The following is a 239180-nucleotide window of genomic DNA, read 5'->3' on the forward strand; positions in this document are numbered from 1 at the left end:
GCATTTCCTTTAAAATTTGGATGCCTGTGACAGGATTCAATGCTTGCATTAATACTACTTTTCAACGTTGAACTCTGCTACTTAGTAACATAATTAAAAGGAGGAAATAAAATAGTTATTATATGCAAAGGATAATGATTGTCTACCTAGAAAACCCAAAAGACTGCAATTTGGTAGCAATAGTAGTTTACCCAAGATGCTGGTTATAAGATGAAGGTAAGATAAGTTAGTGACATGTCTATGCTCTATCATCAAACAATTAGAATACATACTATTTTTAAAATACAACTTTTACAATAGCAACTAAGCTAAGTTATCTAGACATCTAACAAAAGATGTGTAATACCTACAATAGGTAACATTAAAAATTTCTAAAACTCAAGGAAAAGAAAATTGAGAAGTTCGAAAGATAATGAACATAGATTTCACATGGACAACAAACATGCCAAATCTCTACAGTAATCAGAAACTACAAATCAAGACCATACTGAAATTTTGCACACATTCTAATGGCAAAATTTTTAAATTCTGACTATTTGAAGTGATGGAATGGAACAGTGAGATCTTGTATAGATCATTGTGGGTAGTGTAAAGAAATACAACCACTTTGTGAAAACAACTTGGTATCGGTAAGGCCGAACATTTGCATACTTCGGCCCCCAGCAATTCCACTTGCGTGTAATGTATCCCAAAGAAACTTTATGTATGTGCACCTAGAGTCATGAACAAGAATGTTCATAGCACTGTAATAGCAAAACCTGGAAACGACCCAAATGCTCATCAGTGGAAGAAGAAGACTTAATAAAATATAGTATAGTTACACTGAAATATAAAGAACATTAATTGCAGCTAAGGGAACAATACAAAAGAAGAAAGTGATAGAAGCTAATCAAAGACTATGTACAGTTGGATGCCATTTTTAAAAATTTAAAACTAAGCCAAACCAAACAAATGTGATGATATATTGATTCTTTTCTAAGCAAGGGATTATAGAACAAAAATTAAGAGTGATTTTCTGATAGGGAGGCAGACAAATGTGGTTGTGGTATACATTGGTAGATAGAAATTATTGGTAGTATTTTAGGTCTTCAGTTTGGGTGGTGATTTCATCAGTATTCATTGTATTAATAATAAATAATGTACCCCTCACCCTCTTGAGTCCTCACTTTTCTCCTTTTCCAATTTATATTCCCATATCCATCAAGCCACTTATTCATTTGCTCAGCTCCCTGCCCCTCTTGCTTCTTTGTACAACCCTGTTCAAAACCCCCACCTCAACCACTGTTATATCTGTCTCTGCATCCAAACGACCATGCTAACTCCTCTCACTATCGTGAAATGAGCCAACTACATTTTCTTAGTCTTGTGGCTCTCAGACTTTAGCATGTGTCAGAATCACTTGAAGGACATCTGCTTCATCCCGTTTCTGATTCAGTAGGTCTGGAGTGAGGCCTGAGAATTTACATTTCTAGTACGTTTCCAGGTAATGTTGATGCCTCTCGTTTGGCCATAAAACAAGTCTCAATAAATTTTAAAAGATTACAAAATTTTAAAAATCACTATCAATATCTGAAATTTAACGTTTCACAATTATAACAGGTTTATGTGGGGATTGTCTTGCAGCAGCTGACTTTGTTGCTAAAGTAATAAAAATAAGAATATGGATTTCAGCATACTAATTATTAAATCATTATAAGGAAGCCAAGTGATTCATATAATAAGGAAAAGTCCAGGAAATAGACAACACTTTCCCTAATACCTATCCATACATGTGGCCTGCTTGAAAATATAAGTCACATATTATGCTTGCTAAAGTCAGCAAGAGAGTTAAAGTCATAAAAGGAATAATCAGACTAATATACTAATGTTTTTATGTAATTGTAAACTCTAAAAACACTTTTCTTCTTTTATGAAGCAATCAGTGCCGAAAGAAATACTTAGTAATGCTTTCATAATTCAGCAGCATTTGGAGTAGTTCACAATGTGTGAATCTGCATATACCTAAAGTTTAGTTTAATCTTTTGCAATAAGCTCATTTAAAAATTAAAGCAAAACTTGCATGTAATCATAATTTTCCCTGAAAAATTTTTAACTCAAAAGTATGGCCAACTTTGGCTTCTTACCAGAATTTAGAAAGACTGAAAAGTTCATTTTCTCAGAATGTGTCACCAACTACATCAACGCACATTTGCTGTTTGTGTCTTCCAACAATTTAATATAAGTTTAATATATTTTTGTCTTCTCTAAAGTCTTGTAATAAACTTAGCTCATCACATTATGGGACTCTGGATCATTTGGTGCCATGGCTTGACATTTTTTCTTTTTCAAAATTTATTTTTATTGAGACATAATTGACATATAATCTGTAAGTTTAAAGTGTACATGTTTATCTGATACATTTTTTATTGCAATATGATTACCAATAGCATTAGCAAACACCTCTGTCATATCACTTTTTTTTTTAGTGTGGTGGGAACAATTAAGGTCCAATCACAGCATCAACTTTTAGTTTGTTGTCTATAATCACTATGCTGTGCATTAGATCTACAGGACTGTTTACCCACTGGTTGCAAATTTGTGCCCTTAAACAACATCTTCCCAATTTTCCCAGCCCCCAGGCCCTGGTAACCACCATTCTACTCTCTATGAGATCAGCTTTTTTATGTGGATATAAGTAACGTCATACAGTGTTTGTCTTTCTTTGTTTATCTCAGCGTAATGCCTTCAAGGTCCATCTATGTTTTCAAAAATGGATTTTCTTCTTTCTCATGGCTGAGTAATATTCGTGTGTGTATGTGTGTGCATGCACGTGCATTCATACCTTTATTCATCCATTGACGAGCACTTAGGTTGTTTCCATGTCTTGGCTGTTGTGAATCATGCTGCAATGAATAAGGACATGCATATATCTCTTCAATATCGTGTTTTCATTTCCATTGGATAAATACCCAGGACTGGGATTGCTGGATCATATGATAGTTCTGTTTTTAATTTCTTATGAGGAACTTCCATACTATTTTCCATAATGGCTGAAACAATTTACATTTACACCAAGAGTGCACAAAGGTTCCCTTTTTTTTTGTCACATCCTCACTAACACCTCTTGTCTAGATGGTAGCCATTCTAACAGGTGTGAGGTGATATTGTGGTTTTGATTTGCAATTCCCTGATGATTACTGATGTTGAGCATCTTTTCATGTGCCTGTTGGCCATGTGTGTATGTCTTTGGGAAAATATCATAGTTCCTCTGACCATTTTTTATCAGTTGCTTGATGTTTTTTGTTACTGAGTTGTACGAGTTTTTTTCTATACTTTGGAAGTTAACCTCATATCTGAGATATGCTTTGTAAATATTTTCTCCCATTCTGTAGGTTACTTTTTCATTTTGTTGACTTTGGCTGTGCAGAAGATTTTTAGTTTGATATAGTACCACTTGTTGATTTTTGCTTTTGTTGCTTGTGCTTTTGGTGTCATATCTAAAAATCATTGCCTGGACCAATGTCAAGAGGCTTCTTGCTGTGTTTTCTTCCAGCAGTTTAATGGCATCAGGTCTTATGTTTAAGCCTTTAATCCATTTCAAGTTAACTTTTGTGAGCGATGTATGACAAGGGTGCAGTTTCATTTTTCTGCATGTTATTGTTCAGTTTTCCTAACACTATTTATTAAAGAGACTATCCTTTTCCCATTGAGTATTCTAATATTTGACCATAAATGCAAGAGTTTCTTTCTGGGCTCTCTATTCTGTTTCATTGATCTGTGTGTTTATTTTTATGCTAGTATGATACTCTTAATTACTGTAGTTTTAGTATACTTTGAAATCAAAGTGTGATGCCTCCAGTTCTTTCGGAGGATTACTTTGGCCATTCGGGATCTTTTGTCGTTCCATACAAATTTTAGGATTGATTTTTCTATTTCTGTGAAAAACACCATTGGCATTTTGATAGGGATTGTGTTGAATTTGTAGATGGCTTTGGGTAATATGGACATTTTAACAATATTTTTCCAATCTATGAATACAGGATAGATTTTTCCATTTGTGTCTTCGAATTTGTTCATTGGAGATTTGTACTTTTTATTGTACAGATCTTTCATTTCCTTGGTAAAATCCATTCCTAAGTATTTTATTGTTTTTGATGCTATTGTGAATGGGATATTTTTCTTTCTTTTTTTTTCAGCTGTGTGTTGCTAATGTATCAAAACACATCTGATGTTGATTTTATATCCTTTACTGAGTTCATTGATTAGTTCTAACCATTTTTTGGTTAAGTCTTTGTGATTTTCTTTACATAAGTTCACATTATCTGCAAAGAATGACAATTTTACTTTTTCCTTCCCAATTTGGATTCCTTTTTATTTCTTGCTAGACATTTTTTCTCATTCCAATTTTGATTGCTTGCTGACTTTGTTGCAGACTTATTTCTGTTACATTAGAGACAGAAATACTGTCTGTGTCAAAGGGGTCTGTCCTACAGCATTGGAACTCATAGCTGTTTCTTAGGTTGAGCATTGGCTTGCGTTTAGGAACTATGTTGTAAACGCCCATGAATGTGTATGTGTGCATATATTTACTTGTAGAGATGCAAATATATGGACATACATATCTCAAATCTTTAAGTGCTAGAATCACTTAGCACAGTGAGATATATACACTATGAAAACCGTGCGAAATTGAGTCCAGCTGAGGGACACTAAACTTGGCTCCCTTATCATGCTCACTCTTGAAAGACAGATTCAAAAGAGATAGAGTAGAACAAGAAGCAAAACTGGCTGTAAGATTTAAGTTATTTCTCTTTCTTATGTGTGTGTGCATGCCAAATAGGCATAGTTGCATTTGTGTAAGGGAAATACCTGCTTGGTATTGTCAAGGTAATATAATTACGTGACGTAATTTGTAAACATCCCTCCTCCTTTTAAATAATCAGCACTATGTATATCTTAGGCATGTAAAACAGAAAGCCAGAATTCCAAGATACCAAGATCACTACTTTGGCACCAGGCTTTCTAGGGCAGCTTAAGTGTTCCTACTTTCAATGACTTTTTAGACCTTGCCTGATTTTCTCTTCTACTCAGATCTACTTTACTCGCTTGTCCTCCTATATTAATCAGGTCTCTCACTTGAAAACATTGCCTGTGACAGTACTACCAATTTTTTCTCCTTTTAGAAATACAATAGTAATATTTTATAATTTAGTAATCTCCCATATATGATCTCATTTAACCTTCAAGACACCCCTGTAAAGTTGGGAGAGTGAAGTAAGTTGCCCCAGCTCACACAGTTGAGTGGCAGAGCCTGAGCTATGACCCTTTCCTTGCCCAGTGCTTTTTCTGTTACGCTAAAAACCTTTTGTGTAAGTTGACTTTAAATTAGACCAATCAATAGTCAATTTCTCCTGAAAGTAACATGAAGATAGATTAAAGTTAAAACTCACACTCACACCCACACTTCCCAGGGATGCTACATTAGTGGTATTACATACTTACTTCATCACAGCAGGAGATGCATAATCTCAAATTTTTCTACTATCATTGATCTAAGTTTAATCACTTGGTTAAGGTGGTGATCACCAGATCTCTCTTTGTAAAGATATGTTACCTATGTAATTAATAGGCAATCCCAGATAATACTTGAGATCATTTAAATATTCTATTTCCCCAACAACTTTCCTTCCAATGGTCTTATCCTCCCAATTGTTTATCTTCATCTAAATAAATAATTACATTGGGAGTTGCAAAATAATTTTCTAACTCTAGTATTTCTTCTACATGCATTTTGTTTGTTTTAAGCTTTTCTTTTTTTCTCCTTCCCTCACTCTACCTTTTTTCTTCCTTAAGTATTGCTATGGGTACATGGATTTTTTTAATTCATTGTATTATAATCTATTACTATTATTACTTTTTTCTTTTTTTGTCCCAAAATTTAACTTCATTGGTCTTCGAGTACCTTCTTGTTTTCTTACATTATAAGATGTTCCAAGTCCACTTTATATGTTCCCTGAATATCTGAGATTAGCCTTTTTTTTCTTTTTTAGCAGAGAAAGGATATTTAGAAACTAAAATCTGTTTGATGTTGTGAAATCATGACTTCTAGACCCTTTTAGCTGATAGAGCTAGGAAATAGAACTTCCTCCAAAATCATGAATTCATGCTTATTTAAATAAATCACAGGATTCTTTCTCAATTTATCCTCATTTCATATTTGCGTCTCTCTTCTGCCACTAAAGACCTCATTTACAATATTCTGCATTTGGTGATTCAATTTAATACTAGAAAGTAATATATTTTACTTGGTTTAGAAAAATTTGAATAAACATTAAAAGACTTCATGCATCGATGGGAACCAGGTGAATAGAACAGTGGTTCTAAAAAGAAAATTTTTTTTCAGGTGATTGTTGTCATAGTTCCTTATTTCTGTTTTTTTAGCTGTTTATGCAAAATCATCACACTCACAAATTTACTTATCCTAGTGTACAGATTCACATTTTAGATTCTCTGTGGAATCCAGTTCAGTATTTTTTTAAATTAACATTGGGGTGACGATGGCTAGTAAAACTATATAGGTTTCAAGTGTACAATTTTGTATTACATCATCTAGGTATATATACACGATGGAACACTACTCTGCCATAGGAAAAGATGAAATAGTGCCATTTGTGACAAAATGGATGGATCTTGAGATTATTATGCTAAGCGAAATAAGACACACAGAAAAAAGTCGAGAACCATATGATTTCAGTTCAGTAATTTTGACATCTACAACATTATACTGAATTATAGTGATTGCCTCTTCATGTTTTTACATTTCAGTGAACCAGTATTTTTTTAAAGATTTTTATTAAAAATATAGCCAACATACAATATTAGTTTCAGAGGGTACACCATAGTTATTTAACATACCTAAAGAACTGATCACCATAAGTCCAGCAACCATCTGACACTATATTATGCTGTCACAGTATTATTGACTATATTCCCTATGCTGTACATTACATCCCCATGACTTATTTGTTTTATACCTTGAAATTTGAATCTCTTATTCCCCTTCCCATTTTCCCCCTTTTTAGATTTTTCAATTACAGTTGACATTCAATATTATATTAACTTCAGGTGTACAGCATAGTGGTTAGACATTTATATAATTTAAGAAGTGATCCCCCTGACTAGTCTAGTACCCACCTGGCGCTATACATAGTTATTACCATATCATTGGTTATATTCCCTATGCTTTGTTTTACATCCCCATGACTGTTTTATAACTACCAATTTGTATTAGGTTGGTGCAAAAGTAATTGCCGTTTAAAAGGTTAAAAATAATTGCAAAAACCGCAATTACTTTTGCACCAACCTAATACTTTTTAATTCCTTCACCTTTTTCACCCTGCCCCCATCACCCTCACATCTATCACCCCCAACAAATCTAGTACCCATCTGACACCACACACAGTTATTACAATATTATTGACTATATTCCTTATGCTATACCCTACATGCCCATAACTACTTTGTAACAAACAATTTATAATTCCAGTGGGCTCTGGTGCCTGTTGAGACCACCTTTTGGGTATGCTGCTTGTGGGGCTAATAGGACAGTGCTCTACTGTGGTCTGAAGCCAACCTCCAAACACCTGTATGTTGGTTCTGGGACCTCTTGAGAGGGGCTCCAGTGCAAGTCCAGGTCAGCTATTGCCTGTGACCTGGCAGGGGCTACCCAGTAGAAGCTACAAAATGATCTGTAGTTGTTCACTGCCTGTGCTGGACCTGGGGGCATGTGGGAGAGGCCGCGGTGTGAACTGAGGACGTCTACCACAAGTACTGGGTCTGGGGTAGCTCTGCAAAAAGCCAGGACACCCCGAGGCTGCTGCCACTTGCCAGATCCCTTAAGGTTCAGCTCCTGCTAAAGCCTCATGTGGTACCTGAGTTGGGTGAGCCATTGTCTCAGGGAGCCACTAGAGTGAGAAGAATTGTCGTCACCAGGTTTGGTGCCAGTGCTGAGCCTGGAGTGACTCAAAAAAAGTCTCAGACCACACCAAGGCCAGTCAACAACCACCTGAGGCCTGCCGGACTCTGATAGTTTTCCAAGAAAGAGTGCAATGCGGGCGGGGCTGGCTGATCTCGGAGAATGTGCCTCCGACAGTGAGCAAGTGGGAGAGGCAGGGTCTGAGTGAGTCAGCAGAACAGAGCAGTGGAGCTCACCAGGCCAATCAGATTCAGATTTGGCCAAAGGGGGCGGGCTCAACACAGGAAAGATGGCACCTGCCTTCTGACCACACCAAAGGTGGATCTCTTACTGAAAATGACAACTGTTCTCCAGTCCTCCCCAGAAGCCACATACCACAGTCTGCTCCCCGTATGTCTCTGAGGCCCCCCCCCCCCGGGTCACCATCCCTCCACTGGAACCCAAGGTGAGTGCCTTAGAGTGAGTCTGTGCGCAGGCCTTTTAAGAGGATGTCTGGGTTTCCTGCAGCCTTCCAGCGTACCCAATGGTTAGAATCCCCACTGTTTTTCACAGCCAGATATTGTGCAGGCTCCTCTTCTCGGCACCAGTACTTGGGGATGGGGAGGCTAGTGGAGGGGAGGGGTTGTGGTCCCTCACTCCTCCAGGGGGAACCAAGAGGCCGAGATATCCCTCCTTATTCTCAACTACCAGACACAGGTGTGGGACCCACTCTGCATCTCTGCCCCTCCTACCAGTCTCAATGTGGCTTCTTCTTTATATTTTAGTTATAGGATTTCTATTTGGTTAGATTTCAGATGGTTTTCCAGGTTGATTGTTCTGAAATTTAGCTGTAATTTTAATGTGTTCACGGGAGGCAATCACAATATTAATTTATCTACTCCACCATCTTGGATCTCTCCTCAGTGAACAAGTTTTGAGTCGTGGTTTATTTCTTGTGAAATATGATATAATGCAGCACAATAAAAATATTGGAAAATGAAAATTAACCAAAAGTAAACAATATGGCAAATGAAGTGAAAATACCCTATTGCCTTATCCCATCAGTGTAGTATGCATGAAATATTTTTTTAAATGTGATTAACAAAAGAATTGAGTTTATGTGGAAATAGTAACCACTTTTACCTTTTACAAATTTGAAATTACGTGAAAAAAATAATCCTGTTAATTTTTCTCTGACCACCAAAACTGCTTGTAAGCCATTTAGCAGACCACCAAGTATTTCCAGCCGTCTGAACACTGTAAGAGAGAGTTGTGACTTTATTTCTCATCTACCATCCTAGACTCATCAAATCCAGGGTTCTTTTGGATAAAGTAAATAAATTGCAATCTAATTTCTAAGGAATACTTGATGCCTCTTTGGTACCTTTTTCTTTATACACTGTACCTGTTGCTTTTTCTTTATACACTGATGCTACAGACTGACTACTTCCTTGAGTTGTGTCATAGTCTAATTAAGATGGGTAGAAAATGAAGCCATTTGGTACCGCAGATATTGACATATTATGAAGTTACCAGAGATTCATAGTGAGGTCCTCAGCTGTAGGTTCAAATATCTTTATCAACTCATAGAATGATTGGACTCTGAATTAAAATATAGGTTCTGTTGTAACAGAAACCCAAAAGAGCAATAGCTTGAATAAAGGAGACGCTGGCGTGGCTGCTGTTACCACAAGTTTATCCATGTGACTCAGACTCCTTCTAGCTTATTGCCCTGCCATTTCTACGTGTCTTGGTCTGCACAGTCCAAGATGGCTCACTGCACATGTGCATTCCAGTCAGTAGGAAGGGCAAAGAAATTGGGACACTACATTTTCCATTACTGGGATGACCCAAAAGTTGCTTACACCACTTGCACAGTCGTCCAGTTGGCCTAAAATTGGCTACAGGAATGACTGACTCAGATCCTTCTTATCTGTTGCATATATGTGTGTGTGTTCTCTTACTGTAACAGGAGGGAAAGGCACATATTGGGTGCAATATTTGTGCAATCTCTGCCATTGTACATTTTTCCACTAGTTTCTAGATGCTAGTGTACCCTAGGACCCTGTTTTAAGCCCCTTTTTCTTTTCTATCAACACATTATTTTCTTATCTCAGGACTCAAAATACAATTCATATGTCACTAACTCTAGTCATATTTCCAGTCCCAACTCTTCCGGGAAATTTAGGCACCTATATTCAATTGCCTATGTGACCTTTCCACATTCACACATGGATGGCCTAGAGACAGGTCAAATTTTATATGGTTAAAGCAAATTGTCGACTCCCCCTTCCCACCCTTTTCTTATTATCACTCTAGTTCAAGCTGTCACCATCTTTCCCCTAGGCTTCTTAATAACTGGTCTCCCATCTTTCACTTTTGTCCACCAATGGTCTATTCCCCCATACAGCAGACATTATCTTTTAAAAATGCAAACCTTCCATTGGTTTTTCACCATTTTCACTATAAAATTTCAATCATTTACCTTGGATCATAAGGTAGGATATGGTCCAACCTACCTCTCATTCTTGCTTCATTTAATTCATCTAATACCCACCTATTACCCAAAATGACTGTAGCCTGTAAACACACCAAAATCTCTCCTACCTTAGGGCCTTTTCACTAACTGTTTTCCATTCCTGAAATGCTATTTCTTCTAATTCTTGCATGGCTATATTTTGAAATTCAGATTTTAGCTTGTGTTACCTCTTCTAATTGATAAAGCTCCAATTCATTATTCTGAAAGTTTATAAATGAAAGAATCAAGCATCAATTCTGCCTTTCTTGTACCATACTATATTTCAGGGTAACCAAATAGTTGATATGGGTCGAGTCCTTGTTTTATATACCAGGATCATAGCTAATAAATGCAGTTTTCAGGATTAGAAAATTGGCTTTTTGCAACCCCTATTGAAATAATGGAATTTGGCAACAATTTGGCAATAGGTGCTAAAACTATTAGGCAAAAAGTTCACATGGAGTTTTTACAATAGATGGATCATTCTGGCAACTCTTGAACTCAATCTTATTATCACTAAAAGCAGAACAAAGTCTACATTCTGATTTGATGCAATAGATAGCACAATGCACCTTCTGTCCCCTTAAGCCCTCTGCCCCTAATTTGAACCTAAATCTAATCCAGCCTCTAGTTCGAACTACCGTGTTTCCCCAAAAATAAGACCTAGCCAGACCATCAGCTCTAATGTGTCTTTTGGAGCAAAAATTAATATAAGACCTTGTGTTATATTATATTATACCCGATATATATTCTATTCTATTCTATTCTATTCTATTCTATTCTATTCTATTCTATTCTATTCTATTCTATTCTATTCCATTCCATTCCATTCCATTCCATTCCATTCCATTCCATTCCATTCCATTCCATTCCATTCCATTCCATTATATTATACCTGGTATTATATTATATTATACCCGGTATTATATTATATTATATTATATTATATTATATTATATTATATTATATTATATTATATTACATGACCCGGTCTTATTAAATAAGACTGGGTCTTATTAAAATAAGACCGGGTCTTATATTAATTTTTGCTCCAAAAGATGCATTAGAGCTGATGGTCCGGCTAGGTCTTATTTTCAGGAAAACATGGTACCAGTTACAGGAAATACAAGGGTGGAAGAATATGTTAAATAACAGCATGAGGATATACCCGAATGTGTGAAATTCTTCTAAACAAGTGACCTAAGCTCTTTAACAAATAAATGGCTTGGGGGAAAACCAAACTACCCAGAGGGGTAGTATCTATTATAGATTTTTTAAAGATGCAAGAGAGATATAGTCCACATGCAATGTATAAATTTTGTTCCTAATTTGGAAAAAAATAATAATTTTGAGACCAAATGAGGAAAGCTGAATATGGACTGCATATCACATGGTGATTTAGTTGTGTTTGATAATTTTGTGGTCATGTGTTTTTTTATGAATTTCTTATCAGTAGATACTGAGCTCTTTATGGATGAAATGATATGATACCTGGTATTTGCTTTAAAATAGTCCAAAGAGGCAAAGAGTAGGTAAAAGAATTACACAAGAATTATGTAATGTTACTAGTGGACAAAGCTAGGTAATGGATATTTGAGAGACAGGGAAGGGTAATACAATATTCTCTTTGTGTTGAATATATTTGAAAATTGCTGTAATAAAAAGTTTCTAAAAACATTCCTACTCAAAGACTCCTTTTCCTATAGTTTATTTGAAAGTAACTATGTATTATATTCGGTCACTATCATACTAGCACATTTTAGTTTTCTGCTTTTACTTACAGTGACCTGATTTTTTCCTCATTTATGTATTTGTTTCTCCAGCTAGAATGATAGCAGAGGCCTTGCTTTGTTCAACACTATCTCCTTAGTGCCTCACATAGTACCAGATACTATTAGTTGGTGTATAGTACTTGTTGAATGAATGAGTTAAATGTGCTACTGAAAAGGAGGTCGTTTCACGTCAAACAAAATGGAACCATTTTATATAGTGCATGTACTGTATACCCTCTTAGGCCTGTTGGTCCTGCTGGCATCCTGGTCAAGCAATCCCATGACTAAAATAACCTGAAGCTGATGCTGGGAAAGTTAGGACCTCAGATTTCCTCCAGGCATTGGTTCACAACTATATCACCACTCAGTCCTAGGATCCAGGAAACTTAGAGTCAGAACTTCAGATTTAAAATCACTCATTAGAATCAGCTAGTTGGGGAGCCGGATAGAATAATGGGTCAAAGTGTGGTCCCGGGAAGGTCAGTCTCTCTACTTCAATTTTTCTCATCTGTAAAACGGAAGTACTGAGAGTTCCTGTTCAGTAAGCTCCTCTGAAACTCAGTATTACAGCAACACTCTTGACCTGCCTTGGCCCCCTACATCTTAGGACTTGCAGAAGACAGAATTCCCTCTAGAAAGGAGTTAGTTCTGGCTGCTAAATGGCTAACAGAATCATTGGGAGGACTGAGGAGGCTGACTCCAGACTGAACTTCTTCTAGGACTGACCTCCAAAGCCCCAGGCAGGACTGGGCCAAGAAGGAGCCACTGTTCACACCACAACCTGGCAGTGCCTGGAGAACCGGGAAGCTACTTTGGCTACACAATATACACTAACCAAATGGATGCCAGGTACCCTCCTGACTTAACTCCTTTTTTTTTTTTTTTTTTTTTTAACTCCTTTTTGAATTCAAGTGTCACGTGGGTGCATCTGACTGGTAAGAACTTAATTTATATCTTACACTTCAACTTCAAAGATGTCTGGGATTTTGGTTTTTGTTTTTTTTTGGGCTTTGGGGTTATTTTGCTTTCTAGCGTCTGCTGTTCAAGGAAGCATGCTAGAAGGAGGTTAGACCAGAAGTAGAGCAAGCCAGCCACACTATTTGCCTTAAAATGTTAGTGACTGCTATTACCTACTGTGTTTCCCTGAAAATAAGAAATCTATGTGCTCAGTTTTTTGTTTGTTTGTTTTTAAATTTCACATATAAGTGAGATCATATGGTATTTGTCTTTCTCTTATTTCATTTAGCATGATGCCTAAAGGTCCACCCGTGTTGCAAATGGCAAGATTTCCTTCTTTTTATGGCTGAATAATATTTGTGTGTGTGTGTGTGTGTGTATACATACCACATTTTCTTTATTTGTTCATTCATCAGTGGACACTTAGGTTGTTTCCATGCCTTGGCTATTGTAAATAATGCTGCAGTGAACATGGAGGTGCATATATCTTTTTGAGTTAGTATTTTCTTTTGGATAAATACCGAGAAGTGGAATGGCTGTGTTGTATGATAGTTCTATTTTTAATTTTCTGAGGAATGTCCTTACTGGTTTCCATAATGACTGCACCAATATCAAGGAACTTACTGCCTGTGTTTTCTTCTAGAAATGTTATGGTTTCAGGTCTTACATTCAAGTCCTTAATCCAATTTTGTGTCTGGTGTAAGATAGTGGTTGAGTTTCATTATTTTGCATGTGTTGTCCACTTTTCCCACCACCATTTATTGAAGAGACTGTCTTTTTCCCCATTATATATTCTTGACCATATATGTGTGGGTTTATTTCTGGGTTCTCTATTCTGTTCCATTGATTTATATGTCTGTTTTTATGTCAATACCATACTGTTTTGATTACTATAGCTTTGGAATATGGTTTGAAATCAGGGATCATGATGCCTCCAACTTTGTTCTTTGTCTCAGTATTGCTTTGGCTATTAAGGGTCTTTTGTGCTTCCATACAAATTTTACTATTATCTGTTTTATTTCTGTAAACAGCCAATTTTCAAAGGGAAACTTAAGGTTCGTAGAACTTTCTTCACAGTTAAGTTTCAAGCTATCAAAAATATAAGAAAATTTAATTGCTACTTTGTCCAAAGAGAAGTATTCAGCTTTATTATATATTGCTTGACCAGCATTTGGAATCAAGGTCTGATGTTTATTCATTCAGTAAATATTTATTGATCCCCTATTACAGGTCACCAGGCATTATGCTTGGTGCAGACAAGGAAGGGAAGGTGATGTCACTGCCTCCATAGAGACTACAACCAGTAGGAGTACATACAAGTCACTTAGCAATGACCTTATAGTGTGATCAGGACTCCTCTAGAGAGAGGACAAGGTGCTCTGGTAGTACATCTGAAATCCAGGCTGGGGGGTCCGCAAAGACTTTCGGGAGGTCTTGCTTGGTATTTAGGTTGACAACTGGGCACAAATGAAGAGGAAGCCAAGAAGGGTTCTAAGTGGGGGAGGCATATTTGAGTTTCCCACAAATGAAAGAATATGGCACTTTTGAGGAAATGAGACTTTTTCATAGCTGGAGGATGTGTATAAACTGCAATGGGGGTGGGTAGAGATTAGGAAAGGAAAGGTCATATTGTGACACTGTGTCTACAAGGTTTCTGAACACCTTGTAGACACTGTTCAGAGAGGGTTATTTATCACAGGGCAGATCTAGGTTTTATGGGGCTGGAGGTGTATACACTTTGCAGGCGCCCTCTTGAAGATATCCATGATATTGTGTTTATAAAAGTTAATTTCAGAGCCTTGGAAGGGACCTGTGCAAATGCACTTCAAGTTTCATCAGCGTTCTGATAAATCACCTCTGCCTTGGCGCCACTGAAGCATCTTCAGCTGGGAGAGACAAGCTTAGATTTGCTGTGTGGAGAATGGGTCAGAGGGCGCAAGACTGAAGGCAGAAGCACTAGCGGGGAGACACCTCAGCAATCATGGGAGATGACAAACGCCTGAACTAGGACATGGCAGTTAGGAGCGAGCAAAGGGGGTAGTTAAGTAAGTGCTGTTTAGGTGGTAGAAACAGAAAACTGGGGCTGCCTACAAGTGGCCCATACGGGGCCACACACTGACCACATCATAGCAATGTCTCCATTTATCCTTCAAGGGCCTTTTCCAACTAAAATTTGTGGAGCTTTGGGGTTTTTTTGGGTTTGGGTTTTGGGGCTTTTTACGCTTTGTGCCCTGCTCTTTCCATACAGGCAGAATGAGTGTTTCTTCCTCTCTGACTCCCTTGAGCTCTCATTGTATCAGTGCAGGGCATGTCTTATTCACCTCTTGTATTTTGTGCCTCCGGAGTCTGCATAGTGGAGAATAAATGAATGGCTGCTGTGTTCTATGCAGACTTTACAATGATGTAAAATGTTAAGAAGTTTCTCTTAGTGATTGAGATCCAACCGAAGATCAGCTGTTGATAGGAATCGCGGTTGGGCTCCAATATACCCCAGGTGTCCCTCTGGCCACCACCACAAGAATCACTCCGTATTTAAGTTTAGTCCTTCCTAATCTACAGAGAACTTTCGCATCCGTGCTGTTACTCGGAACTTTTAAGCATTTTGAAAATCAGCACATGGAGGTACCAAGAGGCCTGGGACTAGTCCTCATTTAACTAGGAGTGTGAGCTTGGACAAGTTATTTCAGCTCACTAGCGATATGTGAACATTTCACTCTACTGTTTTCACCTGCAAAGTGAAGGAGTTAGGGCAGGTCATGCATTTTTACCCTCCTTTTCAAACAAAACCTTCAGTGTTACTCCAATACATAACAGATCATCAGAGCAGAAGCAAGCTGGGGGCTCAGTGTGTCCTCCCTGCAGCCACTTCTGAGGCCTACACAGTCTGATGTCCGCGCCAGCAGAGGACCCTTACAGTCGGTGCCTTTTAGGACTGTCATTGAACATCCAACAGCTCCAGTATGGAAAGAGAAGAAAATGGTGATGGACTCAAAGTCACAGAGCGGAAGTGTGGTATCAGGTCCAAAATCCAGGCCCCTATTTTGTACTGAAGAGCAGACCACCCCTCCGATTAACAAATTAGAATAGTGAGAGAGTTGACTGCATGGCAAATAACATCTGTTGGGCCACAGCAATGTAGGAGGAGGATGAAAGTTCTCAATCCATCAGTAAATTCTCTGGTGTCTCATAGCCATTGAGCTAGAAGGAACCACAGAGGATTCTGAATGGAAGGTTATGCTTCTGAAAGGTGCTGGGGCCTCTGCGGCTTAGAGATCCCGCTGAGTGGTGCTTTTGCAGCGACACCTTGAAAGGAGTATGTTTGTGTAATAATCTGGGAGGGGGTGAGGAGGTGTTTAGGGGGGCAGGGGATCTTTCAGTAGCTCCACAATTGACAGATGAGATTAAAACTCCAGCAACATGAAAAGTCAAGGCCATTGACAATTTAAAATATTGGCATGGGGAACAGAGGCCTCTTGGCTAGATTAGGACCAGATGGGTAATAGGCTGACCCCCTCAGCTGTTCATCTTGATAATTAAAGTAAATCTTGCACCTGTGATACAAAATTAGCTCAGAAACCAAAGACAACCATGGGCAAAGTACACTTGTTGCTTTGCACACAAAGGCTTACTATCAAGAGGCATCTAGTTTTAAGAAGCATTCAGTTTGGAAGAACTAAAGAACAATTTATAGCTATTAACTCCTTGACACCTGGGCTGATTTAAACATAATTTTAAAATTCACTCTGAAAACCTTCCCCAAGAAGCCAGACATAAGTGTTGCATTGAATAATTCTGTTAAGTTAGTAATTGAATGGAATTCTCTTTGGAAGCTACAACTAATGTCAGTCCTGAGGCGTCCTGTGAAATAAGCTTCAATAGTATGGTTTGGTGAAAAAGAGCATTGTCCTGAGTGATCAAAAGACCTGAATTGGTCCCATTTCTTGCTATGAGGTTAGGTTCGACATATCTTTTGGTTTCTCTCATCTCCAAAATGGGGATATTGGGCCAGAGGGCTCACACTTAGATTCCATGAAACTTATAATGAAATCCTTGAACTCACAGAGTAATAGCAGAGACTGTCAATGAAAGTGGCTTCCAGAGAGTCTTTGTTTTAAATACCTGGACGGAAGGAGCCATATAACCAAGATTTCAACCTCTTAAAGATGGGAGCATGCACAGACAGGATGGATCCATGTTCTCTTCATGGAAATTGCCTTGCAAAGCTCACTATTGTTCCTAACTTGTTAAATTGTAGATCCAAACAGAAGCTGGCTTTAGTTCCTAAGTATGATCAGCTCTCTGTGAGGTGGGTGTCCACCTATGTATGGGCAGATTTTCACATCTCAAGAGAGAAGTAAAAGTCATGCCCAATCTCTGGTTTAGAATCTATAGTTTTCAAAATACAACAGTCCCCCTATCTGTGGGGGATACATTCTAAGAACTCCACTGGATGCCTGAAACGTCAGATAGTACCAAATTCTATATACACCATGTTTTTTCCTGTATACACATATCTCTAATAAAATTTAATTTATAAATTAGGCACAGTAAGAGATCAACAACCATAATAAAATAGAACAATTATAACAACATACTGTAATAAAAGTTATGTGAATGTGGTTTCTCTCAAAATATCTTATTGTAATCATCCCTTACTTTCAGTAAATGGCTTGGAGTCACTAGTTTCAGGGGATCCCTTGATGAAGTCTTCAGATAGGCTCAATACCATCAATCAGAACACGTTTTCTGTTCATCTTCCATCCGTAAATTTAATGCCTTTTCCATCTTAACTAAGCACTTATCATGCACTATGGTGGTAACTTTTGCAGTTTAAGGTGTAACAGCAAAACTAGCATGATTTTCCTTCTTCACAATTTCAGATAGAAGTTTCCTTCTTACTGTAGATTTTACCAACATCAGGATGTAAAATAGCCATTCTAACAGGTGTGAAGTGGTATGTCATTGTGGTTTGAATTTGCATTTCCCTAATAATTAGTGATGTTGAACATCTTTTCATATGTCTGTTGGCCATGCATAGGTCTTTCTCTGAAAAATGTGTATTCAGATCCTCTGCTTATTTTTTAATTGGATTGTTTGTTTCTTTGGTGTTGAATTGTTTGAGTTGTTAATGAATTTTGGATATCAGATATGTGATTTGTCTTTTCCCATTGGTTGGTTGCCTTTTTATTTTGTTGATGGTTTCCTTTGCTTGTGCAGAAGTCCTTTAGCTTGATGTAATTCCATTTGCTTATTTTCGCTTTTGCTTTTCTTGCCTTTGGAGTCAAATTCCCCCAAACCGTACTGAGACTAGTGTCCAGAAGCTTAGTGAATATTTTCTTTTACGTATTTTATTGTTTCAAGTCTTACATTCAAGTCTTGAATTTTTGATTATGGTGTAAAATAGTAGCCTAGTTTCATTCTTTTGCATATGGCTGTTCAGCTTTCCCAACTCGAAAGGTTATATATTTCTATGAATTTGTCCATTTTGTCTAGGTTGTCCAATTTGGTGGTATATAATCCTTTGTATTTCTGTAATTGTAGCCATTGCAATTTCTCTTTCAATTCTGATTTTATTTGAATCTTCTTTTTCCTTAAGTGACTCTTGCTGAAGGTTTGTCAATTTTGTTTATCTTTTCACAGAAGCAGCTCTTTGTTTCATTAATTTTTTCTATTGTCTTTTTATTCTCTATTTCATTTTCACCCTGATTTTTATTTCCTTCTTTCTACTGACTTTGGGCTTCACTTGTTCTCCAGTTAGTTTTCCAGTTCCTTAGTAATTGGATAGTTTGTTAGTTTATTTGAGATTTTTCTTCTTTCTTGGAATAGGCCTGTTTTCCTATAAACTTCTTAGTACCGCTTTGCTGCATCCCAAATATCTTGGTATGTTGTATTTTCATTTGTCTTTCTATACATTTTGATTTCTTCTTTTATTTCTTCATTGACCCAACAGATGTTCAGTAACAAGTAATAGTAACAAATCTCCACATATTTGTGATGTTCCAGCTTTCTTCCTGTAGTTGATTTCTAGTTCCATGCCGTTGTGGTTGGCAAAGACACTTGATATGATTTCAGTCTTCTTAAATTCATTGAGACTTGTTTTGTGTTCCAATGATATGATCTGTTTGTTGAGAATATTCCATGGTAATTTGAGAAGAATATTCTGTCACTTTGGGATGGAAACTTCTGTATCGATTAAGTCCATCTGGTCTGATGTCATTTAAGGCTTATGTATCATTGTTGACTTTCTGTCTGGATGATCTATCTATTGGTGTACGTGGGATGTTAAAGTCTACTATTAATTTGTGACTCTCATAAATTAATAAAAGACCTGCTAATAATTACTTTATATCTTTGGTGCTCCCAGGTTGGGTGCACATATATTACTAAATGTTATGTCTTTTTGATGGATTGTCCCCTTTATCATTATGAAATATCCATTGTTGTCTCTTATTACCTTTTTGCCTTGAAATCTATTTTTCTGATGTGAGCACGGTTACACCCTTTCCTCTGGGTACCATTTGCTTGGAGTATCATCTTCCACCCCTTCACTTTGAGCCTATGTTTGTCTTTATTGTTGGGATACATCTTGTAAAGGTAGCATATAGTTGGATCTTTTTTAATCCATTAAACTACTGTGACGTTTGATTGGTAAGTTCAGTCTATTTATATTTAGGGTGATTATTGATATATAAAGACTTACTACTTCCATTATATCTTTTGTTTTCTGATTACTTTGTATCTCCAGTTTTTCCCTTGTGTTTCTGTATGCTCTTTTATAACAGTTTGGTGGTTTTCTGTGATGTTTTTCTCCATTTCCTTTTTTTTTTTTTTTTTTTTTTAATATTTCGTGTCTCAGGCTCTGGATATTGGTGTTGTGGTTACTATGAGGTTTATATAAAATGTCACATAGCTAAAATAGTTTTTTTATTCTCATAGCATCTTATCTTCATTCACCTATACAAGTTTCATCCTTTTTCTTCTTTCGTTTTGTTGTCACAAAGTATCCCTTTTTATGTTGTTTATGTTGTGTTCAACTTGCAGTAGCAAGTTTTTTAAAAGCTTTTTTCTCTTTAACTTTTACATTATAATTGTTTAATACCCTATTATAAAATAATTGCAATTTTCTGCTCTGTTTGTCAGAGCAGAATCAAAGTTTGTGTACTTTTGTCTGTTTCGGTTAAAATCTCCTTTCAACATTTCTTGAAAGCAGGTCTTGTGGAGGTAAATTCCCTCGCTTTTGTCTGGGAAAACCTTTATTTCTCCCTCATATTTAAAAGATAACTTTGCTGGATATATTATTTTGCCTGGTCGTTTGTATCTTTCAATGTTTTTAATGTATCATCCCATTGTAGGGTTTCTGCTGAGAAATCTGATGATAATCTGATGGGGGTTCCTCTGTCGGTTACTGTCTTCCTCCCCACCCCCATCCCCAGCTTTTTGAGAATTCCTTTATTATGAACTTTTACAGTATTAATATGTGTGTTGGAGATATTTTTGTATTGACATAATTAGGTGTTCTGTTAGCCTTTTGTATTTGAAGGTCTAATTCCTTCCCTAGCTATGGGAATTTCTCATCAATTACTTCCTTGAATAGGTTTTCTGTTCCCTTCTCCCTCTGCTCCTTCTGGGATTACCTTTATCCTTAGGTCGCCCTTCCTAATGGAGCCAGATAGTTCTGATAGAGTTCTTTCATTTTTAGAAAACCTTAGTTCTCCCTCATCCAACTGAATTTCTAAATTTCTAGCTTTGAGCTAATTCTCTCCTCCGTTTCCAGTGCTTTCTAATGTATTCTTCATCTCATTTACTGAGTTCTTCAGGCCCAGAACTTGTTTGGTTCTTTTTATACTTAAATCTCTTTGGTAAATTACTCCCTATGTTCATTAATTTTATTCCTGAACTCACTGAACTGCCTGAGTTGTCTTGTATCTCAGTTTCTTCATGACTGCTATTTTGAATTCTCTATCATTTAGATCACAATCTTCTGTGACTTTCAGTTTGATTTCTGGAGAACTGTCATTTTCTTTCTGTGTTAGCATGTTACTTTGGTTGTTCATGGTGCTTGATATGTTTTTCCTCTGTGGGCACATTATAAAGTAGTGGACACTTTTCTTAGGTACCGGTTTGACCAGAACGAGTCAACAGGTTGATAGAGATCTTGTTTTCCATTAGATGGCGCTATAGCACGTTTTCGTTTTCTCTTAGCCGCACTACTTTTACTTTGGGGGGGGGGGGGACAGGGGCGGCATCACTGCGGTCGTGGGAGTCGCTGTCTGGGTGTGCCAGCTGTCACTCGGGTCTCTGGGCACTATCACCGTGGTGGGGGGGATGTGGTGGGTGAAAAGGAGCTAGGTTCATGACACTGCCACGCTGTCACCTGGTTCCCTACGTAGGGTCGCTGGCGCCACTGTGCTGTTAACAGGAAGAGCTTCAATGTGTCCCAGGGGCTACCAGGCTCTGCCACTCAGCAGTAGGGAGCTGGATTCTGCTGTGCTGACGCCTCTCCCCTTACCCTCCTCTGGGCAGTGTGGGGCCACTCCCCGACTCCTCCACCACTACACGAGCTGGGGCTGCAGGCACAGCTACTAACAGCTGGGGAACTGGCTGTGTGCACTATCCCCATCCTTCCCTCCATTCTATCTCCTAGGCATTCTAGTATGCCCACCTTCAGATGTACTGATGTGTGCATGTCATGCTAGTGTGTTGAGCAGAGGAACCTTTGTTGGGTTATAGATGTCCAACTCGTAGATTTACGGGGAGATCCAAAGGGTCTCTCACTTCACCATGATGCTGATGTCATCGCCACATGTTCTATAATGTGCGTGTACTGACCCGGTAACTGCAGAAATAACTACTTGAAGATCTAGTTAACTGGCTGCAACTTGAAACTGGATGGGAAATTTTGTGGTCAATCACTAGAACACTGGGAGCATGAGAAGGGGGGGGCTACTGCTCTCAGTCATACTCGAACAGATGGAGACGTGTGATGCTGGGGACCAAAGTTAACACAGGTCTCACTCTGGGTAGGATGCTACCTGCCTGCAGTATAAATTCATCACGTCTTGCGATCCTGTGTTTGGGTTATAGTATTCTCATGTTTCTTTCTCTGGTGTTTTCCTCCAGCTGAGCAGTACTGTTTGCCCTGCATTTTGCATTAAGGGAGAAAACCGTTTTTCTTTATAGTCCAATACCTATCCCCCTTCCATGTTCAATAGAAATGACAGTGGAGGTCTGATCTTCTAGCCTGGAAAGTCCCTCTCTGGATCAGTCTGAATCTGCCCAGCAGGCCGAAATAAAAGATTGTCCTTCTAATCTTGTGCTAACCTCTTCACAAATGCGTAAGAACGATTTCACAAATGTAAACTCACTATTACAAACACTCATTTTAAAGCAGTGTAATTTACAGTGGAGATGTGCAGCATGGATCTAACTCCACTGTACAAACTATCTAATTGGTAAAAGGGTGGTATTTTGTTGGTCTTCGCTTACATTGCTGAGCAGCCAAGAGACTTTAAATCAACGTTCCTCAGAGTAACATGCAACTACCTATATATCACAATCACTTAGAAGTAAGGTACTTATTCAAAAAATATTCCTGGACATTCCCAAACCCAGTAATCGCCACTTTAAATATTCTTTACCCTGAGTATACCAATCAGTAAAAGTAACAAAGAATTGTAGATGTGTAGATTCTGTAAAATGTTAAGATCCAAAAACTGAAATCTGTTGAACTAATTATTTACCAACATCATCTTCTCTGCTCAGTCTTACTGAAGAAAAACACATACTTTCACATTTTTATATCGCTCAAGCTAGTGCCTATCAATGTCCAGTTAAATCACTTCTTGCTTTTTAATACATACAGTATATATTAACAAATGACACACACCCTTTTAAACTGCAAATAAGTTGTTCTTGATGTCAATAGTGGTTGTCAAAAGCCTTTGCTATTTTCATGACTTTATTAAAACTTATATATGAAAAAAAATAACAGAAAACAAGGACCTCTATCAGCTTTATTAGCTGCAATATGCATTATTTGTAATTATATATTATAAATTATAAAGTACATATAACATGTAATTATAACAAAAACTTTTGTTTTGAAAAACGTTTTATTCAAGAATTACACAATTTCAAATATCTTCCAAAATAGTTTCCTAGACTGCTACAAAAGAAAGCAAATTCAATAAGAAATTTAAATCATTAAATATGTTTCACTAGTATATACATACATAATGCCAAGCAATTAACATTTAGCCCTGGAATGCGTACCACATTAGTTTTTCCTTATTAAAGGCTCAACTCAGCACTTTGTATAGGCTATGTACAGCAGGCAAAGTTCAGGGATCGTAAGAGTTGGACTTGAACTGCCTCAATTTATAACTGTGGTAGTTTGTCCACAGGGGTGTCAAATTTGAAGTCTGTAGGAAAGAGATCTGGGGCCCGAGGATAGATTAGTCTGTAGGACTGTCTGATTGTAACATCAGCAACACCAGCAATATCTCCAATTTCTAAAAGACAAAAACCAAAATATTAAGTATAACTTCCATCCTACCTTCTATTACCAGAATCTCATTTTGTGAAACATGGTTATATAAAATGTCCAAGTGAAAAACAAAACAAAAAATACTGATTTTTAAAAACTGATAACAGAGTTAAATACTAAAAAGTAGAAAGCAGGGCTAAAGTTAGTAACAACAGCAATGGTAGTAGTACTTACTACCTCCAAGGGTTGTCGTAGTAAAAGTTTTACTATATGTAACCATTTGAACAATACTCAGGGCATAGCACCGTGAGTGATAACCATTGTATTGGTCAACATATTTGAACTTTTTCTTCACAAGAAACTTTTTGAGGATCATACAAGTAATCCATGAAAACATTGTAAAGAAATTCACTTTATTATTTCTGTGTTTAAGTTTCCCTGCAACCTCTCTCCATAGCTAACTTCTGTTAAGAGGCTAAAACCAGAATGGGATCATACTACAAATACTGTTCTACAACTTTTTTGTTACCCAAAACATCTGAAATAAAAAAGCTATATATTATAGCATAATGTACATGTTTTTCACTATTACAAAGACATCCTTGAGCACATATATATTGAGCTCACATGAGGCTTTCCACAGTCTATTATAGACGTCTAGGAGTGGATCCAATGTAACCCTTCAAAGAAATTGTCACTTTCTCCCCCTTCTTTTTATTAAAAGAAGTCCCAAAGGACTACCACCTGACAGTTATTTGGTTAATTATAAATAATTAATATGGATTTTTAAAACGCACACTTTAATACAAACTCATTTTAGTGCCTTTTCATAGTAAGTGAAGTTTTACAGATTTTCAGTGTAGATAACTTCCCTCAGTGCGCAATTAATAATTCTCAATTTCCTTATCATGTTGTATTAGGTTATTCTAGACACAGATACTGATGAATGCCAGCTATGTGACTAGCAACTGGCTACTGCGCAGGGAAGGAAAGGGCCTTAAATGTCAACAAAACCCTTCATTTAAAACATAAGCAGCAAAAACTGTCAAGATAAGCATTTTTGTGTTGATCAGAATAAACTTTACAACAAGAAATCAAGGACCATCTGTGCCTAGCTTCAGCTTCAAAATTCTACCAGAAGATCCAAAATTTCTTTAAGAAATATGAGTGGAAGCCAAACGGAATAAATAATGGCACATTTAAACAACTAATGGTTGGATTCTTCTTTCTAACCATTCTTCTATATAATTTATCATGGCCTAAGCTGAGGTGACAGGCTGGTCTAAAAAAGGTATTACAAAGTTACTGCAGCAAGTAATTTCACTACCATATTTCGCTCTTTTTTCTTCACAGATCTTTTTAAGGATCACAGAAATAATTCATGCTTGTAAAGAAATTCACTTAATACTTCAGTTTGAAAGTTCCCCTACAACATTAAATTCAAAAATGGGTTCCGAAGGTTGAACTACTTATGCTAGTATTTTCATTAAGAAACTGAATACTGTACAAACGGAGAAAGAGAACAGGCTTCATAGAACATTAATGCTTGATGACCAGCACATTGCCAGGCAATGAGAAACAAAGCATGGCTCCCTCCTCTTAAGATTTAAAAAATTTGGGGGTGGGGGGAACTATTCAAAATAACTGGGAATATATATTGGGGGGGGGGTGAATTAAAAACTTCTAAAAATGAAAAATGTACAAACTAAAATAATTCAAATAGAAAAAAAGGTAAGCCTGTACACAGGATTATACCTCCAAACATTTTTATTTAGGAGGCACTTAAAAGGAAAATACTGTATTTTCTTAAGTTTTGATGCTAAGGAACTACCTCTTACATGTGGGTTCTGAATATTTACCTGCTTCATACTTAAAATGGAAATAGTTACACACTGCATCCATCACACTTTAATCACTCTTCCTAATGAAGAATCCTACCTTTTTGGGTCCTCTTCTCGGCTGACGCCTGTGAGGCCATGTAAATAGCTGCAGCCGCCACAGATATCGGGCTCCTTCCAGGAACCAAGTCCAATTCCACCGCTTTACGGGCTATATGTGTAGCTGCCATCTGCACTTGTTTAGGAAGACAAAGGTTCGAACAGAATCTGGACATGAAGTCCCCAGTTGTAATCAAATCCACACTGGTTTCTAAAGCTTTCAAAATAAGTTTAAAACATCGACCAATTTCTTTCTTAGAAATTCGTGATACGGCACATATTTCTAAAAGGAAAAAATAAATCCACGTAAGTCATACAGTTCATTTTAAAATCTATCATTTCTGATTATAAAAGTAATACATTCTCACTGCAAAAAATTCAATCATGCTGTATAGCTGAATCCCTAATCCTCTCTGATACTTCCCAGAGCTAATTTAAAATTTCTTTTAAATGTTTATCATATTTTAAAGAAGTTTTTTTCAAAGGTTAAATGTAGGTCTTAGTATTTCAAAATATTAACTTTTTCTGAAGTTTCAGTTTATTCAAGTAAGTTTCTTCAACCAATCAAAAACTTCTTTGATATTTATATATTAATTTACTATTAGGAATATATCAAGGAGATGAAAATATTTAACCTAAAAACTGCTTCTCAAGCTACACAATGTCATATGTACATGCAATCCCTGTGATTATAGGCCATAGCAAAATGAGATCAAATATGTAAATAACCCTGTTTAAAAATTCAACTACCAAACATTTTCAGAATCAATTTAACTAAAGCCTTAGTTTTACTTGTAATAAACTGGATGAAAAATACTAGTTCTCCCAAAGCCTCCAACTTAAGTGTGAAAGTGCAAACTGTGAAACTCAAGAGAAAAAATTTCCCTAATGACTTTCGAAGGCTTGACTCCCTCACTTGTACAAACCTGTGCTAGGAGCGGAAACTGTTTCCCATTCATCAAGTGTACAGACTTACTACAAAGGCCTACTCTGGCTTATAATGCCAGGCCTCAAAGCCCCACAAAATACCATTAGTCAGAAGATCGTACTAGTAAAGAATGCAGGGCTTACATGGACTAAAATGCCTTTATGTGGAAAAACAGCCTGAAAAGAACACGGTCGATATGATCACAGAACAAATTTTTGTCAAGGAACAAAATAAGTAAGCATTTGGAAATAATACTAAAGTGGATTACTGTATGTAACCATGAAGACATGACATAGCTACTTAGAGTCAAAGCTGCTTGACTTTGGTCTGTTACTTTATTATGACATAGATAAAAATGTTATCTGTGCAACTAAAAACTTACCTTTAAACGTCCTAGGAACGCCTTCTTGTCTACAGGCAATATAGAGACAAGCAGAAGCTATGGCATCATTAGCTCTTCCCTTCAGGCTCTTCTGTTCATACACTTGCTTGAATAAATTATTTGTTCGATCCTTCAAAGCAGAGAAACTAACTTTAATTAACTCTAGGCCATTTAATTAGTTACGATATCAAAATTTCATGTGTTCATTAAATTATGCTAAGTCAATGCCAGAATGGCTTAAAGGAGATAGACAGGAACTTACAACTATATTTCTAGGGAGGTTGATTCTGTCTGCCATGGTAGTAATTTCCTTGAATGCATTCATCATTGCCCGATCAGAATTACTCATTGTTCTCCGATTTTGGTACTTAGAATTGCCAAATTCATCAAAACTTGCAGCTCCCGTACCCTATAAAACAAAGTCTTATAACTTTATACAAAAAAAACTTGAAGCCTGAATGAACAATTTCTAAGGAAACATAACTTATACAATCTGACTCCACATGCCCAAGAAATCTACCCTGTGCATCTTCACTGCTCAACAGAAAAGGTACCAGGTTAAAATGGGTTTAACGATGTTTTCTATCAAATACTTTAAATGTAAGAATTTTATGTGGGAATCTAATAATATAAACTATCTTATTAATAGATCTAAGGAGAAAACACAAATGATCATCTCCAAAGTTGCTAAAAAAAGACAAGTTAACAAAACTCAAAATCCATTTTTTGATAAAATCTCATAAAACATTACAAATGGGTACTTCTTATTAGAAAATCACTCTCCCAGTCGCAGCAAGGCCAGCATGATTGCTGGAGAACATCTGCATCAGTACATTAAAGTCAGAAAACAAAGGCACCTCCTACCACCAACATTTTTAACACTGTATTAGTAAAACTAGCCAATATAATGTAATTATATAAGTTATATTAGTATAATTATATTAAAATTAGGCATAAAAAATTTTAAGTACAAATCTGGGATGGAAGTGATAACAGTTTGCAGATACTAGTATCTTTGTCTATCTAGAATACTCAAGAAAATCACTGAAAAACTGCTATAAATAATAAGAGAATTCATTAAGAGTGGCAAGATCAAAATTAACCAACAGAAATCAATAGACTTATTATGTGTAATCAACCAGTTAGAAGACAATGAAAGAAAAACATTCCAATTATAACAGCAACAAAAAAGATAAAAAAAATCTAGGAATCAACTTAAGAAACATGTTCTTACAAGACCTTCATGAAAAAAACTTTAAAACATCCCTTGAAGGACACATACGACCTAAGGAAATGGAAAGGTATACTATGTTTTTGAATAGGAAAATTTATTATGAAGACGTCGGTTTTCTCTAAGTCAATTTGCAAATACCTCTAACTAAAATCTCAATAAAAATAATCACCAAGTTGTTTTAAAAACAAAAATAAACAAAACAAAGTGATCCTTTAAATGGAAAAGACTAGTGAAGAAAATGGTGAAACATAAGAGCAATGAAGAACTAATACTACCAGATATTAAAACAGTGTGGTAGAGCATCTGACTAGACCAGGACAGAAAATCCAAAATATTCCCCAATACGCACAGAAATTTAGTACAGCTGACCCGTGGAACAACATGGGTTTGAAATGTGCAGGTCCACATATATGTGGATTTTTTTCAATACGTCAGTACTGTAAATGTATATGATTTTTCTTCTAACTTACTTTGAGAATATAGTATATAATACATATAACATAAAATGTATGTGTTAACTGATTATGTTATCAGGAAGGCTTTCAGTCAACATAAGGAAGGCTATTAGGTAAGTTTTGGGGGAGTCAAAAGTTACACACGATTGTTAACTGCTCAAGGGGTCGGCACCCCTAACTCCTACATTGTTCAATGGTCAACTGTATATGATAAATGTAGCATTGAAAAAATTCTTTTTTATTTTTATTTTTTTGCCATATTGGCATAAACCACTTTCAAAAGATACAGGAGAAACTAATAACAGTGGTTACTTGTTTTTGACAAGGAAAGGGGGTTACAGTGGGAACTGAGAGTTTGGGTCGTTGATGAGGAAAATTTACTGTGTTCTTTTTACATTTTTGTTTTTGAGTCATGTTATTTCCTACTGAAAAAATGAAACATTAAAAATATGTTTCACTGTCAATTAGTTGCAATCTTAACATCTTAATTTTGTTTTCCAGCCTGTAAGGCTAAAGCATATGCAGAAATCACCTTAAGATATTTCTGAATACTGTAAACTTTTTAACCTTGTCGACATGTTTTCCAAATTTGATATGTAATTTATACTGAGTATGAAAACATAAACGGCCCGCTTTTTCATGATACTTGATTAAAAACAGATTATGCAGTAGTATAAATTACTAAAATAACATACATTTCCTTGATTGGTCCTTTGGAATATTGCCACTACTACTTCCAATTCAGGTACAAGAGCAAAAAAAAAAAAAGCCAGGTTGCCAGGAAGACTGGGCTACTGGCTTAGTAACAGGAGCAGCTACCATTAATTGAACACATACTACACACTACATGTTGTGTTATAAATACTTTACATACATTCCCATGTAACCCGCAATATCTCTACGAAGTACTATTATTCTCACTTTACTGATGAGAAATGTGAAGCTTAGGTAAGTCATAAGTTTCCCAATATTAGAAACTAGGCTATACTGCCTGAGCTCCCCTTTATCTTAGGTGGTCTGGAGGTTAAAGAGAAGACATTACTAATGTTCTAGGAACATACCAATATGAACTCATAACAACCACACGACAGTCAACTAAATTTTTGTGCAAAATATATGCTTCATGAAAACAAGGGCCTGAGACATAAGGACTCTACTTCTTATTTGGTCTCCCCTTTAAGATGGAAGTGATGCATAAAGCAACAGCCATCATCACAATGGCATGACTGGCAAGTCTTACTCTCAGGTCAAGATTCCTCACTGGGGCAGTGACTGATAATTTTGCAAAGCTCCCAAATTCCCAGGTCTTTCGTCAGTTCTCACTTGTTATTACCTTGCCAATCATGGTCGACAAATCTCCATCACTCAGAAGAGGATTCTGAGAATCTCCAACTCGAGATGGATCTTTCGTTGCTTTATCATTGCTGAAAGTTCTCCATTCAGATCCTACATCAATAACCCGGTCACCTAAGAATATAAGCACAAATCTAAACAGTCGTGTCAAGACAGGGTTTACTTAACACTGTTTAATGCCCAACTCAACCCTTTTATTCCCAGGACATCTCAACACAGACATATAGGCTTCAGCTTAAGTATCATGTCTCAGACATTTGTCCTAAAGCATTCCTTTAATTTTTGTGCCAGATTAATAATAACCCTATAAACATTGTGCTATGATTAGTAATATTCTATCTCCTGGAAGAAAAAGTTATCAGTCAAAACAAGGACAAATAGCAAAATTAATCTATTCATATGTGATGCAAAGATAAATTATTAACAATATAATGGTTCTGAACTAAAGTTTGCACAGAATATGCAACAGGCAAGAAAAAAAACACTATTCACTGTGGTATTAACGCATATTGTTTAACACTAAAAAAATACTAAGTTTTCATGGAAAATGCTTTGCAAAGAACTAAGCCTATGTTTACGTTTTTGTACTATTTGATGAAAAAATATTTTAAACTTTAAGCCTAGAATCAATCAGAAGAAAGGCAGGTAGGCAAATTTTTCTTTACAGGCAAAGAGACAGTGGCTAAATGTCATGCCAAGAAACCAGACATAAATAGATCTGGCTGATCAGTGCTTTGGTGGGAATGCTCCATGCCTAGCAGACAAGAATTGAGATTGAAGACTTACATAAGCTAGTCATGTGCCCTTTATAAATGTTCTCTCTTAAAGTTAAGTCATAAGTTCCCCAATATTCTTTTACTGCCACTTTAGAAATAACATTAATTTGCTTAACATTACACAGCTAGAACTGAAATGTGCATCAGATTTCAGTCTATTCTATACTGAATTTGTAAAACATGAGCTTCTCCACTGAAGTGCGATATTGCGGAAGCAGGAACCAGATCATTTTCATCTTTGTCTATACACAACAGTAAGGAAAAGGAATGGCAGAAATCAGTTACCTCAGCAATTAAAACAAGTCCTGGTACTGATAGTCAATTAATAAAATGCTTACAAGTGTGCACTCACCATTTGCTGCTTAGCCATGGACAAATTACCTCACTTCTGTGCCTTCACTTCGTCAGCTTTAAATTTTCCCAATAACATTTTAAAAATGGTAAAGATTAAAGTTAGCTAATACAGGTATTAGTCCATGTCAAGTGTTTAAAAAGTAATTCAAATTAGTACTTGATATTAGCTATTTACTGCCATAAAAATGAAAATAAAATGGCAGATATTCTGACATTTCCCCCCTTTTGGGGTGTGTGTGTGTGGGGGGGGTGGGGAATAAGGAGAGGCACCAGTTGTAAAACTAATTAATCTCCATATTAGACTGTAAGAGTATCAGAGTCCTCTGCTGCAAGTATATAGTCGGCAGGACAGCAAAAGAGGTAGGGAAACAACTAAAGGCAGGCACTCAATGTAGACTGTGCTAAATCTTCTAAACTGTTTTTTACATCAATTAAATGCTTATAAACAATGTAATAATCTTAGTGTTACAAATAAGATCGCAGGTAAATGCACAACAGAATGATTAATTCCTGATGATTTTGGAAAAAGTCATTTTTCTTTGAACATTCAATCACTTGGGAATAAACCAAGTATCACTTGGACTATCACATGTCCGTGTCACAAGGGAACTGAGATTAGAGATGGGGTCCCCATCTGCCACATCTGCATGCAACAAGAATGGCCAAGGAAGGCAGAAGCAGGGAAATGAGTTATAAGGCAATTTCGGCAGATCAGAGATTGAGGCGGGGGCCCAAAATAAGGAGAAAAAGAAGGTTAAATGGAGGGGCTGTCGATGGATTTCTCTGCTCTCTTCTCATAATAACATCACTAAACTTGGCAAGCAATTCTAATTATATAAATTAAGATTTTAAAAATTTACCTGAAATAAAATCTGTAACTGTGCACTGAAGCCTTACTATAATGCTAAACAAGGCCCATGTCTCAAAGAGACCACTCTAAAGAGACTGATTTTTCTCCCTTCTTATAAAAGAATATTTGCTAAATTTGTTGCTAATATTTGCTAAAATTGTTGTTTGCTAAAAAACAAACAAGTGGGCAAGACATATAAGCAAAACAAAATGCTTATATGAAACAAGACATATAAGCAAAACAAAATAACCTGTATTCCCAACACCCAGAGACCACCACTGTAAATATTTTGGTATATATCCTTTCTGCCTTTTTTTTTCCTTTCTAAATCTTTTTTCCTGCTTTTTTCACTCATGTATTTTTTTCCTAAAATTAAAATTTGATCATATTGTGCCTGTTCCATATAGCCCTTTTCTTTAAATTTATATCATAAACACCAAAACAAAATTTTTAGATAAAGTTTAGCCCTTTTAATAGCATCCACTAATTAAAGTGATGCCACTTATGTTTTCAAAGGGAAAAAACTGAATCTAACTTTTTCATAGTCAGCAAAATAAAAACAAACATGTACAAAACAAAAAAACTGCGGTCTTCAAATCTGGAGTTACCTGCTAAATTGTAAGTTAAAAAAATCAAATGTGATCATTAACTTGTAATATTTTAATTAACAATGAATATACTGAGAGAACAGTGCAAATGAAAAGGCAGGTAGGTATGCTCACATCTTTTAAGTCTCTAGCAATCTACAGATAAAGTGTTAGCCAAGATGCCTCATTTCATAGCATTTTCCTTTTGGCCTCAACCTAACTTCCTATGAGTTTCTTTTACTGCTTGCTTTATACTGCCTTAAAAAAGACAAGATGGCTTGGAGGGAAAAAAATCTTGCCTAGGATATTATAAATAGAAAACTCAGAACTGAGTAATGATGTAATTTTTCCACATGTGTGGGAATCATCTCCATGACTCATTAACAATCTCTGGTTTGTGCTAAGAGCCATTCCGTCTTATTATATTTTACTGCTAAAAACAGCACTTATAAAAAATAAAATTTCCAAAATAGCTGAAATAACACATCATGAAACTACAACTAGACCATTAGATTAAGTGTATGAGTAACAAGAAACAGGGCGGACCACTCAGGGAAAAAAGTCAGAATACATATAGGATTTTCACTTGAAAAAAACCTATGTGAGGAAGCATTTTAAAAGTTGCTCTGGAAGGAAAGTGCAATACAGAATCTTTCCAAGGGGTAAGTATACAAGGCAAGCCATAATGCTTGGGTACAATCAGCCCTTGATAAGGAAGAAGCCTGCCCTGAATCAGCACATGTACACGAAACACCCACAAACTCACATATCCTTTAATGTTCTAGAAACAGAGAAACAGAGATTTAAGGGGAGATTCAAAGGCGTTCTCACTTCACCACGACGCTGATGTCATCTTCAAATGTTCTATAATGTGCGTGTACTGACTGACCGATAACTGCAAAAATAACTGCTTTAAGATCTAGTTAACTGGCTGCAGCTTGACAGAGAAAGTCTTTACTGAATTTGTGGTCAATCACTAGAAAGGGGGAGCATGAGCGGGAGGACTGCTGCTCTCAGTGAATAAATGGAGATGTGTGATGCTGGGGACCAAAGTTAGTGCCCAGGAGGGAGACGGTGACCTAAGATTTCTTCTTCTTCCTAGGTCTCACTCTGGGTAGTATGCGTTCTACCTGCCTGCAGTATAAATTCATCACTAGTCTTGCAATCCTGTATTTGGGTTATAGTATTCTCATGTTTCTTTCTCTGGTGTTTTCCTCCAGCTCTGAGTAGTACTGTTTGCCCTACCTTTTGTGCAAGGGAGAAAACCATTTTTCTTTGTGGTCCAATACCCATCCCCTTCCATGTTCAACAGAAATGACAGTGGAGGTCTGATCTTCTGGATGGAAAGTCCCTCTCTGGGTCAGAGTCTGAATCTGTCCACCAAGAGATATTCAACTTGTACCAGTACCTTTCTTAACCACACGCTGATTTTTGTAAAATTAACACCTGACAGAAAGTCTATACATGAAGACTTATAATAGCTAAAATAATAACACTACTATAATATATATATATATATATATATATATATATATATATATATATATATATAACAGCACTACTTCTGTGATCGCTAACATTTTATCAAGTTAACCATCCAGAAAAGCAAACACACCCAATATGTACACTGATGTATTACATACATGTATAGTTCCCAATCGATATATTGGGGTGGTAGGCCCAAAGAGTATTAATCAAGACATTTTATCATATTCTAAAGAGAAAGTTTCATCTCTATTTTTCAAGAACAAATTGAGACTAAATTGTCAAAAATCATTCACACCAGTTTAAAACGGTTCATCTACTTTGGCATCACTCAAGTACTTACTTACAAGTCTCATAAAAAAATGTTCATAGCAGCATTATTCATATTACCTAAACACTGGAAACAATCCAAATGTCCATCAATAGGGAAATGTATAGAATGGATTACCTCTCAGCAAATAAGCTGATACATTTCAAAAACACTATTTTAAGCCAAAAATAGTCACAAAAACAACATACTCTATGATTCCATTTATAGGAAGTTCAAAAAAAAGGGCCAAATAATCTGAGGATAGGAATAAGTACAGTCATTGCTATTGGGTGGGGTGGCGTAGAGGTTATTGACCAGCAGGAGGCATAAGAAACTGCTGAGGTGAGGAAAATGGTCTACACACCTTGTGTGTTGGTTACCCAGTCTATGCAATTCAAAATTCAAATGGTAGATCTGAGATCTGTGCATTGCATTGTATGCAACTGTAACTCAATAAATTAAAAATTAAAATCACTCCCACCAAAATACTGTTGATTTTGAATTAAACTGCACCAAATCTATATATTATTTTCAGAATGACAGAACAATTTTTATCTATCTTCTTGGAGAAGAGAATATGCTCTTAAGGTCTTCTTTCAGATCATATGTATTTCGCATTTAAGACTAGATCTAAATTTTTTTTGTTAATCTCATTTTCTAACCAGTAATTGTTATAATATTTTATATGCTTAGATTCAGCCACTTTTAATGGACTATTAATTTTTAAAATTTGATATGCTATTCTAGATATAGAACCCCACCAGTGGCAAAGAGCTTGTTCCCTTTCCAAGCTTAACTCTCATTTCTATTTAATATCTAAAGCACTTGTCAAAACTTGCAAAACAATGCCTTTGATTTAAAATGAGTATCTCCAATATTTCAACATTATGCATAAAAGTAAGAAGTGAACTGAAATAGTCTTCTATTAAACTTCATTTTAACTTTAATTCAGAGTATCTTATATTAGGAATAAATGTTGAGTTTATTAAATGTGTATCATCTTAGCAGATCATAGGGTTTCTTACATACTGTTTACTTACATTATAAAAAGCAACGATAGTTGTTTGTGATTGTATTTCTAGTACTTACATGTTAGTATAAATTATGGTGGGGTAATAATTTCTGAAGTTCAATGGGTTAAAAAGATTTCTTTCTTATCTGTACTACATGTCTCCAAAGGGACAGCATGGCTTTCTTATGCCATCCTTATTCAAGATGATGGAATCCCCACTACTTGAAACATGGCAGTCACCATGCTGGGGGAAAGAAATTTGGTGAATTACGCACTAACCTCATGAATTCTAACAGTAACCTTTCCACTCACATGCCATAGGCCAAAGTCAGTAAGGGATGATGCTCAACTTCAAAGGAAGTGGGGAAGTACAATTGTACCATGTAGCCCAAAGGAGAAGCACCAGAAATATCAGTGAATAGTCATCAGTGCTGATCCACGTGACAATAAGCAAACAGAATTCAGCACTGTATTTGGGGGGATTTATATATAAATCTTTTAAAAGATTGTTCTGTGATTTTCTTTTTGTACCACATAACAAACTGAGCAATCAGAGTTAATATTAACTTCACTGTATTTTGGCACTTATCACAGACAAGTAATCCATCAATCATTTTAGGTCCTCTCAAAGTAAAATTTTTACTGGTCAGTTCCTTGAAAGTTTTTAATAAAAAATTTTAAACGTTAAAGGATATATTCCCCGCAGTGTGTAGGATTCTTGATTTGCAATCCTGAGGGTCTTCTGCTACAAAATGCAAAATTTTCTTCTATTGTGGCTTTAATATTCTATCCTATTCACTTGGATCTTCAAGTAAAACCAAAACGGTTTTTACCACTTTCCCATTCACTCTGGCTATTCTCAGGTTTGCTCTCTGCTTTACTGATTCAGTTTTCTAGAGTGTGAAGTCAGCTAATTGTTATCTAAAACACTTTGTGCTGTGTTTGTCCCCTGTATTATCTTATTTCTTTCTGACCTCATTTAACAGAAACTTAAGATTGGAAGCTTTATTTCACTGATCACAAAAATCAGTTATTTTCTGTAACTTTCTTCTAGTCAACTGTTAGGGGCAGAATTTTCTGTTAAGTCCATAGATCACTATTCCTCTTCATTGTAGTTGGTATTCATAAGTCTCATGTTGATTCTCATGCTTACTGATGCCATAATAAAAAACTGTCAATCCAAGTGTCCAGTGATGGCAGTGATGCTTCCAATCCCGACTGCAGTACTCTCAATCTCTGAGTACTCAGTTTCTGGTAGATAACTGACGAACCAAACAAAATAAACTCATAGTATGGTTCCAGAAATATACTGCAAAGGATACAGGTAGGTTTGTAATCAAAGCGAAAAAAAAAAAAAAAAAAAAAAAAAAACCCACAAAAAACCGTGACTCAAACAAGATAGAACTTCCTCACATTAACAGTCCACAGTAAATAAAGTCCTTAACTAGTGTGACCCAGGGTCCTCCTACCTTTATGATTAAGCCATCTTCATCATGACTTGCATTTTGTAGCATAAGATGGCTGTTGGTAATTCCCTCCATTGTGTCTGCATTCTTGCCAGGGGGAAGGAAAAACTGAGGACACATCCCTTAGGGCAGAGTCTAGAGGCGAACACATCTTTTCTACTGAACAACCTACATGACCACACCTAGTTATAAGGGAAGCTGGAAAGTACAGTCTAGCTCAGTTAAAACTCCAGGATTCTATTACTAAAGAAAGAGTGGCAGAATAGGTACTGGAAAACAACCAGCAGTCTCAGCGATGAGGAATAATAGGGTAGAAAGAGAGGAGATGAAAGAGAATGTCCACTAGACTCGTGGTACTTTGCCTTATAATCTAAAAGAAATAGTGCAATATAACCTAAAAGAAAAAGACAAATTAAACAGACATTTAAACTCCTCACCATGCAAGCTGTATAAACTGTAAATCCAACAAAAGGTATTACCCTGTTTCCCCAAAAATAAGACCTAGCCGGACAATCAGCTCTAATGCTTCTTTTGGAGCAAAAATTAATATAAGACCCAGTCTTATATTACATAAGAACCCATTTTACAGAAAGGGAAACAGACTTGCAGTGCTTAGGTATTAGCTCAGTATTCCACATCTAGTTAAGTGACAGCCACATAAATTCAGATTGTAGGACTTAAAAAGCCTTTGTCTTTCTACTACATGTTGTGTTAAGCACTGCTGGTCAGAAAGAGGGAAAGAAAGATGAGATGCTGTACGCAACCTCTGGAGCAACTCTTTGGCATGTGGAAAGAAGGAGGTTAAATTAATATAACGTAGCTAATAAAAACTCTATTACTGATCTTCCAACTTTGGTGAGAACACAAAGGGAGTGTTCTCACCAAAGGGAGTGTGACTTCCTGGGGAAATCACTGTTGAGTTTACACTGAAAGATGATGGTTAAGAATTAGTACCGGTTAACAGGGAAAGTCTCCCCCTCTGTAAGAAGGGAAAGACGTGCCACAGGAAAGTATTAGTACGAGAATGACTAAATTTATTGTGACCAAGGTTAGGATACATCAGAGCAACAGCTCCTTAGCTTGGATGCTGCTGCTGCTGCTGCAGACTTGCCTGTATTTGAGGAAAAGCAAGATGTATTCAGTTATTCAGGGATGGAACTTGTGTTTTCCTTTACAAACTATTTTCCAAATGGTAATTACACTGCTGACTTGTACATTTTTACAAGAATGTGTAGGTAATTCTAGACTAAAAATCGGGATTCTTTGAAATATGAGAAGGAATGCTAGAATGGGTTAAATGAGGAAGATGTGAAGCTAATGATGTATTTCATTTTTAGCATTAGATTTAATAACTATAGTGTGTTGGCTTAAACAGTTTTCCAAAGCATCTTTATTTTTTTTTAATTAAGTATTTGATGCTTAGGGTTTGTCCATCTTAAATAATAACACATTCTGATTTTTGAACTTTTAAAGATCAGTTTCCAAGGAAGATGGCAGAAAGAATTGAAATTCTGTAAAAATTCCTTTTCATATTCCCCTTTTCAAAACTCCTTTATTCATTTACAGTAAGAAACAGAAAACAAAAACATTCTAAGAGCCTAGGTCAGGCTAGAATATCAGATCCTCTCCAGTGGTGGCTTCCTGGCTGCTTTTGGTATGTTGCAGTTTTTCCCTACACTGTTAAGATTGCTACCTTAAGCCGTTCTGGTTTTAATGTTGTATTGCATACCGTGTTTCCCCTAAAATAACACCTAGCCGGACAGTCAGCTCTAATGCGTCTTTTGGAGTCAAATTGACTCATCTTCTCTTTCAAATATACCTAAACTATTTTCCAGTATTTTTCTTATATTGCTTTTAAGAACAATGAAACAATTCAGTTTTAAATGATACACAAAGTGGCTTTAATTAGAAATGATATCACTAGTTCCAAAAAACCCGTCATTATAAAATTCTAATTATAAAAGTCATAATCAATTTCATATTTTAATAGCTATTACAGCAGCTTACTAACCTAATACTTTGCTGACTATAAATCAATATATAAACAATGCACAAGGTAAAATTTATACACAAATTGATGACCTAAATATGATTATACTGCCACCTAGCGCTCGTTTAACGTGACACACTCACACAAAGGATGGGGGGGCGGGGGGAACAAAACAGTTCCTGTTGTTAGAGGCAATAGTTTCATGGTAGAAATGACAAAGCTTTGCTCTAAAAATTGGCCCTATTTTAGAGATCACTACCAACATATTAAAGGTCACTGCTAAGGTGAGACAACCAATCACAAATCATAACACTTCATATGTTAAAAATAAAAATCTTACAATTCAAATAAAAAAGTCAGATAACTATTACATGTTAAATAGTATTAAAAATAGCCACAAAAATTGTAAACAACCTAAGTTATAGGACAGACTAAATACTACACAACTATTTAAATATTGGGAAAGAAAGGAAACAAAAGGCCTTAAATGTGGTCTTTTCCAAAGATGGCAGCAATACCTCCCATCCACATGTTCTGCAGCATGACCTTGCCACTGTCACATAGAGGTGGAGCCTATTTCCCCAACCCTTCCAGCGCAGCTGGGCTATGACTCATAGAACACAGAAGTGATCCTGTGTCAGGCATAGCCCTTAACTACCCAAGTCCAGCTTCCACTCTCAAAATTCCTCGCTCTTGGGAATATTACTTTTGAAAACCGAACACAAGTAGAAAATATGACTACACTGAGACAACTGTGGAGAAGCCCTGGAGGATGACAGAGCCACGTGGGGAAGCCAAGGAGCACAGAGGCACAAGAAATGCAGGTGAAGAAGCCATCATGGCAGTGGATCCTCCAGGTCCAGTCAGTGCCATGTGGAAACAATGGCCCAGACGAGTCCTTCCCAAATGAGTGACCCATAAAATCATCAGCAAAATAAAGTGGTCGGTATAAGCCACTAAATTTTGAAGTAGTTTGTCATGTAACTGAAACAGAAATCGTTTCCTGAAAGTATGATGCTGCTTTAAGAAAATCCTAAAAACATGTGGCACCGGTTTCAGGACTGAGTGAAGCCTCAAGAAGCCTATGGATGCAGGTCTGAAGGACAGTGAGAAAGTGTTATTCAAGACTGAAGAAAACGTAATCTGTATCACGTAAGATCATTTTTATATTATCAATTATTTCATTACAAAAGATGACAGTAATAGGCTCTCCTAGCTGCTGACTCAGTTGAGGGGTAATATATGGCTCTGAAAATGAGAAGTGAGTGGCATCTAGTCTTGAGCTGGAAATTAAGAGGAATTAGTGACATCAAGCTATCCTAAGTTTCAAGCACAAATTAAATATTAATTAAGTACAGAGTTGTCCAAAAATAATTCTATAAGAGTTTCAGTTTCTAAAGTTGTCTGGTGATTATTCAATAAATATGGTATAATCTAAAAAGTTTCAGACAATGTAAAAATTTTATGGCAACTACAGTCAAAAACCATGTACACCAAGATAATTTATAAAGAAACACATGATGTTATATGTCTGGATTTAAATTTCTATGAACATCAATATCTCAAATAACAAAAAAGGCACAAATTGTATGCCCTTAGTAGACTGCAGAATATTTGCCTAGCTTAATTTCGTCCCTGTCTCCATAGCGTTAGAGATAAAGGCTTGAATTGGCTAGCAATACATATGACTTTAAACTAGCAGAAAAATACAAATCCAATTCAATAATACAACCTAAATTTGTTCAATACAATGACAATGATATGTTTGTGTGTATATGTATTTTTAAAATTTAGACTCATGGAGTATCATGTTCAATTAGGCTATTTTCACCATAATCTGTTTGACGGTATTGTCAGCAAAATACAACTTTGTCAACAGACTATTGCCCACCTACCCTTGTTTGGTCATGAAATAGATTCTTCACCTACATGACATCAAATTACACATTTAACTGCAAATACCTGTGAATGAAGCTATTACATATTTTAAAATAAGTGTTTGTTATATTTTGTCAGAAAAACCAGTATCATAAAGAGAAACATATATACGTGTATATATAGAATATCTATATGAAGTTCAATCAGATTATATTTTTAAATATTTAGGCCTTATAATTAAGACTAGCAGCTTTAGTTAAAATAAAATACAGTAGTTCCAATGCTGGTGTTCAGGACTAATAAGTAAACAAAGCAAAACTAAAAGAAAACCAACTTCCTTTGCTTTGACATAGCAGAAAAATGCAAGTAAAAATTAAGGATTCCAAGCTCAAAAAAGCATGTAAGTCTTGTGAATTCTATCTTCCTTCTCCAGTTGGTTAATCTTACCCAACTGTTTTGCTGGTTGTAGTGGAAGTGTAGCTGATGGAAGGGCTGGAAACATGGAATATTATTACACTATTTATTTTTAAATGGCTGCAGAGATTAGGAGAGCCAAGAAGATGAAAATATATTCAATCTTCTGTCTCTGTTTCACTCTTACAAATCAGTTTGATCTTAATACTTTGGAAGAATTAGAATGCTCTCACTTAATTTAGGGGTTAGCAAACATCTTCTGTAAAGGGCCATGAAGTAAATATTTTAAGCTTTGTGAGTCAAGAGGTCAAACTGAGGACGTTACATACTTACATAAAACAAACAAATCCACTGTTATTGATGAAATTAGAAACATAATAATAATTGAATGTAATCTGTTGTAATATATATCTACTACTGAGAAGAATGGAATTCTCTTTCTGGGGGATAAGATTTCACTTAACTGGAATTCAAAGTTAGTGTTCCCTATCAACACTGATTTTTAAATGCTCATCTATCAATGCTGTGTTAACAAGACTTTATGTATGTCATTTTTAAAATGTCTTTTACATAGATAAATACTGTCAAATACTGATATTAATCCATAAGCATGATTCTAATTGAGCAAATTCATTGCTTGGAAGGCATTTATAGAATTTTACTACATTCTTCTGATACTTGTCTTTTAATGTGTCACCACATTGTAGATTAATCACTTCCAATTGAAGGTTTGGTGGAAGCTCCTTCATTGCAAACTTAAAAGTTTTTTAAATATGAAAATTTCCTTTCCACTTGCATCCAGGTCTGAAAAACACTGATGAAAATATAGTTTTAATTTGAATTTGGAAACACATCTGCTGCAGATCTGCTTGGGAATGAAGATCTTAGTTCTTGTTTTAACTTCAGACATCAATGAAAGTATATAAAATACTATACAAAGCAATTTGACATCACTTGTGATTCAAATGTTAATTGTTGACAAATTGAGTTTATTACAGTGTGTAACACATAGGCACTGTTTTGCATTGCAATTCTAGGTTGAATTCATTAAGAAATATTAGCAAGTCTGCAGCAAAAGCTAATTACCAAAGCCATTCAGTGTTTGATAATAGTGGCTGAAGGCAGTACTGGTTCAGATAAATTTCAACCTTGGCCCTGAGCTCAAAAAACACTTCAAGAAAAATTTGCCACTGCTAAATTAACTGTGTGGTAGGACAAGTGAGGGTATTCAGCTTCTATTTCTGACAAAAATTCATAGACCTGATTATGGTTAAGTCCAGGAGATCGACTGTAGTTCACTACTAAAACGACTGGATTAAAAACATGACTGATTCAAACTTTTTCCACAATGTATCTGCTGATGAAAAATACAATGAATAAGTACAGGTTTTAAACATATTATATTTTCACTTTGTAAATTTATCCAACTTAGTCTTCTGCTCCACACATATTTTTATCATCAGTTATAACACATCTTAGCAGGTTCCACTTCAGGTTGTACTGAATCAGTACTTTTGCAATTTCTTTGAAAATATTTTCTCCTGTAGTTGTTCCATGCAGAGTCACTTCAAACTCTGCATCAATTACTTGAATAAACAACAACTCAGCCTATCAGTAACATCTGTCTAGTTATCTGAAGTCTAGGAAAAATACTTGAAATAATTTGCCTTGATTTTTAATTGAGTATTGATGTTGTTCCCAATGTCCTCAACTCTTTTTAAGCAGCTGTTCTTGCTGTGAGGCTAATAGTCTTAAACCAGTTTATTTTCTCTGGACACATTTCTTCAGCTGCTGCAATCAAACACAAATTAATTAACGCATCATTGGTAAATGGCTTTCCCTGCTTGGCCTACAAATGAGCCACTCAGAAACTTACTTTAGCTGCCACCTTATTTTCATTCTTTTATTTTTGTGAAAAAATATTGCTGTTGTGAGATATCCCACTTTATTTTTTCTAAATTTTCTAATCATTGTTTTCCTGACTTGAGAATATTGTGATAAGTGCTTAGTCTGTGAGATCTCAATGTTTATTGTATTCTTTTAACCACAGCAAGAGTATCATTGCATAATAAACACAATGCTTTGCCATCTAATTGAATAACAAAATAACCCATACTCCACTGTGCTTTAAAAGCATCATATTCAAAGTTCATTTTTGTTTTGTTTTGACATGATGGGTATGCAATGGTAACAAAACAAATAAATAAAATGTTGCAGTATGCAGATATACTTGGCACTCAAAATACTGTGGAGTTTTAACTGCATCACTGGAATTTGTAGTGCACTGACTAGCACAATAAAGTAATGAGAGCAACACATATGGTTTCTGTTACAACTACTAAATTCTGCTGATGTATTGTGAAAGCAGCCACAGACAATTTGTAAACAAATGATTGTGGCTGTGCTCCAATAAAACTTTATTTATGGATACTAAAATTTGAATTTGATATTTTCATGTGTCCTAAAATATTATGTTGATTTTTTTCAACCATTTAAAAGCCATTCTTAGCACACAGGCCATATAAAAACAGGTGGTGTGTTGTAGTTTGCCAATCTCAAATTGAACTCATTTTATTATGAAAGGCAATGTAGGATAGAAATTTGTCTCCTATGCAGACAGGAGCTAAACTGCCAGACTACCTAAGCTTCAGTTTCCTCCTATCTAAAATGAAAATATTAACACTCATCTCACAGATTTCTCTAAGGATAAACTGACTGAATATGTAAATCATTTAGAAGAGTACCTAGCATACAGTAAGTGTACTAGCTGTTAATATTTCTTATTGAGTAGAATACAATTGCAAATGGATTTCAATTCTTATTGGCAACTCTGTATGCTTTAAAACTCCCACTGGAGGTCTGAGGCAAGTAGCCTATTGGGTGACTATTACAGATGTTGTCCAAGTAAGATACTTCCACAGTACATCAACACTAATGTTTGTTATAGTACTTCCCCAAACCCCACTAGCATTTTCATTCCTACATATTTCAAACTGCTAAGCATTAGTCCTTTTCTCAGGAGAAGCTACAACCCCGCAATAGAATAATTTTTGAACTGACCATCTCTATTCTAAAGTTCTGCTGCATGTCTACACTACTGTTCAAGTAGAAATAAAAGTGAAATTTTAAGTAGTATTTTGGGCAGTGACCATTTTACACTAGAAATTCATACAATCATTCCACATGAGCAAATTAAAATCACAACAAATTTTTGTTGACTAAAATGCCTTGGATGACTCTGGATTGATTTGTGACCAAAAGGGGGAACTGTGGATGAAAAAAAGGTGTTCTCTAGAAAGTAACCTCACAGGGTGATCTGATCATAAATTCCTAAATGGACAGGGCATGGTGGGTAGTCATGCCCCAGGAAGGTAACTTTTTAGTAATAAGTTTATTTTTGTCTTAAGCTAGCCCTGTCCATTATTTCTGTGCATCTACGTTAACACACTTCTGGAAAAAGCAGTAACCACTCTCAAGACAGCACATAATCTTAACTATCCTAAATCCAATACCCACCTTGCTTCCTCCCACCTCCACGTTACATTCCCCCTTTTATTACATTCAAATGCATAAAAGAAGCTGCAAAACTATTATTCTTGGGAGCACTTGAGATCTTGCTCCTTGGCATATGTTATCAGATTGGCTCAAGTAAACTTTTATAGAAATTCTCAAAATAATTTTAAAAGGCCTTGGATGAGATTAGATTCAGATATGCCTTTATTACTCTAAAATAAATCATGTTTGAATATATAAAAGCCACAAATGTTAGATTACATCTATTATTTTACATGGATGGGTGTCATCCCGCCATCCCCCATCAGATATTTAAGACTACGGACTCAGAAGACTAAGGACTGAGGGCCTTTTTCTTTTGGACTGGCTGTCTTGCTATGATGTTCCCTCCTATCCCATATTATGAAATACATGCAACTGAATTGACAAGAAAATATGGAATCTCTGTATGATTCTACTTTTACTTATATTTTTTCTAATTCTTTTTGCTTGTTTTACAATAAAGATGAATTACCTGTAAGGGAAAAAAGTGAAAATGTATTTATTAAAAGACAGTTTGGAAAATACTCAAAACTGAAGTACCTCAAGTAGTGATTTTAGTTAAAATCATAATTGCTTACCTACAACCAGGCCACATTCTGGACAGATCATATCACCAGCTCTGTAGTCCTCCACTAAAATCGCATCTGGATGGTTTGGACATGTGACTCTTGGAAGAGCATCCAAACTAAATGGCAAAAAAACAAAACAAAACAAAAAAAAACTCACAAAAACAAAAACTATTTTTTTATATTCTCCCAACCAACACGTAACAAAGTAGTCTTTCTTTGGGGGAAGGAGAGGATTCTGAACACTTTTCTCAAGTATATGTTTATAATACATTTATACTAAATTTTCAAAGTATACGTACCAGTTAGATTAAATTCTAGTTAGTCATTAACAGGTAAATTTCATTGGAATTATTTTTTATAAGAAGTTACTGGTTTGCAGACAGGAAAAGCTTTAAAACTTTAAATGAAACAAGGTTTGTTTTTTTCCCAACATGTAAGCTACTGAGATTTTAAAAAGTCTTGATTAGTATAGAAATGACTAGCTACCCTAATAACTTGTGACATTTACATATAACCATCCGGTTTGTGCCCTTGCCACTTATTTCTCTGGTCAGAGAATAAATTTCAAGTCTGTGTCTTTCTACTTACCAGTCATCTTAGGTAATCGATTTAGAATAGTACACTGAAACTAACAGGTAGATAAATGAGAGTGGCAGATGTGGCTCTGCTTAAGGCCTGATTTCATTTAGTGCAGAAATGAGTTGGTTAGCATTCAACGAATGCTTTTAAAAGCTACTTTTTAATCCATTTGTGATATTAATAATTTGCTCAATTTTTATTCTGAAAATAAAGCAGTTTGGGGAAGACACATCAGCCTTAAATGACCTGACAGAATCAATTTAAAAAAGCAACAAAGATATTTAACATAGATTTAGTAATTATTTCTGTGGCTATAATCTCACAATCAGAAATGTTTGGTATCACTGAAAATAAGTTGTCTTTAAAGTTCACTTGAAGTAATACAGTAAAAGATTATGTTATGGCAACCACAAATATACATCTAAAAGACACATCAATCATTCTCACAGCAGGTCAATTGGTATTTGTGGCTTGGGATAAAGTTTCTCATGCTAGCCAGTACAATTCAGAATATTAACTCTCAACACAGGTGATTCCCACTGGGAAACTGATAAAATAATCCATCTTCCCAAAATGTATATATTTGAGGTAACCAGAACATGTCTTCAATTTTTTCATTGAAAAAATGGTTCGCTTTAGATTCAGGCTTATTTCATAAATTCCTATTAGGAAAATACTTTAATAAATTATTATGAAATGTTAAAGTAAAAATTATGAAAAATTGTTGAAATAAAGTGAATGTTAGCAGAGTAACAGTAATTACAAATGCATAAACTGGGCAGCCATGTGGCACACAGCATACAAAGAAAAGGATTGATGTATTCTACACTCTTAAAAGTTTCATAGAATATCATGTAGTGTGTGTAGGTATATAAATTATATGGAAACATCTCAAAGACACGCTAAGTGAAAATAAGTAAGGATTTTAAACATAACTGGAAAAGTATCAATGACAGTTATATGCAATAACATGGGTGAATCTCAAAATGCTGATAAAAACCTGGACAGAGGAATACATATGCCATCTATATAAAGTGAGCAAAACGAATCTATGGTGTTAGAAGTCAGGATGTGGTTATCTTTGGGAAGGGTAATTACTGAGGACACAAAGGTGGCTTCCAGGGTGCTAGTGGTATTTGATTTATTGACCTGGGTAGTAGCTCTGTGTACTTTCTCACTTTGTGATTGAGCTGTGCACTTAAAATGTGTGCTAACTTCATTAAAAAAGTAAAAAGGCAGCAAACAGTGTTTACATTAAACTACATTTTTGGAAGGGGAAGAGAGATTAAAACTATATGCATATGTTTGCTCAAGCATAGATTCACTGGGAAAACACCAAGAAACTGGTTTTAATCTCTGCTTTGGGGGAGAATTAGAAGGCTCCAAGCTAGGGAAAGAGGCAGACTGGTTTTCACTTTTCGTTTTGTTTTGATACCATGTGTGTATGTGTTACCTACCCAAAATAAAATGAAACTATGCTAACTTTTAATCAAATTATCCACAAAAGTAATACAAAAGAGGAACCACAGAATGGGGTGGTGGGGGAAGTAAGGACGAGAAATACTGCGGAAGAGAGTAAACAACCACCTCTAACATTTAAAAAAATGAGACTACCTAAAGAGCTAGATAATCCCAGCCTCACTGTATAGCTGTACCTTACTGGGTGCCTACTGTCTAGTGTTATACATGTATTATTAATCCCAACACCAAACTCCCAAGACAGGCAGGCACATTATCTCTATTTTAAAGATTATGCTCACAGAATGATTTGCCTCAAGTCATAGAATTAGTAAGTAGTGGAGCTTAAATTTGAATTCAGAATTTGCATTTGTGCTCTTCTCTGTGAAAACAATAGGCAACTTCATAGCCTAGTAACTGTACATCTTCCTCAGGAAAAAAATAGCTAACGGTAGAAACACTAACATTTACATTTGTTGTCACTGGTAGAAAAATTCAAGAGCTGGACAACTGCAATGATACACATATTTAAGAGCTGGGTATGTCTAGAAAAAGTTTATTTTCAAACATTGTGCTAACAAATGAAAAAATAAAGGCAAAGCAAAGTACTTTTTGGGTAAAGAATTTTATCAAGTGAATTTACTAAACTATTGCACCATTTCTTTCAAATACAATTTCCTGTTCTATCACATGTAAAAGCTGTGTCCAAATGTGAGCACATTCACTTTTCAGACCTACTGCTATGAAAGACTTGTTAATTACTATTTAGGTGTCTTTGGGAAGCTGAGGTTTTCCATTTAACTTACAAGGAAGCCTTACCTGACAGAGTCACGCCCAGATAGAATGACTGAGCGTTCAATCATAGAATCAAAATAAATAAACAAGAGTGTCATTGACTTTAAGAGTTATTTCCAAACAGGCCATTAGCTAAAGCTGCCTCCCCACCCCCTTAAAAAAATACAGTAACATAAAATAGTGAGTCCTGGCAGTTACCAGAAAGAGCCTGCACATACATCTTCAACTCACTATTTGTGATAATGGCTTTCATGGGGAACTCAATTCCAGATCATAACAAGTTCAAAAAATTGTGACAGAATTGCCCTTCAAAAGCTACAGAACTTAATTTGATACTTTTAATACATTATGAGTTAACTAGAGACCCATCGGTATGATAACAGGAAATAGATAAGAGACTCTACACTCACACTAATCTTGGGATAGGCAACATTGGCATGACTCAGTTTACACTCATACAAAAATACTATCTACCTCATAGTGTTAGTAAGAGATATAACTAGGGTCTGCAAGCATTTTTCAGGTCACAGGATTACAGGCTGTCTCTAAGGGCACTGCATACATTTCCTGTAGATGAGTCCACTGCATTGTAAAAATTTGTTAAAGACTGACTTCCCAGCATATGTAAATAATTTTCTGCAGGCAAGATTTTCTTCGGGGAAATGAAGACATCTGTAAAGAAATCGCTCAGAAGATAATTTATCAAATCTTCGGAAACGCCGCAACCTCCACTTCAGAGGGCCTCTGGGATAATAATCAATTTCCATCAGGCTTACCAATACTGACGTCCCCAACTTTCTAGCTGTCAGGTTGATAGGGGCCTGGAACTAACCCTTTCCCGCTCTTTGGGAAGGAGGAATCACGGACCCTCAGGCTGATTGAGCCGTAAATGGAAAAACAAGCGTAGAAAAAGTAACAAAAACAAAAACGGTTGAAATATCCGCAAAAGACGCGAGGCCAGGGGCTGGGGACACGGGGGTCCCCACAGGGTGATGCCAATGTCAGGGTGAGAACGCGACCAAAGACGCAGGATGAGAACGCGACCAAAGACGCCGACGGCTCTGTACCCCCTGCGACACCCGTGACAGCCTTGCCGTCTGGAAGTGCCTTTGTCCAGGTCGGCCAACCAGTCCTGCCGCCTCACCCTGTATCTCCGGGACGTTCTGCCGGACGCGGCAGCCCCGGCGGCCGCCTGGCACTCTCCGCCCGCCCCTCACCTAGCCGGGCTCGGCGGGACATACTAACCGGCTGGTAGACGCCATCTTCACGGCCACTGCGGTCCCAGCAAAAATCAACACACAGAGAGAGAACAGGAAGAGACTGTGGCGACCAGACGCGCCGAGCCGAGCTTTATAAGCGAGTCTCCCACGCAGTCGTATGGGGCGTGGCTACGGATCCGGAGAGGGGCCAAGAAAAGTGAGATCGGGTATGCCACGTGCTTTGCCTTTTCTTTTGCTATGTGGCTTCTGTAACTTGCTACGTTGCTGGGCGAAATCAGCGAAACTACCCAGGAAAACTTTCAGAGGAACCCTGCAGACGGGCTACCACTGAGATACCCTCAACTTGACTCAGTTAAAACACAAAGACAGCCCTGGCTTGATGTTGGGGGGAAAAGCCCACATTCCGGAGGGCTAACTACCCTCCCCCCACCCGGAAGTCGGTTACTCCAGTTGGGCTTGCAATTCTTACTTGCTACAGGGGTAATTCCACTAGGGAATTTGGAATTAAAAGAGAAATTAACTTGGGTTAGCCAGAACAGGTATCAATTTAGGCTATGTCATCAAATGGCAAGCTGTGTCTTAGGCATATCCCTTCTCCCTTCGCTATTGGCGCAAAGAGGAATAGTATCTGCCTTGCTTACCCTTTTAGAATTGGCAAAAGATGAAACAAAACCATGAGAGAGCACAGTACACCCGTGAGGCAGGGAGATGTGGAGCCCTACCGATTGTTTTTTTTCCCATGGCCTTTGCAAATTTGGCTGATAGCTGAAATATAGAGAATTTACCAAAACGTTTAGATATCCCTAATTAATTAAATTAACGTCAGAAAAGTAACAGTAATAATAACACTATCACCACTTTGCTGAAAACAAGCCACCCTTAACCCTGTGGAGATAGGAAGAAAGAGGGTGCTCCCGGTTTCTATGGGGATGTGGACTTGGAATATAGTGGCTGCTTTGTTCATTTGGGTATGGGACTTAAAATACCAAATTCCAGTGGAATTACCCCTTTAGGCAAGTAAGAATTGCAGCCCAACTGGAGTAACTGATTTCCGTGTGGGGGGAGAGTAGTTAGCCCGCGGGAATGTGTGCTTTCCCCCCAACACCAAACCAGGGTTGTCTTTGTGTTTTCACTGAGTCAAGTTGAGGGAGATTATCTCAGGGTTCCTTTGACAGTTTTCCTGGGTAATTTCACTGATTCGTCCACTAAGGTAGCAAATCACACTGAGCACTGATTGTTTTCTTGAAAGGTGGGAAAGACTTGCTTCCTTAGAAAGAAAAGGGTGTAAGAGACAGGAGTTTAGGAACTGAAATCTAGATGGAGATTAGAGAGCCTTTTTTTTTTTTTTTTTCAGTTCTCCAATCTGTAGTTTAAAAACTTGACTGCGCTATTGTGTGTGTGTGTGTGTGTGTGTGTGTGTGTGTGTGTGTGGAGGGGGATATTCTCCTTTAATACTGGGGAAAGCTTCAAAAATGCCAATTCATTTAACCTGTGCCAAGTGCAACCAGGAGCGTGGTGGGGAGCGCTTCTTCCCAATCACGCAGGAAGTTGTTACAGTGGAGCACCTTGATTTGGGAAAAGAAGAGGGAGAGGAGGATGAGGAGGAGAACTGAGTACCTTTTGAGGATCAAGAATAAGGACCTAGCAACGAATGGATTCATGGTAGGCGTTCAATAAAGTTTGTGCAAGGACGAAAACACCAGTGAAATTGACACTCCAGAGGAAGGAAGCTGGACAACGGCTGATTTACTCCTGTCCAACCTGGAGAGTCTCTTACCTGACATAACCTACTAGTTAGGATTTCTATTATATTAAAATAAAAGCCGCTTACGTAGATTATTCCTTTTCCTTTATTTCTACAGCATTGGCAATTTATATTATAATACATTTTCATCAACATTATCCCATTTTATCTTTATATCTGATCCTGAGATTAACACACACACACACACACACAACTGGGGTTTTATCACCTAGGAATCAATGACCCAGACTAGCATTTACCAGAACTTCTAGTTTGTTAGTGTCATTATTTTTATTTAATTATCTGGATTAATTAATTTATTTAAATTAACTCATCTATTTGAACTTAAAAATTTATTTTAAGTTTATATAACTGTGAAATCACAACTTGTGCTAAAATTCTTTCTCCTAAACTATAAAATGCTCTACATGCCTAATAAATGATTTTTCTAAAGTTTGTGACCTACCTAGATATATCTTTTTTTAATGTTTTGAGGTGTAATTATATACCATAGAATTTACCTGTTTGTTTTTAAAAAAACTTTTATTCATTTTAAGTGTGTTTTTCCAGGACCCATCAGCTCCAAGTCAAGTAGTAGTTTCAATCTACTTGTGGAGGGCACAGCTCACAGTGGCCGAAGTGGGGCTCAAACTGGCAACTTTGTTGTTAAGGGCATGGCGCTCTAACCAACTGAGCTAACCAGCTGCCCTGAATTCACCTGTGTAAAGTCAATGATTTAAAGTAATTTTACCAAGTTGTGCAACCATCCCCACGATCCAGTTTTAACACGTTTCCATCATCCCAATAAGGTCACTCATGCCCGTGCAGAGTGATTGCCTGTTTCATTTCCAGCCCCAGGAACCACTTACCTACTGTCAGTCTCTATAGATTTGCCTCTTCTGGATTTTCCATATAAATGGAATTGTATGATATATTGTGTTTTGTGTCTGGCTTCTTTCAGTTGGCATAATTTTGGCATTAGACTTACCTTGCGGCTTCACTTTTGGAAACAATGATATATAAATGTCTGTTATAAAAGTGTCTGTATGATGATGTTGGAACAGATGACAATTTCCATAACCTAAGCAAGGTTGGATAAATATTTGTACGGTAATTATATGACATATTCAGGAAGAATGAAGGATTCAGTAAAATGTATGACCTGGTCTGACTTGGACTCTTTTGGAAATGGGATGAAATGTCTAGAATATTAGACAAGCCTCATATGCCTGATGGCTAAGGAGCCATCTGTACTTCTAGAAATGTGAAGGTTTACATTTTGTTTTCCAATTTTTTTATATTGTGTATGAAGTTCAAACACACTAACCATTAGAGAGAATAATATAATGAATGCTCATGTACCTATCATCCTGATTAAACAATGTGAAGATTTTGCCACATTTGTTTCATGTATCCTTTATTTCTTTTTTCTCCCTTTGCTAAAATATTTTAACAACAAAATCCCATATGTCACCTTGACCCATACATACTTTAGTGTACATTTCTAAAAATAAGGACTTTTAAACCTTTTTAACATAGCATTACATAGCATTAATTATAATAGCATTAATATAGCATTATAATACTGCATTACCAATGATATGTTTACACACCAAGTTTTCAGTTAGTGATCATCCTGGGCCTGCTTCTCGGTGTTTGGTTTCATCGGGCAGCAGAGAAGTCCCTGTTAAGGTGGCAAGGAGTCAGAAAGTGGACAGGGAGGGCCCACATGGAGCTGCAAGAGCTAGTTGAGTTCTTGAAAGTAGACCTAAGGTCCATATGCATTGAGCCATCTGTCAGGTACCTCACATTCATTATCTTATCGAAGTCTTGGTTATCATGTCAGGCAAGTATGATTATTCTCTTAAAGGTGTAGAGATGTTAAATAGGTAAACTTCCCAGGCTCATGCAGCAAATTACAGGTGGAGGTAGGATTCAAAGCCAAGAATGATTAAACTCTCCCACTTCTATGCTTGCCTACTCTAACCGTTATTGCAAGACTGTATTTTTTAGACCCAAATTAACTGTGCTCTGGGAAATACAGATTATATTTGTAGAAGCATTCATGATCCTTTTGATTCTTTAATAACAGCTATAAAGCTTTATTAAATTCAGGTAGAGGTAATAATAAAAATTAATAATTATGGTAATAATAATAGCAAACACTTACATAGTGCTTACTATGTGCCCGGTACTATTTTAAGACTGTATATATATGTATTAACCCATTTAATCTTTCTAACAATTCTATGAGTTGGATACTATTATTGTGCCCATTTTATGGATGGAAAAAATTGAGGTACAGAATGGTTAAGTAAATAGCCTGAAGTCACACAGCTAGTAAATGACAGACCAGCGATTTGAACAGTGATAATTTGGTTCCAGAATCCACGAAGTATGCCTCCTAATAGAAACTCAATATACAGAAATTTAGATTTAAAGGTTTTAGGATCAGGGAATGGGTTCGATAAGCAATGTGCCTACAGCATTCATGTGGACTTCCTATTTGGAGGCAGCTGTACTCTAAAATATCCTGGCCAGCTGTCTATATAAGGACACTTGTGTTTGTCAGACCATGTGCTACCCAAACAGAAATGTGCCTGGCTTATATCCCATTGCTAAATGCACTTACATATGTGATTCTCAATTTATTTTTTCTATTTGTTTATTTATTTGTTTGTTTGTTTATTTGTTTATTTATTTGTTTATTATGTTTATTCCATTGTTTATTTATTTGAAACCTTTGATTCCCCAGTATTGGTAGCTTCTCTTCCATTTGAGAAGACACACAGGTTTTCACTAGAAAAACCAGCAATTTCTTTGAAATGTTAGAAAATAGAATATAGGCTTAAAACATTAATAATCTATAAATAGAAAATATTAACTGTCAGTTATCTCCTTACAGAATCAGGGAGGTGATTGCTAGAAATTAATTCATTTTTTAATTCAATGTTCAGTGAGCAACAGTTTCCTTTTAAACTTCTAAATTACTCTGATAAAAACAAAACAAAATAACCTAAAGGTTCACATTAATAGCTTGTGACTTTTTAAGTTAATATTTTTTCCAAAAAGATATCATTTGGTGTTTTTAAGTGTGTGACTTCCAAAATTAAGGTGCAGTATTTAGTGTTCTTTTATTATATACCTTGAAGCTAATAATTTTTTCCAAAATAATAACTTTTTCATTCTATAATAAAAAAACATGGGGAAATCGGATAATGTGAGACTATAATTTCCTTAAAATGTTTTTAAGTATGTTTAGTTTAGTGTAGATAACATTTGCTTCCAAAGTCCTGTTAATGGTTTTCAAGTGCCCTCATGAGCTATTGCAGGAAAATGAGAAGTTGAAACATGTTCATATTTATGTGACCTGTTCCTTGACACTTTCTTAAAGACTGAATTTCAATATTATATGTTTATTGTTTCCATTAAAATCACATGCTAAAAACCTTATTGTGCAAAATAAGTACCTGCTTTCAAATAGTCTGATGTTATTTGAATATTAAATTAAAACTCTGAAACTATTAATTATGAAGTATGATCATGTGACGAGGACACAAAATTGCTTCTCTCACCATCATGCATTGCTAACAGTATTATAAATTGATACAAACCTTTGAGAAAAGAATCTAGCAATACTCCAAAAATGATTTAGATGTTAAAGCCTCTTGAGCCAGTGAACCCCTTCTGAGAAATGGAGTAAGGAAATAATCTATATTCATGAAGATGTCCATTGTAATGTTATTTATAATAGTATAAAATTAGAAAGAAGAAAAATGCTAAAAATAGTAACTTTGGTTATAACATTATAAAACAGGAAGCAACCTATACCTTTGAAATAGGAGAATGATATACATAAGGTCACTAATATCTTAGTGCCATTTAGGTGTTAAAACCAATTCATGTACCAAGGCCCTTATCTAAACAGAGCTTTACCAAGGCTAATTCTGCTATTTCAGGTGCTTGGGAGTAAATTGCAGTGAGCTCACTGAGGGCTGAAGTATCCTATTTTTCTTTGGACCATTGTGATTCACCTTTTGCAGACAGAAGACACCCAATATATGTTGTTTTGTGTGAGTTATTGGTGGATTGACTGAAAGAATCTATTTAATAATATCATTATTCTGCCTGTTCTTCACAATAATTAAAACCAAATTGGTGAGGTTTGCCAAGAAAGCTTTCCCATTATAGCTACCTTTTCCTTTTTTTTTTCTAAGTGCTTTCTCTCCTCTACAAAATCGTCAATTATATCTGCTCATTCTCACTATTTTCTGACCTTTCCTACGTGGGATTTTGCTTTTTCACATTAATTAAATGGAAGGACTCTTCCCCACATTTTTGTGAAGTAAAAACATTTGTCACTCACTGTCCAATCACTGATCTTAGCCAAAATGGGTAGTCTCTGCTCAGTGTCTCAAGCTCAGAAATCACAAGAGTCCATGCTATCACCACTATTACTATTGTTATCTGAGTATTAATAATGTACTCACTGCTAAACTGATGAGTTTCAAATGACAGTAAAATATGCAATTCCCAAATATAACAATACGGTGGTATTTGGTACACCATCAGTTATGTAGAATACTATTATTGGGGTGGTTTTTCCAAGTTAAAAAAATAAAAGTTAACTTGAATGTAGCTTTTCTATGAAAACCACAAAAACCACAATGGGTGAGCCATCATCTACTGATTTTAGTAATTTTATTCTGTGGCATTTTCATCAAGAAGCAGTATAAAGCCCATGACACTTTTTGCATTCATCTGTTCTAGCCCAGTATTTTGACCACTCAAGCTAATTTTGTAGCATCAAATGTTAACTCCTAATGTGTCTATGGAATATCATTTTTATTCTTTCCGTTATGTTAAACTCTGCCTGTAGTCCTACATTGTTGCCTATTTTCCAAATGAGGGATTGGTCATATGTCCCCCCCACCGCCCTGTTATATGGAAGATAATATGAAATGAGTAAAAACTGAAAGCCTTTCTTCTAAGATCAAGAACAAGACAAGAGGTACACTCTCACCACTTATTCAATATAGTATTGGAAGCCCTATCCAGAGGAATTAGGCAAGAAAAAGAATTAAAAGGCATCCAAATAGGAAAGGAAGCAGTAAAACTGTCACTATTTGCAGATGTCCTGATATTATATATATAGAAAACCCTAAAGACACACATGCACAAAACTATCAGAACTAATAAATTCAGTAAAATTGCAAGATAAAAAAAATCAATATGAAAAATTCTTTTGCATTTCTATATACTAATAATGAGCTATCAGAAAGACAAAGAAAATAACCAATTTATAATTGCATCATCAACAAAAACAACATCAAAAAACCCTAGCAATAAATTTAACCAAGAATGTAAAAGACCTGCATATATTAAAAACTACAAGATGTTATGAAAGAAATTGAAGAAGTCACAAATAAAAGATATTCTATGCTCATGGACTGAAAGAATCAATATTGTTAAAATGTCCATACTGCCCAAAGCAATCTACAGATTAAATGAAATTCCTATCAAAATTGCAATGGCATTTTTCAAAGAAATAGAACAAATAATCCTAAAATCTGTATGGAACAACAACAACAACAAAAACCCAAATAGCCAAAGTAACCTTGAGAAAAAGGCTATTTTTTTTCCTTTTGGAGGCATCATGTTCCCTGATTTCAAACTATATTACAAAGCTATACTAATTAAAACAGTATAGTATTGACATTAAAAAAAAAAAAACCACATAGATCAATGGAACAGAATTAAGAGCACAGAAATATACTCAAACATATATGGTTAATTAATTTATGACAAAGGAGCCAAGAATATACAATGGGGGAAAACAGTATCTTCAATAAATGGTGTTGGGAAAACTGGATAGCCACATGCAAAAGAATGAAACTCAACCACTATCTTATACCATACACAAAAATTAACTCAAAAATGGATGAAACACTTGAACATAAGACCTGAAACAATAAAACTCTAAGAAAACATAGGCAATAAGCATCTTGACGTAGATCTTGGTGATGATTTTTTGAATCTGAAACCAAAAGCAACAAAACCAAAAATAAATAAGTAGGACTACATCAAACTGAAAAGTTTTTTCACAGCAAATGAAACCATCAACAAAATGAAAAGCCAACCTACTGAGTGGGAGAAAATATTTGCAAATCATATATCTGATAAAGGACTAGTATCCAAAATATATAAAGAACTCATACAACTCAATAGCAAAAAAACACACCAAAAAACCAAAACCCAAACAACTTGATTATAAAATGGGCAGAAGACCTTAATAGACATTTTTTCAAAGAAAACATACAGATGACTTAACAGGTACATGAAAAGATGCTCAGCATCATGAATTATGGAAATGCAAATCAAAATCACAATGAGATATCACTTCACACCTGTTGGAATGGCTGTTACTGAAACAAACAAACAAACAAAAAATAACAAGGGTTGGTGAGGATGTGGAGAAAAAGGACACCTTGTGCACTGTTGGTGGAATTGTAAATTGATGTAGCCACTATGGAAAACAGTATGGAGGTTCCTCAAAAACTAAGAATAGAACTACCATGTGATACAGCAATTGCACCTCTGGATATTTATCCAAAAACACTAACTGGAAAACACATATCACCCCCATGTTAATTGCAGCATTATTTACAGTATCCAAAATATCGAAACAACTTAAGTGTCCTTTGATGGATGAATGGATAAAGATATTGTGGCATGTATATAGAATAGAATACTATTCAGCCATAAAAAAGAAGGAAATCTTGCCGTTAGTGACAACATGAATGGACCTTGAGGGCATTATGAAATAAGTCAGAGAAAGACAAATACTATATGATCTCTTTCCTATGTAGATGTTTACGAAACAAAACAAAACCAAAAAACCACACAAGCTTATAGATACAAGGAACAGGTTGGTGACTGCTAGAGGTGGGGGATTGAAAGGTGGGAGAAATGGGTGAAGGGGGTCAAAAGGTAAAAAGGAAAAAAAAATAAAATGGGGAATAAAATGATTCCCCGCAAACCCAAGGTCAATAATTTAATTTCACAGTATAGATCCTGAGAATTTCCCACTAAACTTAAATGATCACAAATTTCTACATCAAAAATAGCCACATTGGTTTGACTCAAATTCTTTCATAAAATTGTTCCATAGGAAAATGATATGAGTTTCACTTCAAGTTAATGAGCTTGCTTTCAAACAACCAAACTACATTGTGATAGATCATACCTTTGAGTACTTTTATTTGGAACTCAACAGTATTTAGATCTATTAATATTCCCTTTGATTGATTATGAAACAAGGAAAGAGAGTCTGTGACTTAAGATCATTTATCAAATGTTGTTCATTTCCTGAACGAAAGGTTATGCTGGAAAACAGCACTGGGACATTAGTGCTGTATCCCACTACACTGGAGGTCCTTCAATTCCTCCCACTTCCCAAGCATCTTCCTACTTCAGCATCTTGGCCAAAAAAATGGCCCTATTTACAGCTCAGTTGACACTACCATGTTGTGGCACAGGGCCTGCCAGTCTTGAAATAACGTATTTTCTTTAAGCAAATGTTTTATTTGGGGAAATTAAAATTGTTTAAAATTTTGAGGACAACTAAGTTTGTATTAATACTTTTTCATGGCCAATATCTAATTTGCATAATTCAGATTCATGTAGTATGCATACATATTGTACCTATGTATATTCATCTATTGATGTAGTTTTGTTTTATTTGCACAAATATCATATTCAATTGTCAATAAGTTTTTTTCAATTCAGAGATAGACTGTATTCTTTGACTAGGCATTTTACATTAGCAATAATGGAGGAATTGGTTGTTTCCAGCTTTTCGGTATTGTAAATAATGCTGTCATGAACATTCTTGCTCATACTTGTTGGTGAACATTTGCATGTTCAAAGGGTAAATGCTTAGCAATAGAATCAGGGCATCGAAGGGCATGCTCATATAACATTTTGACAAATATTGTGAAATTGCCCTCCAAAGACGTTGCACTGGTCTAAATGCCCATTCTCCATGTTTGGACAGCAGAGGCTGAGACACCCTCTCAGTTATTTTTGTGAAACAAACTCTGATTAGAAATATCTATTTGCCAGGCAAAAAGGGAGATGGATGCAATTCCAAGCTTGTGTGTGTGCATGTGTGTACACATGCATGTGTATGTGTTCACTACATGGTTTAAAGATGCTTGCAGACCACTCCTCTACTGAACCTAAATGTCTTGGAGCCCGGAGCCGCGTGCAACTTTGAGTCCTGTATCCTGGGATTGGGCTTCCAGAGGTCAGATACATTCCCACAATTGATTAGTTGAAGCCCTCAGCACAGGTGATTCAGGAACCTGGCTGGAGTGACTCTGAGACATGCCAATCATACCTGCAGTTTTAGGAACAATCTTCGGCACTTCAGGAAATCACTAATAAGGAAAAGTTATAGACCAAAGAGAGACCCGAAGTTAAAAACAAAACACAAAAAATGTGTTCTGAGAACAAAATTCAATGTGTAAAAATTCATTCATTCAACAAATGTTTGTTGGGTGCCTACTACCATGTTACCCCGAAAATAAGACCTACCCTGAACATCAGCTTTAATGCATCTTTTGGAGCAAAAATTAATATAAGACCCGCTCTTATTTTACTATAAGACCAGGTCTATAATATAATGTAATATAATATAATATAATATAATATAATATAATATAATATAATATAATATAATATAATATAATATAATATACCAGATCTTATATTAAGTTTTGCTCCAAAAGACGCATTAGAGCTGACTGTCCGGCTAGGTCTTATTTTTGGGGAAACAGCATATATGCCAGACTCTGCAGTAGGTGCTGGGGACATTGGAAGGGGATGAGGAGAGGCAGGATTTATCATTTTAACAGGGAGGCCAGACAAGTTCTCCTGAGGTGACACTGAATAAAGATCTGAGGTAGCCAGATGGACACTGTGGAGAAAGACACACAGGCAGAGGGAACCTCCAGTGCACAGAAACTAATGTGCAGCAGGCCTGGTGTTCGGGGATTGGCAAGGAGTGCACTGAGGGCAGGGGAGATGAGGTTAGGGAAGAGTAGGTTCAGGTCGAGCAGGGGCTCACAGGTCAGTGTGATGACTGATTTCGGCTTTTGCTCTGAGATGGAGAGGCATTGAAGGGTTTTCACCAGAGAAGTGTTATGAGCTGACTTTACTTTAAAATGGTCGGGTAGAGCAGGCTGACTAGTGTTTTACCACAAGATGGACATTCTAGAGAGAAAAAAATTTTAAAAAACTGAATAGTTTTCATGAGTTTTGTACTCTTTCATGCATATATTGGTCAGCAGACTGCTTCAAGAACAATGATAAAAGTAGTGTTATAATAAGTCATCTCAGGAATTAACACAGAAAATGGAGTTATGATGTTAGAACATACTTGTACAGTGCTATGGTTTCAGCTAAAATATGATGCTTATACTTTAATGGATAATTAATGAGAGGAAAAAAGAGTATGGAAATAATACTACAGACAGGATAACCACTCTCATTGAGAAAAGGACAAAATTATTATTCATCTTTTTAATCATGAGATTTAGCTACAAATGAAGTTTTACATAAGAAAAAACTGCTATATTAAATATAAAAGAAAGCAGCTGTATGCTAAAGTTAATATTGATTAGAAAATCCAATTATTTCTACAATTTATTCTGATATATCCCAAGATAGCTATTTGTCAGCAGGTGAACTTCCTATTTAATTGGCATGATTGAGTAATTAGATGTATTCTCAGAGCAGCAATAAAATAGAATTCTCATGTCACAGGAACATAGTTGAGGTGTTTGTTTTGTTTCGTTTTACCCTTGGGTTTATCTGAGACCAAGGAGACTTGTTTTACGTAGGAATAATTCCTGATTATAATATTTGGTGATTGTGTGGTTATATAATTGTCTTCATCATAAGAATAATGGGAAAAACTCATGAATTTGACAGATTTGTGATGGTTTGCCTTTCTTTCATACTAAATCTTTTAGGTCCTCATCGTTTTTTTCGTGGACTCCTACAGGTGCCTTCTGATCAGCCCCTCTCTCTGCCTCCAGGCTTTTCATCAGGTTAATTTATCTTCTAGAAGAAAACTCTGATCTTTGTACCATATCCTCTATATCAGGTAGCAATGCATTCATCTGTAAACAACATAAAACTCTATCACAATGGCTTAAATAAAAAGAAGTTTATTTGTCTCATTCATTACAAAGTCTAGGGTTAGCTACAGTGGCCCCGAATTGCTTCCATGGTCTCAGTCTCTTCCCATCTTTCAGCTCTGCTATCCTTATTATATAGGCCTTCACTCTCATCCTAGTTGCTTTATGAATGCAAAATGGCCGCTGCACGTCCAGACCTCACTTCTACATTACAGGTAGGAAGAAGGTAGACGGGTGAAGAGGACAAGAAGACAAGAAGAGAAACAAGTCTCAGGATAACTTTGCCTTTTATCTCTCCATGAAGGGAAGCTGTTCTCAGGCATTTTTGACTAGTTGGGAAGGAAGCGGAGATACTGGGTATTTTGGCTTTTTAGTCGCTATAGGAGGAGTCAAAGGAGAAGGAGGATATTATTGGGCTTTTGGGTAGCCAAACCATAGTTTTAGCCTTACTCCCTATCTTCCGTAACAATCTTCAAAAATTCATCATTGTTTACTGTGTGAAGTCCATCCATCTCTCTTATCGCTGTGCAGAATAATGTCATAGAATGACTTCTTTCATAACTTTAGGAATTTGTAGATAATATAGCTTCATTTTTGCTAGTCCACTTGTATTAGGCAGAGCTCTCTAGAGAAACACAACCAATGGTATGCTTCTATACATATAAAGAGATTTATTCTACAAAAGTGGCTCACGCAATTATGGAGGTTGGCAAGTCCAAAATCTGTAGGGTGGGTCTGTAGGCTGGAGATCCAGGAAGAGACAATGTTGCAGTTCAAGTCTGAAGTCTGTCTGCTGGCAGATTTCCCTCTTGCTTGGGGGAGGTCAACCATTTGTTGTTAAGTCCTTCAACTGACTGGATGAGGCCCACCCATACCACGAAAGGCAGTTTGCTTTACTCAAAGGCCTACGATTTAAATGTTATTCTCATCCAAAAACACTCTTACAGAAATATCCAGAATAATGTATGACAACATATCTGGGCCAATTTTAAGTGGCTCAGATGACCACTTAAAATTGGCCCAGCTGACACTTAATATTAAGCACCATTAACACCTAAATTAAGCATGCTTGAACACCAGGAAATGACGTGTGCTAGCAGGCAGAGAGAAAAGGGCCCATTGAGAAATTGAAACAATTTCAGTATGACTACACATTTGAGTAGGAAAAAGTGACTGGAAAAGATGAAACTGGAGAAGTAGGAGAGACCATATCAAGCAGGGCATTGTAGACCCTGATGATGAGAGCAGGCTTTATATTAAGAATGATGGACAGTAATTAAAATGTTTGAAGTCACTTAAGATGTTTGCTCATCTAGTTCCTCCTTTCTTCATTCTGTCCCTTCTTCAATCAATGTAGTCTGTGTGGAGTTGACCCTGGGTTGGCATAAGTTTTTTTAACGTGTCTAACCTTCTCAGCCACAGCAGGTAACTCAGGAATGGTCCAATAAGACACGCTATATATTTGCTGGAGCTTTAGAGATAGTGTACTCTTTTGCTGGATTTGCTAGTGTTACCCTATGATGCTTAGAAACTGCTGCAGCCATGCTGCTGTCATGAGGGGAAGCCTGAAGATCAAGCTGACACAGAGAAGACAGAACTATGAGATGAAGCTTAGTGACATGTTATAATCTGATTCCTGGATCAAGCTGAACACTACTCCTAAAGTGTTCAGCTGAGACAGACAATTCTTTTTTATTTCATTTAAACCCATATGGGTCAGGCTTTCTGTAACTTGCAATGTGAATATTGGTAACTAATAAATGTCACGTGATCATATCACATTTTATAAAGCTCATTTGGTCTACCGGGGTAGTGGGTTGGAAGGAGCAAGACAGGGAGGACTGTGAGGAAGCTGACTAGTAGTCTAGGGGAGAGATGATATTGACTGGTACCAGAGTGGTGGCAGTTGGGGTGGAGAGAAGTGATCAACTGAAGAGATATTCAGGATGAATATATAGGATAATTAGATATTTAGGATGTGGGGAAAAAAGTTAAGAATGACTCTAGATTTTCTGATTTGGGCAACTGGATTGGTGGCACCATTCACTGAGGCGAGGAGACAAGACTAGATAGGGTTTGCCTGTGAAATGTCCATATGACATGACGAATGGGTGTGGGATATATAGGCCTAAAATTCAACAGATAGGACTAGACTGATACAGATTTAGGAGTCACTAGCATATAGAGCGTAGATGAAGTTAGAGCGAAAGACAAAGTACCAATATTTAAGGAACAGGCAAAGGAGACCAAAAAGGTGGAAGGCAATTCATACATGTGCAGCATCATGCGTGCAAGAAAGGACTGGGTTTAAGAAGCCAGAGATGTCTGCAGTGGTAAATACTAAGAGGTAAGGCCAGATGGGACTGAGAAGTTCCCCTTAAATCTAGGAACATGGAGGTCATTAGAGATTGTAAAACAATATTGGGTGTGAAATGCAGGTTGCAGAGGGGTGAGGGTGAGGAGTGTATTTGTGTTTGTGTATGTGAAAGTAGAATCATCAAATGTGGAAAACTCTCTGAGGAGTTATTCTACTTTACAGTAAAATTTCTCAAAAATTCAGAGCTAAGTCATTAGTCCTCTTTTTGTTGCTAATACTGACATAATTGGTGCTCCTATTCAGTCTCATCTCTAACTTTCACTAATATGCTACAGACTCTCAAATGTATATATATCCAGCCTCTTTCCTAAACTCCACACTTGACTATTCAGCTGCCTACTCAGCATTTACACCTGAAAGTTGAGTGGGAATCTCAAACTCAAGGTGTTCAAAACTGACCACCTTATCTTTGCCCAAGCCTTCTCGACATTGGTGATGGCTCTCAATCCTTCCAGTTGCTCAGACCAAAAAATAGACTCATTCTTGAGGCCTCACTTTCTCTTGTGTCTCTATAAACTCTGTTAGCAAATCCTGCTGTTTCTACCGTCAAAATATATCCAGAATCTATTTCTTACCCTTCCACTACCACCACCGTGATCTTTTACCTGAATTATTGTAATAGGTCTCCATACCGTGATCTTTGCTGTCCCTACAGTTTGTTCTCAACATAGCAGCCAGAGGGATTCTTTGAAAAGATGCAGGAACCTCAAGGACTTGGGATTCCCTCAAAAAGTGAGTAGGAGGAACGTACTCTCAGCAGGAAAAAGGAAAAAAGTTTGAAGTCTCTTTTTGAGAAGACCAAGTACCCAATCTTTAATGAAGGAGGAAGAGGCTAGAAACTTCAACCTACATGAGTGCAAAGGTGAGATTAAAAAGTTCGAAGGCCAAACAACAGCAGCAGTAGCAACAGAGATCACCAGGAAAGTCAGTCCAAGACATGGAACTAGGGTCTAGGAGTGAATGGGCATGACAGCCAGAACCAATGCACACGCTCTTGTTCTGAGTCTTAGGTTCCTGTAGACCCCTTTGTCCAACTCCTTTGGGAAACAGTGTAGCAATTATACTGTCTCTACTAGTAAGGCCTCAATATCTAGTTAGGCTTCTGGAAGCCTCAGGTCTGGCCTTGGACTCTAAAGTCCCAGGGATGGTAAACCAGACTTTAAAATTTTCCTTGGTCCAATATTGCACGATTTACCTACAAAGTCCATATTAAAATCCATGTCTTCCTCTTTTCCCATGTCAGCTCTCCGCACCCTAGCCAAGTGGAAAGAATGATAACCTCTCTCCCTTGTACCATGTACCACCCAGACATAGAGTTTCCTATGGACCAGTCCAAGGCCTGACTGTTGGACCAAAAATGGAAGGAAGCCCTCACTCCAGTGGGCACACAAATTCTAGAACCCCAGGGTTGAGGCTTACATGTGTGACTTCAGTGGTCACACATCACTGAAGAACAGTGATGTGTTCTTCACACAGGATCATAGTTCTCTACTGAGAACTCCAGTTTATTATTTGAATATACTGTGAGGAAACCCTATGAAACAGTGTTGATGAAATTCTTTCATGTTACTATGTGTAGCTATAGTTTGTGAAGTTTTATTGCTGTATGAGATTCCATTGTGTTCATACACTCCCTAAATATTAGACTGTTGATGGACATTTTGGTTGTTCCCAGTTTAAAATAATTATAAACCATGCTGCAAAAAATCATTTTACATATTTTTAAAAAGTGTGGATGGGATGGCACCCTGATTCTCTGGATTAAACCATTATCCTTACACTAGTCTTTGATGTCCTATGTTATTTCTGTGACCTAATAACTATAACGCTGTCCCTGGGTTATTCTATCCAGTCATTCCAATCCTGGTACTCATCAGACATTCCAGGCATCCTCCTCTTAGACACTTTGCACTGGCTGTTCCTTCTTTCTGGAATGTTCCTCCCCAAGGTCTTCACAAGACTCTCTCCCTCCCCTCCTCTAAGACTGTGTCCACGTGTGTCCGTGAGACCCACCTGACCACACTGTTTACCATTCCATTTTGCTTTCCTGAAACTCTCATTCCCCTTTATCTTGCTTTACTTCTTCATACAATTACCATGCATAAACTTAATATACATTATATTTCATTAAGGTCAACTGTAATTGAAAATAAAACAATTATTTAAAAATAAAGAAAAAGATTTATATATATTTATTTCATTATGTTTATGATTTAGTTAGTCTCTCTCCCCTAGACAGAAGCCCTAGAAGGCAGGGATCTTTATTTGTTCCCTGATATATCCTAAGGGCATATATCTTAGGATAGTGCCTGGCACATAGTAGGAGTTCAATGAATATTTATCAAAGGGATGAACAAAGGAAGGAAGAAGGTAGGCAGGGAGAGAGAGCAATCAGATGGAAGGAAGAAATTTTGCTCTGAAGGGGAAGAGATACTAGGGTAGATAGGATCAGGGAAAGGATTTTCTAAAATGGGAGCAACGTGAACATGTCTTGCTGCTAAGGCAGCCAGTTGATGCTTACGGTACAAGAGAATAGACTGAACCAGTTCCCAAGACTGTGGGAAGAAATTGGATCCAGAGCACGGGTTGCAGGTTAGCATTGGAAAAGTCCAAGGCCTCAGAGTGAACATTTTATCAAATCCCTAGCAAGAGTGTATGGGCTAAAATTTTTACATGGGACTGTATTGCTACGTAATAGTTGGCTCTTGAGGTCCTGGGCCTCCTTCTGGATGGCTGAGCCTGGTGCTGTTTAACTATCAATCCTCCCCAATGTGCTTCCACCCCCAGGAAGAAATGAAAAAAGGATGTATGCACATTAGATGCCATAGGCTCATTGGTAGGATTGCTGGTCTGGTAGCTTGTTCTGTTTTTCCCTGAAGTGGGAGATGAGCTCATTTATTTGTGCTGATGGTGGTGGGCTTTGAAGTGTGAGAATGGAGAAGTTTGGATATTTTTATTATGGAGACTAGGAGAGTATTAGAAATTACTGCTACAGCAAAATATGAGAAAGCTCATTAGGGGATCATAGAAGAATTAAGTCTAGTTAAGGTCAATGATGTGCCTTCATAGTTGTCAGAACCTGCCCCATTGTGCATTTTGCTACAGCAGTGCTCAGCAGCCCAAGTGATGGATGATGAAATCTGGGTGAGGAAAGGAGGAAAGATATAAGGGGACTGGTAGGAATAAAATATAGGGTTCTATGGGCTACATCAGCAATGATCAAACTTTAGTAGGTATAAGAATGACCTGGAAAAAGCCAGATTCTGAAATTATTATTCAGTAGGTCTGGGGTGAAGACCAGAATCTATTTTCAACAAGGATCCTAGCTGATTCTGATGTAAGAGGACCATGCACCATGTTTGAGAAATAGATGCTTTGAAATTATATTGAGTTTAAAGAAGTGATACTTTGAGAGGAGCAGGAGGGTATGTGTGTGTGTGTGTGTGTGTGTGTGTGTGTGTGTGTGAGAGAGAGAGAGAGAGAGAGAGAGAGAGAGAGAAAACTGTAAGGATAGGTGGTGGTTACAATGTGAGATGACTAATTTATTATCTCAAAGCTGGAACAGCCTGGGATGATGAAAGGTTCAGGGCATGGCCAAGAGAATGGGTGAAGCAGAGGTGAACATCGCCAGAGGAGAGGAGGTCAAAGTACCGAAATCCTAGGTAATCTATGTGGACCTTGAAGCCATCCCAGATAATGGCAGTACTTGGAACAGAAGGGCAACACTGTGAGCCAAGTTCAAAGCCATGGATAAATGAAAGGCAGGAAACTACAGAGGTGGGTATTCAAAGCAGAGATATGGAGTTGGTGGGGGTGGAACTGGTTAAGAGTTTTTACACAGTTGTGAAGAAGTAAAACTAACATTAGTTGAGTGTTTGCCCGGCTTTACATATATCAGTCCATTTCATCCTCACAAACTTTATATAATGTAGGTGCTATTTTTATTTCTCTTTTATGATGAGGAAACTGAAACACAGAGGTGAAGCATGAACCAGTATCCCACAGTTCATATCCACAATGCTAAATTGACTCTCATAAAATGGTAATGGAAGGTGTCTTAATACATTTCAACTGAAAAAAAAAATCAGATCTCTTGACTATTGTTAGGAGAGGGGTTAACTACTTTGGAAAAACAATGGAAATATTTCTTTAAATTTCATTTGTACTGAAATTTGTTTTTGCAATATCCAGCAAGTGGCTGCACTAACAATTCCATACTAGGTCTTCTAATAGAAACATTAATGCAGTTCGTATTTATCAAGACTTCTGTCTGTTCCATGCCTTGATGATTTCTTCAGCAGCATCTAGTGTACTGTCCTTCTGTAAACAAATGATCATTGTTACATATCAAAATAAATTCAAGATGAAGATTGAAATATAAAAAATATACCAAAGTCAGTCCATCAGGAACAGTCATGCAGTGATTCCACTGGCACTTCAATGGGAGGGATTGACCCTCGGGCTGATTGGTTGTGAGGACTGACTGTGAATACAGTGGAAGAGCTGTTGTGCAGGGCTGACCCTTTGGAGCAGGATTCACTTTAGCAGGGCTCTGGTGCCTGCCCAGCCTGCCCTTTAGGTGTGTTGTCTGCAAAGGCAGCCAGGTGATGCTCTGGCTGGATCCAAAGCTGACCACCAGGTATGCTAGCTCTCGGGACTCCTGGGAGGGGCCCCAACCACAGGCCAAGTTCAGCTGTAGCCTGTGCCCTGCCCAGGGCCACCTGGCATGAGCCACAAAGCAACCCGCAGATGGCCACCACCCATGCTGGGCTTGGAGGTGCCTCAAGAGGCCAAGCCGCAAATCAAAATTGGCTGCTGCTAGTGCTGGGTTTAGGGCTGCTCAGCCAGAGGTACAGGACATGCCAAAGCCAGATGCTGATTGTTTGAGTTTTGTGAACCTTTGAGAGATTTTTAGGAAAGTCCACAGCATGAGCCAAGGCAGGCCATTTACACAGAAAAGGCACTAGAAGCAGTTTGGGTGTGCTCAAAATTTGGGTGGGGTGGGGTCTTAGGGAAGCCGGGCAAATGAATGGTGTTAACCAGACTGATGGAGTCTCAGATATGGCAGCTGCCTGTGTTTGCATGCTAAGAGAGGGACAGTTCAACAAATAAACAATGGCTTTCACCAGCTCTTTCGTCTGGGAGAAAGCTGCTCCTCCAGCCCTCTTCCTGATGCCAGACAATTCAGTTCCTTCCTATATGTCCCTGGCATCTTTTGAGCTGCTGCTCCAGGACTGGAACTCAGAGTAAGTGAGTCCATCAGTCAATAAGTCTGTGCATGGGCCCTTTAAGAGGAAGACTTGGGACTGCAGCTATCGTCTGTCTCACTGAGCCACAATCTCTGCTGGTTTTCAGTCAGAAGTTCTGGGGACTTCTCTCCCCAGCACTGAAACCCTGGGCTGGGGAGCCTGGTATGGGGCTGGGACCTCTCAATCCTCTGGGGTGGGGAACCTCTGCAGCTGAGTTATCCCTCCTGATTTTTAATGGTCACAGGCAGCTTTAGGATCAGCCCGTTGCACATCTCTGCCCATCCTACAAGTCTTGAGGTGGCTTCTTCTGCATGTCCTTAGTTGTAGGGCTTCAGTTTAGCTAGACTTCAGGTGATGCTCAATGATGGTTTTTCTGTAGTTTAGTTGTAATTTTAATATGGTTGTGAGAGGAGGTAGGCAGAGTTTACCTATTCTGCCATCATGACCAGATTTTGGGCTGGTATATTTTTTATTGCAGCACTTTGAAGATTTCATTTCATTGTATTCTACTCCCTACTATTTCTAATAAGAAGTAGCTAACTAACACTCATCTCTGCTCCTGTACATGTGAGGTATAATTTCTTTCTGGCTGCTTTTAAGATCTTATTACTACCGTTGGTTTTCAGCAGTTTGATGATGATGTGTCTAAGTGTGATTTTCTTTATATCCTGGTGTGGTTCACTGAACTTTTAAATGCACAAGTTGCTTTACACCAAATCAGGGAAAATCTTGGCCATTATTTCTTAAAATATTTTTTCTGCTACATTCGCTCTTCTTTTCTTGGTTCTCCAATTACATGTAGATTATCACTTCATATTGTCTCATAGATTTGAGGCTTTGTCCATTTTTCAAAAATAATTTTTTCCCTCTGTTTTTCAGATTGGATAATTTCTATGGATGTGTATTTAAGTGGATCTGTACTTTTCCTGTCTTCCTCAATCCTTTGTGTGTTAAGCCCCATATATTTCTCATATCAGATATTGCACATTTAAATTGTTGAATTTCCACTTGATTCTTTTAAAAATAGTTTTAATCTGTTCATTCATTGTGGCCATATTTTCCTTTAATTTTTTGGACATACTTATAATATTTGCTTTAAAGTCCTTGTCTGCTAATTTCCACATATGGGTCACCTTGGGATCTGTTTATATTGACTGCTTTTTTTCTTTTCAAGGGTCACAATTTCTTATATTTTCACATGTCTAGTAATTTTTGATTGCATGCTAGACATTGTAACATTACATGATAAGAAGTCTGATTATGTTGTAAACTCAACATTCTTGTTCTAGTAGGCAGTTGATTTCATGGCAGCCCTCTGACATTTAAAAATTGAATATGAGCGCATCGTGTTTAGCAATAGAAAAAAATGGTGATTTATAAACCAGAAGGAAGGACATTACAAATGTGTTGTACAGTAGAACAGGGAACTTACTTTAATGAAGCAAAATCGCACAAACTTCTCAAACTGTAATTTGGTCTCTGTGTTACAGAATGCTGAAACTGGGATGGCTGACAGTTTCTAAAAAATAAATAGAAGGTGAAATAGGAAAACTACTTATACTTCAAATATTGTAATAAATTTAGGACCATAAACATTAGAAACAAATAGGTTCTTCTAAATAGTCACAATAATTTTCAAAAAGAAAAATGTATTTAAAATTCTCCAAATAGCCACAAGTGGACTATCATATAACAAAATTACAGTTAACATTGTTCAAAGCATGTCAGCAGGTTTCCTTCACAAATTAACTATAAAATACAGCACACTATTGCAAAAGCCAATAAACATTACCTTATTTTTGGTCATCCATTTTATAAATTTATAGTCATAAGGTTCACTGTTGTCCTTCATATCAGAGAGGTCTGCATCTAAAACAACAATAAAAATGAGATGGCCTATGTATTATATCTGAAGCAATATGTATGTCATTTAATTCTATCAAAATTCAAAAATTTTCTCAGAAGATATTCATAGCATCTGCTGGAGTCTCATGTTGCATGGTGTGGTGGAAAGTGAGGAATTCACAGATGAGCTTTACTTATACTCTAAGGCAGTACTCACATAGACATCTGGTTGATCACACTTATCCATACAGCACTTAGCACTGGAAGAGAGTAGAAAAGGGGAAGGAAAGAAGGTTGCCTTTCCATCTAGAAACAATATAAGACTCTATGATCAATATGAAGGAAATAACATATAAATTTATAGAGTATTCATCAGTAATAATTAAAGCTCCAAATAGTCATTCATTATTAGATTACATGCTCCACAAGGGCAAAGTGTCTGTATTGCAGCCTATCATTATCCCCAACTCCTAGGTCCATGTCTAGCATATAAATAATGAAAAAAGCATTTATTTGTTGAATGACTAAATAATATTATTATTTATAAAGGGAAAGTGTCTATTTAGCTCTTCCAAGTGATATCCTTATTGTTTACCTCTTTCTTCTATATATTATGCTTTTTAAAAAAATGTTAAATTTGGGGTAAAACTTCAACTATGTTTTGGGGAATAACTTCAAATATTTTTATCTCTTGCTTCAATCTTGCTTTAAGGTCTGGGCTAGATATTTCTCTGGCATTCAGTTTCAGCAATCTATATTTCATATTGTTTCAATTTTATTGACTTGTACTGATAGATCTTTTTGAACAGCCCAAAGCAACTAACATTGATGGTTATTATAATCAATGAAATTTTACAATTTATTGCTCAAAACAAATTGAAGCAGTTATCATCTTTCTTTTATTCACTAAATATTACTGAGTCTCTTCAAATTAACAATGAAAAACACTTGAGATTGATGAAAGTTTCACCTGTATTTTGAAAAACATCTTAATATGTTTTTAGTTAATGATCTTATTTCCATTCTCCCCTATACTTTAAGAATGTAAAAATTCCATATGAGTACTCATAATATACTATAATTCATTGAGAACTTACTATTAGCTAAGTATGTTATATGATTCTCTCACTTATTTGTCCTACAATTCTGAGAGATAACTACAATATTCACTTTACAGAGGAGGAAGTTAAGTTACTATTTCAAGTATTTCACACTATATGTATGCATGTGTATTTAACTCAGGTTTGCTGTAACAAAAATGACCATTTAAAAAAGTTAAGAGTCTGTTGTAAATTATGTGAAAACTCCATGTGACTAGTACACAATAGGAGCATATTCAAAGGTAATCCAGAGAAAGAAGTGATCACTTATAGCAGTAGAAAGAAGAACAGGAGGATATTAGCTAACTGTAACTGACACTAGCTATATTACTCATTTATTCTTATAATGCTTAGAGGAATTTATTGCCATGGTGCTTACAGGGAAAGAAGGGAATAAATACAATTTTAAAGATTTTGTATTTAGAAGAAAGTTAGAATCTATTTCTTTTGAATACTTGAGTCAGAGATTCTCAAAGGAACTAAACAAAATATTTCTTTATTGAAGGAAGAAGTTTGCAACATATTATAATAGTATTAGGGTATTTAAGTAACTCCTGAAAATCAAAATTCATTATTGCGTTCCCACCATCTCATCCATAATTTTGGACCTTATTACCTTAGTAAAACAACCTCCTTACTTGTCATCTTGTGTTCTAATTGAATGTTCCCCTTTTTAGTTCTAGGATGGTCATTGGTCTGGAAAGTTGCTTAGTATAGCAGAAAAGAGATACATTCCCTGGTGAGAACAAGAATGTCTGGGTTCAGAGCTCAGCTCTGCTACTTATTAGTTGATTAACTTTGGTTAATTAATTCTGTCTATCTCAACTTTCTCATCCATCAGTGAGGATATAATAGCACCAATGTCATAGGGCTTTTGTGAGAATATGATATTTTGTAAACTTCTTAGTATAATACCTACTATATCATAAATGCTTAAAAATATTAACCAGTTAGCTATTGATATGAATTATAGAGGAAAGTAATTACCCATTCATGAATTATATGGTTTATTTTTATTTTCAAGCTGCCATCAAATGAGTTTTGTTGTTTGCTTTTGTCTTTAGAAAATGGTGGGACAAACCTCTAATATATTGAACAATTTTTACGTTCAAATTAATCTGAGCAGATGAAAGAGTAAAATAAAATGAACTTGTCTTCAGTATGTTGGAGGGTCTTATAGACATTATATTTTTCCCTCACAGGTGAAGGACGACAATAAAGAAGGGACTTCTTTTTTTTCCATCATCACAACAAGTTTTCTAAACCAAATCCTCTCTGTTCCTATACCAACAACACTAGTTCAAGATCTAAAACTTAAACCAGTATAGCATGCAGAATACATTGACTAAAGATAGAATGGGAAACTATTTAAGAGTTCAATGCAATAATCCAAGCAAAAGTTACATCATTGTCCTTTTGATGTTTAATGTCACTATGTGACAAATTCTTTTTAGAGTTTACTATCTGGAAAAGTTTGGTTCCAGGAAAGAATTATTTTTATCTAAAAAGCTGTTAAGTTTCCTTTTATTCAACAATTATGTAACTAATTCCATTTTTGTATTTGCCATTGCTGCCACAAAGTTCAGTCTCAAATTAATGCTAATTACAATACTAAATGAACCTAGGTGACTGAAATATTTGCTTCCTCTTTCTTTCTATGTGACATTGTGACATTGATTTTCTGTTATAAATAAACATTTCTATGTATATATTACTGCATAGAAGACTTTTGAGTTAGCTCAAATTCTTTTTGGGAGCGGATGAAATGTAAATCAATTTCTTTTAAACAAAACAATTCATGTTGAAAATCTTGCAATTTCCAATTCAAAAGCAAAAATATAAGTGATGAAACTGTTACTTCTTTTTGTCATTTCATGACATGAGCTGCACATTTAGACCCAATATAGAAAAAGTGGTTTTCACACTTCAGAGTATACATCTTAAGGGGTTTTACATAAAAACGGAGTGTAGGAGCCTGGCAAATACAGCTCTCTGGCAATAGGACAGCAAGAACCTCTGGCCCCCATGGCCTCTGTTTCTCTCACAACAAATGAAGAAATAATTATCACTGTTGTATTATAAAATCAAAAGTTACTGGCTTTATAAAATTTGGTATATCCAAAGGCTTTTCAAGTTCAATGGCATATAGCGTTATTGCAATAAAACCTTAAAATATTTAAAAACCATTTAGAATGGGTGTAATTTCTGTCAGAATAAACTATGCTCTTAAATTTACTATTCTTAACATTGTAGTTTTTTTTGAAGGAAAATAAGTTATGTATAAAATGTTATCATGATTCTAACTTTAGATTTGTATGGCATGTCAGAATTACATGTAACAACTTCAGGTAATATAAGGCCATTCCTTTTTGGAGACAGAACTATTTGGAATCTAGTTGTGTGACTTCAAGCAAGTTATTTAAAATTTTCTAAGTCTTCATGTCTTTAAAAACGGAGCTAACAGTGCTTTCTTCAAATGGGTATTTGAAAGTGCTAGGCATGTAGTAGACGCTCAATAAGTATTATTTGCCTTCATTTCAGTATATTCTAAAGTGGCAAATAATCCCTGATGGCATCCACATTCTAGAAACCTTATTCTTTCTCAAGTGAAAAGGAAACTAAAATTTTACTCAAAGGGGCAAAGGGCACATATATTATTTCATGTATCTGTTTTACATTACACACCAGAACAAGATGACAGTACATTATATGTTTAATAGAATATCTAGAACAACAGATTCCATAACCATGTAACAACAGTCACAATTAAGGTCAAGAACCTAAAAGTCAAGATGACTGTAGAAAAACACTGACATTGTGAAAATCCGTTTTTCCTTAGATAAAATACTGATATGACTTTGACACCAATCTTTTCTCCATAATTTCACACACAACTTTCCATATAGATGAAATAATAAAAACTCTTACAAACCTAGCAAAGATACATCAGCAATGATGAAGTATCCCCCATCAGGAATTATGGGTTTTAGGCCAACACTGTCAAGTAAATGTACCATCCGATCTCTTTTTACTTCTAACTCTTTTGGCAAGGAATTAAAGTAACACTCTGGGTCATCCATGCGCTTGATGTCAATCCAAAAAGCTTGAGCCAAGGCCTCCTGTATGTCAAGATTGAAAAATGTACAAAGGAAATATGGTAATGTTATTTATTGCTGAGTTTATTGGTATAATAAATAAAGATTGGCTGAGTAATATTATTGGCAAAAAAAAGTCATTCAGGGAATTACAGTTGAATTCCTGTGAATCCATGTTAAACTCTATAGATTAATGGAGGAATCAGTTACAAGCAAATTACTAAATCTAACAGGAAAAACTGAGAATGAGCTATGAAAATCCAAATTGAAAAAGAAGTATTATATAAAGATGGCATACTGGGAAATGAAAAGACATTAAGTTGTTTTCTGTTGAGGTGAGCTGTAGAATGACTTGCTAGATCTAAGTCTGGAAGATGACCAGAGAAATGATGAGTCAGCCTTTCCCCATTACCTTGGAGGACGTAGTGGAAATGAAAGCTGACCCACTGTGTCATTCCCCGTGGGAATATTCTAATCATTCATATCTCAGGAAGGTGGTCTGAGTGCCACAGGGATTAGAAACAAGTTTTTGGGTTATATTGAGTGACTTCTCTACTCTTCTTCAGGAAAGTAAGAAGACACAGGAATGTAACTAGGCTCAGAGAAAAGTCAATGTTAGTAGGCAGGTGTCTGAGAGGGCAATAGGTCAGGTAAACAAGTCTGAATCAGGGCATACATAAAGAACTATCCAAGCAGGATCTATCCAAGCAGGAGGGTGGAAGCTTGGTAGGCAAGTGTGAACTGGGACAACTTAGACATATTGGTTGTCAGCGCAAACCAGGAGATCCAAGCAAATAATCAACTTGGAATAGTTGAGAGATAGAGGGGCAGAACAAAGTGGCCAAATTTTAGGAACATTAATCACAACCGAGAGATTTCAAGAACTAAAAGACACATGCGATTATTAGTAAATAAATCGAGTACCTATATTAAAACTGGCATTGTGATAAATGCTGGGACTATCATGATAAACAAGATGAAGATGGTCCTTGCCTTCATGAGTCTTCCAATTAGTATGTACTGGTAAGGGCAGGGCAGAGGGATCGGATAGAAACCACTGCCATGAACAAGCAGGATATAATTTGTTCTTTTGGAAGAACTGAGAGAAGTCTAGTGTGGCTGTAGCTAGCAAGAGAGACAGCACAGCAAGAGACGACACTGAGACACAGAGAAGGGCATGGCGATGGAGAAGACTGCATGCCAAAGGCATTCAGCAGGAAAAATGAATGAATAATAATAACTCCTTAGTACTAAAGAAATCTTGGATAAAAAAAGGATTGGTTGCTTCAGTCTAGGAATCTTTGGTTCCCCTGGAAACTTGTGCCAATTTCAAAACATGGTTGTCTGAGGGCATGGAAAAAAAAAAAAAAAGAAGGCCGCTTAGCAGAAATGGAGAACAAGATGGTTCAGAAAAAGATGTTCTAGATTCTTAGCTGAAACTTTCTTTTTCTCAGCAACTTATTCATTCCCTATAGTAGGAGATATTACCCTAGAAAATTCAAATCCCAGGAGACATAAACATCCTCCTAACTGTAGAATTGTACCCGACTCCCCTTTCTCATATCTCACATGTGATCCACTGGCAAATACTGTCAGCTCTACCTTCAAAACATACTCAGAACCCAATCATTTTTCACCGCTTGTCTCATCTCCATATTGGTTCAGTTCACTGCTATCTCTCTCCCTGATCACTTCAACAGTCTTTTAACTCAACTAAGCAGCCAGATTCCCTTTGATAACACAGGTTAGATCATGTCACTCCTGGGCTCAAGACTCTCCAGTGGCTTCCTATCTCATTCGGTCTGTATAGTGACAAACATGCCCCTACTTGATCTGGCTCCCAGCTATCTTTCTAATTATTTCCGGCTACTCTTCTCCCCTCATCATCCTATCCCAGCCTCTGTACTTTCCATTGATATAAACATGAGAATCAGACTGCCTAACCCAGGGCCTTTGCACTTGTACTTTCAGGAGGTTTCTTCTCCAGATAAGCATGTAACTGCTTAGCCTCCTTCAGTTCATAGCTCAAATGTCCCCTTCTCAGTGAGGATTTCAAACATTACTCCACTTAACATTGTATATCCTCCCTCTTCACACTTTATCTCCTTACTCTTCACTACTTTATTTTTCTCCATTGCATCTATCAACTTCTGACATATTATACTGTTAAAATATTTATTTATCATCTGTGTCCCCCACTAGGCTATTATCTCCATGAGGGCAGGAATTTTTGTTTGCTGTATTTAAAATACTCAATAAATATTTGTTAAATAAGTGAATGGATTTAGTTTTAGAGGATAAAATGAGTTTTATAATAAAAGCAAATGTTAGAATTAGCCTTTATCATGATATTAAGAGTCACTGGAAAAAAGAAATGTAAAATAGATATATTTTCTCATTCAATAGGTATTTTTGACAAGAAGTAAAAAAATAAGTTTACTGTAGGCAACATATTTCACTCTTTTTGATTTTTAACTGCCTTCCAGAAAAATACTTTTTTTTCGGTGTTCTGATTATTCATAGAATGATGGTATGTAGATCCCTATTTTATAAACATTAAAAAAATAGAAACAATATAAAAATATATACTTTAAAAAGTCATACCTATTGCTGTCCCTATCTATTAATTTCACCTATTCTCCTTACCCCTACAAATCACCACTTTTACTAGATTCATTCTGGATTTTCCAGAGATCCTTTAAGAAAAGACAAGCACACAGTCCCTTTTTTATACAAGATATAGCATAAATATACACTGCTCTGCATCTTGTTTTTACTTTACAATATATTCTGGAAATCTTTCTATCAGTAATTATAGAGTTTCTTCACTCTTTTCCTTTCCCTTTCTTTTCGTTTAATTTTTAAACAGTCATGGTGTTAGAATAATGGCCCCAAAGAAGTCCATGTCTTAAAACCAGAATGTGTAAATATGCTACCTTGCCTGGCGAAATGAACTCTCAAATGTGATTTAAGTTAAGCATCTTGAGATAGAGAGGCTATTTTGGATTACGTGGGTCCTAATGCAATCACAAGGATCCCTACAAGGGTAAAGGGCATCAGGTGACAGGAGACTTAGAGTCACAAGAGTGATATGACCATAAGCCAAGGATGCAAGCAGCCCCAGAAGCTGGAAACGACAAGGAATGGACTCTCCCTGAGAGCCTCCAGAAGAACACAGCAATGCAGACACCATGCTTTTAGCCCTGTCAGACCCATTTTGACTGCTGACCTCCAGAGCTGTAAGATAAAAAAAAAATTGTGTTGTTTTAAGCCACTAAGTTTGTGGTAATTTGTTACAGAGAAATAGGAAACCAATACGGTCATACACGATTTAAATGTTTAGATAGACCATGGTTTATTTTAACCAGTTGTCTCTAGATGGATAATGACAATCCCCTATTTTCTGTAATAAGTGGCCCTGTACATATAGAGCTTCTTACACGTGCAGATAGGGTAACTTCCCAGAAACAGATTGCTGCTTCATAGAGCACGCACATCTGTAATTTGGCTTCATGCTGTCACTGTCATCCAGAGTATATTAAAAAAACAAACAAACAAACAAACAAAAAACAAAAAAAACACTATTCTTAATAGCAAGGAATATGTGTCTGCTCCTAAATTCCCAAATTATACCAGAAGCCCTGCTCAAAAAGAACCTGAAAGGAAGAACTAAGTCAATTCAAACACATAACATAAAGACAATACCTTCCCTAAAAGACCATGTTTCAACACCAAGTTACTATAAAACCTACCTGTAAAGGAGTTGCGCAGGTATAAATGCTGTTTTGTTGAACTGTCTGCAAATGTTTTATCAAGTGATTAGGACCAATGGTCCAGCCAAGCTAGAAAACGAGAAGATAAAAGCAGAGTTTAAGATGTGAATTTAATCGTATGTACCAAATCTATAGAGAAGCTTAATGCAATCGTTAAACATACGCAATTCTACCATGTTCAAAATGTACGAAAGTAGTGCAGTATTAGTGAGAATCATTTCAACACTTCTTTTTGTGGAAAAGTTTCCAACTGGAGTCACTATACTCTGCCCTCAGAAGGTAAACAATGCATGCAGTCCTAATTAGCTTTCTCCTCTCCTCTGGGTTGCTACTTCTGATAGAGGTCTGAAAAACAGTACCAAAGCTCGTTTGAATTAGATGTAGATAAAAGTAACTGAACCAGGGCCTATGGGACTCTTCCATAATTTGTGTCTGCAGGCCTCATTTTTTGATACTCCCTGCTTCTTAGCCATGGTTAGGAGAGGCGAGGCTGGAAGATAAGCAAGTCACAATTGGATAAATTGTTATTGTGTTACATACTGTCGTGGTTGAGTGCAAAGATTTGGAAGCTAGATTACCAGCCCTGGTTTGAATTTATTAGCAGTGTAATGTCAGGCAAGTCTCCTAACTTCTCTGTACATTAGTTTCATTGTCTGTAAAATGAGGGTAATAAATTATACCCCCTTATAATGTGGTTATGAGAATGAAAGGAATCACTACGTGCACTAAGCACTAAGAACCTGGCACATAAGTGCCAAAATATTAGCTATTAGTATTTTTCTCCTTTTATATAACATGCAGTCATCTGAACATTCTTTGCAAAGAAAAAAGTGTCATTAGTTGATTACTTATGAAAAATTACCTTATTTTTCTTTTAAAGAAATGATTAGATCTCAAAAAGAATAAAGGCCAACATGAAAGATGAATGAGTAAATAATAAGCAAAAGATCTGTAAGTATAAAAACCTATGTGAACTGAATAGAGATGCTTTTAAAACACACACACACAAAACCCTACAGGAAGTAAAGCACACACCTGTTTTTAAGCAATTAAATTCATCTCACCTTCCAGCCAGTTACACTGAAAGTTTTTCCAGCACTTCCTATTGTGATTGTTCTCTCCCACATGCCTGGAAAAGTGGCTGAACAAGAAAAAGAAAAACAAAAAAGTAAAACAAGTGCTTTCCAATTAATCTACATTTTGTATAACCTAAAAACATAAATGTATCATAGTGTACTCAGTCTAATTATTTTACTAGGTTTGTTTAAAGATAATGTAACTTTAACCCAAGCATAGCTAAAAATGTTACAACGCTTGAAAACATTGCAATAGGGCACACCTAAGTAACACTTAATAGATTGACTAATTTTAAGTAGCAAAATTACTTCGAAGGGCAGGAGTGGCAGAGGTGCCCGTAGGAAGTGTTCAGGACTGGTTCCGTGCAGCGGCCACACAACCCACGGCACCCTGTGTTCAGTGTTAGCTGTGTGCTCAATCTCATCACTTTATGGCACGGTTTTGGCTGTGGTCCTAGTTTTGGTTACCTTACCTCTACTCTGCCCATTTTCTGAGTCTCTTTCTCCAGGATCCCTAGGTCAATGATTGTTAAAATGTGGTCTGCACATCAGCAATATCAAGATCACTGGGAAACTTGTAAGAAGGGCAAATTCTTGGAATGCATCACAGACCTACTGAACCAGAATCTCTAAGGGTGGGGCCCAGCAATCTGTGCATGTGTGTGCGTGCATGTGTGTATATGTGTATTTTGCTAACAACTTTATTGAACTATAAATATCACACCATATAATTCACTCATAGAAGTGCCTAATTCAGTGGTTTGTAGTATATCCAGAGTTGTGCAACAATCACCACGATCAATTTTAGAACTTTTTTTTCACCCCAAAAGAAGCCCCATACCGTTCAGGTACACCCCCTCCTATCCTCATGGCCAGTAGCACTAGAACTTGTGCTTGAATGGAGCTTATCTAACACATGATTTCCTCTGTAATGCAACAGTCTTCCTGCACTTAGAAACATATGACAACACTTCAGCACTATGCCCACGTGCCACTGTACACAGTAAAATCACCATTAAAAAGATACTTGCTTATAGCATGAGCTGAAACAAGGAGGCAGAGTGTTGCCTTGCTGACCTCACCTGGGAGCATACACATCAGGTGACAAATTTTTCACTGCTCTGAGCATGTCTGCAAAGGAAGCACCCTAAGTAATGATTTTGGTGTTACCAATATATTTTAGTGAGCAGGCGAATTCACAAATATAGATTCCACGAATAATGAAAAACGACTGTTAAAGGTTTTCAAATTGATCAATATCTTTAATAAAATCATTCATTCATTTATTCATTCACTCATCAAACATTTGTTAGCAACAATCAGACGCCAGGACTAAGCTAGGTCAAGAGGAAGCAAAGACGAGAAAGAGGCAGTTCCTATCTTCAAGGAGCTTCATGCCTAGGGGGGTAGGAGACAAGTACAACAACTGCAACAAAGGGGGATAAGTGCTATTTTGGCAACAGGCATGGAGTATTGTGCTAGCATAGGTGTAGGGGTGGCTCTCCGCAGCCATAATGCTTGAGCTGAGACCTGGAAGGCCACACAGGGCTTTGCCAGGCAGAGAAGGGGGAAGGAAGGTCAATTTTGGGCAAAGGGAATACAGATAACAAAGTCCAGGAGGTATAAAATGCAAGAGTTTGTGAATTTTGCTGGACAATGGTAAATTATTTCTCTGAGAATGCTACCTACAAAACTGCTTTTTTTGGATTCCTTAAATAAGTTAGTTGTGAAGTTCTTCACATGCAATCCACAAGCTTTACTCTTGTTTTTTAGAGGTACAATAGATGTTCTTGTATTGTTCTAAGAGGTTTTGTACAAACAAAGGGAAAATAAATACCCATTTCTAGGGGGGTTAAGCTGTTTTCTTAATCTCATGAGGCATGTACAGTGCCTACTAAAATGTAAGGTAGCTAAAGAAATTTCCCAAATGGGTGCATACGTAATTTCAGTCTATCACGAAACACCTGCCAATATTCGTAAAGGTAGGACAACTATATAAATCAGAAAAGTTCTAATTGTATTCTCTGTGGAGAACAAAAACCAAAACGATAAATGGAGAAAATATTTACAGGGTCCATTCAAAGAAGGAATATTCTAATATTTGATATAAATAATCATATCACCTCCTAGTCTTCCAAAATATTTCAAAAGCACACCATAACACATGTACCACTCTCCTATTTGACCAGAGAAAAGCTAAACTATGTAGAATGCAGAGTATCACTTCCTTTAAAGTAATAATACATAACCCAAATCAGAAAGGCTTATTAGTAAGAACAATATATAGAAATAAAGTCTTTGAAAATAAGAAATACCCAGAGAAACTAATATAATTCTAGCATACAAGTATTTTCACTATAAGTTACAGAAGAAGGAAGTTAAAAAGTACTCACATATCAAATGTAGGTTTTGTTCACAAAATATAAAATCTAATTATAGTATTCAAAAGGAGAGCTAATTTGTTGGTGGCCATATAAAAGTGGATGTCTTTTTTTAAGGAGTAAGTTGATCAGCTAAACAGCTTACAAAGAACTTTATACTAATTTTCCAAATATCAATGGATTAATATATAAATATCAGTGTATTAGTATATCTCTTCTATACTAGTGGTTTCTTTTTGTCATTTTACTGAAACCCAGAGATATGATTTGAATCAAGAATCTGAACTAACAAGGACAAATTCTACTATTTCAATAAAAAGTGCCCTAAGTCATTCTAAAACATCTAGATGTTCATGTCCTCTCAGTCTCAGAAATTTGGGGAGTCACAAACATTAATGCACATAGCCAGGCAGAACAGATGAACGACCAAAGCAGAGTGTGACTAATAATCTAGAGGCAAAAAAAAAAAAAAATCTTTGCAGGTCTGATAATTAAAAAAAACCCATATCTAGTATCAGTAAGTTTAGCTTGCAGTTCTATCTGAAAGGCATGGGTCTTTGCACTTCTCACTTATGACCCAGGATCCCTCAACCAGCCACAGCAGCTGTAACAGTCATTCACAGGCGACTTAGGCTTAAATAGAAGTCAGATAAAGATTAGAAGCATGATGAAGAGCCCTAAATCAGGGAAAACTGCCTCTGTGACAACATGGAGATGATGCTAATTTCATGTGTGGCTAGAAAGCCTGATTGTATTATATTAAAGAACTACTATTGCACTCTGCAAATTGATGGAATGGCCATTTTGTATCTTTCATGTATTTGACAGAATAAGTTTTCAGGCAACCTAATTGCAATCTCTAAATAATGAAATAGTGAGTTCATTTTTTTGTTTTAACTTTATGGGCTGTTACAACAACTAAAAAAAAATCTAAGTTAAAAATATGTATCTCGATATCTCTAGCAAATAATATTATCAATTAAAATTTTTACCATGAAAGGTCTATCATATAACATAAGGTTTAAATACAATACAGGCTTAAAAATAATTCTAAGACCATTTGAAGTAATCTTTTGGAAAGAATATGGCTAAACTGAGCTAACTGAAACTAAAGCTCTGAGTCATTCTCACAGGCATGAACATATGCTTTATATTGAATATAAAATTGTATTTAAACATTAGGTAGATGCCTCTTCCTCTCTGTTTAATCTATAAAATTTCAATAAACTTAACAAAATAATTAAATAGAATTACTTTATTTTAAATAAATATTTAAAATACTTAAATATTTTAAATAAATCAAACAAATTTTAAATCAAATAATTTTAGATAAAATAATTAAATAATAATTTAATAAAATTTAATCTAAAAACATCTACCAAAAAATTAATTTCCATATTTGCCTGATTTTCTACTGGGGAACAACAGTTCAAATGATCCAAGAGAGGTCATCTCATCAGTAAGGTGGGTGAAGTCACATGAACGCTTATGCAATTTTTGACATAGACCCACAGTTTGTTCTGTTAAGACACCACATTTTGCAAATCTCTGGCCTTCTTCTCTGTTCATATATTCTCCCTGAGAAAATCCATTCTCTTCTATGGTCAACAAAACTTTGAAGACTGCCAAAAATGTATCCCCTCAAAATTTGATCCTGACCACCAGGCCTATAATTCTACGTGTTTCCAGATTATCTCCTCCTCTGTGTCTCTCAGATACTGAAACTTAGACAAGACTAAAGCATGAGAAGTAGGAATTACCTTGGCTCAACTCTTCCCCACAGATCTGGATGTCCTTTCCCCATCTCTGTCTCTAGCAAAAGCCTCGTCACTGCTGAGTGGTCCAGGCTAGAGATCTCAGAATCATACTTGCTTGTTCCCTTCCCATCTTCCAATGCTATACTCTGTGCCCTATAGTTTCTCCTTCTAAACAGCCCGCGTGCATCATCTCCACTGCCATGGCATCAGACTTGCTTAAGATCCTCACCTGTAGCTGGTTCTTACCTTTATAAATCCAATCCAATCACATAATCAAATCCCCTGTGTTGCCACATCTTTTGTGGTAGTTCTCAAAATATACTCACCAGTCTCCTGGTGATCAATTTAATGTATAGAACTTAAACATTCAACTTCAAGATTTCCTCCACAAAATTTTCTTAAGTACTTAAGATAAGTGGTACCACTTATCTGATAGTGAAGTCTACCAATAGTGAAGCAAATAAGCATTTAATAAATGAATATTAATGGCAAAATCAGAAAAACTCAGATATGTTTATTTCAATAGCTGTTATAGACAAATACGCACAGAACTGTGTTTTTTATATTGACTTCCAATTATTTAGTTTCTGTCAGGAAATTCTAATTTCAGGATGGAATGCAACATATCAATCACTATTTCATGATGTGAACATCATGGCTTCAAGGTGCTCTACCACTAAAGTAAGTTTCAGAACCACTGACCCCACTATAAACAATAATATAAATGGAGCCACTTAAAAATGGAGGCAGAGCTGCCATGACAGAGGAACTGCCTTGCACATCTTATGCCTCAAATCTTTGGAATCTTAAAAACAGGACAAAACAACCTTTGGGTGGGACTAAGCAAACAACAGTTGTCCCAAACAACTGTTTGCAAAGATAACAAGAAAGCGGTTAATATGACTATCGGACTGATGACTACCAGGTGGAAAATTAAAAACATTGTTTAAAATTAACATGTTATCAGCACCAATAGAAATGCCTTCCTTCTATTGATGTAATTATTCCCTGTCCCTTTCTTATAAATGGGTATTTCTTAAATACCCATTGCCTTTGTCTCCTAATCGGAATCTTACTTGGGCTTTTGCCTGAATTTATGATTCCAGAATAGCTATTCTTACTGATCTCAATAAATGTTTGTTACTTCTCCTTTGAAAGACCATTTTATTTTTTATTTTATTTTTTAAATTTATTGGGGTGACAATTGTTAGTAAAATTACATAGATTTCAGGTGTACAATTCTGTATTACATCATCTATAAATCCCATTGTGTGTTCACCACACAGAGTCAGTTCTCTTTCCATCACCATATATTTGAACCATTTTATTTCTAAGTTAAGACTCCTCAGTAAAGTTTAGACTCTACTTTCATATACAATGTCCTTCAGAGTCACCCCACCTTTTTGCCTCAGTACATGTTAGTTTATCTGATAGGAATTTTCTTTCTACTTCTCTGCCTAATTAATTCCATCTTTTGCCCACTCCTTTTTGGATCCCCTCAAGCAGTTGCTTTTTCCTCTGTGTCTCTACAATAATTTTTAATGTACCATAAAGATAACTACGAAAAGGGCAACAAGTATTCATATATAAGTGCACTAATTTTTTTATTTAGTGGTTTCTGCCACTGTGGTTTTAGTCATTCTTCGCTTGTCCTTTTCTTATTTCCTACTCATTAATTCAACATTTACTTTCTAATCGTCTACCATGTGCAAGATCCTATTCTGGGAACTGGGGATTCAGTGAACACCCAAACGAACTAACATCCTTCCCTTCTTGCAGGTTAGAAGTAAAATATATATACCTTGATTTTTGCTATACAGGGAAAGACAAAAAAAAAACCAAAAACAAAACCCTGAAAAAGTACAAAGCCAATGCTGGAAGAAGAGAGGTAACTATCTTAAATATTGTGATCATGAAAATTGACATCTGAATAAAGACCTGAGGGAGGGGAAGAGAATGAGCCCTGCACATATCTGAGGGAAAAAATGTTTCCAGGCATAGGAAGGACAAGTGCAAAGACCCAAGGGTTGCAGCCCAGCTTTTAATCCTATAGTTAATATAAGTTTGGGTTACCCCAGAAGACACCAGGATCTTTGTGAGATGGCCCAGTACTAGTGGCGAAATCCCAGGCACAGGACAAGCAGCCAATAGCTTACCGTCCCTGTAATCTTTTCCTGCTGACCTGCCATTTTGGCAACTTGCTCAACAGAGACAGTGCAGTTTGGGACCAAGTAAGCTCCCTGTGTCTGATGTACCAAGTAATAGATGGATTCTTGATAAAAAGCTAAGAGTATAGGCAACAGTACTATTAGGTTGGTGCAAAAGTAATTGTGGTTTTTGCAATTATTTTTAATCTTTTAAACCACAATTACTTTTGCACCAACCTAATACTTCTCTGGTTTCGTAGTTGTATAGTATGATTCAAAACGTCTTTCCCTAAGTTTATACTGTTTGTCCTACAGGCTGTTCATCAACTCACTCAAGCACCATTCACTGAAATCCCATATTTGAGTACTCATATAGACAGACCCATTACAAACACTATTTTAAAGCTGTTCTGGGATCCTTTCCAATCAGTTGTTCCACACATGCCCAAACACATTTAGATTTGTGACTCTATGTAATAATCAGTACCTATTTTTAAATGCTTGTTTCCAGTATAGACAAGCCATTCGTAAACCTCATCACTGATGCAGAGTGTGTCATATTTGATGCAAAGGTCAGCAATTACTTGGAGTTCCTCTTTGGTGTATACCTATACATATTAAAGGATACGAAAGAACAGAACCAATTATTATTCAACGTGTGAGAAAATGATAGATCAGAAGACTATATAAAGAGATCAAAGACTCACTTACCTTGCCCATGGGATTATGTGGCGTATTCAGTATTATAGCTTTGGTTTTGGAATTAAATTTACTTGCCAGTTCTTCAGGATCCAATGTCCAGTCAGAACTCGACCATTTTTTCCCATCAACAGGTTTCTAAGCATGAAGAATGAAGATGTGATTTAATTCAATTAATTCATTTGCTGGCTTATAAATAAATAACCTAATCAAGAAAAACAATTAGAGAAAGGCGTGGCAAATATAACTGGAAAAAAAATGACTAACTCAGAAAATAAACAGAAACAACTAAGGTTTAGTTCTACCTTAAGAGCCCAAGAGGACTTGAGGCTCATGTTCACACCTGTTAGGTGGAAAAATGGACTCTGTCAACATTAACAGCTATTAAAGTGCCTATATTCCTTCAAGTGAGACAGCTATGGTTAACAAGTCTGATGGTAGAAGATTCTGTGATTCACCTTAGTGTGTTACTTATTTTGGTAAGATTTTTAAAAAGACAAAGCTATTATACTTGATTATATTCCTAAAGATAATAGCAGAATAAAAAAAAAGAAAATCACTTCTTTCAGAATTTAACAAGCATTTATTGAGCACCCAGCATATACTGTGCACTGCTAAATCACTGGGGAGCCGTGCTATAAAAGTGAGTCAGAAACGGTCTCTGACCTGGTGGTACTCAGTCCGTGGTGGGGATACGTGGCCACAAAAGATAATATTACATACAATGTGGGTGCTGATACAACACAGACACATGGCAAACACAGGATAAAGTAATAAAAGCTCCCCTCTTAAAGTTGTTAACTTCAGTCACCATAGAGATACACAGTAAATCCCAAAATGTAATCGAAGTAGAAACTTTATGGGTGATAAAGTAATTGGTATTTTCATAACTTCTTAAAGCATGTGAATCATATCGGTATACTTACAGATCTTAGGGAAACAAAAACAGGCGTTCCTCCAGCCATTCTCACCATGGGCTCATAGCAGTCATAGAAAGGCACTATTATTATGACCTGAAATAAGATCAAATAAGAACACCACATATCAATCACTGATTCATTTAACAAATATTGGGTAACTTCTCCGTGTGAGGTACTATACTACATGCTGAGATGCAGCAGTGAAAAAAAACACGCCTTGCCTCCCTAGAGCTAATATCCGAGAGGAAGGACCTTGGGGATAAACGTGTCAGGAACCTTAATGGGAGTCCTTGATCTCTTAGGAAGATCTACAGATAGGCTTGCAGTGGAGACCCTTGAAATTATACGCAAAATTTTATATGCACACAGGTAGATTGGGGGGGAGGGGAGAGGGGGATGGGGAAGGGCTACAGCTCTTATCACACGCTCAAAGAGATGTTCCAGCCAAAAACATTAAGAGTTTCTTTAAATTGCAAATTATAAAATAAAGTTTGAAATGGTGGCAGAAGCCAGACTATAAAGAAAGACAACACTGCAATGCTCTTTATTATGGAGTACTAATTTATAAGTATTATCCTGAGAGTAAAGGTGTTTCCCTTTTGTCAAAAGCATCCTGAAACAAAGAGTGGATGCAGGGAGATCAGTTAGGATGCTATTCTTATTGTCTAATACCACACTTCCCCTCCGGGTAACATACCTGGATTCTATCTTTTCCCCTAGTCCCTGGAATGTACTCGTTGCCCCTGCATGCTCTCTTCTCTCAATCACTCATGTGCTGGCTTTCAGGTCAGTGGACCAATCCAGCCAGTCTAGTCAGCGTCCCTCCCGAAATCTGCCAGCTTGGATCTAGCATCCTGACTTTCTGCTTCTCTATAAGGAGAGTTTGAACACATAATTTATAACCATTATATAACATTTACCTTTACTTTGTATCTTTTTTAAATCTAGCAATATTTCACAAAAATTTCATATTATTGTAGTTTTAATATTTATTATTTTAATGACTATTTGAGAGTTTATGGAATTCTAAAATAATTTTCTTACGATTTGCTCGTATAAATGACAATGCTGTCCATTTGTGATATGTATAGTTTCTCTATTTTAAAACAATTTGCTGAATAAATTCACATGATTGCCATTGCTAGACGAAAGGGTAGAAACATCTTTCTGGCACTTTCTATACATAGCCAAGCTGCTTTTGAAAAATCTGGCAACAACAATTTATCATTTCACAAGTCTATACTAAGTGGTCTCTAACTTTTTCTTAGTTAAATTAATGGTACCTGATTATTGTTCTAAATTTGCACTTTTTACTGTTTATATTTCCTATGGTGTGAAATACCTGTTCAAGGCTTTTCTCATTAAGAGTCAAATGAGGCCCTTACATTCTAAAGCTCCTTTGTTTGCGTGTCATTCAACTCACATTGCAGACCTACTATGCAATGTGCTATGTTAGGTGTTAGGTACTGGGGAGGAAAAAGAAATGAACCCTGCAAGTTTTTAATTAGTCTGTGAGATTCTCAAGGACTAGGATGATCTACTTTAGTAACTCTGGTGAGAAACTTAGGGCCTGATATGATGCGAAAGCTCAATCAAGGAAAATATATTGGGAGGATGGAGGTCGAACTGAAAGAATACACTTGGTAGTCCTCTCTGTAATTTCTTTATTTTCACAATGGAAACAATTCCACTCCCTTTTTGAAGAATATTTATTGAGCACTCACTATTTCAGATGCCGGCAGTACAGCAATAAACTATATTCTCCTGGAACTTATATTCTACTGAGAGAGGCTTATAATAAACAAGAAAACAAGGAAGGAAATTAAATAATTTCAGATAGTAATAAATACTATAAAGATAATAAAATAGGTCAAAATGATAGAAAGTGACGTGGGTGGTTTCAAAATATTAGATAAGATGACCAGGGAAGAAAGAAGAGAGAAAAGAAGGTCAAGGGCTGAGCCTTGGGACACTCCAAGGGAGTGCAGAGGAGGAAACAACAGAGGATGAACAACATCAAAGCACGAGGGAAAACTTTCAACTGTTTTATAGGATTGAAGGAGACTGTGTGTACGAAAGCATGACTGTACTTCCTTAACATGTTTCCTTAAGTAGCTTACTGGCTGGCATAGTAAAGGGAATCAGTGATGTAAAATAAAAATATGATACAAAGTAACAGTGGCATCTTTTACAAAAGAGGCACAGTAAAGTGCTACGAGAGTTCAAAGAGAGGAATTAATAATATATGAGGTCTGACAATTAAGTTCACAAACTTGTTCCAGTGATGTTACTAACCTTTTTTGATTCATTATGAATTTGTACCAACTGGACAAACAGTTAACCAAGTTTACTATTTGGAAGTGCTAAAAAGGCTGTGTGAAAAAGTTAGACGAAAACGACCTGAACTTTTAGCCAACAATTCATGGCTCTTGCATCACGACAATGCACCGGCTCATACGACACTGTCTGTGAAAGAGTTTTTAGCCAGTAAACAAATAACTGTATTGGAACACCCTCCCTACTCACCTGATCTGGCCCCCAATGACTTCTTTCTTTATCCAAAGATAAAGGAAATATTGAAAAGAATACATTTTGATGACATTCAGGACATCAAGGGTAATACGATGACAGCTCTGATGGCTGTTCCAGAAAAAGAGTTCCAAAAGAGTTCCAAAATTGCTTTGAAGAGTGGACTAGGTGCTGGCATTGGTGTATAGCTTCCCAAGGGGAGTATTTCGAAGGTGACCGTAGTGATATTCAGCAATGAGGTATGTAGCACTTTTACTAGGATGAGTTCACGAACCTAATTGTCTGCCTTTGTAGATCAGGGCAAATATGTTCATTCTTCAGACTCTGCTGACGCACTGCCTCTCTGGAGCTTTCCAGACCTATATGAGCAGAGTTGATCACTTCTTCCTTTTGTCACCATCATAATTTATACACTCTCCATATTGACAATCACACTACATTTTTCCTCATTTGTTTAAAAGTCTATTTCCTCTACTAGACAGGGAACTACTTCCATGTAGAAACCATCTTTTAAAAATCTCTCCCACAGTGCCTAGCACAAAGGAGATATGCAATGCTTCCTGATAAACAAAAAAGGTCCGGAGATATTGAAGCAGGGGTACTAGAATGATAGTGGCAAAGTAGGGGCACAGCTGACCAAACTTGGTGCCAAAGTGGGTCTTACATCACATGACTAAGTAAATAGCAGAAATCAGTCAACCTTATTACATTAAGTTGGTGCAAAAATAATTGTGGTTTAAAAGGTTAAAAAAAAATTGTAAAAACCGCACTTACTTTTGCACTAACCTAATATATCCCTCACACTATGCTGCTAGTACTGGGCACAAAAGGACAGTGACCAAAATACTTGTTGATTGTGTTCAGGTTAAAGGTTATTTTAGCAGTGAAATCTAAGGTATTGATTGTTTCCCATCATCGCTAGCCCCTTCCACCTGCCCTTATCTAAATAAGCTGTAAAAATAAGAATAAACTGCATGCAACAAAATGGATGAATGCCACAGACAAAATAAGTGAAAGAAGCCAGACTCAAGAGAAGATACCATATGACTCTCTTATTAATATATCAAGTTAAAGGGCAGGCAAAAGGAACCTATGGTGATAGACGACGACAGATGAGTGGATACCTCTGGGAGAATAGAGACTAGTAAGGGGCAAAGGGAGCCTTTTGGGTGCTGGAAATGTATTGCGTCTTCAACTGGCTTGTGGATACATGGAGATATACGAGTACATACATATATATGTACATATGTGAAAATTTATCAAGCTATACCGTTAGGATTTGTGAACTTTACTACATTACACTTCAAAAATAATTAAAAATAAAAAAGAGCGTAAAATAAGTAAAAGATTGAAAGTAGCACAAAATGACAATGATGAATATATGTATAAGTCGACGATGTTAACGCACTTACTTCATCTCCCTCATCAATTAATCCTTGAATAGCATTAAAAAGAGATCCATATGCTCCTACTGTCACAAGGATTTCTTTATTTGGATCGATTTGTTTTTGATACAACTTTCCATATAGGCAGGAGAGAGCTTTCACAAGTGACGGATGACCCTGTTGAATAAAAAGGAAGAAAAAAGCCTTGAATTATGGGACCTACTTCTTTGAGGTAATTTGACTGTAAAATGTAAGAATTTTTAAAATTTGGGTTTTATAATTATCCAAAGAAAAGTAGCATTTTTAATTGGCAATAAACTAAACAGAATTTTTTCCTACCTTCAGAGGGTTCCTATATGAATGGTCATGAAGACTTGTTAATGATTAAAAAATTCCTATTAAATGATTGATTTTAGAATACAAAATTTCAAGGTATTTGCTTTGAATAAAAATGGACTTCAACACGAAATATATTTTGGACAGTACATTTTGATAGTATTTAGATCACATTTAAGTACTTTATTTGGACAGTAATTAAATTATATTGAATAGAGTTGGATAGTTTTCCCAGTTAAAATCAGCCATAAAACCTGCATTAACCATATACACTTGGAGTCTCTTCTTTTAAGTTGCTGGATGTTATCCAACCAATGGATTACTGAGAGAAGGAAAAAACAAATTCACCAAAGAAACACACAGTAGTGTTGATGTGATAGCAAATGTTAGGAAGAAATGGAACATTACCACCATTGACAGCCAAGACAGCAGAAGGGATCTAGGAGAACAACTTTCACACGAGGAATGAGGGGCTTGTAAAGGCACAGAGTCTGAGATGTGGGGAGGCCTTGAATAGCTCCTTCTCAATCTTCTCTTCCATGTTCTGTTCCCTTCTCTCCTTCTCTTTCTTTTACTTCCCTATCACCCTCCTTGTCTTTTTTGGTATTGAAATATATATGCTTTTGGGGAAACTACCTTGATTTTCTGTCACTTGCGAGTGAATGTCCAAGGGCAGGTCATGTGCCTTTGTTTGCAAAGCACCTGGGCTCTGGAGGAATAAACTGGGTCAGGATGCAGGCGAAGAGAGAGGCTGGTTGGATATAGCCCAGGTTTGTGTGGTAAAAGGCTCTTAGGTTCCTCCTAAGTTGTCCACCCCAGTTCATAGGAAGAAAAGGAGGCATTTTATTTTTCTTTTGTCAAAGATGCACTTATTTACCTCTTTTTCATTCCTTTCAGAATATTGGCTAGTATCTCCCAGCCCTTTACTGAATTAAAATCAATAAAAACAAAGCTGCAGCACGTTTTTATATTTTGAAATTAGAAGATTATAATATTAGACACACTGGTTATAATTAATAATAGAGGTCAGGACAGGACATAGCCAGTAAAAAAAAAAAAGCAAGAGAAAACGACCACGTAAAATCAAGCTCAAGAAATATACATGAATTGTGAAAGGAGCAAGAGAAGGTTGTCACCACTCCTAGAAATCCAAAATTTCTTTTGAATTTCATTTTAATACCAGCTCTAACAAATTCTAGCAAAGGGTGATCTAAAAGCAATTATAAACACTAAACACCTTTTCTTAGAATAAGGGTATGTGTTTTAAAATTTTTTTAATTACAAAAATAATTCGTGCTTCACATAATTAAACTAGGCAAAGACGTGTGAAAAACATAATTTCTCTTCAACATTACCTCCTTTCCATTCCTGAGGTGACCAATGTCTTAAGCTGGTGATAGTGCAACACCATTCTCAGTGCTTACACCAATATAAAAACACGTATACATACACACTCACATATATTTACAAAAACTGGAAAAGATGTAAATGAATGGGCATGGTTATGTTCTAATCAAATTTTATTTACAAAATCAGGAGTAGGTCAGATTCAGCCGCAGGTCAGTGCTTCAAAAACTCTGCTATGAATCAATTTAGGGAGACCTGTCATCTGAACAATATTTAGCCTTCCAATCCAGGAACATCATATTAGCACTCCATTCATTTAGGTATTATTTAATTTCTCTTTAGCAATGTATCATAGTTTTTAGTGTACAAATTTTACATATATTTTAAAAGTTCAGTTCTAAATATTTTATGTTCTTGGATGCTATTGCAAATGGTGTGTAAAAATTTTTTACTTTCCAATTGTTCCTTTTTAGTCTACAAAAATACAACCGTATTTGTATATTGGTCTTTGTATATTGGTGTATGCAACCTTGCTCAATTCACTTCGTAGTTTGTGGTAGTTTTTTGGTAGAATCTAGGAAATTTCTGGATATCCTGGGCATTTAATCACAGAAGGATGGGCTGAGGTAGAGTCGAAGAAAGGAACTAGTTAGAAATAGAGGATTTTCATTAAGAGCCCAGTGCCGAGGCTTTAGAAGTGTTAATGGGAAAGAAACATATGTCTCAAGAAAATCTTCTTCCTCCCTTGTTGCCACAGGACCATTCCAGAACAACAGTAAAGGAAGAGCCAAGGCAGGACTGTGGAGGGGCTGGAAGTAGGGACGGGCCATCCCAGGAGACAAGGGCAAGGGTGAGGGTTCCTCTGGTTCTCAGGATGGAACGGTTGGTCCCAGAAAGCTGATAACATAGAAGTGACAGAAGTCCATGCATACACAATACAATACAGAACACAAGCTCATGTCCCACACGGCAATTCCTGCACTTACGAAGCCTCGTGTATACTGATTCAGGCTATCAATTGCTGCAATCTTCGATAATTCTTCCTTTACATATAGAGGCGGTGATATATCTGGAAGGCCTTGGCCAAGATTCACGACAGAGGGGTCTGCAGCCAACTTGGTAAATTCAATCCTAAGATTAAAAAAAATACTAATATTAATCACACTATAATTGCAAAGTTAACTTTTATTATGAAATTGAAAAAAAAGACCTAGTTTAGTTTAACAGACTAAAAAAAAAAAAAAAAGGAGATTCCCCCCAAAATTTTACCATCTATAAAATGATTTCACTTAATAAAATGATGGCTGAATTAATGAACTCAATGTTTCTTACAAATCTCAATTCCATGATACCCATATTTTAATCATATATACATTTTTTTCTCAATCACACCAGCCATTGTTAGGTTATCTTATCAACTATTAGAGAGTAAAGCTCATAAGAAAAGTTCATGGATTAGAAGGTAAGTTCTATGAGGAGATCAACCGAATTTGTCTTTTCTCGGCCTATTTCCAGTGCCTAGCAAAGGGCTTGAGACATTTGTGAAACGAGTAAATCAGTGTATAGATCATTAACTTCCATTTCCATTTAATGGATAAATTAAAATAAGTTGATTTATTTATAGACTGTAGCTAAGGCTAAAAATTCCCAAGTAAGGATATAAAAATGTGTAAGAAAAAAAATTCACGAGATTATTATTGTTCATTTAAGGTACTCACCACACATTACTATCAAGGCCTTCGATTCGTTTTGCATTTTTAAATTTCAAGGACATTTTCTGAAAGACATAAATATTAAAAGGGTTTTTAAAGTTCTTTAATCAAAATCCAAAGATGCCAGCAAATCATGGGAAACTCTTTTCCCTATTGTCAACCTGGAAAAACAGCACCGTAAAGATAAATGCTAGACTCTAATAAAAATTCTGAAGAGGAATTCATCTCCCACCTACTGGCCTACGGAATGCTTTTTCTTATGAACTTTTGATGTTTATCTTCTCACATAAGAACCAAAATATCATCCTTGCCTAAGAAAATAAAACCAATTTAAAAACCTGAAGTGTACCAAAGAGAATGATGATACTAAAAAAAGGCAGTTAAAAAGTATCTTGAGTCTGAAGACCATTTTAGGCAAGATGTACTAACAGTTTCACAAGTTTCTTGTATGCCATACAGGAAGCACTCAACAAATGGTTTTTAGACTACTTAATAAGGGGTTTCAATTAATAATAATAACAACAACAACAATAATAAAGCTAACGTTATTGAGTACTGGGTATGTCCCAGGCACTGTTCTAAGTGTTTTACATAATTAACTCATTAATATTCACAACAATTCTATGTAGTGATTCTATTATTAGGCATAATTTACATATGAGGAAAGTGAGGTACAGGGAGGATAAGACCACATAACTTTACACACCTGCCCAACTTCATAAAAGATAGTTACATTCAAACCCAAACAGAGGCACCTCAGCATTTGAACCCAGGCAGTCTGATTCCAGAATACATAGTACTCAGAACTATTTCCATGTACTATCTTTTACATAACAAGACCTTCTAAAAAATATTAGAATGCTACCTCTTTAAAAAAGTATATTAGACATTAGATTAGTTCTCCTTAACATCATGCAAGCTAGGGCTGTCGTAGGAAAATATTAAAAGTTAAAATTATAGGACAGCATACAATTTTTTAGTTCTTTAGATTCTAGAATTAAGTTTATACTATCTCTCAAAAGCACTGAATGAGCTTTTGAGTTCATTGTTCACATGCTGCTGGAAATAAAAAAAAAAATGATTGGCAGCATATTTACAAAGATTTTCCTAATAGAATATTAAAGTAATTTTAATTCAATCTGGAAGGAAGATAATGATAATGGTTATTAAATAGACCATTGTTCTCATTTTATTCCCAATAATGGAACCAAGAAAAAAATACCTTTTTACTTTCATATTTTTAATCTTTGAAGCTCCAATGAAGTCAGTCACATGTAAATTCCCAGAGGTTCATGTGCCTTCCAGAATAGCATTATAATTAAGCACCCACCTGAACATGCTGCTATTCTAGAGACTATAATTATAAAACTAAAAAGTCCCAGAATGATAGATAGAAAAAGATAAACAATTGTCCTTTGCCATCTCTAAAAAATGTTTAAAACTTAATGATTCATTCAGTATGTGACTACAGATTCATACACAAAAAAGTGAGCTCAGTCTACATTACATAATTTAGACACAAAGTCCAATTTTACTTAAAACATTTAGCCAATTGAGGTCAAACACATTTTCAGATTTAATTTTCTTTAAAATTTGTGGCTAGAACAGCCTCCTCTCACTACTTTCCCCGCTTCTGCTCCTTCTCAACTCTATGCCTCACCGATTGCAATATTTCAAATAGTCTGTCTTCTCTCACTCCTGTAGCTCCATATGTGACCATTCCCTCTACCCAAACTAGTCTTTCTATGCTTCTCAACCTCTTTTTCATCACTGCATCCCCACCCCCGAAGGAGACTTTTTAGACGTTTGTTCTAATCATCTCCCGCATTTGTTCTCCCATTAAATATTAAGGAATAAGATTTTGTTGGACAACGTTAAGCTTTGTCATAAAACATTGTAATAACTAAGGTTTATTTCACCTGCCAAGCAGCAATTTTCTTCCCCTTTAGGGCAATAAAGTCCCTGTTGAGAATACATGTTCTGGACTTGATCTAATCCCTGGTCCCCACCACCCTGTCTCTGCATTTCGCTAATTCCTATCCCACCTGCCACCTTCAGTCCTCAAGTTAGACTTCATTTCCTCCAGAGAGCCTTTTCTGATTCCCTAAGTCAAGCTAAGGTGCTCCTCCTATATGGTCCGATTGCAGGGAGTACTTTCCAGCATTTCCTACATACCATTGTAATTCTTCTGTTTACTTGCATTGTTCCTTAGACTGTAAGCTCTATTGACAATTGCTAGCTTGTTCACTGATGTATCCTTATGAATTTGGTGTCTGTAGAGAAACAGAACCAATAAGATGTGCATATATATAATGATCTATTTTAAGGAATTAGCTTATGTGATTTTTAGGGGCTGGCAAGTTCAAAAGCTGCAGAGCAATCCAGCAAGCCGGAGACCCAAGGAAGAGCTGATGTTGGAGCTTGTGTCTGAAGGCCATCTGGAGGCAGAATTCCTTCTTGCTGGGAGGTAGGGGGCCCTCAGTGTTTTGTCTCTTAAGGCCATCAACTGAATGGATCAGGTCCACCACATTATGGAGGGTAATTTGCTTTACTTAAAGTCTACTGGCTTCAATGTTAATCTCATCTGAAAAATACCTTCAGAGACATCTGAACTGGTGTTTGACCAAATATCTGGGTACCATGGCCAATTTGACACATAAAATTAATCGTCACAGTGTTCAACACATAGTAATATGCCTAGCACACAGCAAGTTTTCAACAAATATCTAAGCAATTTAATTTTCTTAAAAACCCACATACTAGGAATGAATTTACGGTGTCAGTTAGATCAAGTTACGTACTTAGTGTCAGTCAGCTTATGCCTCAGTAAGAAATTACCCCAAAATCTTGATGGCTTAAAAAACATAAAGGATTATTTTTTCCCCATGCTATATATCCACTGAAGGTCACCTGCTGCTCTGTCCCACGTCACTGTCACTCTGAGACATAGGCTGATGAAATAGCCTGTATGAGGAATATTGTCAGTTTCATAGCAGAAGGAAAAAAATCTTAGAAATTTCTGCTTTGATATAAACCCATCGCTTCTACTTACATTTTATTGGCCAAAGCAATTTCATGACTCACCCTGACACCAACATGGCAGAAATGAAGTCTGGAGGTATAATGAGACTGGTGTTGAATTGACAAAATTCATATGTTGAAGTCTTAACACCCGCTACCTTAGAAGGTGAACTTATTTGGAAATAAGTTCATTGCAGATGTCATAAGTTGAGATCATTAGGGTGGGCTCTACCCCAATATGACTGAGGTCCTTAGGAAACGGGGAAATCTGGAGACAGCCTGGTATACACGGAGAACGCCACATGAAGATGAGGCAGAGACTGACATGACGCTTCTACAAGTCAAGGAACGCCAAAGATTGCCCACAAACCACCAGAAGCTACAGGAGAGCCATGGAACAGACTCTCCCTCAGAAAGAACCAACCCTGCCAACACCTTGATCTTGGACTTGTAGCCTCAAACCTCTGAGGTAACACATTTTTGTTGCTTAAACCACTTTGTCTGCAGTACTTTGTTAAAGCAGCCTGAAGAAACTAATACAGTGGTGAAAATGTGGAAAACAACTCACAGTGTCCAAAGACATCAACCTCTAGCAGTAGGTGCAAATACTCACAAATTTCCAGAGTAGATATAGTATTAGTAATAGAAATTAAAAGAAACCTGGAATTCTGTGGGGAATTAAGCATGAGCCCTAGGTATACAATGGAACATCTATAATTTTTGGACTAGCTAACTCCATGAGGTGGCTTCTGCTCCCAGTGGATTAATACTTGGTATACATATACTGTTCTGTTGTAAGTACAAACTGATAGTGAAATAATCAGCATCTTTTTTTTTTTTTTTTTTTTTTTTTTTTAAGGCTGAATATGCAGTTCTATAGAATGACCGCTAGGTGCCACTCTTAGCAGAGATGAGAAAAGGTTTACTTTATTAAGTCTTTAAAATGTTTACTGCAGTGACGCTGGAACAAGGAAAGTTTGGAAAGAAAAAAAAAGTTACCCATTCCCCTAAGGTCTGAGCACAGTAAAGTTTCAACTGTATATATTTTGAGGACTCTGCTTGTAAGACCTGATGCATTCAGGTGGGCTCGAACAGGTGTAGAAAGTTCCCAAAATGGTGGGTTGAAGCTGGGGATATCAAGGCTGTTGATATCACAGTTGATATCCATGAGTCAAGTGTCGGAAAGATAAAGAGTGCAAGAAAATATCAGAAACAGAAATAACAGCTAATGGCTGGAGAGGTGAAGGTGAGAATCAGGCATGAGAAACAGATGGACTCAAGAATTTCAAGACTAGGCTGGAGCAGAAAGTGTGTCCAAGCATAACTGGCACCGCTTTAATGTGGTGCCTGGCTGCCGGGGTAACCAAAACATCTATTATCTTTCAGCTCTATGAATTAGGCATTTGTAATTATAGATGCAACAATTTATGCTTCATATGTATATATATATATTTTTTCATATATATATATAACCAAAAAAATGTATATACATGAGTTGTATTCATCTTTTGTTATTGGTATATATTGAGTATTACAATTTTAATACAGTATTTTCCTTTCTTAAAATGCGTATACATTTTTTTGGCACCCTCTGTATACATAAAGTTTGATGTTCCAAAAACCACAGTGATGACACTTAGTATCTTTTCCTTTATTCCTTAGCACTTATACTACTTCCTAAATGTCTTTTTTGTTTAAGTACAAATCTATGGGGGGGGGGGGAAACAAATGTATACAAGTTATACAAGTGGACACTTTTGTCAACCTTGCTTAAGCAGTAGTTCACTGTAATCAGAAGCGTCTGGATGCTGATGGTAACCACTTTGAGCACCTCTTGTAATTGCAGAAATCAAACATGACTTGTATTCATCTTTTGTTATCAGTACATATTAAGTATTACAATTTTAATACAGTTTTTTCCTTCCTTAAAATGTGTATCCATTTTTTTGGCACCTTCTGTATTTTAAAAAGAAACTGTATGAATCTTTTCCTTTGCAAAGGTAATTTATTGACACAGTATCAGTTTTTTGAGAGTCTGCTAGAAATTTGTTAGTTCCCCAACCTGACTAAAAAGAAACTTTATTATACTCCTTCTTAGCTATGAGGATGAGAAACAGACTAGTGCCTGGATGCCTTTGAAGCTCCAAAGCTGTATTAATCAGATCTCTTAGTTGCACAGACAGAAACTCAACCTGAAACAATTTAGATGAAAAGAGGAATTTATTAGAAAGCTCATGTCAGGAAGGAAAGAGGTACACCCGGGTTCAAGGGTAACTGAAAGCAGAAACCTGAACCTCACCAGGGCTCTGTTCCTCTATGTTTCTACCCAGTCTCCGTCTGCTGCTTTACTCCACAGGAGATGAAACAATCATACCTCCCAATTTCAGCACCATAAAGGGACTGAGAGTGGCTTTTTCTGGTTCTGATTTCAAAAATTCTAGCAAAGAGCTCTGAATGGTCAGCCTTGGGTAATGAACAGTGGCATTTCCTCAACCATTTAAAAGTACTATATTAACATGGCTATTAGGGCTATGATGAAAAGATATTAGAGAAAGCAGTGTAGGGCAAGATCGTGAGGTATAGAGATGCAGTCAAATGATGATGACTTTTTTTTTTTTTTTTTGATGATGTCTTTTTGATGTGCTCACTATTCAATCAAAAAACGGTACAGACCTGACTCCACAATCCCCGGCCCTTCCAGATGTGCTTCCTGAGCTAGAACTTGTCAATGCCTCTGGATGATGTTTCTATAAATATACCACATAGTTGAAACCCATGGTTGGAATGAGGAAAAAAGTATCTTCTGGAAAAACAGGAGGAAATATTGTCCTTAGAAGGAGGGAGGGGTTTCAGGCCACATCAGTCTGTTCAGTCCATCTAAATGGGAATTCTGATAGGGAGCATAGTGTAGACACCCCACCTGCACAGCAGAGTTGAAGGTTTGGAGCTCATCTTCTATTGCTGGACAGAGAGCCAGGGGGAGGAGATAACTGGGAACCAAATTCTTAGGCAGGGGTGGAATTAAGTTTCCTCTTATATGCTGTCTCATTGATTGCTAGTGAATGCAATCTCACGTCTCCCTTACATTCCACCACACTGGCTTTAATTCACTCATGCAACAAATAGTTATTGAATACCTATTATGCACAAAGCACTCTTCTGCTTGGGATATGTCGGTGAGCAAAAGAGACCAAGATTCTCTATTGTCATTGGGCCTTTTTTTCTTTCTATACCTTATATTTAAGGTTCGTTCCCATCTGTCATAGATTATATCACTCTATATAATTATATACCTCTCCTTTTCAGGAGGAGTGACTTTGAGATTGGCCATGTAATGTGCTCTGGTCAATGGATTGTGACTGAACGCTACACATTACTACACAAGGGAGCAACTTTAAATGCTGTTATATGGTTTGGCTCAGCCTCTAGTTCTTCCCTCCTCTATTATGAGGAGACCATGTCTAGATACGGGCTACTCCTTTAGCCTGAATCCTGGAATAAAGACACACAGAGGAGAGCTGCAACCTGGAGCAAAGCCACAACTGACTTTACATGTGAGTGAGAGTGAAATGTTTACTGATATAAGAAGATAAGATTTTGTGGTTTCTGTTTCTGCAGCAGAGCTGAATGATATAAGAGCCTTTGCAATTGCTGTGTCCTCTGCCTGGAATGCTCTTCTCTTAGATCTTCACATGGCTGGCTCCTTATGTCATTCCATTCACTATCCTCTCTACTCACATAGAACCCCCTCAGAGAGGGCTTCCAAAACTATGTGTCCTAATATTACCCACCCCCCTCTCTCCCACTAGTACCACCTAAAATTTTTGCATATTTCTCCATTTAATTTTCTTATGACATTCACTACTGTTTGGAAGTATTTAGTTTTACTTGTTAATTACGTCTCTCTCACTGAAATGAAAACCTCAGAAAACGAGGACCTGGCTTGTTCGGTACTTTATCTCTAATAGCTAAAATGGTGTATGGCAGGGAATGTGTTCAAAAACTTTTTCCGAATGAATGAAGGAAACCCTACCTTTTATATATCCTCATTTTGAATTACTTCAATGGCATACTGCCTTTAAGCCATCATTTTCAGTGCTCCAGAGCTATGTACTTAAAACACAGAGTAGGGGATGCTGCTATCTTGTGCTAAAACCTTCAGTGATTCTCAATCTGTAAACTGTAATTCCAATTCCAACCTGGTACTCAATGCCCTTAATTCATTTCCAGTCTTTGCGCCCACCATGCCGTCCCCTCATATACAGTGATTCAGTGGCATAGGACCACTTGCCATTCTCTAATTGCATCCAGTATGTTTCTGTTTCCCAAGCTTTTACTCTCATGTTCTTTTCTCTGTTTGATATGATCTCATCCATAATCCCCATTGTGGCAGGCTCAGAAATGACCTCCCCAAAGCTATCGCATCCTAATGCCTGGAATCTGTAAATGTTACCTTATATGGCAATATATATCCTTATATCCTTGCAGATGTGATTAAATTAAGGGTCTTGAGATGGGGAGATAATTTTGGACTATACAGATGGGCCCTAAATTTAATGACAGGTGTACTTATGAGAGGGAGATTAGACACACACAGAGGAGAGGGCCACGTGGAGGTGGAGCAGAGAGAGATTTGAAGATGATGGCCATGAAGATTAGAGCGAGGTGGCCATAAGCCAAGGAACACCAGCAGCCACCAGGAGCTGGAAGAGGCAAGGAATGAATTCTCCCCTAGAGCCCCTGGAGGGAGTGTCGTCATGCCGACACCTTGATTTTGACCCAGTGATACCAATTTTGGATTCTGGCCTTCAGAACTGTACGAGAATACACTTCTGTTGTATTAAGCCATCAGGTTGGTGTGGTAATTTGTCATAGCAACCACAGAAAAGTAAGATATCCACCTCTTTAGTATTTAAATACAATCTACCTGATAAGATATATCTTAGATCGAACGTCTAAGAAATATGTTCAGATTCTCAGTTATAATTAATCTTTTCTTTCCCTAGTCTCCCTCTAGACCTCTTTCCTTATACTAATCATAATTTCTATGGTATATATATATATACATGTCTGTTTTCTTAATGAACTGTTTTCTAAAAGTTCATTTAGAACATAAACTTTGTCTCATTTCTTATATTTTTCAAATTACCTAGAAGAAAGGTATATGTATATCTGTGTGTGTATCTGTATCTTTATATTCATAGTATTAGATTCTCAGTAAAATATATTTAACAAAATAATTTTGCTTAGGGACATACAGTTAGTGATTAAAAACATTAACAGTATGACTAAAGAAAATTACTAAACACTTCCAAAGTACACTTCATTATCAGTAAATTGGAGAGAAAAAGAGTGCTTACAATAGAGGTCAGTTATAAGGATTGAATCACATATCATGTAAAGCACGTAGTGTAGTAGCAATGGTGAACGCTCAAAAATGCTTATTATTTGACTTTAAAAATCTATAAAATCTGTTATGATATTGTAGGAAATCAGAAGATGTCACCCCAAAATATACTACTTTGATAGAAGGATCATTTTGAATCAAAGGCAATTGACAAGAAGCAGACACAAGAAACACTCTTTACCAAGAAGAAGGGCAGGACAATTCTTAACCACCAGAGACAATTCTAGACTCTTATCAGCCAAGATAGCACCAGAGGAATCTACATGATAGATCTTATTAAAACAACCCTTACCTTCCATTCCTCAGCCCCTTTTCCTTTGTCTCGTCAATTCTCTACAAATTTATTATTCTTTGTTGAGAGGCCACTACCCACTCCTTTGAGTTACTCCTCACTGAGTTGTCCTGTGTGTATGCACCAGGCCTGTGTTAATAGTAAATAATAATAATAAAACTGTTTCACTCTTGTTAATCTAATTTGCAGGGCCTCAACCAGAAAATACCCAAAAAGGTGTATTTTTTCCTTCCCTACAATATCATTCAGTGGCTCAAATATCTCTTAAATAGTTACCAGGTGAGCCACAGAATGGGAGAAAGTATTTACAACATTGACGTCTTACAAAAGACTTATTTAGGATCTATAAAGAACTTTTACCACTCAATAAGATGGCAAACAATCCAGTTAGCAATGGGTACAAGATTTGACAGCCACTTCACAGAAGATTAGGAACGGCCAAAAAGCACATAATAAATGCTCAGCATCATCAGTCATCAGAGAAATGCAAATTCAAACCACAATGAGGTACCACTAGATGCCCATCAGAATGGCTAAAAGTATGGATCGTGCGTGTTGGCAAGGATGTGGGGCAGCTGGAACTCCTACAACCCTGGTGGGAACGTGAAATGATACAACCAACTTGGACAACTGCTTAGAAGTTACTTTAAAAATTAAACATACATCTACCACACAGCCCCACCATCCCACTGTTAGGTAATTATTACCCAAGAGAAATGGAAACCTATGTCCACACAATGGCTTGTACACAAGTGTTCGTAACAGCTTGATTCACAATAGCCACAAACTGGAAACAATCCAAAAGTCCATCAATAGGTGAATGGAGAAACAAATAATGGTAGTGTACCATGTAATGGGATACTACTCAGCAATAAAAAGGAATGAATTACCCACAACATGAATGAACTGCAAACTCTTTACGCATGTGAGAGAAACCATAAACAAGCATATATATGACACGATCCTATTTATATAAAATAATTTTTAAAAAAGCAAACTAATCTGTGGTGATGAAGAGGGATGGATAGACCGCAAAGGAACATTAAGAATGTTTTAGGGGTGATGGGAATGTGCTGTGGGTTGATTGCAGGGGTGGTTTCACGGCATATACATCTTCAAATAATCAAGAGTTATATACTCCAAATAGATGCAGTTTATTGTTCCCTGATGAAGGTGATTTTAAAAAGCTGCCAGGGTAGTTTGTTATAAAAGAACTAAAGATGCTCTTAAACACAATCTAGTAATTACTCTCATTGGTATTTACCCAAAGGAGTTGAAAAACTAATGTCCATATAAAATCCTGTACATGGATGATTATAGCAGCTTTATTCCTAACTTCCAAAACTTGGAAGCAACCAAGATATCCTTCTGCAGGTGAATCAATACATAAACTGCGGTCCATCCAGACAATGGAATACTATTCAGTGCTAAAAAGAAATGAGCTATCAAGTAAATAAAAGACATGGGAGGAAACTTAAAGGCAAATCATGGAGACTGTAAAAAGATCAGTGGTTTCCAGGGCTCGTGTGGGGGGAGGGAAGGGAGAAGGAATGAATAGGCAGAAGAAAAGATTTTTAGGGCAGTGAAACTCTTTCTTTATGATACTAGAAAGGTGGATTCATGTCATTATACATTTGTCTAAATGCATTGTACATATGTACATCAAGGGTGAACTGTAAACAATGGACATTGGGAGATAATGATGTATCAGTACAGGTCCATTGTTTATAACAAATGTCCCACTCGGGGGGTGTTGGGGGATATTGATAATGGAGTAGGCTGTGCCTGGAGGTGGGCAGGGGATATACAGAAACTCTGTAGTTTCTGCTCAGTTTTGCTCTGAATCTATAATGCTCTAAAAATTGTGTATTAAAAATAAAAAATTAATAAGAGTGGCCAGGGTATTCTGAAACCATATACTCTGTCTCCCTTTGCACAAAATGCTCCTCAAGCAAGCATAGTAACAAAATTCTCTCAGATTTTAGATATTTTCCAAGGTAGAAGAATACATTGGAAAAAAAAAGATAAATTACATTCTTTTGCCACTAGATGGCATACGAAAATAACAGAAACTTCCTGTAGTGGTAGAAGAACTGGTAACTGAAGTGGAAATACAAAGGACTCTTTCACTGCGTTAATTGATTTCACGTTTTTCCCCCCCAAAAATGTCAGAAATCCACAAAAAACAAAAAGTTGATATTTTGACTATTTTATGCATTTAATAACAATGAGCTGCTTTGTATATAAGTGCCATTATTTTTATGCATAAAAATTTCCTATTGTTATTCATTCTTGAAAAACACAAAAATATAAAAATGTACATCTACTTTCCTAAACTTCTTTCTGGAAGTTTCTATCTGCAGTTAGCAGATGGAACTATTCATTCGAATATATCAGACCATTACGGGAAAAAGGTTAAGATATAAGGAACTCAAAGGCACTTTTACCAGGAATTTTTAAGCAACACACATTTAGTTGCTTTATTTTATAATTACTTGTACCTGGTATGTTGCAGTTCTTTGATATTTGTTGACTAAACAAGTAAGTGCAAGTAAAGGAATTTGGATCCTCTTTGAGAAATAATATATTGTAGAAAAAAACTAGTACTTTAATGGAAAACTATGCAGTGGCTATAGCACACCTTTAAAGGTCTGATTCTAGCTGGGCTACAGTTGGTCTTTGAAATACTTTCTACCTTTGTAAACTGAAGGTAATTGACAGACATGTGAACTCTGATTCTAGAGTCAGAGTTCTAGATTTTGATCAACTTCTCTCCTACCTGTGGAAAACTCGTTTTGCCTTCATTTGCAATTCAATTCCTTTGTTACATATAAATTTGTGCTCTTTTACTTTTCCTTTGAACTGGTTATAATTTCTGCTTTGTTCCCTCACATTATATAAATAAAAATCTTTAATGCATGCTCATTTTTATATTTGTATGAGTCATGACTTTACCTTTTTCTGAAAATTACCTTTTAACAATATCTTTAGAGAAACAAGCTTATTGGAAACAAGGGTTTCTCTAAACCTGAGAGCTGGTATTGTATATAAACACATAGCTGGAATGCCAGGAAATGGAGTTGAGGGGAAACAGGGTTTGCACCCCAAAACATGCCTGTGGGATAATGATTCCGGTTATTTTTAAGAGAAGACTCAGGAAAAAACTTTGACTTTCCTCCTCATTCCCTAAAAGAATTTAGATACAGGACCTGCTCCAGGAAGGCAGATAATCATAGATAACTTTAGTTTAATATGAAGTGTGACAGACAGGGAGGAACCTAGAAAGTCCCCTTTGATCAAAGTCTTCTGTGAAGATAGCCCCACAAACAATTAATTACAAAATATTTGCTTTTCCATCTCCACATGACAGAGCCAGGTTATACAAATCAGGCTACCTCACAGAAATTTGGATTTGAGGCTGAGAGAATGCAGTTTCTGCTGGGCACTTACACTCAGAAGAGATGTAAAGCGACATCTGGGCACAGACCTTCACAGTCCAGTCCAGCTCTGTGCCCTGTAACATATGCCGACATTCTCATTTAAATTTCCATGGTTGTTTAATGCCAAGAGCTTTCAAGCCAGATCAATCTAAGTTCAAAATTAAACATCAGAACTACTAACTGTGTGACAGTAGGCAGGTGGACTTCCCTGCAACTGAGTTTCCTCATTTGTTAACAAGGAGAATGAATGCCTACCCCATCTAATTGCTACAATGATTAAATGAGTTAAACCCATAGTGGAAAAGCACAGTTCTTGACACCTACCATATATACTCAAAAACTAGTGCCCATTCAGAATGTGGAAAAGATTCTCTTAGATACAAAGAGGACAAATAACTTTATACCACTTTATATCACAGAGAGTAATGAGATGTGAGGTGTGGGCTAAATGTATGATAAGGTCTTTGTATAGAAAAAGGGCTATGATTTCTTTAGGGAAGGGCAGACTGAAGGAGAAGAGAAAGTTTTTGTCTTAGTTGCTGTAAAATAAATGTTTTTGTGCTTCTCTGGTGTGCATGTAAATTTTAGAAGTCATTTTCTTTTTTTATTTTTATAAAATGGACTTTTGTTTAGAGCAGTTTTAGGTTTACAGCAAAATTGAGCACAAAGTACAGAGTTCCCATACAGTCCCTGCTCCCAGATGCCCACAGCCTCCTCCAACAGCAATGTCCCCCATCAGACTGGTACATTTGTTACAATTGACGAACCACCACTGACACATCATTATCAGATGGTGGTCTATGGGCTTTGACAAATGTGTTACATGTATCCACACTTAGAGCACACAGAATAGTTTCCCTGAGAAGTCCTATTTAGGAAGACTATTTTGAAGTAGACAACAGGTTATGAATGGGAGAAGAGTAGAAAACCAACGGGCTACAAACTGCAATCTGAATGACTAAACTTTTAATAAAGACTAGTCTAACAAAGGGTGACAATTAGGTAGGAGCAGTTGGTGCTCCATTATCCCTTCATTCCTTCCTTCTTTCTTTCTCCCCTCCCTTGCTCTCTCTCTCTCCTCTTCCTGCCATGCCTCCCTCCCTCCCTCCCTCCCTCCTTCCATCTATTCATCTCTCTCTCTTCTGTCTCTCTTTCTCATTTATTAATTCATTCTTTGGCTTTCTGCCACCAGAGGATAACATAAATTTTATCTCCCAGTTTCCATGCCTTTAAGATCTAGGTGCTAAAATAGGGAATAGTGATTTTCATCCTGATTCATCTTGGTTCTTTTCTTGCTGTACAGCAGTAATTTTTTCCCTTAACATCTAGAATGTTACTTATTTAAAATTACAGAAGCAATAAAAATGTTTTTTGAAAAAGACAAATGATCCAAATAAAGTGCAGCCCATCCCTCATTATATCCCCTTCCTCAGAGGTAACCTTTATAGTAAGTTTTCAATGATGTTAATGACAGTGTGGATGAGAAGGGTCTTCTAGTGAAAACAGGTTTACAGTGAGCAGTCTAGATAGTTCTTGATTTGAATTTACCACTACTACTCTTTATAACACTGACCAGTCTGCTTTATTCATTTGCCCAATATCAGAATGAACACTTATTTATCTGTGTGACAATTTTAACTGCAAAGGCTGTGATGAATTGCAGGGACCTTTCTGATGCGGTTGTTAAAGATGGAAAGGGTTGAATTCTATCCCAGATAATCTGCAAATCTGAGTAAAGCATTGTCAGTGGTTGTTACCTGGATGTACATTAGAATCACCTGGCATGATTATTCAAAATATGCTCTAGACTTATAGAATGAGATTCTCTCAGGATGGTCCCTGTGCACGTACACTCTAAAACAGCTCTGCAGATAATAATTCCACATGCAAACAGCCTTCATTTAGTACCATGTCTTTATCGGATCACCCTCGTGATTGCACCCACTTCCTTGGCTTCAACCAACTTCTCTGCATCAAGGAGGGCTTGACCTAAGGTAAGTGATGGTGGTAACAAAGAAAAGAAATAGAATTCAAGACATTTATGAGGTAGAAATCATAGCATTTACACGTAAAGGGAAAAGTTGGTGATGTTTTTATGAAAATTCCAAACTTACATAAAAGTGGAGAGATTACTATTAGGTTGAACAATATGAAACTGTCAATATTTACCCATTGTTTACCTACAAAAATAACAATTTCATATGATTCAACATGATACGAAACACTCATATACACATTACCGATAATAATTATCAAGATTTTGCCTCATTTTGCTTCACCTTTCCCCCTTTCCTTTTTATTTTTTATAGCTGAGTAATTTTAAAGGAAATCCTAGACCTTAAAGTCATTTCACCCCTATATACTTGGCACACATCTCTAAAAACATACCAACATTTTCTGACATAACGTCAATGACATTATCACATCTAATTAACAATAATTCCTTGGTATCATCTAATAACCATTGGGCTACAAATTAGTTTCACATCAGGAATTCATATTTCTCTGATTGTCTTTAAAAATATCTCTTTGCATTTTGATTGACAGGATCAAGTTCCTGAACAATGTCAACACATTGTTTTGGTGGTTGTGGTTCTTAAGTCTATTTTCATCCCAGAGTATTCCCTCCAAAACACGCCTCTCCTACCTTTTTTTCATGCCACTGACTGCTGAAGAAACTGGGTCAGTATCTATACTGGGTTATGATAGTCATGGTGGTAACAAAGATATTAGTTTGCTTTTCCATGATGTCATGTAACCTGGTCCTCAATATGCCATATTTCCTATAGTCTTGAAGTCACAGAGCCTGCGCTTATAGTCACCATAATGTCCTTTCTTGAGAAGAAGAACTTACCTTTAGAGTGGCAGAGCTAGACAGAGATGTGTGTGGTATCTTGGTTATGCCACTTAGAAGTTGTGTGACCTTGAACAAGTTCCTAAACCTATCTAATTTCTCCACTTTCTCATTTGTAAGACAGGAATGTAAAAATTCATAAAGTTCATAAAGAGTTCTGCAAAGATAAAATGAGATAATGAATACAAAATGCCCAGCACTAGACCTGATACATAGAAAGGCGAAGTTGCTCAGTGAACGTCAGTTCTTGCTAATGACAAAAGATGATTTCAGCTTATATAACTCAAATCCTCATTCTGATAAAAATACTTATAAATATCTGAAAAATGTACTTTTTTGACATCACAGAATATGTACAATAATTTATCTGTAAGTGATTAAGCAATACCTACAGGAGAAGTGGAGAATCTGAAGATTTTTGAAGAATAAATTGTCTTCAGGTATTTAGCTCTCCTGCTGCCAACGGAGCAGAGTATCCTCTGGGCCAAAAACATGCTACAGGACAAAAAAAAAAATTTAAGGGAGTGAATATATGATACTTACGTTGCTATCAGATAGTTAGTTATAGCTAGTTGATAGACCGTAAGTTTACATAAAATATAAACAACAATCTCTCATCACTAGAATCATTCGAATAAAAGCCTCTTATCTTATACAAATTTATGCATGTCATTGTAAGCTAGAGATCTGTAAGGATATTGTGAATTCAAAAAATAAGGCTCTAACTTAGCCAAGAGCATTAAGTAAGAGTATCATTTCTAGTAGCTATAAAATCCAGACTATTTCAGTCTAAAAAACTATTCAGAATTGTCTGAGTAACAGTCATTAGTAAAAGCATAATAGATAATAGTAAATTAAAGTTGTTAAAACAGGTTATTTAGAAAGTTGTTTGAAAAGGATTATATCAGTTCCTTGATAAATACAAAGAATATATGAACGAATCTTAGGTTATTTTCTCAGCTGGTACTTCCCTCAGAAATTATTCAACCATAGTTAGCTAGCAAGCCATTTCCATAGATTCCAGTTGCATGACAGGCACGCATTCTGAAGTACTTCTCTACCTGTAAGGAAATCATTATCAATCACGCGTAAAAGTAGAGAGATCAAAGCAAGATGAAATTCTATTATTATGCTGCCACTTAGAAGTGGATGAAAACTCAGCTTTCTAAAAATATTCAGCTAACAGACACTTCTCATCAGAGCATTGCCTCTATCTCTGATCAAACTTTAAAAAACAGAGATAGACTCCAGGAATTCAACGGGACGACTGACGCTTGCTCTGAATCTCTTCAAGTTACCAAATGTTAAGGCTACAGAAATCTTGAGATATGAAAAATAATATATTGAATGTTTCTTAAAAAGTGAAATATAAAATCCTGTGTCAACAAACTCTCAGCTTAAATGACAGTCTCTTAGTCATTTATATCACATCAGCCTATTTAATTCTCTGCAAAGCCTTTTTTTTGTGTGTGTTTGTGTGTGTGGCTGGTCACTCATTCACTAATTTGTAACATAAACTCCATGAGCAGTAACCTGATGTGTTTAGTTCACCACCGTAGAGTATTCTCTGGCATATAGTAGGTACTTGATAAATAAAAGCGTTAAATGACTGAATGAATACATCAAATCACATTATCACTTAGTGACTTAATTGAGCTATTTATAAGTCCTTTTATGAAATACTAGATCCTCTTGTAAATAACTATTTCTTACATTTTATGTCTTTTAAGTCAAAAGGCAGGTTTTCTTAAATCACGACATGCCTATTCTCGTGTCATTAATTGTTCTGTTCAGGAATAAAATACTTACTGGGTTAGGCAGTACCGTTAGATTTAAGGAAAATTACCAAACAATAGGAAACATACTGAACAATCTTCATGCAGTATACGGAGTTATTTGATTTAGGACAATTTTTTTCCTCACTAAATACACATGCATTTATTTAAATTCAGCTTAATTTCTTTGGTATTAAGCAAAACAATTTTTTTAAACGATTTCTTGAAAGTAGACACATCAGAGAAACCTCTTCTACCTTCTAGCGATAAACTGCAGGGGGGCGGGGGGGGCGGGAACAGAACTAGGACAAATCAGGATACCTGAATTCTAATCCTTACTCTTGATATTAAAAAAAAGTTTCTATCTTCAGACAAGTCACTGGCTCTTGTTGAGGCTCAGTTTACCCATACTTCCAAACGGATGAATAAATGCATCCTTGGTTTGAAGGTAATCTCAGAAGACACTGTAAGTCACTGGCTGATCATGTGTGAGTTTAGACTGCAGCTCTTGGGAGATTTCATCCCAGCCATGCCCTCAAGCCACAAGGGAATTGACATTAAATCGACCTGAAAAATTTTCTTCTGAAAATCCCAAAGCTTAAGTCGCACATCTTCTCAGTCTTTGACAGCACGTTCCCTCCACACACAACACAATGTACTGCCTGGCACTGACCCAGTTCTTCATTTCTCTTCCAACTTTCCAAACCTTCCATTGTATCTTTTGGAATACTTGCACCATCATCAGCAAATCCCATTATATCTTTATGTTCTCAGAGTGTTCCCTGTACCTCTTTGCTTTAACTCAAACCTTATAGTTTCCTGAAGACACCACTTCTTTATTCCTCAACGCTAGCTTTTGCTTTTACCTGCCCCACCTACCTCTTTCGTGATGTCCCTTTTACCACTGCCAGGCTATTACCTCCCTCATCTGCCTCACTGATGGTCTCTCCTGACCCGCTGATAACTCCCTGTCGTTCATGAAGGGTTTTGTCATTGGGCACAGTTTTCTCTTCAACTCCAAGTACTGTGATCATCCAGGTAATTTCAATGTCTTTAGACACCACACATCCAACAACTGACATTTCCATGTCCATTGCTCTGCTTCATCCCACCTCAGTCACTCTGTCCTACAGTCAGTCATACCCTGTACCTTGCCATTACCTCAATCTGGTCTAATTCCAAAATAATTGAAGCATCCTGCTCTTTGACCATAAACTACCATGTAATCCCGAAAATAAGTTCTAGCTGGACAATTAGCTCTAGTGCATCTTTTAGAGCAAAAATTAATATAAGACCTGGTCTTATTTTACTATAAGACCTGGTTTTATATAATATAATAATAATATAATATAATATACATAATATAATATATATAAGACCAGGTCTTACATTAATTTTTACTGCAAAAGACGCATTAGAGCTGATTGTCGGGCTAGGTTTATTGTCGGGGAAACATGGTACCTATCCTTTCATTTTGCTTACTTTTTCCAACTAGTACTATTCTTCAGTATCATCAAGATCTCTAGGAGGCCACCTCCCTTTCCTCCAGTCAGTCCTCACCTTCCTTTATTTTCCAATTTCCATCCAGTTCCATCATTTCCATCCAGTCCCAATTTCCATTCCAGTTCCATCATTTCAATAATGTTCTTGACAATGGCCTACCCCCTTGTCTGTCTTTTCACCTGTCTATAAAACCCTAGCCCTGGATGAACTCAACTACCAGTGTCTGTTTCTTCTGCGGCCCATGACGCTGTGGACTGCTGGAGAAAGTCACACTGGACAGACTTGGTTTCACCACAAACTCATGGTTATTAATCTAAAATGGGCCCCCAACATTATCCAGCATTTTACTATATTTTATAGGTGAAGGATGGCAGAATATGGCACCCCAAAAATATGCTGCTAAGTATAAGGATTATTTTGAGATAAAGGCACTTGAAAAACAGCAGAGGCAAGAAGGGTGATCTCAAAAGCAAAACTTTAAAAAATATATCATTAAAATAAACACATTTTTAAGCAGCACTTTTTAAATGCAATTAACATTCCATAGGTATGTTCACCGATAAGCTCAATAAATATGAAAAGTTGGATGTCACTGAAAACTTGGAGAAAATCCAAAGGTATACGGTTTTTAATTCTAAACAACATGTTCACTATATTTTTCTAGTTTCTCTTTTAAAACAATGTTCTGTGAAGAAAACCAGGCAAGTGTGAATCAGGGTGATCTAGTAAGCCTGATTACGGCCATTTATATATAAGGTAAACACCATATTACAGTACGCATGATCAATAGAAAATTAAACTGTCCATTTATTATCATAGTAGACTGTTTAAAACGAAGATATAGAAGGTACGTGTGACAGATGTGGGGATGTGATCTGAAGCTGAGATGGCTGGTGAATTGTTGGGGACAGAATCCAGAGCTGAAATGTAAGCAAGGCAATCAAAATGAATTGTAAAAAGTTTGAAGCTCTGGACTTAAACCTAAATGACCAACTTATAAACCACTCCGCATATGAGGATGAGATGTAGAACGATATTTAGTTAATTTTACAAAGTCCAGAACATTCAGGGAAACTGCAGGCTCAAGGAAGATTTAATGTGAAGTGACTGCAAAAAAGGTTAGTGCTAAGAGTCTGACCAAAGGAAAGATGATTTGTACTTCACGCTCTATCTGTTCATTCACCTCTGGAACATATGTTTATAAGGTTCAGTGATTACAGCAGTAGAGGGCATCTAGAAGGTGAACAAGGTACTGGCTGGTTTAGTACAATGGGAACAATAAGCCACACCATTGGAGCAAGAGTGGAAACATTAGCTATATTTAGGCGGCACGATACTTAAGGAGACATGATCCTGAAATTGCTGAAAAGCTGTTCTGGAAAAATGGGATTCGTGTAATTATAATTTTCTCCGGAGTAAAGAGAAGTATGGCTGACTGGTATGAGTTGGCAGGAACTGCGTTTTAGCACAAGGTCAGGTAAAACTTTCTAGTGGTTGATCTGCACCGTTGGTGCCCGGTGTGCACGTGAGCAGGCAACCCCAATTCTTGCCTCCGGGATTATCGCTGGAGCCCACGTGTCGGGGGTGGAGGAATGACATCCGTACTGGGTGCGGGGCTCTTACTCCGAAAGCTGCTCGGACTCCAAAAGCAACAGACTAGACTGCTTTACTCTTTTAACTGAAAACTTTACATTCACTATGGTTCATTTACACGGTAGGTTAACAGCCTTTGCTTTATTTTTTATTAAAAATCCCGGTTATGGGTGAACTGGAGTCGGTGTTGCCCTTCCCACACTGATTTCAAAATACCCAAATTGCAAAATCAAGAGCAAAAGGGGCAATCGATGACCGGGGCCCAGGAGTACCACCCTCGAATCCAATCACCTCTGTGTCATTCCCTTTCCAGAGGAAACTGTTAATTCCAGCGTGGACCCTCTGCAGCCAACCCTGCGGTCCGCCAGAGTCGGGATCAGCTCAGGAGGGCGAGTCCCAGTCCCGAGGGGAATCCAGCTCCGGCTCTTCCTCCCAGCCCCTCCAGAAGCGCTGCTCCCGCAAGCGCAGCGCAGCCCGGCCGACCTCTATCCTTCCCAGCCTCGCTCCACACTACTCCGCACGCCGGGCCGCACCCGAGTGCCCTGCCTCACAGCCCACTTACCTCCCTCGCGCGACAACCCTGCCTCGGCGGCTGGAGTCCTGGGCTCACCGGCCTAGTGGGGCCGGAATCGGACTTGGGGGCGGAGCCTGGGCGGGACTGACGCTAGGGTCCGGATTCCGAGCGCGGATTGGCTGAGGGGCGTTCGGGATCGCGGACTGGATGAAACTGGGGGATGAGATGGGGCGGGGACTTGAATATAGCTGGGGATTGCGTATGAAATATCGACACAGGGCTAATTGGATGTGTGTGACTGGTTGGGTTGGGGATGATCATAGGACGAGGACTGAGTTGGAACAAAAGGCAAACTTTGCGGCCTCAGGGCTTAGGCAAGGGGAGAATTGTAGTTAGGATAATGTTGGAAGCTGCGGGAGAGAGGGCAAGGCTGAGAGATTATGCAAAAGGTATATTTATCTCCCATGATAGGGGTGAGGGGGAAAAAACAGCGAGGAACGCTCAGAACATTCCTGAACAGTAAAATGAGTTTGATCAAAGAACTGAGAATGAGGGGGAGATGTGAGACTGAAGGACGAACATAAACAACACTCTAAAAGTAGAAGGAAAATCGGCCAATAAAAGGAACAGCGCGAGTTAAACCTTTGGGGAGGGCGGTGTTAGCAAAAGGAGAGCTTCTGTTAAGAATCAAGTTTCATTATTACATTTTCTTCGCCTCCTCTTTTAAGAAGATGAGAGGACATATGGAGTGGGAATGGCAGTAGTATTGCTATTCAGCCCTAGGGAAGAACAAAGATAATCTTTCATTGAAGGAATATATTCTTTACCCAGGTACAACGAGGTTCAGAAGATGATACGGTGGATGGAGAAATTACAGTGTACAATAGGTAGTCTACCCATGGATGGTGAGCTGTTGCGAGAGGCATTCATTAGTCAATAGTCTCCAGCCAAAAGGCCGCCAGTAAGTTGAGTTTATTACTTTTTTGCAACGAGGGAGAACACACACCTTAGCGTACCATGGGACATTTCAATAACAGAGTGTTAGGAATGACATAGGATTTGGGATTGTATTAGGTGATTTGTGGGGAGGTGATTTGTGGGAAATGGAGATTCTTTCTGTTTGGGGTGCTGTCAGGATGTGAGGGTAATTTTAAGATTGGGTTTGATAATACAGCTTGTGTAAAAGAAGGGAGGAAAATTTCAAGGTTAAATCTGTAATTGGTCAAGAAGCAACAGCTGTACTAGCTGGAAGAGGAGGAAGTGACCTTGTTTTTATCTGTGTTTAAACAAGGTTGTAAAGTGACTTGTCTGTTGTCTCCGACAGGATCAGAGTGATTTTGTCTGATGGTGGTGCTCTGTCAGTTTGTTCTGTTTTACAGCGACACACACCATGGCTAGTTCCTAACTACACGGAAGGCTTAAAGGTGTCAGTTCAGTTCCCAATGCCAGCTGCTGCTTTTTCTTTCTCTCACATTGAACTAATATGACTTAGTATGTAGGTGTTGAGACTATTAGGGAAAATGAGGCAGAGAAAATGTACGTCTTAAATGTTACAGAGGAACAGACAATAGACAAGTAAATATATGCAATGACTCAGAGGGTGATAAGTGCTATAAAAGAAGCAGTGATGGGTGGAGATAGATAATTTGAACAGGATGATCAGTAAAGGATTTTTTTTTTTTTTTTTGAGGAGCTGACATTTGAACCCAGAATTGATGATGAAGAAGCAATTCTGCAAAAAAAAAAAAAAAAAAAAAAAAAAAAGATTCTGGAAAGGAAAATAGCAGTTGCAAAGGCCCTTATATGGGAACAAACTTGGACATGTTTAAGAAATGAGAGACCAGTGTGTCTGAAACATAGTGATCAGGGAGAAAGTGCTTCCAGATTAGGATGGAGAAGAAGGCAGGTGCAGGTCATGCAGAGTTTAGAAGACCACAAAAAAGCATTTAGATTTTTTTTCTGAAACATTGGAAAATCTTAAGCAGAGTAATGATGTAATCATAATTAAATTTTAAGAAAGATACTCTAGCTGCCTTGGAGGTAAGACTTGTGGGCAGGCAAGAGCAGAAGCAGGAAGGTCTGTTAGGAAGCTGTTAGAGTGAGAGATGAGTTTGGCTGGGACTAGGGTGGTGGCAGAAAGGGAGAGAGGGCTAAAGATCTCAACATTCATTATGCTGACAGTCAGTTATTTCCTCTATTTCAGCACTGTCCCTTCACAGTGCCTGGTTTCTCCTAATTCAGACACTCTGTTTACCCTCTCCAGAGTATAAACTACTGATCTCTTGCTGAGGTGAAGGGTGACCAATTGGTGGAGCTATGGCAGGCCAGGGGTGGGGATCTGGAGATCTGCTTGTTTAGTAGAAAAGCCTTTAAATGATTCTCCTGAACGTTTGGAGAGTTCTGTGGGGGTTAATCGAGTTGCTTTTTTGGCTTTCTCCATGACTGGTCTAGGATTCAGCTTATTTAAATCTACTGTGAGGTACCACCTGCCCATTTGCTTTCTAACTTCTATAATTTTGTTGCCACTGTCATTCCTTTTATTGTGTTTGTTCTCATGGGGCTTAAAAGAATCTCCTTACTGTTATTTTAGTGGGGCTTCAGTAGAGAGAAAACGTAAATGTGTTTCATTTGCCATCTGTTGTTGTCATTAGTTTACACACATGTTCATTAAATGACCAATGAGCAGATGCTGGGCATTTGAATGCTTTGTTCACATGACAAGCGTTGTGTTATACCTTATACTCGTGTTAGTGTTTAAAAGAGAAATATGAGTGACTCCCTGGAATTAATAGCTAATAGATATATTTTCCTTATTTCTTCTGCTGAATTTCTTCTTCTGAATAAAAAGACAGTATCTCACTTATGTAGATAAAGCCTTTTCCATTGCCTCACATAAAAGATTAAAAAATCTTCTGAAATATAGCTGAGAGAAGGCAGTACAGCATGGTGGGTAAGCCAAACTGGCTGGTTCAAATCCCAGCTCTATAATTTTCTAGCTGTGTGACTTTGGGCAAGTTACTCATTTCTCTGTGCTTCAATCTCCTCATTTGTAAAATGTGGATAATAGAACCTTACTTATAGTGCTACTGTGAGGATTAGATGACTTACTAGACCTGAAAAAACGTAGAACTGTGCTTGTTTCTTTGTAAGTACTATAAAATTATTCCTTAAGAAAAAGGGAAAGAGAATCTTTAGGATGGGGCTGCTGATTATTCCCCAATATTTAGTATTCTATCGAAATAGAGCCCCAAATTTCAGCAGAGTACATGGGCGCTTGTAGAAAGACTGCATTTCCAGCCTCTATTGTAGCTAGGTTGGCCATAAAACTAAATTCTGGCCCATGGGATATAAGTGGAGGCTGGATGTGCTGCTTCCAGGAAATGTCTTAAAGGGGTAGCACGTCCTTATCACTCCCTTGGGTGTTGTTTCCCTGACATTCTCAGTGCAGACGTGATGACTGCAGCCCTCTTGGACCACCAGGTAGAATCTGCAAATTCTAGGAGCCATAGGATGGTAGAGAGGGAAGCTGAGCCCTAAATCATGGAGCCACCATGCCAGCCCTGGACCTACTACTATAGTTACATGAGAAAGAAATCAGTTTTAACTTAGTATTTTTATTGGTTTTCTCATATGCAGTCATCGTATGGCTCTAATGGTTTACTGACTCTTCTAGTTTGCTTACCAAAGGCATCTCACTTTACTGTTACATGAGCCTTCCAGGTGACAATAGAGGAGTGAAGGGGAGATTAAGGGTAGAAGATATTAGCAATACCTCATTATCTGGGAATGCTTGTCAAGAGGTAGCTGTCAATTCTGGCTAAGAGTCAGGTAGGCAGAACAGCATTCTTCCTTTAGCTTATAACCCTAGAGCAGTACTAAGAAGGACCTGCTCTAGGCAAAAAAAGACAATTCAGTCTGAGTTTGTAAGTTCCTACAGCCTTTTCCACCTTACATTGTTGCTATAAAGAGTTGTGTTCTTGAAAATTGCTGAGAGTAGATCTTAAACATTCTCACCACACACACACACACACACACACGCACGAAAGAGTGAACTATGTTGGTAGTTATGGATGTAGTAATTATCTTGATCTTGGTAACCATTCTACGATGTATGTACATCAAATTATCACATTGGACACCTTAAATAGACACAATTATATTTATCAAAAGTTTTTGGCCTCATGTAGCTATTTTAAATGTAAGATTTTGTGTGTGTGTGTGTATTATTACAGTAAATTAATGCTTTGCAGCCAGATTATAATAGCTATACAAACATTAGTTTATATATTTCAAAAATCATAATAGAAATTGTACATTTACCCATAGAAAGGTTTCCCAAGGTAACTATGTATCCATTTATCTATCTGTCTATCTGCCTGTCTGTCTCTACACACACACACACATGTGACTGGATTTATAGCAATTTAATATTAACATTGGTTACTTGAGTCAGTGCAAAATTCTTCACAGTCTCGGAACTATTTTTAAAAAGAAAAAAACGCATTTTGACTTTACAAATCAGATTGGTAGGAAAATAATTCATCCAAAATATGGGGTCCTTATGGAAGATATAATAAAAAAAAGTTGTCCATGTGAAAACTTCGGCAAGTGCTGTGCCCATTTTACAAGACATGGACTAGATGTGTGGCTTCCGGCTACTAGTGTTAGCACACGCTGCTACACAAGTGAGTATTACTATGTTAGAACCTCGTAGAAGTCGCTTTTCTCAGGAAGGTCTTATGTTTCTTTTCTCAGTTTGACTTTGCCTCTGGAATTCCTGGTTCACATTCACGAGGGAGCTCTTAAGCTTTCAGAGGCCTCTCTCTTTTAGGTTCTATGCAGGTTCTCAGCTCCTGGAGGGTTTCTACGGGGACTGTCCTTTGCTCCTTCAATTTGTCATAGCGTGCAATGTCCTTTTGGCACTGCTACTGGTCCAAAGTCAGTACTACGTGCTGTATGCCGATAGGTTCCCCTGAACAATGGCAGGCTCGTAAATCAACACCAGGTTCTCTATAAAGAAGGGATAATGATGAAATCCTTCGTGGGGAGGGAGAAGATTCTACTCTAAATAGCGCAAGAATCAAAATAACTATCAAATTCTTGTAACATTCAATATGCTATTAAATAATCAAATGTTAAACTTTGTGGGAGAAGCATCAGGAATGGAGTTGGGATGGTAACACTGTTTATATCAGATGTTCACTCATAGGTTTAAAAATATTTGTTGTACGGAGTGTTTACTATGTATCAGGCACCGTTCTAGATGGCTGATTGTGTGATGAACAAAACAGACAAATTTCCTGCCCATATTATATTCTAGTGGGGTAGACGGGCAATAAACACAAACTTAAGTGATAAAGGGTAGTGATAAAACACTGAAGAGAAATAAATATGTTGGCCACTAGATGGCGCTCATTGCTCTCATTTCTTTCACTTACCAATTCACTAAGGGAGAGATGCTGAGTGTGAGACGCTATTAAAGTTGTGATTTATAGATGATGAATTACAGAATTGTACACCTGAAACCTACGTAACTTTACTAACACTTGTCACCCCAATAAACTTTAATTTTAAAAAAGTTGTGTTTTGTGGCCAGGTGATAAGTTATCTCTCTCTTCCTATCTCTCCATCCCAACTTGTATTCGTTGTTTTCTACTAATTGACTAACAAGGAGAAATACGGTTAAGAGATACTAAGGAGCCATCTGAGATACCTTGGGGTAGGGAGTTTAGATCAACTCCTTTTTAAACCATAGCTATCCTCTCCCCTCAATTTCTTGGGCAATTAATTTTCTGTATTTATTTGTTTAATCTCTGTATTTACTAGACTGTTAGCTCCTTAAGAGAGGGACTACAACTGTGTTCGCCCTCCTTTGCAGAGTATCTGGGGGATTCTCAACCAGTATCTTCTGAATAAAGGAATCCCTGTAGCTTCAGCAATTAATGCTTTTCACACAGTCTTATCTGACTTCCCAGGGATTCTGTTTTGGAGTTAGGTTGGGAAAAAATCTCCATAACAAAACTCTGGTGAGTTTGCCTGTCTGTGTTCTACAAAGTCCTCTTTGTCAAAGAACTCTCAGTGGGTGGGAAGGGTGGGATGTTTGTATGTGTGTCTGGTAGGCATATTATTTGGCGCTCTGAGTTCTTGACCATATTTTTCCCCTTTCTATTTGATAAAAGCCTAACACACAATGGACATACTTTCAGTGCTTGGTGGAGCTTGATGAATGATAGGCACATGACTTTGTCAGGGCTAACTCTAGAAAGAAGGGTCTTGAAACTTCTTCTTTACAGTGCGTAGAAGGAACATTGTAATAACTGCAAGGGACATGGAATCTAAGATAATTCATGGATTGTGATCTATCCCATAATTTCTTGATCTTAGAATGGTTTTCTGCATAGAGATCCTGTGCATGTTTGGTAGATTTCTTCCTAAGTATTTCCTTTTATTTGATAGCTATTGCAAGTGGTATTGTGTTTTTTTTAATTTTTTATTTCCAGTGTTCAGTGCTTTTATATAGAATGCAGTTGAAAATTGATTTTTGTGCATTGATCTTGTAACTTAAGACCTTGTTAAAATCACTTATTAGTTCCAAGAGTTCTTTTTTGTTGTTGTTTTGTTTTGTTTTTGTAGATTCCCTGGGACTTTCAATATGGATCATCATGTTGTCTGAGAATAAGGACAATATTATTTCATTATTTCTGGTTTAAATGCGTTTTCAAAATTTTCTTGCCATATTGTACTAAGCCTTTCAGTATACTATTGAACAGGAGTGATGAAAAGTAGACATCCTTGCTTTGTTCCTGAGTTAAGGACAAATAATCAGTTTTTCATCATTAAATATGTTAGGTGAAGGTTTTCATAGATTTGTTTAAATCAACCTGAAAGGTTCACGTTTTCTTTTAGGTTGCTGACAATTTCATGATGAATAGGTGTAATATTTTGTCAAAGTTTTTCTCATCTCTGTATAATCAACTGGGTTTTCTTCTTCAGACTTTTTAGTATGGTGAATTACATTGGTTTCTGAGCCAGGCTTGTGTTCACAGAATAAACCCCACTTGGTTGAGGTGTATTATTGTCATATATTGCTCGATTCAACTTGCTAATAATTTGTTGAGGATTTTTGCATGTATGTTCATGAGGGATAATGATCAGTAGTTTTTATTGTTTTGTTTTGTTTTTGTAGTGTTTGTATCAGATTATGGTATCAGGATAATGCTGCCTTTGTGGAATGAATTGGGAAATGTTCCCTCTTCTATGTTCTGGGATAAATTGTATAGAATTGGTATTATTTCTTCTTTCAATACTTGCTAAAATTCACCAGTTAGGAGGAACCATCTGGATCTGAGGAATTGCTTTCCAGAATTTTTACAAACAGCTTTATTGAGGTATAATTGATATACAAGGAACCGCACATATTTAATGTGTACATTTTGATGAGTTTGGACATATGCAAATACCCATGATAACATCACCACAATCAAGGTAATAGACATATGTAATGCCTCTCCAAATCCCTACCCTCTCATTTTTGGTGATAAGAACACTAAATATTAGATCTACCCTCTTAACACATTTTGAAGTGCACAACACCATGTTTTTAACGCTGGCATTATTTTGTACAGCAGATACCAAGAAGTTATTCATGTAGCATAACTGAAACATTATACACATTGGAGAATGATTCCCCATACCCACTAACCCCACCCTCACTCCAAACACCTGGCAACCACAATTGTATTCTCTGCTTCTAAGAGTTTAACAGTTTTAGATAACTTATGTAAGTGAAATTGCGCACTGGTTGTCCTATTGTAACTGGCTTATTTCACTTAGCATAATATCCTCCATATTCATCCATGTTGTTTCCAAAGGCAGGATTTCCTTTTTTTTAAAGGCTGAATAATATTCCATAGTATTGTACACACCATATTTTATTTTTTTATCTATTAACCTGTCAGTGAACACTTAAGTTGTGGCTATTGTGAATAATGCTGCAAGGAGCATGAGATGCAGCTATTTCCTCAAGATCCTGATTTCAATTCTTTTGTTAATATATCCAGAACTGGGATTGGTGAATCACATAGTAGTTCTATTTCTAAGTTTGGAGGAACCTCCGTACTATTCTCCATAGTAGCTGCACAATTTTACATTTTCACTAACAGTATATAAGGGTTCCAATTTCTCCACATCCTCTCCAACACTATCTTTTAATAAATAATTACCATTTAATATGTATAAAGTGATATCTCATTGTAGTATTGATTTGCATTTCCTGATGATTAGTGATGTTAAGCATCTTTTCATATACCTGCTGGTCATTTGTATGTCATCTTTACAGAGATGTCTGTTTAAGTCCTTAGCCCATTTTTAATCAGGTTATTTATTTATTTTTTTTTGCTATTGAATTGTAGTAATTCCTTGTATGTTTTGGAAATTAAACCTATATCAGATATATGGTTTGAAAATATCTTCTCCAGTGGCCAGGTGGCTCAGTTGGTTGGAGCTCAGTGCTCATAGCACCAGGGTCACCAGTTCGATTCCCACTTGGGCCAGTAAGTTTTCCCCTCCACAGGTAGACTGAAAAACAATGGCTTGCCTTGAGCTGATGGGTCCTGGAAAAACACAGTGTTCCCCAATATTCCCCAATAAAAAAAAAGTTTATTTAATTAAAAACAATTTTTTTTTCCTCTTATTCCATAGGTTGCCTTTCCATTCTGTAGATTGTTTCCTTTTGTGTACAGACACTTTTTGGTTTGATGTAGTCTCACTTGTGTGTTTTTGCTTTTGCTGCCTATATTTTTGGAATCATATCCAAGAAATTATCACCAAGACCAACATTAAGATGCCTTCTCTCTGTTTTTTCCTAAGAGTTTTACAGTTTCAGACCTTATGTTGACGTCTTCAATCATTTTGAGTTGAGTTTTGTGTATGGGTAAAGTAGGAGTCCAACTTCATTTCTATTTACCTTAGATATTCAGTTTTCTAAACACTATTTGTTGAAGAGATTATCGTTTCCCCATTTTGTATTCTTGGCACCCTTACAATATTATTTGATTTATCCCTGGGATGTGAGGATGATTCAACATACTCAAATCAATAAACCTGATATACCACATTAATATAATGAAGGACGAAACTTACACAATCATCCTTCAGGGCGGGAGCTGCTATTTTTCCCTAAGTACAAATTGTTAAATAAAATATTTTTCACCCTTGAGTAACCTAAAAATGTCATACAATTTTTTCAATATACACACATAAAGCATTTGACAAAATTCAACATCCTTTCATGATAAAAACACTCGACAAACTAGGTATAGAAAGAATGGAACTCAACATAATACAGGCCATCTATGACAATCCCACAGCTAACATCGTACTCAATGATGAAAAGCTGAAAGCTTTTTCTCTAAGATCAGGAACAAGAAAAGGATTCTTATTCCTCTAAGATCAGGAGCAAGACTCATTCTCACCACTTTTATTCAACGTAATACTGGAGTGCTAGCTCGATAAATTAGGCAAGAAAAAGAAATTTTAAAAAATCCAAATCATAGAAGAAAAAAAAAATACAATGACATTATCCTATGTAGAAAACCTTAAACTCCATAAAAACTGGTAGAACTAATAAACCAAGTCAACAAAGTTACAGGATACAAAAGCCACATACAAAACTTACTTGCATTTCTATACACTAACAATGAACAGTCCAAAGAGGAAATTAAGGAAACAATCCCGTTTACAACATCAAGTGGTAAAATTCTTAGGAATAAACAACCAAGGAGGTGAAAGATTTGTACAGTGAAAATTATAAGACACTGATGTAAGTAATTACAGAAGACAAAATGAATGGAAAGACATTCCATTCCATACCCAATTCCATGGGCTGGAAGACTTAATGTTTTTTAAATATACATACTACTCAAAGGAGCTTACAGATTCAATACTTTCTCCCCCCAAATCCCAGTGGCTTATTATAGAGAAAAAGAAAAAAATTATTCTACAATTCTTTTGAAACCATGAAAGTTCCAGTATAGTCAAGGCAATCTGGAGAAAGGAAAATAAAGCTGGAGCTGGAGCATCACTTTTCTGGTTTCAAAATATATCACAAAGCTACAGTAATTAAAACAGTATGGGACTAAAGATTGACATATAGACTAAGGGAACAGAATCAAGTAGGCAGAAATAAACCAATGCATACATATAGCATCAAATGTACTACTGTGGTCAGAAAAAGACACTTGCTATGATTTCAATCCTTAAATTTATTAAGACTCCTTATGTGGCTTACCTAACCTATGATCTATTTTGGAGAATGTTCCAAGTTTATATGAAAAGAATGTGTTTCTGCTTCTGTTGGATATAATATTCTACATACACCTATTTGTTCGGTTTGCTCTATAGTGTGATTCATAAGTCCACTCTTTCCTTATTGATTTTGTCTTAATTTTGCTCAGTTTAGATTTTTATTAAAATATAGGTAACATGCAGCATTATATTAGTTTCAGGTGTACACGATAGTTATTCAACATTTATATACCTAAAGTGATCACCATGATAAGTCTAGTGACCATCTGACACCATATGTTATTATAATATTTTTGACTATATTCTCTATGCCATACATTACATCCCAATGAGTTATTTGTTTTATAACTGGAAATTTGAACCTCTTATTCCCCTTCCTTTAAAATTCCCCCCCCCTTAAACAATCTCCCTCCTAAAAATTTTTTTTTGAATTGTAATTGACATTCAGTATTCTTTTATATTAGTTTTAGGTGTACAGCATAGTTGTTAGACATTTATATACTTTACAAAGTGATCCCCCTGACTAGTCTAGTACCCACCTGGCACTAGATGTAAGAAATTATCTAGATGTAAAGAATTATAGTTGTTGTAACATTATTGACTATATTCTCTATGCTGTACTTTAAATCTCCATGACTACTTTGTAACTACTAATTTGTACTTCTTAATCCCTTTGATTTTTCACTCAGTCCCCCAACCCACCTCCCATCTGGCAACCATAAATTTGTTCCCTGTACCTATGAATCTGTTTTGTTTCATTTATTTGTTTGTATTGTTCATGTTTGTTTGTTTTTTCTCTATCTGACCTATTTCACTTAGCATAATACCTTCCATGTTGTCGCGTCGATGTTCTTATTTTTAAATGGTTAATAAAGAAATCAGTATTTGGTTTTGAAGGTTATTCTTTCTACCATGATGTTTCTTCAACTAATGAAAATGTATTATTTTTAATTAAAGTTTATTGGGGTGACAATTGTTAGTAAAGTAAAACAAACAAAAAACAAAAAGTGTATTTTTAACTCCTTTGTTGCAATTGGAAAGGAGAATACAAAGCCTATCTACATATATACTCCATCTAATATGCTGTATGTCTGACTTGGTCAGCTGTGAAATACTGCTTAGCAGCATGTGCTCGACTGTGGAAGGAGGCATTCACCATCTGACGGCAGGAAGGGGGCTCAATGGAATTAATGGGACACAAATAGAAAAAGCAGGTTTATTAAAACAGATTTAGTGGCATTAGCCGCTTCCCTCTTTTCTCTCATCATGTAATATTTTGAAACACTGCAAAACATTTTCAATATCCTAACATATACAGTCTAATCCATATATTACTTAAGGAACATAAGGCAGATACACAGAACTTAGACCACTGTTTTTATAAAGCAAGAGTCAGCAAAGTATGGCTTGTGGATACCACCTATCTTTGAAAATAAAGTTTTGTTGGAACACAGCCATGGCCATTTATTTATGTATTGTCTATGACTGCTTTTGCACTACGTGGCAGAACTGAATAGCTGAGAGAGAGACAGTGTGGCCCACAAAGCCATGAATAGTTACTATCTGGGTTTTTGTGGGGTTTTTTTGTTTTGTTTTGTTTTTAATAGAAGTTAGCTAAGCATTGCTATGAAGACTAAAACCTTATATTTTGGAGAGAAACTGAAAAACAAACAAACAAACATATCAGAAAAAAAAGCCTAGTGAAGTATATTTTATTTCGAGTTTGAAAATAATTCTTAATCACTTTAAGAAACATCATCCAGTTGGCTAGGAGTTTTGAGAGTTGGGGTAAACTCTACACAAACTAAGTAATACCAAGGGCATTATTTTATTGCTTAAAAAATGTTAAAAACAATCCATGCTCTCTTTGGGAAAATCAGCAGGCTTTCAAGTATGAATGTTAAGAATTGGGGAAAAATATGCTAAACTTTAGGATTACAAACAATCTGATGACTAAGTTAGCTTCATTGTCTAACACATTATCTTTGCAAACTACATATTGCTACAAATACACAATAAAAATTTGTCATCGTGTTACTATGTTTAATCCAGTGACAGCTAAAGTTCTAAAGTGTCCTATTAGATTTATAATCTGGGTGAATCAAGGAAGAAGAGAAAGTTTCCTTCTTTAGCCCATTTATTTATGAGCCAACTTTTACTCATGCTAATGCTTTCTTCCATCCTCCTTTGGAAATTCTGCAGCGGTGTTAGATTGCTATGTAAGGTGGTTGGCTTTAGCTTGGACTTCATCAGTGAGCATCGTCTATTCTCAGGGCCTAGGAGTCACATCATTGATCACAGACTGTGGGGTCTTGATACAAGAGAAAACTGTACATGTCTTCACTAAGAAGATAGGATGGTTGTCCCTGACATTGGAGCCTGTTGTACACTGGGCCAGACTGATGCCCAGCTATGTCTCAAGTCTTTTACCTAAGGCTTTGCTCAGTATCCATTTGTCTGCTGGTGGTCAACTGGGAGAATAAGCTTCTCCTGAGTGGTACCAACTCGTGATACCTCCTGTGTGGGTAACAGAGGTGAAAGGCATTCTTGTTACACCGTTGACAATATTGTTAGGAAGATGGACATAATTTCAATTACAGTACTGCATGTATTTGCAAATTTTTGATGTTATAAAAATGCAAAACCTAATTATTATCAAGTGTAGTAGCTATTTTCCAAATTCTGTTTGAGTTATGGCTTGGATTAAAAAGTGACCAGGAAAGCTCTATTCTTTAACTCTTTAGCTTATAGTGCATTCATTCTTCTGTCTTTCCAGGTCCAACTTGAGATTCTGTATCTCATTCTGAAGTTGTCTGCTCTCATTTATGAATCCTTCTTTTAGTAAGCAGGCCTGTTCCTAAAAAGGGACAAATGGAGAGTAAATAAATTACAGCAAGCAGTAAGTAAATCTTTAACCTCTATCTAGTTTCCACATAGATTTTTCAGTATTTAATTTCTTCTTGAAATTTGCTCTATCACTAATTTTCATTATGCTTTCTCTTGGGCATCCGAGCTCTGTGATTATTTTTCCTGAGTCTCCTCTAGCTAAGAAAGATTTTGGGCTTATACCTCCTGATATAGTAATGAATCTAAATTACAAGTCATGATCTCCTCTCCCATGAATTCTACACAGCCTTTGTGGGCAATCTTAATCATTTGTTTGTCTTCAAATCTCATCTGCGCATCATAGACTTTTACACACGCGCGCGTGCCACACACACACACACACACACAGTCTCTCTCCCTCTGTTTTATGTGTGTAAAACAACACAGGAATAAAAAATTCTCAAAATCGAATGAAGTGTCTGAATCTTACAGCAGGGAATTTGACTTAAGACTCCGCAGTTTATTGACAGGCGTAGAAGAATATAGGTAAAGAAATCAGGGCCCCAGACCGTCCATATTGGATTTCTGCACATAACCCCCAACTCAACACAAACTGGGAGTAGAAAACAGGCAAAATAGCAGGCTGAGAGTTAGGGAGTCTTTCTGCTCATAAAGGTTCTCTTAGAGCTAAAGTCATAGACAGAAAGAACAACCACTGTGGATTCCTCTAAGTGGTGAAGACAGCCCAAATATTTTATCAAGCTGTAGAAGTTATTTAATCTTTTCTGAAACTCTGTTTCTTCTCTTAACTAATAGGGACATGCCAGTTCTTGCTTCATATAATACTAAGCAAGAGATACAGATAAGACATTTTTTATAACACCTAGCAGATAATAGCTACCATTGATTGAAAGATATACTGATAAAAGACTGGATGTGACAGAAATACAAACAAAATATTTGAATAACCAGACATAGGCAGGGGCCAAGTCAGGGGCAGACAGAGATTGAAAAGGTAAGTGGGTAAGCAAGTTCCTTCTTGGTTTCATGTTATTGCCACCTAAGAGATCAGGGAAAGTGGAGAAAACAGATGGAGAGAAACATCAAGGTGATGCAATTAAATACCTGAAGTTTAAGAGCGAGAATCTTCTCTTGTTCTGCTATAAACTGGATCCTCTCCCTCTCCATCTGCTCAGTCAACTGTTTCACACGTTCCTGATGACTCTTTTCTTTCTGTTCCATCATTTGCACTTTCTTTGCTTGCATTTCCTCCAACATTTTTGCTGCAGCCTCTGCAGATTCAGCCTTCACACGTTGCACTGTCAAGAAGCAAAGAAACAGAAAAAGTTATGTTGGTTACCACATTGCTTCTTTATTCTTGGTATGCTGACCTGCCATTATTGTTGCCAACTGCATATGCCCTACTCAGAACTGACTTCAGCTGGTAAAAAGAATCTTTGCTCATCTTGCTCTAGTTTAAGACCCCAGATTCACCCAGCCAACTTATTTAAACTTTTAAGAGCTTTTGAGGCTATCTAGTCTCTTGACTTGCTTCTCACTTTCAATCTCCTTTTCCTTTTCTGTGAGAGTCTGGTCTGTCTGCAGAATTGCATCACATATAGACTCCTTGGACTTCAAGTATGCTTGAAGAATTTCTTCAGCCTAGGACCCGGAGAAAATGCAATTAATAATATGAAATGGGTGTAAACACTATTCCTGTTTGCCCACCATCTTTCCCTGTAAGAAGTGTCCCGCTTGGGCCTAGTGTGTCTGGTGGCCAAAATCCCCTGTCATGGGGTGGGCACATGCTCCAGACTGGCCAAGCATGGCACTTACAAAGCAGAATTCTTTATGAGATTGATATAGATCTACATGGATAGTCTCTGTGCTTTTAGACTGGGGCTCTAATTTTGGGGCTTGTTGGTATTATGGTCCCATATGGGGTGAGCTTGCTGGAGAATGAGGCCATCGTGGAGAAAAGGAGGCAAAGAGGTGGAGGAAGAAGAGGAGGGTAGGGAAGTGTGGGGTTGAGGGGAGAAACAGACAGAAAGGCAGGTGATGGCATTCTCTCAAGTCTTGGATCCAGCTATCCTTATAGCAAGTTTGAAGCTGAAAATGGTGAATTACCATTTTTGTTTAAGCGACCATCATTATGTTTCTGTCCCTTGCAACATAAAGATCCAGCTGTAATAGTGGATTACAATAACAACCTAGTGATTAAATCTGATAATCCCCTTTATAATTCAACTGTTAATTGATTGCACTCTCTTGGATGAGCACATAGGCTGTACATATCTTGTATAACAGGCTCCTTGTACATGTTTATTAAATGAAAATGCTAATGCTGTCAGTCCTGTAATTGTACCTCTGTGTGCATATCTGTGTCCAATTGCACTTGGTCACATTGGTATTTCAAGGAGGAATGTCAACAGCCTCCCACAATCAACAGATGAATCTTGGTTACCTGTACTCCCTTCCTGGGTTCCTGAAGGTACTTATTCTTCAGCTCTTGTGTCTTCTTGATGAAAAGACGATACCCTCCTGGTTTAGAATAAATCCCTTGCTTTATACTTTCCTCAAGAGGAGTGAAGATATCCTCAAGTAGAGCTGAGCAACGATCTGATGATGCTTTCATATTCTGTTTATAAAAGTCACTTAGCTTTTTTTCTAGCTCAGCCTTTAATGTGAAAATAGAAAGTAAAAAGAATAGAGAGAAGATGTTAGCTGGACCTCAGAATTTTTTGGAAAGGCTTCTCAAAAACTAAAGTCTATGACACCTAGAAAAACTTACAGGCACATCAGCAGGACAATATCCTTCCTCCTGATCCTGACTTTCTCCTTGGAGGCGAATTTCAGAGGAGAGATTGCTAGCTTTATGCTGGCACTTATGCTACCCATCTGCTGGTCAGAGTGGGCAATGCCCTTTTGCATTGATGCCGAGTTCTCAACCTGGGCCCAGGCCAGGACTGCATTCTCCATACAGGGCAAATCCCCACTGCTGATGGCATTGACATAGGTCAGCACCAAAGTCTCTAGACCTCTAAACATACCTTTAGAAATAAACTTCTGTTTTTCAAATTAGACCAATGCTTGCATATGGAATAAATGTGGCTCAATATAAGCCTGCTCAAGATAACTAAGACTACATATTTCTATGCTCTTGGCTAAAATATTAAATCAGTCTGATAACAGCAAGCACGTAATATGATTAGAAGCTCTGGTTGTTACTTATATGCATTTAATTAAATTATAGACACGATTATTAGTTTATTCATCAAAGACAAAATGTTTCAAAACTTTGAGTTGATCACAACAAAATTAGTTCTTCTTATTCTGATAGTAACAAAGAGTGGTTTTCACCATTCTAAAGTTCTAGTAAGAATTTCTTCTCTCATAATAAATACCCATTTAATTTTCTAGTAGTACTTTGCTTTCTAAGATCCCAATCCATATGAACATGAGAAAAAAGAATTACCGCTAATTCCTTTTGAAATAACTTGTCTACGTCTTTGAAGGAATTCTTGAAGAAGATTTTGACGGCCCATTTCTCACTGGCCCTGTGCAGGTCCAGAAGCTCCTGGAGGGTGTCAGTGGGCAGCTGCAGCATCCAGCCCATCTGCTTGTCATAGTGAGCAATGGCCTTTTTCACTGCGGCCGAGTTCTCGATCTGGGCCAAGGCCAGGACGGCATGCTCCATGCAGGGCAGATCTCCACAGCTGATGGCATTGACATAGGTCAGCACCAGGGTCTCCAGTCCTATAAAACAGAGGACAAATGATAATGTTTGTTGTAGGTGGGAGGAGGCAACATTCTATTCTATGTAATTCTAATAATGTCAATTACCACTCATTTGCCTCACGGCATCGGTGTGCTCAGCGTCACCTGGAAGCTTGCTAGAAATGCAGACTCACAGCCTCTGCCCCAGGTCAACTGAATTAGACCCTCCTCTTTGGCAAGATCCTTGGGTAATATGAGTACATATCATAGGCTGAGAACCTCTGTTCTAGATACCATAGGCTTGTGTTTATTGAATGCATGTATTTTACAACCAAGCACCATTAAGGGAGGAACCGTACCTCGGTCATTTATGTCTCTATCATCAGTTCTAGCCCATGGTAAGCATTTGGTCAATATCTGTGGAATACATAAAAAGGAGTCCTCCATTATTTTAATTCTAGCTGAGCACCGTCTGAGAACTTTCTGTGATGATGGAAGTGTTCTCTATGTGCTATGCAGTATGGTAGTCACTAGCCACATGTAGGTATGAGCCCTTGAAATATAGCTGTGTCATCAGAATTTTAAATATTCTTTCATTTTAATCACTCTACATTTAAATTTAGATAGCCTCGCTTGTCCAATACTACCTTATTAGACAGTGCAGGTCAAGTTCAGTAGGGCAATTTTAAGCAATAGAGCTTTTTTCTTTGGCCTTTCCTACCTTTTCTCACCCAAGAAATCTGACTAATAAAATCTATTAGAAATGTTGGTGCCACCTAGATTTGCATTTTCCAAAGCTGAAACTAGGTGGATGTTTCCCACCTTTCTTTAATCTTAACAGTGAGCTTAATTAAAGACAGGGAAGAGGACTCACGAGGCCCGTTGACTTGGATGCCTCCTGAAAGAGTTTTAGTTTTGGAATTGTTGAAGATGTAGGAACAGAAAGCGGCAACTTGTTGCACGAATTCGGAGTCCAGTTCATCATCATGCAGTGTCTCAAGCTGGCCTAGCTTCTTCCGGTGAGTGGGCCGATCGAAGATAAAGCATTTCTTCTTTGGGAAGAACTTCCGTATACAGAGTCGGGGCAGATTAAAATTTTTATCTTTCTCACTGGTACCTGGAGGAAGATAAAAAAGAAATTTGCTTAATATAGTGGGCTTGAAAGCTTTTTCTGTAAAAGGCAAAACAGGACATATATTAGGCTTTGCAGGCCAGTGGTTTCTTGTCCAAGTATTCAACTCTGGTACTGTAGCACGAAAACAGCCTGGGACAATCTAGTAGGTTGGTATAAAAGTAACTGCAGTTTAAAAGGCTAAAAATAATTGCAAAAACCTCAAAGACTTTTGCACCAACCTAATATGAATGAATGCGCGTAGCATTCGTCCAATAAGACCTTATTTACAAGACAGCTGGCGGGCTGGATTGGCCATCATTTACCTGCGGGCCATAGTTTGCCAACCACTGACTAGTGCACTCTTCATGCTTTAATCTATTTTTCTTTAAATAAATGTCTGTCCTTCTCCATATTCTTTGGTTAATTACAGCCATCACAAGCCCTAAACAGGGAGATAAAACCAATCTGATCATAGCGCACAGAAAGGTGAAAGAAAAAAGAAACTTGTTCGTAGAACAGGAGAGAAGATAATTTAAAATCGAATCTACTAATTCTGATATTAAGCAAGCATTTATTTTTTGTAATAGCCAGCTGAAAAGAAGCAGAAAACTATAAATATAAGGAAACTACATAGAAAAATAAAATATCATAGTTTCTAGTGTTTTGTCATTCTCAGTAATCAATTCTAAGTCCCCTCTACCTTGCTTAAGTTTGAGTGAATTCTCTAGGTACTGGTCTGCTGAGATGGGTTGTCCATCTGCTTCCAAGTCTAGGGAGAAATCCCTCAGCGTCCACACAAAGTCTGGAAAGAAGCTCACGAATGCAGCAGAATCCCCAACCTCACTTGCATCAGGTGAGGAATTTGCCCTGATTCGATCTGTCAGCTCTGTCACATAGCTGAGTAGCAAACTAAGGAAAAGTGGTGTAAAAGAACAGTGACCCAAATCCCACATGAGTCCCACATATTCAAAACCTTCTCTTTGCCTTTGTTCCTAACCCAAGTGTCAATTGTTTAGTAGGTGCATAGGATCTTCCCCTGCCCTTAGTTATTTTTTATGTTTTCTCTTTTTGTGCTTCATTCAACAGGATTCACAGTCAGGCAGCTGGTGTGTGAATACAAGTCCCCGTCCTGACTTTGATGTTGTTCTGGACCACGGAAAGGATACTGCAGTTGGTCCATGGCCTGCTGGTTGATGGTCCCCATGCTGTTGTAGACGAAGGTGCTGCTCAGGAGAATTGCCAGGGCAAAGATCCAGGAGTCATTCTGGTTGTCACCCTGGAAGTGAGAACACATTTGGGCCAAGATTACGTTTCATTCTCATGGTACTTTCCAGATCATCAGTAGTAAAAGGATGCCAATTTAGAGCGTTGTTTTGTTTTGCTTTGTTTTTAGATTAATGACCTATAAGAGGAAACCATTTGAAACAATAATGAATGCTAGTAGGGCTTGGATTTTGAATCACCTTCTGATTGGTATTTTTGGTTTACACTAATTCTTACTGGGTCCTCTTAGGATCATCAGCAGATAATTGCAAAACAAGTAGTCAAGATTGGTGGGCGTTCTAAGGCCTTAAATATCATTTTAATTAAAAAATTTCTTTATGTTTTTACACAAAATTGAGTGTAGTTGTAGCTATTTTATTGGGCAATTATTATACCCCTAACGCTTTCCATTACTTATGAACATTCAAAACAATACTATGAGGCAAATATAGATTGTTTACAACTGTTTATAGATCAGGAAGCTGAGGTTAAAAGCGGTCAAATAATTCTCTCATGCCTCTGTGTTAGTGACAGAGTTTAAATTTAAACACAACAGTATAGGACTTCAGAACCTAAATCCTTAACTAAAGTTCTCTGGGGGTTAAGACTCGTGGCATTGATTTTATTTTACTACCTTTATGCATCTGGGTTAACTGGTTAGGTTAACTTAGGTTATATGTCCTGTTGCTAATAAGTAAAATACTACTTACTGACCATTATGTTCTTCTAGGATTCTGCTTTATGAATATTTTCCTAACCCCTGATTACTAATCTAGGTCTCATGGCATATAAACAGAAGTGAAAAAACATATTATGGTTAAGTGCAAGCTTTTACTTGAAGAAAAATTAAATAGTGTAGAGAATATTCAGAGATGAGGGGCTTGTCCCAAAATTGAATCCTCAATACTTACCTTCTCTACATCCCCCAGACCCTCAGTGTCAAGCAGAACTAGGGTGTGGTTTGGCTTCTCAGGATGAGGCACACACCACATCCAGATTCCCTTGGTGTGAGACTGCACTGTGGAGCCCAAAGAGAAGCCTGCAGGGGGAGTGGAGATAAAAGGGAGTGGAGTTTTAATGGCCGATGGGTCTGGATTTGAGATAAAAGTTAACATAATCAACGTTGAGAGAGAGAACCAAAACCACAACCAGTATTCATCTTACTTACAATCAGAGAAACAGAGAAATTAGAATATCCAATACATGAAAATACCTTTTCATGGAAAACAATCAACAAACTAGAAATAGAAGGAAACTAACTCAACACAATAAAGGCCATACGTGAAAAACCTTCAGCCAAAAAAACACTAAACGATGAAAGACAAAAACTTTCCTTCTACAAAAAATAACCAAAATAGATGAAAGACCTACATATAAAAGCAGAAACCATAAAACTCCTAGAAGAAAACATAAGGGAAACTTCACGATATTGTATTTGACAATAATTTCTTGAATATGACACCAAAAGTATAAACAACAAAAGAAAAAACAGATACGTTGTACTTAATTAAAATTAAACTTTTATGCATGGAAGGACACTATCAACAGAGTTTAATAGGTAAGCCATGAAATGGGAGAAAATATTTGGTAGTCATGAATCTAATAAGGGATTGATATCCAGAATATATAAAGAAGCCTTACAATGCAGAGATATGGTGATTTCTTTAAAACAAAAACAAAAACATAGAATGCTAGGAAAGGAACAATTTATGCTTTTAAAAGGGGAAACTAAGACAAAGTAGGAATAGAGATTGAGTTGACTCTTTCAGATCATAGTGAAGATGAGAGCATAACTGTGTATTGAAAGTTAGCTTACAATATTCCTTTCCATCTCTAACTTTTTCTCTGCAAAACCATACTCAATGCTGGGAGGGTGGGTGGATAGAAGGGACTCGGCAGAGCTTTGCTGGTGCCACTCACCCTTTTTCTTCCCAGCCAGCTTGTTCATCAGGTAGGATTTTCCTGTGCGGTAGAGACCCACAATAGCCACCACGACAAGAGGCTCTGTAATGGCAGACAGGATCTTCAGAGCTTCTGGATTAATCACCAGTTTCCCGTTAGTGTTTTCAATGAGGCATATCGGGCCTGGCATGTGGATCTGGGAGGCCATGTCCAGGGTGTGACCTTATCTGCAAGGGAGGAGATGGGATTAATTAGAATTTCCAGTGTAAGTAGATCAAGAACTTCCACCAGTTTATTTTGCATTCGGTTGGCAGAGTCATCAAATTCTTCAACATGGCCAAAAGTTTTGTGTCAACAGTGTGATAAATGAAGGGAATATTTGTATCATTTTAGAAAGCTGCAGAAGTATAATCAAAGTAGCCCACTGAAAAAAATATTGGAATGTGAAGTGTAATTGAAAAAAAAAAGTACAAATTGGTAATTACAAAATAGTGATGGGGATGTAAAGTACAGCACAGGGAATATAGTGAATGATATTGTAATAATGATGTATAGTGTCAGATGGGTACTAGATGTATCAGGCTGATCACTTTGCAAGTTATAGAAATGTCTAATCACTATGTTATACAACTTAAAACTCATATAATATTGTATATCCACTGTAATGGAAAAAAATATTTAATTTGTATGACAGTGACTTATCAACATGTGACCCCTTTCATGAACAAAATCTTTCATTTAATTTATCATGGATAATTATCTTTTTGGACTTTCATTAAAAAATTTACACTAGATATTAAATGGAAAATAGAATAGGGTTCAGAGAGTATTTTACATCCTGGTTATAGGTAAGATATTCAATGTTTATTTTTTTATTCATTAATTCTTACTATGAATAAAGACTTTTATGAATAAGTGTTTCATCATTTGATGTATGCCCCTTTGACAATTTCCAGAGATTTTAAATGTATGCCCTTTTGATAATTTCCCAAGACATCCAAGCTGGCTGGGAAGTAAAGATTTAAAATGTGTGTGTGTGTGTGTGTTTTTCCCACTAGTTACATTTATTGTGCTGGAATGAACTTCACAGAACTCTTTACACTGCCATTCCAGAAGTAGAACCAACAACATAACTTGCTTTTGCAAATTTTATAATAATATCTGACCATGTGAAACACATGGCTAGGGACCCTTCCAAAGCCTTGGTACAAGCTTGTTTACGGAAGGGGAAGGGGCCCTGATACTTAAATTTCTTTAGCTTCACAATAAATTAGCCTCCAACTAAGTGGGGGTATGACTGCACAATTACAAATAATGAGTGTTCCTAAAAATCATGTTTGCGTATATATATGTGTATGTGAATGTGTAAGGGAACAAAAGACGATGACATATGGATTAAAAGGCAAATCAGGAGGTTGTTTAAGGAACATATCTTTCTAGCCATACGCTTCTAGGTTTTCTGTTTTGTTCTGTTTTTCCATTTGGTAGAGGAGGATGAGAAGGAAGAAGAGGAGAGGAGGGGAAGAGAAAAGGGGAGAAGGGTGGGGAGGGAAAGGAGTGGAGGAGCTGAAAGGAGAGAAGAAAGCTGTCAGACAAGGAGGTGATGAATGAAGCTCATGGGAAGCCAAGGAATTGAGGGGTAGAGTTTCCAGAGGGAAGAACAAACCTGCCTGAGAGCAGAGAGGTCAAGGCAAACAAAAATGTTAGCTTTAGTGATGCATCTCAGTAGATTCTTTAAAGAGAAAGCTCTTTATTAAAGTAGTGGGGTCAGATTCTACTTGTAAGGGGGTAAGAACGGGGCTAACAAATTGAATTTTGGTAAACCGGAGCTATTTCTTTTTTAATTTTTAAATTTTTAATTACAGTTGACATTCAATATTACAGTAGTTTCAGGTGTACAGCACCGTGGTCAGATATTTATATAATTTATGCAGTGATCCACCCGATTAGTCTAGTACCCGCCTGGCACTCTACATAATTATTACAATATTTTGACTATATTCCCTATGCTGTACTTTACATCTTCACGACTATTTGGTAACTACCAATTTGTACTTCTGAATCCCTTCACTTTTTTTCACCCAGCCCCCAACACCCATCCCATCTGGCAACCCGAACCAGGGCTATTTCTAAAGAAAGAAATCCACTTTGAAACAAAGTTCATGTGTATGATTAAAAAGTATAGTGTTTTCATGAATCTTCATCTTTCACCCTGGGTTTCCGTTTTGCATTTCTTTGTCTTTAACAGTGTCGGATGGTTGTTTACACCGCATCTCACTATTCTTTCCTTCTCCTGAAAAATAACATATCTGTAGCCCTTTTAGTTTCTTAACTGCAGTCAGATCAGTCTGGAGCAAGTTCCACCAAAGACAATGGTAATTTCACTGTGTTCCCAGCAAACACAGACAATGTCAGCAAAGAGAAAGACAATCCTAATGCATTTCTAACTCTTAGGTTAGCCTCATGTCTGCTGGTGCCTAATTGCAGAAAGTACAGTAGGGAAATTTAGGGCTGTGCTGCCTGCCACCTGGTAACAGCAGGATTTCATCTGATATTTTGTTTCACATTGTACTCTGTTGCAACCTATCTTCATTCTGATTGTTATTTAGAAAACTAACTGGCCCTTATAAATCCCTTCCCACTCCTGCCCGGACCTTATCCTGGGCTCCATTTCTTAGATTATAGGTCCTTTAGAGCTGGAGAAAAAGCTGCTTCAATGAGAAAATAGACTGAGTTCTTACCTTGTTTCTTCTCCTCAGTTTAGGTTGGAGTGGTTTCTGTTATTTCTCTGTCTCTCACCGGATGATAGAACTTTTATTTCACCCACCTAATGTCACAGGGTTTTCAGACTTCCTTTAGCTTCCCTTCTTAGATGTATTTAGAGTAATGTGAAACTGAAAGCACTGCATACAAAGCCGTTGACTCAACAATTATCCAAGGAATTTCCAGAAGCTGCGCAAATAGGAGGGTACATGGATTTGACAGGATTTCTCCACTTTTCAGTGTGACAAAAGCCCTGCTCCTGGTGGGTATGGCCAACAAGGTGTAGCTCCCTCCGCCCTCCTGTTACAGGGAGAAATAAGGTCTGGGGAAGGGCAGGCCACTGTGTTTATCCTCCTTTCCAACACTGAGTGGCAGAGACTGTTAAGTCCTGGAATCTTTCACCCCTCAGACAGACAGAGCACACACACAATAATGCAAGTCACACAGCGAGGTTTATTTCCAGCTAGCTGGGGTCCCAGTCTCTGCCCGACACAGCGTGTTTTAACAAGGACCCCTAGCCTACAAAGCTAAGGGTTTTTATAGCATTTCTAAGGCACTCAGTAATTTTCCAAAGTCTTAGGGAGTACAAAATGAACTACAATTCTCACATAACTAAGGCATTCAGTAATGTTTCAAAGAGTTTACAATAGTGTCATGCAGGGAGGCCTGCCCGCTACGCCATTTGTCGTGCGGGGCGGCCTGCGGGGTCTCTGCTCCTGCTCCCCACATAAGAACGCAGGATATGGTGAGGCCAAAAAGGAACACCCACGGAGCCATAGATGGGGGAGTCATACCACTATATTCTCTCTGGCGGCACTACACTCTCACTGGAGGCTGGATCCACACTGTCCGCAAACCGCCATCCACACCAGCCCAGCCGCCATCTTCTTGCCAGCCCCCATTTTTTCTTTCTTTTCTCTCTAGCGTAGCCACAGCAGTTATATTAGTGGCCAATGGCTCACTGGTTACAGCTGACGGCCAACTAGCCACAGCTGATGGCCATGCAATCACAGTTGGCCATTTACTACCTGAGCCAGCCCCTGTCTATGTGAGGCCGAGAGCCTGGAAACTGCTTTCTGGGGCTCTGCCCCCACAAATAGATACGCTACAAAAGCCTCCATAGTAGGAGATAAAACATCTGGTCTCTATGCCCACATCCTGGAACTAACAATTAGGCCATTAGGTTATTTTAAGATCAAGGCTGTTAATCTTACCTTGACTTTAAAGTAGCAGTTCTCATGCTAACTTGAGCCCAGGGCTGCCAGGGCTGTTAACCCTATCTTAACCTTAAAGTGGCAGTCCTTATGCTAACATTCTCTTACAGTCCTTATGCTAACAGTCTCTTACAAGACTAAATTCCTGGTTAGTGCGCAGAGTGAAGGCTCTAGCTCAGACATGGTAGGCTGAGATTACCCTCACTCTTGTCTGATCACCCTCACTCTGACCCACTTGTAGGGGGGAGTTTCCAAACTGGGATAGGCAAGTGGGAAAGACCAGTGACTACCACCCCTGCCCAGTGGGACAGAGCACTGGCTCAGAAACTTTTGTCTAGACAGAGACGCAATCCATAAACACGGAGAGCTCTGAAGCTCTCTGCAAAAGAAATACCTATTTGAATCAGAGTGTGGGGCAAGTTCAAGCCTAAGGACTTGAAGAAACTTTATTGCTAGCAGATTGACTTTACATGAAATACGAAAAGGAGGTTTTCAGGAAGGAAGCTGGTGACTCCAAATGGTAATACAAATCTGCCAAGAAAAACAAAGACCACCGGTAAGGGAATTATGTAATGATAAAGGACGGTATAAATGCATATTTCTTCTTTCTTAAGTGATTTAAAAAGCAATTGTATACAATAATATGTATATATTATATTGCAGGGCCTATAACATATACAAATGTAACATATTTAACAATAACAGCACAAAGGAGTGTGGGGACAGAGCCCCAGAGAGTAGTTTACAGGCTCTCGGCCTCACGTGGAAGGGTACTGGCCTGGGTGGTGAATGGCCGTCGGCTGTGGCTGATTGGCCGTCAGCTGTGGCTGGTTAGCCAATTGGCCGCTGGTATAACTGCTACGACTGTGGAGGACTGCCGAGGAGCCGAGTAGAGCCGAGCAGAGCCGAAGAGAGTGGAAGAGGAGAGCCGAGGAGAACAGAAGAGGAGAGCTGAGAGGGAGGAACAGAGGAGAGAGTGGAGGAGAGTCATCAGTCGGTGGTTTGGTGGAAAGGCGGACGGCAGGTCACGCGTCCGGTGGGCCCAGCCTCCAGTGAGACCATGGTGGTATGGCTCCCCTACCTATGGCTCCTTGGGTGTTCCTTTTCGGCCTCACCATATCCTGCGTTCTTGTGTGGGGAGCGGGAGCAGAGACCCCGCAGGCCACCCCGCCTGAAAGATGGCGCAGCGAGAAGGCCTCCGCACACGACAAATGGCGCAGCGAGCAGGGTCTCCCGCACGACAAGGAGGTAGATGGGCACAAAGCTTGTTGGAATAAAGATATGACACCAGATGTTAAGTTGAACCCATAGGAATAAATAATGAGAACCAGAAATTGTAAGTAAGAAAGTTAATATAACAAGCCCTATGAATTTATTCTTTCTTCTTCAGCTTCTTTAAGACATAAAATTCTATAAATTAATAATTATCATAATATATTGTTGGGGTTGTAACATATATATAATGTGTAATATATATGTAAGAATAATAGCACAAAAGGGGAAAGAGGGAATATAGTTATAGGAAAACAGTTCTGCATCTCACTAGGATGAATTTAGCATAAATTTGAGATATATTCTGAGAATATATATATATATATATATATATACACATATATAATATATATGTATATGTGTTATATATATATACACATACATATATGTATACACTTATGTATATGGTTAGCCCGATAGCAACCATAAGAAAACAACTGATCTCAAATTAATATCCTTTCACCGTAGGATACTGGTAAAAGAAGAGCAAACTAAATCCAAAGCAAACAGAAGGGAAAAAATACTAAAAGATATTTGTAAATGAATGTCATGAAATTCATGAACTAAAAAATAGAAAAAAATCAATGAAAGCCAAAGCTGGTTCTTTGAAAAGACGAACAAAGTCAACAAACTTTTAGCTAAGAAAGTTCCTACTTTTCTTTGGCCACGAAAAAACACACACACAAAAAACAAACAAATAAACAAACAAAAAAAACAAACAAAAATGACAGAAGACTCAAATTACTAAAATCAGGAAAGAAATTAAGGGACATTACTATTGATGTTACAGAAATAAAAAGGATTATAAAGCAATACTATGAACAACTATATGCCAACAAATTAATTTAAAAAATTCCTAGAAAGACACAAACTACTGAAACTGTCTCAAGAAAAAATAACTCATCTGAATAGACTTGTAATGAGTAAAGATATTGATTACTAAAAAGAATACCACCAAGAAAAGCTCAGGCCCAGATTGCTTCACTGGTGATTTCTGTCAAACATGTAAAGAAGAAATTATACCAATTCCTCACAAACTTGGCCAAAAATAGTAGAGGAAATTTACCCCAATTGCCCAAGTGATATTTTACCATGTTGTGGGGACAGAGCCAGGAGTGCAGTTTCCAGGCTCTTGGCCTCACATGGAAAGGTGCTGGCTTGGGTAGTAAATGGCCATCAACTGTGATCAGATGGCCATCAGCTATAGTTAGTTGGCCGTCAGCTACAACCAGTGAGCCATTGGCCACTAATATAACTGCTGTGGCTACGCTAACAGAAAATGGGGGCTAGCAAAAAGATGGTGGCTGGCAAGCACAGATTGCAGTTAGCAAGGGGTCGGTTGGCAGGCAGAAAAGCGGACAGCAGGTTGCATGTCATGTGAATCCAGCCTCCAGTGAGACTATAGTGGTATGACTCCCCTGTCTATGGCTCTGTGGGTGTTCCTTTGTGGCCTCACCATATCCTGCGTTCTTGTGTGGGGAGCGGGAGCAGAGACCCCGCAGGCCGCCCCACACAACACGTTACTTTGTCTGAACTATCTGAGAGTTAGTTACAGAGACAATGCTTCTTTACTTCTTAATAATCCAGAGTGTATTTCCTAAAAAATTAACTGGGAGAGAATACAGTTTCTCCGTCTCCTGCTTCCAATTACATACGTAGTCTATCTGATTTCTAGATTGACCATCTGGTGATGTCCACGTATATATACAGTCGTCTGTTTGGTTGTCTGAAGTATGTGTCTGTGATGGACAAGTTGTTTCACAGAAATTCATGAGCTGATCTCTTGTTTCGTTTCTGACCCCTCGTCCAAATTTCCCAACATTTGATTCTGCTTTACTTCTTGTTTTTCTGTGCCAGTCACTGATAGTTATCAGCATGTCTTGTGTTGCTGTGTGATCAGTTTCCTGTTGGATACTTTTATAAAAACGTTCAATTTTATTTTATTCAGGTCAGTAAAATGAGAGAGAGAGAGAGAGAGAGAGAGAGAGAGAGAGAGAGAGAGAGAGAGAGAGAGAGAGAGAGAGAGAGAGAGAGAGAGAGAAAAGAACCGGAAAAGAAAATGCAGCAGCAGTCTACCATTGCTTTCTGCTGTGTAGTGTGTGGGTCTAAATCATGTGTGCTTGGGTCCCTGGTGACACAATCACCAAACTTGTAAGAAATCTAAGCTCCCCTGGGGTTCTAAATTCCTGACAGGTGTTATTCATTACATTTAATTTATTCTTCAGCACATGCTTACAACGTAGGTGTTATTTGCATTTTATACACCAGTAAATGCAGCTTAAAGATGTTTAATGGTTTTCTAATAGCAGTTCATTGGACCACAAAGCCCTGATAGTTGGTTGATTTGGAATTTCCTCAGATGATGTGTCAGTGTGTTAAAAAAGGCAGGTCAAGTTAGGCTCTTCCATGGCTCTGTGTTTACAAAAGTAGACTGAAACACTCTCATGCTGCAGGTCTTTCCCAACTATGACAGCCTGATTGGTCCTTTTATAAATTAAGTTTCTGGCTCTTCTTTTTCTCTTGAGTAGGGAATATCTTGAGTCAGTTAAGGACAACTTGAAAGCATTTTTATCAAACACATATCAGTTGAAAGTGAAAGCAAGAACAAGCTCTTAGTTTCTCAGAAATAAACCTGATGTTAAAAAAACAAACAAACAAACAAACAAAACAAAACAGCTCCTTCCTGTTTATACAATGATTTTGTATAGTTTTTGTGCATTTTGTTTCTGGTGGACAATTTTCTAGGGACTTTTTGTTTTAATTGCCAAGTATGAGGAAGCTATAGTTCCTTACTTTCCAACATACTTGGAGTTGAAGTCTCTAGAATACTTATGCTAGAAGAATGTCACAGATTAAATTAATTTGCATGTTAGTATTATTACATTAAAAATTCATATATGTATATGTGCTGAGCGGTTTCAACTGTTGTCCAGATTCTGAATTCCAATGGTGGAATGTTTTTATATTAAGCTGCTTTTCACATGAAGAACTCCATGCAGCATGCTCTGCGGTTCTCCCCAGCAGGAATTCATTTAACTGGGGTCACTGAGTGGCATTTACAATGGAGGGAAGACCAGCAAGTTAGAAACACAATGTGCAATGTGTATGAGTTTGCATAGAGAGCATATGTACTGTGCGCACAGCACTGTGCTAACGTGCTGAGGGAGTGTGTGAAGATTACTTAGACATAGTCACTGCCCTACACGGCTTAATCTAGTGGGTGAGACTGACTTGCACTGAAATAATAAAAGCAAAGGAATGCACAAGAAAGTGAGGGAGGAGCACTGATTACTGAGGTAGCTAGTCTCAAGATCTCATATTGGAACATTTGAAATTTTACCCATGAGGAATTTATTTTGATGTCAGTGATAGGAAATACATTGGATTTATTTTTTTTAAATGGCCTGACAGTTGTTCTTTTTCATATGTAAATTTTTCAACCACCTAGTCTGTTCTGTTGTCTATCCTAATAAACTCCATACCATCCCTTTATATGACTAGCATTTATAATTTGTTTGAATAATATAGCAAATTCTTTTCCAGGGCATTGTTTTGCCTACTCTCACCAACCACTTCTTCTCAGTGAAAATTAGGATCACTGTGTGAAGGGCCTACAGAATTGGGATTATAGTGGATGTAATAGACAAATATAAACTGACTTATAGGTAGTATTTTTAGCTAATTGCTTTCATTTTTGAGTATGGATTAGTGCTCTACTTATTTAAAACCCCTTTTTAGAATTTTATTTATTAAGTATACTAATAGCATTATTATTTTTCTTTCTTTTCTGTGTAATTGTAGTTTTAAAACAAGTAACATCAAATTTACCATCTTAACTATTTTGGTGTACAGATTACATGTACTGAAATGTTAAGTATATTCACATGGTTGTGCAACAGATCTCTAGAGCTTTTTTTCTTGCAAATCGGAAACTCTGTGTCCACTGAACAACTAACTCCTCATTATCTTTCTATCCCACTCTTGGCAACCATTATTGAATTTGTTTTTTTGAGTTTCACTATTGTACATACTTCATGTAAGTGGCATCATCAAGTACTGGATTATTTCACTTAAAATAATGTCTTCATGGTTAATTCATGTTGTGGCATGTGACAAGATTTCCTTTGTTTAAGGCTGAGTAACATTCCATTGTATGTATTTACCTCATCCTCTTTATTTGTTCATCTGTCGACATGGCTTGCTTCTACCTCTTGACTGAATAATGCTGCAGTGAACACGGGTGTGCAAATATGTGTTTGAGATCCTGCTTTTAGTTCTTTTGGACATACACCCAGTAGTAGAATTTATGGACCATATGGTAACTCCATTTTTCGTTTTATCAAGGGATAACAGATATAAACCCATCTTTATTATCAGGCAAATAAATTAAAGCATTATATGAGGTAGCGGGAAAAAATAACTTTTTCCAAAGTTTATCTAATTTAACAAAACAAAAAATGTCATACACAGAGGATTTCTTCTGCTTTGTGCTCTTCCTCGACCTCCGCCGTCTCTTCATTGGCCTCTAAAGGAACCTCGGATATTACCACCCTGGCTTCCCACACTGGAAACTTGGTCTTGATCATCTCTCTTTTCTCTCTCACGCCTCCAACTTCGTGCATCATTTCTCCCATTGTTGCATGATGATTTCTTTGCTTCAGGTTGACATCTGAAGCTGTTCTGGGGATCAGGTCTTTCTTACACATCATGTAAGTGGCGTGGTACCTACTCACTTGCACTTATTAGCTCACTTTTGTTGATTGCTGGACTGAGCCTCGTCCTCACTGACATTTTCACCAGGACCATCTAATTTTGCTTCCCAGCTTTCTTTGCTCTCGCTGTTACTTCTCAACTTTGTCTTCTCTTTCTCTTTTTATTTCGTGGCTTCTTACTCCCTTGGTTGATGACACTCTGCTATCCAGTGTTCACGAATTCACATGGTGTTGGCCAGTTCACCATATCGCTGAAATCACTAGCCTTGTTGGATTTCTTTGTCTTGAGTTTTCCTGCTTTTACAATTTTTGGGTAACTGAGCTGTGATTCCAGTGACGGCGGCGATGGCCCAGATCCGACAGGGGACAGGGGCTGAAAAGGCTTTTCGTGCAAGGATTCCCCTTGGTGGCGGCGGCTTTTCCACAGAATGTGCTGCCACGTCCTCCTTTGGGCATCCTCAGCAGGCGGGTACCGTGGGGCGGGCGCTCCCCACAGATGGGCAGATGGGACTCCCCACCCGCGTGCCTTGTGCGCTGATGCAGCGCAGGCGGTTGCACGGGCACTGCCGCCTGAGGCTTGCTGTGACCCAGCACTGGTGCAGGCTGTCCCCTGCCCCTGTCGTCCTTGCCGGAGGAGGCCCGGGGCCAGGGAACCCAGCTGCTCGTTTCCCCACCCAGGCACCGATTAGGTCCGGCCTGGGGAACGGAGCCCAAGGGCCCGGCCGCCGGCCACGGTCGCTAGCGGCGCCCAGTACTGCGGAGGCGGTGCTGCAGTGGTCGTCCTGCCCCTTCCCGCGTGGAGCAGAGCGCTGACCGCCCGCCAGCCCAGCCCGCCTCAGCAGCGCTCGCTTGCAGCCAGCAACCGCAGCCCGGGGTGGGAGCCGGCCCCTCTCACCTGGCCATGCAGTGATGGATGGTAACTCCGTTTGTAAGTTTTTGAGGAAAAATCCTTACAGTTTTCCATAGCAGCTGCATCATTTTCCACTACCACTTACATTTCACTACAGTTCCAATTACTCCATGTCCTCACCAATATTTGTTATTTTCTTCTTTCCTTTTTTTTTCTTTTGATAGTAACCATCCTAATAGGTGTGAAGTGATATTTCATTGTAGTTTTGATTTGCATTTCTCTAATGATCAGTGATATTGTCATCTTTTCATATGCTTGTTTGCTATTTATATATCTTCTTTGAATACATGTCTATTCAACTCCTTTGACCATTTGTTAAACTGGGTTGTTTTTGTTGTTTTGAATCATAGGAGTTCTTTATATAATCGGAATATTTGTCCCCTATCAGATATGTGATTTTAAAATATTTTCTCTCATTGCAAAAGTGCTTTTTTACTTTGTTGATTGTTTCCTTTGTTGGACAGAAGTTTTAAAATTTGATGTAGTCGCATTTGTCTATTTTTCAACTTATTTTATTTTTTAAGATTTTATTAAAATATAGCTAACATACAAAACTATATTAGTTTCAGATGTACACCATAGTTATTCGACATTTATATTACCTAAAGAAGTGATCACCATGGTAAGTCAAGCAATCATTCTGACACCGTATCATGCTACCACAATATTATTGACTATGTTCCCCATGCTATACATTGCATCCCCATGACTTACGTGTTTTATACCTGGAGAGTCAAACCTCTTATTCCTCTTTAGTTTCCCCTGCCCCTTTTAAAACATTCAATTAAAGTTAACATTCAATATTATATTAATTTCAGATGTACAGCATAGTGGTTAATCAATTGTATAATTTAAAAAATGATCCCCCTGACTAGTCTAGTATTCACCTGGTACTATACAAACTTATTACCATATTAACTATATTCCCTATGTTTTACTTTATATCCCCACGACTACTTTGTAACTACCAGTTTGTAATTCTTACTCCCTTCGACTTTTACACACTGCCCCCCAAACTCCCTATCACCCTAAGAAATCTAGTGCCCATCTGACACCATACATAGTTATTACAATATTATTGACTATATTCCTTATGCTATAGCCTACATTTCTATGACTACTTTGTAACAACCAAGTTGTACTTCTTAAGCCCTTCCTCTTTTGCACTCATCCTCAACCGCCCTCCCATCTGGCAACCATCAAAATGTTGTCTGGATCTATGAATTTGTTTCTGTTTTGTTTGTTTATTTTGTTCTTTAGATTCCACATATGAGCAAAATCTCATTGCATCTGTCTTACTCTGTCTGATACTCTCCTCAGCACAATTCCCTCCATGTCCATCCATGCCACCCACACATGGCAAGAACACATTCCTTTCCATGGCTGAGCAATATTCCATTGTACATATGTACCACCTCCTCTTTATCCATTCTTCCATCGACAGACACCCAAGATACCTCCACATCTTGTCTATTGTAAACAATGCTGCAATGAACATATGGAGGCACATGACCCCTTGAAGGAGCATTTGGGTTTCTTCAGATAAACACTCTGAAGTGGGATTACTGGGTCCGTTTTGCTTCTTGTTAGAGCCTTTGTTTTCAAGTCTATTTTGTCTGGTATAAGTATTGCTATAGCAGCGTTTTTTTGTTTTGTTTTGTTTGCTTGTTTTCTTTTCATTTCCATTTTCATGAAATATTTTTTTCATCCCTTTACTTTCCATCTGTGTATGTCTTTCAATCTGAAATGAGTCTCTTGTAGGCAGCATATGTAAGCATCTTGTTTTCTGATCTATTCAGCTCTCCTATGTCTTTTGATTGGAGCATTTAATCCATTTACATTGAAAGTACTTGTTGATAGATATGTAGCTATTGCCATTTTATTATTCATAATTTTGATCATTTTTTTTTCCATCTTAAAGAAGTCCCTCTACATTCTTTGTTATATTGGTTTGGTAATGGAACTCCTTTAGCTTTTTCTTATGTGGGAAGCTCTTCCTCTGTCCTTCAATTCTAATGATAACTTTACTGGGTACAGTAATCTTGGTTGTAGATCCTTACTTTTTCATGAGGTTGACTATTTTGTGCCAATCCCTTCTGGCTCGCAAAATTTCTGTTGAGAAATCAGCTGACAATCTTATGGGAGCTCCCTTTTAAGTTACTAGTTACCTTTCTCTTTTTGCTTTTAGGGTTCTTTCTTTGTCTTTAACCTTTGCCATTTTAATTATGATGTGTATTTGTGTGGGCCTGTTTGAGTTCATCTTATTTGGTACTCTCTGAGCTTCCTGGACCTGTATGTCTATTTCCTTTGCCAGTTTAGGAAAGTTTTTAGTCAATGTTTCTTCAAATAGGTTCTCAATCCCTTGCTTTCTCTCTTCTCTTCTGGTACGCTTTGATGCAAATGTTGCTATGTTTGAGGTTGTCCCAGAGGTCTCTTAAACAATCCTAATTTTTTTGGATTCTTTTTTCTTTTTGCTATTCTGATTGGAAGTTTTCTGCTACCTTGTCTTTCAAATCACTGATTCGATCCTTTGCTTCATTTAGTCTGCTGGTGATTCCTTCTAGTGCATTCTTCATTTCAGTTATTATATTCTTCACTTCTAATTGGTTCTTTTGTATGGTTTCTATGTCTTTTTTTTTTATGTTTGTTATCTCTTTGTTGAAGTTCTCTCTAAGTTCCTTTGGCATCCCTTTAACCATTGTTTTGAACTCTGTCTCTAGTACGTTGCTTTCCTCCATTTGGTTTAGTTCTTTTTTCTGGACATTTCTCCTGTTCTTTCATTTGGGATGTATTTCTTTGTTTCCTTCTTTTGGCTGCTTCTCTATTTGTTTCTATGAATTAGGTTGATGTGCCATGTCCCTCAGTCTTGGCCAGATGGCCTCATGTAGTAGGTGCCCTGTGGAGCCCAGTGGCACAGTCTCCCTGGTCACCTGTATGGGTACTCCAGGAGTGTCCCTTGTGTGGGTTGTGTGTACCCTCCTGTTATAGTTGAGACTTGGTTGCTGTTGGCATGTCAGTGGGTGGGATTGACCTTTGGGCTGATTGGCTGTGGGGTTTCACCATGTCCACAGCTTACAGGCTGCTGTGCAGGAGGCTTACCTCAGTGAGTGGGATGTGCCCCAGTGGACTCTGGTGCCTGTTGAGACTGCCCTTTGTGTGTGCTGCTTGTGGGACTAATTATTTGGTGCTCGGCTCTTATCTGAAGCCAACCTCCAAGTATGTTGGTTCTGGGGCCTCTTGTGAGGGGCTCTGGTGCAGGCCCAGGTCACCCACTGCCTGTGACTAGTCAGGGATTAGCTGGTAAGAGCTACAAAGTGATCTGTAATTGTTTGCTGTCTGTGCTAACCCTGGAGGCACATGGGAGAGGCCATACCTAGAACCAAGTATGTCTGACACCAGTACCAGGCTTGGGGTAGCTCTGCAAAATGCAAGGACACCCCAAGGCCTACTGTCACCTGCCAGCTCCCTTAAGGTTCAGGCACTGATAAAGCCTTGTGCTGTATGCAAGTTGGGTGAGGCAGGGTGTCAAGGAGTCTCTAGAATGGGAAGAGTTGTGGTCACCAGGTTAATGTAAATTCTGGTTCGGTGCCAGTACTGAGCCTGAAGCTACTCAGCAGAAGTCTCAGAGCACACTGAGGCCAGCTGCCTACTCTTGAGGTTTGTCATGCTCTGATAGTTTTCCAAGAAAGAGGGCAATTAGTCTGAGCTGGCCGCTCTTGGAGAAAATGCTTCCAGTGTTGGGGGCAGTTGGGTTGGGTGGGCTCCCAGTGAGCCAGTAGGGTGGAGCTTTGGAGCTCACCAGACCAGTCAGATTTAGATTTGGCTGTAAGCAAAACAGCCAAATCAGGGGGTGGGATGAATACAGCAAAGGTGACACCTGTCTGCCTTCTGCACAGGAGCAGGAACCATCACAGGGAAAATGGCCACTGTCCTCCTGCCTTTGCCCTGAAACTACACAACTCAGTCTGCTTCCCGTATGTCTCCAACACCCCCTGAGTGTCTAGTCCCTCTGCTGGAGCCCAGTGTGAGTGCCTGGGCGTGAGAGAATCTGTGCTTGGGCCCTTTAAGAGGATGCCTTGGTTTCCCATCCCTGCTGCATGGTTGGAATCCTCATTGTTTTTCACAGCCAGATGTTGTGGGGGTTCATCTTCCCAACAACAGTAGTCTGGGCTGTGGAGGCCAGTGTGGGGCTGGGGTCCTTTGCTCCTCTAGGAGGAAACTCCGTGGCTGAGACATCCCTCCCGTTTCTCAACCACCACATGGAGGTTAGGGGTTAACTAGTTCTGAGTCTCTGCTCCTCCTACCAGTCTCGACATGGCTCCTTCTTTATATCCTTAGTTATAAAACGTCTGTTCAGCCAGAATTCAGATGGTTCTCCGGGTTGATCATTGTATAATTTAGTTGTAATTTTAATGTGTTCATGGAAGGAAGTAGGCACAGTGTTTATTTAATCTGCCATCTTGGATTTCCTATTTGTCTATTTTTGCTTTTGTTTCCTGTGCTTAGGTCTCATATTCAAGATATCATTGCCAAATCCAATGTCATGAAGCTTTCCTTTATGTTTTCTTCTAGAAGTTATATAGTTTTTGGTCTTATGTTTAGATTTTTAATATATTTTCAGTCAATTTTTATATATGGCTTAAGGATCCAACTTAATTCTACCTCCCTCACCTGGAAAGGCAGACTGCTCCCAGCTCCAATCCTCTCCCTTCCCTCTGTTGCCACAAACCACTTCAACCAGCCTCTGACTTTTAGATGTTTTTACACATGACTCAGGCACAAATCTTAGTATCCCCAAACTCCAGGGAGTGCATGTTAGCTATTAAGAAGATCTATGAAGTTCTAACTATACTTGACTTATGGAAGGGGAGGGCAAGCAATATCCCTCATAGTGGTATGGGGAAGGTGTGAGGAAAAATGGAACAGGGATAGCAACACACCAATAACTCTCTCCAGTGGAACTTTCCACTACTAATCTCCTCTGATTAGTCTCTTCACCTCTTTTTATACACACCAGAGTTGAGATTTGATAGAGTTTGAGAGTCTTAAGGAACACTCACAGAAAAGTTTCACAATCTCAGAAGATTAAGTATAGTGGCATTTCCACTATGGTTTACACTTTTTAGAGCCTTCCTCTGTTAAAACTCCAGGAAATGGAAAAAAAAAAAAGCCCTTGAAGTCCTATTATATATGTTTACATGTACCCATATGTTTGGTCTTATCTTTCTCTTCGATTATTTACGTGCACCCCAATCCTTCCTTCCAGAATCATCTACTTGATCTTGAATGTTGCCTTTTGAAAGCACCTTTACTGAGAATTTCTTTTTGAAATAACTGCCCCTGTTTTTGCATATCTGAAAATGTCTTTATTTTACCCGGACAGCTCCAAAATTGTTTAGTTTGTGAATAAAACCCAGGCTGGCAGTTATTTTTTCCCAACACTCTATAGATATTCTGATCTCATATTGTTGAAAAACTCATTGACGTACGATTCACTCCTTCTTAAGGAACGTATCCTTTGTCTTTGGCCGCTTTTGATATCATATCCGTGTCCTTGTTATACTATGATGTATCTAAGTATGAATTCCTTTTCATTCGTTTTGCTTAGGATTCACAGTAACTTTTTAAGCTGAATATTCATGTCATTTGTCAATTCTGGAAAATTCCAATTATTATTTCTTTGAATACTGTGCTTCTTTTTCGTTGGAAGGCAAATTAGATCCTCTGTGTCAATCTTTATGCCTTTTCATATTACCAGATCTTTGTTTCTCTATACTATATTTGTAATTTATTTATAACTATCTTCACAATTGCTTTTTCCAGAATTATCTTATTTTCTGATTTAAACGTCAAGGTTAGCTATATTATCCAGTCAAGATAAACTTTTTTACTTTTTGTTTTTTTCAAAATCTGCCTGATAGTATTTTATGGCGTATTTTTTTTTGCTATTTTTTCTAGTCTCTCTTGTATTTTTAAACAGTGTAAACATTTCATTTTATAATGTAAGTTCAAACCTACAATGTATAGACTCCTTGTGGATCTTTCTGCTGTTTGTTGCTTTCCATGTTCCTTGCTTGTGAGGGATTGAACCCTTTTTTGAGTTTGCACTTTGGCTCCATGTTTCTCTGGCTGTATCTGTGGGAAGCCTCGGAATCCAAGTTGAAGACAGCCTTACAAAAAGCACTTGCTGCTGCTAGGTGCTCCGGCGCCCCACCAACTCCAGCCCAATTTAAGTAGTTTCCTAAACCACATCTATTATATAGATTAAATCCAAAACCCAGGTGAGGGAAAGATTTTATTTTTAAATTCTAAGGTAGTCCAAACTCAATTTTTCTTCTGCTGTAGACAGATATTTATTAGTCTATCCTTTCCTGGAAGTCCTTAACATTCTCTAATTTATTCTAAGTTTCTAATTAGAAAAACCTACCTATCTCAGTCCGAAGACCGCATCCTCTCCTCTTCTTGTGGCCATAACGAGTCAAAGATACTGACACCAAGGTTAGCACATGCCCTCAGGGTGGTCACAGCTTCAGATTCTACTTACTACCATGATTTTCTTCAAGTTTTTTATATTTGATTCCAGGGACCTTATGATATTGTGAACTTAGCTATACATTTCAAAATGTTAGTAATATTTCTTTTGGCAATTGTAGGTATAGGTGTTTTCTAGGAGGAAGGTCTTTTCTCCATATCTAGCCTGTCATAATTGAAAATCTGATTATCAAATGCATTTGCACACAAAAATTTGAAAAAAGGAATGAAAATGAGGAAGATGCTTTCTCAGTTATACTATTGTATAGAAAATAAACAATCTCTTAATCCCTTGGCTACAGAGCAAGAGTAATTTATCTGGGGATGTACGTACACTCTGTTTCTACTAGAATGGACATAATATTTGCAAGGGTATATCACTGATGAATAAAATTTAGATACAGAGCTAAATCCCACTCCTTTCAGTCAAATAGTTCACCATAGAATCTTATATTGTGCAAGCAGGGTATGCTAATTTGGGTAGATTTTCTATAGTAATGATACCGAGAAAATGACCTTTTGTTCAGCAGAATACTTTAAAGAGTTGTTGAATATACAAAGGTAAGACAGGAACCTGGTTCGAAGTAATTAACTTATCACCTAAACAGCTGTACAAATAAGTGAACAGTAATTGAGAATTGGAGATAGAGAAAAGAACAGTTTCAGAGAAAAAAGGAGGCCACAAATGATGACTAGGTTGACTAACACACCCACCATCGCCAAACCACTGACTGTCCTATTTAGGGGAATACCAGAAAAAGAAGGAATTACAATGGTGTACATCTGGGGAAAAATGGTAAAAGGGAAACAGTGGCAGCAGATGACGACTGGGGTAGGAATGTAGAATTCAACCGATGCAGGAGACCCAAGCTAACTTGAGTAAAAATGTCTGTCTAATTCTTATATCTTAATTTTGAGTTCCTCTGTCAATGGTTGTTACAAAGATGAATGAACCCTTCATAGATCTACTCCCAAATCATGGTCAACAGGTCAAATTCACTTTCGCTAGAAGTAAGGCCTCATATTCTGTGCCCATGCCTATTAAAGTGAAGGCTGGGATGAGAAACTTGTGTGATGCAGTTTAAAAGAGCGTATGACTTGCTGAGAACAACAGTAAGAGACAAAGTCAATGTAAAGCCACTGCTAAAGAGTAATCAGTCTACAAGAATATACTGAAAATCCTGCGTGTAGATATATAGGAGGGTATGGTCAGGGCAGTGAACAGCTCTACTCTAGCAGCAAAACTGCTGAGGAAATTAAGGGAAGACGAGATTGATCACGAATGCTCTGGTTATAGCTGGACAAATACCCCACACCCAGCTACCCAGAGAGTGACCTGGAGGTATATCTTCTATTCTTTCAGAATTAATCAGGCCTTACAAAGTGGTTATTTAAAAGCATTAGTCTTTCCTTTTCGGTATGAAAGAATAAACCCACCTTCATAGTGTAATATTCTTTCACTGTGAAGCTGAATTTTGGTATCAGTGAAGAGAAGGATGGAGGAGGCATGGGCAGAGGTATTAATTTCCTCCCTCTCTAAGGTGAGAAGTTGGCCAAATGTTCAAAATAACACATTTTCTTTTCTTACCCACTACTTTCCCTTGATCCAATCTCAGTCAGGATTCTCTCCTCCCTAATGATCCTGAACTCTGGCCCCAAGCCTGAGCAAATACTAAACACCAGAATGTACCCCCTATCAGCTCTCCTGAGAACAGGCTGACCACAGCACCTCACTTTCCTGTGAGAGTCTGCTCGTCATGGCCCATTGCTTGCCCAGATTCCCCAAAGTTCCTGTAAAAGCTTTGCTTATAAAAGGAAAACCTTTATATGTGTGGTGTTTACAAACTTGGAAATTCCTGAGATGAAAGAGTTCTCCTGATTATAATTGTTTCTTATCTCAAAAAAGTCCCACCTTCTCTCAGTCTCAGTTGGCTTTTATTAACATTAATAGATACACATAAAATAACAAATTGCATTTGGTTTATGTATGTGTGTTGTGGCCACTTTCTTTCTGTCCAGTACTGTTGCTGGTTCCTGGGGGAATTTGTTTGTTTGTTTCCCAGAGAACAAAGGAAACTTGGGAAAAATAGTATCTTTTCATTCTTAGTGTGTTGAATTAATATGTGACGCCTAGAACTACAGCTGTCATTTTGGAAACACGAAAGTAGCTGGCCTCGGAAAATAAAAATGAGGTAGTTGGTGAATAAAGTAAAAAGAAAGCTGGGTCATTAATGAGACTCTTTGAGCTGCACATTTAACCACTACCTTTAATGACCTACCTTCAGATTTCTTAGAAGACTGTCTTTTAAGAAATATCTTCTAAAATGTCCTATTATAGGCCATTTTAAGTTGTCTTCTAATTTTATTATTACCTTTTGTTTGTGCTTACATTATTTTTATGATTTACAAAATCTGTTCAAGACAATGACTGAATACATTTTTAAATTCTTGTAAAAATTTAAAGGAAGTTGGCCTCGGCATGATTTTTTTAAAAATAGTGTCCTTTGATAGATAATTGGATAAAGAAGATGTGGTATATATACACAATGGAATACTATCCTGCCATAAGAAAAGATAAAAATAGTGCCATTGATACAACATGGATGGATCTTAAGATTATTATGCTAAGCAAAATAAGTCACACAGAAAAAGTCAAGAAACATGATTTTACTTATATGTGGAATATAAAACTGAAAACAGCAAAAGAGCAAGACAAACGAAGAAACAATAACTTATAGACACAGACAATAGTTTAGTGGTTACCAGAGGGTAAGGGGGGAGGGGTTGGTAGATGTGGTAAAAGGTGTCAAATATATGGTGATGGAAAGAGAACTGACTCTGGGTGGTAAACACACAATGTGATTATAGATGATGTAATACAGAATTGTACACCTGAAACCTATGTAACTTTACTAACAATTGTTGCCCCAATAAATTTTAATTCAAAATATAAATAAATAAAAATAAAGGATATATGTGCTCCAAAAAGAATGAAAACTGAAAAATAGGTACTGCTTCAAGAGAACGAGAAGACAAACCCCAGACTGGGAGAAATTGTTTGCAAAAGGTGTATCAGATAAAGGACTACTATTCAAAGTATACAGATAACAAAACTGAGCCTAAGACCCAAACAGAAACCTCACCAAAGAAGAGGGACAGACAGCAGGTAAGCATATGAAAAGATGTCCAACATATGTTAGGAAATTGCAAATTAAAACACCAATGAGATAACACTACCTACCCATTAGAATGGACAAAATCCACACTGAAAACACCAAACGATGGCAAGAATGGAGCGACAGGATCTTTCATCTATTGTTGGTGGGAATGCCAATCCAATAATCATACTCCTTAGTATTTGCCCAAAGGTAGTTGTAGAAACCTTGTCTTAGGAACATTTCTTTGGTAGATGGTTTTGCTGCACTGGTGAAATTTTCACTTGCGCAATAGACCCAATGCAATTAGTTGAGAAGAATGAAAATGACTTCACATACAAACATACTTGCTCTTCATAGAATTAGTACAAGTTTGTGTACTATAAACACAAGAATTAGGGTGAGTTCTAGTCTGTTTAAAAAGAAGTAACGTGTGGTGAATTTACACTTGTCTGTGCTGCATTGTCGAATATATTTCTCACAGGAAACTTCATTTTTAACCAAGCATTGATAAGAACTGAATTTTTTATTTAAAATGTCACAAAACCAATAATTGGAAAATGTTTGCCCAGACTAGCTTTGGTTCATTATATTTCAAACCTTGTTTCGCATCTAACTCGCATAGCACTGGTTCTGAGAACCTTAGGATGTGGCCCCACATGTGACCTCTGGCCTTGCACCTTCACATAGTGACGCACAATCAGCAAGAGAAAACTTCCTGCAGGTTATTACAACACTGGGGCAGCTAGAAAATAATGAACGATTTAGGAAACGAATTGTAAGCCAAAAATATATATATCCCCCTAAACCCATACTAAATGTATGTTAACCTCAATTGTTCTTAGTAAGAATATGAAAGAATTGCATGGCCAATCCAATGCCAGATGACAGTAGGTAAATGGAACAGAGAGGAGCCGAAGGGGAAAGAGGTGGCAATATATATGATTGCTCGTTACATAACATTCATTTTAAAAATAAAATAACAGGTTTATTGGGATATAAATCACATACCTACAATTCACAAACTCAAAAAGTACAATTAAGTGGTTTTCAGTACATACACAGAGTTGTGCAACCATCACTACAATCAGTGATAGAAATTTCCATCATTCCCAGAAGAAACCTAGTATCCATTAGAAGTATTTTTCCTCAACCCCCAGCCCTAGGCAACCCTAATCTGCTTTCAGTCTCTATGGATTTGCCTCCTCTGGACATTTGATATTAACAGAATTATACAGCAATATGTCTTTTGTGATGGGCTTCATTTCTCAAGAGTATATACACAGTGGGGGTCAGATGCAGTTTCATCAGAAGTCTCCACTCTCACTTTCACACTAGATGGCACTGTATTCAGACTTCTGTACAAATACAGCTTTTCTTCACTTATCAGTGCATGAGGCTGTAGTGGTTAGTAATTATTTTCTTATCCTTCTGCCAATCTCCTCTTTCCAGAACTTCACACCCAAGAACCCCTTTATTACTTCCGTTACTCCTGTTCATATAATTCCTACAGACAACACATTCTCTCTCTAATCCTTGTTGGTGACTCTGTTTTCCTGATTGAATTGAGACTGATCACTCAATATTAAATGAGGATGAAATTCTAATGGAGGACGATTCCAGCATTTTTGAAGTGTTGCCTGCTCCGTGCCCCTATACTGTTTACACACTAGGACCATTGGACAAAAACAGACAAGTCATTTGATTAGAACAAGGTGCCTAAAAAGCAATGGGTCTAACAATACTTATTTAAGTGATTTTTTTGTTTAACAGAGTGTAAAGCTCTACAGTAAGAGTGTTGTACATCCTCTAATCCTAATTATACATTTTAAAAGCATGTATGAATGATGAAAAAATTAACAAAGAATTAATAATAACATAAAGGATTATACATTATAACAAATTTTGTACCCTGAAAACTTAACCAGAAGGAGCATATATTTAAATATCAACTTGAGAAATTATCATCGTTATTTATTCATTAAAAGGGGTACTGACTTTTACATGCTAATGGTGACCATTACAATGTCAAAAGACTTTTACATATATGATCTCGAATAATTCTCACAAATGGCTATGAATTGGGTATCAATATAGCATTGAGAAGATGTGTGAAATAATTCATAGAGAACTTTGGTTGTCACACAGCAGCCTAACCGTCTGTCCCCTTGTGCCTATCCCTAAAGAAAGAAGAGTCTGTGAGACTGTTCCTTTCAGGGACTTTGCTTCACCTTTGTGCTTACACTTCATGTCTCTCTGTTTGGGCCCCAAAAGATGGTTGGTCAGCCAATGACGGGTAAGATTCCTCATGGGAGCCCCAAGCTGGGCGGAACCACGTGGGGACCACCAGGAGAACTCACGGGGTTGATAAAGGTGGGCACAGCCCCCACCTTCCCCCGGCTAAGGAAAGCTTCCACTTATGTGGCTATATTCCTTTCCACAACCTGCTTGGGAAGTGAGCCAATGATGTAATAACATCAGTTCTCCTTCCATTCTTAACAATAAGTTTTAGCATGAAGGATTTTTTTCCTGGGGAGGCACATAATTGTTAAGACATCATGGGACTTTCTATTCCAGCTGTTTGCAGGCAAGGGTGATTGATTTGAATCAATTTTCTGGTATGATGTATGAGACTCACAGATCGTGGAGAAAACAATGCTACTTCCTTGTGTGCTCATCAATAAAAGCCAGAAGGTGGCCTGATTCGGGGCTCTCAGTCCTTTGAGGCTGGGAGAACCTTGGCCCCTGTTTCTTAACTTTCTTGATTTCTGTTTCTTTCTTAACCCTTTGCCGCCCCTTCTCGTTCTCTCACTGCCCATGTTATGATGGATGCGACAAACTTTGAAGCTGATAAGTAGCAGAATGGGCTACGGACTTGGTATGCCAACAGCTTCAAGTGTTTTTTTCTCTACATTGCTAATTTGAGAGAGCTGGAAGTGAGGTTGATTAGATACCATTCTAGCTCCTCACAGTGGCCGCACCAATTTGCAATCCCACCAATAGTGCTTGAGAGTTCCCTTTTCTCCACATCCTGGAGGACACTTGGTGTTTGTTGATTTATCGATGATAGCCATTCTGACTGGTGTGAGGCGATAATCTCATTGTGGTTTTATTTTTTTAGTTAAAACTTTAAAAAGTTTTTTTTTCAGTTACAGTTGATATTCAGTATTATATTAGTTTCAGGTGTGCAGCATAGTGGTTAGACATTTATGTAATTTATGCAGTGATCCCCCTGATTAGTCTAGTACACCCTTGCCACTATACATAGTTGTTGCAACATTATCAACTATATTCTCTATTCTGTACTTTATACCTCCATGATTATTCTGTAATTACCAATTTGTATTTCTTAATCCCTTTACAGTTTCACCCAGCTCCCACCCTGCCTCCCCTCTGGCAACCATGGATTTGTTCTCCATATCTATGAGTCTGTTTCTGTTTTGCTTTTTGGCTTATTTTGTTCTTTAGATTCCACATGTAAGAGACCATATAGTATTTGTCTTCCTCAGTCTGACTTTTTCACTTAGCACAATACACAAGTTCCATCCATGTTGTCGCAAATGGTAAGATTTCATTCTTTTTCATGGCCGAGTAATATTCCATTGTATATAGGTATCACTTCTTCTTTATCCAACTGTCTACTGATGGGCATTTGAGTTGCTTCCATATATTGGCTATTGTAAATAGTGCTGCATGAAAATAGGTGTGCATATATATTTTTGAATCAGTGTTTTGGATTTCTTTGTCTAAATACCCCAAAATAGAATGGCTGGGACATAAGTAGTTCTATTTTATTTTTTTTGGAAATTCCAGACCACTTTCCACAGTGGCTGCATCAATTTTGCAATCCCTCCAACAGTGCTCAAGTGATCCCTTTCATCCACATCCTCACCAACACTTGTTTTTGTTGATTTACTGATGAATTGCCATACTGACAGGTTTGATATCTCATTGTAGTTTTAATTTGCATTTCTCTGATGATTAGTGACCTTGAGCATCTTTTACTATGTCTGCTAGCCATTGGTATGTCCTCTTTGGAGAAATGTCTATTCAGATCCTCTGCCCATTTTTTAAAATTAGATTGTTTTTTAGTGTTGAGTTATATGAGTTCTTTATAAATTTTGCACATAACCCCTTATCAGATGTATCATTGGCAAATATCTTCTCCCATTCAGTAGACTCATTTTGTTGGTGGTTTCCTTTGATGTGCAAAACCTTTTTAATTTGATGTAGTGCCATTTATTTATTTTATTCATTTGTTGTCCTTGCCTGAGGATATATATCAGAAAAAATATTAATAAGAGCAATGTCAGCGTTTACTGCCTATGTTTTCTTCTTAGGAATTTTATGGTTTTGGGTCTTATATGTAAGTCTTTAATCCATTTTGAGTTTATTCTTCTACATGGTATAAGAAGGTGATCCAGTTTCTCTTTTTTTGTATGTATCTGTCCAATTTTCCCAGCACCATTTATCAAATAAACTGTTTTACCCCATTGTGTATTTGTGCCTCCTTTGTCATAGATTAAATGACCATATAGGTGTTGGTTTATTTCCGAGTTCTCTATTGTGTTCCATTGATCTATGTGTCTGTTTTTATGCTAGAACCATACTGTTTTGATTACCATACTCTTGCAGTATACTTTGATATCAGGTAGCATGATACCTCTAACTTTGTTCTTTCTCAAGATTGTTGTGGATGGGGAGGACAGATGGCTGAGTTGGTTAGAGCATGAGCTCTGGGAAACTGGGGCTGCCAGTTCGATTCCCACATGGGCCAGCGAGCTGCACCCTCCGCAACTAGAATGAAGTCAATGAGCTTCTGCTGAGCTCCCGAGTGACCAGATGGCTCAGTTGATTGGGGTGTGTGCTCTCAACCACAAGGTTGCCGTTTCAACTCCCACAAGGGGTGGTGGGCTGAGCCCCCTGCAACTCACAATGGCTACTGGACCTGGAGCTGAGCTGTGCCCTCCACAAATAAGACTGAAAGGACAACAACTTGACTTGGATGGAGCTGATGAGTTCTGGGAAAAACACACTAGTGTTCCCCAATAAAAAGTCCTGGAAATACACACTGTTCCCCAATAAATTCCTGTTCCCCTTCCCCCCAGAAAAAAAATCTTAAAAAAAAAAAGATTGCTGTGGACATTTGGGGTATTTTGTGGTTTTGTATACATTTTAGGATTATTTGTTCTAGTTCTATGAAAAATGTCATTGGTGTTTTGATAGAGATTGCATTGAATCTATAGATTTCAATGGGCACTATGGACATTTTAACGATGTTATTCTTCCTATCCATGAGCATGGTATAGTCTTCCATTTATTTGTAACTCCATCATTTTTTTCAATGTCATATAATTTTTTGAGTAGAGGTACATTACCTCCTTATAAATTTATTCCCAGGTTGTTGTGTTTTTTTTTTATGAAATTGTAAATGGGATTGTTTTCTTACTCTTTTTGATAGGTTGCCATTGATGTATAAATACGCAACTGAATTCTGAATATTAATTTTGTATCTTCCTACTTTACTGAATTTATTTATCATTTCTAATAGGTATTTTGTGGTATCTTTAGGGTTCTCTCTATATAATATCACGTCATCTGCAAATAATGACAGTTTTACTTCTTCCTTTCCAATTTCGATAACTTTTATTTATTTTTTTCTTGTCTAATTGCTGTGGCTAGGACTTCTCTTGATTTCTTTTTAATCACTTTTTATTTTTAAACTTTTCTTGGATAAAATTACCCTGACACACATTATTTCCAAAATGAGCCAGAGTGTTATGCTATTAAACATAAGAAACCTTTTGTAACATACTTAACAGGAATTCTCATCCTGTCCAGTAACAGATTATCACCATATACGCATTTTAGTAGGTTTTTTTAAACCATACTGCAAGAAGTACAGTGGCTACTGCCCCAATGATCTTTGTAATTAAAAAACTATTGCTTTTAAGTGTTTCAATCTTTTCTTTTAGTTGATTTATCTCTTTTTCCATCTCCTCAGATTTCTCCTTAAATCCTTCATCAAGTAGTTCTTTTTGCATCTGTAGAAAAGAAAATCCCCAATTATGAAAACTTTATATTTAACAACTGCAAGTAAGCATGTTCTATTTCTCTACTAACGTACATATTCTTTGATGAGTTTGTCCAATATTTTCAAACATTTGGACCTGATAGTGCGAGTATCCATGCTTAATACCTTTCTATGATTGCATAGCACCATCTCATTGAGGCTAGGGAGGAGTGGAGTTGGGTCAGGCCTGACAACTGTCCCAGGAAAGTGTCCCAGCACTAAGGACGCTCTTTGGGAAGGATGGAGGTTTATTTCGAATTGTTTCTCAGTTCGTCCAAAGTAAGATGAACACACATGTAACAAATAATTGGAACTATTAATTCTGTGTAGAACATTGGCTACCAAACTCTATGTTGGGACAAAGGATGCACTGTATTCTCTGTGTATAAAGTGAGTCAGGCAGATCTGGAAATAAACGCAGCAAATTTTAGAGCTTTTAGCATCCTATATTTCATATCCAACACAATCTGATACTTCCAGACAAGATAGATCTATATCAGGCCTCCTTGATGGTTGTACAAAGCATCCTAAGGACTATTGGACTGAGATCCTATTCACTTGGGGGCACAATGATACCCTATAATCATCACAAACAGCACTCCAGGAGTCTGAGGCACGTTATTTGTACCCTGCAAACTCTAATACTACAGAAGGTGTGAGTCTTGCAGATTCAGGGCTTAGAAATGATCCAGATTAATTTGACATTTCATTGAATCAATATGTCTTTCAATTTCCTTTAGCGTGTATGACATTAGTTAAAATTTTTGTACTTCCCTTCTTGAGGAAACAGCTACTGTCCTTTATTCACTGACCAGGCCCCATACAGACTTACTTTCAGCTTGTGCTCCAGCACTTTTTCCTGCTTTTTCAGTAGTATTTCTCTTTCTTCCTCCACCTTCTTCCTCATTTGGACCATGTGTTCTGTGAAAGCTTTCTCTTGAGCCTCCATCTTTTCCTGCTCTTCCTTCCGTTTCTTTCTTTGCAGCTCCAGTTCCTTCTCAGCAGCCTGATTCTTGGCACGTTCAGCTGTTCCCCAAAGTTTTTACAGAGGAAAGAAAGTAACAGTTATGTTGTGCTGTACCCTCCTGAGTTCAGAGACTGAAATGACTTTTAAATGGTAGGGAGAAATCTCTGCATATTCCTACTGGCCACACCAACAAATCATGCTTCAGAATATGATGGATATTGCCTGAATATGCAACCAGAATTCCCTCGGTTATTTCCGGTTTTGCAAAGTTGTTGGACAGAAGGAGCAGACGCTCCTTGTTCAAGAGGTTTTTGTTCTCACAGCTGTTAAAGGGCCCTGCAAGAACCTCTCCTCCACTCTGTGACCAAGCCCTGCCCTGTACCTGCTAGATTCTTCTCTGCAGCAGTGAGGGCTCTGTCTGCCTGCAGGATGGATTCCTCTGTAGCATCCAGTGACTGCAGGAAGCTCTGAAGAACCTCATTTGCCTGAGGAAACAAGAAGGAGCAAAGACTTGTTAGGCAACAAAGATCAAGTCTATTGCTGTGGAAATTATCGTTCAACAAAACTACAAATCAGACCCGGGAAATCCTTCATTCTTTCTGGGAGATTCACTGTGTGGTTCCTTTCCTTCTAGGCCATAATAAAAAACCACCCCCCTTAGTTAGACATGAAAACCCTCTATAGCAACCTCTTTCCTAGTCCCTCCAGATTCCTATACTAAAGAAGCCACCTACCTTCGACCCTGGGTTACAGAAAACTAAATTTATGTGCAGTTCTATAAATACCAATCCTCCATTGTTTGCAATATATGCACTTTATTTTTCTTCTGAATGGATGCTCGTCTACCCTTTTGTTACTCAGATATCACTGATTGATACTTTTACTTGAGCTTCTACCACCTTTTCTAGGAAGCTTTACTAAACTGCTTGCGGACATTTAAATGGCTGCCTGGTACACAAGGCTGCCCTACCATTTGCTGGCAGTATTATCTTAGGCAACTTAATAGATTTTCAGTGCATCACATTTCTCAATTGTATAATGTGAATGACAGTGGTAGCTAATCCATATTATTCTAAGGATTAAAATAATAATCCAGACACAGAACCTAAGATGATATCTAGAATAGGGTGTGAGTGCTCTATATATGTGAGCCACCACCATCATCACCATCCTCGTCAATGTCATGTACTTGTATGATAACCATTACACCACCATATCTAATTGCCTATTTATATGTCTTTTTTGGGTAAGATCATAGGCTTTTTGAGAACATTCTTTCTTTAATTATATATCCCCTATACATAGCACAAAACCTGTTACATTGCTTAGTGAAAGGAATATCCTCTTCATCTAGATTTCTGATAATGAATCCTATATTTGGGAAGAAATATTTCTAGTTTATTTAAGAATATCTAATTGTGGATATAAAAGTTAAAAATGTAGAGATATCGTCATGCTCTGCTTTCTCTCCACAAACAGTGCTGTGGTCTCAGTTTTTCAAAAAATCAACAAAGACCCTCTGACCCCAATCTGATGTTCTTCCTTCCCCTCTGTATTTCTCACCTTAACTCCTTTCCTGGGCACCAGCTTATAGGATTGTTCAACCTTGTGCCTTTCTTCTAAGTAGAGTTTGTATCCTCCAGTCACAGAGAAAGTCCCTCTAGAAATATCATTCTTCAAGGGCTCAAGAAGCTTCGTAAGCTGAGCATCACAATATTTACTAGATGCTTCTTCATTCTGCAGCAAGAAATCTTCTTTCTTTTCCTGTATGATGCTCTGTCAGGGAAATGTGGAGAAACCCAAAGGAAAGATTCCGTTAGAAGGGAAGTTCCAACAGTAATCCTCTGAGGAGAAGCAGTCTGCCTTGCAGTCAAGATGGTGAAATATGTAAATGTTATGCTTGCCTCCTCCCACATCACACTTACAACTGATTTACAGAGCCACCATCACTGAAAACCATCTGAAGAATAGCCTGACAAAAATCTTGTAACTAAAGACATAAAGAAGACGCCATGATGGGACTGATAGGAGAGGCAGAGAAGCAGAACAGACAGGTCCCACACCCATAGTGTGGTGATAAACAATTGGGATGAATATCTTGGCTGCTGAGGTTCCATCCTGAGGAGAGAGGGGTCCAAACCCCATCCTGGGCTCCCCATTGCAAGGGGCCTGGAAGAAGAGTTCCCACAACATCTCTCTTTGAAAACTAGGAGGTATTGCAGGTGAGTGAGAGGAGGGCTGATGGAGTACCGGGTATTCCTTTTGAGGGGTCCACATAAGGACGCGCTTGCTCACAAACTCACTTGCTCTAACCTTGCCGGGATAGCAGCTTGGAAAGCTGCAGGGATATATATACAGGGAGGAGCTGAATTGACTTGGTTCAGCGTTAGGGCTGGAAGGGCAGAGGTCAGGGTGGCTCTCTCTGGAGATGGGAAGCAGGGGCAGGAGCCATTGGCTCTTTTGATGAGCCCTCCCTGATGCTGCCAGCAGGCACAGGTGGGCACCAACTCTGAGCTCTCCTCTAACCTGGTTAGCACAGTTCATACTACCCTGATGATTCCCTGACGCATTGTCCCACCAGTTTGTACCTGGACCGATTGTTTCCAGCACCTTTTCCACACGAGTGGCCTGTCTTGGCTCACACTGTGCACTTCCCTAAACTCTCTGAAAGGTCCACAAACCCCACACAAGCAGCAGCTAGTATGGGTGCCCTGTACCTCTTGCTAAACAGCCCCGAGTTTGGCACAAGCTGCTACTAGTCTAACTTGCATTGTAACACCCATCAGGTAGTCCCAAGCCTGGCCTAAGCTGTGGCAAGTGACGGCTTGGAATGTAGCTTCAACAAAGTAGCCACAAGCCGAACACAAGTGGCAGCTGGCCTCAGCTCACATTGTAGTGTCCAACAAAGGGTCCCAAGGTTCATAAGGTTCTAGTTGTAGCTGGCCTTGGTTCAGAGCATAGACTCTCCCAAAAACCTCTAAGTGCAGCACAAGTGGCAATAAAGTGCAGATCATTTTGTAGCTCCCAGTAGGTGGTCCCAAGCAGGGAACAAATGGAAGTTGACCTTGGCCTGCATCAGAGCCCCTCCTAAGAGGCTCCAGATCCAACAAACCTGGTGGCAGGCTTCAGGCCACACCAGGGCACAAAAAAATACACATGAAGTTTTGACTTAGCAGGCATGAGAGTCTCACTGAGGATACTCCGAGTCTGTGAAATCAGCTCTTGCAAAACAGCTAGCCCCCGCGGTCAGAGCCAGCCTTCACAGCAAGTCAGCCTGCGGGTCAATCCCACCCATCGATGTGCCAATAGCAATCAAGGCTCAATTACAACAGGAGGGTACACACAAACCTCACAGGGACAACCCTGAAGCACTCAACTCAGGTGACCAGGTAGACTGCACCACTGGGTCCTACAGGGCACCAACTACATAAAACCACTCTGCCAAGACTGAGAGATGTAGCAAACCTACCTCATATATAGAAACAAGAAAAGAGAACTCCAGAAAAAGAACTCAACGAAATGGTGAAAAGCAATCTACCAGATGCAGAGTTCAAAACACGGGTTATAAAGATTCTTAATGAAATGAAGGGAACAATAGATGAACTCAGTGAGAACCTACACAAAAAGAGGAAACACAAAAATGGAGATTGAAAATATAAAAAGGAACCAGAGGAAAATGAAGAATACAATAACTAAAATGAAGGATACATTAGAGGGAATTATTAGCAGATTAGATGAAGCAGAGGATCATATCAGTGACCTGGAAGACAAGGTAGCAGAAAACACCAAACTGGAACAGCTAAAAGATAAAAGAATATTTAAAAAGAGGATCGTTTAAGAGACCTCTGGGAAAACACCAAGTATAACAACATTCAGATTATAGGTTACCTGAAGGAGGAGACATAAAACAAGGGATTGAGAAGTTATTTGAAGAAATAATGACTAAAACCTTCCCTAATCTGGCAAAGGAAATACACATACAAGCCCAGGAAGGTCCGAGAGTCTCAAATAAGATGAATCCAAAGAGGCACAAGACACATGGTGATTAAAAGCCAAAGGTAAGCTCTTCCTCTGCGTGGCCTATGGAGGTGGCACTCTCCTCCTACTTTGTATCAGGGCTGTTCTCAGACCATCATGAAGCCCGAGATCGTCAAAAAGAGGACCAAGAAGTTCATCCCGCACCAGTCAGACTGATATCTTCAAAATTAAGCGTAACTGGTTGAAACCCAGACGCACTGATAATAAGTTGCGTAGAAGATTCTAGGGCCAGTTCTTGATGCCCAACATTGGTTATGGAAGTAACAAGAAAAGAAAGCGCTAGTCAGTGGCTTTCAGAAGTTCCTGCTCCATGATGTCAAGGAGTTTGAAGTGCAACAAATCTTACTGTGCTGAGATTGCTCACAGTGTCTCCTCAAAGAACCGCAAAGCCTTTTTGGATAGAGAAGCCCAGTGGGCCATCAGACTCACCAGTCCCAATGCCAGGCTGTACAGTGAAGAACATGAGTAGACAGCTCGTGTGCAAATTGTGTTATAATAAAACCATTAAATTCTGCCATCTGGCAAAAAAAAAAATAATAATAAAAATAATAACAATAGTAATAAATAAATAAATAAAAGCCAAAAGTAAGAGGCAAAGAAACAATCTTAAAATAGCCAAAGAAATGCAGTTAGTTACGTATAAGAATGCTCCCCTAAGGCTGTCAACTGATTTCTCAACAGAAACTTTGCAGGCCAGAAATGGTCAGCGTGAAATAGTCACACTGATGAAAAGCAAAGACCTACAACAAATATTACTCTACCCAGCAAGTCTTTCACTTAAAGTCAAAGGAGAAATAAAGAGATTCCCAGACAAGAAAAAGCTAAAGAAGTTTATCACCACCAAGCCAGTATTACAAACAATGTTAAAGGGACTCTTGAAGTAGAAAAGAAAAGATCAAAAATATAAGTGAGAATATGTAGGAAAGAACTAATTCTCACTGACAAAGCAAACAGTAAAAGCAGTGGAATAACCAAGTGTAAAGCTAGTACAATGGTTAAAAGTCAAAGAAGGAAGATCACGTGTAATTATAACAATATATTAAGGAATGCACATAAACATATATACACAAAAGAAGTAAAAAACTGACAGAAACACCAATTTGGAGGGGATGAGTAAAAATTGTAGTGATTTTGGAATGTGTTCAAACTTAACTGACTATTAAATTAAAATAAACTGCTATTAAGATAGTTTGGTATATATAAACCACATGGTAACCACAAACCAAAAATTTATGAGATGTACAAAAAACAAAGAGAAAAGAATCCAAACACAACACTGTAGAAAGTTATCAACATACAAGAGACGAGAGCAAGAGAATAAGAATGGAACAGAGAAGAACTACAAAAGCAATCAGAAAACAATTAATAAGATGGCAATGTCTAAACGCTCATCAATAATTGCTTTAAATGTAGATAGGCTAAATGATCCAATGAAAAGGCATAAGGTCCTTGAATGGATAAGACCCCTACAAATGTTGCATACAAAAGACTCACTTCAGATTGAAAGACACACACAGAGTGAAAGTAAACAGATGGAAAGAGATATTTTATGCAAGTGGAGATAAAATAAAGGCTGGGGTAGCAATACTTATTTCAGACAAAATGGGTTTTAAAACAAGGCTTATAACAAGAGATAAAAAAGGATTTCATAATCATAAAAGAATCAATCCAACAAGAGAATTAACTTTCGTAAACAGTTACACAACCAATATAGAAACACCTAAATACTAATGAACATAATGGGTGAGATCAACAGTAATATTGTCATAGTAAGGGACTTTAACACCCCATTATATCAATGGATAAAACATCCAGACTGAAAATGAAGAAACAAACAGTGGCTTTAAATAATACTTTAGAGCAGGTGAACTTAATTGATATTTTTAGAACATTTCTCCTAAAAGCAGTAGAATGTATACTCTTTTCAAGTGCACATGGAACATTTTCCATGATAGACCACATTGTAGGCCACCAAACAAGTCTCAATGAATTTAAGAAGATTGAATCCATACCAAGCATCTTGTCTGATCACGATGGTGTGAATCTAGAAATGAATCACAAGAAGAAAACTGAAAAAAACACAAACATGTTGAGACTAAATTACATACTACTAAGCAATGAATGAGCTAGCAATGAGATCAAGGAAGAAATCAAAAGATACTTCGAGATAAGTGAAAATGAAAACACAGTGACCCAAAGTCTATAGGTACAGCAAAAGAGTTCTAAGAGGGAAGTTTGTGTCAATACTGTTCACCTCAAGAAACAGAAAAATCTCAAATAAGCTATCTAACTGTACACCAAAAAGAATTATAAATATCTAAAAAAGCACAACGTGAGTAGAAGGAAGGAAATAATAAAGGTCGGGATGGAAATACATAAAATAGAGGCCAAAAAAAAAAAAATACTGTAGAAGCTATCAATGAAACCAAGAGCTGGTTCTTTGAAAAGATAAACAGACTTGATAAACTTTTAACCAGACTCAACAAGAAAACTAAGAGAGAGCACCCAATTAAATACAATCAGAAATGAATAAAGGAGGTGACACCTGACACAGAATAGAGAGCCCAGAAATAAACCCACACCTATAAGATCGATCAATTAATCTATCGCAGAGGAGGCAAGAATATTCAATGGGATAAAGACAGTCTCTTCAATAAATGATGTTGGGAAACCTGGACAGATATATGCAAAAAACAAAGCTAGTCATTCTCTCATACCACATGAAAGAATAAACTGAAAATGGATTAAAGACAAATGGAAGACCCAAAACCATAAAACTCCTAGAAAAATATATAGGTAATACAATTTTGACATCGCTGTTAGCAATACTTTTTTGGATATGTCTCCTTGAACAAGGGAAACAAAAGAAAAAATAAGGAAATGGGACTACATCACACTAAAATATTTTTGCCCAGTGAAGGAAACCATCAACAAAATGAAAACGAAACCAACTAAATAGGAGAAGATGTTTGCCAATGATACAACTGATACAGTATTAAGATCCAAAATATATAAGGATCTACAACTTAACACTCACACACAAACACACACATACATACGAGAGAGAGAGAGAGAGAGAGAGAGAGAGAGAGAGAGAGAGAGAGAGAGAGAGAGAAACAGAGACACCAATTTAAAAATGGGCAGAGGATTGAATAGACATTTCTCCCAAGAGGACAGATGGCCAACAGACATATAAAAAGATGCACAGATAGGCAGTTAAATGAACTCAGAAACACAATCAAAGAACAGCATGAGCATTTCACGAAAGAGATTGAAATTTTAAAAAAGAACCAAATAGAATTTCTGGAGATTAAGAACTCAATAGAAGAAATTAAGAACGAAATAAACAGCTTAGGTAGTAGAGTTGACCAGACGGAGGAAAGAATCAGTGACATCGAAGATAGAAACATGGAAATTACACAGATGGAAGAAGAAAGAGACTTGAGACTTAAAAGAAATGAAAGAACTCTACAAGAACTTTCTGACTCCATCGGAAAGAGCAATATAAGAATAATGGGCATACCAGAAGGAGAAGAAAGAGAGAAGGGAACAGAGAATATATTCAAACAAATTGCCGATGAGAACTTCCCAAACTTGTGGGCAGAACTGGACCCTCGAATCCAAGTAGCAAATAGAACACCTAGTTGCCTCAATCCCAACAGGCCTTCTCCAAGGCACATTGTATTGAAGCTGTCTAAAATCAACGACAAAGAAAGAATCCTCAGGGCAGCCAGGGAAAAGAAGACGGTAATTTACAAAGGAAAGCCCATTAGATTATCATCAGATTTTTCAGCAGAAACTCTACAAGCCAGGAGGGAGTGGAACCAAATATTCAAGCTATTAAAAGAGAGAAATCATGAGCCAAGAATAATATATCCAGCAAAGATATCCTTTAGATATGAAGGAGGAATAAAGACCTTTCCAGACATACAGAAGCTGAGCGAATTTTCTAATACATGACCTGCACTATAAGAAATGCTAAAGGAGGCTATTCGACCACCATCAACAGGGACAATTTGTGGCAACCAAAACTCAAAAAGGAAGAGAGTAAAGGCCTGAAGCGGAATACGGGAATGGAGAAAGTAAGCGTGCTGAAGAAAATGGAATACTCTAAATATCAAACTTTCTTTTACATAAACTTAAGGGTAATCACTCAAAAAAAATCCAGAACTGAAATATATACTGTAATAAAAGAAGAAACAGAGGGAAACATCATAGAATACCACCACACGGAAATAATAGACAACAACAAAAAGGCAAAGAAACAATGGAGACACAGCCTTACCAGAAAACTAAAGATAGAATGACAGGAAATCCTCACATATCAATAATCACCCTAAATGTAAATGGACTGAACTCACCAATAAAAAGGCACAGGGTAGCAGATTGGATCGAAAAACTAAACCCAACCATATGCTGTCTCCAAGAGACACATCTCAGCTACAAGGACAAGCATAGACTCAAAGTGAAAGGGTGGAAATTGACACTCCAAGCAAATGGTACCCAGAGAAAATCAGGTGTAGCCATAATGATATCAGATGAAACAGACTTCAAGGTGAAAAAGATAACAAGAGACAAAGATGGATATTTCATAATGGTGAAGGGGACTGTACAACAAGAAGACATAACAGTCATCAATATTTATGCCCCCAATCAGGGAGCACTGAAATATACCAAGCAACTACTAACAGAACTAAAGGGAGAAATGGACCAAAACACAATTATACTAGGGAACTTAAATACATCATTGACAGCTATGGATAGATCATCCAAACAGAAAGTAAATAACGAAATAGCAGCCCTAAATGACACATTAGATGAAATGGACATAATTGACATTTATAGAGCACTTCATCCTAAAACATCAGACTATACATTTTTTTCTAGTGTACATGGAACATTCTCAAGGATAGACCATATATTGGGACATAAAATCAGTCTCAGCAAATTTAAGAAGATTGAAATCATACCAAGCATATTCTCTGATCACAAGGCTTTGAAATTGGATATCAACTGGAAAAAGAAAGCAGGAAAAAACACAAACACATGGAGATTAAACAACATACTTTTAAAGAACGACTGGGTCAAAGAAGAAGTTAGAGGAGAGATCAAAAGATACATAGAAACAAATGACAATGAAAATACATCCTACCAAAATTTTTGGGATGCAGCGAAAGCAGTTTTAAGAGGGAAATTTATCTCATTACAGGCCTATCTCAAGAAACAAGAAAACTCCCAAATAAACAACCTCATGTTACATCTTAAAGAACTAGAAAAAGAAGAACAAGTAAAACCCAAGGTCAGCAGAAGAAAGGAAATAATAAAAATCAGAGCAGAACTGAATGAAATAGAGAACAAAAAGACAATAGAAAAAATTAATGTGACAAAGAGCTGGTTCTTTGAAAAGATTAACAAAATTGACAAACCCTTGGCTAGACTCACTGAGATAAAAAGAGAGAAGACGCTAATTAAGAAAATCAGAAACGAAAGAGGGGAAGTTATCACGGACACCACAGAAATACAAAGGATCATCCAAGAATACTATGAAGGACTATATGCCACCAAGTTCAATAACCTAGAAGAAATGGACAAGTTCTTAGAAACATATAGCCTTCCAAGGCTGAACCATGAAGAACTGGAAAATCTAAACAGACCGATCACCAGTAACAAAATTGAATCAGTCATCCAAAACCTTCCCAAAAGCAAAAGTCTGAGACCAGGTGGCTTCACTAATGAATTCTACCAAACCTTCAAAGAGGATCTAATACCAATCCTTCTCAAACTCTTCCAAAAAATTGAAGAAGAGACAGTACTCCCTAACTCATTTTATGAGGCCAAAATTACCCTGATACCAAAACCTGGTAAGGACAGCACAAAAAAGAAAACTATAGACCAATATCTCTGATGAATACCGATGCAAAAATCCTAAATAATATTCTAGCAAATCGAATACAACAATGCATTAAAAAGATTATTCATCACGACCAAGTGGGGTTCATTCCTGGGGCACAAGGATGGTTCAACATCCGCAAATCCATCAATGTGATACATCACATAAACAAAATAAAGGACAAAAATCATATGATTATATCAATTGATGCAGAAAAAGCATTTGACAAGATACAACATCCATTTATGATTAAGACACTTAATAAAATAGGTATAGAAGGAAAATACATTAACATAATAAAGGCCATATATGACAAGCCCTCTGCTAATCTCATAATTAATGGTGAAAAACTGAAGCCCTTTGCTCTACGTTCAGGAACACGACAGCGCTGTCCCCTATCACCTCTGCTTTTCAACATAGTGCTGGAAGTCCTTGCCAGAGCAATCAGGCAAGAGAAAGAAATAAAAGGCATCCAAATTGGGAATGAAGAAGTTAAATTATCACTCTTTGCAGATGACATGATACTATATATAGAAATCCTAAAGACTCCACGAAAAAGCTATTAGAAACAATCAACGAATACAATAAAGTTGCTGGCTACAAAATCAACGTACAAAAGTCCGTTGCTTTCCTATATACTAACAATGAAATCTCAGAAAAAGAAATACAAAAAGCAATTCCTTTTTCAATTGCAGCAAAAAGAATAAAATACCTAGGAATAAACTTAACCAAGGATGTGAAAGACCTATATGCTGAAAACTATAAGATATTTTTTAAAGAAATTGAAGAAGACACAAAGAAATGGAAAGACATTCTGTGCTCATGGATTGGAAGAATCAACATAGTTAAAATGGCCATATTACCCAAAGCAATATACAGATTCAATGCAATCCCCATCAAAATCCCAATGGCATATTTTAAAGAAATAGAACAAAAAATCATCAGATTTGTTTGGAACCACAAAAGACCCCGAATAGCCAAAGCAATCTTAAGAAAAAAGAACAATAATGGAGGTATCACACTTCCTGACTTTGGCTTGTACTACAGGGCTACAATAATCAAAACAGCATGGTATTGGCAGAAAAACAGACACATAGACCAATGGAATAGAATTGAGAACGCAGAAATAAAACCACATAAATATGGACAGATAATTTTTGACAAAGATGCTAAAAACATACAATGGAGGAAAGAGAGCCTCTTCAATAAATGGTGCTGGGAGAATTGGATAGCCACGTGCAAAAGAATGAAACTGGACTGCTATTTGTCACCATGTACCAAAGATAATTCAAAATGGATCAAAGACTTAAGCATAAGACCTGACACAATAAACTGCATAGAAGAAAACATAGGTACTAAACTTATGGACTTTGGGTTCAAAGAGCATTTTATGAACTTGACTCCAAAGGCAAGGGAAGTAAAAGCTAAAATAAACGAATGGGACTATATGAAACTTAAAAGCTTCTGCACAGCAAAAGAAACCATCGATAAAATAAAGAGACCACCAACTGAATGGGAGAAGATTTTTGCAAATAGTGCCTCCGATAAGGGGCTAATATCCAGAATATACAAGGAACTAATGCAACTCAACAACAAAAAAACAAACAACCCAATTGAAAAATGGGCAGAGGACCTGGAGAGACATTTCTCCAAAGAGGACATACAAATGGCAAATAGACATATGAAAAAATGCTCAACATCACTAATCATCAGAGAAATGCAAATCAAAACCACAATGAGATATCACCTCACCCCAGTCAGAATGGCTATCATCAACAAGACAAATAGTAACAAATGTTGGAGAGGCCATGGAGAAAAACGAACCCTCATACACCGTTGGTGGGAATGCAGACTGGTGCAGCCGTTATGGAAGGCAGTGTGGAGGTTCCTCAAAAAATTACGAATAGAATTGCCATATGACCCAGCAAACCCTCTCCTGGGTATCTACCCAAAAAAATCTGAAAACATTTATACATAAAGACATGTGTGCTCCAATGTTCATTGCAGCTTTGTTTACGGTGATCAAGACATGGAAACAACCAAAATGTCCTTCGATAGATGAACGGATAAAGAAGTTGTGGTATATATACACAATGGAATACTATTCGGCGGTAAGAAAAGATGATAGAGGAACATTTTTTACAACATGGATGGATCTTGAGAGTGTAATGCTGAGCGAAATAAGTCAGACAGAAAAAGCAGAGAACCATGTGATTTCACTGATATGTGGTATATAAACCAAAAACAACAAAAGAACAAGACAAACAAATGAGAAACAGAAACTCATAGACACAGACAATAGTTTAGTGGTTACCAGAGGGTAAGGGGGATCAAATATATGGTGATGGAAGGAGAACTGACTCTGGGTGGTGAACACACAATGGGATTTATAGATGATGTAATACAGAATTGTACACCTGAAATCTATGTAACTTTACTAACAATTGTCACCCCAATAAATTAAAAAAAAAAATAAAAATAATAAACCAACAGAAAACAAGTGTTGTCGAGGATGTGGAGAAAAGGGAACTCTCACCCACTGTTGGGATTTTAAATTGGTGCAGCCACTATGGAAAACACTATGGAGGTTCCTCAAAAAACTGAAAGTAGAACTACTAAAAATAGATCTACCAAAAAATAGAAGTACCCAGCAATTCCACTGTTGGGTACTTAAAGAAATCCAAAACACTAATTTACAAAGATATATTCAGTCCTACATTTCTACAGCATTACTTACAATAGCCTAGATATGGATGCAACTTAAGTGTCCATCGATAGACAATTGGTAAAGAAGTGGTACATAGGTACAAAATGAAATCTTGCCATTTTTGACAACATGGGTGGACTTAGAGGGTATTATGCTAAATAAAATAAGTCAGAGAAAGATAAATACCATATGATTTCACTTATATTTGGAATTTGAAAAAACAAAATAAATGTAAAAACAAAAGGGAAACAAACTCATAGATATGTAGAACAAATTGATGTTTCCCAGACAGGAGGGGTTTGGTGAGATGGGTCAAAAAGGTGAAGGGATAAAGCAGTACAAATTACCAGTTGTAAAAACAGTCATGGATATAAAAAGGACAACATAGGGAATATAGTCAATAATATTATAACTTTGTGTGGTATTAGATTGGTACTAGACTTATCAGGGTGATCTCTTTTTCAGTTATATAAATGTCTCATTACTCTGTTGTACACCTGAGACTAATCTAATATTGTATGTCAACTGTAACTGAAAAAAAAAAAGGAAGCAGTCTGATGGCATCAGGATGGATGGGGAAATGGAACGATCATGCGTCATGAGGACAGTCCCTTATTTGCTTTCGCTCAGGATCAACATCTGTGAAAAGATGGGGCTGGGAGACATGAATCATGGTGCCTTTTTTTTTTTCAACTGAAATACAATTGGCACATAACATTATAATTTCAGGCGTCCAACATAATGAATCAATATTTGTATACACTGTGAAATGGTCACCACAATAAGTTGAGTCAACATCTCTTATGTCGTTACAATTATTTTTTTCTTTTGATGAGAAGTTGTAAGATTTACTCTTAGCAACTTTCAAATATGCAACCCAGTATTATGCATGGTTCCTTTATCAGTGATAAGATTAACAGTGATCCATCCATCGACAATGAACAATGGAAAGTTCAATATGACTGGAAGTAGACTTTCCTCTGAAAACTTGGGGTGCTACAAAGCTAAACATGAATATGTAGCAAATCACTTGCCCACTCATGAGTTAAGCTGGGCTCTGGATAGTTTGAAACCTGTCATGAATTCTTTCAACGAGGGTTTGATTGTGCAAAAACATAGGAGTAAAATTTATTTGTTGTGCTTCTCCATTTTGATGCAGGTGAATTTCTTCTACATGAACTGAGAGATTTTTATAACCTGTAGGATAGTGAGAGACAGACTGAAAGACAAACTTTCAGTGAAGGAGCCTGTGCTAAGTAGAATCATGATGTCTTCCAAGAGTTCTCTTCTCTGGTGTCCACTCTCTAATTAAGCCTTGAGCTTGTGACTCTGATGAATATTAATCCTATGATTAGAGTATGTTCTGCAGCACAGGTTGACTTTAAGATGGAAATTACCGGGTGGGCATCACCTAACTACTTGAGCCCTTTAAGAGCAGTTTTCTCCAGTTGGTGGCAGAGAAGGTAGTCAGAGAGACTAGAAATAATACAAGGATATGATGTACCATCGCTAGCTTAAAGACGGAGACGAGTTTCCCAGAACCTCCATTTGATAACATAAGCCCATTTGAACCTTGTTTTCAGTTGTGCTACACTGAGCAAGGTACGCATATCTTATGCTGGATTCTGACCTGAAGAAATCTGATCTAATAAATGTGTGTTGTTTTAAGCTGCTAATCACATGGTCATTTGTTTTGCACTAATTGAAAATAAACAACCAAGCTTTTAGAAAAAGGAACAACTATAGCCTATAGAGCCTTGTCACCCACAAGAACCTAAATTCCTATGAGAAACACATGAACTATGGGATTAAAAAGGGGTAGTCTTGGCATCACTCTAAAAGGACAGGAATCAGGAAGGATATATGCTAAGACATATTACCACAAGCTTCTTCTGGAACTCCTGGTTTACATCCTTGAAGGAGTGCTCCATGAAGATTTCAATGGCTTCCCTCTCACAGGCTGCGTGTAGCTCCAGCAGCTCCTGGAGCGTGTCTGTGGGGAACCTCACTCGCTGGGCCATCTGCTCACTGTAATGGGTGGCTGCCTCCTGCACGGCCGCTGAGTTCTCATGCTGGGCCAGAGTTGTCACTGCATTTTCCAAACAAGGTACTGCTCCACTATTGATGGCATCCACATAGGTCACCACCAGAGTCCCCAGCCCTGGATGACACATGGTATTTAGGGAATGGACAGGAAGTTCTCATTCACTGTTTTAGAGATTTAGAGATTAGCATTCCAGAAATCACAACAATTTTACTGAAGTGAAGTTTTCCTTTTTCTCTTTCTTCTTTTCCTCCCAATCTTCTTTTTGGGCCTCAATGGTCTCCTTATTCTTGCTCTTCTATGAATCAACCTCCTTATAATAACATCCCCATGTCTCCTATTCACTGTCTCTTTTATGTTTCATGAATTCATCCATTACAATATTAAATTAATAACCTCAACCAATATGTGAAAGATTTCCTAGAACACATTTCCCATTGAAATAAAATATAAACGTTTGTTTTACACATAATTAAAGTACTTAATTTGTTGGCACTGTCCCAAATGAAAATACAGCGGTTCTTGTAAAAAAAAAAAAGTCAAGAATCTTGGGTCCATGACATAAATATTAAACCAAGCCTCGGCCCATCTCAGCACAGGGCACTTTGTGTACACCCAGGTCACGTATCCATGAATCCAGCCTTGTACATAGGAATATATATAAATTTGTTTCTCAAATTCTAACTGAGCTGTCAGACACTATTTATTTTCTATCTGGTGTAAATTCACAAAATATCTTGTGTGTCCTCACCAAGAAAACTTATCCCACTGAACGTCTCATCCATATGAAGATTTGTATCCTTAACAGCAGCTCACGCTTATGTCGTAAGAGTATTAGTTTTATGACATACAGTAAGCTTCAATAATCCCTCATATAGGGAAACTTTAATGAAAAAACATGCGTGTCTATGTGTGGTATGAACATCTGTTTTTCCACATCACATAAAGAAGAGAACAAAATTACTGACAAACCCAGATAGCAGTCACAGCTTCATCACACACACTGAACCACAGAGAGACATGCTGTAACAAAGGAGACTTACTATTTCCATTGACAATGATTCCCTGTCTTAGGGTCTTAGCTTCGGCATTTTTGAAGACATATGAACAGAAATTTTTGGATTGCTCCTGGAAAGTCGTTTCCAGTTGGTTCTCTGATGCTTCATGAAGAAGGCGTAATAGTTTTTTGTCATTTATAGGCCGGTCAAAGACAAAGCACTTTCGTTTGGGGAAGAATTTCCTGATACACAGTCTGGTCCTGTTGTTGTTTTGGATTTGGGAACTCTCGCCTGCAGAAGTGAAAAAGAGCAATCACTGATTTGACTGTCTTCAAGCAAGTTGGTTGAAGACCTTCACTTCCAGAGATGTTTGTGTAACTGTAACTCTGGTGTCTGTAAATCTTTTATTTAATTATGCAAATCTTATCTACTCAAGACTTGGAAATTCCCCCCGCCCCCTTTTTTTTCCTTTGGATAGAGCCAAGAATGAAGAAAGTACTTCTGGGGAAGAAGGAAGGCACGCATTCCAAGTGATGAAACGTCTGATTGTTCCTTAGTCTTTGTACGGTAAGCACTGGATGACAATTTATTAGTTACTTGTTGAAAGATAGATTAACCAAAACAATTTTCAGGAATATCTTTTCAACAATACAGTCCCTCTGTCAGAAGTGAAATGTGGGCTCTAAAGTAAAGTAAGGGTACGAATAAAAATATGTATAATATTTCAGAGAAAATCCCCATGTGTAAGACCAGTGATATTCAGGACAGTTAAAAAAAGCTTTATAGCACCAGAACCCGCTGTAAAAATAGAAAACTTATAAATATGTTCAGAGATTCCTTCAGCAGACACCACCAAATAGAAAGGTCACATAAATGTAAATTGCAGACCTCTCCAGTTTTCTGTAGCAGATTATATTGGAATTTACAATGACAAGCAATGGCATTCTGACATGTATCAGCTGCTCAATAAATATTTTTGAAAAAAATGAATAAATGACTAAATAAACAAAATGAATATTGCTTCTAGGTGCCACTTTTATGCTCTCTGCTGCATGCCAACCTAGAAATGAATTTATTACATTAACACAACAACATATTATATAAGACTCAGTTTGAAGAGAGTGTTGTTAATGAGAAACAGAAAATGAAGGATTACATAGTGTCCCTGGGGAGATATGCCAATGATTTGTTTTTTTGGACTCATATAGTGTATAAATATCCTTTATGTGAAGGATGTAGCTCTATGCAGTTAATCAAATAGACTGCTTGAAATATATTTCAAAAAAAATTGTTCTTTTGATATCTTTGTGATTCTCTAAATAGAAGTTGAGGAACTCTGAAATTAATAAGTAACAGAAGTATTTGTGCCTGAGGAAGTTTTAGCATTAGCTGTAATCCTCAAATATTTTTTATGGTGTCAATTTTTCCAAAATCATTCGGCCTGATATTGGATTCTAAATTCCTTCAGTGAGGTTCAACTGTAGTCACTGGAGTTATTCCAGTAATAATGACTAAAACCATATCCACCTGTCACACACCAATCACCACTAGCAAGCCTCAATCCAATCTCAAATAAAGATTGATGTCAAGTGCTGAGTGACAGGGCTCAGTTAGTCAATCTCACCTACTGAAACTTCCACTACCCAGGCCGTGCTCTGATACCTGGAATCAGCTTCAAGGCATTCTCCAGGTACTCATCCTCAGTGATGATCCGTCCATCTAACTCCAGGTCCAGCATGAAATCCCGTACAGTCCAGACAAAGTCTGGAAAGAAACTGACAAACTCAGCTGAGTCATTTACATCCCCAGAGCTGGGAGAGGATTTTGTCCTGATTAGGTTGGTTAGTTCAGTCACGTAGCTGAGATCTTAGCTAAGGAATGAGAATAAAGAACAAAATTTCCAGATCTTACCCAGAAACAAGATTTATAAATATTCCTGTTAGCCCTGTGTCCCATTCTCTTCAACCATGAGAACTGAGTTATGGAAAAGAAGAAAGAGTCACAGTTACATTCCCATGACTCAATGACCCAGGGTGGTTTAGTTCCTGGAAGGATACTGCAGCTGCTCCAGGGCATGGTGGTTGATGGTCCCCATGCTGTTGTAGACAAACATGCTGCTCAGAAGCACGGCCAGCGCAAAGATCCACGAGTCATTGTTAGAATCACCCTAAAAAATAAATGCTTTACAGCAGGCATCTATAAGCATTATTTAGGCATCTACTCTTCTCACTCATTCAGTTGTTCGTTCACTATGTCAGCTGTACTATAACTGAATGGTAAGGCGAATAACATAAATTGTGAAGACAACATTAAATTCAAACCTCACTTTTAGTACCCTAAAAGTTGACCCCACGAAGGGCCTGAGTTTCTTTAGCTATTAACAGAAGTGAATGACACTGTAAATATGTGTCAAATATTTAATACAAAGCCTAGAACGTGGATGTATGTTATCATATGGGGGCAATGATTCTTTTGCAAATTTTCCTCATCATGGGCTTATTGGGGACAGAAATGCTATTCAGTTAAATTCATCAACTACTCATCGTGCAGCTATGAAACGCCAGACTGCATTTGCTTGTGTGGATATAAAGTTCTATATGGTAATGCTTGTTCCTGAGAGATGAATTTCCTGAGGGGCACATATACGTGGCAACGTGCAAACGCATCCGAGATTATAAACTCTGCCAGGAGTGGAACCACATATTATAACGTAACAGACATGGGAGGGATTCAAAAACCAGAAATGTACTCTGTGAATTCAGAGCAAGAAGTGATTATGTCTGAATGAGATACAAGCCCATAAAGTTGAAAATAGCTGGGTTTTAATAGACTGACAGAATGCGAAATTGTGGACATTAAGGGACCAGGCAGGTGGAAGGACCAACAGACCAAGCAGAATTGCCAGAGCGTGCTGTCATACAGAGGTATTATTATATGTACTATATGTACATATATCACTGGGGTATCCTCAGCACTTAACAAAACCCCTAGAATTTAGCTGCCCAATAAATATTTATTAGGTTGCATCGTTTCCCCAGTGTTAAAAATAAGATCTATCCCTAAAACCTTTGTATGACAAGTGTTCAAAATAAGATGTAACCTATATGTACTATATAGGTTATTTTCTTTGACTGAAGTAGTGGTAATGTGTGTGGTGGGAGTAGATGATAAGACTGAAAATAAGATTCAGTTCAAGTCACGTGACTTTGTAACATTATTTGATACTATTCAAATATACTCTAAGTTGTAAGGGCATCAAATACTTCTGATGCTATCAGTTTACTTTTGGTATGTTTTACTTCCTTGAACAACGCAGTTAGATAAAAAGAAGTTTTATACAAATTAAAATTTGTTAGGAATCAGTAGACCATTTTGGGTTTACATCAAGGTGACTATAGAGTACATTAAACCAAAAAATTTTTAAATTCAGATTATCTAAATTCATGTCCCTACTCTTTTTGCAGTACTGAAAGTCAAAGACCCATTGTTGCTACTTTCACTTTATACTCAGACTAATATAAATAAGGAGAAAACATTGCAGCAAACATTAAAATGGAGAAAATACTAAAATTACCCCCATTTACAATGATTTGGTGCACCTAGCTCATGTTGTATAGATGTCGGTCAGGAATTCATCTTCAAAGCACAGAAATGGACTAAACCTTAATGAATGTTCTTGGAGTAACTAAAGTTTCTGTGGAGATTAAGTAGATTATTTCACCGAAACCCTATTTTCATGGGTCTTACTTCCAATCCTATCAACCTCACACACCTTAAGTAGTAAAGTTTACTGATCCCATGGTTATAGCTTCCATAGGATGTTTTCCCTAACCTGAACAAGTGGATTATGTTCTCACTCTTTGTATCCATAATGATAACACTGCATATTTCTCATCTCCCCAACTATGCTCTGGGTCTTTACCTTATTCACTGGGATATCTGTAGCACTTAACAAAAAGCCTTAGAATTTAGCTGTCCAATAAACATTTATGAACTTCCATGTTCCATGCCAGTGTTAAATATAAGATTTATTCCTAATAAACAAAATATTGAGTTTACCAAGAAAGTAAATTCAAAGGAACAGAATTTAACCTCATTAGTAATAACTAGTTGGATTTATAGTTTACAGAAAACTGTCATAAACTGTCATAAATGTTGAACTGAGGCTGTAAATTAAAATGTAAGTGGAGCGTCAAGAGCAAAGAAGATTGTCTGCCTTACCTTTTCCACATCGCCCAGGCCCTCGGTGTCCAGAAGGACCAGGGTATGATTCTGTTTGGAGGGATGGGGTACAAACAACATCCAGATGCCCTTGGTTTCAGACCTCACTGTGCGGCCCAGAGGGAAACCTGCAAAGGAAGGGGAGAAAGCAATATGCCGTAACAGCAGATAGTGCAGACTGCAGGTGGGTTACATTGCTTAAACTTGTTGGAATGTGAGTGCCTGGCTGGGAGGAAGGTTGCTTCCATTTCAACAAAGACAGTCAATACAACCTTTCCACACATTATGGACTTTCTAAAGAAACACTTTGTGTCCCCTATTCGCCTCATACCATCCATGACCCAAGCTATGTCACATTACAGAGTTAATATAAACTCTATTAACCTCTGTGTTTTTATCCAACACTGAAGAGCTCCCTTGTCCTCCAGGTTCTGAAGGAGTTCAACCAGAGGGAGGCAATAGCAGGACAATGAAAATCAGGCATGTGTTCCTGTAGCTTCCCCTCTGGTGAGCCACACTGTCCCGGTACCTCTGTTCCTGCACTTAGGGTCACAGCGCCTGTCATGTAGCTCCCTCCAACATCTCCAGTCTTTGCCACATGATGGTATCCACTCTTTTCTATCTTCTTCAGGCTATAGGAGTTAAAATGGGTACCTAGCCATGCTACTGCCACTCTCTAGGTGCTTGCCCATCTCTCACTGGTTCCCTTTGTCCTGCATATGCCCTTGTAAACAGTCCCTCCATTAAACACTCCTTAGTTACCTCTTGAATGGGTCACATGTGTCCTGCCAGGACCTGGATTGGCCCATCAGCTTTCTGTAGGATTCCCCCACCCCTATTTCATTTCTTTTCTCTTCTTCTTCAAGCAAATAATGAGCTCTTCATTCTTTGCCTCAAGTGGGGATTAATGGAAGAGAAAGCAGAAAAGACCTGTGAGACTTACTTGCCCCTCTTTCCAGAAGCTTAAATTAAACACACAGGGGGAGAGAATGTGAGGTAGATGCCTTAGAACATGAGGGTGACATATCTCGTCCAACAGTCCACGATTTTGATTATCTGCCATATGCCAATACTTGTTAACGGAGAATAGAAATGGACACAATGAAATACATAGGGGAGGTTGATTTAGCATGGCTCAGGCCATTCAATTTCCATATAGAGTGTGATCTCCACCGAGAGGGTATAAAGCCTGAGATGGTCTGTATTCTTCTAATTGTGATAGCATTTGATGGCATGCTGATTAATACAGAGGAATCTGAACTTCCAATTCCCCAGAGAGATAAGATAGGTATAATTGGAGGCCATTATACTAGGTTATGAGAGGTAACAAACACACAAAGCAGGTCATCAATAAGGACGAAGACTAGTGACCTGGTGATGCTCTTAGATCTTAACAAAGTGCAAATCTCTTTTTGTTCTTTCTGTGATATGAGTGGGGTGGTAGAATCAAAATTCAAGTGTTTGAAAGCATTTTGATGTTAGGGACTTTCTCAGCAATGCAAATACCTCATTATTACCAGTTGTTCTCTGAATAGATTGAAAATGACGTTGTTGAAACTCCTTGACTGATTTCTCTCTCTTAGGGTTCTCAAATCATTAATCTCTCACACTGGTGCTGCAGTTATCAACTGGGCAATAAGAATTAAAAGTTTTCTTCAGTGGGAAGAGTTAGGCTAATTCTTAAGATGACCCTGAAGGAGGTGAGGTCAGCCTGTGTTATCACTGCTTCCAAGCAAACGGCCCCTGCCCCAGGATGACACTCACCATAGTTCTGTCCTGCCAGGCGGTTCATTAGGTAGGATTTTCCTGTTCGACACAGCCCTGCGATGGCCACCACTACAACAGGCTGAGTGATCTTGCTAAGAATCTCCAGTGCTTTTCTATTTACTGTCAGCTGATTTTTCCGGTTTTCCACCAGACAGATGGGGGCCTTCGTCATAGATCCACAGGCCATGTTATCTGTAATCCAGAGGAACACCTCAGTGATATACAGGTCTCGAAGTCATATCTAACGGTCACACAAGTCGCGTGCAAGTCAGTTTTCTGTGTGTAGAACTTATGAATAGGTTTCCTATGTTTTATGTGTTTCTCAAAGATAAGTATTTAGCCAGGTGTGTCAAGGACTCATACAGATACCTCATGTACATGATCGTGTTCATCCTTAAATGAACCTAAAACAACCCTGCCATGTGATGCATAAAATGAATAGGATAAGGAAAACGAAGAACTGATGATGGAGTCTAGAGAACACCCACATATTTGGGGGAAATACAGGCAGAGTGGGACATGTGGGAGATGAGGAATGACCAGAGAAGATATCTGGAGTTCCAGCATGATTTGGTCTCTCATTAATTGCACAAATATTTACTGCATGCCTACCATGTTATAATGTCGAGCGGGGTAAACAAAGAAGTACACACACAAGTTTTAAAGGTTTTAGTATATATGTATTCACTATTGATCAAAATCACTTGGCTAAATATACAAAGAAAGTTAATAGGGAGCATCCAAATGCAGTAATAAATTCTATAGGATAGCAACTATTACAGTAGATGCCAAAAGCTCATCAAACTGTGGGAAAGCAACACTGGAGAGGTCGGGAACTGATCAGATAATCACCTGTCCCATGGCTGGAGATGAGGGCGTCCCCTGATACTGCCAGCTGCAGCTGCCAGCTGCATACAAGTTCCCAATAAAGGCCTTTAAGACTAAACTATACATACTAATAACAATGTTATGCCAAAGAAGCTCACCAAACCATGGGGAAACAACACTGGAGAGGTTGGGAAACAGCCAGACCTCACCAGGTCCGCGGCTGGAAGTCAGGGCATCTCTTGATACTGCAAGCTGTGTAAAAGTTCCCAGTGCTAATGTCAGCATGATGACGAATGACGAATACACTGCCAACTGAGGTCTGTCTTATATATCTCTTCAGATGTACTTTTGACCCAAGTTTTTGTTCCTGCCTCGCCCCCAGAGAATTGTCATTTCTGGGAGGTTTCAGCAGTTACTGTGATAAAAACATTGCTTATACAGTTGAAGGGCCAATGCATTCAAACAAACAATACCTACTGCTCTTGCCTGGGACCATTGGCCCAAAGTCTTCCAAAGCCTGGCATCATGCCTGTCACGTCTCTCTGATATAGCTTAGATATTTCTTCACCTCATCTGCTGATGTGGGTAAAGCAGACAGAAAGCATCATCCAATATCTCTCCTGCCAGGAATGAGATGAGGGAGCATTTTCTTAACCCTAAGCTAACCATCCCCTCACATGAGGAAAAAACAACAGCATCTCATGTGAAGGAACAAAAAGCTAACAGACAAACCTAACCATCACGTCATGAGGGAGAAACATAACCATCACCTCATGAAGGAACTACCATTACCTCATGAGGGAGAAACAGACAACATGAAACAATGAAGCTATATCAGCCCTGTAGGCTATATCAGCCAATGAAGGCGAATTTTCCTAACATATTCCCCACACATGTGCTGGGCGCTGTGCTAGGTCCTTAGTATCAAGTCGTGAACAAAACGAATAGAAATTCCTGCCTTGTGGGCCTCTATTCTAGTGGGAACAGACAGGTAATAAAGAAAACAAGCCAACTATATATATATAATACACGTATTACATATGTAGCTTAATATATAATTATAAGTATAATAAAGCTATATATATAATATGATGATAGTAAGTACTCGGAAGAAAAAAAGCAGGGACTGGGATAGGGAGCACGAGGGCTGAATTTACATAGAGGGCAGTCAGGGAAGGCCTCTCTGAGACAGAGAAATAAATGTGATCTGTGACCTTGAAGAGGAAGGTTTAAAGAACTGTGGGAGCAGGAGTGGACTGGAGGAGGAGAGACTTTGAGAGGAAGAAGAAGAGATAAAGAATGCCATTTGCTCTCAAAGCACAACAGGACAGATCTTTATAACCTACATAAAGTTATGGCTGCAGGAATTCATTTATTTCATTGGAATAAAAGAAAATCCCTTATTTATAGGCTGACAGGGAAGAGGGGAATTAGTCAGTGTTTTAGGATCTGCCCAGATCGGCTTGAGTCCCACAGCACAGCGGGGCTCTACTTAAATGTTTCCATCACACTGATTGGGTGTTTCATAAAATTGAGACACAGAGAACCATTGAAGAGCTTTGACTGTCCCTTTATGTTCTCGAAGATAACGGACAACGCTAAGCAACATTCATGTGTTTCCATACTAACCCAGCTGTGTGACTAGTGGAAAGATGATTAAATTCTCTGTACCTCAGTTTTGTCTTCTGTAAAATGACAATAGTACAGTACCAATCTAGTGGTCATTAGAAGGATTAAATATCTCATAATATTTATAATGCTCTTAAAATTACGCTGGTACATACCGAGTCCTATGTAAGTATTGATTAAAACTTGAGTGTCTAAGAAGGTAGGAAGGGTAATTTCTAAATGAAGGTGGACTGGCTTTGCAGTGAAGTAGTGTGACACTTCCCTCCCCTGTCCCAAACAAGTGTGAGGACATATCCCACGAGGAGAATGTGCAGGCAGGACAGCGCCAGCAGTGACAGCTGAGAGGCAGGACACAGACAGAGGACGAGTCTCCTTGGAGGAACCCAGAGCAGTCCTGGGATGGCAGAGCACAGATTTTGGAGTGAGGCTGCCAGGGTTCAAACCCCAGGGTTCAGCTCACTTACTGTCAGTGAGATCTTGAAAAAGGAACTTACCTCTGTGAGTCTCTATTTTCTTTTTAAAAGAAGTGTTATAGTAAAACAAGAACTCCTGCCTGATCCATTATTGTACAAGCCGGTAACACATAGGCTCTTGATAATTAAAATTTTTTCCCCAGCATTAATGTACTGTTTCAACAACGAGCAAGTTAGGTAATGTGCTGAAAGTCATCAATACATTCAGTGAGCTGCCAATTTTCAAGAAACAATAAGGCATGCAAAATCTTTTTCTCAGTAAATAACATGCATTTGTTGAACAGACTTCCTCGGTACCATTTCTCTTCTTTTTTACAGGTGCCTGGGAGCGGAGTTGGGGAGTAAAACATGAACCTTTGACTCCTGTGTTCTCAGCAGGAGAAGTGCAGAGATTATTTCTTAGATTTAATGTTTAATAAGCTTTGGGTAAGAATAGGTGAGTTTGTTTTATTTTTTTAATGCGGGTATACTTAGATACCCAAACCCAGAAGCTGTTAATTCCAAATAAACAAGTAGAATGAAATAGTTGTATTAGATGGATTTGGATGTTCAACTGTTTCCAAAGTTTGCTCTTTAGGAGAGGCATCTGAAGATACTTCTCAGCAAGTATCACAGGTTATTCTGACGCAGTTCTCGTATGGGCCACACATTAAAACAGTGTTTAGTAAACACGATTGGACCTTACATTTATTTTAACAGTTGATTAGTGAGAGTAAGATGGAATTATTCTATAGAGCAGCTTTGTAGTATCTTTGAATGTTAAATGTTAATACAAGAATAATCCGGTCAATCTTTTAGGATATAAATTGTCTGGAAATAAGGGTCACCTTTTCTTTCTGTTTTTTCAAGCTGGGGGAGATGAGCAGTGGGGAGGGGAAGCATGGCCAGGAAATGTCTGAGGCTAGAATGAGGGAAATGGAGGAGGAAGGGAGCCCACCCTGCGAGGACTCAGGATATGTACCCAGAAAGGACTTCAGCGGGAGTTTCCAGAAAAATGGCGGCGTGAGGTGAGCCTCTGTAAAGCTCCCCTGGAATTTCCAACGAATCGAACAACAAACACTCCACAAAGGACTCCCTGCACAGCAGACAGGCAAGACGAAGAGGCCCACTACCGAAATCACCTACAGGTGGGAGATTCGTGTGAGGGGGGGAGGAGGAAAGGGAGAAGTGCGGAGACGGAGCCACGTGGGCGCAGGATGCAGACCTAGCTCAGTGCTCCGAGCTTGCTGCTTCCCGGAACTACCGCACCTGTAGGAGAGGGAAGAACTCGGACTGCTAGGGCTCTGCTTATGGCCCACAGGGCTGAGGGGGCAGCATAAAACACGGCTGAACCCAATGCTCATGGCAGAGACCTCGGAGAAAAGACTGAGGGAAGAAGGCTGAAAACAGTGGTTTAAGCCCTCACTGCTGAGCAGAGAATGGAAGCCTTAGGCACTGAGACTAGCCGCCCTCTCCCTCCCCTCCCAGAGCTCACCCCGCCCCCTCCTGCCTGGTGCTAGAAACGGAACAGTAGCAGTGTCAGAGCAAAAGAACAGAATATTTGCTGTTTTGAGAACTGTGAACCACAGACAAAAACTCACAGCCCAACTAGTTCCGGCAAAGGGGAGGGAGCTGTGGAAGCAGGACCGCCTGTGGTGTTGGTCGCCGACATTGCTCTGGGCCACCTCTCACAACTCACCCCGCCCCTGGCCCCACCTACCTGGGCGGATGCCTGCAGGAGTAAACAGAACTGCTGAAACATACGGGCTCTGAATCAGGAGCTGGAAGAACTTTGGAACATCAAAAGCTCTCCGCATACCCACTGGGACACTGCACCCTGTGACCTAGACGAACTATTAACAAAGGAGAAGCCCGTCTCCCAGGGAGTTCCCCCATTGTGTGAGAAGCTGGAATAGTGCAGAGAAAACATAGCACTACTGTGTGGGAGAAGAAAAATAAGCTGCAGTTGGAGACAAAATAAAACATTCTACCAACAAGTAATAAAAAACAAAAAGACCGCGTCCTAACAACCTGTTGCAGAAGCCACTCCTGTAGATGTCTAGGAAGAGAAATAGTAAACCAGTAACCTCCCTGAATAACCAAGGCAACAAGATAGCTCAGAAAGAAAGTGAAAAATCTCCAGAAAAGGCACTTAAAGATACAGAAATGTGTGACTTAAATGACAGAGAATTCAAGATTGCAGTTCTGAAAAAACTCAACGAAATACAAGAAAACACAGATAGGCAGTTAAATGAACTCAGAAACACAATCAAAGAACAGCATGAGCATTTTACGAAAGAGATTGAAATTTTAAAAAAGAACCAAATAGAATTTCTGGAGATTAAGAACTCAATAGAAGAAATTAAGAATGAAATAACCAGCTTAGGTAGTAGAGTTGACCAGATGGAGGAAAGAATCAGTGACATCGAAGATAGAAACATGGAAATTACACAGATGGAAGAAGAAAGAGACTTGAGACTTAAAAGAAATGAAAGAACTCTACAAGAACTTTCTGACTCCATCAGAAAGAGCAATATAAGAATAATGGGCATACCAGAAGGAGAAGAAAGAGAGAAGGGAACAGAGAATATATTCAAACAAATTGTCGATGAGAACTTCCCAAACTTGTGGACAGAACTGGACCCAAGTAGCAAATAGAACACCTAGTTGCCTCAATCCCAACAGGCCTTCTCCAAGGCACATTGTATTGAAGCTGTCTAAAATCAACGACAAAGAAAGAATCCTCAGGGCAGCCAAGGAAAAGAAGACGGTAATTTACAAAGGAAAGCCCATTAGATTATCATCAGATTTTTCAGCAGAAACTCTACAAGCCAGGAGGGAGTGGAACCAAATATTCAAGCTATTAAAAGAGAGAAATCATGAGCCAAGAAAAATATATCCAGCAAAGATATCCTTTAGATATGAAGGAGGAATAAAGACCTTTCCAGACATACAGAAGCTGAGTGAATTTTCTAATACATGACCTGCACTATAAGAAATATTAAAGGAGGCTATTGACCACCATCAACAGGGACAATTTGTGGCAACCAAAACTCAAAAAGGGAGAGAGTAAAGGCCTGAACCGCAATACGGGAATGGAGAAAGTAAGCGTGCTGAAGAAAATGGAATACTCTAAATATCAAACTTTCTTTTACATAAACTTAAGGGTAATCACTCAAAAAAAATCCAGAACTGAAATATATACTGTAATAAAAGAAGAAACAGAGGGAAACATCATAGAATACCACCACACGGAAATAATAGACAACAACAAAAAGGCAAAGAAACAATGGAGACACAGCCTTACCAGAAAACTAAAGATAGAATGAAAGGAAATCCTCACATATCAATAATCACCCTAAATGTAAATGGACTGAACTCACCAATAAAAAGGCACAGGGTAGCAGATTGGATCAAAAAACTAAACCCAACCATATGCTGTCTCCAAGAGACACATCTCAGCTACAAGGACAAGCATAGACTCAAAGTGAAAGGGTGGAAATTGACACTCCAAGCAAATGGTACCCAGAGAAAATCAGGTGTAGCCATAATGATATCAGATGAAACAGACTTCAAGGTGAAAAAGATAACAAGAGACAAAGATGGATATTTCATAATGGTGAAGGGGACTGTACAACAAGAAGACATAACAGTCATCAATATTTATGCCCCCAATCAGGGAGTACCGAAATATACCAAGCAACTACTAACAGAACTAAGGGAGAAATTGACCAAAACACAATTATACTAGGGGACTTAAAAACATCATTGACAGCTATGGATAGATCATCCAAACAGAAAGTAAATAACGAAATAGTAGCCCTAAATGACACATTAGATGAAATGGACATAATTGACATTTATAGAGCACTTCATCCTAAAACATCAGACTATACATTCTTTTCTAGTGTACATGGAACATTCTCAAGGATAGACCATATATTGGGACATAAAATCAGTCTCAGCAAATTTAAGAAGATTGAAATCATACCAAGCATATTCTCTGATCACAAGGCTTTGAAATTGGATATCAACTGCAAAAAGAAAGCAGGAAAAAACACAAATACATGGAGATTAAACAACATACTTTTAAAGAATGACTGGGTGAAAGAAGAAGTTAGAGGAGAAATCAAAAGATACATAGAAACAAATGACAATGAAAATACATCCTACCAAAATTTTTGGGATGCAGCAAAAGCAGTTTTAAGAGGGGGAAAAAAAACAAAAACAAAAACGGACTTTAGCCCCTTTCTGCAGATAAGGTAGTATGCTTTCCTCTTTCTCCCATGCAGGCCTCTCTGTGCAGTTCTGGGAGGTGCCCACGGAGAAGCAGCCCTTCTCAGCGCTGGTGCTGTCTCCTGCCTGGGAGCCACTTCTGATCCAAAGGGAGACACTGAGCTGGCTTGAGCAAACGGCCCCACGGGGCCACCCGCAATTGGGCGCAGGCCTTCTGCTGTCCTGCCGACGGTGTGGAGCCTGCACTTGGGCATTTGCTGTTGTGAGTTAATGGATATGGCGTGGAAGACCAAGTTTAGGGCTGAACTTACGTGGTGTGGGAGCTGCAGCCTGGGCACAAGTTCTCAGCTGTCTTTGGTTGTCCCTCAGCTCCTCTGTCTGGCTCCTCTGGGTACAGATTGTTCTCTCTGGAAGCTGAAAATTGAGCCAGATATTAGAGCAAAGCAGTTATGGCTGAGTATATGCAAAACAAAATCAAATGACTGGTAAGTTAACTTTCAGTTTTTATGCCCCACCCAGCCCCACCCCTAAGGAATGAACTGGGCTCCAGTTTTGGCTGAGTATGTGCAAAACAAAATCAAATGAAACGCCCTACCCTGTGAAGTAGAGACCCCACATGACACCCTGCATGACACAGGGTCTCTAGTCCTGCTCCCCACAGAAGAACACGGGATATGGAGAGGCCAAAAAGGAAGACTCACAGAGCCATAGATAGGGGAGTCACACCACTGTATTCGCACTGGTGGCTGGGTTGGAGACACAGGAAGCAGGAGCCACACGATCCGCAACCTACCGTCTGCTTCTCTGCCAACCAAGCTCACTTGCTAACTGCAATGCACCCTTGCTAGCTTAGCCATGGCAGTTATATCAGTCGCTAATGGCTAACTGGTAACAGCTGATAGTCAACTAGTCACAGCGGATGGCCATCTATTACCCGAGCCAGTACCTTTCCACAGGAGGTCAAGAGCAGGGAAACAGCTCTCTGGGACTCTGTCCCCACACTCCACCCCTAAACGGTCTCGCCTCACAATCTACTTGACAAACACCTTCCACGAGGGGCTCTGTGCCGTGTTAGCCTATAATCACCTACACGTGGAAAGAAATAGTAGTCTTGGGAACCAACAATGGCAAATTCCTTCCATCTGGGAGGATACATGGTAGCTTTTGGTCCTGGGAAAGGAGGGTCGCTGCCACTGGCACCTTTCCCAGTTTGTGGTACCAGACCTTTACGGCAGTTCTTGGGGTCCTTTGCGTAGTTTCAACACGTAACAGAAAAGGGGACCCCATAATAGGCCATAGCGAGAGCACATAGGTTCTGTGCAAAATCATCCCAGCATCAGGACCTTCATATACCACAGTCACTTGTGGTGGCCCCTCGGCCACCACCCCTGACGTCTCTTGCAAATCATGGGTCAAACCAGCCCCCTATGGGGCTATCAGGCCCAAACACCGACAGCAGGGGCTTTTGCCTGCTAGGGCCCAGTCCATTGCCGCCGTTCCTCTGCTTTCAAGCATGTGGGTGCCGGCAGCAAAATGTTTCCATTTCTTCCATAGCCTGGCTTTAACAGAGTCGCACTTGTAGTAACCTGTAACCGAATGGGAACAGCCGTTCGATGTAGCAGAGCTGCTACTGGTGCGGGCCCTCCTTTCAGTGGTCTCTCACTCAGGATCCTCAAGACGTCCCATAGACGTGAGGCCCAGTCGCGCATCGTGGGAGGGTGTTTTGACACCCGGAGTCCTTGCTTCAAAAGGTCATTGTAGCGTTCAATCATGCCAGCTGCTTGTGGATTGTATGGGGTATGAAACAACCATTGTATGTCCATCCTGGCAGCCCAGCACTGCACTTCCTACCCAGTAAAATGAGTACCCCTGTCACTTTCAGTGCCTTGGGGGCACCCGTCGAGGACGCACAGCCATGTAAGAGCGACCTCTGCATGCCACTGATCCGCAGCTGGACACGGCCAAGCAAACATCAACCCTGTGGCAGTGTCCACTGCTGTGAACGCATACATCGCATTGTGGGCCTTAGGCAGGGGGTCCGATGTAATCCACTAGCCAGCGAGTGAGAAGCACCCTCCCTCACGTAATCTGCTGTGTCTCCCAGGGGAGCCTGCGCCATTGGGGGCTGTCCTGGGCACAGACGGCACAGTCATAGCAGGCATCTGCTATCTCCTGCCATTTCAAAGGCAGACCCCAGCGTCTGCTCACCAGCCACATGGTTCGGCTTCCAGCGTGCTGCCATTTCCTATGCAGGCAATGGGCCACCTCAGTGGCAGGGGCCCATTCTAACCATCGGACCTGTGTTAGGGCATCTGCTTCCTCATTACCTGGGGACACTAAGGGGGAGTAACCTGTGACATGCATTAGGGTCACCTCCTTTCTCTGCCCTTGGTCCCAGAGCTCTTGCCACATGGCTTGACCCCACAGGTGTCCTACCAACAAGTTTTGGTGCTTCCACGTAGGGAGCCACAATGTTAGGCCCCAGAACACCACCCAGCTGTCAATACAAACAACTAGGGGCCCGGGCTTGTGGCTGATTATCATCCACACAGCCTGTAGCTCAGGCCACTGGCTACTCTGACCCATCCCAGTATCAAACCAAATGATATCTGTTTTGGGCTGTACACCGATAGCCGTCCAAACGGCTGCAGCCCCTCGGCTAGAACCATCGATAAACCAGGCATCCTCAGCTACTGGGGGCTGTCCTTCTCTGTAGGGCAAGGGCTCCAAGTCCTCCCCACTAGGCAGAGCGCTTGGCTCAGCCTGGGCTCTAAGCTCCACAGACCCCAGGACCTGTTGTAGCTCTGCGCTCAAAGGGCTTGAACTAAGGGTGCTACATTCCTCCAAGTAGGCACCCCACTTGGCGAGGGTGGTGGTCTGTGCCACCTGTTTTGGGTCCCTGGGTCCACGTACGGATCCACCCCTGGGCGGGATAGGTTGTTTGAACCAACACCCATGCCGTTCCTGTGATGGCTTCTGTGGCCACTAGGGCTGCACACACAGCAGCCAGCTGTTTCTCTATTAGAGAGTAGCTGTCTTTCGCTCCTTTCCACAATTTGGATCAAAATCCCACTAGCGACCGGAGACGCTCCTGCCGTGGCCAGAGACCCCAACCGTACCCCTCTTGGGTTATGTGAACATCAAGTTCAAATGGGCGACCAGGGTCTAGTACTTGCAGAGCCTGTGCCTGTTGCACTGCCCATTTTGTGGTAGCAAAGCCTTGCTCTATAGCCTCTGTCCAATCCCATGAGGCCCCCGTTTTTATCATGTTATACAAGGGCCTTGCCATTTGTGCCAAATGGAATACAAACACCTGCCAAGACCCCAGCAGACCGAAATATACGTGTGCAGTTGGGAGACCTTGGTCGGCTGGGGAAAGGCTTGTATTTTGTCAATAATTGCCTCAGGTATGACCTTTGTCTTACCCAACCACACAACACACAAACACATGACAGATAAGCCAGGACCTTGGACCTTTAGATTGTTTTGTTACACTGTTGAAATGTTTACTTGTGCAGTTCGTTGAGGAGAAACAAGAACAATACATAAAGCAGTTAATTAAGAAGAACAAAAATGACTTTACACACAAACATCCTTTTTCTTCATAGAATTAGTAGAAGTTTGTTGACTATAAACACTATAATTAGGGTGAGTTTTTGTCTATGACTATCATTTAAAAAGAAGTAATGTGTGGTGAATTTATATTTGTCTATACTGTATTGTTGAATATATTTCTGTTAGGAAACTTCCATATTTAACCAAGTTTTGATAAGAACTGAATTTTTTATTTAAAAGGTTACAAAACGAATAACTGGACATTTTTGCACAGACTAGCTTTGGTTCATTATATTTCAAACCTTGTTTTGCATCTACTGCTCGCATACCACTGGTTCTGAGAACCTTAGGATGTGGCCCCACATGTGACCTCTGGCCTTACACTTTCACATAGGGATGCACAATCAGCAGGAGAAAAATTCCTGCAAGTTATTATAACACTAGGACAGCTAGAAAAGAATTAACTACTTAGGGAAGGAATTGTAAACCAAAAAATGTATACCCTCATAAACCCATACTAAATGTATGTTAACGTCAATTGTTCTTAACAAAAATGCAAAAAAAAAGTTGCATAACCAATCCAATGCTCAGAAGGTAAAATGGGACAGAGAGGAGCTGAAGTGAAAAGAGGTGGTAATATATATGATTGTAGGTTACACAATCTTTACAAAAAACAACAGATTTATTGGGATGTAAACCACATAGCCTACAATTCACAAACTCAGAAGGTACAATTCAATCGTTTTAGTAGAAATGTAGAGTTGTGCAACCATCGCTACAATTAATGATATAAATTTAAATCACGCTAAGCCCACAAAGAGAGAGAGAAAGCAAGGAATGGAGAACGTTTTTGAAGAAATAATGACTGAAAACTTTCCTAAGCTGGTGAAGGAAATAGACATACAAGCTCAGGAAGCACAGAGAGTCCCAAACAAGATGAACTTAAAGAAACCCACGCCAAGACGAAGTATAATTAAAATGGCAAAGGTTAAAGATAAAGAGAATCCTAAAAACAGCAAGACTAAGGCAGCTAGTTAATTACAAGGGAGCTCCCATAAAATTGTCAGCTGATTTCTCAACGGAAACTTTGTAGGCAGAAGAGATTGGCTTGAAATATTCAAATGATGAAAAGTGAGGACCTACAACCAAGATTACTTTACTCACAAGGCTATCACTTAAAATTGAAGGAGAGAGAAAAAAATTTCCCAGACAAGGAAAAGCTAAAGGAAATCATCCCCACCAAAACAGTATTACAAGAACTGTTAAAGGAACTTCTTTAAGGAGAAGAAGGAGGGAAATTAAAAATAAATAAATATGTACAGTATTAATAAAATGAGAACAATGTATCGATCAATAATCACTTTACATGTCAATGAATTAAACGCTCCAATCAAAAGTCATAGGGAAGCTGAAGGGGTAAGAAAACAAGACCCATACATATGCTGTCTACAAGAGACCCACCTCAGATCAAATGACACACACAGACTGAAAGTAAGGGGATGGATAAAAATTTCATACAAATGGAATGAGAAAAAAGTCTGGGGTAGCAATATTTATATGCAGGAAAAGAGACTTTAAAATGAGGACTGTAGTAAAAGACAAAGAAGGACATTACATAATAATAATAAAGGAATCAATCCAACAAGAGGACATCACCCTAGTAAACGTTTATGCACCTAACATAGGAGCACCTGAATACATAAAGCAAATCACGACTAACATTAAGGCAGACATCGACAGTAACAGAATCATAGTCGGGGACTTTAACAACCCACTGACACCAATGGACAGATCTTCCAGACAGAATATCAATACAGAAATGTGGTCTTAAATGACACATAGACCAGCTGGATTTAATTGATATTTTTAGAGCATTTCACTCCAAAGAGGCACAATATACATTCTTCTCAAGTGTACATGGAACATTTTCCAAGATAGACCACATGTTAAGCCACAAATAAGTCTCAATAAATTTAAGAAGATTGAAATCATATCAAGCATCTTCTCTGACCACAGTGGTATGAAAATAAAAATCAATTACAAGAAGAATACTTAAAAACACACAGACTAAATAACAAAATAACATGGTACTAAACAATGAATGGGTCAAGAATGAGATCAAAGAAGAAATCAAAAGATTTTTTGAAACAATTGCAAATGAAAACACAATGATCAATATCTATGGGACAGAGCAACAGCAGTCCTAAAAGGGACATTCATAGCACTGCAGGCCTACCTAAAGAAACAAATCAACAGTTTATCTTTGCATGTAAAGGAACTGGAAAAAGAACAGCAAACAAAGCCCAAAGTGAGTATAGCGAAATAAATAATAAAGATCAGAGTGGAAATGAATGAAATAGAGACTGAAAAAACAATACAAAAGATCACTGAAACCAAGAGCAGTTTTTTTTTGAAAACATCAACAAAATTGACAAACCTTTAACCAGACTCATCAAGAAAAAAAGAGAGAGGACCCCAAATAAATAAAATCAGAAATGAATGGGGAGAAATGACAACTAACACCACAGATGTACAAAAAAAATTAAGAAAATGCTGCAAACAACTATACGCCAACAAATTGGACAATCTGGTGGAAAACGGATAAATTCCTAGAAGTATACACTCTTCCAAGTCTCATTGAAGAAGAAAAATAAAATCCGAACAGGCTGATTACTACCAATGAAATTGAATCAGTAATCAACAAGCTCCCAACAAACACAAGTCCTGAACAAGGTGGCTTTCCAAGGGAATTTTACCAAATATTCAAAAAAGAATTAACACCTTGTAGGACAGAGCCTCAAAGAGCAGTTTCCAGGCTCTGGGCCTCACATAGAAATGTGCTGGCTCAGGTAGTAAATGGCCATCAACTGTGATTGAATGGCCATCAGCTGTGGCTAGTTGGCCATCAGCTGTAACCAGTGAGCCATTGGCCATTAATATAACTGCTGTGGCTACGCTAGCAGAAAAATGGGGGCTAGGAAGAAGATGGTGGCTGAGCCTGCAAGTGGTGCAGTGAGGGTTGTGAACAGTGTGGCGCCTGCTTCCTGTTTCTCCAACCCAGCCGCCGGCGAGAATGTAGTGAGATGACTCCCCTACCTATGTCTCCGTGTGTCGTGCAGGAGACCCTGCTCGCTGAGCCATTTGTCGTGCGCCGCGGCCTGTGGGGTCTCTGGTCCTGCTCCCCACATAAGAACGCAGGACATGGTAAGGCTAAAAAGGAAAACCGACGGAGCCATAGCCATGGGAGTCATATCACTATATTCTCACTGGCGGCTGGGCCGGAGACACAGGAAGCAGGATCCACACAATCTGCATCCCGCTGTCCTAATAGCAATCCGTGCTTGCCAGCCACCATTTTATTGCTAGCCCCCATGTGTTCAAGTTCCATCCATGTTGTTGCAAATGGCAATATTTTCTTTTTTATGGCTCAATAATATTCCATTACACACACACACACACACACACACACACACACACACACACACACACGCACGCACATCACATTTTCTTTACCTATTCAGTTGTCGATGGACCATAGATATGGTTGTTTCCAATCTTGGCTTTGTAAATAATGCTGCTGCAATGAACATAGGGGTACGTGTATGTTTTTAACTTAGTGTCTTTGTTTCCTTCAGATATAGTATATCCAGAAGTGGAATTTCAGAATCACATGGTAGTTCTATTTTTAATTTTTGAGGAAACTCCACGCTGTTTTTCATAGTGGCTGCATCAATTACAAGTCTTACCAACAATGCAGTAGGCTTCCCTTTTCTCTGAATCCTCGCCAGCATTTGTTATCTCTTGTCTTATCAATAATGTCCAAGGAATATTTTAATTCTGATGAAGTCTAATTTAATAATTTCTTATGTATAGTGCATGATATTTTATATCCTGTTTAAGAAATCTTTACCTACCACAAGATTATAAAGATTTTCTTCTATGTTTTCTTTCAGAAGCTTTATTATATTACTTTTTACATTTAGGACTATGATTTATTTTAAATTTATTTTGGCATATGGTGTGAGTTGAGGGTCAAAGTTCATTTTTTTCCCCTCTCAAAATATTGTTCCCACACAATAGCAGAGGGGCAGAGTGAAAAATGCAGTCCAGTTTTAGGTTTTGTAGGACTATAGTTAACCATGACTCTCAGAGGAATGGAAAGGAATTTACTTCACGTTTGAGTTAAAACTTCCCTTTCTATGACTATAGAAGTTACTTTCTGAATCGCAGGAGGGCAAAGACTAAAGAAAGGATACTAGGAGAGAGAGATAGAGATGTAGGGTGGCCTGTGGAAGGGGCAGTAGTTAACGTATAGGGATTTTATAGACATAGAAGGTGGAACATCCACGCAGAAATCCATTCTGCACAGAGGCAAGCAATTCTCCTACCAGTATCCTGGAATCCCATCAGTGCCCATAGACCATGCAGCCACCACCCAGTGAAGAACTGTACATTGTCTGCACCTCGCAGCCAGTTGTCCCAGATCTCCCTCATTGGCAGCCAGCCCAGGAGCCAATGACCACTTGGCAGGAGTGAGCTCAATCATGCCCGATGGCTTTGTCCACTTCCATAAGAATTGCCCTATGTTTACAACTCTCCACCTCTATTCAAAAACCAAAGTAAACCCTTGAGTAATAGCAAGGGACTGTGGATATCTAGAGGGTGGTGTATGTAAGGAAAAGCAAGTGTATCCTAAACAGAGCCCACTTGATATCTCCTCATTGTAAAACGCATCCCATTAAACAATCTGAAGTGTGTCTAGAGTCAATATGCATAATTTCAAGTATAGGATCCAGTTAAGAATCATACTAATCATTATTACTATAATTAATCATGAACTGAATCACTCTGTAGGCAAAACATTGCCTTCACAGTTTATTTCATCTTCGCAAACTTTATGGCTCAACACAAACACAAGCATCATGATTTTAACTTTAGTTTAGTGGCAGTTGTTTGATGTCATGAAGTTGCTCGTTTAACTCGCTCCTAGTGGAGGAGAGGAGAGCTGGTTAGGAAATTATGTTCCTTGGATATTTAGAGTATGTTGCATATTGTGAATAATCCTCTGCTTCTCCTGTGGATGGCTTCCATCTCATTTTGAAGTCTCCTGCTCTCTTGCTGGAATCCCTCCTTGGGAAGCCGTTCATATTCCTAAAAGAGAAAGTGGAGACCGAACTCACACAACTTAAAACATTTCCCACATTTCCCACATTATTTCCCCTGCCAATACCTACATTAACCCTCATGAGCTTTTGAAAGTTATCCTTGAAATCCTTTCCTCCCTTAACTTCTGCTGTATCACTCTCCTGAGTTTTCTATGACTGCTTATATTTTTTTACTTTTTTTTGGTTTGTTTTTGTTTTTTAGCTGCAGGAATGTTCTCTTATAGTTTTAAAATATTAGTGATCCAGAATCATATTCTTGGCCCTTTTCACCCACATGCAACACAGTCTTTCTGGAAAAAAACCCTCATTTTTTTCCCCCTTCAACTCTGATTTAGGTAGTGTGGACTCTCAAAAATATATCGAAGAAGGTATGGAAGATGGGTGAATTCTAATAGGATGGTTACTACCTGATTCAGAATCATGGCTGATGTTTGATTAGGGAACTTAGTACAAGTCTCCTAACTGTGGTGATAAGGTAACAGAAAAGAGTTGAAGAGCTCAGGGCCTGCTCTGGCCCATATTGAATTTCTGGGTGTATTTAGACTCAACGTAGACTTTAGGTAGAGTCTGGAGAACAGGAAGGTACAGGCACTCTGGGTATTTATGTGGTTAATTGTATAGAAGGTCATGGAGTCTTCCTACGCATAAGGGTGCCTGCGGAGATAAAGTTATACCAGATATGGCAGAAACAAAATTACTTGGACTCCACTCAGTAGGAGAGTCCAGATATTCTTCCACAAGGTAGGACTCGAAAATATTATTTATCCCTCATGAAATTAAAATTTTCTCATTTGAAAGTTGATAATAAAACAATACCTATAATATAACATAAGGATTTGATCACAGACTATCTGTAAAGCCTTGTGCAGTGTTTGGCAATGAATAGCTACTGTTTATTAGTGATTAATAATGAAGGAATGCATGGTATTTAATCCTGCAAGTAATTAGCCTTTAGTAACCGGATATGGTCACAGGTAGAGGCAGTAATAGAATGAAATGTCTACTAGGGTTTTTGCTACAATAGGTCTTAATCTGACATGATGCTCTAACTTCTAAGCAGTGTTTTTGATTCGGCCCAAGTGGAAGATGAAATGGCGATGACACAATCAAATACCTGAAGTTTAAGATCTAGAGTCCTCTGTTGTTCTGCCATTAACTGGGCCCTCTCCATCTCCATCTTCTCAGTCAACTGTTTCACATGTTCCTGATGACTCTTTTCTTTCTGTTCCATCATTTGCTGATTCTTTGCTTGCATTTCCTCCAACATGTTTGCTGCAGCCTCTGCAGATTCAGTCTTCATACGTTGCACTGTCAGGAAGCAAAGAAGAAGAAAAATTTATAGGGGTGACCACATTGCTTCTTTCTTCCTGGTATGCTTACCTGCCATTATTGCTGCCGACTGCATATGCCCTACTCAGAACTGACTTCAGCTGGTAAGAGGCATCTTTGGTCATCTTGCTCTAGTTTAAGATCCCAGATTCACCCAGCCAGTTTATTTAAACTTTTAAGAACTTTTGAGGGTATTTCGTCTCTTGACTTGCTTCTCACCTTCAGTGTCCAATTAGCAGAGAAACATGATAGCCTTATATTGCTGTTCACTCCCCTTTTTTGTTTTATTCTCATGTCATAGAGAAAACTTTTTGTGATTATTTTTGCACTGAGTGACCAAAAGGTAGATGACTGTAAATTCCAGTTAAGAAACAAAATCCCCCAGAGCTATGAACTATATTTGCTATTCTTTGTTCTACAGTAATGATTTCGGGTGGACTAATGTGGCTTACATGAACATTTCCCAGGCTTCCCCACTGTCTAGAGTGTTTTCAGCTGCTCTCACCTTCAATCTCTTTTTCCTTGTCTGTGAGGGACTGATCAGTCCGTAGAAGTGCATCAGCCACATCCTGCTTGGACTCCAAGTATTTCTTCAGTGTCTCTTCTGCCTAGTGATACAGAGGAAGTTAGAATTAGGAAATAGGGATTATGGGTTTAAGCACAACTCAGAGCTACATCTGTTAATTCAATATAATTTTACCACCCATATAAAAATCATTTCTGAGTTCAAATAGTATTTCAAACTAAACTGACCTACAACCCAAATCTGGATCCCCCTCAAACCTGTGTCATTTCCGATCACCTCAGTTTTAGCTATTTACTTCGGTAACTCTGAGTTTCTAACTGGATGGGTTAAAAACCTGACCGTTACCCTTGATATCCTTTTTCCTCACACATCCCACATGTAATCATCAGCTAATTAGGTTTGCTCTATCTGCAAAGTAAAACCAGCCAGAACCCATCACTTGTCACCTGCTCCTCCCAAACGCCCTGGTCCAAGACATCGTGACATCTTGCCTGGACTATGGTGTTAGCTTCATGATTGGTCTTCCTACTTTCATCTTGGTCTGCTACAGTCCATTTTTCTCAGAGCAGCTAATGTTATGCTATATGATTTTAAGAAAGATCCCTTCACTCGTATGGACAAAATCCTCTACTGATTTTTCTACTCTTTCTAAATAAAATTCAAACATTCTCAGTGATCTTTAAGGTACTAACTTTTCTGCCCTCTGACCTCTGAACACCTATCTGACCCCATCTCCTGCCACCTCTCTTTTGCTCACTGCCCACCTACTATGTTTCTTGCTATTCCTGGAGCATAAACCAATTTCTTTTTCTGTGCTTTGACACTGTTTGAAAGTTTCTTCCCCTAGATCCCCATTTGCCTTCCTCCCTTCCTCCTTTGAAGACTCTGCTGAAACATTACTTCATCAGCACGGCCTTCTGTAAAAACATAAATATAAAATAGGATCACATCTCCTTCCTCTTCCATACGTATAACCTACTTTTCTCTTCAGGGCACTTTTTGTCACTGTGCTAGTGAGTGCTAGAGTTATCCTAATATTATTCTCCTCTTTGTTCTTAGTAACAGAACTCTGATTTTTTTTTCCTGGGCACGTTGTGGATCATTATAAAATTTTGTATTTTCTACTCAACATCTCCGGTAAGTGGGATGCCCATATGATTAAATTCTGGCTGATAACACTTAAGCAGAAATGTCATATGGTACTTCTTGGAAATCACCTTCAAGAGAGTTGACCCAAAGGTCTTTTACTCTTGTTTTTCCCTTTTCTTTCCATGTATAATATGGAACTAATAAGTGAAACTCTAGCAGCTATCTTGGACCATAAATTGACCTTGAAAAGGGAGGCTGAATGCTAAGGTACTAGAGCAGAATGAAGGAAGAGGCCTGAGACCAGTATTATTATGAAGTTGTCATGTCAGCCTGGATTCGCAATTCCTCATTTCTTGTAAATGAGAAAGAAACTTTTGTCTGTTTAAAGCAACCATTTAAAAAACAATAATATGTACCCAAGCCTAATTCTTACTGATACAATCTGAGCATGCCAGCATAAAGGAATAGTTAAGAGCACAGTCTGCTATCTGGATTGGCATCCCACTGTACCACTCATCACCTGTGTTCTTGGTTGGGTGAGTTCTTTTGCTTCTCTGTATCACAATTTTAGTATATATAAAATAGGGATATTAATTACATGTACTTCATAACATTCTTGTGAGGATTGAATGAGTTAAGCCCAAGCATTACCTGAAACACAATAAGTTCTAGGTGTTAACTGTTATTTTAGTCTGTAAGCTATAATTTGTTTATTGCTGGTAAATACTTTGAGAGGACTTGTTTATTTGTCCTTTTTTTCTTTTAAATTGCCTGAACCCCAGAAACTTGATAAGACCTGACATATTGTGAGGCCTAAATACATAACTGTTGGATTATTGGATGATTAAATTAGTGAATGAATTCTGCAAACATTTTTTGGAGGGCTCCATCTGTGCCAAGGAACAACAAGTTCTCCATCCCACAGTGGTTCTCTCACTGAATAAATCAGTGAGCGGACGAATGAAAGGCAGAGGCATTATGTACTATTTCAGTTTTTTTTCTGCTGTAGTTTGAAAGGCACCTCAGCAAGACCTCACAAATGGTACTCAGCAGGTAGCTTACCTGTTTCCCCTTTCTGGGCACCTGGTAGTACTTATTTATCAGCTCCTGTTTCCTCTGAATAAAGAGATAATAGCCTTTTGGTTTAGAAAATGCCCCCTGCTTCACATCTTCTTCTAGAGAACTGAAAATATCATGAAGTAAGGCCATGCAACAATCTGATGATGCTTTCATGTTCTGCTTACAAAAGTCATCTTGTTTTGCTACCAAACAGGCCTGTGAAATGACAAAATAACACATACAGTACCGTAAGCCATGAGAATGTTAACCACACACAGACTACTGGGGAATACTTCTCCTGCAGGGACTGTAGCACACAAACAGGACCTCACTCCTCACCTTGCTGTGAGATTCTAGAATATCCTTAACAAGAGTGTCGATAAAAAAACAAAAACATCTACTTTTCTGGTTGTGATTATCTGAAGCTCCTTTCTCCTATTTTTCCTGCTTCAGAGAATGATTCACAAAGCACAGACACTGTTCCACATGAAACTTCTCTTTTCAATTCTTTAATTTCAAGAATAGTTTAGAGCATAAATGTTGGAGTCAGGCAGGCCTGGGTGACATTCCTGGCTCCACTACTTTGTGGCTTTGTGACACTCCGCCTTTTTTAATTGAGGTTTCCTTGTTGGTAAGATGGGAAATTATATCTATCTCATAGATTTTATTTCCGGATTATATGCAGTGATGTAAAGTATTAAGCCCAGTGACTTCTTCATAAGTGCTCAGTAAAGGGTCAATGGTTAATTGGTACATTCTTTAAAATGAGAATATTTTCGTAAACTTTCTCAGTAGAAGACTAATGAAGGTAATGGCGATTGTATTCCAGGTATTTTTAGTACTGATAATGCCTAATAGAAAAGCATATTTACCTACATTAAATCATTCAAGACAACTTATACATCAAGCTTTTTCTTTAGTCTAGATGGATGTCCATTGTCTGTTGACTTTGACTAGCTAGTTTCATCAAAACTTCTGAAAGCAGGAAGTTATAATTTGTAAAATCCTGCCTTGCAAACCAGGGATTGTCACTTGTGAAGTGATCGTTAGTCATGCGACAATCCTTCCCTAATGTGGAAGGACTCAGACTTGAAACCATTCTCATATAGCATTCTTATGATTGGTTTCAATTTCTTGGTCTTCTGAAAATTTTACCATTGCTTTACATTAAAGACAATGCATAGTTAGGGTTTTCAAAAAAAAAAAAAAAAAAAATTGAATCCTACCAGGGTATCAGCAGGGAACATGAAAGCCTGGTGCATTTGATTAATTTTTAAAACAGAAAATAAATTAAAATAATCTTATATAAATACAATTTTACAATTTACTATTTGCTTAAAATATAGCATCCAGAAGAGGGAAATTAACAGAGGAGAATATTAGTAATAAACATACTCAGTTATGGTGCCGTGGTCTATAGGACTAAGTCTAAAAGTATTCTATTATTTTTTTTGGTAATGCTTGCAGATGAGTGCTGCTTTCTTTGGGTATAGGAAGAACTACTCATGTCTAGAAAGGCTCAGATTTTTCTCTCTCTCATGATCTAGAACAGCAAATATACCCCCAATTCCTTCTGGAACTTTTGGCCCACATCCTTGAAAGAATTCTTCATGAAGACTTCGATGGCCCCTTTCTCACTGGCCCTGTGCAGGTCCAGAAGCTCCTGGAGGGTGTCGGTGGGCAGCCGCAGCTTCTGGCCCATCTGCTGGTCATAGTGAGCAATGGCCTTTTTCACTGCGGCCGAGTTCTCGATCTGGGCCAAGGCCAGGATTGCATTCTCCATGCAGGGCAGATCCCCACAGCTGATGGCATTGACATAGGTCAGCACCAGGCTCTCCAGCCCTACAAGCAGGAATTTCAAAGTAGTGACTACCAGTTGGTGAGAGAGAGGAACAAACCATATTCTGTTTGGGTCTGAGACTTTAAATTTAATTATTTAGAACCAATTGCTAGAATATTTTATATGCTTTCCAAGCGTCATAAATAATAGTTTTAAGGATTTTCTGAGGGACAACAGTGATGGAATATTTCATTAACCTCTAGACTCAGAGGTGTTTAAAGCTTTTCTTTTCTTCTCTTTCCCACACCCAAGTGGAAGATGTTACAATGATTGGATCAGAATAAGGATATTTTAGGGCTAAGGTATTAGGTCTTGATTTCTTCTTAACCATTCTATGCCTCCTTTTTTTCTGCCTTCTTTTCTGTTCCCTCCTCACTTCTACTTTATGAAAAAGGCCAAGGAGAAAACTTAGCTTGTGCGTGTGTGTGTGTGCATGTGTGTGTGTGTGTAGGTGTGCATGGGTATGTGCCTGCTGCAGGCCACTAGTCCTAGATAAGTTGGTCCTCCTAGCTGTTCTCTCATCAGAGCTACATGCAGTGTGACCAGTTCACCCAGGGGTTGGCTGGTTTTAACATCGAAACTCTTTCAGCCCAGGATATCCTAGCCTTGGGCAAACTGGAGTGGTTGGTCATCTTACAAATAGCAGCTCTTTGGGACTGAATCCTGGAACTTCTCTTCTCTTTCTATAATTTTAAATACCATCCACATGGATACTAATGAATTTCATTTCCTGCTTTGACTTGATTTTTAAGCTTTAGATTTGTATATTTAAACGTCTGCATGGTATCACTTCCTATACACACCAGGGGAAAATCAATATTAAATAACTCAAATCTAAACAGCTTCATCTACTCTAAAAACCTTTCTTCTCCAGATATTCCTCTCAGTAAATAATATCCATTCAAGCAGTGGCTTAAGCTCAGAACCCTGGAGTCCTTCTAACTCCCTCTACGCATCCATCATCAAGCCTATGGGTTTGACATTCAAAATATGTGTGGATTCTGTCCATTTTTAACCTAACATAATCACCATTCATTACCAAAACACTGTAAATATCATCCCTCTTCTCATTACCTCCTTTAAATCCCTCCAACACTCTATGTACGAAATAGTCAGAAAGACAGCTTTAGATATAAATTAGATAAGTTTAACTCTCTGTTTATAATCCTTCAAGATCCTCCCATTGAGTTTAAACTCTAATCTCCTTGAAGTCATCTTCCAGTCCTGTCAAGTACTGCCCCCTGCATACTTTTCCAGCCATGAGGCCACTCTTATTCTCTTTACTCTTCTTCAAATCACAATTTCTCTTTCTTTTACTGTCTTGAAGTCGCAGAGTTCTTTCCTGTCTCAGGCCTCCTCACATGATATTATTTCTGTCTGCAAAGCTATTCCATATGCTCTTCTGGTTAACGCCGACTCATTTGTAAGGGTTCATCTTGCATGTCAGTTTCAGAGACAACTATTCTCTGTCTTTGAATCCAAATTATCTCCCACCTGTCTACACTCCTTATTCTCTCATAGCAGCCTATTATTTTGATGGATTGTGCTTTTCACTATGATTTTAAAATTTTAAGTATCTTTGCACCTGTTGTGCTGGAATGAGGAAATAAATAAAATATTTTTATCTACCATTATACTTAGTGGTTGGTATATTGCATGCATGTCTTAGTCAATTCAACTGTTTGTGAATTGATGAATAAGAGAATTGTGGTAAGGTTAGTGGCAAAGCCTCACATATGTGGAGTATTTGCTTTTTCCTGACTTTGCCAATCTATATTGATCTCCTGGATGGATGTTTCATAAATAGGGATCTGTGAATTTGGTGGAGAAGGTTACTACACCTGGATGGATTCTAGTTCTTTTCCTGTATTCACTCTGCTTATGTGGATATTAGATGACACCAGCAATAGTTTTAGTTGCCACGTAAAATTCACAATGTGATCCTTGGGATGTGTGTTCCTGGCCATCATCAGACTATGTTTTTGTCAAAAGTAACCATTATACCTCCCTCTTTATTCTCTACAATGGGCAGAAGGAAAGTCCAGGTAAGAAGCAGGGAGTGAGAGGGACTCACGAGGTCCATTGACTGTGATGCCGCCTGAGAGAGTCTTGGCCTCGGAAGATTTGAGGATGTAGGAGCAGTAGTCCGCTCCTTGTTCTCTGAATTCAGGGTTCAGGTCTTCCTCCTGTAACTGTTCCAGGTGGATAAGGTACCTCCACTGAGCTGGATGGTCGAAGATGAAGCACTTCTTCCTTGGGAAGAACTTTCGGATGCACAACCGAGGTTCATTGAAACTTTTAGTTTTTATATCAATCCCTAAAGAAATGAAAATAAAAAAGTAGTACAACCTTAGACTCACGACCTCAATCAGATGACCCTTCAACGTCGTAATTGGCACAAACCTTGTGTAAAAAATAAACTCTTGATGGATTGGCAATAAAAAGAAAAATTAAAGAATAGAGAAGAAAATTTCTTCCTTTTTCTAAGAAGAGGGACATAACTTAAAACTAGGTCTACATGATTCAGGCAAGGAATGTTTTCATTTCCTCTAATAGAACAGCCAGGATTACACAGTTACAACATTATACTTTTTAGCATCTACACAGAAATGGTCATTTTGATATTGTTTTTTCTTTGTCACCCAGTGATCAGTCCCAGTCACCTTGCTTTAGTTTCAGTGACAACTCTAGGTACTCATCAGCAGTGATGGGTTGTCCATTTGCTTCTAGCTCTAGGGAGAAATCGCTCAGAGTCCACACAAAGTCTGGAAAGAAATTCACAAAGTCAGCTGAGTCTTCAACCTCACTGTCACCAGGTGAGGATTTTGCCCTGATTCGATCAGTCAGTTCTGTCATGTAGCTGAGATGCTAACACAGGAAAACTGCAGAAATAGAGTAGTACATTTTCTGCTATATTTCCTCCCAATACTCAGCTAAAATATTTTTTCTCTTAATTAGCTCATTCATTCATTCATTCCACAAACATTTATTGAGCACTTGCTACGAACCAGGCACTGTTCTAGGGATGAAGAATATTGCGATGACTACCATCAGAGAGCTTGGATTCTAGTGAGGGAGACAAATGATACACAAATAAACAAAAATATAACAAAATCTGAGATATCAGAAAGGATTGAGTTAAACGTGGATGTTGAGCATAATTTGATTCAATAAAGAGGGGACTTATGATTTCTTCTGTAGTTGCGCACTGCATGTGGTGAAAATGTAAAGCTGTAATTTTCCAGATTTACTGTTGTTCTGGACCACGGAAAGGATACTGCAGTTGGTCCATGGCCTGCTGGTTGATGGTCCCCATGCTGTTGTAGACGAAGGTGCTGCTCAGGAGTATTGCCAGGGAAAAGCTCCAGGAGTCATTCTGGTTGTCACCCTGGAAGTCAGTGTAGAAGCCACATAGAATAGTGAGGAAGGGCAACATCCTTTCAATTCAGATAAAGTCTGAACCCAGCTCTGTCTCTATTTAGCTGTGGAAACTTAGGTTAGTCATCATTTCCTTATGCAAATGGTTTCCCATCTATACAATTATATTCATGGTGTTGTGAAATTTAAAGAAGGCATCGTATTTAAACGCATATAAGAGTGTGAAGCACATTAGCACTTGATCGTAGCAACTGTTGGGATCAGGTAATACATTTCAAACAGATCTCCTGAACTTAGATTGTGGTCCTATTCCACTTTCGTGACATGTCATGGTAAGGAGCTTCTTAGACCGTAGCTAAAATATGCTTCTTAATAATAGTTTTCTAGGTCGAAGACTTATACAAGTAATAATGTATAATCCTTTATGAACAAAGCTTATCAGATCCTATACTTTGCTTCACATGAATAGTACTGCTATGGATAACCATTCTTACCATCTTTCTGGGTTCCGATTGTGAAAAGTTAGACATGTTTATAAAATATCTAGTCCTGCTTAGAGGCAGCTTTAGCAGCCTCACCAAAACAGTTTCCTATGATATTAAAGAAAAATGACTATAAGCATCATTAGCCATTATTTTATAGGTTGTATAACCTATCAATTGACCTTACTGCCCACTCTCAATTCTTATATATGTGGCCGGGTAGAGTTCAGTGTTCGAGGGATACACAATTCTTAAATTAGCTTGTTATGATTATTCTTAATGTTTATTTTCTTTACATAAAGCTCAGTTTGGTTGGCTTCAAATTTGATCTCAGGTCAAATATTGACCACCACTAAGTAAATGTAAAGGGTAATACTTTAATATGATAAGTTAGAAGCATAAGTCAAGAAATGGGGAGGGATAGCACAACGAGGGTTACTGATGAGACACAAATAGGATTTAAAAGATTTATTTTTTTACCTTCTCTACATCCCCCAGGCCCTCAGTGTCAAGCAGAACTAGGGTGTGGTTTGGCTTCTTTGGGTGGGGCACACACCACATCCAGATTCCCTTGGTGTGAGACTGTATCTTGTAGCCCAGAGAGAAGCCTGCAGGGGGAGAGGAGATAAGAGGACTTGAAGTTTTAATATTAATTGGTTCTGGAACTTGACATAAAAGTTAATGAAATCAAAGTTAAACAGATAAATGAAACCATGATCAGTGTTGATCTTACTTACAACCAGAAAAGTAAGGTAATTAGAATATTCAGTACAAAGTGAAACATTTATTTCACCTTCAAGATCAGTGCAAGCTTAATAAAAGACAACAAAAACACACACAAAAATCCCAACAAAACAAAAGAAAGATAAAGAACAGTGCAAGCTAGATATTAATACCCAAACTTTTTAGTAAATGTTTTACAGCTTATTATTATGTATATTAATTGTCTTATTTACTACCTTATTCCTTCCGGAAGATACATTTATACTTTAAAAGGGAAAATGAAGGCAAAGCAGGAAAGAGTGAGTTGACTCTTACCCTCTAGAACAAAGTAAATGTAAGGAGCGCATCAGTGAACTGAAAGTTAGATTGTAGTATTCCTCCCCTTCTCTAACTTTCTCTCCTCACATCACCATAGTCAATGCTGCGAAGCTGGGTGAACACAAGGGCCTCAGCAGAGCTTTGCTGGTGCCACTCACCCTTGTTCTTCCCAGCCAGGCTGTTCATCAGGTAGGATTTTCCTGTGCGGTAGAGACGCACAACAGCCACCACGACAAGAGGCTCTGTAATGGCAGACAGGATCTTCAAAGTTTCTGGATCAACCACAAGTTGTCTTTTAGTATTCTCAATGAGGCACACTGGGCCTGGCATGTGGATCTTGGAGGCCATGTTCAATGTGTGACCTTATCTGCAAGGGAAAAGATGGAATGGAAAGCAATTTCTAGTCAGTTAGCTGAGCAAGAACTTACAACGTGGACTAAAATTTTATTTTCTGTCCTGGACCTTTCTTCCCTATGTGTTTTCAAAAGTTCTGTGTCCCGTTTAAGACTGTCCTATGGACTAGTCCACTGGTTCTTTTTAAAAATAACTTGATTTTGAAAAAATTTAGACTGACAAAAAGGTTGTAGAATAGGTACAGAGTGTTTCCATATACCATTCCCCCAGTTTCTCCTAATGTTAATATCTTCTATAACCATAGAACAATTATTTATACACGATTTTAACACTGATACAATACTATTAACATAATCTACACACCTTTGTCTCATTTCACCAACTTTCCCACTAATATCCTTTCCTGATCCACGATCCAATCCAGGATCTCTCATTGCCGTCATTATGTTTCCTTAGTCTTCTATCATCTTTGACAGTTCTTCATTTTTTATTTTGTCTTTCATGGCCTTGACTTTTTAGAAGAGAACTGGCTGGTCAGTTTGTAGACTATCCCTCAATTAGGGTTTATCTAATGGTTCCTCATAATTAGATTGAGGGTATGCATTTTTGGCAAGAATGCCATCAAAGTGATGCTCTGCCAGTCTCAGTGCATTGCATCAAAGGATTTGTGATGTCAATATAACTTACTCTGAGGCCATTATGCTAACTGATCACTTGCGTAAGGGTGTGTCTGTCCGATTCTCCATTGTAAAGTTACTACTTACCTCTTTGTAATTACAAAGTACCATTTGGGGACATATTATCGAGACTATGCAAATATATTCTCATCATACTTTCATATCATTTTAATGCTAATTTTAGCATTCACTGATGACAATTCTTGCTTGTAGCAATTATTACAGTAGTTTTTGCTGATAGATCACTTTGTATTTTTGTCATTCCTTCAACATCTATTAAACTGAGTTCTACTACAAGCAATCGCTGTCCCTCTTCTCCATTTATTTATTTACACATTCAGTTATTTAGTTGTATCAGTATACATTCATAGATATTTATCCCATGGGTTTAATACTCTACTATCATTATTTATTTTGTTGCTTGATTTGCCCCAGATTTATTCATTGAGAGTCCCTTCAGGCTGGCTGATGTGTCTTTTTGGCATGTTCGCATTATAATCTGAGCAATTCCTTGCTTTCTGGCACTAGAAAGTATTCTGTCTTGTATTTTCCCTGATTTGGCTCTAGAATCGACCATTTCTCCCAGAAGCCCTGATTTTTCTTTTTTTCGGAAAACAGTACTTAGATACCAAGATATCACACTAGGAGTGTGCATTACTTCTAGGCCTCTCAGGGGCAAAGTTAAGAAATGTCTGTATGTGTACCAGTACCTGTGTACACACATCTATATTTAGTTCTTTATCTACCTATTTCTGTAGACAACCTTGATTCCTCCTGGCATCTCCAATTCCAATCTAACACAACAGGGTTTATTCAAGCTTTTCTCCTTTCTTTATTTTTACTCCTTTCTCTTACTCTGAGAGTCCTGGTTCTTATTATCTATAATAAATTTACTTATTTGCTCAATTCTAGTACATGTGTAGTTTCAAAATTTTTAATTCATATTCTAATTAGAGAACATTATTAGTGTACAGTTCTCCCTGTCTTTGGCCTTATGTATACAGTCAGAACACTGTATGCCAAAGTTTCTTAGGTTAGTTCTTTCCTCCCTTATCCTCTTCAGTGTGGTAAAATTATTCATTTATAATGAAATCGGGTTCATTTGTTACTGTCTATGTTTCATTTCGGCCTCACCCAAGTCTTGGTTGATTTTAAGCATGTATTTATTTTTGAGTATGTGAAACATTACTTGTTTCTGAGTCAGCTTTCCAAAAAGGTATTCTCAGAGAAATGTCACTTCTCTTTCATCTTTCCACCACATTCTCAGTTTACCTTTCTTTCTATTTTTTACTACCCCATTCTCACCCATCTTCTGTAAGTTCCCAACCTACTTAGTTTCTGGTTTATACTTCCTAGATGTCTTTTTCCACAAATGAGAAGATATATGTATGTTTTCTTATTCACATTTCCTAACGTGAATGATCACATGGTATAGGTATTTGGAAATCACTCCATATCGGTTCATAAAAAGCTTTCACATTCTTTTTGGCTGGTGCTTTCTCCATTATGTATATATATCATAGTCATTTCAACAATTCTCCTATGTAAGTGCATTTAAATTGCTTCCAATTAAAAAAAGAAAGTTCAAACAATGCTGCAGTGAATAACTCTGCTAACTTTATTTTCATATTGTAGCTCTTCGATCAAGATAGATTCCTAGATGTGGTATTGTTGTGCCAAAACAGAAGAACACATGCTTTTGTTACATATTGCCAAATTCCTTTCTGGAAGAGTATCCCAGATTGCATCCATTCCCACCAAATCATCTTGTATCTCATTTTCCAGAAAATGGAGATTTTTTCCTTGTTTCTCACATCTCTGACTTCATTACAAAATTTCCTTTTAAAGCTATTCACCTTCACATTTAGACATTTACATTGAATAAATATGACATCTCTGAGCTTAGGTATGTAGCAAAAGGCAGCCTGCATCTGGAGAACATTGTGTAAAACATATCCATGTACTTTGAAACACTAGCACCATCCTAACCCAAGCTGGGACCTCATTTCTCTCAGTGTGTTCCTGGGCCGGGTCTGGGTCAGATGGAGGGACTCAGATTCCCCAGGGGCTTCTTCCACTCACTGTGCAGGAGGCCCCAGAGCTGTTATGGCCTATCTTGCTTACCCACTCACTGCTTCTTAATCTTTGTTCTGTATCTGTATTCATGCTTTTCACCCAAGATTTGATGTCTCAAACCTTACTCTGTTGATTTTTTAACTCAATTTTGTTACCAGATTTTGACCTCTTCGTGTTTTCAGATTGATTCTTTCCTATCTGCACATATTAGCTCACATATTGCTTTTAATTATTTCGGGTCATGAAGCTACCATTATCTTACAAGTCAAAGCTTATTTTTGTCTTTTTTTTTCTCTCTCTAAACTCTGCTCTATATATTTATTCACACAATTTTATTTTTAAATTTATTGGGGTGACAATTGTTACTGAAATTACATAGATTTCAGGTGTACAATTCTGTATTACATCCTCTATAAATCCCATTGTGTGTTCACCACCGAGAGTCAGTTCTCCTTCCATCACCATATATTTGATCCCCCTTACCCTCATCTCCCACCTGCCACCCCCCTTATCTTCTGGTAACCACTAAACTACTGTCTGTGTCTACAAGTTTTTGTTTCTCATTTGTTTGTCTTGTTCTTTTGTTGTTTTTCATTTATATACCACATGTCAGTGAAATCATATGGTTCTCTGCTTTTTCTGTCTGACTTATTTCGCTCAGCATTACACTCTCAAGATCCATCCATGTTGTCACAAATATTCCTATATCATCTTTTCTTACCGCCGAATAGTATTCCATTGTGTATATATACCACAACTTCTTTATCCATTCATCTATTGAAGGACATTTGGGTTGTTTCCATGTCTTGGTCACCGTAAACAAAGCTGCAATGAACATTGGAGCACACGCGTCTTTATGTATAAATGTTTTCAGATTTTTTGGGTAGATACCCAGGAGAGGGATTGCTGGGTCATATTGGAAATACTATTCGTAATTTTTTGAGGAACCTCCACACTGCCTTCCATAACGGCTGCACCAGTCTGCATTCCCACCAACAGTGTATGAGGGTTCCTTTTTCTCCACAGCCTCTCCAACACTTGTTACTATTTGTCTTGTTGATGGTAGCCATTCTGACTGGGGTGAGGTGATATCTCATTGTGGTTTTGATTTGCATTTCTCTCATGATTAGTGATGTTGAGCATTTTTTCATATGTCTATTTGCCATTTGTATGTCCTCTTGGGAGAAATGTCTCTTCAGGTCCTCTGCCCATTTTTCAATTGGGTTGTTTGTTTTTTTGTTGTTGAGTTGCATGAGTTCCTTGTATATTTTGGATATTACCCCCGAATCGGAGGCACTGTTTGCAAAAATCTTCTCCCATTCAGTTGGTTGCCTCTTTATTTTGTCGATGGTTTCTTTTGCTGTGCAGAAGCTTTTAAGTTTCATATAGTCCCATTTGTTTATTTTAGCTTTTACTTCCCTTGCCTTTGGAGTCAAATTCATAAAATGCTCTTTGAACCCAAGGTCCATAAGTTTAGAACCTATGTTTTCTTCTATGCAGTTTATTGTGTCAGGTCTTATGCTTAAGTCTTTGATCCATTTTGAATTAACTTTGGTACATGGTGACAAATAGCAGTCCAGTTTCCTTATTTTGCATGTGGCTATCCAATTCTCCCAGCACCATTTATTGAAGAGGCTGTCTTTCCTCCATTGTATGTTTTTAGCTTCTTTGTCAAAAATTATCTGTCCATATTTATGTGGTTTTATTTCTGCGTTCTCAATTCTATTCCATTGGTCTATGTGTCTGTTTTTCTGCCAATACCATGCTGTTTTGCTTATTGTAGCCCTGTAGTATAGGTTAAAGTCAGGAAGTGCGATACCTCCATTACTGTTCTTTTTTCTTAAGATTGTTTTGGCTATTCGGGGTCTTTTGTGGTTCCAAACAAATCTGATGATTTTTTGTTCTATTTCTTTAAAAAAGCCATTGGGATTTTGACAGGGATTGTGTTAAATGTGTATATTGCTTTGAGTAATATGGCCATTTTAACTATGTTGATTCTTCCAATCCATGAGCACAGAATGTCTTTCCATTTCTTTGTGTCTTCTTCAATTTCTTTCAAAAATGTCCTTTAGTTTTCAACATATAGGTCCTTCACTTCCTTGGTTAAGTTTATTCCTAGGTATTTTATTCTTTTTGCTGCAATTGCAAAAGGAATTGTTTTTTGTATTTCTTTTTCTGAGATTTCATTGTTAGTATATAGGAAAGCAATGGACTTTTGTACGTCGATTTTGTAGCCAGCAACTTTACTGTATTCGTTGATTGTTTCTAATAGCTTTTTGATGGAGTCTTTAGGGTTTTCTATACATAGCATCATGTCATCTGCAAAGAGTGATAATTTAACTTCTTCATTCCCAATTTGGATGCTTTTTGTTTCTTTCTCTTGCCTGATTGCTCTGGCAAGGACTTCCAACACTATGTTGAAAAGCAGAGGTGATAGGAGACAGCCCTATCGTGTTCCTGAACGTAGAGCAAAGGGCTTCAGTTTTTCACCATTAATTATGAGAATAGCTGAGGGCTTGTCATATATGGCTTTTATTATGTTAAGGTATTTTCCTTCTATACCTATTTTATTAAGTGTTTTAATCATAAATGGATGTTGTATCTTGTCAAATGCTTTTTCTGCATCAATTGATATAATCATATGATTTTTCTCCTTTATTTTGTTCATGTGATATATCACTCTGATGGATTTGCAGATGTTGAACCATCCTTGTGCCCCAGGGATGAACCCCACTTGGTCGTGATGAATGATCTTTTTAATGCATTGTTGTATTCGATTTGCTAGAATTTTGTTTAGGATTTCTGCATCTGTATTCATCAGAGATATTGGTCTGTAGTTTTCTTTTTTTGTGTTGTCCTTACCAGGTTTTGGTATCAGGGTACTGTTGGCCTCATAAACTGAGTTAGGGAGTACTGTCTCTTCTTCAATGTTTTGGAAGAGTTTGAGCAGGATTGGTATTAGATCCTCTTTGAAGGTTTGGTAGAATTCACTAGTGAAGCCATCTGGTCCCGGACTTTTGCTTTTGGGAGGGTTTTGGATGACTGATTCAATTTCGTTACTGGTGATCGGTCTGTTTAGATTTTCCAGTTCTTCATGGTTCAGCCTTGGAAGGCTATATGTTTCTAAGAACTTGTCCATTTCTTCTAGGTTATTGAATTTGGTGGCATATAGTCCTTCATAGTATTCTTGGATGATCCTTTGTATTTCTGTGGTGTCCGTGATAACTTCCCCTTTTTCATTTCCGATTTTGTTAAGTAGTGTCTTCTCTCTTTTTATCATAGTGAGTCTAGCCAATGGTTTGTCAATTTTGTTAATCTTTTCAAAGAACCAGCTCTTTGTCACATTAATTTTTTCTATTGTCTTTTTGTTCTCTATTTCATTTAGTTCTGCTCTGATTTTTGTTATTTCCTTTCTTCTGCTGACCTTGGGTTTTACTTGTTCTTCTTTTTCTAGTTCTTTAAGATGTAACATGAGGTTGTTTATTTGGGATTTTTCTTGTTTCTTGAGATAGGCTTGTAATGAGATAAATTTCCCTCTTAAAACTGCTTTCGCTGCATCCCAAAAATTTTGGTAGGATGTATTTTCATTGTCATTTGTTTCTATGTATCTTTTGATCTCTCCTCTAATTTCTTCTTTGACCAGTCGTTCTTTAAAAGTATGTTGTTTAATCTCCATCTATTTGCGTTTTTTCCTGCTTTCTTTTTGCAGTTGATATCCAGTTTCAAAGCCTTGTGATCAGAGAATATGCTTGGTATGATTTCAATCTTCTTAAATTCGCTGATGCTCATTTTATGTCCCAACATATGGTTTATCCTTGAGAATGTTCCATGTAAACTGGAAAAAAATGTATAGTCTGATGTTTCAGGATGAAGTGCTCTATGAATATCAATTTATATCAGCTAATGTGTCATTTAGGGCTGCTATTTCGTTATTTATTTTCTGTTTGGATGATCTAGCCATAGCTATCAATGATGTGTTTAGGTTCCCTAGTATAATTGTGTTTTGGTCAATTTCTCCCTTTAGTTCTGTTAGTAGTTGCTTGGTATATTTCGGTGCTCCCTGATTGGGGGCATAAATATTGATGACTGTTATGTCTTCTTGTTGTACAGTCCCCTTCACCATTATGAAATGTCCATCTTTGTCTCTTGTTATCTTTTTCACCTTGAAGTCTGTTTCATCTGATATCATTACGGCTACACCTGATTTTCTCTGGGTACCATTTGCTTGGAGTGTCAATTTCCACCCTTTCACTTTGAGTCTATGCTTGTCCTTGTAGCTGAGATGTGTCTCTTGGAGACAGCATATGGTTGGGTTTAGGTTTTTGATCCAATCTTCTACTCTGTGCCTTTTTATTGTTGAGGTCAGTCCATTTACATTTAGGGTGATTATTGATATGTGAGGATTTCCTGTCATTCTATCTTTAGTTTTCTGGTAAGGCTATGTCTCCATTGTTTCTTTGCCTTTTTGTTGTTGTCTATTATTTCTGTGTGGTGGTATTCTATGATGTTTCCCTCTGTTTCTTCTTTTATTACAGTATATATTTCAGTTCTGGATTTTTTTTTTTTTGAGTGGTTTCCCTTAAGTTTATGTTAGAAAGTTTGATATTTAGAGTATTCCATTTTCTTCAGCACATTTACTTTCTCCATTCCCATATTCCAGTTCAGGCCTTTACTCTCCCCCTTTTTATGTTTTGGTTGCCACAAATAGTCCCTGTTGAGGGTGGTCAAATAGCATCCTTTAATATTTCTTGTAGTGCAGGTCATGTATTAGAAAATTCCCTCAGCTTATGTATGCCTGGAAAGGTCTTTATTCCTCCTTCATATCTAAAGGATATCTTTGCTGGATATATTATTCTTGGCTCATAATTTCTCTCTTTCAATAGTTTGAATATTTGGTTCCACTCCCTCCTGGCTTGTAGAGTTTCTGCTGAAAAATCTGATGATAATCTAATGGGCTTTCCTTTGCAAGTTACCGTCTTCTTTTCCCTGGCTGCCTTGAGGATTCTTTCTTTGTCGTTGATTTTAGACAGCTTCAATACAATGTGCCTTGGAGAAGGCCTGTTGGGATTGAGGTAATTAGGTGTTCTATTTGCTTCTTGGATTCGAGGGTCCAGTTCTGTTTACAAGTTTGGGAAGTTCTCATTGACAATTTGTTTGAATATATTCTCTATTCCTTTCTCTCTTCTCCTTCTGGTATACCCATTATTCTTATATTGCTCTTTCTGATGGAGTCAGAAAGTTCTTTTAGAGTTCTTTCATTTTTTTTTAAGTCTCAAGTCTGTTTCTTCTTCCATATGTGTAATTTCCAGGTTTATATCTTTGATGTCACTGATTCTTTCTTCCATCTGGTCAACTCTACTAACTAAGCTGGTTCTTTCATTCTTAATTTCTTCTATTGAGTTCTTAATCACCATAAATTCTATTTGGTTCTTTTTTAACATTTCAATCTCTTTCGTAAAATGCTCATGCTGTTCTTTGATTGTGTTTCTGAGTTCATTTAACTGCCTATCTGTGTTTTCTTGCATCTCGTTGAGTTTTTTCAGAACTGCAATCTTGAATTCTCTGTAATTTAGGTCACATATTTCCGTATCTTTAAGTGCCTTTTCTGGAGACTTTTCACTTTCTTTCTGAGCTGTCTTGTTGCCTTGGTTATTCATGGCAATTACTGATTTACATTTTCTCTTCCTAGACATCTACAGGAGTGGCTTCTGCAACAGGTTGATAGGAAGTGGTCTTTCTTTTGTTTTCCAGTACTTGTTGGTAGAATGTTTTATTTTTTCTCCGACTGCAGCCTATTTTTCCTATCCCACACGGTAGTGCTATGTTTTCTCTGCACTATTCCAGCTTCTCACACAATGGGGGGATTCCCTGGGACACGGGCTTCTCCTCTGTTAATAGTTCATCTAGGTCACAGGGTGCAGTTTCCCGGTGGGGATGCGGAGAGCTTTTGAAGTTCCAAAGCTCTTCCTGCACCAGATTCAGAGCCCATATGTTTCAGCAGTTCTGTTTACTCCTGCAGGGATCCGCCCAGATAGGGGGAGCCAGGGGCGGGGTGAGCTGTGAGAGGTGGCCCAGAACAATGGCGGCGACCACCACTACAGCCGGTCCTGCTTCCACAGCTCCCTCCCCTCTGCCTGAATTAGTTGGGCTGCGAATTTGTGTCTGCGGTCCACAGTTCTCAGAACTGCAAATATTCTGTTCTTTTGATCTGACACTGCTACTGTTCTGTTTCTAGCACCAGGCAGGAGGGGGCTGGGTGAGCTCTGGGAGGGGAGGGAGAGGGCGGCTAGTCTCAGTGCCTAAGGCTTCCGTTCTCTGCTCGGCAGTGAGGGCTTAAACCACCGTTTTCAGCCTTCTTCCATCAGTCTTTTCTCCGAGGTCTCTGCCGTGAGCGTTGGGTTCAGCCGTGTTTTATGCTGCCCCCTCAGCCCTGTGGGCCATAAGCAGAGCCCTAGCAGTCCAAGTTCTTCCCTCTCCCGCAGCTGCGGTAGTTCGGGAAGCAGCGAGCACGGAGCACTGAGCTAGGTCTGCGTCCTGTGCCCGCGCGGCTCCGTCTCCGCACTTCTCCCTTCCCTCATCCCTCCACTCGCGCGAATCTCCCACCTGTAGGCGACTTAGGTAGTCGGCCTCTTCGTCTTGCTTGTCTGCTGTGCAGGGAGTCCTTTGTGGAGTTTCTGTTGTTCGATTCGTTGTAAATTCCAGGGGAGCTTTACAGAGGCTTACCTCACGCCGCCATTTTTCCTCCTCAGATTCAGAAGAAAATCTCTTAACTTCTGACCTCTCCATGTTCTAAAATGTCCATGTGGAAAGACCCAGAACAAAACTGCCTTTAAGTGGGCCTGCAAAACTTCATCAGGTAAAAGGAAAACCAACTTATTTTCTGGGAAGTGCTGAATTGCTCTTTCCCAATTTTCAGAATGTACCAAGAAAGAAGCCTTCTCAGGCATCTGAAGGAAGCTTGGGCCTGAGCAGTGGTTTACAGTCAACCTTTGAGGGTGTAATTGGGGGTAGAAGTCAGGCTGCAATATTTAGGCAATCCATTTGTTTCTGGCTGTCATTTATTTTTTCTTCTCCAACAAATAAAGGCAGCCAGGGCTCTCTCTTAGAGCAAAGTCTGCTTTTAACACTATTAAAAAATAAATAAATAAATAAAAATAAAGGCTGTGTAACAGGTGACTCTAACCGAACGTGGATCCAGAGTTGAGCATCAGTGATAAACCAATTCTAGTGCACAGTGTAATGAGGAACACTGAGCTCATGGATGAGAAAGCAAAGAAGCAAAAATCTGAACCTAAAAATAAAAGTAATTCGTCTTTTGTTGTAGTTGTTGTTAGAGACCACACATTCAGAAACAGTGCAGAATAAAAAACAGACTTAGACTTCATAGTCACTTTTAACAGTTGATTAAAGGGAGTGAGAATGGATTATTTTATATAAACACAACTTGCTGGAATTCTTTGAATATTAGTATGGCAAATATAAAAAGAAATTTGAAAGATCATACGGTATGCTGAGGACCATGTTTTCTCTCTGTTTCTCCAATGTGTAGCAGGGGCCGCGAGAAGTCGGGGGCAGGGAGAAGGGAGATGGGGAAGCAACCCCACCCAGCGCCTCTGCCAGGGGGCCAGGCTTGGTCCCTCCGAGAATGGACTCCAGCCCCTTCAAGCAGACAGTGTAGGATGTGCTCCTCCTTCTCCCACGCAGGGATCTTTGTGCAGCCCTGGGTGGGTGCCTGAGGAGGAGCCGCGCCCCAGGGACACCTTGTGCCGCTGTCAACTCGCAGCCCCTTCGGATCAAAACCCAGTCGCTGAGCTGCCTGGAGCCAAGCACGCGGCTTGACAAACACCATCGGGTCGCCGCCCTCTGCCGGCCGCCTCCCGCCTGCCAGAGCTGAGCCTGAGCCCCCAGAGTGGGATGTGCACTTGGGCATGTGTTGTTGTTGTTGCTGTAGTTGTCATTTAAGGAGCATGTGCCAGGAAGGCCGAGTTTAGGAGTGAGCTTACTTGTCTCCGTGCTGCAGGGAGGGCACAAGTTCTCAGCTGTCCTTGCTGCCTCTGCTCTGCTCCTCCTGCGTCTGGCTCCTCCGGACACCGACTGGTCTCTTTAGCAGCTGAAAATCATGCGGGGGGGGGGGGGGGGGGGGGTTATAGCCAAGCTATCATGGGTTGGGTTGTGGAGAACCGAAATCGAAAGGACATGCATTTCCGTGGCTTTATGTTTAGGGTTTTTAATCTTCTTTTAACGGAGACTACAGGCCCCAGTGCGGGGGCGGGGGGCGGAGGGGGGAGGGGGGGACGGGCCGCGAAACGGGGTGGAGGTTCCATGGTTCCCCCACACCCGGCTTGGGAATCCCAGGCTGGTCCCTCCTCCTCCTCAGTTCACTTAGGTACCAGGCCCCACAGTGACCCCAGAGCCGCAGGCTGACTGTGAGCCAGACACAGCAGCTGAAAGCTCAGCAGCCTGTCTCTCAGGGGTGCTTTTTTGGGAGGCAGTTGGCTTTTTTTTTTGTTTTCATTTTTTGCGTAGACTATTTCATTCCTCTCTCTCACTTCAAGTACTTTTGTTATTAACACAAGTCCTTACTCATTAACAATAAGTGAGTATTAAAACTCCTATTTTTATACTCCAGAGATAATCGTTATTATTTTGTAGCATTTTCTTCCACTTGTTTTTTTGTGGTGGATCTATGGGGGATAGTGGAGGTCTGGCGTGTATATATTTTGAGTGTTTTCTTTAAATGAAATGATGTAAAAATACAAATTCGAAAGTGAATATTCAAAATGTCAAAGAAATCATAACCATAAACATTTTTAAAACTGACAAATGCCACAAGTATTTTCCCTCAGTTTTCTGGTGTTATCTTCTATTAAGCTTTTCCCTTCATATTTGAATTTTAGTATGAGCATTAACTCAGGAAAAAAATATGTAATTTTAAAGCATTTCACTGTATTAACTATAGACCAAAAGTTGCATAATCAAATTAGTCTTTTGCTACATCTTTTGCCCTCGGCATGCCCAAGAGCTGTGTTCTTGAATAATTTGGAGTGGTTGCATTGCCTAGTTACCTGTGCCTAGAATATTCTAGTTGGTCTCAAAAAATTAAAAGTGTTAATTCCACTTTCACCAGTGTGTTTGTGTGATACAGGCTCTTTGTCAATATGTTAAAAACTACATACCAATAGCTAGATTATAGAGGTTCATTTTTATAGTGTTATCAAAAATAGATTACTAAAATGACAAACTTGTTCCAAGAAAGCTGTTATATTGAGTACAATATCAGAAAATACATTGAAAATTGAAAAATTGAAATGCTTCATTTCCTTTAGTATGCAATGTAAATCTACCAGTCATACTTGTATTAGAATGTTTATGTTTTAAAATGAGTTTATAGCCTCAACTTCCTGTTTTCAGAGTTAAAATATATTATTGTTGTGTGACATTAATTGGTCAATTTTTATAAGTTGTCTTTCCTTAGAATTTTCTAAATTGAATAATGCTATTGTTTTCCTGCAAAACTTGGTGGTACATTTTACTGGTACATGTAATACAATTTTGAGTCCCATTACCTTTATGTATTTAAAGATGAACAAAGCAAGGTTCTCACCTTTGGACAATCTATACCTTGTTGGTGGAAAATATTATCAAATAAATCAAGAAGTGATGGGTGTTAAAATGATGTTACAGATAAAGTTCTTAGTCTCTACAAAAGCAGCAGTAAATCATGTTAGGAAGGGTTATAGATGGCTTCAAAGAGGAGGTCCTATTTCTGTTGTATCATTAAGAATGACTTACTTTTGAAGTAAGAATGATTGGACAAAGATATTTTAAAGCAAACGAAGGGAATGACAAATATGCAGTAGGGGACAGATCCTAAGAATGAGCCAGGTCCAATGCAGCCAGTGAAAATAAAATTAGATCAATTGGGACATAGCTTATGGGCCATGTTCCAGATTCAGGGAGAGATTTTTGAAGGTTAGTAGGCATTCTCAGAGCCATGTTTGAACCCATTTCTCTGGTGGCAGGAGGAGAAGAGAATAAATTAAGAACACTGGCGATACAGATCATTCAGGACACTGGTGCTATAGCTTAGAAGACATATTGCAGTCCCACCACTCTAGGTTCCACAGAGTCATTCAGGGATTGAGGTTCCTTCCATTCTCTTGTTCTGCACACACTGAGGTGTTGTACACATCTGCAAGGTCAAAGATTGAGTGTTGCCACATCTGATATGCAGACAGTAAGATGGGAAAGAGTGACTGATGGAGAACGTGCTCAAAGCTCTCTGGCCCAGACCCAAAGGTAACATACATATACTTCTGCTCATAGTATTCCATATACACATGGCCACACCTAGAGGCAAGAACAGCTGGAAAGCTGTGATGTCTACCTGGGTTGCCATGAGATCGTCTTTTACAATCCAATCATATAATGTTCAGAGCTGAAAATTTGTCATAGCTCTAAAAGTATATGCACCTGTATCAGAGATAGCACTTTAAAAAGTTCTTTAACTTGGTGATTTCTAAAGTCAAATGTAAGATGAGTTGAGTATAGTGACCATATACTTACTGGAACACAGAGATTTATGTAGGATGAGGGTTGGACACTTATCCAAATCCTAAGAAAGAGTTTACTCTCACCAACTGGATCAAAAAGCCTTACCTCCCCTTTTTTCTCTCTCTTTCCCTCTCTGTCTCTCTCATTATTGTTTTTTATTTTGTTTTATGAGGGTATACTGTAAAAATACGACTCTAGAAGTGAAGAGTATAAGCCTATTTAGTTATTTTAGCCTTAAAACAATATGTTATTATTGTTTCTCATATTTTAATTATTGATTAAATTTATTATTATTTTATTATTTTAAATTTATTATTGTTATTTTAAAAAATGCATTTGAAATATTTCCAGTGTCCATGATGAGAAATAGTGGAAATAAAAAAAAACTTTAATATGTGTTCTTTAAGTCTAACTCTCAAAAGCACGATATTGGTAAAGGAAGAAATATTAAAATTATTTTCTAAGCCTATGTAGGTTAGTAAGATTTGATTTTACTGAAATGAAGCTATTTCATGTTCTATTAATTTAACTCCAGAAAAGATGACCTAGCATCTTGTTTTAGAAAGTGTGTTTATCTGGCACCAAGTGCACGGTAGTCTGGGGCCTGATCGAAATTTCAGGCAGGAATCTTGTTTTAACATCATGTATACAAAGCTGCAGATATAGCAGCTGTTGCGGAGAAGCACAAACTTGAAACAGTTTCAGTTCAAAACTGCGTTGAGCGCAATTCTTCTATTGCGAAAAATGTAGGTACAAAGGAACGAAGGGACCAAAGTTTTTTCCATCCCAATATGTATATGCTTTTTGGGATATTGATTTTAAGCTTGTTAGTAAGAAACAAAAGACTCTGAAAGTATCTTAGACTCTCCTTCCTACCTGCCTAAACAGATTCAGGTAGAAAACCCTCTTAAGGGAAGGGAACATCACCTTAGCATCATAAAATGAACTAAATGTGGCAGACTGGGAGAAATCTAGTAAATTGGGAATTATAGCCACTGTGTCCCATTTTTTTCTGGGTGGCCCAGCAAGAATTTGTTTACCACATGTTTGGTCTTCCTCATCTACCTATAAATTGCCTACATTCCAGATCCCTGCCCCTTTTCTCCTTGAATAGTTTCAAGGGCCCAAAGCATCCTCAGGGAGGTCTCATATTCTTATGGCACCCTCACACATACATCCACAATTTTGTACATTTTCTCCTATTAATGTGTCTTATGTTAATTTTATTATAGCCCAGCCAGAAGAACATAGAAAAATGGGAGGAAAATTATATATATATATATATATATATATATATATATATTTTTTTTTTTTTTTTAAAGTTTTACCTAAGAATTTATTTACTTTGGAGTGATTATAAATGGTATTGTGTTTTGTTTTCTGTTTTTTTTTTGTTTGTTTGTTTGTTTTTTATTAGTTTCAGGTGCACAAGACAAAGCAAAACTTAGACGTTTCTCATTTATATCCCTCACACTGTGTGAACCTCCCTCCCCCCATCCACTATCCCTCTGTACGTTCCCCAAATTAATTTTCAAACCCCCATGACCATCTTGTGGTTACCGACTATTTTTCAAAACCTCTCACCTTCCCCTTATCCCCACCCCCCTGCCCCTGTAGCAACCCTCTGTTTTTCCTCCATGTTTCCAAAACTGTCTCTGATTAGTTCATTCACTTATTCTTTTCTTTAGATTCCGCATATAAGTGAGATCATATGGTATTTGTCTTTCTCTTTCTGACTTATTTCACTTAACATAATGTTCTCTAGGTCCATCCATGTTGTTGCAAATGGTAAGATTTCTTTCTTCTTTATGGCTGCGTAATACTCCATTGTATAAATGTACCACAGTTTCTTAATCCAGTCATCTACTGATGGGCATTTCGGTTGTTTCCAGGTCTTGGCTATTGTGTATAGTGCTGCAATAAACATAGGAGTGCATAAAGATTTTTGAATTGGAGTTTTGGATTTCTCCGGATAGATACCTAGGAGTGGGATTGCTGGATCATAAGGTAGTTCCATTTTCAGATTTTTGCGATACCTCCAAACTGTTTTCCATAGTGGCTGCACCAATCTGCATTCCCACCAACAGTGCACCAGCGTTCCCTTTTCTCCACATCCACGCCAGCACTTGTTGTTTGTTGATTTATTGATGATAGCCATCTTGACTGGGGTGAGCTGGTATCTCATTGTGGTTTTTATTTGCATTTCTCTGATGGTTAGTGAGGTTGAACATTTCTTCATATGTCTGTTTGCCATCTGTATGTCCTCTTTAGAAAAATGTCTCTTCATGTCCTCTGCCCATTTTTTTAATTGGGTTGTTTGTTTTTTTGGAGTTGAGTTGAGTGAGTTTTTTATAAATTTGTGATATTAACCCCTTATCAGATATATCATTGGCAAATATCTTCTCCCATTCAGTAGGATCCCTTTTTGTTTTATTGATGGTTTCCTTTGCTGTGAAAAAGCTTTTTAGTTTGATGTAATCCCACATGTTTATTTTTTCTCTTACTTCCCTCGCGCGAGGGGATATATCAGTAAAAATCTTACTCCGGGTAATGTCTGTGAAGTTTCTTCCTATATTTTCTTCTAGGAATTTTATGGTTTCAGATCTTACATTTAAATCTTTAAGCCATTTCGAATTTATTTTTGTATGTGGCGTAAGGAGGTGATCCAGCTTCATCTTTTTGCATGTGTCTGTCCAAGTTTCCCAGCACCATTTATTGAATAGACTGTCTTTACCCCACCGTACATTCTTGCTTCCATTGTCATAGATTAAATGGCCATATAGGCATGGATTTATTTCTGGGCTCTCTATTCTGTTCCATTGATCTATGGGTCTGTTTTTATGCCAGTACCATGCTGTTTTGATTACTGTAGCCTTGTAGTATAATTTGAAGTCAGGTATTGTTATACCTCCCACTTTGTTCTTATTTCTCAAGATTGTTGAAGATATCCGGGGTCTTTTGTTATCCCATATAAATTTTAGGATTATATGTTCTATTTCTGTGAAAAATGTCGTTGGTAGTTTGATAGGAATTGCATTGAATATGTATATTGCCTGAGGCAGTATGGACATTTTAACTATATTAATTCTTCCTATCCATGAACATGGTATGTGTTTCCATCTATTTGTATCTTCTTTTATTTCTTTCTTCAGTGTCATATAATTTTCTGAGTACAGATCTTTTACTTCTTTGGTTAAATTTATTCCCAGGTATTTTATAGTCTTTGGAGCAATTGTAAATGGAATTGCTTTTTTAATTTCTCCTTCTGTTTTATTATTGGTATATACAAATGCAATTGATTTCTGAATATTAATTTTGTATCCTGCTACTTTCCTAAATTCATCTATCAGCTCTAATAGTTTATTGGTGGAGTCTTTAGGGTTCTCTAAATATAGTATCATATCATCTGCATATAATGACAGTTTTACTTCCTCCTTACCGATTTGGATGCCTTTTATTTCTTTTTCTTGTCTGATTGCTGTGGCTAGAACTTCCAGCACTATGTTGAATAGAAGTGGAGAAAGTGGGCAACCTTGCCTTGTTCCTGATTTTAAGGGGAATGGTTTTAGCTTTTCCCCATTGAGTATGATGTTAGCTGTGGGTCTATCATATATGGCTTTTATTATGTTGAGATATGATCCCTCTATTCCCACTTTCTTAAGGGTTTTTATCATGAATGGCTGCTGAATTTTATCAAATGCTTTTTCTGCATCAATTGATATGATCATATGATTTTTATTTTTCATTTTGTTAATGTGGTGTATCACATTAATTGATTTGTGCATGTTAAACCACCCTTGCATACCAGGGATGAATCCCACTTGATCATGGTGTATGATCTTTTTAATGTATTGCTGAATTCTGTTCGCTACTATTTTGTTGAGGATTTTTGCATCTATGTTCATTAGCGATATCGGCCTGTAGTTTCCTTTTTTTGTGGTGTCTTTGTCTGATTTTGGGATCAGGGTGATAGTGGCTTTGTAAAAAGTATTTGGGAGTCTTCCCTTCCTCTGGATTTTTTGGAAGAGTTTGAGGAGAATAGGTGACAATTCTTTTTTGAACGTTCTGTAATATTCGCCTGTAAAGCCATCTGGTCCAGGGCTTTTGTTTGTTGGGAGATTGTTGATTACTGATTCAATTTCCTTGGTGGTAATCAGTCTATTCAGGTTTTCTGTCTCTTCTTGAGTTAGCCTTGGAAGGTTGTATGCATCTAGGAAATTGTCCATTTCTTCCAGGTTGTCAAATTTGTTGGCATACTGTTGCTCATAGTAATTTCTTAAATTTTTTTGTATCTCTGCGGTGTCTGTTGCCACTTCTCCTCTTTCATTACTGATTTTATTAATTTGGGTCCTCTCTCTCTTTTTTTTAATGAGTCTGGCTAAAGGTTTGTCAATTTTGTTTATCTTCTCTAAGAACCAACTCTTGGATTCATTGATCTTTTGTATTGTTTTTCTGGTTTCTATTTCATTTATTTCCGCTCTGATCTTTATTATCTCCTTCCTTGTACGCCTTTGGGCTTATTTTGTTGTTCTTTTTCCAGATCCCTTAAGTGTGAAGATAAACTGTTGATTAGTGATGTTTCTTATTTCTTTAGGTAGGCCTGCAGTGCTATGAACTTCCCTCTTAGGACTGCTTTCGCGGCATCCCATAGATTTTGGGTCGTCGTATTTTCATTTTCATTTGTCTCGAGATATCTTTTGATTTCTTCCTTGATCTCCTGTTTGACCCATTCATTATTTAGTAACATATTATTCAGCCTCCATGAATTTGTGTGTCTTCCAGTTTTTTTCCTGTAGTTCATTTCTAATTTCATAGCACTGTGGTCAGAGAAGACAATTGGTATGATTTCAATTTTCTTAAATTTATCCAGACTTGCTTTGTGGCCTAACATATGGTCTATCTTGGAGAATGTTCCATGTGCGCTTGAGAAGAACGTGTATTCTGCAGCATTGGGATGGAATGCTCTGAAAATATCGATTAAATCCAAGTGATCCAAAGTGTCATTTAAGGCTGTTGTTTCCATATTGATTTTCTGTCTGGAAGACCTGTCCCTTGTAGTCAGAGTTGTGCTGAAGTCCCCTACTATGATAGTGTTACTGTTGATCTCTGTCTTTATGTCAGTCAATATCTGTTTTATATATTTAGGTGCTCCTATGTTGGGTGCATAGATGTTTACTAGGGTTATGTCGTCTTGTCGAATTGATCCCTTTATTATTATACAGTGCCCATCTTTGTCTTTAAATATTTTCTTCATTTTAAAGTCTATTTTGTCAGAGATAAGTATTGCAACTCCAGCTTTTTTCTCATTTCCATTTGCATGGAATATCTTACTCCAACCCTTCACTTTCAACCTGTGTGTGTCTTTTGATCTGAGGTGAGTCTCTTGTATACAGCATATACAAGGGTCTAGTTTTCTTATCCTCTCAGCCACCCTATGTCTCTTGATTGGAGCATTTAATCCATTTACATTTAAAGTGATTATTGATAGGTACATAGTTATTGCCATTTTTAAATTTGTGGTTAGATTGTTTTCGTCTTTCTTCTATTTACAGAAGTCCTTTTAGTATTTCTTGCAACGCTGGCCTGGTGGTAATGAATTCCTTTAGCTTATTCTTTTCTGGGAAGCTCTTTATCTCTCCATCAATTTTAAATGATAGCCTTGCTGGATAAAGCAACCTAGGTTGTAGGCCTTTGTTTTCCATCACTTTGAGTATCTCCTGCCACTCCCTCCTGGCCTTCAATGTTTCTGCAGAAAAGTCATTTGATAGTCTTATGGGAGTCCCCTTGTATGTAACCCTCTGTCTTTCTCTTGCTGCTTTTAGGATTCTCTCTTTGTCTTTAATCTTTGCCATTTTAACTATAATGTGTCTTGGAGTGGACCTGTTTGGGTTTATCCTGGTTGGAACTCTCTGCACTTCCTGGGCTTGTATGTTGGTTTCCTTCATCAGGTTAGGGAAATTTTCAGACATTATTACTTCAAATATGTTCTCAATCCCTTGTTTCTTCTCTTCACCTTCTGGTATTCCTATGATGCTCATGTTGTTGCGCTTGATGTTATCCCATAGGTCTCTTAAACCATCTTCATTGTTTTTTATTCTTTTTTCTTTCTGTTGTTCTGTTTGGGTGATCTCTGCTAACTTGTCTTCTAAGTCGCTAATTCGATCCTCTGCTTCATCTAACCTGCTGTTAATTCCTTCAAGTAAGTTCTTTATTTCGGTAACTGTGTTCTTTAGTTCTAACTGGGTGTTCGTTATGATTTCTACATCCTTCTTGATGTCCTCTCTAAGCTCCTTAAACATTCTTATCATCAGTATTCTGAACTCTGTCTCTGATAGTTTGGTTACCTCTGCTTCATTTAGTTCCATTTCTGGAGGTTTCTTCTGTTCTTTTATTTGGGATATGTTTCTTTGTTTCCTCATTCTGGCTGACTCTCTGTGTTTGCTTCGATATATTAGGTAGATGCCCTGGAGTTCTTAGTTCTTGCTGGATTAGTATGTAATAAATGTCCTTTATATTTCACTTGCACTACTTCGTTCTTCTCCCCTGCGTGTGCTCCAAAAGTGACTCTTGTGTTGTGTATATTGTCCTATTAAAGAAGATCCTTAATTGCTTTTCGCTTGTGAGTAGGTGGGGTTAACTCCTAGGCTGACTAGTTGTGAGACTTCGCTCTGCCCACGCAGGGTGTTCTGCTGCGTGAGGGTTGACCGCTTAGATGTGGTTTGGCCTCTATGTGCCTGTAAAGAATCCCCTCTGGGTGTGTCACTTGTAGGTCAAACCCGGTAGTACTCTGGCTTGGTCTGGAGTTGGCTGCTGGGTATGTTGAATCTTGTGCCTCTTAAGCTGGGCACTGGTAGGCCAATTACAGAACAAAGCAAATCACCAAGCACAACAACAACAACAAGGAAAAAATCAAATACATTCACATGTAAAAAACAATCGACAACCCCCACTCGACACAGGCAAAGATGTCAAAGATATAAAACAAATCAAAACAAAACAAAAAACAGCGCCAGTTGTGGCTTAAGCCCACCAAGTAATCTCCAGGTTGTTCTCTGCTGTAGCATAGAGTCCCCTGCGTATTGTGCAGGTAGAGCCGGTCACCTGGTGCCCAGAGTGACATTGGGGCTGCAGCTTTAGATGCGTGGGGCTGAGGGGTCTGGACAGTAGTTTTTACAAAGCCAGTGCAGTTTCTGCCCTTGCCTGCACATATGCACACTGAGAGTAGCACCACCAGCCCTGTGTCCAGTTCTCCTGAGTCTTAGGGCACCTCTCCCCTGTGTGTGTGTGTGTGTGTGGCGGGCGGGAGATTCCTCAGCTGCTAAAAGCTGAGAGCTGCGTCTGCCACTTACTGCTGATCCCTGGGAGTGCCTCCGCCAATGTAATTGCCCCGCCCTAGGCAGGCCAGAAAGGGTGGGGGCTGGGGATGGAAAGAGGGGTCTTCTCTTTCCCAGCCCAGCTGTGTCACACCCCACCCGCAGGCCAGAAACGGTGGTGGCTGGGGATGGAGGAGTCTCCCGTCTCCTAGGCCAGCGCAAACCACACTTTTCTCAGCCTCTTCCCTGGGCCCGAGCTGCCCGCCAGTCTTCCCAGGGCCCAAACACCAAGGCTCCTCTGTAATCTGACACTGCTCTTCAGATCAGGAGCCAGTTCAAGTCTCTGGAAAGGTGGGGGTAGGACTGGAAGAGCAGGGGGAGGGGCCCAGGTGTGGAGTTTGTGTCCTTTGTCCGGACTAAGGCCCAACTGGGGGTATCAGTTGAGGCTAATTGCCTAAAATGCTAGATATGCTGCCTCCGTGGGGGGAGAGGTCCGCTGTGGGATGCAGAGCAAAGAGTCCGCCACCTGGCTTTTGCGTTCTCTCTTTTGTCCTGGGAACCCCTGCGTCTCTGCAGCTGGGGATGTGGTTGCCCCGCCCTAGGCTGGCCAGAAAGGGTGGGGGCTGGGGATGGAAGGAGGGGTCTTCTCTTTCCCAGCCCCGCTGTCTTACACTCTTCCCGCAGGCCAGAAAAGGTGGCGGCTGGGGACGGAAGATTTCCCCCTCTCCCAGTCCAGCTCCTAGCCTCCTCCCTGGGCCAGAGCCGCCCGCCCGTCTTCCCGGAGCCCGGACACCAAGGCTCCTCTGTAATCTGCCACTGCCCCTTAGTGCGGGGGCTAGATCAAGTCTCTAGAAAGGCGGGGGTAGGGTCGGAAGAGAGGGGGGAGGTGCCCAGGTATGGAGTTTGTGTCCTTTGTCCGGCCTAAGGCTTAATTGGGGTTATCAGCTGAAGTTTTGCCTCAAATGCTGGATATGCTGCCCCTGCGGTGAGAGAGGTCCGCTGTGGGACTCAGGGCAAAGCACCCACCTCCTGGCTTCCGAGCTCTCCTCTGTCCTGGGATATCCTGCGTATCTGTAGCCGTGGGTGTGGGCTGGATTTTCACAGGCACAGGTGCGGAGCAGATTTCCACAACCCAAGGGTGGGGGCCGAATTTCTACAGCCACAGGTGTGGACCGCGATTCCAACCCATGTCCCCACCGCCTCCGCAGGTGCGGCGTGTCTCCGCTCCGCTCCCTTCCTTCTTCCCATGCTCGCCCAAATTTTCCCCCACCTGCAAGTAATCCCTGAGCGAGTCTCTTCGCTGTTCTGCGTGATGAGCAGAGAGTCCTTTGATGGGTTATAAGCTTCCCGTTTCTGATAAGATCGGACGGAGAACTCAAAAAGTGCGCCCCGCTGCCGCCATTCCTATGACATCACTCCGAAAATTATATTTTTGACCCTCAGAGGAGCAAGGGCCCTTAAAAGACAATATTCATAAGCTTGGAGAATCCTAGAATCAGAAAGAGTAACCCACTGTGACAAAATGGTAAAAACAAAGCAAAACTAAAAGCACCTTGGATGATGTTGCAAAGCATAGAAATGGAAAAAAGTATTAGGCTTCAGAATTACACAAAACATAAGCGATAAAACTTGCCTGGTGGGTTGCTTGCTGAAATGGTAAAAGTGTCCATAAATATAAATAGAGTGCATAAATAAATCTATATCAAAAACTGAAAGGAGACTTTTTATTGCAAATGCAGCAAAGAGAAAAAAATGTAAGAAGGTATAAACAATTTTATGTAAATAATTTAAAAGTTCAATAAAACAAACAAAGTCTGAGAAATGTGAATTACCATAATTGACAGAAGGGAGAAATAAACATCTGGAAACTTCTAATGACTATTATCAATCAGTGAGAAGTCTTTCTATAAAGACACCATAAGACCTAGAAATTTCTATTGTGATTTCTACAAATATTGACATTAAAATTATTTTAATTTTATACAAATACTTTCAGAGCACCAAAAAACAAAACAAAAGGATACATTATACTACACATTACTTAAGAATTGGGGATGATTAACGTCAAAATATGACCAAATGGTACACAAAAATTAAAATACAATTTATGAATATAGAGGCAAAAATTCTAAACCAAGTATTAACAAACAAATTTCAGTAGTATAAAGAAAGGATAAAACATCATGACCCTGTTTGGTTTGTTCTCAGAAGGCTATTTTAGATAAACTTTTAAATAATGATTCACATAAATGATCTGAGCAAAGAGAAGTAAATTCTATGATCATCTTAAAGGATACAAAATAGAAGTGTGACAAATCTTAATATCCAATTATTATTCTATAAAATTCCATCAAGCTGGGAATAAAGGAAGCTTCCTGAATCTAATAAAGGATATGAACAAAAACTACATGGAAACTTATTTAGAGGTTAAGTCATTGTTTTGTAACAAGGAAGAAGACAGAAATGCCATCTTTTATTACTGCTATCCTTCATATTCTAGGATGGTCTGTCCACTGTAGTTTGAAAGTAAAATGAGAGAAAAAGTATAAAAATTGGAAAGAATGAAATAAAACTGTCATTATTTGTAAAGTAATATGGTGGTGGTGATGGTGGTATTGATGTGCTTGTTCTGTAAGAACTTTTCTCTCACCCAAGATCGTTGTATTATTGAGCAATGTTATTTTCTATAATATTTATCATTTTACCTTTATCTTTTAGACCTATAATTGACTGAGAATAGATATTTCATGTGATGTGAAATACAGATGCAAAGTATATTTTTGGAGGTGGGTACCAATTTTCCAAAATAATTTTATCGTAAGGATGGGACAAAAGACTACCTAGTATAAATGAATAATGCCATGACTTCGATGAGAAAATGAATTCTTACAGAACACACACACACACACAGAGTAACAAACACCACCACCATCTCCATAAAGTAAAATGAGTTGTTTGATTACTTCAAGACTAAATGTGTCTTTTGCCAAAAACACCATTAAAAGTGTGAAAAGGCAGTCACAGAATACACAACATTTTCGAATCCTCTAACCAACAAAAAACTCATATCCAAAATACACATAAGAAAATTCTGACAAACCGAGATGAATAAAAGAGACAATTCAATAGAAAAAAATATATTCACAGGGATGTTCACAGGAAAACAAAAGAGCAAACAAACATAAAAAGGTGCTAAGTCACATTTTCAGTGAAGAAAATACAAATTAATGTCCCAATGAAATACAGCTAGCAGATTTTAAAATTAAAAGTTCAGGTGTCAAGGACAATCAATCTGCTGATTAATGTGTAAGCTGTTACAGCAATTTTGAAATGCAGTTTAACCTTATGTAGAAAGACTGAGTATGCACATACCCTATGACTCAGGAATTCCACTCAGTACATTCCACAAGGAGGTCTGATGTACATGCTCACTAGTCTATGCAGAGGGTGCCAAAAAAATGAATACACATTTTAAGAAAGGAAAAAACTGTATTAATTATAACACTCAATATATACCAATAACAAAAAATGAATATAAGTCATGTTTGACTTCTGAAATTACAAGAGGTGCTCAAAGTGGTTACCATCAGCGTCCAGACTCTTCTGATTATGACGAGCTACTGCTTGAACATTGATAACATCTATTAAGATGTGTATACTTTTTTTGGCACCCCCAGTATATGTGCAAAAAATTTTTGAGAACATTTTTCACAATTGATAAAAACTGAAAACCCAGACATGCCTCCATAGTAGAAAAGTGTTATATCTTCATACAATAGAACATAGAAGCTTCTACTGCAAACAAAATGGATGAATCTTATCAATATCTAAAAACAAAAGAAGCAAGACACAAAAAATACATAAAACATAATTCCATTTAGATAAAGTTTGAAAGCATGCCAAATTAATTACATTATTGTTGGATGCACTTGCAATTGATAAAATACTAAAAAAGAATTGTCAAAGTTGTTATAATCTTGGTTCTAAAAGTTTTCTCAGGGCTGCAATAAGCACTGTTGGGTTACTGACAAGTTCTATTCTGTACCTGGACAGTGAGTTAGGGGTTAATTTATAATTATCAATTATAGTGTATGTTGTACATTTTATATTTTATGCTATTTTCTGTATCATATTTCACAATTTAGCAAAAAAATAAAAACAGAAGGAAGGAGATGTAAGTTAGCAAAATATTGCTTTGAGAAAGAGCAAAAAAATTCCCATCACAAACAATGAAGTTCAGAACGATGTGACACGATATTATTCATGTGCTGGAAAAAAAAGAACTTTCAACCCAGAATTCTCTGGCAATGAAAGGATCCATTTGGGAATAGAGGGGAAATCAAGACATTCTAATATAAATGAGAACTAAGAGAATTCATTGCTAACAGACCTACACTAAAAGAAAGGCTAAAGAAAGTTATCAGAAAAGAATAAAATGATAAATGAAAGAATCTTGGAATACCAGGAGGGGCCAGAGAATAATGAAAAGTGTGAAATTTTAAAAATAGAAATAGAAAAAAATAAAAGTTCAAAAGTAATTCAGTGACACAGGAAAAAGAAAATGGAGAAAAAAGATATGAACAGAAAACAGTAAAGAAAATGATAGACTTAAGCCTTACTATATCAATAATTGCATTAAATATAAATTTTCTATGCACATCAATTAAAAATAGAAATGTGCTGAGTGAATGGAATAAGCAAGGCACAAAATGTGATGTCTACCAGAAACTGACATCATGCATGTTTCAACCTTTTGTTTTCCCAGCAGATGCTTATTTGTATGTTCTGTGCCTAAACACACTCCAAGGAGATGTACAGAAAAATAGGTGATGGTTCCTGTCCTCAGATGAACTTTACTTTTATTTGAAAACAAATACTAGATTCCAATTATTTGTACCTGGGTGTGGACTGCATTTATTACCTGGATCCCGTGTACCCCTAACTGTAGCAAGGACACTGTGATGTTTTCCTGTGTCTGATATCACTGCCAACTTCAATTCTGATTCCCAAAGTCTTCAAATTGTTTTGGCATTTCCATTTCCCCAGGTAACAGGTCAACGGGCAGAGGTTCTCTACGAGGAGGACTGGGGAAATCATTATCATTATTTCTTGTCTCAGAGTTGAAATGTCTTTTGTCTTGAGATCCTGTCCTCCCCTCCAGGAGACAGCTTCAGGGTCTCAACTTGGCTCAGATGATAGCTAGAGATTGTGACATTTTATGGGGGCTTCTTCTCAGCCTCCTAATAATGTCATTGATTCCATTTGATTGTGTTCTCCCATCTCTTTTGACGCTACAGATTCCCTGTTGTATTCACCATCATCAAAAGTCTTTTTGATCAGGCCCAGGTGGCTGTCACTCCAACCATGTTATAATCTGAATGTTTGTGTTTTCCAATATTACTCTGATGAAACCCTAACCCACAATGTCCCAATGGGATGGTACTTAGAATTGGGGCTTTTAGAGATAACTAGGTAATGAGGGTGGGGCCCTCATGAATCCAATTAGTGCCTTTATAACAGAGAGTCATGAGAGCTCCCTCCACCCTTTCCACTTTGTGAGGACACAGCAAGAAAGCAGCCCTCTGTAAAGCAGAGAGGGCTCTTACCAACAACCCACCAATGCTGGCGCACTTACCATGGACTAACAGCCACCAGCACTGGGAGAAATAAATGTTTGTTTTATAGGCTATCCAATATATGGTAATTTGTTGTAGCAGTGAGCTGACTAGGACAAACCATGATGCTCATTTCTATCATTGTATGTATTTGGCTTCTGATATTCAAGTGCCAACACCTGGCCTCAATGTGTCAGGGTTTATCGTCCATAACACTACCGGGGACATCCAGTTCTGCAATGGCACATGTCCCCTCGGCTCTTG

The 239180-nt window shown here is 38.0% G+C and overlaps 6 protein-coding genes and 1 pseudogene across 15 annotated transcripts; 2 read left to right on the plus strand and 5 right to left on the minus strand.

Annotated features, from left to right (window-relative positions):
• Positions 1-23179: 23179 nt before the first annotated feature.
• On the minus strand, positions 23180-49415 carry GTF2B (general transcription factor IIB). The gene is made up of 7 exons (XM_019751767.2): positions 49279-49415; positions 45211-45317; positions 29936-30069; positions 27176-27322; positions 26914-27043; positions 25605-25886; positions 23180-23691 (listed from the first exon to the last, which is right to left on the minus strand). Exons 1-7 carry the CDS (start codon positions 49293-49295, stop codon positions 23558-23560), a joined length of 951 nt encoding a protein of 316 aa, XP_019607326.1. The 5' UTR covers positions 49296-49415; the 3' UTR covers positions 23180-23557.
• Positions 49416-52397: 2982 nt separating this feature from the next.
• On the minus strand, positions 52398-115546 carry KYAT3 (kynurenine aminotransferase 3). Of its 4 annotated transcripts, none has more exons than XM_088791275.1 (14): positions 115107-115236; positions 110337-110439; positions 94937-94995; positions 94205-94349; positions 91563-91712; positions 87628-87714; positions 86714-86839; positions 86490-86610; positions 79706-79782; positions 78621-78710; positions 74706-74892; positions 70621-70697; positions 70261-70347; positions 52398-52681 (listed from the first exon to the last, which is right to left on the minus strand). In XM_088791275.1, the coding sequence occupies exons 1-14, from the start codon at positions 115115-115117 to the stop codon at positions 52622-52624; spliced, it is 1380 nt and encodes a 459-aa protein (XP_088647401.1). In that variant the 5' UTR covers positions 115118-115236; the 3' UTR covers positions 52398-52621. The 4 variants fall into 4 exon arrangements, with proteins under 4 accessions (XP_088647401.1, XP_088647402.1, XP_088647404.1 ...); XM_088791276.1 differs by lacking the exons at positions 52398-52681; positions 115107-115236 and adding exons at positions 61217-67899; positions 115378-115546; XM_088791278.1 differs by lacking the exon at positions 52398-52681 and adding an exon at positions 61217-67899.
• On the plus strand, positions 114098-133033 carry LOC148755708 (uncharacterized). Of its 3 annotated transcripts, XR_016018657.1 has the most exons (4): positions 114098-114936; positions 115129-116290; positions 128411-128533; positions 133019-133033. XR_016018657.1 is itself a non-coding variant. In XM_088791279.1 (2 exons), exons 1-2 carry the CDS (start codon positions 114921-114923, stop codon positions 115431-115433), a joined length of 321 nt encoding a protein of 106 aa, XP_088647405.1. In that variant the 5' UTR covers positions 114098-114920; the 3' UTR covers positions 115434-117961. The 3 variants fall into 3 exon arrangements, 1 of the variants encoding a protein (XP_088647405.1); XR_016018658.1 differs by lacking the exons at positions 128411-128533; positions 133019-133033 and having other exon boundaries at positions 115129-115778; positions 116161-117961; XM_088791279.1 differs by lacking the exons at positions 128411-128533; positions 133019-133033 and having other exon boundaries at positions 115129-117961.
• On the minus strand, positions 126837-139357 carry LOC109439897 (guanylate-binding protein 1-like). Its single transcript, XM_088791274.1, has 11 exons — positions 139198-139357; positions 136475-136683; positions 135466-135593; positions 134458-134567; positions 133992-134188; positions 133052-133294; positions 131936-132216; positions 130925-131137; positions 130020-130122; positions 129586-129779; positions 126837-128491 (listed from the first exon to the last, which is right to left on the minus strand). Exons 2-11 carry the CDS (start codon positions 136662-136664, stop codon positions 128375-128377), a joined length of 1776 nt encoding a protein of 591 aa, XP_088647400.1. The 5' UTR covers positions 136665-136683; positions 139198-139357; the 3' UTR covers positions 126837-128374.
• Positions 139358-157979: 18622 nt separating this feature from the next.
• LOC109439376 (guanylate-binding protein 7-like) lies at positions 157980-193757 on the minus strand. 5 transcript variants are annotated; one of them, XM_088791269.1, is made up of 12 exons: positions 193565-193757; positions 193175-193277; positions 185716-185910; positions 183952-184079; positions 181788-181897; positions 181393-181589; positions 179776-180021; positions 178569-178849; positions 165617-165829; positions 164436-164538; positions 163919-164112; positions 157980-163057 (listed from the first exon to the last, which is right to left on the minus strand). In XM_088791269.1, the coding sequence occupies exons 3-12, from the start codon at positions 185903-185905 to the stop codon at positions 162881-162883; spliced, it is 1839 nt and encodes a 612-aa protein (XP_088647395.1). In that variant the 5' UTR covers positions 185906-185910; positions 193175-193277; positions 193565-193757; the 3' UTR covers positions 157980-162880. The 5 variants fall into 5 exon arrangements, with proteins under 5 accessions (XP_088647395.1, XP_088647396.1, XP_088647398.1 ...); XM_088791270.1 differs by lacking the exon at positions 193565-193757 and adding an exon at positions 193459-193477; XM_088791272.1 differs by lacking the exons at positions 193175-193277; positions 193565-193757 and adding an exon at positions 192867-193064.
• On the plus strand, positions 167302-168865 carry LOC148755709 (large ribosomal subunit protein eL32 pseudogene; annotated as a pseudogene).
• Positions 193758-201156: 7399 nt separating the features above from the next.
• Positions 201157-210282, minus strand: LOC141572388 (guanylate-binding protein 2-like). The gene is made up of 7 exons (XM_088789790.1): positions 210090-210282; positions 209501-209743; positions 207148-207428; positions 205590-205802; positions 203418-203520; positions 202698-202891; positions 201157-201569 (listed from the first exon to the last, which is right to left on the minus strand). Exons 1-7 carry the CDS (start codon positions 210280-210282, stop codon positions 201453-201455), a joined length of 1344 nt encoding a protein of 447 aa, XP_088645916.1. The 3' UTR covers positions 201157-201452.
• Positions 210283-239180: the final 28898 nt, after the last annotated feature.

This window comes from Rhinolophus sinicus, chromosome 14 (assembly GCF_057876585.1).
Source record: "Rhinolophus sinicus isolate RSI-liver-muscle chromosome 14, RSI-T2T, whole genome shotgun sequence".
NCBI classification, from domain to species: Eukaryota; Metazoa; Chordata; class Mammalia; order Chiroptera; family Rhinolophidae; genus Rhinolophus; species Rhinolophus sinicus.

Excerpts from the sequence above, each read along its gene's own strand:
- GTF2B (XM_019751767.2), bottom strand. Across the intron at positions 30,070-45,210 it reads AGAATGTGGCCTGGTTGTAG|GTGACCGGGTTATTGATGTA; the intron begins GTAAGCAATTAT and ends TTATATTCTTAG. Across the intron at positions 27,044-27,175 it reads ACCTCCCTAGAAATATAGTT|GATCGAACAAATAATTTATT; the intron begins GTAAGTTCCTGT and ends TCTGCTTTGAAG.
- KYAT3 (XM_088791278.1), bottom strand. Across the intron at positions 86,840-87,627 it reads TTTTTGTTTCCCTAAGATCT|AAACCTGTTGATGGGAAAAA; the intron begins GTAAGTATACCG and ends CTTCATGCTTAG. Across the intron at positions 78,711-79,705 it reads TCAGTGTAACTGGCTGGAAG|CTTGGCTGGACCATTGGTCC; the intron begins GTGAGATGAATT and ends CTCGTTTTCTAG.
- LOC109439897 (XM_088791274.1), bottom strand. The coding sequence starts at position 136,664 with ATGGCCTCCCAGATCCACATGCCAGGCCCGATATGCCTCATTGAAAAC. Across the intron at positions 134,189-134,457 it reads CAGGCCATGGACCAACTGCA|CTATGTGACAGAGCTGACAG; the intron begins GTATCCTTTCCG and ends TTTGCTACTCAG. Across the intron at positions 131,138-131,935 it reads TATTTCAAAAGGAATTAGCG|GCTGAGCTAGAAAAAAAGCT; the intron begins GTAATTCTTTTT and ends TTCACATTAAAG.
- LOC109439376 (XM_088791269.1), bottom strand. The coding sequence starts at position 185,905 with ATGGCCTGTGGATCTATGACGAAGGCCCCCATCTGTCTGGTGGAAAAC. Across the intron at positions 181,898-183,951 it reads GCCTGGGCGATGTGGAAAAG|GGTGATTCTAACAATGACTC; the intron begins GTAAGGCAGACA and ends TTTATTTTTTAG. Across the intron at positions 178,850-179,775 it reads AATCATTGTCAATGGAAATA|GGCTGGGGACTCTGGTGGTG; the intron begins GTAAGTCTCCTT and ends TGTGTCATCCAG.
- LOC141572388 (XM_088789790.1), bottom strand. The coding sequence starts at position 210,282 with ATGACAGAACTGACTGATCGAATCAGGGCAAAATCCTCACCTGGTGAC. Across the intron at positions 203,521-205,589 it reads TGCCCAGAAAGGGGAAACAG|GCAGAAGAGACACTGAAGAA; the intron begins GTAAGCTACCTG and ends CTGTATCACTAG. Across the intron at positions 202,892-203,417 it reads CAAGGAAAAAGAGATTGAAG|TGCAACGTATGAAGACTGAA; the intron begins GTGAGAGCAGCT and ends GCTTCCTGACAG.